This window comes from Phyllobates terribilis, unplaced genomic scaffold, assembly GCF_046119375.1.
Source record: "Phyllobates terribilis strain yellow unplaced genomic scaffold, ASM4611937v1 Scaffold_1__5_contigs__length_1240528914, whole genome shotgun sequence".
NCBI lineage: Eukaryota > Metazoa > Chordata > Amphibia > Anura > Dendrobatidae > Phyllobates > Phyllobates terribilis.
Genome location: NW_027362761.1, coordinates 753,699,514 through 753,987,871, shown reverse-complemented (window position 1 = coordinate 753,987,871; position 288,358 = coordinate 753,699,514). Strand labels below are relative to the sequence as shown.

General features: G+C 45.7%; 2 protein-coding genes across 2 annotated transcripts; one reads left to right on the top strand and one right to left on the bottom strand.

Annotated features, from left to right (window-relative positions):
- The first annotated feature begins 147,808 nt into the window (after window positions 1–147,808).
- TMPRSS9 (transmembrane serine protease 9) lies at window positions 147,809–282,676 on the top strand. Its single transcript, XM_073636898.1, has 19 exons — window positions 147,809–147,953; window positions 183,534–183,661; window positions 185,928–185,995; window positions 188,926–189,098; window positions 199,273–199,314; window positions 207,888–208,001; window positions 209,519–209,690; window positions 234,889–235,163; window positions 243,352–243,488; window positions 252,173–252,509; window positions 252,963–253,134; window positions 257,430–257,701; window positions 257,917–258,053; window positions 258,129–258,561; window positions 259,070–259,183; window positions 267,009–267,180; window positions 267,344–267,609; window positions 273,436–273,572; window positions 281,436–282,676. Exons 1-19 carry the CDS (start codon window positions 147,809–147,811, stop codon window positions 281,595–281,597), a joined length of 3,456 nt encoding a protein of 1,151 aa, XP_073492999.1. The 3' UTR covers window positions 281,598–282,676.
- On the bottom strand, window positions 282,343–287,919 carry TIMM13 (translocase of inner mitochondrial membrane 13). Its single transcript, XM_073636897.1, has 3 exons — window positions 287,707–287,919; window positions 285,572–285,640; window positions 282,343–283,217 (listed from the first exon to the last, which is right to left on the bottom strand). Exons 1-3 carry the CDS (start codon window positions 287,833–287,835, stop codon window positions 283,119–283,121), a joined length of 297 nt encoding a protein of 98 aa, XP_073492998.1. The 5' UTR covers window positions 287,836–287,919; the 3' UTR covers window positions 282,343–283,118.
- Window positions 287,920–288,358: the final 439 nt, after the last annotated feature.

Below are 288,358 nucleotides of genomic sequence, written 5' to 3'. Positions count from 1 at the left end.
CTGTCAGCTCTCCTGTGTGGTGTAGTATATAGAGGATCTGTCAGATCTCCCCTGTGGTGTAGTATACAGAGGATCTGTCTGCTCTCCTGTGTGGTGTAATATATAGAGGATCTGTGAGCTCTCCTGTGTGGTGTAGTATATAGAGGATCTGTCAGCTCTCCTGTGTGGTGCAGTATGTAGAGGATCTGTCAGCTCTCCTGTGTGGTGTAGTATATAGAGGATCTGTCAGCTTTCCTGTGTGGTGTAGTATATAGAGGATCTGTCAGCTCTCCTGTGTGGTGTAGTATATAGAGGATCTGTCAGCTCTCCTGTGTGGTGTAGTATATAGAGGATCTGTCAGCTCTCCTGTGTGGTGCAGTATATAGAGGATCTGTCAGCTCTCCTGTGTGGTGTAGTGTATAGAGGACGTGTCAGCTCTCTTGTATGGTGTAGTATATAGAGGATCTGTCCTGTGTGGTGTAGTGTATAGAGGATCTGTCAGCTCTCCTGTGTGGTGTAGTATATAGAGGATCTGTCAGCTCTCCTGTGTGGTGTAGTGTATAGAGGATCTGTCAGCTCTCCCGTGTGGTGCAGTATATAGAGCATCTGTCAGCTCTCCTGTGTGGTGTAGTATATAGAGGATCTGTCAGCTCTCCTGTGTGGTGTAGTATATAGAGGATCTGTCAACTCTCCTGTGTGGTGTAGTATATAGAGGATCTGTCAGCTCTACTGTGTGGTGTAGTATATAGAGGATCTGTCAGCTCTACTGTGTGGTGCAGTATATAGAGGATCTGTCAGCTCCCCTGTGTGGTGTTGTATATAGAGGATCTGTTAGCTGTTCTGTGTGGTGTAGTATATAGAGGATCTGTCAGCTCTCCTGTGTGGTGCAGTATATAGAGGATCTGTCAGCTCTCCTGTGTGGTGTAGTATATAGAGGATCTGTCAGCTCTCCTGTGCGGTGTAGTATATAGAGGATGTGTCCCATGTAGTGTAGTATATAGAGGATGTGTCCCATGTAGTGTAGTATATAGAGGATGTGTCCCGTGTGGTGTAGTATATAGAGGATGTGTCCCGTGCGGTGTAGTATATAGAGGATGTGTCCCGTGCGGTGTAGTATATAGAGGATCTGTCAGCTCTCCTGTGTGGTGTAGTATCTAGGATCTATCCTGTGTGGTATTTTTACATAACTGCATGGTGGGCCCCAAGAATGATTTTCTCTGGTGGGCCCAAGGTAGTCCAGTCCGACGCTGGGGCTAATAATCTTTTTCCTCTTAATGCTGATCATTTTTACTGCTCCATTTGCTTGTTAGCAGCATACAGCCAGATTTGTTTGATTTTAACTGTTATGTTCTGCTACCAGAGCTAAGGAAAGAGAGGAGATCTGTCCCTACGATAGAACTCAGCTTGATCCCTACGATGTAACAGGGAACCTGATCCTGCGATCAGACCTGCTAAAGTCCTCAGCTAGTCTGTACGGAGACCTATAGATGTGGGGAAGGAATCCCTACAAGTACTAGGGACTGGGAGCAAAATGGACACCTCCTAACAGAAATAGTAGCAGACAGACGAACAAACAAAATATATGGAACACAGAGGTCCGAAGACCAAGCAAACTAACAGAGTTAGATACTGAGCACAGGCTAGCTAAATAGTAGTAATACAATGAAGTCAAGCAAAGCCAGAAGGGCGGAGCAGGACTAAATAGGCCAAAAAGGTCATGTGACCAGCAATAGAAAAAACCTAAGAGCAAGGTTCTAACAGTACCCCCCTTCTAAGAGGATCCTCCGGATCCCCTAGGACCAGGCTTATCAGGAAATCTCCTGTGAAACGCTCTGATAAGTCTGGACGCGGAAACATCATCCGACCTCACCCATGAGTTATCCTCGGGTCCAAAACCTTTCCAGGCCACGAGATACTGCAAACTACCTCTATACCGTCTAGAATTAAGGATGCGAGAAATTTCATATTCCCCGTCCTCCACCACCGGAGGAACAGAGGCAGAGGCGTCACAATCCGACACAACAGCTTTTTTCAACAGAGAGACATGAAACACCGGATTAATTCTCCAGGAGGTAGGAACCTCCAACCTAACAGCAGATTGGTTGACAACCTGAAGCACCTTAAAGGGCCCTACAAACTTGGGACCCAATTTCTTAGAAGGAATCCTCAACCGCAGATTCCTAGAGGACAACCAAACCATGTCACCAACAGCGAACAAAACCTCCTGTCGTTTCCTATCAAAGTAGTCTTTAGATTTTCTGTTAGCCTCCTGAAGATTACCACGCACATCCGTCCAAACTCTCTCCAAATCGCCGGAAAAATTCTCCTCCTCAGGCACGGCAGATACCAACTTGGAGAACGACCCAAACGACGGATGTCTCCCAGAACAACAAAAAAAAGGCGAACAACCAGCAGAAGAAGATGTATGATTGTTCAGAGCAAATTCAGCAAGTGGCAGAAACTCAGACCACCCCTCTTGATTGTCTGCCACAAAACAACGCAAGAACTGCTCAACATCCTGGTTTTTCCTTTCTGTCTGGCCATTAGATTCAGGATGATATCCGGATGAGAACGACAAATGAACTCCCAACCTGTCACAAAAGGCGCGCCAAAAACGAGCCACGAACTGAGGTCCCCTATCAGAAACAATGTCAGTAGGAACGCCATGAAGTCTGACAATTTCCTTGACAAAGGCCTTAGCGAGAGTCTTAGCGCAGGGCAGTTTGACAAAGGGAACCAAGTGACACATCTTGCTAAAACGGTCCACGACCACCCAGATGACAGTAAAACCCTCAGAGGGGGGAAGGTCAGTTATAAAGTCCATAGCCAAATGTGTCCAAGGAGCACTGGGAACCTCCAGAGGGCAAAGTAACCCCGCAGCAGGAGTATGTGAGGACTTAGATCTAGCACATATAGTACATTGACGCACCCACTTAATGACTTCCTTCTGCCATCCAGGCCACCAAAAACTGCGACCCACCAGTCTCTTGGTCTCAGAGATTCCGGGATGACCTGCCAACCGAGATTCGTGACACTCAACAAACAAATCTCTCCTAAAGGTCCCAGGCACAAACAACCTCCCATGGGGAGTGTTAGATGGGGCATTCTCCTGTGCTTTAAGAATCTCATCTTCCAAAACGGAGTCCAAAGCAGCTATCACAACACCTTCTTGTAAAATGTTCTCCTCTTTCTCAGCACCGACTATGGGAGAAAAACTGCGAGACAAGGCATCCGCCTTAACATTCTTAGTACCTGGGATGTAAGTAACGGAAAAATTAAACCGCGAGAAAAACAGTGCCCACCTAGCCTGACGGGCATTCAGGCGCTTGGCAGCATCAAGATATATCAGATTTGTATGATCCGTAAAAACCTGAACGGGAAATTCAGCACCTTCCAAGAGGTGGCGCCAGTGTTCAAATGCGAGTTTAATAGCCAATAATTCCCGATTACCAATATCGTAATTCAGTTCAGTCTCCGAAATTTTTTTTGAAAAAAAAGGCACAGGGATGTACTCCATCCCCGTTATCCTGAGACAACACTGCGCCAACCCCCACAGAGGAAGCATCAACCTCAACCAAAAACGGCTTAGTCACATCAGGCTGCATAAGGATGGGAGCAGAGGTGAACCTCTCCTTGAGATACACAAAAGCTTCAATGGCCTCAGCAGTCCACTGAACCGCATCAGCACCTTTCCTGGTGAGATCGGTCAGAGGTTTGACAATAATAGAAAATTTTTTAATGAATTTTCTATAATAATTGGCGAAACCCAAAAACCTCTGTATCGATTTCAAACCAATAGGCCTAGGCCATTCCTGCACAGCTTGAACTTTCACCGGGTCCATCTCAAAACCTTCGCTGGAGATAATGTAGCCCAAAAAACTAATTCTCTGTACAGCGAACTCACATTTCTCCAGCTTAGCAAAAAGCGAATTGTCAATTAATAACTGTAATACCTCACGTACGCTCCGCCAATGAGACTCCAGATCCGGCGAATAAATCAAAATGTCATCCAAATACACAACCACATTTTTGCCGATCAAAGGTCTAAGGATGTCATTAATAAGATTCTGAAAAAATGCTGGAGCATTGGTGAGACCAAAAGGCATAACCAGATTCTCAAAATGACCCACAGGAGTGTTAAAAGCAGTCTTCCATTCATCACCCTCCTTCATGCGCAACAAATTGTATGCCCCCCGGAGATCAATTTTAGAGAACCAGTTGGCCCCCACTAACTGGTTAAACAGATCAGGAATCAATGGCAGTGGGTAAGGATTGCGTACAGTAATTTTGTTAATCTCACGAAAATCCAGACAAGGACGTAAACCGCCGTCCTTTTTTTTTACAAAAAAAAATCAAACCGCCACAGGAGACTTAGAGGGCCTAATGTGACCAGCGGCCAAACTTGTCTGTATGTATTCCTCCAAAGCCTTTCTCTCAGGAATAGTAAGGTTAAATAAACGACTTTTAGGAAGAGTCGCTCCAGGGACAAATTCAATAGTACAATCATAGTCTCTATGGGGAGGCAAAACCTGCGATTCCTTCTCAGAAAAAACTCTCCAAAAATCCTGAATAGGAACAGGCAATTCCCCCCTATCCACAGCTGCAATACGCCCGTTACAACACTTGTCATAACATTTATGGCTCCAGGATTTAATTTCATTGGTAGACCAATCCAGTACAGGATTGTGCAATTTTAACCAGGGCAATCCCAACACCACCGGAGAAGGCAAGTTATTCAAAACTACCAAATCCAATTTCTCATGGTGAACACCATTAATAGTGAGAGGAAATTCACAGACCTTGAGAGTAACATTCTTCAAAGGGGAGCCATCCACAGAAACCACAGCAATGGGGGATGATAAAGGTTCGGGTTTTAAATTGAGTCTTTCCAAGAATCCCCCATCAATTACATTCAGAGTAGACCCACAATCAACAAACACCCGAAATTCCATAAATTTTTCCTGAGCAATCGTGGAAGCAGCTAAAAATACACCCTTGGAATTTAAACAGGCAATACGGGCATGACTGACCATTTTTTTTTCTTTCTTCATACGAAGCACACAGCTTTTAATGAAATGACCAGAATTTCCGCAATAGAAACACAAACCTTCAGAAAATCTGCGGTCCTTTTCTTGAGAGCGAAGTGCCATCGCTCCAATCTCCATCGGCTCTCCACTGTTAGTGCACACATTCTCATGACCAGAAACTGACATAGCAGAGGATTTGCTCTCATTAACCCTTGCACGCAGTCTCCTATCCACCCGTATAGCTAATTGCATAGCCTGTTGCAAATCTTCAGGTGTAGGATAAGCAATTAGCAGGTCTTTAACCCTTTCACTGAGCCCAGCAAGAAACAGACTTTTCAGAGCAGAATCGTTCCACCCTATTTGAGTAGACCACCGACGGAAATGAGTACAATATTTTTCCACATTACCTGATCCCTGTCTCAAACGTCTCAACTCAGTCTCAGCTGATGAGACACGGTCAGGATCATCATATAATAGCCCCAAAGCAGAAAAAAAACTATCCACTGATCTAAAGCATGTATCACTAGGTTGCAAAGAAAAGGCCCACTCCTGAGGCTCTTTGCGCAAAAGTGACATTATGAACCCTATGCGCTGGGATTCATCCCCAGAGGACCTGGGTATCAAACGAAAATACAATAAGCAAGCATTTTTAAATGAAAAAAATTCTTGGTGTTCACCAAAAAATAAATCAGGCAAACGTACCTTAGGCTCCAAGAAATGTGCTCCAGGACAGTTACTCACGTGCTGATGGAGCTCGGCCACCTCCAGAGAGAGTCCCTGCAGGCGTTTAGCCAAATCCAGAACCGACACCATGATGGAACAGAAAAATCTTTCCTTAGAGAATTTGCTGGCTGGACTTACTGTTATGTTCTGCTACCAGAGCTAAGGAAAGAGAGGAGATCTGTCCCTACGATAGAACTCAGCTTGATCCCTACGATGTAACAGGGAACCTGATCCTGCGATCAGACCTGCTAAAGTCCTCAGCTAGTCTGTACGGAGACCTATAGATGTGGGGAAGGAATCCCTACAAGTACTAGGGACTGGGAGCAAAATGGACACCTCCTAACAGAAATAGTAGCAGACAGACGAACAAACAAAATATATGGAACACAGAGGTCCGAAGACCAAGCAAACTAACAGAGTTAGATACTGAGCACATGCTAGCTAAATAGTAGTAATACAATGAAGTCCAGCAAAGCCAGAAGGGCGGAGCAGGACTAAATAGGCCAAAAAGGTCATGTGACCAGCAATAGAAAAAACCTAAGAGCAAGGTTCTAACATTAACAGCATTGCTGTATTGTGGAAGCAGAGAAACTTGTCCATCATCTCAGGTGATCCGATATTACTGCTATAATAATCCTGACATTTTTGGGAACGTGACAAATATTCTACTCCATTGAAAGTCTGCCAGTTGTGTGTTTAAACCTATTCACACTTGGTCACTGGCCAATACCATATCTATTAGGCCACTGCCTAAAACCGTGGCCATCAGACTTGATCCTATATTACTGCGGTAATAATCCTGACATTTTTGGGAACGTAACAAATATTCTCCTCCATTTAAAGTCTGTCAATTGTGAGTTTAGACCTATTCACACTTGGTCGCTGACCAATACCATATCTCTAAGGCCACTGCCTAAAACCGTGGTCATCAGACATGATCCTATATTACTGCGGTACTAAGCATGACATTTTTGGGAATGTGGCAAATATTGTAGTCCATTTAAAGTCTACCAGTTGTGTGTTTAAACCTATTTACACTTGGTCACTGACCAATATCATATCTATAAGGACACTGCCTAAAACCGTGGTCATCAGAAGTGATCCTATATTACTGCGGTAATAATCCTGGCAATTTTGGGAATATGACAAATATTCTACTCCATTTAAAATGGGCAAGGCACGTTGCAAGGGACAGGGAAGTGTATGTGATGGTGATGGTGCACGCAGAGGCCAAGGTCATGGGCAAGCTGAAATTGTGCCTGCTGAGGGAGCGCAACAAGCACCCACATCATGTCACCCTACCTTCCTGTCCCACTTTCTAGAGGGCCATGGAACACCACTCTTGAAGCCAGAGCAGTGTGAAAAGGTTGTTGGTTGGATAGCAGATAATGCTTCTAGTCAGTTTGCCACCACCACCACCCTGTCTTCCACACGATCCAGTCTCAGTAGCTGTGAGTCTGGACCACATATTCCTCACCCTGATCCTCCTTCCTCCCGCCATGCCGAGTGCCTGGAGACAAGTGATCCCACACTTGGACACTCTGAAGAGCTGTTCACATTTCCATTTATAGATACTGGCCTCTCGCTTGGTCCGCTTCAAGTGGGACAAGAGGAGATCGCATGTAGTGATGCCCAAATATTTGAGCAGCAACGGTCACACAAAGGCGACGGTGGGAAAGTGCAATTACTGTTGCAAGAGGTGGATGATAATAATGAGACACAATTGCCAGCTAGTCAGGAGGTGGCCCACGGTGCATACGTGGAAAACAAGGCGGTGGACGATGAAGTCACTGACCCAACCTGGCAAGGTGACATGCATACCGAGGACAGCAGCGTAGAGGGGGAGGGAGGCGTATCACCACAACAGGCAGCAACAAGCAGTGTGGTGGCCACAGACACAAGGCGGGCAACTGTTTCCCAGAATACCAACACGAGGGAAATTGCCAGTCCAACTGTTAGGTCTTCTAGAGTCTGGTTCTTTTTTAAAGACTGTCCAGTTAACCCCAAAAAGGCCATTTGCAACATCTGTCATGTCAGCATCAGCAGGGGCAGCAAAACTACCAGCCTGACCACCACCAGCATGCACAGGCTCAGCAAAGCACCCAACTAGTTGGGCCGAATGCCAGGGTCCAGAAACAGTGTCTGCGGGTGACACCACTGCCTGTTCCGCTGTTGTGCGTGCACACCAATCCCCTGTCCATGGCGCAGGCTAAGACGCCTCCCACCCTGCACCTGTCATTGCATACTTGCAACCACCACCATCATCAACCACGTCCACGTCCTTGTCCCAGCGCAGCGATCAGTTGTACCTACCCCAGTCCTTTGAACACAAGCGCAGATATGCAGCCAACCACCCACAGTCCACAATACAAAACTGCCACATTTCTTGACTGCTTGTACTGTAAATGTTGCCTTTTAGACTCGTGGAGACGGAAGCTAACCGCAACCTCATGGCTGCATCCATTCCTCGGTACTCGGTCCCCAGTCGCCACTATTTCTCCCGCTGTCCCCACCTTACACAAGCACGTGTCCCAGAACATTAGCCGTGCCCTCACCAACGCAGTTACTGGGAAGGTCCACCTAACCACGGACACGTGGACAAGTGCTTATGGCCAGGGACGGTACATATCACTAATGGCACACTGGGTTAATATTATGGAAGCCAGGACCCAGTTGAACCCTGGGATGGAACACGTCCTCCCGAAGCCGAGGATTGCGGGCCTTGGGTCAATCAAGGTTGCCCCCACATTTTACATCTCCTGCACCTCATCCTCCTCCTCCATCTCCAAAATTACCACATCAGTCGGAAGCTGGAAGCACTGCAGCACTGCCTCGGCCAAGTGGCAGCAGGCTGTGCTGAAACTAATATGCTTAGGTGACAAACCGCTGTTATGATCTGCAACATGTACTAAGGAAAGAGAGGGGAAAGCTGTCCCTACAGTAAGACTAAGCTGAATCCCTACGATGTAGCGGGCTGCCTGTTCCTAGTGAACAGACCCGGCTTAGTCCTCGGCTAGTCTGAACAAAGACCTATAGAATTAAGGGGAGGGGTCCCTAAAAGAACTAAGGACTGGGACAAAAAAAGGGACACTTCCTAAACAGAAGTTGTTGCAGAACACAAAAAGACAAACTGACAAAAAGTACTAGAGGTCCCAGAGGACCAAGCGAACTTGACAGAGAAAGGCACAGAAGCACCAGGCTAGAGAGACAGTAGAACACTGAAGTCCAGCACAGCCAGAAGGGCGGAGCTGGAATATAAAGGCAGATGGTCACATGACCGCAAACCACAAGATAGAAAAAACAAACAGGAGGGTTCTAACAGTACCCCCTCTTTTATGAGGATCCTCCGGATCCTCCAGGCCCAGGCCTATCCGGAAACCTCCTGTGGAAAGCTTTAACAAGCCTAGGAGCAGAGACATCATCCGTCCTTACCCAGGAGTAGTCTTCGGGACCGAAACCCTCCCAGGAGACAAGATACTGTAATCTCCCTCTATGCCATCTAGAATTCAAGATACGAGAAATTTCATATTCGCCGTCTTCCACCACAGGACGAACTGTGACAGTGGCATCCCTATCAGATACGTCAGCCTTTTTCAACAAGGAAACATGAAACACAGGATTAATCTTCCAGGAAGTAGGGACATCCAACCTAACAGCAGACAGGTTAACAACCGGAAGCACTTTAAAAGGACCCACAAACTTAGGACCCAGTTTTTTAGAGGGAATCCTCAACCGCAGGTTCTTCGAGGACAACCAAACCATGTCACCCACAGTAAACAAAACCTCTTTACGTTTCCTGTCAAAATACTTCTTGGACTTCTTGTTAGCCTCTTGAAGGTTACAACGTACATTAGTCCAAACTCTCTCCAAATCACCGGAAAAATTCTCCTCCTCCGGCACCGCCGACCCCAATTTGGAGAACGAACCAAAAGACGGATGTCTCCCAGTACAACAAAAAAAGGAGAACACCCAGCAGAGGAGGATGTATGATTGTTAAGAGCAAATTCTGTGAGAGGCAGAAACTCAGACCACACCTCTTGATTGTCCGCCACAAAACAACTCAAAAACTGTTCAACATCCTGGTTCTTTCTTTCAGTCTGTCCATTCGATGATAACCAGACGAAAATGACAAATGGACTCCCAACCTGTCACAAAAAGCACGCCAAAAGCGAGCCACAAACTGAGGTCCTCTATCAGAAACCATATCCGTGGGAACGCCATGGAGCTTGACAATCTCCTTAACAAACGCCTTAGGAGTGTCTTGGCGGAGGGCAACTTAATGAATGGAACCAAATGACACATCTTACTAAAACGGTCCACGACCACCCAGATGACAGTAAAACCCTCGGACACAGGATGATCAGTAATAAAATCCATAGTGAGATGCGTCCAAGGCGCACTAGGAACCTCCAAAGGGCAAAGCAACCCCGCAGCAGGAGTATGTGAAGCCTGTGACCTAGCGCACACAGTACACTGACGCACCCACTTGATAACTTCCTTCTGCCATCCAGGCCACCAAAAACTGTGACTGATAAGTCTCTTAGTCTCCGAAACTCCTGGATGACCTGCCAGCCGAGACTCATGACACTCCACAAACAAATCTCTCCTAAAGGCTCTAGGCACAAACAACCTCCCATGGGGAGTGTTAGATGGAGCATCATCTTGAGCATTCAGAATCCCATTCTCCAAAACGGAGTCCAAAGCCGACACCACAACTCCTTTCTGTAAAATGCTCTCCTCCTCCTCGACACCGACCGTAGGAGAGAAGCTGCGAGATAAAGCATCGGCTTTAACATTCTTAGTATCAGGGATATAGGTAACAGAAAAATGAAACCGAGAAAAAAAAAGTGCCCACCTAGCTTGACGGGCATTCAAGCGCTTGGCAGCATCCAGATAGATCAAATTCTTATGATCTGTGAAAACCTGAATAGGAAATCTAGCGCCTTCCAAAAAATGACACCAATGTTCAAATGCAAGTTTAATAGCCAGCAACTCCCGATTTCCAACATCATAATTCAGTTCGGTCTCCGAAAATTTCCTTAAAAAGAAGGCACAAGAATGTACTCCACCCTTGTTCTCCTGAGACAAAACTGCTCCGACCCCCACCGATGAAGCATCGACCTCGACCAAAAAAAGGCTTGGTCTCATCAGGCTGCAAAAGGACAGGAGCAGAACTGAACATCTCTTTGAGATACTCAAACGCTTCAATGGCCTCAGTAGTCCACTGGGCCGTATTCGCACCTTTCCTGGTGAGATCGGTTAGAGGTTTAACAATTACCGAAAAATTCTTAATGAATTTCCTGTAATAATTGGCAAAACCCAAAAATCTCTGTATAGATTTCAAACCAATAGGTCTAGGCCATTCCTGCACAGCCTGAACCTTCACAGGGTCCATCTCAAAGCCCTCGCTGGAGACAATGTAGCCCAAAAAACTAATTTTCTGCACAGCAAACTCACATTTCTCCAGCTTAGCAAAGAGGGAATTATCACTCAATAACTGCAAAACTTCACGTACACTCTGCCAATGGGACTCTAGATCTAGTGAATAAATCAAAATATCATCCAAATACACAACCACATTCTTACCAATCAAAGGTCTCAGTATGTCATTAATAAGGTTCTGAAAAAAATGCAGGTGCATTGGTAAGACCAAAAGGCATTACCAGATTCTCAAAATGACCTACCGGAGTGTTAAAAGCAGTTTTCCATTCATCACCCTCCTTCACACGTAACAAATTGTATACCCCCCGGAGATCAATTTTGGAGAACCACTTGGCTCCCACTAACTGGTTAAACAAGTCAGGAATTAACGGCAATGGGTAGGAATTGCGTACGGTAATCTTATTAATTTCACGAAAATCCAGACACGGACGTAAACCGCCGTCCTTTTTTTAACAAAGAAGAATCCAACTGCCACAGGCGACTTAGAAGGTCTAATGTGACCAGCAGCCAGGTTAGTCTCTATGTACTCCTCCAAGGCCTTTCTTTCAGGGACAGTCAGATTAAACAAGCGACTTTTGGGAAGAGTAGCACCCAGAACAAACTCAATGGCGCAATCATAATCCCTATGAGGAGGTCAAACTTGCGACTCCTCCTCCGAAAAAACCCTCCAAAAATCTTGAATAGGTACCGGTAAATCCCCTTTTTCCACAGCTGCAATGCGACCATTACAACATTTATCATAACACTTCGGACTCCAAGACTTAATCACATTCGTAGACCAGTCCAATAAAGGATTGTGCAGTCTTAACCAAGGCAATCCTAGAACAACTGGAGAGGGCAAATTATCCAAAACAACCAAGTCCAAAATTTCTTGGTGAACTCCATTGATAGTGAGGGGAAATGCCGCAGTCTTGTGAGTAATACATTTCAAAGGAGTGTTATCAATTGCAATCACAGAAATAGGTGATGACCAAGGTTTGGATTTCAATTTAAGATTTTCCAAAAACCCTTTATCAATCACATTAAGTGTTGAACCACAATCCACAAATACCTGAAATTCAATCAAATCTCCCTGCAGAGTAGTACTCCCAGAAAGAAATACTCCTGCAGAGCGTAAACAAGCTATACGGGCGTAACTGACCTTTTTTTTTCTTTACTTAAACGAAGCTCACAATGACGCTCACAATACTTAATCAAATGGTCAGCTTTACCACAATAAAGACACAATCCCTCGGCGAATCTCCGATCTCTTTCTTGAGAGCGGAGTGACATCCCCCCAACCTCCATCGGTTTCCCGCCATCAGAGCAGATTTTCTGGGGACTAGGACCTGACATTACAGGAGTCTTTACCTTATTGAGCCTGCACCTCAGTCTCCTGTCTATACGAACAGCTAACTGCATAGCTTCCTGCAGAGTCTCAGGTGCAGGGAATGCAATTAGCAAATCCTTAACCCTTTCACTCAGACCAGCAAGAAATAAACATCTCAGCGCCGAATCATTCCACTTAACTTCTGTAGTCCATCTCCTGAAGTGTGTGCAATAATTCTCAACATCATCTGACCCCTGATTCAAACGTCTAAGCGCTGATTCAGCAGATGAGACTCGATCAGGATCATCATATAATAGCCCCATAGGAGAAAAAAATTCTTCGACAGACCTTAAACACGGATCATTAGGCTGGAGAGAAAAGGCCCACCCTTGTGGTTCATTGTGCAAAAGTGACATAATAAAACCAATGCGCTGTGATTCATTCCCAGAGGACCTTGGTCTCAAACGAAAATATAACAAACAAGCATTTTTAAAGGAAAAAAAATCTTGCTGTTTACCATAAAATACATTAGGCAGTCCTACCTTGGGTTCGACAAAATGCGCTCCAGAACAGCTACTCACGTGTTGCTGAAGCTCGGCCACCTCCAGAGATAATCCCTGCAGGCGTTGAGCCAAATCCTGGATGGAAACCATACTGATCCCCGAATTTCTTTCCTTTTAGTTTTTTGGGCTGGACTTACTGTTATGATCTGCAACATGTACTAAGGAAAGATAAGGGAAAGTTGTCCCTACAGTAAGACTAAGCTGAATCCCTACGATGTAGCGGGCTGCCTGTTCCTAGTGAACAGACCCGCCTTAGTCCTCGGCTAGTCTGAACGAAGACCTATAGAATTAAGGGGAGGGGTCCCTAAAAGAACTAAGGACTGGGACAAAAAAAGGGACACCTCCTAAACAGAAGTTGTTGCAGAACACAAAAAGACAAACTGACAAAAAGTACTAGAGGTCCCAGAGGACCAAGCGAACTTGACAGAGAAAGGCACAGAAGCACCAGGCTAGAGAGACAGTAGAACACTGAAGTCCAGCACAGCCAGAAGGGCGGAGCTGGAATATAAAGGCAGATGGTCACATGACCGCAAACCACAAGATAGAAAAAACAAACAGGAGGGTTCTAACAACCACACACCACTGCAGAGTTGCTGAAAGCTGTAACAGAGCAGGCAGATCTGTGGCTGTCACCGCTGAACCTACAGCTAGGCATGGTCGTGTGTGACAATGGCCAGAACCTGGTGGAGGCTCTGAAGCTTGGCAACGTCGCACACGTACCATGTCTGGCCCATGTGCTCAACCTAGTGGTTCAGCGGTTTCTCAAAAGCCTACTCGGCTCTGCCTGAGCTCCTGTGAAAGTATGCGTGTGCCCATTTCAGAAAGTCAGCTACAACTTCCGCCGCCCTCAATATGCTTCAGCAGCGTTTTCAGCTTCCAGCTCACCGACTGGTGTGCGATGTCACCACGCGTTGGAACTTAACGTTGCATATGTTGGGAAGGATTTGTGAGCAGCAGAGGGCAGTTGTTGAGTACCAGTCTCAACACGCCCGTCGGTATTCAGGTCAGCCTCCGCACATAAGAGCTGTTGAGTGTTCATGGATATCTAACATCTGTACTGTCCTCCAAAACTTTGAGGACTCCACCAAGATGGTGAGCGGCGTTGACGCCATAACGCCATAATTAGCATCACTATCCCGCTTCTCTGTCTACTGAAACGCTCGATGCTCACAATTAAAGAGGAGGCATTGCAGGCGGAGCATGATGAGATGGAGCAAGGAACTATACAGGGTGATGCTACACAGCCCAGCCTCATCTCATCTCAACACGGATTGGGTGATAATGAGGAGGAAGAGGAGGAGGATCAGGAGCTGGTTTCCTACGCTACAGATGTACTACCCACACAACATTCATACCGTCTGATCAGCATGGATGGCCTGAGGAGAGGGAGAATGAGGAGGAGGACCAGGAGGAGGAGAGCATGTACAGTCTTCCTCTTGGTCAGGACAGGGAAGTCTTGGCTGTTGGCAGTCTGGTACACATTGCTGACTTTATGTTCCGCTGCCTTTCCCGTGACTCTCGCGTTGTACGCATTTTGGCCAACACTAATTACTGTACTGGTTGGTCACACTTCTAGACCCATGCTACTAGGAGAAATTTCTAACTCTTCTTCCTGGAGAGGTCTAATAAAATGTTGCAGTACCAGAAGGCCCTTGTTGAAGAATTCTTAAAAAAATTCCCATTTGAAAACGCTGGCGGCAGAGGTCACAGTTTGTTGGACAACCAAGGAGTACAGGTGAGGGAAACACAAATACAATGCAGCAGAGGCAGGGGAACACTGTCAAAGGTCTGGGACAGTTTTCTCAGACCCTCCCAGCGCCCAGGCCCTGATGCACGGGGTACTCTGACAAGGAGGGAAAACCTTTTGGAAGATGCTGAAGGAGTACCTTGCCGACCGTACCAGTGTCCTACGTGATTCCTCTGTGCATTATAACTATTGGGTATCCAAGCTGGACACGTGGTATGAACTGTCTCTCTACGCCTTGGAGGTCCTGGCCTGCGCTGCCACTAGCATTTTGTCAGAGATGGTTTTTAGTGCCGCAGGGGGTATTATAACTGCTAGGCGCATCCCCCTGTCAACTGAAAATGCTGACAGGCTGACTCTTATCAAAATGAACAAGGGCTGGATTGGGCCAGACTTCTCTATACCACCATCCGACAGCAGAAGATAAAGTCAAATCCAATGAGTTTTTTTGGGAAGTCTATTCCCATGCACCTCTTCACACCTAGACATTGGTATATGCTTCATGATTTTGTCTATTTTGTGTCATCCTCCTCTTTCTCCTTCTCCTCATCCTCTACCACCATATCAACAGGGTGATCATCATGCAACACCCACATAATTTTTTTTTAATGTTGTTTATGATGCCCTTAGGAAATATTTTTAGAGGTCTACCTCTAACATTCTGTATGTTATACAGTATGTTCATGTATACAGTATGTTCATGTACACCCCCTAGGGGTAAATGTTTTTCAGCCCATGCACTTAATGCATGGGTATTACCAGTATAGGAAGCCCAGTCCTTAATAATGGGAACAATTTTTTAATGAGACCCTCCTCTACGTCTCTTCAAAGGGGTATTGGAGTGCTTCCTAATTTTTGGCAGCCCTTGCAGGCACTGAATACACAATAACAGTATAGGAGACCCACTCCTTTATAATAGAAAATAATTTTTTAACTGAGGCCCTCTACTACGTCTCTTCAAATTGGTATTGGAGCACGTCCTAATTTTTGGCAGCCCTTGAACTTGCTGAATGCGCAATAACAGTACAGGAGACCCACTCCTTAAGAAGGGGAAAATAAAAGTACTGAGACCCTTCACTACGTCTATTCAAAGTGGTATTGGAGGTTGTCCTAATTTTGAGAAGCCCTTGAATTTGCTGCATATGCATTAACAGTATAGGAGACCCACTCCTATGTTGTATGTTGCAGTACAAGATGGCCCTTGTTAAAGAATTATTTAAAAAAATCCCATCTGACAATGCTGGCGTCAGAGGTCACAGTTTCTTGGACAACCAAGGAGTACAGGTGAGGGAGAAACAAAGCAGATTTAGCAAAGGCAAGGGAATGCTGTCAAAGGTCTGGGACAGTTTTCTCAGACCCTCCCAGCGAACAGGTCCTGATGCGCGGGTTACTCTGACAAGGAGGGAAACGTTTTAGAAGATGCTGAAGGACTACCTTGACGATCATACCAGCATCCTCCGTGAATCCTCTGTGCCTTACAACTATTGGGTATCAAAGCTGGACACGTGGCATGAACTGTCTCTCTATGCCTTTTAGATCCTGGCTGCTAGCGTTTTGTCAGAGATGGTTTTTAGTGCCACCGGGGGTATTATAAGATATAAGCAATAACAGTATAGGAGACCCACTCTTTAATAACGGGAAGGCCAATTCAAATCGATTCTATATTCTACAGTAGTACCTCTCATCTGAAATTTGTTTATGGGTGAGCTATCACAGTATGGATAGCGTACTACACCAATCCAGCCAGGTATTATCGCCTTATACTGTGTACTGCTGCTGCTGCAAAATACAAAGAAATAAAAGTCTACCTATTGATACCGCTGTTAGCTGCATTTACAATAGGGACAGTGTTACGCTCACGCCCGGACTGACTGGCGTGAGCGTGGTTAGTGGTCCCACTGGGCCACGAACCGAGGAGTGCCTGGAGGGGCGTGACTAGGGGCCTCGCCAGATCTGACCACGAACACACGGCGGCTTAATCGACTCTGTGGTCCGAGGAGGGACGTGGGAGGTAGCCCAGGTGCTACTCCAGGTCAGACCCCAGTCACAGCTGTTGACCCACACCGGGGAATGCAGGAACGGGCAGGTTTGGCTGGTATGCAGACAGGCGGGTACTGGCAGGCACGGCTGGTATGCAGACAGGTGGGTACTGGCAGGCACGGCTGGTATGCAGACAGGCGGGTACAGACAGGTACAGCTGGTATGCAGACAGGCGGGTACTGGCAGGCACGGCTGGTATACTGACAGGCCAGTACTGGCAGGTAGGAAAACAGACTGGATAGGGACCAGTACAGACTAGGATACAGGAACAGAGCCGCAGGTGCGGTGGACAAGCAGAGCAGAGCAGAGCCACAGGCACGGAGGACAAGCAGACCAGAACCGCAGGTGCGGAGGACAAGCGGAGCAGAGCAGAACCGCAGGCGCGGAAGACAAGCGGAGCAAAGCAGAGCAGAACCGCAGGTGCGGGCGACAAGCGGAGCAGAGCAGAGCAGAACCGCAGACGTGGAGGACAAGCGGAGCAAAGCAGAGCAGAACCGCAGGAGCATAGTACAAGCTGAGCAGAGCAGAGCAGAACCGCAGGCGCAGAGGACAAGCAGAGCAGAGCAAAACCGCAGTCGCGGAGGACAAGTGGAGCATAGCAGAGCAGAACCGCAGGCACGGAGGACAAGCGGGGCAGAGCAGAACCGCAGGCACGGACAGACAGGACAGGGCACTGTTCACATGGAACAGACTGGGAAACACAGGAAGATAGCTAGAACACAGGAGGTAGATACGGAGGCAGGGAAAAGGGACAAGCAGAACCAGATACACACAAGGTACTTGCAATGAAGTAGCGAGTGGACACAAAACTCACAAACAGAAGTACAGAGACAACAAGTTGGAGTTAGGTACAGGTTCAGACACTGCAGGAAAAGGGAAGGATCGGACATAGAGACAAACAGGTAATGGGCTAGGACACAGTTCAGACAGGAATTGACACTGGAACGAGATACAGGAACGAGCCTGGGTACTCAGCCCCCAGGGTGGCGAAAACAGACTAGAAGTCACCAATACAGGTAACGGGCCTGGGTACTCAGCCCCCAGGATGGCGGAAACAAACAAAACACAGGACAGGACCTGGCAACTCAGTTGCACAGAACACACTGAAAGAAAGTGTTGCTCTGGCACCTCCCACAGGGTGGGGGAGGTTTAAGTATCCAGGGACTCACAGCAATAGGCTGAGGATGCATTAGGACTGCACACACTGTAACTTTAAGAATCAGGAAGTAACAGCGCCACCGCCCTAAGCCAGCAGACAAGAGACATGCACACAGCAAGTAAAGGAGTATAGTGCACAGCCTGGACTGATAGGTAAGTTGGCGGTCTTGCATGGTGGGAGATGGTAAGCCATGCCAGCACGCCGCCAGGGATGTTACAGTACCCCCCCTTTATGCCCCCTCTTCTTCACGCCTGCAAAGATTTTCTGCAGAGAAGTTGGAGGCCAATCCTTCACAATGGATTCCCAAGACTTCTCTTCAAGAAGACTACCTCTTCTGTCCACTAGAGGGAACGAGACTGGTCTCACCATCCTGGTGACTAGGATGCTTCGTCCCATTGAGCCATCCTCAGCATCAGATGAAGTGGACGAAGTACCAGGAACAGGGTGTAGGAAAGTCTCTCGCCATTTGTAAATATCAGGTAGCACCCCGGAGGATTCAAGAGACAACTGGAGGTCCTCCGCCTGGTAGGAGGGGTGCAGAGACTTGGGGGTAGCCACCGCCTCGACGTACACTTTGCCAAGCTTACTGGATGAAATGGGCGAAGTACCAGGTAGAGGGTGTAGGAAAGTCTCTCTCCATTTGTTATCAGGTAGCACCCTGGAGGATTCAAGAGACAACTGGAGGTCCTCTGCCTGGTTGGAGGGGTGCAGAGACTTGGAAGTAGCCACCTCCTTGATGGACTTATTGCCAGATTTATTAGAGATGGAAGATCCTTGCTTTGTGACCCTCTTCAGTTTGGTTTCTGAGATGACACGTCTGCTAGGCGGGGCGGTACCTGAAGCCAGATCATTGGTACAATCGTCGAGACTGTGTGGGGACATTGCCTCCGCTTCCCTTCCTTCGGAGACTTCAGCGCACAGCGAGTCAGCGACTAGCAGATCTGATGAAGAAGAAGACATTGCTGACTGTCCTGATAGTATGGGGACTGGACACCCCTTGTACCTCAGCAGTCCCCCAGGAAACACCATGCAGGATCTCCAGACCTGAGCGGGCACTAGATCTCTCGGCTCTGGACGACCTGTGGGTAAACCAGACAGCACCTGGAATGTGAATTTCTTCATGTGTAATGCTCCAATCTGGAGCTTAATTTGTACAGACATATTTTGACTTTTTCTGAGTTGGGCGTGTCCTACCCCTGACAATGCCCAAACCGGATTCTGGAGTTGTCGGACAGGGATCAGACACCGACTCTTCACGGCTTTCAGCCCGAAACTTCCGGTTAATCCGAGGCCTTCGCTTGCCACGGAGACAGTCATGGTCATCTGTGGAGAGGAAACAATAACGCCAAGGGTAGCCTCTCCTACAGGCCTAATGTCTTGGGACTCTCCAACCTTCGCTGGACAAAGACCGTCAGGGTGTAGCAAACAACTGCAGCGGGTCCGCAATCCGATTTAATGACTGAGTTCCGGCCTCTGCTTTGCCTGACGAACATGGTCAACCTTCATGGATTCTGTGCGGGTAGCTGCCTCTACAGGCTGGGGAACAGGAGGTCTTTGGGAAGACAGAACCTGACGTGACGGTTTACCTCTACGCCTTGCACGTCTGGACTGCCTCTTGAGGTTGGGAAGGGAAGTATTCTTCAGAGCATTGTCATTCTGTGTGGATTCTGCGTGGGCTGCAGCCTCTTCAGGCTGGGGAACTGGTGGGCTACCTACACGCATCACCCATCTGGACTGCTCCAGGATATTGGGAAGGGAAGCTTTAGCAGAAGATTCAGGGTTAGGGTCATCGAAGACCATTAGAAAGGCCACCAGGAAGGACTGCAGGTCAGAGACGATAGGATCCCTTGCTTCCCAAAGGGGGGTGATCCAAAACAAGGCATCACCCGCTAGGTAGGACATCAGAAATGCTACTTTAACCCGATCGGTGGGAAAATAGTGAGCATAGAATTTGAAATGCAGCATGCATTGCTCCACAAACGCACGGCTTTGTTTTGGATCTCCATAGTACCGTGGTGGATCCGCAGAAACAAGTGCTGATAGCTCCATTTGGGCTGGTGCGTAAGTCGCCTGGACCTCAGCTTGGGAAAAAAAAAATTTCTTGCTGCATGTATTCGCCAGACAAGGATTCAAATGTCTCCCAAGAGCAAAGGGCCGTGGGACTCAACGGGGGCTGTGGGACTCAACGGGGACGGTGGCCTGAGCAAACTGTTATGCTCATGCCCGGACTGACTGGCTTGAGCGTGGTTAGCGGTCCCACTGGGCCACGAACCGAGGAGTGCCTGGAGGGGTGTGACTAGGGGCCTCGTCATATCCGACACACGGCGGCTTAATCGACTCTGTGGTCCGAGGAGGGACGTGGGAGGTGGCCCAGGTGCTACTCCAGGTCAGACCCCGGGGAATGCAGGAACGGGCAGGTTTGGCTGGTATGCAGACAGGTGGGTACTGGCAGGCACGGCTGGTATGCAGACAGGTGGGTACTGGCAGGCACGGCTGGTATGCAGACAGGCGGGTACAGACAGGTACAGCTGGTATGCAGACAGGCGGGTACTGGCAGGCACGGCTGGTATACTGACAGGCCGGTACTGGCAGGTAGGAAAACAGACTGGATAGGGACCAGTACAGACTGGGATACAGGAACATAGCCACAGGTGCGGTGGACAAGCAGAGCAGAGCTGCAGGCATGGAGGACAAGCTGAGCAGAACCGCAGGTGCGGAGGACAAGCGGAGCAGAACTGCAGGCGTGGAGGACAAGCAGAGCAGAGCAGAACCGCAAGAGCGAAGGACAAGCGCAGCAGAGCAGAACCGCAGGCGCGGAGAACAAGCAGAGCAGAGCAGAACCGCAGGCGCGGAGGACAAGCGGAGTAGAGAAGAGCAGAACCGCAGGGGCGGAGGACAAGTGGAGCAGAGCAGAGGAGAACCGCAGGCGCGGAGGACAAGCGGAGCAAAGCAGAGCAGAACCGCAGGCGTGGAGGACAAGCAGAGTAGAGCAGAGCAGAACCGCAGGCGTGGAGGACAAGCAGAGCAGAGCAGAACTGCAGGCGCGGAGGACAAGCGGCGCAGAGCAGAGTGGAACCGCAGGTGCGGAGGACAAGCGGAGCAGAGCGGAACCGCAGGTGCGGAGGACAAGCGGAGCAGAGCAGAGCGGAACCGCAGGGCGGACAGACAAGACAGGGCTCTGTTCACATGGAACAGACTTGGAATCACAGGAAGATAGCTAGAACACAGAAGGTAGATATGGAGGCAGGGAAACGGGACAAGCAGAACCAGATACACACAAGGTACTTGCAATGAAGTAGCGAGTGGACGCAAAACTCACAAACAGAAGTACAGAGACAACAAGTTGGAGTTAAGTACAGGTTCAGACACTGCAGGAAAAGGGAAGGATCGGACATAGAGACAAACAGGTAATGGGCTAGGACACAGTTCAGACAGGAATTGACACTGGAACGAGATACAGGAACGAGCCTGGGTACTCAGCCCCCAGGGTGGCGGAAACAGACTAGAAGTCACCAATACAGGTAACGGGCCTGGGTACTCAGCCCCCAGGGTGGCGGAAACAGACAAAACACAGGACAGGACCTGGCAACTCAGTTGCACAGAACACACTGAAAGAAAGTGTTGCTCAGGCACCTCCCACAGGGTGGGGAAAGTTTAAGTATCTAGTGACTCACAACAATAGGCTGGGGACGCATTAGGACTGCGCACACTATAACTTTAAGAATCAGGAAGTAACAGCGCCGTCGCCCTAATCCAGCAGACAAGAGACATGCACACAGCAAGTAAAGGAGTATAGTGCACAGCCTGGACTGATAGGTAAGTTGGCGGTCTTGCATGGTGGGAGATGGTAAGCCATGCCAGCACGCTGCCAGGGATGTTCTAGACAGGTGCAAGGTATCATCAGCTGGAGATGAGTGTTGTTTATTGTCGTCGAATACATTTCTTCTACAGTGCATTACTTGATACTTTCCATGCACTCGTTGACCGATTCATATATTTTAACTGATCTGTACTCACAAATTAATGAAAGCAGGCACGGTTGCTTGGGTTCTTTCACAGTTTGGTGGTGCAACATACCAAAAAAACCTCTACAGAGCCAGTTAAATTATATTTTCTATTGTACTATATTACCTCTCTTATATGAAATTGATGTACAGGTGACTTATAGCAGTTGGGATAGAGTCTTATAGGCATCTAGTCAATGATTGATGTATTATATTCAGAGCTGAAAAAAAATCTATTCCCTATTGATAATGGTGGATTGGTGGATTATCAGCTGAAAATGAGTGTTCATTCTGGTCGCATACATCCCTACAACAATCCATAACTTGATAGATTTTTCCTATGCACTCATTGACTCATAATTTTGAATGGTAATTTGTAATTAGGAATTGATGAAAGCAGACAGGGTTGCTTGCGTTCCTTCACAGGAGCCTCTTCAGAGCCGGTTAAATTCTATTTTCTATTGAACTATATTACCTCTCTTATCTGAGATTCGTGTACAGGTGACTGTCACGGGTGTGTTATATTTGACAGACAGTCGCTCTACAGCTGACTGCAGAAGGTCTCTTCGTTTGTCATTTCAGACTTCTTCCTAAATTCTTCTGACCTTAGGACCCAGTGGCTACCTCCCTCCTGCTCTGATTGACACCCTGGCTGGGTGTTTAAATAGTTTCACTTTGCAGCAGGGAGGGGCTGGTGATATTCAAATGTTCCATTGAGAAGGCTTGGAGTTGCAGTGTGTGTACTTCCTCTCCGGTGCTTTGGAGGACATTGGTGCAATCTCTCTGAAGTCTGCTCAAGCTAAGTTTTCCATCCGTGTTTGTCTCCCCTCTTGTCTGTAGTTTATAGTGGGGGCTTACCAGTGCTCAACCCCCATCCATATCCAGGGCCTAGCAGCTAGGGTTTTACAGGGCCTAGGTTTCCTGTTCGGCGATTAGTGTGGAACCAATATAGGGACGGTAGGGGAGACAGGGTGATATCAGATCAGCCTAGGGATCTCCACTCCCTTTCCCTAGTATCTGGGCTTCTTCCCCTCATCCCTTCGTGTTGCACTTTGTCTTTCCTACACAGTGCGTGACAGTGACCTATAGCAGTTGGGATAGCGTCTTACAGGGATTAATGTATTATATTCCATGCTGAAAACAAAAATCTATTCGCTGGGTTGATGGTATTATCAGCTGGAAATGAGTGTTCATTCTGGTCGCATACATCCTACCACAATCCATAACTTGATAGATTTTTTCCATGCATTCGTTGACCGATTCATAATTTTTAACGGTGATCTGTAACTAGAAATTGATGAAAGCAGACAGGGTTGCTTGTGTTCCTTCACAGTTTGGTGATGCAACGTGCCAAAAAAACCTCTTCAGAGCCGGTTAAATTCTATTTTCTATTGTACTATATTACCTCTCTTATCTGAGTCTCCTATATGGGTGACCTACAGCAGTTGTGATAGCTTCTTACAGGCATCTAGTCAGGGATTATTGCATTATAGTCCGTACTGGAAAAAAAAAATTCTATTCCCTATTGATAAAGCTGTTAGCTGCTTTTAAAATAAGGACAGGTGCTAGATGGTATCATCAGCTGGAAATGAGTGTTCATTCTGGATTTGTCTGATTATGTCTCACACACCACATGGCCAGATAAAGTAGTAAAATATTAAAATTACATTTACTGGTGAATGTATTTTTTACCGTTGAAAGAAATGCAAAAGTGCAAAAACGCATCAAAAACTCTACGTGTAAACCCAGGGTGTGGAGGAACATTTTTGTTTTTGGTTATTTATTTTGCCTTATATATAAGTCATTACCCTGGAAAGAATGTTTCTTAACATTTTTTCCAGGAAAATGCATTTTTGCTTTTTTTTTGTATGTCTTATTGTCAGTCCATAAAAGTGGGGTAATACTCTGACAACATTGTTCACAGCAGTAACCTGGGAGTCAGAGATGCTTCCTGGTGTCTTTCTCATGCTGTTCCCATGTCATTTCAGCACTTTTTCCATCGATTTGACCAATTTTTGGGCCCCCTCCAAACCTCCGGGGGTGGTGGGCGCCGAAAAATGCTTGAGTTTTCTATTGACTTACATTGGGACTACGATTTGCTTGACCCGAACAACGAGCACCCGAGCAATTTAGTGCTCACTCATCACTGGTGATTAGTGTTGAGCCACCCCCGTAGTGTTCGAGTTCGGTTCGGTTCGTCGAACACCCGTGTGTTCGCCGAACTGTTCGTCGAACTGTTCGTCGAACACCTTCGAACACCGTTAAAACCAATGGCAGGCAAACAAAAACACATAGAAAACACCTTCAAAGGTGTCCAAAAGCTGACAAACTGCTCAGAAGACATAACTAACACATGGAAAAGTGACAAGTACATATAGTCATGCGAAAATAAAAGAGGTGGAGGAGTAAAAGGAGGGGGAGACACAGATATAGGCATGTCATGCCCTTCTAAAATCCAAAAAGTGAGAAGCCGACACGGCCAGTCCGCTCCTGCCCGTGCCACCTCCGTGTCGCCGGGTTTGTGCCAGAGCCGCGGTGAACCCTGACGGCCAGCCCCCCTCTCCCAATACTGGTGCCTGTCCGCTGGTGGGTCGAGCGAGCCCCCTTGTGGTGGAGGCAGCTCTAAGCTTTTTAATTTAAATTGTCTCTCTAATTTGAATGAATACACTTTAAATCCATTTACAAGGATCTATTGGAGGGCAAGTCTCATGCCAGCAGCCGCGGTAATTCCAGCTCCAGTAGCGTCCACTAAAGCTGCTGCAGTTAAAAAGCTTTTATAAGGATCGAGCTCGGCTGTCCACCGCAAGGCATCCTACTGCCAGTCCCAGCCCCTATGCCTTGGGGTGCCTCCTGATGCTCTTCACTAAGTATCCCATGGTCCCGAAGCATTTCCTTTGAAAAAATTAAGTGTCTAAACTACAGGTGGTGCAGCTTGCTTAACAGCCGGGATAATCCGCTTACTAGCAGACACTGCTACTAGGCACAAAGTATTTCCTGGGCTAGATGCAGTTAAAAATTTGTAATTAGATACTCTCGTTGGATGCTGAGAAAGCATTCCATAGAGTCTCCTGGCACGCCATATATGATTCTCTTAAAAAGCTTGGGGTAGGGGTCTAGGGGACCCTTTTATAGCCAAAATCACGGCCCTGTATCGCAATACGTCACCTAGGCTAAAGATAAATGGAACTGTAGCACCCTGAGGGCTCGGTTGCTAAAGACGTATTGCACCTCACCCAGAGGTGTGATATCTCACTCTCAGGTAAGGATGGAGTGTGGATCAGGACCCGACACCTGCATGCATTACACCACATTGCCGTGGGGCAGGGCGACCAATATGCCCCTGAGATGGGCACGACAGTCCCTGTCCCTGGCTGGAGTGGGGGGAGGGAACACTGAGGAAGGGGAACCCTGTAGTGCAGGAGCAGGGAGGAAGCAGTTCCTGGGTGCATTGAGAAGGGAGTATAAAAGGTGGGCACCATCTTAGTTCAGTGCAGAGAAGTCTGAGCAGAAGTGGCAGGGAGCAGGGGCTCTGCATGAGCTCTGCTCCGGAGGCGGGCCTAGTAACAGAGGCCCAGGCCTGGAAGAGGGAGAAGGAAGGAAGAGGAGCGGAGAAGGCTCCAGGAACGAGGAATGAAGGGATCCCAGGGGTGCGGACGGGCGAGTCGCCACCGCACGCCCGAATCCACCTGCGTGGAGGGGTCAGGCCAAAGGGGGAGACCGGTCCCCGAACTAGTGGAGGCAGGAAACGACCCTCAGCTAGAAACCGGAGGCTCTGACATTTTATGTGGCGCAGCCCCTCGCTACACCCGCTAGGAAGGCACCACATAGGGTCAGGGAAACTGGCGCCAAGTTTACCAAGAGGAGGCCCGAGGCAGCCGGACAGAAGTGTTGGTAAGAAAGGCCAGACAAAGGACACACAAAGGGGGTCCTGTGAAGTGCTCCAAAGTTATCTGGGAGTTGTCTGAGCCCCTCACCTGGTGAGCACAGTACGACGTGGGCAGCCGTTACCTGCAGACGTGGTCTGGATAATAAGAACTGTGAGTAAAGGCCCTGAACTGCATCACTGACTCCGTGTCGTTACTGCTGCTGCCCTGCACCATCACCCCCATCCTCCGCATACACTGCCCTGAGGCTATACTCCTCCCGTGGGGAGTTATGCTACGCTCTGCTGCACCCACAACACCAGCCTCAGTGGTCTGCCCTGTAGCGGCGGTTCACTCTGACCGCAATCCACGGGTGGCGTAGTCGGACATTTAAACATGAAAACCACATAAATAGTTCCGCCACTGGTTTGACCGCCCTGAGCCACGGAACTGGGTCGCCGCCACGAAGACTACAACCACCAGCATCCACCAAAAAGGGTCCGGCTCCGGGTGTCCCAAGGCCCAGGGGGTGCGTCAGAACATTTTCATCACCTTTCACAATCACCAATGGGACAAGGCAGTGATGTCCTCTGTCCCCTCTCTTATACATCCTAGTGACGGAGCACCTGCTCTCATCAATTCGCCATAACCCCAATATTAGGTGGATTGAGGTGGGAGGCACCGAGTACAAGTGCTCTCTATTTGCTGATGATGTCCTAGTATATATCACTCAATCACATATATCCATCCATGCTGTTATGGCTGAAATAGATCACTTTGTTACATGGTAAAATTTTAAAATCAATGCAGCGAAGTCTGAGGCCCTCGATGTCTCCCTCCCCAAATCCATATAGGATTCCATCCAGTCCAACTTTCCCTTTGCCTGGCCCTCACAGGGTATCAAATACTTAGGAATTCCTATTCATAGAGACCTCTCCCATCTATGTTATCTTAATTTTGGGCCCTTTATTGAACAACTCCATACAGACCACGGTTGGCAAGTTAGAACTGTAAGATTCACTACGTGAACCACTGGTGTTTTGTGGAAAAGCACATGTACACTGCGTTCCAAATTATTATACAAAAAGTGTTTAGGAGTGATAAGGGAAGAATTTGTTTGTTTGTCAGTTAAACTCATTGATGGTGATGTGTGTCAGGGCTCTTTATATCACTGTAAGCAATTGCAGACACCTGTGCTAATTAGTTTGGCAGGTGTGTCCAATGAAAGGCAAGACTACTTAAGAAGGCTCTCTCACATTATTAAGCAGCCTACATTTTCTGCCAAAATGGGAAAGAAAAAGGATGTGTCGGCTGCTGAGAAGCAACAAATTGTGGAGTGTTTAGGTCAAGGCATGACTACAATCAACATTGTGCGATGATCAGGATGAAGTGTCTTGGCAATCAAGAAGTATGTAGCTGATTCACAGTACACATGTGTGCGTGCTGATAAGGGCAAATTGAGGACTCTTTCCTACAGGCAATTACGTCAGGTTGAAAGAGCAGCGGCAAAAAAGCCTTGTCATAGCAGCAGACAAGTTTTTGAAGCTGCTTGTGCCTCCAACGTCCCCCGAACAACAAGATGCAGGGTCCTTCAGAGGTTTGCAGCTGTGCATGCGCCATCCTGTCGACCTCCTCTATTCACTTCACACAAGCAGAAACGGCTCCAGTGGGCCAAACATTACATGAAGACTGATTTCAAAACTGTTTTGTTCACGGATGAGTGCCGTGCAGCGCTCGATGGTCCAGATGGATGGAGTGGAGGATGGCTGGTTGATGGACACCCCACGCAAACACGGCTACAGCGCCAACAAGGAGGAGGTGGAGTAATGTTTTGGGCTGGAATCATGGGGAGAGAGATTGTCGGCCCCTTTAGGATCCCTGAAGGCGCTAAAGATGAACTCCATAATGTATGTGGATTTTCTCAAACAGCACTTCCTGCCATGGTTCAAGAAGAAGAACCGTGTATTTCACAGCAAGATCATTTTTCTGCATGATAATGCACCATCTCATGCTGCACATAAAACATCTGCATCTCTGGCTGATATGGGCATAAAAGGGGACAAACTTATGGTGTGACCCCCATGCTCCCCTGACCTCTACCCCATTCAGAACCTTTGGAGCATCATTAAAAGGAGTGTCTATGATGGCGGGAGGCAGTTCACATCTAAGCAACAGCTCTGGGAGGGTATTCTGTCCTCATGCAAAACAATTGAAGCAGAAACCATCCAAAACCTGACAAATTCAATGGACGAGAGAGTTCAGAAGCTCCTTTCGAACAAGGGGTCCTATGTGAAAATGTAACATCACCTAGAATAAAGTTTTGAGCTGAAAACTGTTTGATTTCAGTTTCTAACAACCTGCTAATGCTTATAATTTCAAAAATGACCATTTTTTTGGTCTTTATTAAAATGAAAAGGTTGATCGAAAAGTTTGGGGGATCTAAGAGTGTGGCAACCCAGTAGTCATGATTACTTCGAATTCTGACAATATGAGGGTCATGCTGCAGGTAGTGCAGCAAGAAGGCACTTATGTGCCTTGCGCATCTCGGAGCCCCAAAATTATTTTCCGGGCTAGATGCAGCTAAAAATTATTTTTAATTTTAAATCTGGTGAAGCTTTAGTATAGATGGCCTAATAGGATCAGTGCTGCACACTGCTACAAAGCCCAAATTATTTTCCAGTCAAGATACAGATAAACATGATTAGTAATTTGAAAGCTTAAAACGGTTGGTAGGGTGATTTTAACCAATCATCAAGCTTTTACTCTTCCCAGGATGACACAGGGGTAGAAAAGTCGTTTCGGATCCATGATTTGTTCATCTTTATGAACGTGAGTCTGTCTACATTATCAGTGGAGAGCCGCGTGCGCTTATCTGTCAGCACACCACCAGCAGCGCTGAACACACGTTCAGACAGAACGCTGGCTGCGGGGCATGACAAGATCTCCAAGGCGTAAGTGGCTAGCTCCGGCCATTTATCCAGATTGGAAGCCCAAAAAGAGCAAGGGTCCAGTGACACAGTCGTGGCTTCAATGTTTACTTGGAGATACTCCTGTACCATCGTCTCTAGGCGTTGACTATGTGTCAGACTTCTTGTCTCCTGTGGCCTTGCAAAGGATGGGCTAAAAAAGTGGTGAAATGATTCCGCAAAATTGATGTTACCAGCAGATACTGTGGTTCTGTCACGGTTTGAGTGCTGAACACTTGACGGTCCCACGGTTGGCAAGTTGGAACTGTGAGATTCACTACGTGCACCACTGGTATTTTGTGGAAAAGCACATGTAAGATTCTGCAACAGTCTCTGCTGATACTCCTGCATGCGTGCATCCCTTTCTATGGCAGGAATAATTTCTGCAAATTTACTTTTGTACCGGGGATCTAACAGTGTGGCAACCCAGTAGTCAGGATTATTTCTAATTCTCACAATTCGAGGGTCATGTTGCAGGTAGTGCAGCAAGAAGGCACTCATGTGTGTTGCGCATCCAGGAGCACCAAGTCCCTGTTGTGTTGGTGGCGAGGTAACAATCATGCTTCCTTCCTCTGTCCTCTCCCCCCAACCTCGCACAACAGAAATGTGATCAAGGTCTCCCTCATCTGATGAGTCTTCCATCAGTTCGTCCTCCACTTCTTCCTGGGCTCCTGCACCTTCCTCACTAGTTTGGCTGCTACCATGCGCCCTGGTAAAACCATCTCCCCCACCCTCACATGCCTGCCGCCTTGGTGCTGCCGACCGTCTGGACCTTGCAGATGTTAGCCCTTCCGCATACAACTCCTCCTCCTCTACTTCCTCCACCTCCTCTTGTGCCACCACCTGACTCCGAATTCTGTTTAACATGTGCTCCAGCATGTAAATCACCGGAATAGTCATGCTGATAATGGCATCGTCAGCACTAAACATCTTCGTCGCCATTTCAAAACTGTGCAGAAGGGTGCATAGGTCCCTGATCTGAGACCACTCCTCCAGCGTGATTTGCCCCACCTCTGAATCTCGTTGGCCCAGGCTATACGTCAGAACGTATTGCACCAGGGCTTGTCGGTGCTGCCACAGTCGCTGCAACATGTGCAGAGTTGAATTCCACCGGGTAGGCACATCGCATTTTAGCCGGTGAAGTGGCAGGCCCAACGACTTCTGTAGAGATGTAAGTCGCTGAGCTGCGGGATGCGAACGGCGGAAGTGAGCACACAGCGACCGTGCCCTCTGCAGAAGGCCATCTAGTCTGGGATAGTGGGCTAAAAATTGCTGGACAACCAGGTTCAACACGTGAGCCATACAAGGCACGTGTGTGACATTGCCCCGGCTTAGGGCCGCACCCAGGTTTGCAGCATTGTCGCACACGGCCTTCCCTGGTTTCAGGTCCAGTGGAGACAACCATTCATGAAATTGGTTCTCCAGAGCTGACCACAACTCCTCAGCTGTGTGACTCACATTTCCCAGACATTTCAATGTAAAAACCGCCTGATGACGTTGAGCCCTACTGCCAGCATAGTAAGGAGGTGTGCAGGATCCCTTCTGCGCAGTTAGAAAGCTTGTGGCATGACCAGACAGGCTTTGGGTGCAGGTGGAAGACCGAGAGGAGGTTGAGGAGGCAGAAGCAGTGGTGGAAAAATGACATAAAGAGGATTGACGCACAACTCGTGGGGACGGCAAGACTTGGACAGCAGCCCCTTGTCCTGCTGTCACCATAGTTACCCAGTGCCCAGTCAGCGACATGTAACGCCCCTGTCCATGCCTACTCGTCCAAGTGTCTGTGGTGAAATGCACCCTGTCACACACAGAGTTTCTCAAAGAAGCGGTGATGTTGTGTGCGACATGCTGGTGGAGCGCAGGCACACCTTTCTTTGAGAAGTAGTGCCGACTGGGCATCTGGTACTGGGGCACTGCGACGGACATAAGGTCTCGAAAATCCTCTGTGTCCACCAGGCGGAAAGGCAGCATTTCTGTAGCCAAGAGCTTGCAGATGGTGAAATTCAACCTCTTAGCTTTCTCATGGCTAGGAGGAAATGGTCTTTTACTTGTCCACATCTGAGGGACCGAGGGCTGGCTATTGTGCTTAGACGGGGTTGATAAGGGTGTCCCCGGCAAACTGCCGGTCTGTGAGGAAGATGCAGGCGGACATGTTAGGTTGCCTTGATCCAAAGGTGGTGCTATCGATGTCGGACAGCGCTCAAGACCAGCTGGTGTTACCACCTCCAAAGAAAATGATGACCTGCCAATCACGCTGGCTGTTGCGGGTAAAGAGGTGGCAGGTCTGCGCCCCAAAACAGGTGTGACTGCTGTCCCCCCAGTCACAGAGGATGAAGAGGCCGCGGATGCACAAGATATGGCAGACGGTGGTTGGCCCGGCCGGCTAGACCGCATTGTAGCACACTGAGCTTCCCACTGCAACTTATGCTTCATGTCCATGTGCCGGTTCATGCATGAAGTACTCAAACTATGTATTTTTTGGCCTCTACTTAGCTTTTGCTGACAAATGTTACAGATAACACGAGTTGGGTCATCTTTATCGATCTGAAAAAATGCCCAGGCTATGCAAGGCTTAGCACCCATGCGACCTGAAGAGCCACCACGACTTGTGGTGAGAGGCAGAGTTGTGTTTGAGGATGCAGTTGTTGACGTGCTTCCAGTACTACGTCTCTGTCCAGGAAGGCGCAACCTGACCTCGTCGTCACTAGCATCTTCCTCCACCTCCTCTGCTGACCTCATCTCTTGGCTGACTGTGGGTTGACAGTAAGTGGGATCTCCGACCTCATCATCATCACCCTGTGCGTTATCACACCCGTCGTCCTCAGAGCCAACCTGTTCCTGCCCTGACAAAAAACTAAAGTTGTCGCTCCAATCAGGTATTTGAGTCTTATCATCGTCTTCCTCATTGTCTCCACCAACAGGAGTTACAGTTTGGGAATGAGGGTCTACATTATGGTCAGAACCTTCTGCGTCTGGTCCTGGATCCGACTCATAAAGATTCTGGGCATCAGTGCAGATCATTTCCTCGTCTGGATTCACAGAAGCGCTGGAGTCGACCTCTGATTCCCAGGCTATAGTATGAGTAAACAGCTCTGCAGACTCAACCATCTGTTCTACCTCATACTCAGACGGGCAGCTGGAGATTTGGGAGCTGTGAGGAAGCAAGTGCGATTTGGGTGACACCTTTGAGGACTGGAGTATTTGTGATGTTGAAGTTGATGTGGAGGAGAGCCCACTTAAAGGAGCACTTGATATCCGTTGAAGCACCTGCTGTTTTTGTGCCTCATCTGGAATTTGTAGCGATTGGCGTGGCCGTAAGAAAGGGATCTTATCACATTGTCCGCTAAAAGAAGTAGACATTTTAGTTTGGCTGGAAGATGGTCTTTCTTCTGCACCTACCCCACGGACACAACCTTTTTTCCCCTTCCCAACACGCCTATTCCCCTTTCCACCAGCAGCAGGCCTTTTTCCACTCATTTTGGTGGTTAACTAATTCACAACTCTGGAGTTGTTTGCACAAAAAAACAATGGAGGGTAACCGAGCAGAGCTGAGTGGCCAAACTGTGGTATTAGGCCAAAACTATTGGCTGGGTTAGATGCAGAAAAAAATTATTTTTAATTTGCAACCTGATGGAGGTCAGTATAGATGGACTAATAGACCAAGTCCCACACACCGCTAGAAGCCCAAATATTTTTTCAGAGCTAGATGCAGAAAAAAATTATTTTTAATTTGCAACCTGATGGAGGTCAGTATAGATGGACTAATAGAACAAGTCCCACACGCTGCTAGAAGCCCAAATATTTTTTCAGAGATAAATGAAGAAAAAAATTATTTTTAATTTGCAACCTGATGGAGGTCAGTATAGATGGACTAATAGACCAAGTCCCACACACCGCTAGAAGCCCAAATATTTTTTCAGAGCTAGATGCAGAAAAAAATTATTTTTAATTTGCAACCTGATGGAGGTCAGTATAGATGGACTAATAGACCAAGTCCCACACACTGCTAGAAGCCCAAATATTTTTTCAGAGCTAGATGCAGAAAAAAATTATTTTTAATTTGCAACCTGATGGAGGTCAGTATAGATGGACTAATAGACCAAGTCCCACACACCGCTAGAAGCCCAAATATTTTTTCAGAGCTAGATGCAGAAAAAAATTATTTTTAATTTGCAACCTGATGTAGGTCAGTATAGATGGACTAATAGACCAAGTCCCACACACTGCTAGAAGCCCAAATATTTTTTCAGAGCTAGATGCAGAAAAAAATTATTTTTAATTTGCAACCTGATGGAGGTCAGTATAGATGGACTAATAGACCAAGTCCCACACACCGCTAGAAGCCCAAATATTTTTTCAGAGCTAGATGCAGAAAAAAATTATTTTTAATTTGCAACCTGATGGAGGTCAGTACAGATGGACTAATAGACCAAGTCCCACACACCGCTAGAAGCCCAAATATTTTTTCAGAGCTAGATGCAGAAAAAAATTATATTCAGTTTGCAACCTGATGGAGGTCAGTATAGATGGACTAATAGAATGATGCTATGCCCAAAAGATTTTACTTCACTAGGTGCAGTAAAAAAATTGGTATTCTATACACAGGTGTTATATCTTGCAACACAGATAGGCTACTCCACTGACTAACACACTCTGCAATAGGCCAAAAAGGATTAGCTTTGCTAGATTCAGCCAAATGCTGTGAAAAAAACTTGCACAGCACTGGCACAGACCTGCCTGGCAAAAACTGATAGGAACTCATGTAACCTAGTCCTGAAAAGGACTCCAATTACAATTAGTCTTTACTCCCACAACCTATCTATTTAAGAGCACAGACCTCCCTGATAAAAGTCGTAGGAAATGCTGTAACCTAGTCCTTAAAAGGACTGCAATCACAACTATTCCCTACTCCCAAGCTATCTGTAGATTTCAGAGAAAATTGGCTTGAAATTAACAAGGTATAGCACACACAGCAACAGCGGTGCCGTCTAACACGCAGCTGCAGCAGTGAGAAAATGGTGGCGACGGGGAAAATGGCTTGGTCTTATAGGGCAAGGACATGTGACATACACTGCCAATCACACATGCCCTTGCTTGTGTGAAAAAAAGCACTTCGCTCCGTGTGTGCGCTGCTGATAGGCTGACAGATTGCACCTCCCCACTGCAAATGCGGGAAAGAGTAAAAAAAATGGAGATCTTCATTGTTCCTGCAGAGATCTATCCCCTGCCCCTCCCCCCGCCCCGCTGTACACTCAAACTGCGTATTAACATTAATTTTCATCATTACTGAGAAAAAATCCAGTTATGATTTTGGTGCACGAACAGTTATCGAACATAACCTCGAACAGCCGAATTTTTCTCAAATTGTTCGTGTTCGCCGACCGGCTCGAACACCGCCCAAAACAGCTCGAATTTGAGATTGGCGAACAGTTCGAGTAGAACAACGCTCATCTCTAGTATTAACATTAATTTTCATCATTACTGAGAAAAAATCCAGTTATGATTTTGGTGCACGAACAGTTATCGAACATAACCTCGAACAGCCGAATTTTTCTCAAATTGTTCGTGTTCGCCGACCGGCTCGAACACCGCCCAAAACAGCTCGAATTTGAGATTGGCGAACAGTTCGAGTAGAACAACGCTCATCTCTACTGGTGATCACCTTTTGCCTCCAAAACAGCACCAAAACATCAATTCTTGAATGTACAATTGCACACAGTTTTTTAAGGAACACGGTAGGGAGGTTACCACAAGCATCTTGGAGAACTAACCACAGATCTTCTGTGCTTCTCGGGTTGTGCAAATCCACCTGTCACTTCATGCAACCCCAGACAGACTCAATCATTGTTGAGATCAGGGTTCTATGGGGCCATATAATCATTTCTGGGACTCTTTGTCCTTCTTTACAGTGAAGAAGGTTGTTATTAACATTGGTTGTATGTTTGTGGTCATTTTCCTGATGGAGAATAAATTTGGAGCCAATCAGATGCCTACCTGATGATATTGCATGATGGATAAGATAGATAAGAAGCTGTATTTCTCAGCATTGAGTGCACCAAGAAAAGTCATTGTTGAGGATTGTAGATGGAGTGGTTAGTCAAGGAAACTTAGTGCAGAAGATGACAGATATATCATGCTTACTTCACTTCCGATTCATAAGAGGTCCAGCAATGCCATCATCCCAGAACAGTCAGCAACCAATAAGACCCAGCTAAACCCATCTACTGTTCGGATAAGTCTAGCCAGAAGTGGGGTTTATTAAAAATTGTGGACAAAAAGGCATACCTTCAACATGGAAACAAGGCCAAGTGACTCAACTACGCACCAAAAACATAGGAACTTAGGTGCAGAAAAATAGCAGCAGGTGCTCTGGACTGACTGAGTCAAAATTTGAAATATCTGGCTGTAACAGAAGGCAGTTTGTTCACCGAAGAGCATTTCAATAATGAGTGTTTGCAAGCAACTGTAGTAGTGGTGAAGGAGATAATCTCTCCCTGACACTAAAAAGGGTTAAAAGCCCGTTCCCAAAGTTAGAATCCTCTGGGGCTGCAGTTTGGTCCAGGTGGGGTTAACTGTGACAGTCAGCCCAGTAGAGGGAGGTGGAACTCAGTGCTAGTGCCTAGTGCAGGAAGTGAGCACAGTAAGTAGTGTGCAGTACTGCAGATCACTGACAGGCTCTATAAGGGCTGCTAGTGTAGATGTGGGCCTAGTATTCCGGACTGTGGATGGCCAAAGAATCCCTCCACAAGAGTCCCCTTAGCCTGACTGGGAACCTTGAGAAAGTCGTCCGGTGCCTGGGGGCACATTCTGTCTGCAAGGCTGCAGAAGAAGTTAGGACTCAAGTACTCAGAGGTGGAGAGAAATAGGATCCAGATATATTGCCATCAGTGAGGAAGAGTCTCTAGGACTAGAGAAGAAAGTAACAGATGCTTCACCTAGATTGGGAACCAGGGTTGACGTTGTATCAGGTACCTGTGGGAAAGGTGACAACCCATTGGGCTTTATCCTTTATACCTGCCTGTAAATACTGGCAGTTACCAAGTAAAGTTCTGGTTGTTTTTATGAACTTTGTCTCCTCTGAATTGATTGCTGCCCTTGTTCCAGAAGACGAATCCCTGGAGTAAGAAGAGGCCGGCTGGCCAGAAGTAAGTAGGAGACACCACATACACAGCAGCACACCAGAGGGAGGACACACTTTGTCTGTAGGGTGCCAAAGTGTGCATGGGCTACAGCTCGCCCACGACTACCTCGTTTGGGCACCTTACACAACAGTGAAGCATTCCTTGCAAGTTTGGGGTTGCATTTCAGCAAATAGAGTTGGGGATTTGGACAAGATTAATGTTGTCTTAAATACTCAGAAATACAGGCAGATACTTATCCATCATACAGTACCACAATGGAGGCATCTGATTGGCTCCAAATTTATTCTGCAGCAGGAAAATGACCCCAAACATATAGCCAATGTCATTAAGAACTATCTTCAGTATAAGAAGATCAAGGAGTCCTAGAAGTGATGGTATGTCCCCCACTGACCCCAAATTTCAAAATAATCCAGCCTGTCTGGGATTACATGAAGAGACAGAATGATTTACACAAGACAACGTCCACAGAAGATTTGTGGTTAGTTTTCCAAAATGTTTGGAACAACCTCTCTAGTTCCTTCAAAAACTGTGTACAAGTGTGCCTGGAAAATTGTTGCCTTGCTGCTGTTTTGAAGGCAAAGGATGGTCACATCAAATATTGATTTCACTTAGCTTTCTGTCTTGTTCATTCACTTTTGTTAATTACACCGCCACTGATTAGCTGTCATAAGTTTTGCCAGCGGCCAGATGTCAATACATTGAAAGATGCTGCCATGCGCAGCTCCATTCAATGTGCAGCAGTACTGCAGAACAATTCTATTGTTTTCAAAAGAATAGGATTGTTCTGCAATACCGGCCATGGCCACAACACATTGAATGGAGCAGCGCTTTGCAGCTTGGTTCAATGTGTTGACATCTGTCCACTGGCAAATCTTGTGTCAGCTGATTGGTGGGGGTGCCGGTTATCGGACCTCCTTTGATTTGATATTGATCACCTGTCCTACAGTTAGTTCATCAATATGTTATGACCAGAGAACCTCTTTAATGTAGTCCAAGAAAGTAAATAGGTAGCAGCAGACACTGTTGTAACAAAATTAAAAAAACTGCAACCGGGAGTGGGGCATTTTGAAACCAATTGCTAACATTTCTGGATAAAGTCATTTTAGAAAAGACCATTTAGGGGCTTGGCCTGGCCGGGCATGTGAGTAGAAGTGAGGCAGAAGAGCTCCTATAACCCTGTCCTGTAATCCTTCCTGCCCGAGGGAATCATTGCTTCTAAAAGATCTCACCAGGTGGCCTGGGGTCTCAGGAGTGCGGGGGAGCAGTCGGTGGTGCAGAACGAGATGACCCGGCGAGATAGCAAGCAGAGGCAGGCGGCTGGCTCATCACAGCATGAGGGCCAAAATGGTGCCGTGGCCTCTGAGGAGGGAACTGAAACTCCAAGGCAGCGGGAGAAGCGCATGGAGGTGGTGAACATGCTCTCCAAATATGCGCATGGCGGAGGAGCTGAGGAGCTTACACCCGACCGGAATGTGCAGTAATTAAAAAGCACGGTAACTGAGGGGGATGTGGAGAAGGCAGTGGGGGAGGCACATGAGAGGAATGTGCAGGCTGCTAAAACAACAACTACCCCCAGCAGAGAGGCTCAGGTTACCAGTGGTGCTGACTCACTGGCAGAGGATGATGAGCCTACTTTAAAGGATGTGCTGCTGGCCATCTCACATAGTAAAGCAGATCTCACTGAACACATAGGGTCTGTGAAAGTGGACTTATCTCATATACGCCATGACATGCAGAAAATGAGGGAGCGCCTCACTGCAACAGAAGGCAGAGTGGGGGATTTGGAGGATACTGTGTCTCCTATGACTAAAACACTTAAAACAGCTACTGACTCTATTAACTATTTACTAAACAAAGCGGATGATCTTGAAAATCGCCTAAGAAGAAATAACGTGCGTATTGTGGGTGTGCCTGAGAAAGCAGAGGGCAGAGAGGTGGTGGACTTTTTTGAGAAATGGCTGCTGCAATCCTTTGGAAAAGATAAATTCTCTAAAATGTTCGTTATTGAGAGGGCACACAGGGTCCCCACCAGACCTCCACTGCCTGGGGCACTGCCACGTACAGTTTTAATCAAAATGCTGCATTTTCGTGACAGAGATAAAATCCTACAATTGGCGCGGTCGGCTAATGACTTATGTATAGAGGGGGCGAGAGTGTCCTTCTATCCTGATTTTTCGGTGGAGGTTCAAAGGAGACGCGCCCAATTTCAAGATATCAAGCGCAGATTGAGAGCACTTCAAGTACCCTATGCAATGCTATATCCTGCAAGGCTGCGGGTCACAGCACTGGGTGAAACTCATTTCTTTGATTCACCAAAGGAGGCTGCAAAGTGGCTGGATTTAAAAGAGAGACAGATCCGGGCGGGCTGACGCCAATTTTGAGAAGATTCTTGACAGAATATAATATAATAATTCAAGAAATTTGAATTCTAGTGGATAATACTCCGCTGTTGGCTAATGAATCTCTGTTTATAAATGTTATGATTATTATTTTTCAGTTTTTGTATACTGCTTATAACCTGGCTCTCATATATACCTCGGGCAGGCCAATATACTTATATGGTTGTTGAGGTGCTGGTTTCACCTACAATGTATAGGCAGGGATAAGACACTCTGCCGTTTGAATGTTCTGGGAACGTTGTGGGGGGGGGAATGAGGGAGTCTGTGATGCAACTCATGTTGCGGCGCCTCGTGTGCTTAAGGCCTACTAGGCTGCATGAGGCTAAACACCAGACTCTTCATGTTACGGCTGTTGGTATTCATTTGATTAAGGGGGGGGGGATGTTAAATGAGGTAGCGATGGGGGTAAAAGAACAGAACTTACTTTGATTGGTACAGACTGTGTATTATTACAATACCATAATCTTGATGATCAGACACACGAGTGTGTACAGAGGGGGGCATGTGACAGTTCATTTTCAATCGTTAAAACATGGTTAAGCAGATTAATGTAGTATCCTGGAATATTAGAGGTATGGGAGATCACAACAAAAGATTTGCGGCACTTAAATATCTTAAGGAATATCGGGAGTCGATAATCTGTCTGCAAGAGACGCATTGCAATACGGAGGCCGCTGCGGCTCTGAGCAAGCTTTGGAGGGGGTCAGCCTATCATTCTATACATAGTACTTATTCTAGGGGGGGTTAGTATATGGATTCATCCGAATTTACCCTTTGAATGTGAAAGAAGTATCTGTGACAGGGAGGGAAGGTATGTATGTCTAGTGTGCAGAGTGGCTGGGCTTAGAATTTGCCTAATTGCTCTATATATTCCTCCACCTTTCTCTATACAGACTTTGCGCCAACTATTCCCGTGGATAACGGAATTTGCTACCATACCCCTGTTAGTTATCGGTGATTTTAATATGTATCTACATGCTGAGCTTGATAAGTATAGGGGTAATGTGGGGGGAGGGGCTGCTCAAGAGACATCGTTGGCAAGGGTCCTGCAGGAAATCAGTCTGGTAGATGTGTGGCGGGTTCGTTTCCCAAATGTTAAGCAGTATTCGTGTTATTCAGCATCCTATTCCTCTCTGTCCAGAATTGACCTGGCTCTGGGAAATAGTCATCTAGTCCCTCTAGTCACTAAAGTAGAATACTGCACGAGATTGTTATCTGATCATTCCCCATTATTGGTTGTTCTGGGGGTCGATCCTGGCACCATAAACAGAAGGGCACTGTGGAGGTTTAATCCCTACTGGCTGGACGTATTCGGGGAACAGTTAGATTTAGCAGGTAAATTGGAGCATTTCTTTAAAGACAATATAGGCTCTGCTCCTTTAAATACGGTATGGGAAGCCATGAAGGCGTTCTTAAGGGGGATCCTGATTAATGAAATTTCCATGATCAAATCCAAAAATAGGGCTCGTACTCAGGAGTTGCGGAGGGAAGTAGACATATTGGAACAGAGGTATGTTGGGTCTCCAATCATAGAGAATAGGGAACACTGGACTCGGGCACAGGCTACACTAAATGACCATATATTGAAACAAGCAGAACATAAACGGTTTTTTCTTAAACAGCAATTTTATGTGGAGGGAGAGAGTGCAGGGCACTTGCTGGCCACTATAGCCAAGGCCCAGACTGGGGCTCCTATGATTGCAGCTATCAGGGATACTAGGGGTGCGGTAATTACTGATTCAAAGGCTATAATGGAAGAATTTTTTCAGTTCTACAGACAATTATATGCTTCCAAACTGACTAAGGAGCAAAGGGACATAGATCTATGCCTTCATCATATGCAAATACCATGCCTAACAGATAGCCAGAGAGAGCAACTAGATGCACCAATCACCCTGGAGGAGATGCAGGAAGCTTTAAAAGATTTTCAAAATAACAAAGCCCCTGGTGCTGATGGGATCCCCGTGGAAATTCATAAGGAGGCTGGGGGGGCGGGGGGGGGTTTTTACTTCCCAGGTTACTGGAAGTGTTTAAAGAAGCGAGGGAGGGGGGGGCCTTGCCGGCTTCAATGAGGGAGGCTAACATAGTTCTTTTGCCAAAACCTGGAAAGGATGCACTAAACCCCGAATCATATAGGCCAATATCCTTACTCTCGCTAGATGTAAAAATTTTAGCTAAGGTCTTGGCTACCAGATTGGTGGTGGTTATTACACATCTGGTTGCAGAAGACCAGACTGGGTTTATACCGGCCAAGTCGACGGCAATTAACTTGCGTCGGCTTTTTCTTAATCTACAAATGCAGTCATAAAATGCAGGTGGTAGGGCAGTACTATCACTTGATGCCGCTAAGGCTTTTGATAGTGTCGAATGGGAGTATTTATGGGCTGTTTTGCGAAAAATGGGGTTCGGTACTGGATTTCGGGCCTGGGTATGGCTTCTATATAACAATCCGGTAGCTCGGATTAGAATTAATGGTAATCTTTCTGGTAGCATTGAAATGGGCAGGGGCACGCGTCAGGGCTGCCCGTTGTCTCCCCTACTGTTCGCCCTGGCTATGGAGCCATTGGCTGTTAAGCTTCGTTCCAGCAGTGAAATTCAGGGTTTCCGCTACAAAACACTGGAGGAGTGGGTGGCCCTATACGCTGACGACCTTCTGTTGTTTTTGGGTGACACGGAGCAATCTCTGATGACAGCTATGAATTTAATAAGGGAGTTTGGAGATCATTCTGGCTTACGGATTAATTGGGACAAATCAGTTCTTATGCCAGTTGATGGTTTGTCTCAGAATACTAGGGTAGGGAGTACTTGCTTGAAGGTGGTGCGAGAATTTAAATATCTCGGAGTTAGAGTGACCACATCTATCGGAGATTATATTCCTTTAAATTTACTTGAACTGCTTACTAAATTTCAACAAAAGGCCAGTACTTGGAGCAAACTTCCCCTATCAATGGTAGGTCGAACTAACTTAATTAAAATGGTGTTAATGCCCCAATTATTATATATCCTTCATAATTCACCGGTTTGGATCCCCATGAGAATATTTTATAAATTTCAGGCACTGTTTCGGGAATTGATCTGGAAAAAAGGGGTGGCCAGAATCAGTTTGGATACACTTCAAAGTCCCAAAGATCAGGGGGGACTAGCCGCACCTAATCCATGGATATATTTTCTAGCTTCTCAAATGCAACAGCTCTGGTTAATCCAGGGGAACCTAGATAAACTGATACGTCTACTCTCACACAATCTGCCAATTACCTCCTTTCTAGAAACAGGAACCTCGGGGTGGGATGCTAGGCGACACCTCCCGACCCTAACACTTATGGGGAAAACGTGGCAGAAAATCAAATTGTTGTTGGGAATAAAAGGCTTTACCCCGTTTACCCCATTGTGGCATAATGTGGGCCTTCCAGAGATCCATAAATTGAAAGGATTCGGAATATGGGAAAAATTGGGAATAACTAATGTGGCGCAAATATTAGAGGGGGAAATATTTAAATCGTTCCAACAGATAAAAGAAGAATATTGTATTCCACAAACTAGTTTTTACTTTTATCTCCAATTGAGGCATGCATGGTTTGTACAGCCGCGACATATGCAATGTAAAATCCAACATCATCTACTGTTTAACACATTATTATGCCATAGAGGTGGGAAGGGATTGATTTCCAGAATTTACGGGATACTTATGCAGCAATTTCAGTGGGACAGACCCTTAAATGTTAAGGAGAGGTGGGAACGCGACATTGGTACTATAACCTCGGAAGAATGGGAAGATGTGGTGGGGAGCGTTCCGATACTATCTACATGTGAGGCACATAGACTTTCACAGTTGTACTTATTACATAGGGTATATAGAACCCCCAAATTTCTACAGCGCATTGGGGTAAGGAATGACAGTGTGTGTCCAAAATGTGGAGAGGAAGGAGCTGATCTTATGCATATGATGTGGACGTGTAGGACGGTCGCGGTATTCTGGAATGAGTGTGTGCAGTACATTAATAATCTGTTTGAGTGTAATCTACCCTTATATCCTAAAGTGTCTGTGTTGGGCCATGTAGAAATAATAGGATGTGAAGAGGATGAAATAATAGCTGTTAAGAGGACTCTATACCAGGTCAGAAAGCTTATAGCTGCACATTGGTTGGATCCCTCCCCTCTCAGGCTCCAGGAATTTTTGGATAGAATGCGTCTTTTATTGAGATTAGAAGAGGGAGTGTACAAAAAGTGGAAGGCTATACGTAAATTTGATAAAATCTGGGGTAAATGGAGCACGTTTCATGGTTATATTATGTCTATTTTAAATATCACTTGAGTTTGAAATGTTGTGGTCTCTCATGTTCTGTATAACTAATTACTGATTATCAGATATTAAGCTCTGTACCCATGGATCAAATTATTAATGCTTTAACAGTCGGATAAGCTATATGATGGTATACGGTCTGTAACAAAAATTTGCTTTTGCCATATGGTTCTTGGGGCTGTTATGGGTGGGGGGAAGGGGAACGGGTGGGTTTTGAGAGGCACTGCTAGTTTAGTGATGCCTCACTGTTGTTTATGTATAATGTTATAAAAAGTTTTTTAATAAAAAATATCTGATTTAAAAAAAAAAAGAAAAGACCATTTAGGTCTTTGCAAAGTAAAGAATGAGTTTGGGGCCCCAAGCTAATGTGGTGAGGGGGGAAGTCAAAGTATTTGTGAGTTTCTACCAATCACTTATCTGGTATGTGCTCGGAAACAGAGACATTTGGATTGCACCACCAAAGCCATTAAGTACATGTAGGCAAGGAAAAGAACCATTGGTACTATTTATGACTGAGTGAACTGGATACAGTCTATTTTATGGACATTTTATACTCCTATTTCATTAGGCTCTCAAAGCTGCAATGGTTAAATTATCCTACAAAGGAGGAGTTCCCATGGGTTTTCAGTTCTCTGTCTGTTTTCAGACAAAAGCATTTGTTCCTGAAAGGATCGAGATTATAATATGGCAGCAACAGATCCTGCCTCATCCTTTTGTGGGATGATATTTAACTTCAAGGTCTCTTTTTATCTGAAAATAGCTTTTATTTCAAACTCCCTCCTACATAGCTGAGGCCCAGACACACAGGAGCAGTGTCCTAGGCTCATGACAAAGGGGTCAGATTGAGTGAATGACCTACCAATTGATATTTATTTAGGAGGTTCCATGGAACATCAACGGAGGATAAAAAGACAAAACGTCATAACCAAAAGTACTGTGAATATATTAATTCCCAATCTTTTAGACCTAAATCCTCTTGCCTCTGTAATCACATGAGTCATTTATACTGTAAAAGTCAGGGGCAGATACAGATCTTAGAAGTGCCCTTGTATCCTATAAGTGCCCCTATGGGTATATTTGTATTGTTGGCTGTCAGGGACTTCTTTGTGTCTTTTTTTTATATCAATTCATTTCTATTAAGATTATGAAGTCACTTTTACTAAAAAGTACATAGAAAGGGGTTTCATATATATTCTCCAGGGAACTGTTAACCCTGTTCTTCGAACAACATAAGCAGCATATCATTCAGTACCTGGGGGTCTTACTATATTTTAGATGGCAAATTATAAGGGTAAATGATTCAGTCATATAGACAGGCAAATATAACTTATGAGACCTACCAAGTATTCCTAGGAATACTAGAATGACACATTAGGATTATGTAAGGCATTCCAAATAAATCAAGCGGCTTCTCCAACAACAACACTCTTGATGGCATACCAGGAGTGTCCAACCATGAACCTCAAATTCTCTCGAATTTGTTCATTGCATTATGTTTTTTGTATATACCTTTTTCCAATATAATAGCAATGCTTAGCCTATTTTTTAATTTGCCTATTAAGGGAAATGAGGGATTAATCTATTTGGATGCAATTTTTTTCCTAGCTTAATATAAGATTCACAAAATCCCTATTTAATTCCATGCCATCCTCTATCAACACTAATATATATTTTGGGGGTCTGCAGGTATCTCAATCTTATATACTCTTTTATCCCTTTCCAATAGTTCCCCAACTCAGAGCATTCCCAAAGCATATGTAATAAGTTAGCATCATCCATTTTGCACCTTGGACGTTCAGCATCAGAAGGGAATCCTATATTACAGTTAGGTCCATATATATTTGGACAGACCTATATATGTGACACATCAGCTATATTGTTAAAAAAATAACATTTATTGAAGAAATATAATAAAATACATACCAAGATAAAATAAGGGAAAGGGTAACACAGAAAGGGGGTTACTGGGTAGGACAATACTTGATATATAAGAAATACATAGTGTGTTCAGTTTCTATACATCAGATGAGGCAGTGTGTAAACGATCAATGTATTAAATAAGGTCCACAATAAAGTGCATTGTGCTATAGGTGGACCAAAATAGTAGAAAGGTGCAACATTATAAAAGAATCATCAATAAGGAGTATAGAAATAGAGACAAAAAGTGCATAGGTAATGAAGCATGTACTAACCCAGATAACCAGATCCGACGCGCGTTTCGCCAAGGGGGGGCTTTCTACTATTTTGGTCCACCTATAGCACAATGCACTTTATTGTGGACCTTATTTAATACATTGATCGTTTACACACTGCCTCATCTGATGTATAGAAACTGAACACACTATGTATTTCTCATATATCAAGTATTGTCCTACCCAGTAACCCCCTTTCTGTGTTACCCTTTCCCTTATTTTATCTTGGTATGTATTTTATTATATTTCTTCAATAAATGTTATTTTTTAACAATATAGCTGATGTGTCACATATATAGGTCTGCTTTAATATAGACACATCTGCGCTTCAGTATATTTGCATTTAGTCCTTACATTTATATTTGGACAGAGACAACATTTTTCTAATTTTGGTTCTAGACATTACCACAATGAATTTTAAACAAAACAATTCAGATGCAGTTGAAGTTCAGACTTTCAGCTTTCATTTGAGGGTATCCACATTAAAATTGGATGAAGGGTTTAGGAGTTGCAGCTCCTTAACATGTGCCACCCTTTTTTTAAAGGGACCAAAAGTAATTGGACAATTGACTCCAAGGCTATTTCATGGACAGGTGTGGGCAATCCCTTCGTTATATCATTCTCAATTAAGAAGATAAAAGGCCTGGAGTTGATTTGAGGTGTGGTGCTTGCATTTGGAAGGTTTTGCTGTGAAGTAAACATGCGGTCAAAGGAGCTCTCCATGCAGGTGAAACAAGCCGTCCTTAAGCTGCAAAAACAGAAAAAACCCATCCGAGAAATTGCTACAATATTAGGAGTGGCAAAATCTACAGTTTGGTACATCCTGAGGAAGAAAGAAAGCACTGGTGAAATCATCAATGCAAAAAGACCTGGGCGCCCACGGAAGACAACAGTGGTGGATGATCGCAGAATAATCTCCATGGTGAAGAGAAACCCCTTCACATACAGAGGGTTCACTGCACAGTGCAAGCCACTCATAAGCATCAAGAAGAAAAAGGCTAGACTGGACTTTGCTAAAAAACATCTAAAAAAGCCAGCACAGTTCTGGAAGAACATTCTTTGGATAGATGAAACCAAGATCAACCTCTACCAGAATGATGGAAAGAGAAAAGTATGGCGAAGGCGTAGTACAGCTCATGATCCAAAGCATACCACATCATCTGTAAAATACGGAGGAGGCAGTGTGATGGCTTGGGCATGCATGGCTGCCAGTGGCACTGGGTCACTAGTGTTTATTGATGATGTGACACAGGACAGAAGCAGCCGAATGAATTCTGATGTATTCAGAGCCATACTGTGTGCTCAGATCCAGCCAAATGCAGCCAAACTGATTGGTCATTGTTTCATACTACAGATGGACAATGACCCAAAACATGAAGCCAAAGCAACCCAGGAGTTTATTAAAGCAAAGAAGTGGAATATTCTTGAATGGCCAAGTCAGTCACCTGATCTAAACCCAATTGAGCATGCATTTCAAAGGCCCACAAACAAACAGCAACTGAAAACCACCGCAGTGAAGGCCTGGCAGAGCATCAAAAAGAAGGAAACACAGCGCCTGGTGATGTCCATGAGTTCAAGACTTCAGGCAGTCATTGCCAACAAAGGGTTTTCAACCAAGTACTAGAAATGAACATTTTATTTACAATTATTCAATCTGTCCAATTACTTTTGGTCCCTTTAAAAACAGGGTGGCACATGTTAAGGAGCTGAAACTCCTAAACCCTTTATCCAATTTTAATGTGGATACCCTCAAATGAAAGCTGAAAGTCTGAACTTCAACTACATTTGAATTGTTTTGTTTAAAATTCATTGTGGTAACGTCTAGAACCAAAATTAGAAAAATGTTGTCTCTGTCCAAATATATATGGACCTAACTGTATGTAAGAGTTTGGGTGTCTTGCATTTCCTATGGATAAGAACAATTTGAGAAAATCTCTGCGCCTCATTTAGAGATAACCGCGGTACCAATTCCAATATTGAGTTGAATTGGTTCTCTGAGATTAGATTCACATCCTCCTCCCATTTTTGTTTGGCTTGTAAGGGGAATTTCGTTAAATAAGAATTGAGAAGAAATCTATATAAAAGAGAAATACGACCCCTAGAATTTCCCCTTTCTAAAACTAGTTTAACAAAAGAGTTATTATTTATTAACAGGGGAGTAATTTTTGATTGTGCATTGAATGCACGCCTAAATTGCCGATATTTATGAAATTGGTTATTTGACAGCCCAAACTCTTTTAATTGGTCAAAAGTTTTAAGGATACATTCAGATAAAATGTATATATGCCCCTACACATCCAATCCCCAATCCTGATACCCCTGTAATTTGTGAAACTCTGGGTAGCTATTATTAAACCAGATGGGATTAAATACATTGCAATCTCCCATACCCATTATGTGTTTAACTCTATCCCAAACCATATAAAGTAATGCAAGAGTTGGGTATGTTGATTTCTTGCATAAAAGATTACTTAGTTCAATAATTTTTATAGAGGTTTTCCATGATGGTGCTGAAATAATTAACTGCTTAATGTTATTCTAATTCTCATTATGATCCCACCCTCTAAAGTGCTGCAGTTGAGCTGCCAAAAAATATATTAGTGTATGCCAAACCGCCTGATTCTTTGTCTCTTTGTAAGTGTTCAAGTTTTAGTTTTACCTGTTTTCCTTCCATATAAGGGAGCGAAACAAACTGAATTTTTTTTAAATAAAATGCTGGGATCCAAATAGGGATAATATGTTGGATGTATAAAAGTTGGGGCATTAAGATAATTTTCAGGAGATTCCTTGAACCCACTGCTGATAATGGAAGTCTACACCATGCATCTATTTTCAGTTTAAACCTTTCCAGTAGAGGGGATAAATGTAGGGCCATGTACTCCTAAGTCCTTTTTGTAATAATTACTCCAAGGCATTTGACTTTCTTGACAATTTGGATTTGGGTGTGAACCAATGAGACCAATGAACCAATTGGTATGAACTGAAAGGAAAGAAATGGACAGATATGATCCAAGGCATAGTGGATGCTTTCCTGGTTTTAAAAGGACAACTACAATTGCCTCACTCATAGCGTGTTGCATTTGGCCAGAACGTTTCGTTTAAGGTCTCTAACAATTTAGGGATCAATATATCACTATATTTTTTGTAGAATTCACATGGTAATCCATCAGAGCTTGGTCCTTCTCATTAGACAAGGATTGCAAGGCTTCCTCCACTTCAGGTACTGTTAAGGGACGTTCTAATAGGGTACTACTTGGGCCGTAAACTTAGGCATCTTTATTTTATCCAGAAATTTCCCCAGATCCTTTGTAGTGTCGGCGTCTCTGCCTCCTGCCGGGCAGGGATGCCGATCCCCTCACCGCCGCAGTCCCGGTCCGACGTCCTCCGGCTCCCCTGCTGCATCTGCCCGGGGTGCGCGCACCACGCGCAGTTCCCCGGGCACTGTACTTAGGGCGCGCGTTCGCTCCCTCCCTCTTAAAGGGGCCGCACGCGCTGTCCTAAAGAGTCCCCAGCCAATGGCTGGAGGACTGCTCCTATATAAGGCACCTCCTCCAAACTGGGGGTGCCTGTGCAAGGTGCCTGTGCTAACACTCTCCTCAGCCCCCAGGTTCCAGTGCCCGGCAGCCTGTCTATCAGCTGTGCCCGTCTGCCTGTCTATCAGTCATGCCCGCCTGCCTGTCTATCTGCCGTGCCCGTCTGCTTGTCTACCCGCATCACCTGCCTGTCTACCAGCCGTGCTCATCTGCCGTGCCTGTCGGCTTTGGCCATCAGTCCCGTGGGAGTCGCCTACTCTCACACAAGGTCGGTCCCAGAGTGGCACCTGGTTCACCTTCTCGGTCCCTCCTTGGTTTACGGATTCGACTAAGCCGCCGTGTGGCCAGGGTCGGTTGGGGTAGGCACTTAGTTACGCCCCTCTGGTCCCTCCTTGTATCACAGCACAGAGGTTCCACCACCTGGATCCGTAACATCCTCCTCATTACCTTGGAACCTTTTTCCATATATATTAGTGTAATAGCAATGAAAAGCATTTCATATATAAGCTGGACCATCCTGTGATTGAATTATAGTGGATAATAAGTGCCCAGCACTTTCCCTTTGTTCAAAGTAATAATAAATTAATAAAAAAACTTTTGTTTTTAGCCTTGGATATCAGATGTTCTTTAAATAATTTTGGGCTGCCTCTAATTCCTGACTAGTGCTAACAGGGATTTGAAATAAACTGACATTCAGCTTGTTGAACACTACATTGGATGATCTGGGTGAATTCCCTAGTTTTAGATTTGCGTCTGGAAATGTCCCTTATAAAAATTGCTCAATTGGAGTCTTAAATTGTTGATCCTGACGCCAAACCCTCATTTATTCCGAAGAATTCATCTAATTCCTGCTTCATGGAGTGATTTATCAACATGAGCCACCAAAGGTTTAATAGCCAGGGACATCTGGTTCCCCCCTCCAATTTACCCACTCTTAGTTGCACTCGTATAGGAGAATGATCAGACATTCCCCTAGCTAAATATTCAATATCATGGATTAGAGGGATCAAAGATCCTGTTCTAATTGCCATATTAATTCTTGACAAAGAGTGATGTGACAACAAATTACATGAATATTGTCTACTTGAGAGATTCCTCGGGTGCCAAATATCAAAATACCGACATAGCTGTAGTGGAAGCTCAAACAGGTATGCTGCCTGTATGGAATCTGTCCCTATGTGAGTGAAGAAAATTGTTGAAGTCACCTATTTACATAACTGGAGTTGTAGGGGAATCAAGTGCAAAAGACAGTATTTTTAAATATATGGAGAAGGTGTATAGATAGCCACTACAATTAATTTAACCTCGTAGATAGAACATATTAAGCAAATATAGGGACCCTCGGCATCAATGACAGATTTAAAACACTGAAATGGGATCAATTTGTGGACCAGGACACTCATACCTCTATCATGAGAAGAATACAGTATATGGCGTGAAAAGAGTGAGCCACCCAAGCTCTATTAATAGTTTCTCTCGTCTCGTGAATCAAATGAACTAAACAATAGCTGGTTGATACTGGTATTTCCAAGTATACAGTGGAAACCAGAAGTTTACATACACTATATAAAAAGACACATATGCCTGTTTTTCTCAATGTCTGACATGAAATCAGAATAAAACTTTCCCGTTTTAGGTCAATTAGGAATGCTATAATTTTTAATATTTGCCAAATGCCAGAATAGTCACAATCAACCCTTTAACGAGTCGCGCAATATGACTTAGGATAAAAGCCAAATCAGAGTCTCAATTTGCAGACACGGTGTTTCGGGCTTTTATCCTAAGTCATATTGCACAACTCGTTAAAGGGTTGATTGTGACTTGTAGGATTGCCGCTTCCAATAGGTGGCGCTATAGAGTTCAAGTCCTCTTTTTCTCTCAAGAGGCAATTTGCATATTAAATTTCCCAGAGGAGCATTGCACAGGGAATAAGCCTCCTTACCTTGACATGCCAGAGCCGGTGAGTCACTCTCCACAAGGAAAAACGTTACCCCTTAGACCTCAGTCCAGAGCCTCTCATCTAGCCAAATCAGTTCTCATACTTTGCACTGACGAGGGCCAACAGCCTGAAACACCGTGTCTGCAAATTGAGATTTTGATTTGGCTTTTACCCTAAGTCATATTTCAAGAATCGTTAAAGGGATGATTGCGACTTGTAGAATTGCTGCTTCCAATAGGTGGCGCTGTAGAATTCAATCCTCTTTTTCTCTGAAGAGGAAATTTGCATATTAAATCTCTCTGGAGGAGAAAATAGGAGTGAATATAAGTCCAAAGCATGACTTAAAGGACTGTTTTCAGTTTATATCAGAATTACCTGACAGACCAAAAGTAAAGATTGGAATGACATAATAAAGTCCCAATATCCATATTACATGGTGACAAGATACAAATACTACCGAGCTGGATTGATTTATACTGTAGTTAAGGTAATCAGTAATGATCAGCTCTTAGTTTGGCTTCATTGATGTCGAGCCAATGTGCTGCCTCTCAATGCGAGTTATGAATGAGCACCTTTCCGAATTTGAAAAGTGCGCAGCCTTTTCTTGACATGTATTAATTGGGCTCTACATTTCGGCACTTCCGCAAATGGCAACCGTTGTATTTTCAATAGACAGATTGGGACAGTCCCATGCTTTGCGCAGAATTGTGTCTCTGTCTTTATAGTGCAGTAGTTTCAGCAACATTTGCCATTGTGGGTCCCCTGGTTGTGGGGGTCTAAAAGGCAATCTATGGGCCCATTCTTTTGCAAACATAGGGTATAATGCCTCTGACTCGCCCCCTGGGCCGTGGGGCACTCGGATCCGGGCAGTAGGGGAACGATGGGAGTAGTATTGGCAACCCGGTTCCGTGGCTCAGGGTGGTCAGGCCAGTGGTAGTCCGTTATGTGCTGATGTTTATGTCCGACTACGCCACCCGTGGATTTGCGGTTATTAGGAACCGCCGCTGCATGCAGACCGCTGGGGCTGATGAGGTGTGCAGCTAGGGTAGTGTGACTCCCCACGGGAAGAGTGCGGCCCCAGGGCAGTATAGTGGATGGTGGGAGTGATGGTAGTGAGGGTCCCAGTGCTGATAGTGCTGGAGAAGCAAGGAGCACACAGACAACAGGTTGCAGTCCAGGGTCTTTACTAGAACAGGTAAATTGACCCATAAACAGTCCCGGCTAGGAGGGGGACCTGGATGTCTGAGAGCAACGGGGAAATTGGCCCTGGTCAGGATGAGGGTGTAGGCCTACCGTGCTTTCTGCGCTCCTTCTGGCTATCTCCTCCTGATAGGGTAACAGCCCACGTTTCCGAGCTTTCCGTGTATTCTCGCCTGTATGGCCTGCGACGTGGGTTCCTTTCTGCTCCCAGCCTTGTACGGCTTTACTGGTCCCTTCGGTTGTGGCAGGGCCTCCAGGCTTCTTAGGCCAAGGAATATACAGTCCCTTGCGGACTGGTTCTCTGCTGGGGGATGTGGAATCCTTCCAGCCTCAGACACCAAAGTCTGGTAAATTAAGTCCGTGATCTGCCAAGACAGGCTCTCTTCGCCTCTTGTCTCTGGCTTGTGGCTCTCCTCCTGCCACACTTCCTCTTAGGTGCAGTGCAACTTTCTGTCCCTGCTCCACTCTGGGACACGTCTCAGTGCTGAGACAGGCCATCCAGTTCTCCCTAACCCTGCCCCCAGCACCAGCTTTTATAGGGGCAGCCTGCTCCCCCTACTGGCCTGAGACAGGAGGCATTGCATGCTAATGTTCCCCTGACCAGAGAACCTCCCCCTTGCTCTCAGACACAGCTTTAATAACACTTGTGGCATCCAGGCCAGGGTGACACACCTCTCTTCCAAAAGCTGAGCCAGGTTTCTAGAAATTCAGTCGGAATTTTGACCTTAGCTCTCTCAGGGACTCCAATATTGCATTAATTATTTCTATGAAGTCTATTTTCTAGATCATCCATTTTATTAAACAAAGAAACAAAGCATTGATGTGTGCTTATACATTTTCATGTCACTTTCCATAGGCGATATATGGTCCTCTATATTGCTGATTCTTCCCTTTGTTTCCTTGATTCTTTCAAATGCCCTTTGAATGTCTTTATAGATGACATGTCTTCTTTTGAAGCACTTATACAGTGGCCTGTAAAAGTTTTGGCACCCCTGGTCAAAATTACTGTTATTGTGAACAGTTAAGCAAGTTGAAGATGAAATGATCTCTAAATGGCCTAAAGTTAAAAATGATACATTTCCTTTGTGATTTAGGCAAAAAACAAAGTAAATGTGTCATCTCTAATTTTAGGTTTTTTAGAGATCATTTCATCTTCAAGTTGCTTTAAGGGGTTGTCCACTACTTTTAAAAATATGCCAATGTGTTGTAATGATAAATAGAAGCTTCTTTCTAATTACCTCCTGGTGCTGTTTCTGCCTGTTAGTGGCGCTATCGGTGGTCACTCACAGGTAGCACGTGCCCCCCGGCTCTGACATCCACTGACGTCACGACAAGTCGAGGCTGCAGCCGAGGATCCCTCTTCCGCGTTCCACCGATGGCTGCTGGTTCGTGGGCGGGGTTACCCAGTGCGTCACACCCGGCATCCACCGCGCGCTCTCCCTGTCCCCATTCATTGGGAAAGCAAGCGGTGGATGGTGGGTGTGACGTGGGGAATTATCCCTCCCACAACTCAGCATCCACCGCGGGGACCCCAGCGCTGAGTCACGCCTCACTTGGTGTGACATCAGCGGGGGGTCACGTGCTGCCTGTGAGCGGCCACCGATAGCGCCGCTCACAGGCAGAAACAGCACCAGGAGGTAATTAGAAGAAGCATCTATTTATCATTAAACACATTGGCATATATTTTTAAAAGTACTGGACAACCCTTTTAACAGTTCACAATAACAGTAATTTTGACCAGTGGTGCCCAAACTTTTACATGCATTGTAGTCAATTTCACGGGTCGAGGGAAGAATGGATTCAATGAAATTTCAACAAATTCTTGATGCAAACATAACACCATCTGTAAAAAAAAGCTGAAGTTGAAAAGAGGATGGCTTCTACAAATGGATAATTATCCTAAACACATGTCAAAATCCACAATAGACTACCTCAAAAGGCACAAGCTGAAGGTTTTACAATGGTCCTCAAAGTCCCCTGATCTGAACATCATTGAAAATCTGTGGCTAGACCTGCAGTGTATGCAAGAGGACCCAAGAATCTCACAGAACTAGAAGAATTTCCCAAGGAAGAATAGATGAAAATCCCTCAAACAAGAATTGAAAGACTCTTGTCTGGCTACAAAAAACTAATACAAGCTGTGATACTTACTAAAGGGGGTGCTACTAGGTACTAACCATGCAGTGTGCCAAAACTTTTGTATTGGCCCATTTCCCTTTTTGTAATTTTTAAAATGTAAAAATGACAATACTTTTTTTTTGTTGCCTAAAATACAAAAGAAATGTGTCATCTTTAACTTTAGGCCTTTTAGAGATCATTTCACATTACGGTAATTTTGACCAGGGGTGCCCAAAGTTTTACATTCCACTGTATTCTGGTTTTTGCTCTAGGGTCTTTACTTTTAGGATGTGATAAAGGATATATGGATGACTTGTGACTGAAGAGCAGTAAGTAAGCGGTGTTTAGGACTTTGGCCTATGTAAATAGTGAGCCTACGTTATATTAAATGAGCGCTGCAGCCTAACAGCGACCACCGATTAACTGTATCGCCCATTCGCATTTCATACACCAATGTTAATGAGGGGCATGCTGGAATAAGATGTGCCCAATTCATTGAGAGGCGCATGCCACTTAATTAATTTGGTGTGTTTTTCAGTGGCGTGTACCTCCATGTGCATTGACAGAAATGGCATAATATTTCTGGCGTAAAATATGCTAGAACTTTAGATAAATTTGACAAGCAAGCATAGCCACTATGCGTCCTGCCTTGCTTTTTCCCAGCTCTGCCCATTTTGGCTGAGCTGCCCAAAACTTGAATAAAAATGTCAAAAGTTGCAACATTTTTGCACAACTTCACGTTGCGCAAAAGTTTTGTAACTTTTCAAAGTGTTTTACTCTAGTTTTCTGACTGAAACACTTGATGAATCAGGGCCTATGTTACAAATGTCTTCTCCTCCCTCATTTTCCTCTGTCCTCTGCAATGCTGCTGCTATGCAGTACAGGTATTGTATCCCCCAGTATGTCATTTGTTAGTTTTCTATTGACTAGTAGCTTCTATTTTCATAAATTGCCAGACAATGGCAGGCAGAAACACTTGTAACGTGGATTTGGTGGGGCATTCTGGAGGGCAGGCTCAGTGTGTGAGTATTAAACACTGGATCTATAGTGTGTGGGCAACATTTTCTGGGGCACAGTGTGCAGATCTTTTTGACTATGGGCACAGTGTGTAGACACTACTGAGTCCAGGGCACAATGCATGGAAACTATACTCTGGGGCACTCTATTGCCTGGGGAAGCAATAGGTTGCTACTATTGTCTGGAGCACAATGTGTGGGCAGTTTGGTCTGGGGCAGTAGTGTTTATGTGGCACTATAGTCTAAGGCAATATTATTTATGTGGTACTATTGTCTGGGGTAAAAGTTTACTTGTTGTTCGACAGTCTAAGGGCATAGTATCTGAGACTAATGTTGGTGGGCACAGTGTACGACTAATTTTGGGTGGCACAGTGTGTGGGAATATTATTTTCAGGTTCCCCGATGTGACATCAATTTGTTGGGATGAAGTGTGTGGCATTCACATTTTTTGGGACCCAGTGTATGTGTGGCATTAGTATATTCTGAGAGCACATTAGTGCTATTACGTTCAAAAGTGAGAGTGTGTGTAGTAAATCAATGTAAAAAATCTAGGCTTAGCTGCAGCAGTCACAAGGATTTACAGCACGTGATCACTACAACCAAGTAAGCAGAGACCAACAGTAACAAGAACAGCATCACTGAAGTCACAGAGGATATAACTTGAATTGAACTTATGTATAACATCATTGCATACTACTAGCACGTCTGTTTATTCGAGAATAGGACTGTGAACTATCGTATTTTTTGGATGATAAGACGCACTTTTTTCCCCCAAATTTGGGAGGAAAATTGGAGTGCGTCTTATAATCTGAATATAGCTTACCAGGCGGGTTGGGGGGGCGGCTGTGGTGGAGTTACAGGAGGGAGGGTCGTTGCTGTAGGAGGACGGCAGCAGCCCTGGCTGGTAGGAGCGGGTGTCCTGGCAGTCTGAGGCTGCGGGCCCTGGGCTTACAGAAAATGTTAACAATAAGCGGAGTCCCTGCATTTCCCATTGATTTCCCTGCTGTGGGCTTCGGTAAAATGGCAGTCGGAGGCGGCACATGCGCAGATTGAGATCTCGGCTCCCAAGATCTCAATCTGCGCATCATCATCATCATCCATATAGCATCTTTTTGCAGTTATTAAAATGTACAAGACCAAATACAGTTTCCTATGTTAAAGAATTACTATGTATCCATAAAAATCGGGTACTATATGGTTGATCTGTATGGTATCTGATTTTATTTTGCTCACACATAGACTTGAATAGATGTCTCATCCAAAATATAGAAGAGAATATTGCATGCTATGATTTTTTTTCACGGAAACATTTGGTCTGTGTGAAAAAAAATCGATCACCTAAACATTGCAAATTGATTAACATTGGTCCGAGTGTTGTCAGTTTTTTTCACAGACAGCAGATGGACCGAAAATACAGTTGTGTGAATATAGCCTAAGAGCAAGACCATTTAAAACATCTCGCCCTCCTACAATGTTAATAGGTTACTGTTGTGTTGTCATTCTCCTGTCCCGTCAGTTTATTAAACATGCCACGGCCATTAGATCAATTGACAGTTTTAAGAGCCACCGGTATTGTTTACCTCAGTGCTGATTTCCACAATCGTCAATGGCAGAAGTCAGGTTTCATTGAGGGTACATTTCACAGCGCGCACAAAGATCATGTGTGTGATGGCTTTTCTGAAATGTTATACTCTGAGGCATTTTCTATTCAGTTATCCACTAGTCAATGATGTATTTCAATCAGGAAAATTGGTATTTTGAGGTGCTAAGAATGTATATTACTTGTTGGCAAAGTATGGCTTTTCACACAAAACAAGTAGGTGGTAAGGTGCACTTAAATGTTTGACCATGTCAAGGGTGTGTAAGGAGGGGAGCCCTGTCCCCCCTTGAAGACATCAGTGTTGTATATAATGTAATGTGTAGTTTGTATAATGTCATGCACTATTGTGATGGTGATGTGTAATGTGAATTGTGATATGTTGTATTGTAATGTTTTGTACTGTACTATGAGAAAGCTTCTGCCCAGCAACAGACAGTGAGTAGGGTAAGATAGAGTTAAGTGTTGGGACTAGCCCAGAGAGGGAGGGGCTATGTAGCAGGGTCAGAGAGGACTTCCTAATAGTGAGTCACAGGGCCTGGCTTGCTGCTAGAGCAGACCTCTGATCTGATTATTCAGCAGAACCGCATGCAGTGGCTGTCACTATAGCAAGAGAGGAACTACTGGAGCAGATAGTAAGAGCCTGTAAGAGAAGAGATGGCAGAGAAGAGAAGCGAGTAGAAGTCTGGAATTGGGACAGAGAGAATGAAAGAAAGATATTCGGGGCCTTGTCATTAATCCTAGCAGGACGGGACGGAGTCTTTGGTCTGAGAGGCAATAGAAGGCAAAAGTAGAGTGAAGCAAGAGGAAGAGAACACAACTAGCATTGTAGCTACTAAGCATCTATAGTAAAGAAAGTCAAGTAGTCGTGATATTGGGACACATCATCTCCTATGGAGAAATTAAAGGGCTCATTGTTACAGGATGGAGTCTATGACTTTTGTGGACTGGACTTTGGGAGTGCTTTTGAAGAGTCGTATCGACAAACCCTACCCCGTGGGGTCCTCATTAGTCAGCTGGGAACTAAGAGTAGCTATGAGGGGCCGGAGTGTTACACCTCAACTCGTGCGGTCCCCACAGAGGAAAACAGAAGCTCCCAAGATAGTGTAAGCCCCCTTCCTAAGGCAAAGATATGAGGGGGGGGGGGGGTCTCATGATAACACAAACCTCTCATTGGTTTTAATGTCAGTTAACAGTTATTCAATTTTATAGGTTCTTTCAAGGGTTACTTTTTAGTTCAAAATGTAAGCTGTGGTAGCCACGAGCAAGTTATATCCAGTTCTGACTGGCTGTTTTGGCGGTCTTTTTCCGGCATTCTGATTGGTTGGATTGAAAAAAATGCGGGAAGAATTACTATACATAAAGTCAGCTATTCTCCAGCAGTTCATCACATAAGCTGTCAGCTGTCGGCTATGTCGATAAAAACGTAAAAAAGTTATGGCTATTGGAATAAGGGGAGGAAAAAAAACAGAAAATCGCCCCGTCCTTAAGGGGTTAAGTATTTATATCCACAACAAAATCCTGTGAAATATTAATAAATCAGAGCTGCAGATCACATCAAATACAGAGATATTGGCTTTTTATTGTTTTGTTGTGGTGGCCGCTCTTTCAAAAGTGGCAGTGGGAAGTGCAGATATAATGGTTCTCATTCTTTCAGCATTTTTAATCAATAATAAAGTAATAGTTTTACTGAGAATCTGATTCAGAAGCAAAAATGAAATCTCTGTACTTCCTGATGTCCCATTTTATGATTTACTAATATATCACCAATATATTTTGAGTGTAAAGAATGTATATAACAGCAGAAATACAAGAGTATTCACATGTATGCAAAGAATAAATAATAAAACATTGAGCACTAATACATTCAAATGTTAGCTTCGATTAAAAAAGTACTCTACTTTGAGGATAAAAAAGGCTAGAAAATGCACTGACCAACAGGGTTATTCTCATGATGCTAAAATAGGTAAAAATTACAAAGTGTTTGTAAAAATAGATTACTTTGTATTTTACTTGATACTGATATCCTCTACTTTGTTAAGAACTGAGGATTTTTAAGCTTTAAGCGCCATTGTGAAGCTGGCTGGAACGCTGGATCTGACAAGCTTCAGTGCTTCTGCGCTCCCCCGATACTGCACAGCTGCCTCTGCTTGCAACATCGGAAGGGCTGCAATTTGAGTTAGTGGTGAAACCAATCCACTGGTCCAACCTGTCAATCAGTCAGGAGCGCACCGCCACTAGGCAAGCAGGAAGCTGGGAGGCTGAGAAGTAGTATCCTGTACATTGTTAAGAATTAACTTTTAAAGGAATTGACTTGCCTATTTTCATGTAGCCAAAAAAAAGGTTCCTGCTGTCAATGAACCCCACATTTCCCATCACCGGCTGCAGCTTATAAGCTTAGTTTGTCTGTTTTTCTTGCAGTTGCCATAAAAAAAAATCAGAAAGCGGACAATCCCTCAAAGGAGTTTTCTAAAGAAGGTAACTCTTTTTTTGACGGGGAAGTGTTCTCAAAAATAGTTCAAGATAGTAATGGATAAGGTTCAGTCCTTAAAGAGTTGTTTGGCCTTAGGGTACAAGTCTGCAGTGACTCTACGCGACTGCAGACTTGTGAAACCTCACTGCGCGCTATGAGGAGTCTCTGATGCCAGCTGTACGTGACCACAAGTATGCGATTTGCATACATGTGGTTACGTACCAACTAGATGTGTGCGGCCACGCTCAATGACAGTGTATTGAGCAAGGCTGGACATGTCTATTCGGAATGTGACAGAGTGACTGCAGACTTTTACCCTAAGGCCGGCCAACCCCTTTAAGCCCCCCATATACATTAGACTAATATTGGTCGAACACACCGATATTGACAGGTTCAGCCAACAGTCTAATCTGTATAGGGACCCCGGACAATTAATTGTTGGGAGAGCTTAGAATCCGGCATGTCTGATTTTGGACTGCCAATTCTTTCGTCCTCCTTCAGATGAGCCACCACCAGACATGGCTTTCTCATAGAAAATGCAAGTGCACTTGGCCAAATGAGTGCTCCTGTGTATTGGAGAGCTGGCAGAATAATTGACATAACTATTGTTCATCCGATAGTCAACCACTGTGCGTTGCAGACTTTAGAATAGACTCAATGTTTTTGTACATCTAATGAAATTCATATACATCACTTGAATGAAATTTATAGCATTATTTACATTATTTAAGTTTAATTGTTTTTGAGAGCTCAGTTTAGATTCGGAGAAATGTCATTCTCAGGGCAGTCACGTCCACAAATTATAGCCATGACTTAAACAAGCACTCCCACTAACATTTTTATTGTTTAAATGTGAGTGTATTCATATACTCATCTCCCGCTGCTCTCTCCGGTGTCCAACGCTGTTCTTCTGCTCTTCTCAGTGACGTAACCGAAAATTAGACCTACCGGCTCATTCTCCACTCAAAGTCGCTGTTACAGTGAAAGTTTATGGAGTCTCATTCTGACGCTCCATAGGTTTACATTGTAAAAGCCACTTGTAAAAGCTCAGCGTGAGCTCGCCAGTCTGCAGAGCAGTGATTACATTCAGAAGAACAGAGGAACGACGCTGGACACCGGAGAGAAAGCAGTATATGAGTATATTAACACACTCACACTACATTACATGCACATATTTAATAAAAAAATATATAGATGAGAGTGATTCTTTAATCTGTGTTCAGCAAAGTGTGCTTGTCTGCATGGCGGATGGGTGCACAGGATAGATGTCATGGAAAAAACGTATACATCCTACATTTTTTCAGGTCTATGAGAGAAATCACTCGTGTACTATCATTGGCAAACATTGTTCATTGTATTTTCCATGTGCGGTCCATGGTCCATACTGACAGCACATGGACCAAAACAATATTCATTTAAACAAGGTCTAACTTTTAACTCTCTCCTCCTCCTACCTTTAGGCTCATACATTCCTCAGGAAATGGGAATTTATATTCCCATTGTGACTTTCATATTAGGAAAAACAATGAAAGGTGGATCAGCTCAGGAATGGTCATTACTATTCCTAAGCAGTGTATACTCATCTTCAGATGATTTCCCAAAACGCTGCAAGAAATACCCGACAGGTTTTGTTCTGGTTTAATGACCCCATCTTGGACCTCATTATGGTATAATGACCCCCATCCTGGGCCGCTTCCTTGTATAATGACCCCCATCCTTGACCCCTTTCTGGAATAATGACCCCCATCCTGGATCTCACTCTGGTATAATGAGCCCATCCTGGGCCCCTTCCTTGTATAATGACCCTCATCTTGTGCCTGTTCCTTGGTATAATGACCGCCATCATGGTCCCCTTCTTGGAATAATGTCCATTCTGTTTTGCAAAACATAAAAAAATAAACGATTCTTCTTATCTTCCTCCGCTCCCACAACTTGCGGCTTCCTCTTCTGTAGCCGGCAGCTGACATCAGTGTGTCGGCACAAGCAGCTCATGATGTCACTATTATGTGCCGCTAGTGACTGGCATGCCAACATCAGCTGCCAGCTTCGGATTGGCCAGCAACATGTATTGCGGTGCAGGGAGCCAGAGGATCCCTGCGTTGCAATACATTTTAGCTGAATGCACATCCAGCTTAAGAAGGTGCTGGCATCAGCAGGCCGCCCTTCCGCACAGGCCCAGTTGTGGTTGCACTCTATGTGACCACGATTGTTATGCCCCTGAGGATGACTACAAACTCTGATTCCATGTGTTATACAGACACCTGTAGACATGAACCTTCCTACTCGTCTCAGCAAACGCTCTCCCTGTTTGCCTCTAATTGTCTTCAACTAGATTGTGAGGAACCAGTCCATTTGTTAAAGAAATACTTTCATCAAAATTTGTATCCTCTTAATGTATTGCAATCATCATATTATATGGCACTGTGTTCTTACAATTACTCATTTTGCCCTTCTACCCAGTTAATTATTCTCTTTTCCAGTATGTCTATTTCATCACATGATTAAACACAAACTAGCTGAATCCTTATAAGCTCTATGTGGAAACAGTGGGTCTCTTTTCCCTGCATCAGTCATCATTAGAAATACAATTCTACATGACTGCAAAGTCCCTGGCAGGGGGAAGAAGAGGAGCAGCTGGGTCAGGAGGTGTAGCGGTGGTGGAGCTGGGCTGGCCAAGGACTTTGCAGTGATGTAGGGTTGTAGTTCTAATGATGTCTTGTGCAACCTCCCCACCCAGTATCATGCTCTTAATTCCCTCTCACACACTGTATGATGGCCCCCAGTGTCCATCCAACACAGTATGTTGCCTCCACACAAGCATTCCACTTGCCAATGTGTCTTGCTTCCCTCCTGAGCTAGTTTCTGCTATCAGTCATGTGACCTGAGAATGTCAAGTGACCTGAAGGTCACTTGACCTTACAAGTCCTTCTGTTTCTACCTAGAAGGAGTAGGGATCCATGCTTCACAGCTGTATTCCACTGTATCATGTGACAGCTCTCTAAGTCTATAGCATTTTACAAGTTACGGTTTGGCACAGTAATATTACCATACAACATACCATTATACCATACTTTGTAAGGAGGTAAGCATAGGTGATTGTGGTTCACTCCCTCTTTGATTGAGGTTTCTTAGTGGTCTGGGGGCCACCTTGTATGATGTGTATTTTCATTTTTTATAATCTGGATTAGTTTATAGCATCTTTCACTTAGAACTGAACATTCTCTGCTGAACATAAAATGAACAAGATGTACAAGGATTAGCATATTCAGATGTCCTCTGTTACACTCATAATCCTTAGGTATGCTTTTAAATGTGCCCAGGAACATTGTCTCAGGGATTGAAGTTCATTTTTGGTATGTGACAATTAAGTGTTGTGCATAATACTGACAACACTGGTCCACTTTGTCCACAAGACGTGTTGTTTTGGGTACATTACGGGTATGTTCGTATATGATTGTTATGCTGCAGATTATCTGTCCAAATCTTTGGCTCATTACTGTAGAACAGGAGTGGGGAACCTCCGGCCCGCGGGGTGGTCCTTTTCTCCGGCCTCCGGGAAGATTCCCGGGGCCATAGTGCTTGCGCCGGTGGCTGTATATGCCTCAGCGTCTCCAGTGATGTATGTGCCCCAGCATCTTCTGTGATGCATCTACTCCTGCCCCAGTGTCTCCTGTGATGCATATACCACAGCCTCTCCTGTGCTGTATATACCCCAGCATCTCCTGTGATGTATATGCACCAGCATCTCCTATGATGTGTCTGCTCCTATCCCAACATTTTCTGTGATATATGTGCCCCAGCTACAGCGTCTCCTGTCATATACTGTATATTCCCTTTGTTCTGATGGGAATCATGGGTGGATACAAAGGGATTGGTTAAGATGCTCTTTAGTATTTAAGGAAATAATTTACTATGAAAGAGTGCTATGATTAAGAGCATTGAAACGCTTGAAAGGCGTCGGCCTAGTGTTACTCATATTTCTATATATTTTTTTAGAGCATATTAATAATAAATTATGTTTTTAGAGTTTTTTACATACCTTTTTTGATTTTGGTGGTAGCGAGATGCTTGTTCCTATTTTGATTGCTTACCTGAAACTGGAGCCAGGATCTTTCTGTGCATTGCACTCTCCATGGATGATTACCCACACTGGTGATCTGATGTGAACTTTCCTTAGCTCTGATTCATGCACAATTTCGAACTTCCATTTGATCATCTTCAGTCTAGCAACATTTGCCTCAATCCCCTTCACAAGCAGGACATACCTCTTGGTGACCTTCACCTCTTTTACCAACTCCAGCCTGATTTAATGGCTACCCTAAGGCCTACTAGGGTTTTGTAAATCAGTGGGGTTTTGTAAATCAGCATGTTCTGCATCTTGACCTCTACTCACAACAGTTTTTGTCTAAACAGTCAAGAGTGGCCTATGTGTTCTCATTACTTTCTGGAGAGGTTTTGGCCTGTGCAGCTCATATGCTTTCACTTCCATCTTCCCTCTTAGCATTCTGTAGAGAGTTTGATGAGTTCATTATGTTGCTGATGCTTTACTTAATCTAAAAGTGTTGACTCAGTGGGCTAATATGTCATTCAATTTTCCACCATGGCATCAGAAATTGCCTGGAACAATGAAGATCTTTTGGCAAAAAAACGAACTTGCCAAAAGTGATTACCAACATCATTAGACAATCTGATTTCTCTTGCCACTAGAAAGGATTTAAGGATTAAAGTCAGGTTTGTTTTCCCAAAAACAGGATTCCTTCGAAAGTCTACACCCAGGGAGGGAACAGTGGAACCTATGCTAACAGGCTGTAACAAATTATTGTCTTCCATGGGCATCTGTGATGCCAAGCAGATTATGGTTGACATGCTCCTCTTAATAGAATGCTCCTTTGCATAAAATGCACCCCATTTTTTAACACTGGTGTAAAGTACAATCTTAAATAATGTACTACATTGAAACCTCGTTTCGTTCCCTTTCAGTAACTATAGAAACTCATCTCTATGAATGGCTCCACAAATTTACATTGCCTTAACTGTTTCTCACAAAGAAAGTGTAAATACTTTTATGCCCAAAAATGACAAAAGTATTCTCAGAGTGATACCTTTATTGGCTAACCAGAAAAAAATATATATGCAAGCTTTCAGAGCACAGAGGCTTCTTCTTCAGGCAATATTACAAATTAATTGATAAGACAAAAGGCACAACATTTAAGAGATGTTACAGCGGTGTAAGGGATGATGCCTCCTAATGATAAGTCAAAGAGATAAAATTTAGGGGTTTTAGTTGCAAATGGCAAGTCTGTGGGAATGTTTAATTATCTGGAGACCATCTGGTTGAGGTGTGACTTGAATCCATGTAAATTCGGGTGTTAGATTGAGTCCTGATGTCAAGGAATTGAACATTCAGGACATAATCTAACACTTCTCAGACGCTGATGTGAGCTGCCGGTATATTCACTCCTCTCTACGCTGGACTATGTGCGTGTAGAGAAGCGAATATGCATTCTCTTTAGTAGCGGGCACTGTCAGCAGGAGTCGCGGCTCAGCGCTCCTCTGTGCCCGCTACTAAAGAGAATGAATATTCATTCTTCTCCACGCCAATGGGAGTGGAGAAGGAATATTCATCTCCCTTTAGCAGCGGGCACATGTAGCTGCAGGAGCCGGCTACTACGTTTGCCCTGCTCCTCCGCCGCCACCCCCTCCCCCCACCCTCACTATCCACCAGTATAAGCCAAGTGGGGGGGTTTTCAGCACAAAAAATGTGCTGAAAAACTCTACTTATACTCGAGTATATATGGTATATTTTTTCTGTTTAGCCAATAAAGGTATGACTCAGAGAATACTTTTGTCATTTTTGGGCATAAAAGTATTTACATCGATTTTTCTGGCTAACATGGTACCACAATATAACTTTGTATTGTACATCACAAAGATGGTGTTATTCCAAGTGGGAGCTTTTCATTTTGAGGACATTTGCTTTTTAGTTCTACACCTCACAGATTTGCTGGTGCACTTGGGACTGCCGTAATTAAGACTGCATAGATACTGTTTGATAGGAAAAAGGGATTTTAGTTCCAGCTCCTGGATAAAATGTGATTATTATTTAATCCATATTAAAAAGTGCATAGGCACTCTCATAAAATAACCACCATGGAGGAAAGAAAAGTGACACGCCTCGATCATGCTCCTGCAATCTTAATCTTTCTCTTTCTAAATTAATTATTTGACTGTTCAGATTCTGCAGTGTGGTTCATCTTGTTTTCAGCATTGTATTAAAACTTTACCTCAACTTATCACTGTGTCTCTCTTCTCTAATTCCACTCTTTTCAATATTTCTTCCTTACCAGTAGTGATGAGCGAGTGTGCTTGCCACTGCTCGATACTCAATCGAGCATCGGGGTGCTTGGGCACGTTCGTTACTCGATCAAGCATCATGGGTGCTCAAGCACCATGCTCGAGTCCCCGCACTGCATGTTTGGCACCTGTTAGACAGCCAATACGGGGATTGCCTGACTTAAATTAGGGGATTGCCTGACATACATGGCAATGCCATAGCCATGTTGGATACAGGCATTACTGTGATTGGCCAGCCGCATCGCATCATGGGGTTTTATATAAGACCCGGTGACGCTATGCTCGGCACACTGTCCTCAGGAAGCTGTTCAGGTAGAGTTGTTGTAGGAGAGAGAGCGTATTTTAGAGCAGGCATATAGTCAATACTTATGTTCTGCTGTTGCACCATTAAAAGAAAAGTTATTTTCAGGGCTACATATTTTCATTTCATATTAATACCAAAAATTTTGCCGGCATATAATTATATACCTAATTTAAAATGTGCAAGGCATGCGATAAGGGACAGGGAAGTGAACATAGTGCATGTAGAGGCCTAGGCTGTGGGCCGTGTAAAACTGTGCCTGCTGCGGAAGCACAACAAACACGCTCATCCACGAGACCTAGCTTACTGTCCCACTTTGTAAGGGGGTGTGGGACACCGCTCTTGAAGCCAGAATAGTGTGAACAGGTGGTCGGTTGGATGACCGATAATGCATCCAGTATGTTTCCCTGCACCAACCTGTCTTCCAGAAAGTGCGGACTATAAAAGAATGGTCAATTGCAATCTGTGCCTTACCAAGATCAGCAGGGGCCTGAACACTACCAGCCTGACCACCACCAGCATGGTCAGGCATATGTCATCAAAGCACCCGACTAAGTGGACCTAACACCTGGGTCCACAATCAGTGTCTTCAAGAGACACCACTACCTCTTCCCCTGTGCTACGTGCTTGCCAATTCCCTATCCTTGATGCAGGCATGGATGGCTCCCATCCTGCACCTGTCTTTGCACATTCGCAAACACCATCAGCAACCACCTCCAATTCCTTGTTCCAGCAGAGTGGTCAGCTGTCCCTACCCTTGGAACGCAAGCAAAAATACCCAGCCACCCACCCACAGGCTCAATCTCTAAAATGGCACATTTCCAGAATGCTTGCCCTGGCAATCTTGCTGTTTGGGCTTGTGGACACTGAGGCGGCCGTTCCTCTGTACTTGGTCCCCATCCGCCACTATTCTTCCAGGTATGCCGTCCCCACCTTACATCAGCATGTGTCCCATAACATCACCCATGCCCTGACCAACACAGTTACTGGGAAGGTCCACTTAATGACTGACATGTGGACAAGTGTTGCGGCCAGGGATGCTACATTTCCCTGATGGCACACTGGGTGAACCTTGTGGAGGCCAGGACCGAGTCACACCTGGAACGCCACATGTGCTACCAACGCCAACGATTACGTGCCCTGGTTCTATCAGGGTTTCCTCCATCAGTTCCTGCACCCCTCTTCATACTCCATCTCCGAATTGTCATCTCGAAGCCCGTCGTTCATGTCAGTCGCAAGCTGGAAACACTGCCTCGGTGAACCTGCAACAGGCTCTGCTGAAACTAATTTGTTTAGGTGACAAACAGCACATTGCCACAGAGTTGTTGAAAGGTATAACAGACCAGACAGATCTGTGGCTCTCGCCACTGAACCTACATCCAGACATGGTCGTATGTGATAATGGCCGTAAACTGGTGGCGGCTCTGAAGCTTGGCAAGTTTGCACATGTACCATACCTGGCCCATGTGCTCAACTGAGTTGATTAGCGGTTTCTGAAAACCTACCCAAATTTACCGGAGCTATTTGTGAAGGTACGCTACGTGCGCAAGTCAGCTACAGCTCCCACCAGTCTGGCAGTGCTGAAGCTGCGCTTGCAATAGCCAGCTCATCGACTGGTGTGCGACGTGATCCCAAACTGGAGCTCCACATTACATATGCTGGCAAGGCTTTGTGAGCAACAGAGGGCAGTAGTTGAATAGTAGCTACAACATGCCTGTTGGTATTCCAGTCAGCCTCCACAAATAACAACCGACAAGTGGGCATGGATGTCTGACATCTGTGAGGTTCTCAAAAACTTTGAGGAATCAACCAAGATGGTGAGCGGTGATGATACCATTATCAGTGTAACCGTCCCACTTCTGTGTCTACTCAAATGCTCTCTGCTCACAATTAAAGAGGATGCTTTGCATGTGGACCGGGTGGATATGGAGGAAGAAAGTACACAGGGTGATACTTCCCAGCCCACCCTCATCTCATCTTCTCAGTGTGGATTGGGTGAAAATGAGGAGGAGGCTGAGGAGGAAGAGGAACAGATGGTTGCCTGCACTACAGAGGATACTACCCATACCAGCTTCATCCTGTCTGTTCAGCGTGGATGGGCTTAAGAGGACGAGGGTGAGGAAAGGGAGGATATGGAGATTCATCCTCCTGGTGGGGACAGGAAAGTCTTGCCTGTTGGGAGTCTGGAACACATGGCTGACTTTATGTCCCACTGCCTTTCCCGTGACCCTCACGTTATACGCATTTTGGCCAACGCTGATTACTGGTTGCTCGCCAAGCGAGCAGTGAGCGTATGGCGTACACACCTCTGAATTCCAGCGCATAGAATATGTGTATATGCCCCCATACGATCACAGCCAGCTTCACGATACCCCAATTAGCATTATTTGCTGTCACCACCAATCAGTTTTAAATATTTAAATACAAGACAGGCCTGATTGAACGCCTGCTTTCTGGTAGCGTATATGGCTTCGAGGGAGGAACGATTACCAAACAGAAGAAACAGAACTATTACATTTTATATTTAATCCAAAAGAGAGGCAGTGTATTTGAAAAATATACAAAGATTTCACAAAGGGGGGCAATACAATACAGAATATACTGTTACACAAAATAAAAAGGGATTAACGAAAGAAACTTACTAGACAGATTGCAGAGACAATTCAATTACAGGCCTCTCTCATCTTTTTAAGTGGGAGAACTTGCACAATTGGTGGCTGACTAAATACTTTTTTCCCGACTGTAACTGAGTTTGGGGCTTCTTTTGTCCCCTGCCATTTGCATAAAGGCAGCTGTCTAGATTGTTAGCTCTTCTCCTGTGACAAATAGTATAGGGGAGGGGGGAAGAGGGGTTCCAGAGGGAGGGCAGGTACCCCTCTGAAAGGCTATGGGTACCTTCCTCCCATATTCCTGACAGACAGTGGGACACATGTGGCGCCGCTGAGGGTTCAGTCGCCACAGAGGTACTGCACCTCACCCAGAGGTGTGGTGTCTCCCTTCTCTCAGGTAAGGAGGGAGTGCTGCACGGAACCCCAAACACCTGCATCCAACACTACACTGCTCCAGGCCGGCTGGAGGGGCAACATGCAGAGCGCAGCTGCTGAGCCCTGACCCTTGGCTGGAGTGGGGGGAACCCAAAGGTAGGGGGAACCAGTAGTGGGTGTGGGTGGAGTAAGTAGTTAGAGGGAGCACTTTGGTAGGAGTATAAATAGGGAAGCCATCTTAGGGTGGCAGTTCAGTTAAGTGGTTCAGTCAGTGGGAGCAGTTCAGAAGAACAGCTCGGGACAGTTCAGAAGAACAGTCCGGGAGCAGAGTCTCATTAGGAGATCTGCTCCACAAGTAGGGCCAAGTCAGGAGGCCCAGGAGGGGAGCAGGGGTAGGCTCCGTTCTAAGAAAAGATCCTAGGGGGTACGGCGCGTGCAGGACGGCACCCGTATGCCCCACATCTGTCAGAAGACAGAGGAATCGTAGCCGCATTCTAGTCCCGAGGGTCAAGCACGTCTGTGTAACTCCGACGGACAGGAGGGACTTCAGAGTACCCGAACAGGACTGAGAGTGGGCAGCGCAGGGCAGGAGGGAGAAGGACCCAGTGTGAAGACGGTCAAAATAGGAACATGAGAAAGTGGGGTTCTGCCAGGTATTCCCAAGCTGCCTGAGGAGGGATTGAACCCCTGCCCGGTGAATGTAGCGCGACGAGGGAGGCCTTTACCTGTACGGTGCACCTGTGGGCTGTCTTACGAACTGTGAGTAAAATCTCGGATGACTGCACTGTACTGCCTCCGTCCATTCTTGCATCGGCGCCATTGTTCCCCCTGCACTACAACGCCCAGCGCAACCCACCCTCCATCATTTCACTGCCCTGAGGCCTGCTCCACCTGTGGGGAGCCGTTCCATCACAAGCTGCACTAACATCTGCCTCAGAGGACTGTTGCAGCGCTGGTGATCCTCACCAGACACCACAGGTGGCGTCACGAACTTTCTAAAATATTCCCCCTTTTGCACTGACCGCCCTGAGTCACGGACCGAGCCAGTCACCATGATATCCCCCGGCAACCAGAGGCCCGGCTGCCGAGTGCCCCACGGCCCTGGGGGCGCGTCACACACATTTCCCTCAACCTGCCCATTTGTGAGACCTACCTTCCCACCACTCATTGCTACCAGGCGAGCCAGGTTAACTATGGGGCAGCGACGACTGGCCATCTCACAGTTCGTTGTGACACTGGTCGGCAGCACGGGACCACTTTCCATATCATCCCTATCATCCCTCTGGAGCCGTGCTAGTCATACGGCAGCTACCACTGACCATGTTGCCATCTGGCGTGACGCTGGTCACCTGCACGGGACGACCTGCTTCCTGGTGCCCGTACCTGCTCCCATTGCCCATAGCACTTATACTGGATCGTTTTAGGGGATCCTCGGCAGCATCACCCCGCGGGCTGAGGTGGCTGAGTTACCCTTTACCACAACACACATTTTTATTATGCATCACATTGACATTTGCATCACATGACATATCAGATCTGGGAGGGTAGTCAGGAATGTCACTACTTACCAGGAATTTCCAGACATAGTTTCCAAATATTTTTACAAAACTGCTTCATTGTCCATTTCACTGTTCTATATTTCTTCTTGCTGGGACAGAATCTCAAAAAAACACCCCTTCCAGACAGGGCCGGCGTCAGCACCCGGCGCACCCGGGCAAGTGCCAGGGCCCTGAGCAGGCGGAGGGGCCCACTGCCATGGGACCCGTGAGCGGTGCGGTGCTAGTGTCAGCGCCCCCCACCACCCCGCTTGCTCAGGGCCCCGGCAGCCGGCACGATACCCCTCCCCGTGCCTCCGCAGCGTCTTCCGCGTCCTCTGACTGTGACGTCTCAGGTCAAAGGGCGCGGTGACGTCTTTACACCGCGCGCGCTCTCTCCTGACCTGTCACAGTGCAGAGCGAAAAGACGCGGGCGACGCTGGAGTCCGGAGCAGCGCCAGCAGCAGGTAAGAAGTGAGGTGAATATTGGATTTTTTTTAATTTTTTTCATGTATGGAGGCATGGGGCATTATATGGTGGAGGTGTGTGTGACATCCTGCATGGGGCATTATAAGGGAGGGGGGGTGACATCCTGCATGGGGCATTAATTATAAGGTGAGGGGGGTGCGACATCCTGCATGGGGCATTATAAGAGGGGGAGGGGAGAAGTGACATCCTGCATGGGGCATTATAAAGGGGGGGTGACATCCTGCATGGGGCATTATAAGGAGGGTGGGTATGTGACATCCTGCATGGGGCATTATAAGGAGGGTGGGTGTGTGACATACTGCATGGGGCATTATAAGGGAAGGGGTGGTCTGACATCCTGCATGGGGCATTAAAGGGGGGGAAGTGTCATCCTGCAAGGGGCATTATATGGGGTGGAGAAGTGACATCCTGCATGGGACATTATATGGAGGGGGGAGAGGTGACATCCTACATAGGGCATTAAAAGGGGGGGTGATATCCTGCATGGGGCATTATAAGGAGGGTGGGTATGTGATATACTGCATAGGGCATTATAAGGAGGGTGGGTGTGTGACATCCTGCATGGGACATTATATGGAGGAGGGAGAGGTGACATCCTGCATAGGGCATTAAAAGGGGGGGGTGACATCCTGCATGGGGCATTATAAGGGGGGTGACATCCTGCATGGGGCATTATAAGGGGGGAACAGCCTGCATGGAGCGTTATATGGGGGCCAGTATTCTGTATGGAGCGTTATATGGGGGCCAGTATTCTGTATGGAGCGTTATATGGGGATCAGTATCCTGTATGGAGCGTTATATGGTGACCAGTATCCTGTATGGAGCGTTATATGGAGACCAGTATCCTGTATGGAGCTTTATATGGGGACTAGTATCCTGTATGGTGCATTTTATGAGGGCCAGTATTCTTTATGGAGCGTTATATGGGGACCAGTATCCTGTATGGAGCTTTATATGGGGACCAGTATCCTGTATGGAGCATTTTATGGGGGCCAGTATTCTGTATGGAGCTTTATATGGGGACCAGTATCCTGTATGGAGCCTTATATGGAGACCAGTATCCTGTATGGAGCTTTATATGGGGACTAATATCCTGTATGGAGCATTTTATGGGGGCCAGTATTCTGTATGGAGCGTTATATGGGGACCAGTATCCTGTATGGAGCTTTATATGGGGACCAGTATCCTGTATGGAGCATTTATATGGGGACCAGTATCCTGTATGGAGCCTTATATGGAGACCAGTATCCTGTATGGAGCTTTATATGGGGACTAATATCCTGTATGGAGCATTTTATGGGGGCCAGTATTCTGTATGGAGCGTTATATGGGGACCAGTATCCTGTATGGAGCTTTATATGGGGACCAGTATCCTGTATGGAGCGTTATATGGGGATCAGTATCCTGTGTGGGGCATTATATGGGGGCTAGTATCCTGTATGGAGCATTATATGGCGACCAGTATCCTGTATGGAGCATTTTATGGGGGTCAGTATCCTGTATGGAGCATTATATGGGGTCCATTATACTGTATGGAGGACTATACTGTCCGGGCTGCACTGTGCGCTGTGCGGATTCGCCGGTTTCTGAGCTATTGTAGATATCGCTCATGTAATGTAAGAAGTGAAATCTTTGCATTGTATTATATATATATTTCTCTGTGGTATCTGTGCATCATGAATCGTGGTATGTGCTAAAGGGGTCCACTGAGACTCTTTCGCCCAGGGCCCACAAAAACCTGGAGCCGGCCCTGATTCCAGAGACCGAAGCTATAGTATGAAATGTGTAGGGTTAGCTTGCAGCACTCTTTAAAGGACAAAAGAGCAGATCAGGGCATTCTCCCATATAAAAAGACACAAGGTCCAAAATCCAAGGAACTCACTTAGATACAGCAGATTGCCTCTTCAGAGAGAAAGAGGACTTGAACTCTATAGCGCCACCTATTAAATTTCCCACTGTGTCTGCAAATTGAGATTCTGATTTGGCTATTATCCTAAGTCATATTGCAAGACTCGTTAAAGGGTCGATTGTGACTTGTAGGATTGCTGCTTCCAATAGATGGTGCTATAGAGTTCAAGCCTGCTTTCTCTCTGAAGAGGCAATTTGCATATTAAATTTCCCAAAGGAGCATTGCACAGGGAATAAGCCTCCTTACCTTGGCATGTCAGAGCCGGTATGTCACTCTCCACAAGGAGAAACGTTACCCCTTAGACTTCAGTCCCGAGCCTCTCATCTAGCGAAATCAGTTCTCATACTTTGCACTGATGAGGGCCAACAGTCTGAAACAGTGAGTCTGCAAATTGAGATTCTGATTTCGTTATTATCCTAAGTCATATTGCACGACTCGTTAAAGGGTTGATTGTGACTTGTAGGATTGCTGCTTCCAATAGGTGGTGCTGTAGAGTACAAGTCCTCTTTCTCTCTGAAGAGGCAATTTGCATATTTGATACAGCATGCACAGGAAAATGGTAGACAGTGTCCAGCAGGCAATGAAGTTCAAACAATCTTTATTCTCCCATACACCGAAAGCAACATTTTGAACTGTCACAGGTCTTTTTCAAGAGGTTACAATATGTCCTTCTAAATTAAGGAAAATTTGGAGAGGGTTTCACCTGAAAATCCACATTTCCAGCTGGAGAGGGATTTATCTTTATGAAAAACAAGTATGGAACCCTCAGGCTGTGCATCAACTAGTGGAATTTGAAGAAGACTACAGTAAAAGATAATTACTAGGGATGAGTGAATGTGCTCGGTAATACTCGGATATCACTCAAGTATCTAGGTGCACGGATGTAGTCAGCACTCGATGAGCATTGGCTGGTGGTCGGATTTGCAGTTCGAGTCCCTGACCCGCATGTCTAACGCCTGTTACACAGCCAATAAAGATGCGGGGCTTGCCTGCAAGTCACAGTAATGCCATAGCCATATTGGTAGTGGCATTACTGTGATTGGTTGGCCGCATTACATCATCAGGGGTCATAAAAGAACAGGCGTCACCACACTCGGCACACTGACGCCATTGCACAGCTCATGGACAGTTGCGATTGGAGGGAGAGAGTAGTTATCTGGGCTTGTGTGTGCACAATTTAACTAATCAGAGTCCTCTAGTGTTGGTACTGGTGCTGATGCTGAACCATCATACTAACAGTCCTTCTAAGGGCTAATCCTGTGCTTTGCTGTTTGTATCAAATATATTCTGCATTTTGCCTAGGGACAGTTAAAGCAGCATGGAGAGTGGCAGAATACAGACTCTATGCAGGGCTTAGGGCTTTACAGTCCGTTGCTATTTATATAGCTGCTGCACATGACCACATTCTTTTTTTTGGGGGGGGGGTGGAGAAATTGACTATATTGTCATCCATACAGTTTAATGTGCTTAGTATTACATTACAGTGGTATATAACACTCCAAAAAAGCGTTACATTTTTTTTCCGGATTCAATTTGTCATCCATAGAGTTTAGCATACTTTGTGTTACAGTACAGTGGTATTAAATTCCAAAAAATCGCTTTGCCTGCTGCAGGTGACCAATTTTTTTTTAAATGAAAAATAAACTTGGTTTTCAGAGACCTAGCAATTAGAAAATGCGTGAGGAGTGCAGTAAGGGGGGAAGTGGAAGTGCATGCAGATGCCGAGGATGTGGGACAGGGGCGACTATGCCTGTTGCTGGAGCACAAGAAACACGCCCATTCACGACACATAGCTTCCTGTCCCACTTTGCAGGGAGGCACCGTACTCCACTTCTGAAGCCACACCAGTGAGAACAGGTGGTTGGTTGGATAGCAGATTAATGCTTCAAGCATGCTTGACAGCACCACCCAGTCTTCCACATGGTCGAGTCTCACCAGCCAACAGTCTGGATCACTTAATCCTCACCCTGATCCTCCTTCCTCCTACCATGTTGAGTCCCAGGAGACCTGTGATCCCACACTATGACACTCCGAAGAGCTCTTTACAACATAATTTCTTGATTTTGCCCTCTCACCCTGCATGTTTCAAGACTGACAGGAGGAGATGCTGTTTAGTGATGCACAAAATTTAGAGCAGCCACGGCCACAAGAAGATTACGGTGGGAAATGGCAAATTTTGTTTCAGGAGGTAGATGATGATTAGACACAGTTGCCGATAAACCTGGTTGTTGTTAAGTCACCAAGTCAGGAGGACCAGGGTGCGGTGGTGGAAGACGAGGTGGTGGATGACAAACTCACTGACCCAACCTGGGAAGCTGGCATGCAGAGTGAGGACAGCAGCGCTGAAGGGGAGGGATCGGCAGCACCGAAACAGGCAGGAAGAGGCAGTGGGGTGACCAGAGGGAGAAGCTGGGCAACTGTTCCGCAGAGCACCGACACTCGTGAATTTTTCTGTCAAAGATTTAGGTGTTCCCCAGTCTAAGAGTTTTTTAAAGAGAGTTCTGAGACAAAAAAAAAATGGTCATTTGCAACCTGTGCCATGCTAAGATCTGCAGGTGCCTGACCACTAAGAGCCTTACCACCACCAGCATGATCAGGCACATGTCATCTAAGCACGCAACTTGGTGGGCCGAACGCCTTGGTCCACGATTGGTGCCAGTGACACCACTGTCTCTTCCACTGAGCTAGGTGCTACCCAATCCCCTGTCCATGACACTGGTGCAGATGCCTCTCGCCTTGCACCTGTTCTGGCACATTCTGAGGCACCATCATCAGGCACTGAAAAAACTTATTCCAGCACAACATTCAGCTGTCCCTACCCCAGGCCTTGGAACGAAAAAGAAAGTTCCCATCCACCCACCCATAGCCCCAAATTCTAAACAGGAACATTTTCAGGCTGCTTGCCGTGGAAATGTTGCTGTTTAGGCTTGTAGACATGGAAGATTTCTGCCGACTCATGGCTGCAGCTGTCCCTTGGTACTCGGTCCCCAGCCGCTACTTTTTCTCCTGGTGTGCCATCCCCATTTTGTACCTGCACGTTTCCAGGAACATCACCTGTGCCCTTACCAACGCAGTTACTGGGATTGTACACTTAATGACCGACATGTGGACAAGCGCTTGTAGCCAGGGAAGCTACATTTTCCTGACAGCACACTGATTGAACATTGTGAAGGCTAGGGCCGAGACACACCCTGGCATCACACATGTGCTACTGACGCTGAGGATTGCTGGCACTACTTCGATCAGGGTTTCCTCCACCTCCTACACCAGTTCCTGCACCCCTCCAGCTCCTCCTCATCCTCCATCTCTGATTTGTTATCTCAGAGCATGTCGTTAACATCAGCCGGAAGCTGGAAGCTCTGCAGCAATGCCTCAGCGAAGCAGCAACAGGCTTTGCTGAAGATAATTTTTCTAAGAGAAAAACCGAACACAGCGGCAGAGTTATTCAAAGGAATAACAGACCAGACAGATCTGTGGCTCTCGCCAATGAACCTCTAACCAGGCATGGTCATGTGTGACAATGGCCATCAACTGGTGGCGGCTGTGAAGCATGGATAGCTCACACACGTACCATGCTTGGCCCACATGTTAAACTTGGTGGTTCAGCGGTTTCTGAAAACCTACCCAGATTTACCTGAGCTACTTGTGAAGGTACGCCGCGTCAGGGCCCATTTCTGAAAGTCAGCTACAGCTGCCACTGCTCTGTCAGTGCTGCTGCAGCACATGCGAGTGGCAGCTCACAGACTGTGTGCGATGTCACCATGCGCTGGAACTCTACACTGCACATGCTGGCAAGACTTTGTGAGCAGAAGACCAGTTGCCGAATACCAGCTCCAACATGCCCGCCGGTATTCTGGGCAGCATCTTCACATAACTGAAGAGTGGGCATGGATATCTGACATTTCTGCGGTTCTCCAATATTTTGAGGATTCCACAAAGAGGTGAGCGGCGATGATGCCATAATCAGCGCAACGATCCCGCTTCTGTGACTACTTAAAAAATTGCTGCTCACAATTAAAGTTGAAGCTTTGCACATGTACCAGGTGGAGATGGAGGAAGACATGAGACAGGGAGATACTACCCAACCAAGCCTCATCTCATCTGCTCAGTTCAGATTGGGTAACAATGAGGAGGTGGAGGCTGAGGAAGAGGAGCAGTAGCTTGTTGCTAGTTCAACAGAAGCTTGTACCCATGCAAGCTTCTTCCCATCTCTCCTACATGGATGGGCTGAGGAGGGAAATGAGGAGGAAGAGATTGAGAAGGAGGAGGAGATGGAAAGTAGTCATCATGGTAGAGACAGGGAAGTGTTGGCTGTAGGGAGCTTGACACATATGACTGACTTTATGTACCGCTGCCATTCCCATGACCCTTGCATTAAAGGGAACCTGTCATGTCCTAGTTGCTATGTACACTACCCCCATTGCTTTGTTAGTGATGCTACGTGCATCACTAACAAGCTTTTTCCATTAAAATCGGTGGTAGTATAATGATTTTATAACATTATATATACTTTGTCCTACCTGCTGTATTCAGTCATAGGGGTGTGATTCTCTCATTCGGTCATGGGCAGCACCGCATTCAGTCACTGCTGACACTGCCCATGTATTTGAATACTGCTCCCGGCAAGGTTGCGTCTAGATCGGAGTTGATTTTTTGAGGCCCTCACTGCAGCAACTACGATCTAGTCTCCTCAGCAGTGAATTGTCTAGATCGGAGGTGATTTTTTGTGCTCCTCACTTTGGCCTCCGATCTAGACGCTTCACTGCTGAGGAGACTAGATCATAGTTGCTGGAGTGAGGGCCTCAGTAATCCCCTCCGATGTAGACAGTTCAGCACTTGTGAGAGTGTGAACTGTGATAGCAGCAAGAGAGCATTAGGACCTTGTGAGTTTTGCCTGGCTGAGCTCAGAGCAGGGGCAGATCAGGAGACCCTGTGTGTTCTGAGGGTGTCTGCTGTGTGAGACGCTGGACGGTGCATCTGAGGAGAACTGTGAGGACTGAACTGCAACAAGACTCTCTCTACAAGCTTTCCTGTGTGGGTTGATAACCCCTGGCCTGGTGAAGCTGTGTCCCTGCTTAAGAATGAGTGCTGAGCTGGGGAAGCTGTGTGGCTCTTTGGAGTTTTGTGGAAGTCCATGCTGAGTGACTAGAGACTTTGTGCTGAAGGAGCCAAGTGTCGAGTGAGAGGGAAAGAGACTGAGGATATCATCTCTGTGACGGAGCGCGTGGTTGGTGGTCTGGAAAACAGTGAGTGACTGCGAGAGGAGAGAAGGGGTCCGGTGCCATTCACATTGAGAGGATACTGACAAGCCTTGTGAAGAGTTCTTCCCAGACCTTAACCTGAGGCTACAGGACTAAAGTCCCCGGCGTGTGGGCTCGGCATCGGCCGACAAGACAAGAAACCTTTGCTATTTTTGTGAACGTTGCTTTTCATTTGGTGCCTAAGTTTTCCCGAGACTAGCTGCAGCCACCGCGATTCACAGGCCTGTGATAGACCACATCTGAGGTTAACGGTACCGTAACTTTAAGATACCCGGGTATCCCTATACTAGGGGAATAAGAGCAATTGGTATAGTTTCATGCATTGTTATTGTTAATAGTGGTAGCATTGTACTCAGTGTGCCATCTCATGGGTCCCTATAGAACACCCTCACTAGATCGACACAGTGTTTAGGTAAAATTGTTCTAGATCTTTATAATAATTCACATAAACTGGAAACCTTGAGATTGGCACATTGATTTCAGCTTTTGCTGATTGTGTGTATTTAGTAGAGACAGTGTCCCAGGTAGAACCTGAGACTGATTCATGCAATACTGAATTTTAGTCTAATCCCTGTTTTAGTAAAGAAAGTGTTGTTTATTTCTGTCTCTGTCTCAGTTTGTGACTCACTGGATCTCTCTCGGACCTCCGGTCATTACACACTGACACCTCTAGATAGGAGTTGATTCCAGGATCCTCATACTAATTGCTGTCTAGTTGTCTTTACTGGATTTTTATTGTTTTTCTTATGCTTTTTTATGCAATTGCTTATGTTTTTAATGGAGCAAACATCACAAGTCAAAAATTATTTTTTTACACTGTTATATAATTTATGTATTTTTACGCTTATATATTTTATGTATTTTTACACTGTTATATATTTTATGGATTTAGGCAAAATTATTTTTTTTCCTGATTAATGAAACTTACATTTTTATTGTCGCTTTATGTAATATAAAAAATTCCCCTTATCGCTGATTGTTCAGTTGTGGCAGAATGTGATTCTTCCCATTTGTCCACAGTCCTGTCCACAGCGCAGACATTGTGAAGAGTGGGCGGAGCTCCGCGGGGAGAGGCGTAAAAGAGCGCCCCCGACAGTCACCATAATGTACAACACAGAAGTGACAAATTATTACCGGAATGTCTAAGGTCACTGGAGAACACTGCTGTTATAATTTACGGCACTTTTGTGCTGTGCATTCTGATGATTCTGTCGGCTGCTCCGTCACTGGCTGAGTCTTGTGGACATACAGGAAAATTTTAATTCTATCAAAACTGAACAATCAGAGCTATGTGTAATTTTTTATATTACAGAAAGAGATAAAAAAAACTCACTTTATTAATTAAAAAAAAATTCACAAAAGGCCGAGCTTTCTCCCTCTCACCGTTCATTAAAGGGGATATCCGTTCCTGTCATTCTGCTGACGTCACGTCGACAGAGCGGAGGCTTCTTTTCCGCTCCACTGTGTTGACAGGGCGAAACTGACGACATCATTCTGACAGCTGGATTCTCACTGTCTAACTGGGGGAGAAGGCTGTCAATCAGAGTCGGACATCACGCTCTGCCCCGTCAGCAGAGGCAGCTGAATCCCCGACAGCAACGGTCTGTGACTGCTTTTTCCCGGGGAAGAACGCTGCCGAGCACAACAGACAGGTAAGTAGCAATTACCTGCCTGTTAGTGCTTAGGCACACTTTTTGTTTCTCATAAAGTCCTGGATATCCCCTTTAATGAAGGGTGAGAGGGAGAAAGCTCGGCCACTTTGTGAATTTTTTTTTTAATTAATAAAATGAGTTTTTTTTTATAATCGCTTTCTGTAATATAAAACATTACACATAGCTCTGATTGTTCAGTTTTGATAGAATTAAAATTTTCCTGTAAGTCCACAAGTCTCAGTCAGTGACGGAGCAGCCGACAGAATCATCAGAATGTACAGCACAAAAGTGTAGTAAATGATAACAGCAGTGTTCTCCAGTGACCTTAGACATTCCTGTAATAATTGGTCACTTCTGTGTTGTACATTATGGTGACTGTCGGGGGCGCTCTTTTACGCCTCTCCCCGCGGAGCTCCGCCCACTCTTCACAATGTCGGCGCTGCGGACAGGACTGTGGACAAATGGGAAGAGTCACATTCTGCCACAACTGAACAATCAGCGATAAGGGGAATTTTTTATATTGAATAAAGCGACAATGAAAATGTAAGTTTCATTAATCAGGAAAAAAAATTTTTTTTTCCCAAATCCATCAAATATATAACAGTGTAAAAATACATAAATTATATAGCAGTGTAAGAAATCATTTTTGACTTGTGATGTTTGCTTCATTAAAAACATGAGCAATTGCATAAAAAAACATAATAAAAAGCCAGTAGAGGCGACTAGACAGCAGTGAGTATGAGGATCCTGGAATCTACTCCGATCTAGTGGTGTCAGTGCTGAACTGTCTACATCAGAGGGGATTACTGAGGCCCTCACTCCAGCAACTCCGATCTAGTCTCCTCAGCAGTGAAGCATCTAGATCGTAGTTGCTGGAGTGAGGGCCTCAAAAAATCAACTCCGATCTAGACGCAACCTTGCCGGGAGCAATATTCAAATACATGGGCGGCGCCAGCAGTGAGTGAATGCTGCGGCCACCTATGACTGAATGTGAGAATCACACCCCTATGACTGAATACGAGCAGGTAGGACAAAGTGTATATAAAGTTATAAAATCATTATATTACCACCGACTTTAATGAAAAAAGGGGGTAGCTTACATAGCAACTAGGACGTGACAGGTTCCCTTTAAAGAGAACTGGTTGTTCACCCTGCCCCTGCTAGACACACACTACAAGGAGAATCTTGCATATCTCCTTCCTGAGGTGGAGTGGTCTACTAAAATGGTGCTATACCAGAAGGCCATTGTGGAAAATATGTTGAAAAAATTCCCATCAGACAATGCTAGCGGCAGGGGGCAATCTTCCTTGCCCAACCAAGGAGGAGAGGCGAGGGAGACACACACCAGGTATAGCAGAGGCAACGGTACACTGTCAAAGGCCAGGTCCTGATGATCGGATATTTTTAACAAGGAGTGAAAAGTTTTTAAAGATGGTCAACAAAACCAGCGTACTCCCTTATTCCTCTGCGACCTTCAACTATTGGGTCTCAAAGCTGGACAAGAGGCATGAGCTGTCCCTTTATACCTTGGAGGTGTTGTGCTGCCCTGCCACTAGCGTCTTGTCAGAGCGGGTTTTTAGTGCTGCCACCGAGGGTAATAACAGACAAGCACTTTCGCCGGTTAACAGAAAATGCTGACAGGCTCACTCTGATAAAAATGAACAAAACTTGGATTAGCCCCGACTTTTCCACACTGCCAGATGACAGCAGCACATAAAGTGTTTTTAAACTTCAATATTTGAATGAGGCCCACTAGTTGTTGCCTTCAAAGGTCTATGGATGAATGGATGACCCTTCTGATAATTTTTCCCTGGCTTTGCACTTTGTGCAAAGCCTTTATGAGTGTAGGAGTACATCAACTATACTTTCAAAATATTTGAATGAGGCCCACAAGTTGTTGCCTTCAAGGGTCTATGGATGCCTGTATTACCCTCCTTATAATTCTTTTCTGGATTTGCACTGTGTGCAAAGCCTTTACGAGTGCAAAAGTACCACAAATACACTTTCTTAATTTTTTTATGAGTCACTCCAGTTGGTGCCTTCAAGGTTGTATAGATGACCCTGCTTGAAATTTTTTCAGGCTTTGCACTGTGCAGAGCTTTTATGAGTTTAGGAGTACCATAACTACACTTTGTTCACAATATTTGAATCATGCACTACAGTTGGTACCTTCAAGTGTGTATGGATGACCCTGCTTGTAATGTTTGGCAGGTTTTGCACTTAGTGCATAGCCTTTATGAGTCTAGGAGTACCACTACATGACAATTTGAACAGAATGTGTATGAGGCCCTCCTATATGTCTAATACAAGGTGTATCTGAGTCCCTCTTCCCTCAAATTTTGATAGTTCTTGCTTCCTTCATAAAGTACATTGAAATGTCCAATGTTTCAATAAAAAAATTAATTTTGGTTTACTTCAATTATTTTTTTAAAATCCTTATTAAATTTTATATACAAGTCATTATACAGGAAAGAATGTTTCTTAACATTTTTTTTCTGTAAACGCCAATTTCTCGTCAATTTTGAATGTTTTATTGTCAGTCCTTAAAGTGTAGTAAAAGTGTGACACCATTGTTCTCAGCAGGGATCTGGGAGTCAGAGATGCTTTCAGGGGTCTTCTCCATGCTGTTCTCCTTCCATTCAGCACTTTTTCCATCTATTTCAACATTTTCACTGCCCCCACACCTCCTTGTAGGGTCTCCCGGAAATATGTTCAGATTTTCTATTTACTCCCATTATACTCGTTACTTAAAATGAGCATCCAAGCATTAGGAATTGGTCAGTTCGAGTAACGAGCATCTGAGCATTTTAGTGCTCTTTCATCCCTAATAATGACCCTTTTCCCCTCATTTCAGAACTCTGATTGGATTAAGGGAGCCCTTTTTTTTTTTTTTTTTTTTTTTTTTTTACCAAATTAGACTTTTGCAGAGTCTATTATCTAATTTGCATTAAGAAGGTGGATGAATGGAAGACAGCATCCAACACCTGTGACAGTCATGATGAATATCTAGTAGTGGCTTGATCTTTGTAGCTCTCCAGCCATGTTCTAGCTCTTTGAGAATGAGGTTTTCCTTGATATTCTAAACCTGTATGTTTTTGTTTTCCTGGGCAACATTTTTTTTCCAAAGATCTAAACTCTTATTGCCAGCATATTAATTCAGCATTACATAGACTGTGGCAAAATAATGTGGAGGCAAACTTGAGAAAGACCTCTTTCACATTTATTTGAATGCAAGGAGTTGCCATTTCTGGCCACAAACCGTGGTCCTCAAAGCTCTCCAAAGATTTCTTGGCTTTGCTAATTGCTACTGGCAGTTTATCAAGAACTATTCCCAAATACTTTCTCCTTATGATTACAATACTGGCTTGGAAGGACACAAATTCTCAAAACTAGCTTATCTCTGCAATTTAACCCATTAGTTAACGAATAAAACTCCATAACGAAAATAATGACTAATTGTGATTAATGAACTCCGTTTCATGTAGAAGTATATGGTGAGTATGAACAGGGATCTACAGTGTATAGGAAATATTGAAAAGGATATATTATATTTTTATGTCAAATGTTGACCTGCAAGCATGCAATCATGCCTAAACTACTATAGCATAATTGATTATTCTGATAACATTTAGATATTTAGGAGTTTCTCTTTAAAATATACTGTGAAGACACTTACACTGATTTTTTTGAGTAGCCGATGACTGTTCTAGAAAGACTAAGCTATGTATTTAAAACGTAAAACTGTCTGTGCATCAATTTTAAAATTCTGCTCCCAGTGTAGCTTTCTTCTGTGAAGTTGGCCTCCCCCTCTTCCACCTCCTGCCCTGCTTCTCAAGAATTGATGAACCTGCTATAGCCCCCCCCCACACACGCACCTTTCCCTCAACCATCACCCTCTTTTCTCAGTCTGTGATAAAAATCAGCAGAGGGAGGAGAAGTCTGGAATTTTGGTATTTCCACTGGACAGCGAAGGTAGAATGAAAATCTAACAAAGAGCCTATTGTACTACCATGTTCAATGCCTTTGCCATTTTACATTGTAAACAGAGCCTTTTTAAATGTACAACAGGGAAGGTCCCACACATGTATGTAGAAAGGAAGCATAAACATGTATGTAAGAGTGGCTACAGTGAGATTACATTTTCTTCTCTTGTGTTTTGCTTTTAATCTAATAGAAAATCTATTGTACAATTTGCACAGGTAATTGTTAGAACCTATAACATTTGCATTTGTGAAATACTTTAAAGACTGCTGCAATAATATTATTTTATGTCACAAGAAGTATACACAGAAATATGTCATACTAGTACAAAATTACTAATTACTAGTAATTACTAGTACAAAATACTTAGACCTACACCTTCAGACAAAATTAAAAGCATCGCCACAGAAAGAGGACTAAAATTCCCCCAAAAATTCAAGAATTAACATAGCAAAAAAAGGGCAACAGTATTTACCCTACCCAGGTCACAAAAACGAATGCACTAACAGGATGCAGCAAACTCCCTTAATAAAGATGGAGGAAGGAAACACAGGTGGAAAATACAATGGGTACGGAAAGTATTCAGACCCCTTTCATTTTTTCACTCTTTGTTTCATTGCAGCCATTTGATAAATTCTAAAAAGTTCATTTTTTTCTCATTAAAGTACACTCTGCACCCTATCTTGATTGGAAAAAACAAAAACAAATTAAAAACAATTAAATAAGAAAAACTGAACTATCACATGGTCATAAGTATTAAGACCCTTTGCTCAGACACTCATATTTAAGTCACAAGTTGTCCATTTTCTTGTGATCCTCCTTAAGATAGTTCTACACTGAAGTTCAGCTGTGTTTAATTAAACTGATAGGACTTGATTTGGAAAGGCACACACCTGTCTATATAAGACCTCACAGCTCACAGTGCATGTCAGACCAAATGAGAATCATGAGCTCAAAGGAACTGCTCAAGGAGCTCAGAGACAGAATTGTGGAAAGGCACAGATCTGGCCAAGGTTACAAAAAAATTTCTGCATTACTCAATGTTCCTAAGAGCACAGTGGCCTCCATAATCCTTAAATGGAAGAAGTTTAGGACCACCAGGAGTCTTCCTAGACCTGGCCGTCCAGCCAAACTGAGCAATCGTGGGAGAAGAGCCTTGGTGAGAGAGGTAAAGAAGAACCTCAAGATCACTGTGGCTGAGCTCCAGAGATGCAGTAGGGAGATGGGAGAAAGTTCCACAAAGTTAACTATCACTGCAGCCCTCCACCAGTCGGGCCTTTATGGCAGAGTGGCCCGACGGAAGCCTCTCCTCAGTACAAGACATATGAAAACCCGTATAGAGTTTGCTCAAAAACTCATGAAGGACTCCCAGACTATGAGAAATAAGATTCTCTGGTCTGATGAGACGAAGATAGAACTTTTGGTGATAATTCTAAGCCGTATGTGTGGAGAAAACCAGGCACTGCTCATCACCTGCCCAATACAATCCCAACAGTGAAACATGGTGGTGGCAGCATCATGCTATGGGGGTGTTTTTCAGCTGCAGGGAAAGGACGACTGGTTGTAATTGAAGGAAACATGAATGTGGCCAACTACAAAGATATCCTGTATGAAAACCTCTTCCAGAGTGCTCTGAACCTCAGACTTGGCTGAAGGTTCACCTTCCAACAATTGAATGACCCTAAGCACACAGCTAAAATAACAAAGGAGTGGCTTTAGAACAGTTCTGTGACCATTCTTGACTGACCCAGCCAGAGCCCTGACCTAAACCCAATTGAGCATCTCTGGAGAGACCTGAAAATGGCTGTCCACTAACGTTCACCATCCAACCTGACGGAACTGAAGAGGATCTGCAAGCAAGAATGGCAGAGGATCCCCAAATCCAGGTGTGAAAAACTTGTTGCATCATTCCCAAGAAGACTCATGGCTGTACTAGCTCAAAAGGGTGCTTCTACTCAATACTGAGCAAAGGGTCTGAATACTTATGACCATGTGATATTTCAGTTTTTCTTTTTTAATAAATTTGCAAAAATTTCTACATTTCTGTTTTGTTCAGTCAAGATGGGGTGCAGAGTGTACTTTAAAAAATGAACTTTTTAGAATTTACCAAATGGCTGCAATGAAACAGAGTGAAAAATTGAAAGGGGTCTGAATACTTTCCGTACCCACTGTACAATACTGATGAAACAACCATTCACAACTACCAATTCATGGAGGGGGTGATTGCTTAGTATTAGGGAAGAGTCAGTATAACTTGGAACACAATGCTCGGACTGGCTGGAGACTCTCCCAGCCCAAGCGTGACAGCATGTATTTCTATGTCTTTGGATTGCAGCATGATGTCTAGCTTTTGAGGATCTTTTGGTCTACTTCACTTTGTTAGGCAGGTCCTATTTAAGTGATTTCTTGATTGAGAACAGGTGTGGTAGTAATCAGGCCTATGTGTGGTTAGGGAAATTGAACTCAGCTTCCCAAAGATGTGATAAACCACAGTTAATTTATGTTTTAAGGGGGAGGGGGTAATCACTTTTTCACACAGGATCTTGTAGGTTTGGATTTCTTTTTCACTTGATATTAAAGATCTCAATTTAAAAAATGCATTTTGAGTTTACTTGTGTTATCTTTGTCAAATATTTACATTTGTTTTGTGATATAAAACATTTAAGTGTGACAAACATGCAAAAGAATAAGAAATCAGTAAGGGGGCAAATACTTTTTCACAGTAGAAAGATGATGCATTCTGTTTTATCCATGTTAATTTTTACAAATCTAGCAGAGAGGAAAGATGAAATACAGGACACTCATTAGGTCCAGAGAGGTAGATCTGCGTGTCATCAGCATAGAGGTGATACTGAAATCCGTGAGACTATGAGCTGTCCCAGGCCGAAGGTGTAGATGGAGAAGATCCTGGGTCCTACAACTGAACCTTGGGGGACACCGACACATAGGGGGTGAGATGAGGAGGTGGTGTGTGAGTGTGAGACACTGAATGTCCTGTCAATTAGGTATGAAAAGATCCAAGACAGGGCCAAGTCTGTGATGCCGAGAGATCAGAGTCTGTAGTAAGAGGGTATGGTCTACTGTGTCAAAGGCAGATGACAGGTCTAGGAGGAGGAGGACAGAGAAGTCTTGCTTGGATTTGGCATTTAGTATGTCGTTGGTGACTTTAATCAGGGCAGTTTCAGTGGAATGGTGAGGTCAGAAGCCAGATTGTAAGCTGTCAAAGAGGGAGCTGAAGGAGAGGTGGGAGGACAGTTCAAAATAGATGTGTTGATCCAGTAGTTTGGAGGCATAAGGGAGAAGTGAGATGGAGCGATAGCTAAACATAGGATGGGTCAAGGGAGGGCTTTTGGAGGATGAGTGTGATCGAGGTATGTTTGAATCATGAGGGGAAGACACCAGTTGATAGTGACAGGTTGAAGAGGAGGGTTAGGCTTGGGATGGAGACTATGGTACGGTTTGGAATGAGGTGGGATGGTATTGGGTCAAGTTCACCAGTGGTGAGATGTGATTTGCAGAGTAAAGATTATCTTCGTGATGGCGGAGAAGCTGGTTTTGGAAGAGGAGAATTGAGACATTAGGAGAAGGGGCTGTTGGGACTTTCAGCAAAAGCCTTGCCCTATGTTGTCAATCTTCTGCTTGAAGAATGAGGCTTCAGCTAAGATGAGAGGAGAGGGTGGGGGAGCTGGGGGACAGAGGAGGGTCTTGAAAGTACACAATAGCTGTTTAGGGTTGTGAGACACGTATGATATGAGAGATGAGAAGTAGGTTTGTTTTGCTGCAGTGAGCAATTGTGCAGCATTTTTAAAACTTCTGTTACTGGACTCCACTCCCTTTCTTTGGCAGTCGAACAGCGGTACGCCTTGTAGAAGAGGGGCAAGAAGAACATGTGCTCCAGTAGATGACAAGCGCTGCATCAAGTGGCCTCTGCTCCTCTTCCTCCACCTTAACATTACATACAGTACAGTCCTCAGAGGTGGCACCCTAATTACCCTTGTTTTCACCCAAGTCACAGCTCTCCAACCGGCCAACTGACCGTGGGGAAGCACAGATGGACGAGTCTGCAGAGCTGTTCACACATTCTATTCCGGGGCATCTGAGGTCTGATCCAAAGCTTCACTCAAGAGGGGGAAAGCATGTATAGCGATGCCCAACATTTTTTTCAGTTGATCCGGGCCCGGACGAAGTAGGGTCTGAGAAGAATCCAGACCCTCGTCACCAGATGTTCACCCCTGGGGGTGGGCATGGATGGATTACAGAAAGAAATAAATACACACCAGAACATGGAGAACTAAACTAATATACAACAAGGGTTGGAAAACTAAACTACTGAACAGCTAAGGTTGGAGAATGAAACAAATACACACCAGAACATGGAGAACTAAACTAATAGAAAACAGGGGGTTGGAGAACTAAACTAATAAGACAACAGGGGTTGGAAAACTAACCTATTAAACAGCTAGGGTTGGAAAACTAAATGACTACACACCAGGAGATGGAAAACTAAACCACTAGACATCAAGATGTCACTAGACAGCAAGTTTGGGAATCCCCAAGGCTTGTGGGACAAACCTCTGTATCTAACACTTCCTCCAGTGCTTCTGAATCCTCCACCTCCTCTAGGGCCTCCATGTGCACCCTCAACCTTTGCCTTAATGAGACACATGTTCCAAAAATGCAGAGAGAATCACGCCCACCTCCGTACTGCGCAGCCAGGGCTCACCGCAATCAGGCAGTGTTAAAATTAATATGCCTTGCAGATCGCAGTCATACAGCTGAAGAGTTGTGGACAGCACTCCAGGCCGAGATTGAGCAATGGCTGTCTCCACTGAACTTGGCGCAAGGGAAGGCCGTGTGCGATAACGGTGCAAACCCAATGGCGGCCCTACGCCAGGGCAACCTCACACACGTGCCTTGCATGGTTCGCATCCTCAACCTGATGGTACAGAAATTTCTCTGCCACTATCCTGAGCTGGATGCGCTGCTGCAGAATCTACGGTCTTTGCATGCTCACTTAACCCCTTTACAACCCAAGGTGGTTTGCACGTTAATGACCAGGCCTATTTTTACAATTCTGACCACTGTCAATTAATGAGGTAGTTACTCTGGAAAGCTTCAATGGATCCCCCTGATTCTGAGAATGTTTTTTCGTGACATATTGTACTTTATGATTGTGGTAAAATTTCTTCGATATCACTTGCGTTTATTTGTGAAAAAATGGAAATTTGGCAAAAATTTTGAAAATTTTACAACTTTCAAAATTTTAACTTTTATGCCTTTAAATCAGAGAGATATGTCACACAAAATAGTTAATAAATAACATTTCCCACATGTCTACTTTACATCAGCACAATTTTTGAACCTAAATTTCTTTTTATTAGGGAGCAATAAGGGTTAAAACTTGACCATCAATTTCTCATTTTTACAACTAAATTTACAAAACCATTTTTTTAGGGACCACATCACATTTGAAGTCACTTTGAGGGGTCTTTATGACATAAAATACCCAAAAGTGACACGTTTCTAAAAACTGCACCCCTCAAGGTGCTCAAAACCACATTCAAGAACTTTATTAACCCTTCAAGTGCTTCACAGGAATTTTTGGAATGTGGAAGAAAAAAATGAACATTTAACTTTTTTCAGAAAAATGTTATTTTAGACCCAATTTTTTTTATTTTCGCAGGGATAACAGGAAATAATGGACCCCAAAATTTGTTGTGCAATTTCCCCTGAGCACGCAGATACCCGATATGTGGGGAAAAACCACTGTTTGTGCACACGGCAGGGTTCGTAAGGAAAGGAGCGCCATTTGACTTTTTTAATGTAAAATTTGCTTGAATAATTAGCGGACGCCATGTTGCGTTTGGGGGGCCCCTGATGTGCCTAAACAGTAGAAATCCTCCACAAGTGACACCATTTTGGAAACTAGACCCCTCATGGAACTTATCTAGATGTGTGGTGAGCACCTTGAACCCCAAGGTGCTTCACAGAAGTTTATAACATTAAGCTGTAAAAATAAAATTTTCACATTTTTCCCACAAAAATGTTTTTCAGCCCCCAATTTTCCTTTTTAATAAGGGTAACAGGAGAAATTGCACCATGCAGTTTGTTGTGCAATTTCTCCTGAGTAAGCAGATACACCATATGTGGGGGAAAACCACTGTTTGGGCGCACTGCAGGGTTCAGACGGGAAGGAGCGCCATTTGACTTTTTGATTGTAAAATTTGCTTGAATAATTAGCGGACATCATGTTGCATTTGGAGAACCCCTGATGTGCCTAAACAGTGGAAACCCCCCAAAAGTGACACCATTTTGGAAACTAGACTCCTCATGGAACTTATCTAGATGTGTGGTGAGCACCCTGAACCCCCAAGTCCTTTACAGAAGTTTATAAAATGGAGCCGTGAAAATAAAAAAATCAAACTTTTTCCACAAAAATGATGTTTTAGCCATAATTTTTTTATTTTCACAAGGGTAAGAGGAGAAAATGGACCCCAAAAACTTTTATTCAATTTCTCCTGAGTACGACAATACCCTATATGTGGGGAAAATACAGTGTTTGGGCACACGGCAGAGTTCAAAAGGGAAGGAGCACTGTGTGACTTTTTGAACGCAAAATTGGCTGGAATCGAGAGCGGACGCCATGTCGTGTTTGGAGAGCCCCTGATGTGCCTAAATAGTGGAAACCCCCCACAAGTGATCCCATTTTGGAAACTACACCCCTCAAGGATTTTATCAAGGGGTATAGTGAACATTTTGAACCCAGAGGTACGACAGAATTTGATAACATTAGGTCATCATACTGAATAAGTTGTCATTAGTCTTGAGCTCAACCCTAAGCCTAGCCCAAATCCTACCTTTGCCCAACCCTAACCCCAACCCTAACCCTAGCCCAACCCTAACCCTAGCCCAACCCTAACCCCAACCATAGCCCAACCCTAACCCTAGCACAACCCTAGCCCAACCATAACCCCAACCCTAACCCTAGCACCTTTTTCTTTATGCTGTTCCACGTGTGGTAAAATTGATAAGGTAGCTTTATTCTTCGGGTCAGTATATTTACAGTGGTATCACATTTATATCATTTTTCTATGTTTTGGCGCTTTTACACAATAAAAGCTATTATATAGAAAAAAAAATTTTTTTGCATCGCTTTATTCTGAGAGCTATAACTTTTTTATTTTTTGGCTGATGGAGCTGTATGGTGGCTTGTTTGTTGCAGGACAAGATGACGTTTTCAGTGGTATCATTTTTATTTATATTCGTCTTTTTGATCCCGTGTTATTCTATTTTTTGTTTGGCAGTATGATGATAAAGCATTGTTTTTTGCTTCGTTTTTTATTTATTTTTTTTACCGTGTTCACTGAAGGGGCTAACTAGTGAAACAGTTTTATAGGTCAGGTTGTTCTGGACGAGGCGATACCAAATATGTGTACTTTTATTGTTTTTTTTGTTGTTTTTTTCATAATAATATTTATTGATGGGTACATTATATTTTTATTTTTGGTGGATTTTTTTTAATTTTTTCTTTATATTTTTGCAATTTTTTTTTAAAAAAAATTTCACTTTTTTTTTACTCTTATTCTTTGTCCCACTATGGGACTTTCACTTTTTTTATTCTGATCACCTATATAGCACAGGGATGGAGCACCATCCCTGTGCTATGCAGGCTGTCAGCGCTGCAGATGCAGAAGTTACTTTGGTCATGCACTGCGCATGACCAAAATATCTTCCTGCTGTCTGGTGACCCGGATTTGTAATGACGACATCGGGTCGTCATGGCAATATCCGTGAAGCTGCGGCAGACAGCGCTGGAGGCCGGCAGGAGACGTGAGTATCGCGATCACCTCCCCTTGCCCCCGCAATGCTGGGATCGACTTTGATTGCAGCATTGCGGGGGTTAATGTGCTGGGAGCAGTGCGGGATCAATCCCAGCACATAGCACTGGGCCTGTGTGCGGGCGCGATCGAAAAGACGTACTAATACGTATCAGGCTCTTAAAGCCCAGGGCGCAGATACGTATTAGTACGTCTTGGGCTTTAAAGGGGTTAAAACTATAAAAATGAGCAGGATCTTTAGTATAAAAACCAAACTACTAGACAACGAGCAACCACCTTCATGATGATAGAGGCCACCATCTCCTTAGCTTGCTGGTACTTTTCTGTGGGAATGAGCTTGTCTCCAATTAGCCAGGAATAACCAGTGAATGGCACGCCACGGTTTGGTATTAGCACCCAGTACTAGAAGCGAAGCCATCCACAATTTCCGTACCTCAGGAATTTTATTTGGTAGACTGGCTGAGCAAACATTAGTTTCTCACAAAGGAGCTGAAGACACTGAGTGGCAGTAGGTGCAAGTTTCTCCAGCATGACCTGTTTGTTATTGTTAGATATCAGAGGGAGAACATAACTTGGCTTTGCCAAGGTGCCATATTGCATCTTAAGTCTTATATCCTGCATTTGCGTCCTTACATTCTACAGGATGGTGGGGAAGGAGACAGTAGGTTGTGGAGTTGCATTAGCTCCGGTGGTGTTGAGATGGCAGCGAGGCAATGGCAGGCTGTAGGCTGTCTTGAAGAGATGGGTTCTCAGGTTGTGTCTGAAGGATCCGAATGTGGTGGCTAATCGGACGTGTTGAGGCACAGAATTCCAGAGGATGGGGGATATTTGGTAGAAGAATTGGAGGTGATTGGGTGGGGAATAGTGTTGAGCGAGCACTAAAATGCTCGGGTGCTCGAAGCTCGGGTCGAGCTCGCCGTGATACTCGGGTGCTCGACCCGAGCAACGAGCCCAATGTTAGTCTATGGGAGACTCGAGCATTTTTGCGGTGGCACCCCCGGCAGTCTTTTAAAAGCCTAACAAGTGCCCAAAACGATAGTGACAGTGCTCAAATGGCATGGGGACAGCATGGGGATCGCCCCAGGAAGCATTTCTGACCCCCAGGTCACTGCTGTCAACAACGTGGTCAGAGGTATTAAGCCACTTTTACAGGCTCCCAATAAAACGAAAGTGAAACTTTTTTCCTGTGAAATATGTTAAGGAACATCCTTTCCAGGGAAAAGACTTGTGTATAAGTTAAAATAAATGACCAAAAACAAAAATACTCCTCCACACCTTCGGCTATGTTCACAAGTAGCATTTTTTATGCGTTTTTGCACTTTTGTATTGCTTTCAACTATGACAAATGCATTTGACGCGCCCCTGGGCCTGTGTCGCGCTGCGGTGCGCACGCAGGCGCTTACCCGGAGCCGGATCCGTGGAGGGTTGTAATCTCGTGGCGGTGACCCGGTCCGTGCCCAGGGAGTCAAACTAGACGGCAGTCTATTAGTAGTAAATAGTTGATGACTACGCCACCCGTTGAGTGCAGCCAGGAAGCTGCTGCTGCAGGGCAGACCGCTGAGGCCGGTGGTAGGATTGTGCAGCGTGATAGTATAACCCCCAACGGGAGGGGTATGGCCTCAGGGCAGCCGACGTGGATGATGGGGGTAGCAGGAACCACTCAGAGACGGTACGGTGTAGTTCAGGGTCCTTCTCCCACTGGTCGTCCAACTTGTGGAGCCGTCTCTTCCTCTTCAAGACCTGCTCTCCGGGTACCAGGGGAACAGCGGGAGCATACTGGTTGTAAGTCTTCTCTTGTCTTTCCCTAGCCTGACAGAGACTTCGCTCCACGCTCTCCTGTACTTTCCGGTACTGCTGCTGTCTCTCTGTGTCCCAGTCTGTTTCTGGTGAAGTGTCCTCGGGCGTCAGGACTCCCATTTCCAGGTCAACAGGTAACTTACCAGGTCTTGCCCTCATTAGGTAAGCCGGGGTACAGTTGGTGGAACCTACCGGGATGTGGTTGTATAGGTCCACCAGATCGGGCAACTTCTCAGGCCACAGACTGCGTTCTTCCAGGGGCAACGTTTTTAGAAGATCCATTACCACCTGGTTCATTTTCTCACAAAGTCCATTAGTTTGCGGATGGTAGGGTGTCGTCCTTATCTTCCGGCAGCCATACAGATTGCAGAATTCCTGGAAGACCTCCGCTTCAAAGGCAGGTCCCTGGTCCGTCAGCACTTGGTCCGGGTACCCGTGTGGACGGCAAAAGTGCTGCTGGAAGGCTCTAGCTGCTGTTCGAGCCGTTAAGTCCTTGACGGGGACGACAACCAGAAACCGGGAGTAATGATCCACGATGGTTAACGCGTAGACGTAGCCACTTCTGCTGGGGGTCAGTTTTACATGATCCAAGGCTACCAGTTCCAACGGTTGCCGGGTGACGATGGACTGCAGGGGAGTCTTCTGGCTGGCCCGGTCCTTCCTTCTCAGATTGCACGGGCCACAGTCTCTGCACCACTTCTCGATGGTTCCCCTCATGCCTACCCAGTGGAACCGCTCGCGCAGCAGGAACTCCAGCTTTTTCCACCCGAAGTGTCCAGCTCCGTCGTGGTATGCCTCCATCACCATGGCTGCGTCTCTTCGTGGCACCACTACTTGCCAGAGTAGTTCATGCGTCCTGGAGTTAACCATTCTGCGGCACAACTTCCCCTTGTAAAGGAACAGTCGACTCTTCTCTGCCCATAGTTGTTTGGCTTCCTCTGGAGCGTCTGATTCCAGGCTAGCCTCCGGGCGAGTCAGCATCTCCTTCACCAGTCGGACGGCAGGGTCGCTGTCTTGCGTTTCCGCCCAGTTGTAGTGAGGTAAGGGGTTCAACGTAGCAGCCTGCTTACTCCTTACCCGGTGGGAATACTGGATAGTCCCATGACGGTGGAACGCAGGGAGTTCAACTTCTTCCAGTCCCTCCGGATCTTCTCCTCCGTCCGGCAGGTTGGGCATCCTGGACAGGGCGTCCGCGTTGGTATTGGAGCGCCCTGCCCGGTATTTAATTGTGAACTCGTAGTTGGACAGACAGGCCATCCACCTCTGCTCCAGGGCACCGAGTCTTGCCGTGTCCAGGTGTGTCAGCGGGTTGTTATCCGTGTATACGGTGAACCGGGAAGAAGCGAGGTAATGCTTAAAGCGCTCGGTGACTGCCCATACCACGGCCAGGAACTCTAGCTTAAATGAGCTATAATTCTCGGGATTCCTTTCGGTGGGTCGCAGTTTTCGGCTGGCATAGGCGATTACTCGCTCTTTCCCCTGCTGAATCTGGGACAGTACGGCTCCTAGCCCGACGTTACTGGCGTCGGTGTAGAGGATGAAGGGCTGGCTATAGTCCGGATACGCCAAGATTTCATCCCCCGTGAGGGCCATCTTCAGCTGGCGGAAGGACTCTTCCTCTAGCTCTTCCCATTTGAAGGGCGGCTTCTGGTTCTTGGCCTTCCGGGACTGGCCTATCAGGAGGTCCTGCATAGGCGCCGCCTTTTTGGTGAAACCGGGAATAAACCTTCGGTAGTAGCCTACCAACCCTAGGAACTGCCGCACTTCTTTTACGCTGGAAGGGCTTGGCCATCCTTTGATTGCGGTGATCTTATCGGGGTCGGGAGCCACTCCGTCAGCGCTCACCACGTGTCCCAGGTATTGCACCTTTGGTTTCAGGAGGTGACACTTGGAGGGTTTCACCTTTAGGCCGTAACTCGCCAGAGCTTCGAACACCTCCGCCAGGTGTTTCAGGTGGTCCTCATAAGTTTTGGAGTATACGATGACATCGTCCAGGTACAACAGGACCGTCTCGAAGTTTCTGTGGCCCAGACAGCACTCCATTAATCGTTGGAAGGTTCCTGGGGCGTTGCAGAGTCCGAACGGCATGCAGGTGAACTCGCTAAGTCCCATCGGGGTGGTGAATGCGGTCTTCTCCCGGTCCGCCTCTGCTACAGGAACCTGCCAGTACCCGCTAGTGAGATCCAAGGTAGAGAAGAAGTTAGCAGATCTTAAAGCAGCCAATGACTCCTCTATCCTTGGTAAGGGGTACGCATCCTTGTGTGTGATACGGTTGATTTTCCGGTAATCTACACACATCCTCATGGTGTTGTCTTTCTTTTTGACTAAAACTAGTGGGGCTGCCCAGGGGCTACAGCTATCCCGGATTACCCCAGCCTCCTTCATGTCTCTAAGCATCCCCTTGGCGTGTTGGTAATGTGCAGGGGGTACGGGTCGATACCTCTCTTTTATGGGAGGATGATCTCCCGTGGGGATGCGGTGTTCTACCCCCTTGACTCGCCCGAAGTCTAACGGGTGTTTACTAAACACTCTCTCATACTCTTGAACCACCCGATAGACTCCTTGTTTCTGGTGTGAGGGAGTGGAGTCAGTACCCAGATGTAGTTGCTGACACCAGTCCTCCATGTCTTTCTTAGAGCCGTTACCTTCCTCCGGGTGAGATGGAGGCAAGGGTTCCACAGATTGTATAGAATTTTGATTAGTGGTATATAATTTGGCTAGCGTGGCATACCGGGGCAGGTACACTTCCCTCTCCCCGATATTTATTATGCGAACGGGCACCCTCCCATGGCGTACATTGACCACCCCCCGTGCTGTCAAAATGGTGGGCCTACTGTCTGAGTAAACTGGTTCTACCATTGCCTGGTAATCTCTACCTCTCAGACCAATAGCTGCCCGGCACCAAATCATCATTTCACTTTTTGGGGGCATGGCAATAGGAAAAGGGTCACACATTCTTATGCTACCAATCTCACCGCCGGAGAGTTCCACTTGTTGCCGTTGCATCAGTGCCCGGATCTCTTTCTGGAGCACCCGCTGCTCGCCGGAGCTGGCATTCTTGGCAACCTGCTGTAAAAGGAAAATCACCTCTGCAAGACAATTTTCAATTACATTAGTTCCTAGAGTTATTTTTGGGTGACTCTCATGTTTGTCAATATCTACAATGATCAGTCCCTGTGCGGCCAGTTCGACTCTACCAATTTTGATGGTCACCTCTTTAAATCCGATCTGTGGCACGGGCTGACCATTGCTGGCGATGATACTCAAGTCGTCGTCAGGGTAGCGGGTAATATCCGAGTCATTCCAGTACTGCTTGAAGAGCACGTACGGGATGGTGGTGACCTGTGACCCGGTGTCCAGTAGGGCACTCATGGGAATGCCATCCAGTACCACAGGCAAGACTGGACGTCCTCCCACATATCTGTCGCGCCAGTTCGATGGGCCTGGTGATCTTTTTCCTGGGGGTTGGCCCTCTACCCCAGGTTGTGCCCGTTTAAAGAACAGTACCTTTCCATATGTCCGGGTTGATTGCAGCGGCGGCAGATGGGTCGTCCGTCCTCGCTGTATCGGTCACTGGGTCTTCCTCTGGCCGGTGGGGTCCTCCTTGGTCGACGCCACGGGATGTCCTCCGGTCCGGATGCCAGCTGGATCTTCCCTGGAGTGGAAACCTGTAAAGACTGCACAGTTCGGGTTAGCGCAGCAACGCTTTTAGCTAGCTCTTGGACCTGATGGTGTAGGTCTGGAGCCGGGTCATTGTCCAAAGCCTGCGCATCAGCTCCCACAGGCCCTGCTGACAAGGGCGCCGCCTCCTGGTAGTAAGTGGTAGTGGGGCGTCTGTGGGTCACAACGCCACCTGGTGCCGGTTCTCGGAGCACCCGGATGGCTCTGTCCTTGAACTGTGCAAATTCTAGATGAGGGTCCTGTAAGGCCATTGCCCGCAACTGGGTGCGGTGGGCATTGCAATATAAACCCTCTATAAATTGTTCGGTCAACAGCCTGTCCTCGTTTCCCACTCCATTAGGGTCGGTCTGCTTAATGGCCCTCAGGGCCTCTTGTAGGTTGAGTGCATAGTCCCTTATACTCTCATGCGCTCGCTGCTTGCACCCGTAGAATCTAAGTTTAATCTCGGCTGAGGTGCGGGTATCAAAGGTGTCCTTCAGCCGGGTTAGTATCCCTGCGACAGTCTTCCTCCCAGGTGGCCAGGATTTTACTTCCCTTTTGGCTGCCCCAGTTAGTTGGGCCACCAGGATGCTCACTTTTTGCTCTTCTGTGAGGGGGTACACCTGGAAGAGGCTATCCAGCTTTTCTCTAAAGTCATGCAGGGTATGTGACTCCCCTGAGTACTGGGATAGCCAAGCTGCTCCCGGGATATAGGGCATGGTGAAGGGCATAACTGCAACAGCGGTAGCGCTGGCGGGGGTTGAGGCAGTGGAGCTCTCCTCCGTATCCGACATCTTCCTCCCCCCTAGTGGACCGTGGCCTACCTTGCGATGATCCTGTTCCGTAGGCCGCGGCTCCGCAGTGGATCGTCAGGGTTGAGGACCTTCCGTCGCGCTCCTGTGACGTCGGCGTCTGCTGGGCTCCTTCCAGGACCTTACGCAACGTCCGGACGTGAGGCGGGGCTTCAGTTCTCGCGCGCTTTCGGAGTCCACGCCCCTCTTCTTCCCGCGCGGCGTCCTCAAGATGGCGTCCAATGGCGGGAAAACTCCACGGATGGCGGGAAGAAGGCTGAAGATGGCGCCGGATGGCGGGAAACTTCACCGATGGCGGGAAGAAGGCTGAAGATGGCGCCGGATGGCGGGAATCTTCACCGATGGCGGGAATCTTCACCACTGGTAAGTTTGAACAGTCTTTGCTTTTCAGGCACGCAGTACCCGGTGGTTGCGGGCACGTGATCCTGCCGACTACGCCAAAGTTGACGCGCCCCTGGGCCTGTGTCGCGCTGCGTTGCGCACGCGGGAGCTTACCCGGAGCCGGATCTGTTTAGGGTTGTAGTCTCGTGGCGGTGACCCGGTCCGTGCCCAGGGAGTCAAACTGGACGGCAGTCTGTTAGCGGTAGAAAATGGTTGATGACTACGCCACCCGTTGAATGCAGCCAGGGGGCTGCTGCTGCAGGGCAGACCGCTGAGGCCGGTGGAAGGATGGTGCAGCGTGATAGTATAACCCCCAACGGGAGGGGTATGGCCTCAGGGCAGCCGACGTGGATGATGGAGGTAGCAGGAACCACTCAGAGACGGTATGGTAGCGTTCAGGGTCTTTACTGGTAACAACGATAGACCCTCCCGGAGTACTTGCTAGCGAACGGGGCCTGGTCAGTCCTTGAGCAGATGGGATCTCCCCTGGCCAGGCGTAGTTGTAGGCCTCCCAAGCTGACTGTACTCTTCTGGCTACCTTGCTAGAAGCTGATGTAAGTAGCCCACGTCCCTGAGTGTACCGTGTGGTGCTCACCCGTATGGCCGGTGACTCGGGGCCTTCTAATGGCTTCCGCTCCACGATGGCGGTGCTGGTCCCACGCGTGTGACCGGGCCTTCGGGCTTCTGGGCCAGGGGACCTGAAATCCCCTGCCTGACGGATTCTGCTGCTGGGTAGAAGTTAGTCCCCACAGCCTCGGACTCCGGGTCCGGTAAAGAATCTTCTTAGTCAGGGCGAGCTCTTTAGCTGCCAGCCCCTGACTCCTTGTAACTCTGCTGTTTCCTATGCTGCTTCTCTTCTCCACTCTCCTTGTCTCCAGGCTCAGGCCCCTGGACAGGGCCTGCCTGTGGAGCAGAGCCCATAGAGCAGCTCTGCTCCCTGTCTTCTCCTCACAGAACTCCCTACCCTGCCTCAGCCCCAGGTTTATATAGGGGAAGTCCTTCCCCTCCCAAGACTGGGCAGGAGGTGTGGCATGCACAGGATCCCTGACCAAAGGACCTCCCACCTGCTCTCAGACATAACATTACATTACTGTGGAAAACCAGACCCCTGGGGTGCCACACATTCACCGGGAAATGTCATTTTAACATTTTACAACCTTATCTGGCCATGTGCTGTGTGACACATGCATAAAGTGCTGAAAAGACATGGAAACAGCATGGGGAAGACCCCTGGAAGCATCTCTGACTCCCAGGTCACTGTCTAAAAGTGTGCCCATCATAAATGATCCTTGCCGCATCAGAAGATGCAGACTTGCAACTATCCCCATGCAAGTTCTAGTCCCAGGGCAGTGTTCAATTGTACCTCCCCCATTCCTTGCAATACAAGCGCAAGTATGCAGCCTGCCACCCACCCACCCCCAGGCTGCAATACCATACTGCTTGCTTGCTTGAACTTGAAATTGGGTCTTTTAGGCATGTGGAGGCGGAATCTGGCCAGCACGTCATGGCTGTGTTGGCGGCCTGGAATCCATACTCAGTCCCCAGCCGCCCGGTGGCCGGGTGTCCATACTCAGTCCCCAGCCGCCTGGTGGCCGGGTGTCCCCACTTGCTCCCCAGCCTCCAGGGGGTGGCCGGGTGTCCATACTCGGTCCCCAGCCACCCCTATTTGTACCGGTAACCTTTCCCACACTTTTCTTAGCCTGGCCTGCTTTAGGGCAGCATTAGCCGAGCCCACCGGACTATCAGACTCCTCCGGTGGGCCCTGGCTTCTCCATCAGGGGAGTTGAGAGTGCCAAGGTGAGGAGCATGATGAGGATGATAGAAGTTAGCATCTGCTTTGTTTTGTTGTAATGCAAGCGCATGTATGTAGTAGCGGCTAGGCCTGAGGAGGTCAGCGTTTTGGCGCATATCCTACCTCCTCCGAGGATTGCTGGATGTATTCCTGCTACTATCCAAGTTCTATGACTCCCGTTAAAACAAAGCTTCAGGTAATAAATGATGGATGAGGTAGTGGCAAAGGAGAAAGAGCAGGAGGAACAGGGACCATTCACATCAATATCAGACCAGTCAACCAGATATGTCTTGTAGGATATGTTTCTGTAACAAAAGGAGTGGTTCAGCTACACAGTTATAGGGCATACAGTGAGTGCAATGCCTACCAAAAATTTCGAGGCACTCCAATGCCCCTTGGAAATGACATGGAGGTCAGAGGGCGTTAACTAAACCTTTTTTTCCATTTATAGCAACTGGGTCTCCTGTGCCCTGTTGGCCTAAGCAGTGAATGGAATGCTTTCCAAAAATTATGAGGTACTGCAATGCCCCTTACAAGAGCCATGTGTGGCACCCCAGGGGTCTGGTCACCACAGTAATAGAGATTACGTCGGAGAGCAAGAGGGAGGTTTCCTGGTCAGGATCCCTTAAACATGCAACATCCTCCTGCCCCAGTCCTGGGAGGGGAGAATTCTGCCCTTATAAACTGGATCTGGGGTGGGGTTGAGTGAGTCAGAGAACAGAGAACAGTCAGAGTCAGAGTGAGAGCAAGGGAAAGTAACAGCAAGGAGCTCTGTAGGATCTAGGAGCTAAAGACTAGGGGCTGGAAGCTGAGCAGAGCTCGCCCTGGCAGAAGACAATAGGAACCGGACACAGGAGTCCGAAGCTGTGAGGACTTATATATCCAGCAGCAGAAACCAGCCGGCAGGGGATTTCAGGTCCTTTGGCCATAGAAGCCCGGAGGCTCAGTCACAAGCAAGGGACCAGCACCGCCGTCGTGGAGCGGAGGCTAACAGAAGGCCCCAAGTCACCAGCCATACGGGTGAGCACTACACGGTACACTCAGGGACGTGGGCTACTTCTACCCGCTTACAGCAAGGTAGCCAGGAAGAGTGCAGACAGATGGGGAGGCCTACAACTCCACCTGGCCAGGGGAACTCCTGCTTGCTCACAGACTGACCAGGCCTCTTATGCTAGCCAGTATTCCCGGGAGGGTCTACCTTATAATCATCAGTAAAGACCCTGAACTGCACTGCAAAGACTCTGAGTCATTCCTGCTGCTCTCGTGCACCATCACCCCCATCATCCACACTCACTGCCCTGAGGCTATACTCCTCCCGAGGGGAGTTATCCCATTTTATGCTGCGCACACAACACCAGCCTCAGCGGTCTGCCTCGCAGCGGTGGTACTCCCTGACCGCAATCCACGGGTGGCGCAGTCGGACAATTAACCTCAAAACCTAAGAAAGATTGCCACTGGTTTGACCAGCCTGAGCCACGGGACCGGGTCACCGCCACAGAGACTACAGACCCCAGAGACCCGGCACCGGGTATCCCACACACGTGTACACACGGCCCAGGGGGCGCGTCACATGCAGTACAGCATATTACAAACATAAGTCCCATTATTGGGGAGTGGGTGTCCCATAGTATTTGCTTATGCCTTGCAAGCAAAAGCTGCCAAAAATTAGGACGGAGCAACTTGCAATGCCCCTTACAAGAGCCATGCAGTACAGCATATTACAAACATAAGTCCCATTATTGGGGAGTGGGTCTCCCATAGTATTTGCTTATGCTTTCCCAGCAAAAGCTGCCAAAAATTAGGATGGAGCAACTTGCAATGCCCCTTACAAGAGCCATGCAGTACAGCATATTACAAACATAAGTCCCATTATTGGGGAGTGGGTGTCCCATGGTATTTGCTTATGCTTTCCCAGCAAAAGCTGCCAAAAATTAGGACGGAGGAACTTGCAATGCTGGCACCCTGGTGGTATAGTGGTGGTGGAGGCTGAGGATAAGGAGAAGAAGATTAAACAGCCGAAACGAGGAAGCATATACCCATGTGTGGGTGTGAAGCGGTGCATGTGAATACACCTCTCGAAATAACACAGTGGATTTGACTTTATGTTACTCTGCTGTCATTTGGTGGTGATGAGAAGTCTGGCCCAATCCAGCCCTTGTTCATTTTGATAAGGGTCAGCTTGTCAGCATTGTGAGTTGACAGGCGAGTGCGCTTATCAGTTATAATTCCCCCAGCGGCACTAAAAACACGCTCCGATAACACGCTAGCGGCAGGGCAGGCCAGGACCTCCAAGGCGTACAGAGCGAGTTCATTCCAAGTGTCCAGCTTGGATACCCAATAATTAAAAGGCACAGAGGAATCACGGAGGACGCTGGTACGATCGGCAAGGTACTCCCTCACCTTCTTTTGAAACTTTCCACTCCTTGTGAGAGTACCCCGCGCCTCAGGGCCTGTAAGCTGGGCGGGTGTCAGAAAACTGTCCCAGAACGTTGACAGTGTTCCCCTGCCTCTGCTGGATTGGAGTTGCATCTCTCTCGCCTGTACGCCTTGGTTGGGCAACGAACTTTGACCTCTGCCGCTAGCGTGTTCAGATGGGAATTTTTTTAAGAGTTCTGCAGCAAGGGCCTTCTGGTATTGCCCCATTTTTGTAGACCTCTCCACCTCAGGAATAAGAGAGTGAAAGTTCTCCTTGTAGCGGGGTTCTACAAGTGTCACCAACCAGTAATGACTGTCACCCAACATTTTGACAACGCGACGGTCATGGTTAAGGCAGCGTAACATAAAGTCAGCCATGCGTGCCAGACTGGTAACGGGCAAGATTTCCGTGTCCTCACCAAGATGACGACTGACCATGCTCTCCTCCTCCTCTTCCTCCTCCTCTTCCTCCTCCCCCCTGTCCTCAGGCCACCCACGCTGAACCGACGGTATGACACTTGTACAGGTACTACCGTCTACAACGCATGATAGCAGCTCCTGTTCTTCCTCCTCCTCCTCCTCCTCTCCCTCATTGTCCCCCAATGCACGTTGGGATGAGATGAGGCTGGGCTGTGTGTAATCGCCCGCTACGGCTTCTTGATCCATCTCATCATACTCTGTCTGCAATGCCTCCTCTTTAATTCTCTGCAGAGAGCGTTGCAAAAGACAGACAAGTGGGATGCTGACACTAATGATGGCGTCATCGCCACTCACCATCTTGGTGGCCTCCTCAAAGTTTGTCAGGATGGTACATATGTCAGACATCCAGGTCCACTCCTGAGGTCTTATGTGTGGAGTCTGACCTGAATATCGACGGCCTTGTTGCAGCTGGTACTCCACAACTGCTCTCTTCTGCTCACAAATTCTTTGCAACATGTGGAGGGTAGAGTTCCAACGTGTGGGGACATCACACACCAGTCGGTGTGCCGGAAGCTGCAAACGCTGCTGCAACACAGCAAGGGCGGTGGAAGCTGTAGCCGACTTGCGAAAATGAGCTGACAGGCGGCGTACTTTCACGAGCAGATCTGGCAACTCGGGGTACGATTTAAGAAACCGCTGAACCACGAGGTTAAGCGCATGAGCCAGGCATGGTAAGTGTGTGATCTCACCTCGCCTCAGAGCCGCCACCAGGTTACGGCCATTGTCACACACGACCATGCCGGGATGTAGGTTCAGCGGTCTCAGCCACAGATCTGCCTGCTCTTTCACAGCTGTCCACAACTCACAAGCAGTGTGAGGTTTATCACCTAAGCTTATGAGTTTCAGCACAGCCTGTTGCCGCTTGGCGGAGGCAGTACTGCAATGCTTCCAGCTTGTAACTGATGTGGTGATATCTGAGATGGAGGCTGAACATGAGGAGGAGGAGGAGGAGGATGCGCAGGAGCTGTACACTGTGGGGGTAACTCTGACTGACATAGGGCCCGCAATCCTCGGTGTGGGGAGGATGTGTTCCGTCCCAGGGTCCGACTGGGTCCCGGCTTCCACTATGTTTACCCAGTGTGCCGTCAGAGAGATGTACCGTCCCTGGCCACAAGCACTTGTCCACGTGTCCGTTGTCAGGTGGACTCTCCCAGTAACTGCGTTGTTGAGGGCACGGCAGATGCTTTGGGACACGTGCTTGTGTAGTGCGGGGATGGCACACCGGGCAAAATAGTGTCGGCTGGGGACCGAGTACCGAGGGACAGCCACCGCCATAAGATTGCGGAAGGATTCCGTCTCCACCAGCCTAAAAGGCAGCATTTCCAATTCAAGCAGTCGTGAAATGTGCGAATTTAGGACTGTGGCCTGTGGGGCGTTAGCTGTGAATTTCCGCTGTCGTTCAAAGGTCTGGGATATGGACAATTGAACGCTGCGGTGGGACGTGGACGTGGACGTTGATGCTGTTTCTTGAGAAACTGCCATAACAAGTGAAGACTGAGAGGAGGGGGCATCTTTACATGCAGTGTGGACAGGGGATTGCCTTGCACACACAACAGGGGGTTCTATTGCACGCACAACAGTGGAAGAAGCAGTGGTGACACCCGCTGACACTGGTCGTGGACCCTGGGTTTCGCCCCACAAAGTCGGGTGCTTTGCTGCCATGTGCCTGATCATGCTGGTGGTGGTCAGGCTGGTAGTTTTGTCACCCCTGCTGATGCTGGCATGGCAGGTGGAACATATGGCCTTTTTGGGGTTATCAGCAGAGTCTTTAAAAAAATTCCAGACTCTGGAAGACCTACCGCTTGTACTGGCAACGTCCCTCGTGTTTGTGTTACGGGGAACGGTTGCCTGCCTTCTGTCTGCGGCCACCACACTGCTTCTTCCTGCCTGTTGGGGTACTCTGCCTCCCTCCCCCTGTGTGCTGCTGGCCTCACTCTGCATGTCCTCCTTCCACTTGCGCACCACGATTCTCCTCCTCACTTCCTGGCAATTGTGTCTCGTCATCATCCACCTCTTGTGACAGATTGCCAACGTCGACTTCCTGTGGCCGTGGCTGTTCAAATATTTGGGCATCGCAACATGGGATCTCCTCTTCCACCACTTCAAGCGTATCAGGCGAGGGGCCCAAATATGGAAATGGACCAGTGAACAGCTCTTCAGAGTGTCCAAGTGTGGGATCACTTGCTGTCTGACGACACTCGGCATGGTGGGAGGAAGGAGCATCAGGGTGAGGAGGAGTATGCGGTCGAGACTCACGGCTACTAAGAGTTGACCGTGTGGAAGACAGACCGGTGGTGGTGGTGCCCAGGTAACTGGAAGTATTGTCTGCTATTCAATTAATAACCTGTTCACACTGATCAGTTCTCAATACTGGTGTTGTTCTGTGCTTCCCTAGTAATTCGGTCAAGAAGTGGGAGCGAGAAGATGTGGCTGTTGGTTGTGGCACATTTTCACCTTGGCCACGGCCCCGTCCTCTGCACGAACCATCACCAGAACGTCCACTTCCACGTCCCTTGCCACGCACCTTGCCCATTGTAAATGAAGTAAAATAGCTTACACTTGCACTATCAATGGAAAAAGGGTAATAAAGAGTAGATTAGAACCGTGGAAGAGGAAAACCACAGTTATTGTTTACTGGGGTATACCACACTTTTTTAAATAGAGATATTTGCGGCTGAACAGTGAGCGACACACTCAAACTGCTTTTTTTTTAGATACCAAAGGCCCAAAACTGGATAGTACAGCGATTTGACCCGTGGAACTGCGAAACCACACTGGGATGTCGGGCCTACACAAGACTATTTTCAACAGATATATTTTTGTGTCACAACAGTCAGGAGACACTACTGTTTTTCTTTACGGAAAAAACTACCAAAACCTGAATAATAGAGATTTTTTACCGTGGAACAGCAAAACCACGGTTATAATTTACTGGTGTATACTAGGCTTTTTAAAATATATATATATTTGCGGCTGAACAGTGAGCGACACACTCAAACTGTTTTTTTTAGATACAAATGGCCCAAAAGTGGATAATACAGAGGTTTGTACCGTGGAACTGCAAAACCACACTTGTATTTCTCGGGCCTACACCAGACTATTTTCAACAGATATATTTGTGTCTGAAAAATCAGGGAGACACTATTTTTTTTTTTTTTACAGCAAAAAATGCAAAAAGCAGGATAATAGAGATTTTTTACCGTGGAACAGCAAAAGCACACTTCTGTCTCTCTGGCCTACACCAGACTATTTTCAACAGATATATTTGTGTCTGAAAAATCAGGGAGACACTATTATTATTTTTATACAGCAAAAAATGCCAAAAACAGGATAATAGAGATGTTTTACCGTGGAACATCAAAACCACAGTAATAATTTACTGGTTTATACCAGGCTTTTTAAAATATATATATATTTGCGGCTGAACAGTGAGCGACACACTCAAACTGTTTTTTTTAGATACAAATGGCCCAAAAGTGGATAATACAGAGGTTTGTACCGTGGAACTGCAAAACCACACTTGTATTTCTCGGGCCTACACCAGACTATTTTCAACAGATATATTTGTGTCTGAAAAATCAGGGAGACACTATATTTTTTTTTTTTTTTACAGCAAAAAATGCAAAAAGCAGGATAATAGAGATTTTTTACCGTGGAACAGCAAAAGCACACTTCTGTCTCTCTGGCCTACACCAGACTATTTTCAACAGATATATTTGTGTCTGAAAAATCAGGGAGACACTATTATTATTTTTATACAGCAAAAAATGCCAAAAACAGGATAATAGAGATGTTTTACCGTGGAACATCAAAACCACAGTAATAATTTACTGGTGTATGCCAGGCTTTTTAAAATATATATATATTTGCGGCTGAACAGTGAGCGACACACTCAAACTGTTTTTTTTAGATACAAATGGCCCAAAAGTGGATAATACAGAGGTTTGTACCGTGGAACTGCAAAACCACACTTGTATTTCTCGGGCCTACACCAGACTATTTTCAACAGATATATTTGTGTCTGAAAAATCAGGGAGACACTATTTTTTTTTTTTTTACAGCAAAAAATGCAAAAAGCAGGATAATAGAGATTTTTTACCGTGGAACAGCAAAAGCACACTTCTGTCTCTCTGGCCTACACCAGACTATTTTCAACAGATATGTGTGTGAAAAATCAGGGAGACACTTATTATTTTTATACAGCAAAAAATGCCAAAAACAGGATAATAGAGATGTTTTACCGTGGAACATCAAAACCACAGTAATAATTTACTGGTGTATACCAGGCTTTTTAAAATATATATATATTTGCGGCTGAACAGTGAGCAACACACTGAAACTGTTTTTTTTAGATACAAATGGCCCATAGAACTGCAAAACCACACTTCTATTTCTCTGGCCTACACCAGACTATTTTCAACAGATATATTTGTGTCTGAAAAATCAGAGGCACACTTTTTTTTTTGGGGGGGGGGGGCACCAAAAGGTTAATAAGATGGGTATTTGTACATTGTGAAGGAGGAAAAAAAAACAGGATTTAGATAAAAAAAAAGGATTTTTCATGGCCCCCGGGACCTGGAGCTAAGTCCAGCAATTTCAGCAACAGGAGCAGCACACAGGACTGTAATGCAGCGTTTGCTGGTATAACCACTGCGTCTCCTATACAGCCTGCCTGATATACCTGGGATGGATATTAGTCCTGAGAAGGACTGTTTGTTTGATCTGGCAGCCTTTACAGACCCTACACTAACTATTTTGCAGGATATATCTCTCCCTAAATCAGCAGCGCTGTCCCTACACTGTCTGATCCGGAGCGACTGTGTCCAAGATGGCGGCGCCCGGTTTTAAATACTTGAGGTGACGCTGTGCGGCCAGCCAATCACTGTAATGCCCACAAACAACATGGCTGCGGCATTACAGTGACTGGCTGGCAATCCCTGCATGTTCATTGGCTCTGTAAAGAGCGCCAAACATGCAGGGCGGAGACCCGAGCTCCCGCCCGAGTAACCCGGAAATGCTTGGTGCTCGCCAAACATCCCGAGTAGCGTGATGCTCGGGCGAGTACCGAGCAGTGTCGAGCATGTTCGCTCAACACTAGTGGGGAACAAATAAGTGTGGAGAGAAGGAGGTCTTGGGTGGACCGGAGATTGCGTAACGGAATATATTGGGAGATTAGTTCAGAGATGTACGGAGAAAAAAGGTTATCGATGGCTTTGCACCTCAGTGTTAGTAGTTTGAACTGGATATGCTGGGCAATTGGGAGCCAGTGAAGGGATCTTATAAATTGCAATCTTATGGATTGCTGGAGCCAGTACACAGTAAAAAAGCAGCCATAGAGTGTCTAACCTTCACACAAACTTTTCTTAGCCCGGGCTGCTTCTCGGCAGGGTTGGACGGGCCAACCAGAGAACTGGAGAGTGGCTCAGCGGTTAGCACTGAAGCCTTGCAGCGCTGGGATCCTGGGTTCAAATCCCAGCAAGGACAACATCTGCAAGGATTTTGTATGTTCTCACCATGTTTGCGTGGTTTCCCCCTCAGTAAAGAAGCAGCCATAGTGTCCAGGAACCTTCACACAGACTTTTCTTAGCCAGGGGCTGCTTCTCGGCAGGGTTGGTCGGCCCACCAGAGAACCGGAGAATCCTCCAGTGAGCCCTGGCTTCTCCATCAGGAGAGTTCATAGCGCAAACCTTGCAGCTGCTATGGGGCTCTTTAGCGGGGGAGAAAGGTGGTCCCTCAATAAAAATCCTCTGGTGGGCCCAATGTTCTTCAGTCTGACACAGCTTCTCGGTGAGTGTTGTATTTCACTACAGCCATATTCTTTAGCTCGGTGAAATGACTGGCATAGAGGGAAACCATATCTACTCCAGCTGTCATTTCTCCCAGGAAGGCCTCTAATGCAGCTTGTTGCATAAGCAATGGCAGCCCGTCCAACATCAGCTCACACTTCTTGGTGTTCCTTAGTCACAGACAAAGATCTTTCTTTACGCCTTGAATTTAATCACTACAGAGTTGGACAATGGCCTGATTTGCAATACGTTTTGTGAAATAACGTGCATAAGCAAAGCCGCAGTTTATGCCACTGAAGGTCATGAAGCGAAACTCATACAGCTTTCCCACAGACTGAAAGAGGGGTTTCAAGACTTTCAAGACAGCCAAGAGTTCCCTGTCCTCACCAAGAGGATGACTGTTCATGTTCTCCTCCTCATCCTCCTTCTCCTCCTCCTCCTCATTATCACCCAATCCAGGTTGAGATGAGATGAGGCTGGGCTGCACAGTTCCCTGCTCCACGTGCAATGCCTCCTCTTTAACTGTGAGCAGCAAGCTTTTCAAGAGACAGAGAAGCGGTATGGTGACGCTAATTATGGCATCATCGCCGCTCACCATCTTGGAGGAGTCCTCAAAGTTTTGGAGGACGGCACAGATGTCAAACATTCATGCCCAATCATCAGCTCTTATGTGCGGTGGCTGACCTGAATGCCAATGGGCGTGTTGAAGATGGTACTCAACAACTGCCCTCTGCTGCTCACAAATCTTTCCCAACATCTGCAACGATGATTTCCAGCATGTGGTGACATCGCACAACAGTCGGTGAGCTGGAAGCTGCAAACGCTGCTGAAGCACTGCCAGGGTGGCGGAAGCTATAGCTGACTTTTTGAAATGGGCACACACGCGTTGTACTTTCACAAGCAGCTCTGGCAGATCTGGGTAGGTTTTGAGAAATTGCTGAACCACTAAGTTGAGCACATTTAGTGTCTCTCATTACTAATGTCTACCCCTGTATGGAGAACAATATCAGCACTGAATAATTAAAAGATTAAATATAGCCTGCTTTATATACCACGGTACTAAGAAAACCAATTTCGATTATATCTTGTGCACCCATGTGACAAAAATATCTGCACCAAAGAATTAATTTCAGTAGAGTAGAACTAGTATAATGGAGACCGATAACTCTTCCAATACAGCCAACCCAGCAGATGGAGACTCAATCAGTATTCTCCACATTTCCAAAAATTAGTGGCAGACACCAGCAAAGTGGCATTAATTTCAGTACAGTACAAATTGTAGAATTAGGAACGACACCTCTTCTCCTACAGCCAACCCAGTAGATGGAGACACAATCAGGAATGTTCACATTTGAAAATATTTGGGCCTAAAACCACCAAAGTGGCATCAATTTCACTACAGTTTAAGTAGTATAATGTGGACCCACACCACTTCCTCTACAGCCAACCCAATAGATGGAGACCCAATCAGGATTCTCCACATTTTCAAAAATTAGTGGCAGACACCAGCAAAGTGGCATCCATTTCACTACAGTAGAAATAATCTTCATGACCGACACCTCTTCCAGTACAGCCAACCCAGTAGATGGAGACTCAATCAGAAGTGTTTACATTTCCCTAAATTAGGGCCTAACACCACCAAAGTGGCATCAATTTCACCAGAGTAGAAGTAGTTTAATGGATACAGAAACCTTTTTAACTACAGCCGAACCCAATAGATGGAGACCCAATCAGGATTCTCCACATTTCCAAAAATTAGTGGCAGACACCAGCAAAGTGGCATCAATTTCAGTACAGTACAAATTGTAGAATTAGGAACGACACCTCTTCCACTACAGCCAACCCAACAGATGGAGCCCCAATCAGGAGTGATCACATTTTAATAAATTCGGGCCTAAATCCACCAAAGTGGCATCAATTTCACTAGAGTTTAAGTAGTATAATGGGGACCTGCACCACTTCCAATACAGCCAACTCAGCAGGTGGAGACACAATCAGAACTGTTTACATAAAAAAAAAAATTAGGGAATAGACCACCATTTCAGTGGCCTACAGCTTGGAGATGGTGGAGTTCAACCTCTTAGCTTTGTCATGTGTAGGCGTAAACAATCTTTTATGTGACCATGACTCACCCCCTGGGCCGTGGGGCACTCGGGACCGGGCTTCAGGGCAATGCTGGGAGTAGTAGTGGCGACCCGGTCCCGTGGCTCAGGGTGGTCAGACCAGTGGCAGTCTTTCATACGTTTTAGGTAATGTCCGACTACGCCACCCGTGGATTGCGGTCAGGGAGGACCGCCGCTGCAAGGCAGACCGCTGAGGCTGGTGTTGGGGATGCAGCAGGGAATAGTACAACTCCCCACGGGAAGAGTGTAGCCTCAGGGCAGTGTAATAGGATGCTGAGGGTGATGGTGCAGGCGCCGCAGTAATCACACAGAGACCAATAATGCAGTCCAGGGTCTTTTACTGCAGAACTTATCACAGACCCACCAGGAGTACAGGGTAGGAATGGACCTGGGTGTCTGAGGGCATTCGGGCAAGCTCCACTGGCCAGGGTGAGTGGGTAGGCCTACCGTTCTCTCTCTGCCCTTGCTGACTATCTCCCCCTTTAGTGGTATGATAGCCCACGTCCCTGAGCTTGCCGTGTACTACGCCTGTATGGCTTGCGACTCGGGCCTTAGGTACCTGTAGCTTCTCCGTTCTGTACCGGTCCCTCTGTGTGGCGGAGCCTCCAGTCTTCTTAGGCCAAGGGACCTAAAATCCCTCGCAGGTAGATGATCTGCTGCAAGACTTGCAATCCTGACAGCCTTGGACCCCTGTGTCCGGTATGTAGTTTCCTCTCTGCCAGGACCGGCTCTCGTCGCCTCTATCCCTGGCTTTCTGTTCCTCCTTTGCCTCCTGGACTCCTCAGATGTGGCTGACCTGTCCCTCTCTCCTGGGAACCCTTCTGGATGCTTCAGAAGTGGGTCCTGGTCTCCCTAACCCTGCCCTCAGTTCCAGCTTTTATAGGGGCAGCCTGCTCCCCCTACTGGCCTGGGACAGGAGGTGCTGCATGCAAATGGTCCCTGGCCAGAGAACCTCCCTCCTGCTCTCAGACACAGCCTTTAACTATTTGTGGCATCCAGGCCTGGGGTGACACAACCACAACTGCAGGACCGAGGGCTGGCTGCAGTGCTGAGAGAGGGTGGAGTACGGTGAAACAGACAAACTGCTAGACCTTGAGTGAGGTGCAGGCGGAGATGTTACAGTGGATTGAGAAACATGTGGTGTGCTCAGTGAAACAAACACAACAGACATTTCTGCTTCTGTTATAGCCGACGGGCTCTCACTCAGCCTGACTGGAGCGAGTACACAACCGTAGGTTCTGCGGTCGGAGGCCTGCGTGACAATACTTGGCACAGTAACAGAGGAGGAGGAAGAAGCAGCAGATGCGTTTGATGGGGCGGCTGATGGTTGTTTATTGAAAACCAATTTTGAGTGCATCATGTTTGTGTACCCCTTTGTGGAGAACAATATCTGCATCAAATAATTAATTTTACTACAGTATAACTATACTAATGGATGGAGACCAAAACCTCTTCCACTACAGCCAACCCAAAAGATGAAGACCTAACCCGGAGTGTTCACATTTCCCTAAATTAGGGCCTAACACCAACAAAGGGGCATCAATTTCACTAGAGTAGAAGTAATATAATGGAGACCAAAACCTCTTCCACTACAGCCAACACAATAGATGGAGACCCAATCAGGATTCCCCACATTTTCAAAAATTAGTGGCAGACACCAGCAAAGTGGCATCAATTTCACTACAGTAGAAATAGTGTAATTAGGACCGACACCTCTTCCAGTACAGCCAACTCAGGAGATGGAGACTTAACCAGGAGTGTTCACATTTCCCTAAATTAGGGCCTAACACCAACAAAGTGGCATCAATTTTACCAGAGTAGAAATTGTTTAATGGAGACAGAAACCTCTTCCACTACAGCCAAACCCAACAGATGGAGACCCAATCAGGATTCCCTACATTTCCAAAAATTAGTGGCAGACACCAGCAAAGTGGCATCAATTTCACTACAGTAGAAATTGTTGAATTAGGAATGACACCTCTTCCAGTACAGCCAACCCAGTAGATGCAGACTCAATCAGGAGTGCACTATCCTGTCCAGTCATTGACCGCATGTCAGACTTGTACTCTGTTGTGCAGGTGCATGAGTTGGTCTAAAAAATGTGTGAAAGGACTCACAGAATTTGCTTCTGCCACTTACACTACTGCTGCTGCTAATATTTTGGAGTTGATGAATTGACGTGCCGGAGGTTGGAAGTGTAGAGCTGGGATGTGCTCTGTGTGCCTCACTGCTGGCTTGGGGAAAACCTTAAGGTTGTGTAAAATCGTGTTTCTATATTCCAGCATTCGCGGGTCCCTTTCCAGGGCGGGAAGCATCTGGCAAAATTTACTGTTATAACGTGGATCTAACAGAGTGGCAACCCAGTAGTCAGCACTATTTCGAATCATAACTATACGGGGATCATGTTGCAGATAGTGCAGCAAGAACGCACTCATATGTCGGGCTCTTTCATGAGGTTCAAGCCCATGCTGTGCTGGTGTCTGGATAATTCTGATGCTTGTTTCCTCCCACCAAACATGAACAGAGAGGGGATAATTATCCTTTTCATGTTCTGACTGTTGCTCGCCCATCACCTCTTCCTCTTCCATTTGTTCCTCGCCTTCACTAACACCTTCACTAACAGTTTTTCTGGTATCGCCAACACCCCTTGATCGCAGTGAACCACCCTCCCTTGGCACCCTGAGATGTCCCCTACTGTATGACGTTAGTAACAGAATAAAGTATTTTTTTAGTGTGGATGAGGCCTGTATAACATAGAAGGTATTCTCCAAACGAATTCAAACTGAGATATCCCCTGCTGTATAACGTTAGGAATCAAAGAAAGTATTTTTTGACTGTGGATGAGGCCTGTATAACATAGAATATACATATTTCAAACTCAGATCTAGCCTGCTGTATCATGTTAGTCACAGTAAAAAATAGATTTTTTTACTCTGCATGAGGTCTGCATACAGCAGAATTTCACCGCTACTAAAATAGTAGGTGGCTTTTAGTACAGTGTATCACGTTTGCGTCACAAAAAAATCTTTTGTGGACTCTGCCTACCAAGAAAAAAAATCAAATTTTTTACTCTAAAAACAGCTGAGGTTCACCGCCACTAAGATAGTAGGTGGCTTTTAGCAGAGTATATCACGTTTGCGACACTCAAAAAATCTTTTGTGGACTCTGGCTGCCAACAGAAAAAATATATTTGTTTTACTGTGCATACGGCTGAAGTTCACCCACCCAAAAAAATGAGAAACTGGGCTAACACAGCTTGTACTATCACATTAGCAAATGAAAAAAAAAATTTTTTTGTGCTCTGCACTGACAAGCTCTGCATATAGCTGAATTTCAACTCCACAAAATCAAACAGTGGCCTACAAGGGCTTGCTTGCTTTATCACATTAGCAAGTGCAAAAATAGATTGAAGGTATACTCCTGTATGAAGCACAATACAACCGGTGCAAAACAGTGTTCTATAGCATGGGCCCTGCTCTTTCTGTCAGAATCTCAGTAATTGCACAAGAAAAAAAAAAAAAGTGCTGCAAGGTCGATTGAACAGGTGCACAGCACAGGACTTATCTGACTTCCAAACAAGCGCCCATCTATCTAGCTAATATCTCTCAGTACACAGGTGCACACTCAGTAGCATCTGTCTCCAGCAGTGTGACATGAATAAAATGGCGCTGAGGGAACATGGCCACTTTTTATATAGAGAGGACATGTGATTTTAGCAGCCAATTGCAGAAGCCCTTGTGTCTGGACATTGTGGATGCTTCCTGCGCTCTGATTGGCTAGCCGCGCTTTCTTGACTTAAAGTTACCGCCTACAGGAAGAAAAAAAAAAAATTACAAGTGCTCCGCTGATCTGACCTGTTCTGAGCTATCACCAGCCCCCCCCCACTCATCTACCACGTCCCCCTGCTCATCATACACGAGCACTATGCTGGCAAAACTGTTAAAAAAAAAGCTGTAGTTGCCTCTCAATCACGTTCCCGCATTTATTCGCCGAACATTGTCGATTTTTCCCCAATTTAAGAAATTTTGCTCTCATTTCCGATCACGAATCCGAATGTGCCATATTCGTGTCGAATTTAAGTTGTAAGTTCGGATTTCTAACAAATTCACTCATCATTAGTAAGGTCCCTAATTTGAACAGTCCCAATATTCTCTCCAGACACTGTCAACTCAGGGAGGTTGGTCTCCTTTGTCACTGAGAGAACTCATCCATCTTTGATTTCAATGTAGTCACTTCCCGAGGAATCTGGCTTTTGTCCGAGACACTCGATATGGCCACCTTTTGCCATAAGTCCCAAAATAAGTAAAAATCACGCTCCAATAGGACTGGATGTATCAAGTCCTTGACTACCTCGACCTCATGGGACTTGGAACTACAATCTGTTCCCATGGTTACTCTGGCCACAGGGTAGTCCTTGGCGTCTTTGTGTATTCAACGAATGCCCACGAATTTGTCAGGGATCAACTAGTGGAGAAGTGTAGCACTGGCTACATGTCCAAGATTGTGACATCGCCAACAGACCACGTCCTTAACAATAGCCTTTGGCGAACCCTCAGCAGAATTTGGACCCCCCCTGTTTGTGGCTGTAGACCTTCTCAGTGGTGAGCCTGCCCCACTTTGGTTATTCCAGTATGGGGGAGTGATGATGTCCTGTTTCCCTAGGGATTTCACAACAATCTGTTACCTCTCCACTAGGCCAACTAGGTCATCTGCATTCCGAGGGTCGCCCTGGGTAACCCAAGACTGCGCCGACCTGGGAAGGGAGTGAATGAATCTGTCTATCACCACACGCTCGACCATTTGGGCAAGAGTGGAAGATTCTGGCTGCAACCACTTCTGGATGAGATGAAGTAAGTCAAACATCTCTGAGTGAGGGGGTTTATCACTGGCATATACCCAGTGGTGGACTCGTTGGGCTCTAACCAACATAGTTACTCCCAGGCGTGCCAAGATTTCGGTCTTTAACTTGACATATTCCTTGACGTTCTGCTGTGCTAAGTCATAATACGCCTTTTGGGGTTTCTCCTGTCAAATATGGCGCCAACACCTCCAACCACTGCTCTCCCGCTCAGCCACCCTCTCAAAAATTGTCATCCCCGGGGGTCATTTTCTAAATGGCCTATCTTACTGCCTTATGGATGTGTGAGTCATCAGCCGGACCTGGGGGTGGGGCTGTTGACCTGTCCTGGATGGTGCTCACCAGAAGCTGCATGTGTTGCTGCTGCATTTGATGCTGCTATTGTATCTGGTGTAGCAGTAGCTTGTTCGTCTCCTGCTGCTGCTGCGTCTGCACCAGGTGTTTAATTAAGTCCTTCATGCTGCCGAACATCTCTTGCTGGCTGGCAGCCTTCACCCAGGACATAGAGTTTTCTGTATCAGCTACACGTGTTCCTGGAACGCTGCCCGCATTTGAAACACCAACTGTGGTAGTGCAACTCACTTGTCCGCTACTGGGGTAGACACAGGAATACTTGAGGTTAAAGTCTGTGGTTGGTTTATTATGTCATAAACCAGGAAAAACAAAATAGTAACACAAAGCGTCCCTTTCTGGTGACGCGCCCCCTGGGTCATGGGGTACTCGGCAGCCGGGCCTCTGTGGATGCCGGTGGGGGATATCACGGTGGCTGGCCCGGTCCGTGACCCAGGGCAGTCAGTAAAATGGGGAATATTTATAAGGGATTTAAAGTGTTTGTGACGCCACCTGTGGAATGCGGCTAAGGGGTGCCGCCACTCCAGAGCAGTCCTCTGGAGCTGGTGTTAAGGCAGCAGGGATGGTGTGGCTCTCCTCAGGTAGAGCTAGCTCCAGGGCAGCGTGGGGTGTAATGGATGGTGGTGCAGGGGGAGAGACGGCAGGACGGTCCCGGAGGAAAGACGGACACTCACACGGGGGTAAGCTTCAGTACCTTTACTGATGATGTTGCAGGCACGGTGCTGGGTACTCCAGGCAAAGGGCACACTTTTGGACTCTCCCCAGTGAGCGGGTATAGGGCCTCATGATCCGTTGCTTTACTCTCTAAGCTTCTGACCTGCCTGGAGCTAGGCCTAGCTTGATTACTATCTCTCTTTGCACCTGCTGACCTGGTGGTAGGGCCTTCTCTTTGGAGATCACTCTCCCTGGATGCTGGGGCCTCCGTGACTCCTAGCCCTGGTACTGTAATCAGCATTTGGTGAACCTGGGACCTGTAGTCCTCCAGGGGTTCCGGTGGTTCCTACTGAGTATAAAGGGTCCCTGTAGGCGCAGACCCGGTGTCCGGTATATATTTCGAGATGAGCCTGGTATGCTCCTCTGCCCCCTCACTACTTCTTCCTTCTCCTCTCGCCTTCGGCCCACTCAAGGCCCTCACTAGGCCTTCACACATGCTGTAGGCCTTGGCTCACCTAAGCACAGCAGCCAGCGTGCTGCTCTCTGAGCGTCAGCACGGTCTCTGCTCAACTCTGAGCTCTGTGCCTCTCTGTCTCTAAGCAGGAACTAATCTGAGCTGCCTGGCTCCACCCTCCCCATATATGTCCCTAACGGACTCCCTCTGCTGGTCTGAGGTGGTAGGGTGGAAGTGTGTGAATGTGTGAGGGCCTCTTGTGGAGAAGTCCATCTATGCACCCTTCTGGGTTCTGTGGCACCAATGCGCAGCTGGGCGCCACATTCCCCCCAAGTAAAACTCAGTACTCCTGGACTGAAGCACTTTTCTCAAAACAGGTTAAACAATAACATTTCTTCCCTTTATGGGAGGCACTTTTCTTGAATGTTACAGGTAACATTATAATACAATAATTACAACTATAAATAACAATAAAGTTACAGCAAATCCCGTAACTTGGTGTCCATTTCACCGATGAAAGAACATGAGGGACCCGCCTGAAAACCCTCAACGTAGGCCCTGGGCGTGGCTACAGGGCATAAGCCATCCAGGTGCTGGACCACGTCTTCCGCCACGCCAAACGGGTTTTTGTTCCGTGGTCACTTAAGGGGCACTCCAGGGAGTGCAAAGTATTTACATGACAGTTTTTGGGCTGCTCACAGTCCTCAGCCACCGAGTCCTTTATATATATACCCTTACGAGTAACTAAATAAACACATATGGTTAATTTCAGCTTATACAATAAACATTATGCAATACCCTACTGGGTAACTATTTATACTGTCAGTGTTTCTCAATTTACTCTCTATACCTGACAGGGGTCTGGCCTTTTGTGCTACGCGATGACCTACGTAGTACTGGGATGCGTGTAGTGTGGATGCTTGTGCTACTTTCTGCTCTATCAGCTCTATGTGTTGGTGGACTGCAAGACTGCCTTAACCTCTCTACGGGACTGGCAAGTACACTGGTTACTGGGCCTACTGGCTCTGCTTCTACCGGTGATCCTTCTTCCGGGGATTCTTCCTGAGCAGGCTCTTCCAGGGCACTTGTGAGAGTGTAAACTGTGATAGACTACATCTGAGGTTAACGGTACCATAACTTTAAGATACCCGGGTATCCTTGTAATAGGGGTATAAGAGCAATTGGTATAGTTTCATGCATTGTTATTGTTAATAATGATAGGATTGTACTCAGTGTGCCATCTCAGGGGGTCCCTATAGACCGCCCTCACTAGACTGACACTGTGTTTAGGTAAAATTGTTCCAGATCCCTAGAATAATCCACATAAGCTGGAAACCTTGAGATTGGCACATTGATTTCAGCTTTTGCTGATTGTGTGTATTTAGTAGGGACAGTGTCCCAGGTAGAACCTGAGGCTGATTCATGCAATACTGAATTTTAGTCTTATCCCTGTTTTAGTAAAGAAAGTGTTGTTTATTTCTGTCTCTGTCTCAGTTTGTGACTCACTGGATCTCTCTTGGACCTCCGGTCATTACATTTTTGGCGTAGTCGGCAGGATCCAGTGCTTGTCATGGACGGAGGCGAGGGAAGAAATGACTCTGCTGCACCAGCAGCCCCCCCGCTGGTAGCGGAACCCCTGGCAGCCGCGACGACTGTGGGAGGATATGTGCCGGTAGGAGCTTTACTCCAGCACATGCCGAAATACGACGGGCGTAAGATGCCGTTGCAGGATTGGGCTGAGAGGGTCCGGAGTGTTCTGCGGATGTGTAATCTGGCCCCCGCATTACGAGCAGAGTTGGTATTAAATGCACTAGAGGGCGACGCTAGGCGGATGGTGATGGTACGTCCAGAGTCAGAGAGGAGCACGTTAGAGAAAATCTGTTAGAAGGGGGTTCAGGAGGCCGGGCTCGTGTGGCCGAGCTTCGTTCCTTGTTTTTCAATCGGCCCCAAAGGGAATGTGAGACTTTGATGCAGTACTCGAACACTTTACAGGAAACGTTGAATGAGGTGCAGCGACTAGACCCAGGGGCCATGGGGGCATTCCAAGAGGTAGACCGCTTGCTCCGGGATCAATTCATAACGGGGTTAGCCAATAGACTCCTTTGAGACAAACTGATGGAGATGTCCCGAGCTACCCCGGAATTGTCCTTCTGGCAGATTTATCGGGCCACGGTGGAAAGGGAGGAGGAGTCTACTCTGGTGGCCGAGGCGGCATTTGACAGTGCACAGCTGGAGGGAGGTCCAGTTTCAGGAGGGGGACGACTGGTAAACGTTGTACAGGTTCTGCGTGCCGAACTGAAGGAGCTAAAGCTGGAGGTGTCTAAACTCAGAGCTGGGCCGGTCCCTACTCCTACACAAGGGCCACCCGCTCCGTCCTCTGGAATGGTGGTTCCACAGTCTTCCAGGTCACCCTCCTCAAATGATCCAAGTTCTCGTGCATGAGGAGAGGTCACCTGCTGGAGGTGTGGGCGTCGGGGGCACATCTCCCAGTACTGCCAGATGTCTGCAGTCCCGGAGCCTCCTTCACCGGCATTAAACTCCCAGCCGCTGCCATGACAGGGCGAGCAGCAGCGGCCAACCCCCCACAAAGCCCTTGACGGGAAGAACAAGATATGTTCGCAGAAAGTCCAGTGCTGGAAGTAGAGTTTGAAGGGCGGAAGATGAGATGCTTGATTGACACAGGATCCGAATGTACCATAATGCCCTTAGAGGTGTACGAAAGGCACTTCAGTCAACTCGTGGTTCCCGAGGACGGCCGAGTGATAAGGCTTACAGCCGCTAACAATGGCCAACTGACGGTGAAGGGGATCGTGTGGATGCAACTGAAAATGTTTGGTCAAGAGCTGGTTCAGAAAGGGATAGTGCTGGTGGACCACCCTCCTAGAAGAGGGATGGAGGTGACGCTCGGAATGAACGTTCTGCGAGATTTAAATCATCAGATGTATGCCAGTGAGGGACCCCGATACTGGGCGTGTGCTACCCACCATCGACCCACCCAGAGAATGTTACACCGTCTAGTGCTGAGTTGTGATCTCCTGAAGAGTGCGGTCCCTGGGGGTCGGGTGGGCCTGGTCCGAGTGCCATCGCGGACCACGATCTCGCTAGCGCCCTGGCATGAAGAACTCAATGCTACAGGTTCGGGCTGCGCAGAGACTGAATGGGCTTGAAGTACTTATTGAGCCAGCCCCAGAGAAGTCCTCGTACGCCAAGGCGCGTGTGGCCCGGTCTCTGGCGATTGTGAAGAATGAACGGGTGCCAGTCAGATGTATCAACGTTTTAGATGAGGCTGTTACAATTCCTGCTGGGACCATTCTCACTGAACTGTTCGTGCCAGCAGGGAAGGTGCTTGTCAAGACAGTGTTCGAACTTCGCCAAGATGAACAGTCTTCCTGGACGTTTGCGGTAGAAGTAGGCCGGACCGAATCTCCTACCGAAGAATGGAATGGTCGTGTGATCATGGACCAGATGGGATTGGATCGGGAGGAACTGACCCCCGTGCAATTGGAGCAGCTGGAGAAGGTCTTGTGGGAACATCAAGAGACCTTTTCGCGACATGTGGAGGATTTCAGTTGTTCCCGGACAATTGAGCATGAGATTCCCACGGGGGATACTCCTCCTATTAGGGAACGTTATCGTCAAATCCCCCCAACGCTCTATCAAGAGGTGAAGCGCATGGTGGCCAGTATGCTTGACAATCAAGTGATCCAAGAGAGCCAGAGCCCCTGGGCGGCCCCTGTGGTCTTGGTGCGAAAGAAGGATGGGACCCTTCGGTTTTGTGTGGACTATCGCAAATTGAATGCTCACATGGTGAGGGATGCATATCCATTACCTCGCATAGAAGAGTCTCTGTCGGCATTGAGTCAGGCCAAATATTTCTCGACGTTGGATTTAGCAAGTGGCTATTGGCAGGTACCAATGGCCGAAAAAGATCAGGCCAAGACGGCGTTTGTCCTACCAATGGGGCTCTATGAATTCAACCGGATGCCCTTCGGGCTCACTAACGCCCCGAGAACTTTTCAACTCCTGATGGAACATTGCTTAGGCGATTTGAATTTTGAGTCAGTCCTGATATACCTAGATGACATTGTGGTGTTCGGGACCTCATTTGAAGACCATCTTGAGAAGTTACGTCAAGTTCTCCGGCGGCTCAGTTGTTATGGCCTAAAAATAAAACCAAAGATGTGCCAACTGTTACAGAGTCAGATTGAGTATTTAGGTCACGTGGTGACTCCGGACGGGGTTCTGCCCGCGACCAGTAAGGTCATGGTTGTGCAGGAGTGGCCACCCCCCCGTTCCCTGCGAGAGGTGCGGGCTTTCTTAGGTTTAGCGGGGTACTATCGGCGATTTGTACCTGAGTTTTCACAAGTAGTGAGTCCCCTGAATGAGCTCTTAAGAGGGACGGCACAAGGCCCCCAAAATCGCCCCATCCCTTGGGGACCCCAGCAGCAAAAGGCATTTGAGGAGGTGAAGGCCGCCCTAACGAGTGCTCCGTTGTTAGCGTATGCCCGGTTTGATTCCCCTTTCCTGTTATACACCGATGGCAGTCTGCATGGACTGGGGGCGGTACTAGCACAAGTGCAGGATGGTCAGGAGCGAGTAATCGCCTATGGCAGCAGATCTTTAAGAGACACTGAACGCAACCCAGCTAACTACAGCTCGTTTCATCTAGAGCTACTGGCCCTGGTGTGGGCGATGACAGAACGCTTTGCCGAGTATTTAACGGGAGCTGAGGTACTAGTCATGACTGATAATAACCCTCTGGCTCACCTAGAAAATGCAAAGCTGGGAGCGTTGGAGCAGCGGTGGGACGCTCGCTTTGCTAAGTTTAACTATCGAATTAAGTTTCGCTCTGGGCGGGAAAACGGAAATGCGGATGCACTCTCAAGGGTGCCCCTTGGGTCCTCGGGGGAAAATGTTGATGACCAGCTTGAGGACACTGAAACCCCTGACTTGGGGCAGGTACCTATCTTCCGAAGTGTGGTACATTCAAGTGGGGTGGCGTCAGGGATGCCGTGTGTTCTGGGAAAAACACCCTCGGATTGGGCGAAGGACCAGAATGATTGCCCTGACATTGCACTAGTGCGCAATTGGGTACAAAAAGCGGTCTGGCCGCGTGCAGAGGAAAAGGCCCAGCTGTCCGTGGAAGGAGTGAAACTACTGCAACAGTGGGATAAGTTGTGTGTGGAACAGGGCCTCTTGTACAGTAAGGTGTACCTGCCATCTGAGCTGCAGCACCGGTACCAGCTAGTAATCTCAATGGGGATGGGTCCGGTGGTCGCTCGCGAGGCGCATGAGAAGGGGGCCCACTTTGGGAGTGAAAAGACACTACTGGCTACAGCAAGTCCTCTATTGTCCTGAATTGCGGGAGATTGTGACAGAGGCGTGTCGGGTCTGTGGGCTCAGTAAGAGCCCTGAGCAGCGGGCGCCCACGCAATCTATTAAGACTTCTGCTCCTTTAGAGCTGCTTATGATTGACTATGAAGAAAACTGGAGGAGTGACGAGTATATATGGCATAAAAAAGATTTTTATTTATAATTAATTAAAATGAATACATCAATAGTCATAAAATGTTAAGTCTCAAATTACAATCAAGGTAAGATAAGGTGCAGAGTGTTAAAGAGGCCAATGCCTCACCCCAATATGAGATCCCCTGTGGTACCCGTAGGTCCAGCCCAAAGCTGCAGTATGTACTATAGAGTAATGTGCATAAATGCTACGTCCCATACATTAAATAAATCCTACTTACCACTAGGTATAATTGGGGAGTATATGGGGGACAGCAATGAATGGTATCCCGGTACAGATGAGGCTCCGACGCGCGTTTCGCCACTGGCTTTCTCAAGAGGCGTGTGTATGATTAGGTAGCAGAACCTTATAAGTACCTCCCCAAAAGATCATATGACACGATCCCGGTCACGTGTTTGGGAGGTGGCCTAGCAATGGATGCTCAATGGCGCATGCGGCAGGTCCCGGGATACCACGGCACGAGCTCCAGCCGTCCGCACGAACGCGCATACCGGAAGTGCGAGGCCGAGAGAAAAGACAGCTGAGCGCGGGCCAGGTACCCAGGGAACCACAGCGCATGCGCACCGCACCAAATATTGTGAGATAAAACTAAGTAGAATAATTCCAAAATGTGTAAGAAGGGAGCCAATGGTGTGCCCACAACTCCAATCTAATGATCAATCTAAGTAACAATGTTCATGATAATACATATCAAAACGGAGATGCATTTCTAAATAATGGGAAGACAACATCGGGACACAAATCACAAACAATTTCCAGAGCCAATAGGTGAAATGGTCCATCGAATTTCCCCTGAAATGAAGGTCATTCAAAGACTAGGATCACGTCCCATTCTGATGCTAATGAAAAAAGAGGAAAGAAGTAAATGATGAACAATTAAAACAGATTAAAAACAAAAGCAGAACAAGCCGTGATTTACATTAGTCGGGCAAGTACGAAGGTTGGACCAAAGCTAGAGAGGTTCACAGAAAGGAAGCGAAACCCAATGTCTCATTCAGACCCCGCGGAGCCATGGTGCCAAGGCTAACAATCCATTTGGCCTCCTTCTGGGCCAGGACCCTTCCCCAGTCACCTCCATGTGATCCCAGATGTAGAATATCAATTCCACGTATCTTCTGAGATTTTGGGTCACAATTATGATATCGTCGAAAGTGGCATGGGAGGGTTCTTAGCTCACGGGGGTCGGTCACCGACCTGGCCGCGCCAATGTCACAAACATGCTCCCGCACCCGAAGCTCCCTCGTGGTCAGGCCAATATAGATTAATTGGCACGCACACGTGGCATAGTAAATTACATGTGTCGAGCCGCATGAAATATAATTGCGGATCTGAAACTCACGGTAGCCATCGGATGAGGTGAAGGAGACTGAGCGCACGGCATTGGCGCATGCCAGGCAGTGGCCACATGGATAAAACCCTACCCTGGGTCAGCGAGATCCGAATGGGTTGGTTGGAGGGGGGATGTAGTGGCTGGACACCAAGAGATCCCCCAAATTGTTGGCTTTGCGAGGGGTCATCAGAGGATAATCCCCAATACGGTCATGCAGGGGGGTTTAAATTGGTCCATTTAAACCCCCCAAACCAGACACAATCGGACGTCCCGGGGGGGCAGAGGGCGTCCTTGTGGATTTTGGGAAGAAGGTAGAACGTAGCCATTCGAGGGAAGCGCACAGTCAGCGCCTCCACAGTTCTCTTGTCAATGATACATTGGTCACAGGCTCGGGCTAGGATTCCCTGGAGTGTGGCGGAGAAGGAGGTGGTCGGATTAAATGACAGTTTTGAATACGTATTAGTATCTCTTAACTGCTGTAATGCCTCCCTCTCATACTTTGAGCATGGCCATATGACAATGTTCCCGCCCTTGTCAGCCGGCTTGATGACAACATCCCGAAGGGATTGTAACTGGCAAATAGCCATCCGTTGCGCATATGTAAGATTATCATATCTTCTGCGAGTGGACAACTGTTGTAGATCATTTGTTACCAGTCGTACGAAAATTTCCACCGCCGGGCTAATAGACAAGGGAGGGAACCTTGTAGATTTAGATGGTAATGTTTGTAAAGACCCACCTCTATTTGGGGACTCCTGCTCCGAGAGTAAGTCTTTGAGAGCTTGTATGGCCTCCCTCTCCGACACAGACACCAGGTCGCCATCACCACTTGGCCTGGAATGAAGTTTTGTCAGAATTAGTTTAAGGGCGAACAGGTGGAGGTCCTTTAAAGCAGTAAAGAAATTAAATGAATTGGTTGGCGCAAAAGATAAGCCCAACTCCAGAACCTCCACCTGTGCCTTGGTCAGAATGTGTGTTGAAAGGTTCACAATGCGGAGGCCCCCTGGGGAGCCACTAACCTGGAATGGCATGGTTCACTTCCTTCTATGACTTGGTCTCATTTGGATGCCTGATGGATTTTGAGTATTCAGCGGGAGACCAGAAGTCGAGCCTTCACCTGAATTGCACTCGTCAATCGAGATGGACGAGGCAGCTGAGGAAGATCTCGAACGAAAAGAGTGATTTCTAGGATCCTGTCGTGCTCTATTAATCGGAGATCTCCATTTATAAACACAGAGGGTTTGTTTATCTTTAACATCACGTGCAAATTTCTTTGTTTTATTTGCACATATCTCTTTGACCCATTTCTGTGATTCCAAATCAATGTCCTCATTCAGTTGCCTCAGATCATCAGCTGACATATCTTTTTTTATAATAGTCTGTAGAGATTCTAATTCCATCTCCATCTCATTTAGGGAGGTCTCATTCAATTCCTTCAATAGATTTAAAAAGCCCTGGGAGCAAGTATCAGCCAGTGTTTCCCAGCGCTTTTTGAAGGTCTCATCCTCAATTGTAAACGATGGGAAAATCTGGACCTGCCGCATGCGCCGTTGAGCATCCATTGCCAGGCCACCTCCCAATCACGTGACCGGGATCATGTCATGTGATCTTTTGGGGAGGTACATACACACGCCTCTTGAGAAAGCCAGCGCACCAGCGGCGAAACGTGCGTCGGGGCCGCATCTGTACCGGGATACCATTCATTGCTGTCCCCCATATACTCCCCCTTTATACCTAGTGGTAAGTAGGATCTATTTAATGTATGGGACGTAGCATTTATGCACATTACTCTATAGTACATACTGCAACTTTGGGCTGGACCTACGTGTACCACAGGGGATCTCATATTGGGGTGAGGCATTGGCCTCTTTAACACTTTGCACCTTATCTTACCTTGATTGTAATTTGGAGACTTAACATTTTATGACTATTGATGTATTCATTTTAATTAATTATGAATAAAAATCTTTTTTATGCCATATATACTCGTCACTCCTCCAGTTTTTTTCATGTTTATTCGAGTAGGCACTTGGGTGATAGGCACGGTATGTTAACTGGTGTCCTGGTGTCCTGATAACCTGATCCGAGATATGAAGGCCAATTTTTGGTTCATGATTGACTATGTCTTGATAGGATACTCAACGTCTGGGTATTCCTATTGCTTGGTAATGACAGACCACTTCACCACGGAGTCGGCGGCTGAAGCCGTGTGTCGACATTTCATCCAGGTGTTTGGGTGTCCGCAAAGAATAAACTCAGATCAGGGGGCATGTTTTCAGGGGGCATTGATGAAGGAGCTGAACCAGTTGTATGGTGTCGCACAATCGAGAACGACACCTTACCATCCCCAAGGTAACGGCGCTTGTGAGCGCTTTAATCGGACTCTGTTGCAGATGTTGAGGACGTTAGAGGGTAAACAACAGGTACGCTGACCTGAGTATCTCCCCGAATTGATGTGGGCCTACAATAATAGAGTGCACAGCACTACTGGCTACTCACCACACATGTTGATGTTCGGGAGGCCAGGGCAGGACATTGAGGATTTGAGCATGCCAGAACCCTCCTCCAATCCCCCTTGGACCGCATCAGAATGGGTTCGGGAACACCGGCGACGATTGAGGGTGGTGTATCAGGTGGTGGGTGATCAACTCAGTCAGGTAACCCATAGGGACACGCGTCCCGTGCAAGCCGAGCCTTTCTCCCCGGGGGATAGAGTGTTGGTGAGAATCAAACGACGGTTCGGAAAGCTGAGTGAACGGTGGGAGGCGACTCCGTACCTGGTAAAAAAAACGGGTGAGCCCTGAGATTCCAGTCTACGAGGTCGAGCCGGTGGGGACAGGGGGACCAACCTGTAATTTTCATCCTAACATGCTACAACGGTGCTGGTTTAAAGATGCCGTCCCCGTTTCCACGGAACCACAGGCTGTGTCCCGAGGGGTGGGCATCCCTAATGCTCTTGAATTTGATGGTGGGTCTGCCTCCTGCTTACTTGCCCCCTGCGATCAATTTGTCCCCGTGTGGAGAGAGTATGGAGAATGTGGTATGTCCTTTAGAGAACGGAGAATCAGGACAGTTACCTGATCAGTATGATGTGGCACAGGGCGCCACACCTCAGCAGGGAGAAGCCTCATTGGCTCACGTTGAAGAGATTTCTGCCCACTCGGGAGCCGAGTCTGTTGGGGTGGGTCCCAGGAGAACTACTCGAGCTACGGCGGGTATACCTCCACAGCGCTATGCACAAGACGACTTTGAGTGGGGAGGTGTGTCGAGGACGCCAACCTCTAGTGGGGTGGCATGTGAGAGTGTGAACTGTGATAGACTACATCTGAGGTTAACGGTACCGTAACTTTAAGATACTCGGGTATCCTTGTAATAGGGGTATAAGAGCAATTCATGTATTGTTATTGTTAATAATGGTAGGATTGTACTCAGTGTGCCATCTCAGGGGGTCCCTATAGACCGCCCTCACTAGACTGACACTGTGTTTAGGTAAAATTGTTCCAGATCCCTAGAATAATCCACATAAGCTGGAAACCTTGAGATTGGCACATTGATTTCAGCTTTTGCTGATTGTGTGTATTTAGTAGGGACAGTGTCCCAGGTAGAACCTGAGGCTGATTCATGCAATACTGAATTTTAGTCTTATCCCTGTTTTAGTAAAGAAAGTGTTGTTTATTTCTGTCTCTGTCTCAGTTTGTGACTCACTGGATCTCTCTCGGACCTCCGGTCATTACTAGAGATGAGCAGTGTTCGACTAGAACTGTTCGCCAATCTCAAATTCGAGCTGTTTTGGGCGGTGTTCGAGTCATACGACGAACGCGAACGATTTGCAAAAAATTCGGCTGTTCGAGGTTATGTTCGATAACTGTTCGTGCACCAAAAGCGTGTCCTGCATGTCTGGCGCTATTTAGAGCACCAATCATGCAGGGATTGTCTGCCACTCACTGTAATGCCACAGCCATGGTGGTTGTGGCATTACAGTGGTTGCCCAAATCGATGGGAACAGTGCTCACAGTGAAACATGAAAAGCCGGCAATTCAGCAGCGGCATACACGGGTACCCGACAGTTTAGAACAGAAATAATAGAGCATCACACATAGATTAGATAGATAGAAACATGTCAGTCACATATATAAGAAGTACAGTGACAGTGTTGCTTACAGTACTTGTCATTTAGTGTAAAAGGATTTATAAAAAAAAAATAATAGTGTTTTCATGCACCTCATTTTCCCACGCTGTCAGTGATGTGCATGAGGTGAGCTGAGTTCATTGGACATGACCTCGGCTCATCTGGATGCCGTCACAGCCAGACACTGCAGAGCGCAAGCATGCCTGCGCTTCTCAGTGTCTGCGGCATGGCAAGCTGGATGGCAGGTTTCGGCTGCGATCCAGCCTGTCATGTGAATGTAGCAGAGCTGGAGCCGTCGTGGGAACCATGGAAAGGTAAGGATGATGTTGGTTTATTATTTTACTTTTATTGCAGAAGACATTTGCTTCAGCTGGAATGGGCGTGATGGTAAGTATGGTTTAATTTAGAACAATATTTAATAATTGTGTGTTTATTTCAATTAAAGAACTTTATTCTGGGTGTTTGTGCAATATTCATGGCACCCTTCCTGGGCTATTAATATCAGCCCCCAGCTGTCTGCCTAGCCTTTGCTAGCTATTAAAATAGGGGGGACCCCACGTCATTTTTTGGGGGGTCCCCCATTTTAATAGCTAGTAAAGGCTAGGTATTCAGCTGGGGGCTGATATTAGTAGCCTGGGAAGCTCCGTCGGTATTACCCCCTTCCCAGGCTTCAAACATCTGCAACAGCCGTCTGCTTAACATCCGCAAGAGACTAAAATTACGGGGAACCCCACACCAATTTTTTTTTTAATAAATCCTTTATTTTAATACTAAATGACAAGTACAGTAATCAACACTATCACTGTACTTTTTATATGTGTGACTGACATGTTTCTATGTATCTAATCTATGTGTGATGCTCTATTCTTTCTATTCTAAATTGTCGGGTACCGATGCTGAATTGCCGGCCGGCTTTTTTAAAGAGACAGGTGCATGAAAACACTATTATTTTTTTTAATAAATCCTTTAACACTAAATGACAAGTACAGTAAGCAACACTGTCACTGTACTTCTTATATATGTGACTGACATGTTTCTATCTATCTAATCTATGTGTGATGCTCTATTCTTTCTGTTCTAAATTGTCGGGTACCGGTGTATGCCGCTGCTGAATTGCCGGCCGGCTTTTTTAAAGAGAGTGTCTTCTGAGCAGTTTGTCAGCTTTTGGACACCTTTGAAGGTGTTTTCTATGTGTTTTCTATGTGTTTCTATGTGTTTTTGTTTGCCTGCCATTGGTTTTAACGGTGTTCGACGGTGTTCTAAGGTGTTCGACGAACAGTTCCACGAACATCCCGGTGTTCGACGAACCGAACCGAGCACTACGGGGGTGGCTCAACACTAGTCATTACACACTTACAGGTCTTACTTGCAGTGGAGAGTCTTCTGGCTGTTGGTAGAAGTGTATCACAGGTATTATTACCGCTCCATCCAGTTGAGGCCAATCTGCCGGGAAATCTCCTAAGACAGTATGGAGTACTTCTTCTTTAGGCTCCTGCGGTACGGTTAGAGGCACTTCCTCCTGGGGCTTTAGCAGACTTGGGCACAACTTCAGATGGTCTCTTGATACCGTTGCAGTCGTTCTTCCTCCGTCTTTGCTAATCAGACAGGTTTTCCTATTGTCGAATCTGGAATTCAACACAGTGTAAGGTTCCCTTTCCCACTGGTCGTCAAGCTTGTGGCTTCTTCTCTTTCGTTTCAGCACAACTTCTCCAGGTGTCAAGGGTTCAGCTGGTGCACTCTTGTTGTACTGTGCTTCCTGCTTATCTCTCACCCTACTTAGACTGTCTTCGACACAGGCCTGTACTCTCCGGTACTGCTCCTGTCGAGTCACATCCCAGTCTTCAGTGGACATATCTGCTTCTGGCTTGACCACTCCAAGCTCCAGGTCCATGGGCAACTTTCTGGGTCTTGCTCTCATGAGGTACGCTGGAGTACAATTGGTGGAACTCACAGGTATGTGATTGTAGAGATCTACCAGGTCAGGTAGTCTGTCTGGCCACTGGTCTCTTTCTTCTAGGGGTAAGGTCTTCAACAGGTCGATGACTATATTATTCATCTTTTCTCATAGACCATTAGTTTGAGGGTGGTACAGCGTAGTCCGAATCTTCTTACACCCGTACAGATGGCAAAACTCTTTGAACAGCTCGGCTTCAAAGGCAGGGCCTTGATCCATCAGCACCTTATCCGGGTATCCATGGGGCCTGCAGAAGTAGGCTTGAAATGTCCTTGCTGCAGTTTCTGCCGTCAGATCCTTGACGGGGGAGACCACCAGGAACCGGGAGTAGTGATCCACCATGGTCAGGGCATACGAGTAGCCTGCCCTGCTGGGTGACAGCTTGACGTGATCCAGGGCGACAATCTCCAGGGTCTCGGTTTTCTTGATGGACTGCAAGGGTGCTTTCTGGCTGCTGTAGTCTTTTCTTCTGAGGCTACAGGGTCCACAATCCCGGCACCACCTCTCTATGGAGCTCCGCATTCCAACCCAATAAAACCGATTCTTCAGGAGAGTTTCCAGCTTTTTCTAGCCAAAGTGCCCTGCTTGATCGTGGTAGGCCTCCAACACCATCTGGATGTCTGTCCTGGGCACTACGATCTGCCATACCATCTCATGGGTCCTTGGGTTGACATACCTTTGGCACAGCTTCTCTCTATAGATGAACAGCCGTCTTCTCTCATTTCACAGTTGCTTGGCTTGTGGACACGCGTCCTTCTCCAGGGAGGAACCTTCCTGGGTTATCAGTTCTTTGATACGGCTGACAACCGGGTCGCTGTCCTGGGTCTCCTTCCAACTGTGGGGAGGTAAAGGGTTTAGTGTCTTACCACGATACCTCCTGGAGGTGCGCTGCTCGTGGACCATCCTATTTCTGTGGAAGGCAGGTAGCTCAATCTCCTCCAGGTCATCCACTTCTTCATTGTCCGACTGGTGAGGCATTCTGGATAAGGCATCGGCGTTGGCATTCTTGTGGCCTGCCCGGTACTTGATGGTGAATTGATAGTTTGACAGCTGGGCCAGCCACCGTGATATCCCCCAGCAACCAGGGGCCCGGCTGCCGAGTACCCCACGGCCCAGGGGGCGCGTCACTGGCATAACTGAAAATAAACAGCATGTAGCAAGTCCTGTCCACTGCGGCTCCAGTCGTGTGTGACACAACAAACTTTTAGTTCACACTTGAGCTCCAGTCTGGAGACTTCCTTGCCTCCAAACACACAGACAGAAAAAAAACAACTCAGTGGTTGGATATTTAACCTGCCGAGCCACACCTTATGGTGGAGGCATGGTGATTAGCCATCCTGCCCATCTCTTAAAGCTACCCACAAAAAAAAACAACCCTGTCATGGCCGGAGCGAGCCATAACCATAACATGCTGGAGAGAAACTTCTGGGTTTCACATCATGGAAGATAGCAATCTTCGTGATACATATCTCCCCTCACATACATTGCCAGTAACCCTGTCGCAATTTCTTAAAAAATGGTTTCTATATGTGATAACTCCTAAGGGGTATTCCCATCTCCAAGATCCTATCCTAATATGTAGTAGATGTAATAATAATAATATTAGCAAATACCTCCAATTAGAAATGTGGTCTGGGTGCTGTCCTATAAAACATTGGATATCACTGGGTTGTGTTATACGCCAGTTTGAGCGAGCCATTAGTTAGTTGTTACTGATTGCAACCAAGGATACCTAAACTACTGCAATGCCCTGCACCTGGGGTAAGCGACATAGCGAATCAGAAGAACTATACTACATTTCTAATTGGAGATATTTGCTACTACATATTGGGATAGGATCTTGGAGATGAGAATAACAAATGTAGATATAACCATATTTTTCCGAGCTTAAGGTTACATTCACACACCGCAGTCACGTTGCTTTTTATTTGGCACTAAGTTGGCAAAAACAATTTTTCATGGCCATAAATGGCTTATCACAGCAACAACATGTGAACATAGCCTTGCTGTCAACTGTCTAATTAATAAATATTATTATATATTATAAATACATATTCCAAACACATGACATGTAATATATGTTTATACAGTACACGCAATATCAATGGTGCAGCTAGATCAAACTGGCAGACATGCAAAGCAAGTATTGAGTATCAGACATGTAACTATAATGGGTGCAGGGTTTGCTGTCACACCTGGGCCCTGGAGGCTAAGAGGGGCCAAAAGGTTACTTTGGCCCATAAGAGTTGATCTATACTATTAACCCCTTCATAACCAGGCTATTTTGTGTTTTTGTTTTTTCCTCTTCTTCTCCAGGATCGATAACTTTTTTATTTTTACGTCAACATAGCCATATAAGGACTTGTTTTTTGTGGGACGAGTTGAACTTTGAAATGACATCATTCATTTTACCATGTGATGTACTGGAGAAAAAAAATCCAAGTGTGGCGAAATTGCAAAAAAAAGTGCAATTCCACAATTTTTTTTATGTACCATGTTCACAATACTATAAAAATAACCTGGTAATATGATTCTTCAGGTCAGTACGATTACTCAGATACTAAAAATTTGTACATTTGTAAAAAAAAAATCTTGTGTCACCATCTTCTAAGACCCGCATCATTTTCAATTTCTGGTCGGTGGGGCTATGGGAGGGCTTATTTTTGCACCCTCAGCTGACGTTTTTATTGATAGCATTTTGGGGTAGTCAAAGGAAAGAAACAGGATTTACCCCAGTTAATCATTAGGCCAGAGAAGAGACCAAACTTATTTATTGTGTTCGGAAGGGATATGTGGCGTCTTATAGGAACATCATCCGCGTATAGACTACTTTTATCATGAATCCTGTGATCTCTGAAGTAGAGCGGATAATTGCTCCATTGCAATAGAATAGAATATTTGGGATAGTGGGCATTCCCGTCGGGCGCCTCAAACTAGGGGAAAATAGTCTGAATAAATCCGTCGACCCATACACGCACCACTGGATCCGTATGCAAAAGTTTAACCCACTTAATGAATACATGTTCAAAATCCATCCTGCGCATTGGCGCACAAAGTACTCCAAGTTTATACAAGAATTATAAAGCAGTTTACACTCCAAAATTCTCTTGAAAGACCACTTAAAACATGCTTTGAATAAACATTAATTTAATTTCATATTTATTTCAATGGGAAAGTACACCTATAGTGCACAAGGTGCTGTTTTTTTTCCAAGTTGAAAAAGTAGCAACATGTCAATTTTTGAGATGTTTCCGCTTGAAAAATTGCACCAAATTAGCCAACAAAATAAATTAAAACTGTGCCCCATGTACAAAAAAAACACACACCAAAAAGCGAGTCAAGCAGAAAAATCCATGTCAACACTTGTGAACATACCCTTACAAGCAACTCTGCCTTGGCAAGGGTATTTAGATTCAGGGCTGGAGCGGTGAACTGAATATTTGACCTAGGTGAAAGAAAACCTAGTTCCAGCTGTGGTTAGTATACGTCGTAGATTTCAGCCCTGACTATTAATGCTGTATGGCTGCTTTCATTGCCACAGAAGCAGTTATTGTACCCTCCTTTCAATTCCTGATTAATTGAACTACATTTTTGATACTTTTCCAGCTCATTCCTGTTCTGTTGTCAACTCACCTATTAAAACTTATGGTTTTGTGATGTGAGAATTTCTGTTTAACAATCCCACATCAAGATATGTTAGTTCCTAATGTCCAGATCCAGCTCCTAGGATGCACTTACAGTTGCAATTTTCACAGGCAAAAATATAAATAGGACTTCTGACCCTATTGTCAGGGTGATAATCAGGAGCAGACAACCTATGCAACTGCTCAGGGGCACAATACAAACTGTCGCCATCAAGGAATTGTGCATTTAATTTTTTTTTTATTTTTATCTACTGTCAGGGGCGTAACGATCTCAGTTACAGAGGGTGCGACCGTGATCAGGCCTGTGCAGAAGGGGGGCTTGCGACCCCAGCACCTATTTCAGCTGGATGTGCATCCTCGGAATCACATTCAGTTGAAATATATTGCGGCGCAAATAACCACCAGCTCTTTGCACTGCAGTACACCATGCCAGCCAATCAGGGGCCGACAGCTGACATCAGCATGTCCATCACGGGCAGTGCATAACATCACTGCGAGCACAATGCCATCAGCTGCTGGCCTCTATGTCGGCTATGGAAGAAAATGCTGCACGTCGTGGTAGCGTGTGAAGTTAAGAAGAATCATTTATTTATTTATTTTTTTAAAGTGTTAGAGAAGAGCAGCAGAACGGAAGACATTTTTAAAAGAAGGGGTCAGGATGGGGGACAATATATCAGGAAGGAGCCCAGGATGGGGGACATTATACCATGAAGGGTACCAGGATAAGGGATGTTATTACTGGAAGGAGCACAGGAAGTGGGACATTATTACTTGAAGGGACCCAAGATGGGGGATATTATAACAGGAAGGGGCCTAGAATGGGGGATATTATTACAAGAATGGACCCAAAATGGGAGTCATTATTACAGTTAGGACCCAGGTTAGCGAACATTATTACAGATAGAGGCCCAGGATGGGGGACATTATAACAGGAAGGGGCCAAGAGTGGAGGATATTACTACTGGAAGGAACCCATGTTTTGGGACATTAAACAAGGAAGGAGCCCAGGATGGGGACATTATAACAGGAAGAAGCCCAGCACGGGGGATATTATTACTGGAATGGGGACATTATTACTAGAAGGACTCAGGATGTGGGACATTATGACAGGATGGGGACCGGATAGAGGACATTATTATAGAATAGGCAACTGAGGACATTATTACAGGATGAGGGCCAGAATGAGAAACATACGTTATTATTTTATGGTAGCAAGTGGGGGACATTATTACTACATGGGCCAATTGGAGGACAATGTTACAGTATTGGAGCCAGAATAGGAAAAACTATTACTCCACAATGGAGGACATTTAGGCTGCGTGCCCACTATGCGTTTTTCAAGCCTTTTTGCCACGAAATATCCCCAGCGAAAACGCTTAAAAAACGTTTGGCAATACGTGCCCCATGGTCCCAGCATGTCCATTATTTTGCGGACATGCAGCGTAATTGCCGCCATTGACTTGCATTGAATCGCTTAATATCCGCATGACTACATGTCCACATGCGGATATTAAGCGATTCAATGTGTGGATGGTACCCGGGTCTGGAGAAGAGGAGACTCTCCTCCAGACCCGGGTACCATAGTACCTGTTAAAAAAAAATAATTTAAAATAAAAAATATACATTATACTCACCTTCCGATGTCCCCCGGTCTCCTTTGTGGTGCGTCCTGGCTCCCTGGTGGCTCGCGATGGTGTAAAAGGACCTTCCATAACATCATTTAGTCATGTGACAGGTCACGCGACCGCTGTCGTCGGCGGCCGCGTGACCTGTCACATTACTAAATGACGTCATGGAAGGTCCTTTTACACCACCGCGAGCCGTATGAGAGACCAGACGCACCGGAGAGAAGACTGCGGGCCATCAGAAGGTGAGTATAATGGTTTTTTTTTACCATTTTTATTCTTTTTTTAACTATTAACTTGGTCACACTATATAAATCCATGCCGGTTGCATGGATTTATATAGTGTGACCTAGTTGTCAAGCACTTTTCCAAGTGATGCTAAAATCGCTTGGAAAAGCACTTGATAACCCGCATGCAAAAACGCTTGACAAACGCTTCTACCTGGCAGGAAAAACGCATGTAAAATCCGCATGCGTTTTTCCTGCCAGGGAGATGCAGAAAAAATATGCAGCATTTCTGCATCGTGGGCACTTAGCTTTAATAATATTCCACGTTGTGGCCCATACTTTATTAATTTATGGAGCCACAAATGGGACGTTCCAAGAAAGGGATCAGGATGGGGGACATTATCAAAAAAGGGGCCAGGATGAGAATACATTATGAAAGAATGGGGCCAGGACAGGTGACATTATTAAAGAATGGGGCTATGAGGAGTACTGTCATTATAGCCACAGGGGTCTCCAGCAGACCACTGGCTGTCATGGCAACCAGGGGCTGACATATATCTCCTGTGCAGCTGCATCGGGGCTCAGAAGTGGAGAGGGGCCCCCCAACACCCGGGACTATTTCAACTGGATGTGCGTCCTTGGACACACTTTCAGCTGAAATGTATTGACGGGTCCCTTGCTTCGCGATACACGGCGGTGGCCAATCAAATGATGGCAGCTGACATCGACATGCCCATGCCTGGGGGTACACAGCAGTGACATCCCGTGCCATGTCGGGAACACCGAAGTCAGCTGCTGGCTCCTGCGTCGGCTGTAGAATAGAACCCTGCTCGCTGTGAGAGTGTGGGGGAAGGTGAGTACTATTATTTTTTTTTATGTATTGGAGTACAGAACAGGACACAATGTCTGAGCAAGGGGCCCAAGATTGGGCTCATTATATCTGGAAATGGACCAGGATGGGACACATTATACCAGGAAGAGGACCAGGATGGGGAGCATTATACCAGGATGGGGAGCATTATACGAGGATGGGGCACATTATACCAGGATGGGACACATTATACCAGGAAGGGGATCAGGATGGGGAACATTATACCAGGATGGTGCGCATTATACCAGGATGGGACACATTATAACAGGATGGGGCACATTATACCAGGAAGGGGAACATTATACCAGGATGGGGCACATTATCTCAGGAAGGGGACCAGGATGGGGCACATTATTCCAGCAAAGGGCCCCGGATGGGGCACATTATCCCAGGAAGGGGACAAGGATAGGGCCATTATCACAGGGTGGGGAACATACCAGTATGGCGAACCAGGATGGTGCATATTATAGCAGGAAAGGGACCAGGATACGGCACATTATGCCAGGATGGGCTTCTTTATACCAGGAAGGGGACCAGGATGGGGTACATTATATTAGGATGGGGAACAGTATATCAAGAACGGAACAAGGATGAGGCACAATATACCAGAAGGGCATATTATACCAGCATGGGGTTCATTATACCAGGAAGGGGACCAAGATGGGGCACATTATATCAGTAAGGGAAACAGGATGGGGAACATTATACCAGGAAGGGAACCAGTATGAGACACAATATACCAGGATGGGGGACATTATACCAGGAAGGGGACCAGGATGGGGGACATTATTACTGGAAGGCGTGTCCCTTATTACGTATCATCCTCTCTAGTTATGTATGGCGTGGTCCCTTATTACATATTATCCTCTGTTGTTATATACAGTGCTGTCCCATTATTACATAGAATGATTTCTCGTCATGTATAGCTCTGTCTCTTATATAGTGTATTCTCATTATTTTTGTTAATCACAGCGCCCTGTCTTTATTACATAGAGTCCTCTCGTGTGAAATATAAAATGACTGCTGATGGAGCAGCACCTGACAAGAAGAACAGTCCATCAGCCTCCTCCATCAGAAAAGAAGCTTTACCATGTTCCTTCAGCCATCATTTCAGTTTATATCTAACAAGAGAGGACGGTATGTAACAAAGACAGGGCGCTAAAAATAACAAAAATAACAAGAGAATCCGTTATGTAAGGAATGGTACTGTACATAACAAAAGAGGGCACGATATAATAAAGAACAGTAATATTAATAACTAGTGAAGGCTATGTAATATTATATATATATATATATATATATATATATATATATATATATATATATATATACATATACATACATTATTGGTTGCCATACATGCATGGTTGCTATAAAAGGATGGGGGACAAAACACATTTCTTTCACAGGGGTCACAAGTTTTCTGTGTCCGCCCCTGATGACAACACATTGGCATCATACGAACATGTCGTGGAAGCGCTGATGAGATGATAGAATAACACGCCCCTCTGCCGATTTAACAGGTTAACAACCGCAGGTGGAGCTTTGCTCCACTCACGGCTGTTAGAGGCACGTGATGGCGTAATACCTCAGCCGTTATCTGCCTGGAAACATGCGGGCTCGGCATGAGAGCCTACATCAAATGCATGGGAGACAACTTATGATGGATATAGTATGTCATAAGTTGTTAAGGGGTTAAACAAAAGCATTATAACACATATCACTACTATTATAAGGGCTTCAGAAGGGTGTTTCTTTTCTTTCCACACTCTTACAGGGGGTTAGGAGGAACCCTGTCCTTGTAGACTGAAAGAACAGCTGTAGTGAGGACTAGTTTGCCTGTAGGTCTAGAATTGGACTGCATGGATTAGTCCAAGGCTTCTCACCAGACACACCAAGATAATGTCTAGGACTCACCATGTGTAGTATAAATCCTTACTAAAAATAAAAATGCCAGTCTTCATTTTTTTAAATATTCTGAATCCAGTATAACATTAAAATACATACAAAATCACTGACTGAAGTGGACAAAATATTAAAATATAACCTTTATTATTGTATTTGAAATTAACACAACTTCAATCCACCATACTTTTTGCAGTCTATCCGTTAGACCTCCATAATATCTTGGATGGTCATAACATGGATACTGATAACTAATATATGTGACATGCAGAAGTAGTGCTGTTGCTTCAAAAGCATCCAGCAACTATAAGAGTTAACACAGTCACAAGAGACAGGAAGTGTTGTGCTTCAGAAGCAACTAGCAACTAGAGGGGTTAACACAGTCACAGGAGACAGGGAGTGTTTTAGCAGAGCCCCAGGGGGATTGTGGTTACTTGTTATTGTAGTCTGGCTGAAGCCGAAGAGAAAGATAGTGTGTTATCTGGATCTGACAGAAGGCAGCTGAACAGGATTCAGATCAGGAGAGAAACTAAACACAGGTCAGATAAACTCCCTGAACTAACAGTGCAGAGTATTATCAGGCAGGAAGATAAGGACTGGAAGGAATTGTGTCACAAGGATCATCTCCCTCATCAAACCCTCCACCCTCCATCTCCATGCAGGAAAAAGAATGCTGTGTACTATTGTGTCCTTGTGAAGGAAAAGCCTGTGGTTGTGTATGCATAGAAGTGTGCTGCTAAGAGATCTAATCTAGGCTGAATTATGCTACTGAAGAGACTGTAATCCTGTGAAGAAACTACTGTATTGTTACTGGAGCAGGTTGTTCAAGAAACTCAAACTGTACTGTAATGAAGATTGTGCTGTAATATCCCTGAATTGCACTGGTCGTGCTTCAGATTAAATTCTACTGTTAAACTGTTGAAAAAGACTCTTGTCAGATGTGTCTGGTCAGCAATTGAATCTGTCGTGTAACTGAGAGAAACTGTAGCCTATGGTCGCCCTGAGTAACGGTTCCCCCAGGATTCCAAAGAATTCATGAAACCCGTCTCGCCCTATCTGAACCTAGCGGCGTGCGTGTAACATACAGTGCTAGCCAAAAGTATTGGCACCCCTGCAATTCTGTCAGATAATACTCAGTTTCTTCCTGAAAATGATTGCAATCACAAATTCTTTGGTATTATTATCTTCATTTAATTTGTCTTCAATGAAAAAACACAAAAAGAATTGTCCTAAAGCCAAATTGGATAGAATTCCACACCAAACCTAAAAAAGGGGGTGGACAAAAGTATTGGCACTGTTTGAAAAATAATGTGATGCTTCTCTAATTCGTGGTGAAGTGAGATAGCAGCAACTTAGAGCCATATCAAAATGGGGAATAGGATGAAAATGTAGGGGGAGAAAGTGCAAAAGGAGGACGTGGCCAAAAAAGAACAAGATGACAAGAGCATATGAAATAATCAAGCACAATTGGCACATGATACTAGAATATATACATAAAACACGTCATCTTGTCTTGTAAGCACATATCCCGTAGAGACCTCTAATCCAATGTAATCATCCAATTTTCACCATTGTTCATAATGGGCAAGAGTCACAGAACTTCAGGTATACAGGTGTACTCTGACAAAGGAGGAGAAAGAAACAACAATAAAAAACCACAAAAATGGAATTAAAATCACATAAAATACAGATCCCCCTTGGGATCACCTCCCTCACTTCTAACAAATAAGAAAGAAGTGTAGGGATGAGAATGTACAGGGTCGGCTGCTAAGGTCACAGAAATCAGGAGAAACTCAGAGACTCGTTGAGGCCATTGGGTTTAAACGCATGATCCATTGTGCCTTCCTCTGGCCAAGCACTTTCCTGATATTGCCCCCCCGGATCCCCATATGTATCACATCAATACCACGCACCACAAAGGAGCGAGGATTACAATTATGTTTGGCCCTAAAATGGCGTGGGATAGTTTTAAGTAAAGTTGGATCCTCTGCTGAGTTGGCTGCCCCAATGTCCCTGACGTGCTCACATATACATACCCACAATTCCCTGGATGTCAAACCGACATAAATTAAAGGGCAACTGCAGGTAGCGTAATAAATGACATTAGATGTGCCACACGATATGTGATGTCTAATGTCAAATGATTTATTACCATCTGCAGAACAAAAACTAGTGCATCGAAGGACATTGGGGCAAGCTACACAGTGTCCCCACTTAAAACTATCCAAGATCGGACCATTTGAGCCAAAGGGGCGTGGTACCGGTGATACATTGTGGCTGTTAACAAGAATATCTCCGAGATTGCGGCACTGTATATATCCATCTGAACTAACAGTCCTTCTGAGGACTAATCCAGCTGCATATATTCAGTGGTGATAGCAGGAGTTAAGCAGTCAAGCAGGGTTTGTGGCAGTGTATACAGCACAAGAGGGTCCATTGCACTTTCTGTCTGCTGCTGCTGTTAGAGATATTTGTAGACATAGCCCCAGATATCAGGGGCCAGGGCTAGTTTTTTTTATCTTAATCCTGAATATTTACTTAAAAAGCAAACCATAGTACACCATTTTAGTGCTCAATTTGCGCAAAATACAGCCAGATCTTTTCCATCATCAGACGTGATCCCATATCACAGCGATAAAAATTCACAAATTTGTAGTGAACGTGGAAAATATTGTCCTCCATTTAGAGTTTTGCATCAGTGTGTCAATGAAGCTATTCACAAGAGGTCACTGCCAAGAATAGTAAACTAAAGGACCGCTATTTAAAACCGTAGGTGTCCGTCAGACGTATCACATATAATTGCGGTTCAAATCCAACCAATTGTAGTGAATGTGGAAAATATTGTCCTCCATTTAAAATGGGTAAGGCGCATGGCAAGGGACGGGGAAGTGGACGTGATGGTGATGGTGCATGCAGAGGCCGAGGTCGTGGGCAAGCTGAAATTGTGCCACATCTTGTCGCTTGACCTTCCTGTCCCAATCAATAGGGGACCGAAGCACACCACTATTGAACTCACAGCAGTGTCAAAAGGTTGTTGGTTGGATAGCAGATAATGCTTCCAGTCACTTTACCACTACGACCACCACCCTGTCTTCCACATGGTCAAGTCTCAGTAGCTGTGAGTCTGAACCGCATATTCCTCACCCTGATCCTCCTACCTCCCACCATGCTGAGTGCCTGGAGACAACTGATCCCACACTTAGACACTCCGAAGAGCTGTTCACTTTTCTATTTATAAATTCGGGCCTCTCACCTGGCCAGCTTCTAGCGGGACAAGAGGGGAATGTATGTAGCGATGCCCAAATATTTGAGCTGCTACGGTCACACAAAGGCGACGGTGGGAAAGTGCAATTACTGTCGCAAGAGGTTTATGATGATGATGAGACACAATTGCCAGGAGGAGGATTACGGTGCAGAAATGTAAGACGAGGTGGTGGACGATAAAGTCACTGACCCAACCTGGCAAGGTGACATGCAGAGCGAGGACAGCAGCACACAGGGGGAGGGAGGCGTAGCACCACAACAGGCAGGAACAGGCAGTGTGGTGGCCACAGACACAAGGTGGGCAACTGTTCCCCGGAACACCAACACAACGGAAGTTGCCAGTACAACTGTTAGGTCTTCCTGAGTCTGGTTCTTTTTTAAAGACTTCCCCAAAAAAGGCCATTTGCACCACCTGCCAGGCCAGCGTCAGCAGGGGTAGCAAAACTAGCAGCCTGACCACCACCAGCATAATCAGGCACATGAAAGCAAAGCACCCGACTAAGTGGGCCGAATGCAACAGTCCAGAAACAGTGTCTGCAGGTGAAACCACTGCTTGTTCCGCTGTTCTGCGTGTACGCCAATCCCCTGTCAATGGCGCATGCGAACATGTCTCCCGCCCTGCACCTGTCGTTGCACACTCTCAACTAGCACCATCAGCAACCATGTCCCAGCGCAGAGTTCAGTTTTCCCTACCCCAGTCCTTGGAACACAAGCACAAATACGCAGCCAACGCCCCACAGACCACACTACTAAACTCACTCATTTAGCAAATGCTTGCGCCCTAAATGTTGCCTTTTAGGCTTGTGGAGATGGAATCTTTCCGCAACCTGATGGTGGCAGCCGTCCCTCGGTACTCAGTCCCCAGCCACCACTATTTTTTCCGGTGTGCCGTCCCCACATCACACAAGCACGTATCCCAGAACATTAGCTGTGCCCTCAACAATGCAGTTACTAGGAAGGTCCATCTAACCATGGACACGTGGGCAGGGACGGTATATCTCGCTGATGGCACACTGGGTTAATATAGTGGAAGCCGGGACCCAGTCGGACCCTCCCGACGCCGAGAATTGCGGACCTAGGGTCAATCAGGGTTGCCCCCACATTCTACAGCTCCTACACCTCCTCCTCTTCCTCCTCTTCAGCCTCCATGTCCGAAATGACTACGTCAGTCACAAAATGGAAGCACTGCAGCACTGCCTCGGCCAAGCAGCAACAGGCTGTGCTGAAGCTAATATGCTTAGGTGACAAACCGCACAATGCTGAAGAGTTGTGGACAGCTCTGAAAGAGCAGGCAGATCTGTGGCTGACACCGCTGAACCTACAGCCAGACATCGTCGTGTGTGACAATGGCCGGAATCTGGTGGCGGCTCTGAAGCGAGACAAACTCACACACGTACCATACCTGGCCCATGTGCTTAACCTTGTGGTTCAGCGGTTTCTCAAAATCTACCCGATCTGCTTGTCAAAGTACTCCACGTGTGAGCCCATTTTAGAAAGTCAGCTACAGCTTCCGTCGCCCTTGCCATGCTTCAGCAGCGTTTGCTGCTTCCAGCTCACCTACTGGTGTGCGATGTCCCCACACTTTGGAACTCAACGTTGCAGATGTTGGGAAGGATTTGTGAGGAGCAGAGGGCAGTTATTGACCACCAGCATCAACACGGCCGTTGGTATTCAGGTCAGCCTCCACACATAAGACCTCAGGAGTGGGCATGGATGTCAGGCATCTGTGCCATCATCCAAAACTTTGAGGACTCCACCAAGATGGTGAGCGGTGATGACTCCATAATTAGCGTCACCATCCCGCTTCTCTGTCTTCTGAAACGCTCGCAGCTCACAATTAAAAGAGAGGCATTGTGTAATGCACACGCCCAGGCTGAGCGGCGTGTGCGTGTGATTGTAGTGATTCCACTGTACCGTACCGGAGAGTGCCTGGAGGGGCGTAACTAAGTGTCTGCCCGATCTGACCAAGATCGCACGACGGCATACGACGCCAGTGCACCAGGGAGGAACCGAGCAGAGGTACCAGGGTCTACTCCAGGTCAGACTCCGGACACGGCTGTTGGCCCAAACCGGGGAATACAGGAACTGGAAGGTTTAGGCTGGCACACTGGTATGCAGACGGGGAGGTACTGGCAGGTACAACAGGTTGGAGCACAGAGAGGATAGAACCCAGTACAGACTGGGACTTCTGGAACAGAACCGCAGAAGCGGTATACAAACACAGCAGGTTGAGAGCAAGACCAGGCCGCCAGGAGCGGAGCAAAGAGTCAGAGCAGAGCGAGGCTGCCGGAGCAGCGAGCAAAGGGTCTGAGCAGAGCGAGACTGCCGGAGCAGCGAGCAAAGGGTAACAGCAGGGTAGGACTGCCGGAGCAGTGAGCAAGAGGAAACAGAGCGAGACTGCCGGAGCAGCGAGCAAAGGGTCAGAGCAAACTACCGGAGCAGCAATCTAGAGGGAGCAGGGCGAGACTGCCGGAGCAGCGAGCAAGAGGGAGCAGGGCGAGGCTGCCGGAGCAGCGAGCAAAGGGTCAGAGCAGAGTAGGACTGCCGGAGCAGCGAGCAAAGGGTCAGATTAGAGTAGGACTGCCGGAGCAGCGAGCAAAGGGGAGAGAGCAGAACGAGACTGCCAGAGCAGTGAGAAAGAAGGAGCAGAGCGAGACTGCTGGAGCAGTGAGAAAGAAGGAGAGAGCAGAACGAGACTGCCGGAGCAGTGAGAAAGAGGGAGCTGAGCGAGACTGCCGGAGCAGTGAGGTAAAGGGAGAGAGCAGAACGAGACTGCCGGAGCAGTGAGAAAGAGCAGAGCAGGACGAGACCGCCTGGAGCGGTGAGCAAGAGCAGAGCAGGACGAGACCGCCTGGAGCGGTGAGCAAGAGCAGAGCAGGACGAGACCGCCTGGAGCGGTGAGCAAGAGCAGAGCAGGACGAGACCGCCTGGAGCGGTGAGCAAGAGCAGAGCAGGACGAGACCGCCTGGAGCGGTGAGCAAGAGCAGAGCAGGACGAGACCGCCTGGAGCGGTGAGCAAGAGCAGAGCAGGACGAGACCGCCTGGAGCGGTGAGCAAGAGCAGAGCAGGACGAGACCGCCTGGAGCGGTGAGCAAGAGCAGAGCAGGACGAGGCCGCCTGGAGCGGTGAGCAAGAGCAGAGCAGGACGAGGCCGCCTGGAGCGGAGAGCAAGGCAGAGCAGGGGGGACAGGGCTCTGTTCACACGAAACAGACAGGAAGGGAAAGGCAGAGCCAGATACCCACAGGGTACTTGCAGAAAAGTAGCGAGTGGACCACAAACTCACAAACGGGAGTACAGAGACAACAAGCAGGAGTTAGGTACGAGTTCAGACTCTGCAAAAAAAGGAAAGGAACGGACATAGAGAAAAAACAGGTAAAAGATAGGAGAGAGTTCAGACTGGAACTGAGTGTACGGAGGAGACCGACACTGCAGCGGAATACAGGAGCGGGTCTGGGAATATGGCCCCCAGAGAGGCGGGACGAACAGGCAAGGAGCGTGTTCAGACAGGACAGACAAGATACAGGAGCAGGTCTAGGTAATCGGCCCCTAGAAGGCGGGAGGAACAGGCTAGGAGCGTGTTCAGACAGGCCTGGAAATACAGCCTCCAGGATAGGCAGACAAGAGGCAAGGAACGTGTACAGACTGCAGGTTAGGGTACACAGATAGGACACAGTACAGACATGGGAACAGATACTGCAAGACAGGTAACATAGACAGGACCTGGCATGTCAGAGACAAAAGCCAACTGACAGGGCAAGATGCTCAGGCAGGGATTGATTGGAGCAGCTGGGTTAAATACCAGGTGACAGACAGCAATAGACTGAGGACGCACAAGGGGTGTGACCCACAGCAGGTACAAAAAGCAGGAAGTGATCGGGCACCGCCCTTAAGCAGCAGAAACAGGCACAAACAGACAGCATGGAGGGAAGCCAGAGAGACATTCTCAAGTGCGCGCTCTTGCACAGTGGGAGATGGACCACTATGCAAAGACGCCGCCAGGTATGTTACACATTGCAGACAGAACATGATGAGATGGAGCAAGGAACCATACAGGGTGATTCCATGCAGCCCATCCTCATCTCATCCCAAAGTTGATTGGGTGACAATGAGGAAGAGGAGGAGGAGGAAGAGCAGGAGCTTGTTTCCTGCGCTATAGACGGTACTACCCGCACAACTGTCATACCGTCTGTTCAGCGTGGATGGACTGAGGAGAGGGAGGAGGATGAGGTGGAGAGCATGGTCAGTCGTCATCTTGGTTAGAACATGGAAGTCTTGCCTGTTAGCAATCTGGCACACATGGCAGAGTTTATGTTATGCTGCCTTTCCCGTGATCCTCGTAGTCTATAAATTTTGGGTGACAGTCATTACTGGTTGGTGACACTTCTAGACTCACGCTACAAGGAGAACTTTCTATCTCTTATTCCCATGGCGGACAGATCTGCTAAAATGGGGCAGTACCAGAAGGCCCTTGTTGCGGAATTATTGAAAAAATTCCCATCTGAAGACGCTGGCGGCAGAGGTCACAGTTTGTTGGACAACCAAGGAGTACAGGCGAGAAAGACACAAATCGTTGTACTCACTGCATACGCTATAACTGTATAGCAGAACCGCTCCTTTCTAATGGGAACATGTCATTGCTGAGGCCCACCTCTATGTGTCTTTAAATTGGTATAGAGGTATTTCCCAAATTTAGGAAGCCCTTGCAGTCACAGCATTGGCATTACCACTATAGGAGACCCACTCCTTTATAATGGGAACATTTTTTTTATGGAAGCCCTCCTCTATGTCACTTCAAAAGGGTATTGGGGTGCGTCCAAATTTTTGGCAGCCCTTACAGTCACTGCATACGCAATAACAGTATAGGAGACCCACTCATTAATAATGGGAACAGCAAAGCATAGCCGGCTGATGGCTCTCTAACAATAGTGAGGGCCAACTGCTGGCCCTTCAAGAATAGTAAGGGCCGTCTGACGGCCCGATGAAAATAGGCTTTGTGACTTTCAGAGTCCCTCCTTCATAAATAAAACAGGATGTGTCTCATCACTTCTCACACACAACATGGCCGGATAAGGTAGTAAAATGTTAAAATAACATTTACTGGTGAATGTATTTTTCACCATTGAAAGCAATGTAAAAATGCAAAACCTCATCAAAAACGCTACGTGTGAACATAGTTCAAGGTGAGGAGGAGCATTTTTGTTTCTGGTTATTTATTTTGCCTTATATACAAGTCATTACCCAGTAAAGGATGTTCCTTAACATTTTTCCCAGGAAAATCCATTTTTGTTTTTTTTTTTGTATGTTTTATTGTGAGTCCATAAAAGTGGCGTAATACTCTGACAATATTGTTGACAGCAGTGACCTGGGAGTCAGAGATGCTTCCAGGGGTCTTCTACATGCTGTTCCCATGTCATTTGAGCACTGTTCCCATCGATGTGGGCAATTTTTAGGCCCTCTGCAGACCTCCGGGGGGAGCCGCCGGAAAAATGCTCGAGTTTCCCATAGACTTACATTGGGCTCGTTACTCGGACCGAGCATTCGAGCATTCCAATTTGCTCGACTCGAACAACGAGTACCCGAGCATTTTAGTGCTCGATTATCACTAATGCCAAACAATTGTGAGGGCGGGTTATACAGAGATCATGAATATGGAGGAATACCTGGCAGCAGGCATGCTAGACATCTAGTGATAATCTCTTGGTGATATAAAAGAGGATTTTATTAAAACTACAGCAAAGTCTAAAAAGTGACACATTGCTGCAATCAGGGTCTGTGTTTCTACATTATGCTGCTCTCAGATTAGGAGGCGAAAACCTGGTGATATATTCCCTTTATTTGCTTGATTTATGTTGCCACATTCAAGCATCAGTAGCTCTTAAAAAGACAGTAGTCAAACAGTTTTGTGTGTATCTTTGTCTGCAGTTGGTTAAGTAAAGTTGAATTGTTTGAATTTCATAGAAATAGTTAATGGCAGACATATCTCAGGTTCACCAGGATTACTTTCTCAGATGTTTTACTTGCTTTTCTCTTTAAGATGTATTTCTCTACATATTTCTTAAAGGGGTTGTTCAGTCCAAATCGATAAGTCTGCAGTCACTCTGTGTGACTGCAGACTTATGAATCTCCGCAGCGCACGCACTGTGCGTTGCAAAGATTCGCCGGTTTCTGAGCCGGGACCGGAGGGTATGTATGCGTTATACAAACTCCTGGCCAGGGCCCCACTAGTGGACATAGCCGTGTTCCATACACTTGTATGGAGCAAGGCCACGCCCACTGGACGACGTCACTGGTCTGGGCGTGGCCTCGCTCAATACAAGTGTATGGTGTATGAGAGGGTGTCAATCAGTATGCAAGGAAATGATTACAGTGCACTCCCTGAATAGTGAGCAGTGACTGTAACTGCTCCCTGCACCACCCAATGACTGAAAACGAGTGGCTGCAGGGAGAATATAACTTAATTTTCTTCCTGTAGCAGTTGCTTCACTAAGGCAGCCAGATGTGATTTAAATATTTAAATGCTAATTACCCATAGTTAACTACGATGTCTGCAAGTAAATATTTTCTGGAGTTGACAGGTTACTTTTAAGTGTGTGAAATGGAAAGTTTTTTGTGAAAATGCCTTCATGAAAAGTGCACCCCTATACTGCTGACCTTAATGCCCTACAATTTTTTTTTGATGCATTACTGTCAAATTGTGAAAGTGGCATGACACTTGTCTACTCTCTACAGCTCTGTTGCAATGGCTGGCCAGCAATGTGACGATACACTGCCTGTGTTAGATGTGGACAAGATGAATTTCATACACACACGATGCTGCAAATGGACATTGGCCTCAATATTTCTTGGAGGCACGGCCATCAGTCTCACAGCCGGACTATTAATAAGTAAGTGTGCATATTTTTTTCTTACCTAAACACTATTACTCTCTTTAAAAATGGTCTAATAGATGACTGTATTCACTGGGGGAAATCCCTGCTAGTTCTTGGTTAAATGGAACCTGTCATGTTGAAAATGGTATGTTATCTATATGCATATGAGTCCAGTGGGCAGTCCTATTCAGTGACTGACAGTGTTTCCTTTTGTCTTTATGTAGAGATAGCTGTCAATCACTGAGTAGGACCACCTATTAGACTCCAGAGATCTCAATGAGTAAAATACAAGTTACACTGAATTTTTTCTAACAAAACCATATCTCATTCTGCTCAGCTTCTCTGTATCAAGCTGTTCACAGATCAGACAGCATATACATTGTGATAGTTTCCTTTTAAATACTTGGTGCCGCATGCAATTTATTTTCCCACAGATATTTCACACTTTGGCTCCCCTCTCAAATTATTTGCCCCATCATACTACTAAATATAAATACTACTGAAGTAATATGATCAATTATTATATACAACAAACAAATGAATTCAGTTTTGATCAGAATAAATAATTAAAGAAGACTTTTCACTGGATTTTCTAATTTAAATATGATCTGAATATTTTAAATTAAATCTGAATATTTCCTCCAATTACCATAGTTCTACAGATGCTGGAACAGTCTTTTTTTGTGCCCTTCTGTTCCAAACTTATGCCCCCTGATTATAAAAATCGCCCAGTGTACACATTTTCAAACAATTGGGCGTATACCACAGAACCTCTCTGTGGGTGTTTGCTTTTTCGTTTCTATGATGCTGGCCAATCAAAACAGGGGCATGTCGTAGAAGAAAAACGATCCAGAATCAGCAACACAATGCCAATTGGAGGAGGTATACAGTTTAAAGGGATTCTGTCACCACATTTGATCTATGTAACCTATTAATATGGGCATACATGTTATAGACTGCTGAGGAGATTGATACCTGTGTGTCTCATATCAGATGCCTTGTTGTAGAAAATCAGCTTTTATCGCTTTATGTAAATGAGTTCTTCCAGGCTATGTAGTGGACGCTGCCCGGCAGATAAAGCTGCCTCCTCGATTCATTATCTTTCTCTTCCCACATCGTCACTCTGTTCCTGTGACGTCAGGTGCACGGCTAGAAATCCCACTCCAGCGCATTTTGACTGCTGTCGCTACCCTTCACCCATCTATGGGCATTGGCTTCACGTAGCTTCTGTGCAGGCAACAGCGATTCTCTATTACTTCCACTCCCAGTGATCTACCAGTGATTTTATTAAACTGGGGCATCAGAAATGACATTCTTACTCTGCAGGGAGGGAGGAAGGAAGTCAGGAGTGCTCCTTTTTGCGCGCTGGAGATCACTGTGAAGCCAATGCCCATAGATGGGAGGAACACTGAAGAGGAGCTACGAAAGTCAGAACATGTAGGCTTGTAAGGCTCCCAGGGCAGTAGCCGTGGGCGACCTGCTGCTTCTCCACACCCTTGCACCCCACAAACAATAAGTGTCCTAGTCCATATGTAGTGTGCTATGGAGCTTGCTTTTCAATCACTTGTAGGCCGGAGGCCTCCGCTGCATCCACGTCCTTAGGTCCAGGATCAGCAGCATACCTATCAGGGGAAGTACATCAGTCTTTAATATGCAGTTTCAGGCACAGCACCCTCCAGTTCCAGCTTCATCAACATAGTATATTTTAAGCCTCTGCTTATGTTCAGCTCTGACTATCCTACTCATCAGCTCCAGGGATTTCCCATCTGACATCACCACACTTGCGAGATTCACTACACTTCCCTTCACGCGTTTCCCCGTCCGGCTTCCTCTGTATGGAAGAGAATAAGGCACACTTCCCAGTGCCTAGTTCGTGCTTAGGCCCTGGACGTTACAGGAATTTACGCAGGAAATCTGGTATGACCTCATGCTGCCAGAACAATATGTACTCCACGTGCCTCCAGCCCACTGCAGCTTGAATCTGAACTTCACACGAACTTCACACTACCTCAGACTGACTAAACCAGGAAATTCTTCCACTTTTTGCTTGACCTAAACCCCTCCCATGCTGGGCTGGTCCTAAAAATGTAACTGTATCCTATACTGTACACTAATAAGGCCCACCACTGCCTATCTGCCCTAATAGCCCTATCTATTACTAACTAAACACTAAACCATGTTCTATACTGTCCCTACCCCTGAGCTGAGTGTATCAAGTTACCTTAGGCGTTCCTAATACAGTACCCACACGCCAGCATCAGTACTTATAACACTCTATCCATTTTACATTATTCCATAAAAACATAATACAATGCATATTAGCATTCTCACTACAATTGTTGTCTTCAAGGGAAGGTATATGACAGTCCCTGTCACACCCTTACAGGCTCGGGACTTCCAGTCGCGTACCTGATGTCACAGGGACAGAGTGAGGATGTGGAAGAAGAAAGTTAGGATAATGAACCGAGGAGGTAGCGCTATCTTATGGGCAGCATACGCCCTATAGCCTGGAAGAGGTTATTTACATAAAGAGATAAAAGCAGATTTTTACACAAGACATCATCCATGTGGCATACAGGTAGGACTTTTTCAGCAGTCTATAACCTATATGCCCATTATAAATAGGTTAGAAAGCTCAAATGTGAGACAGATTTCCTTTGAATTAAAAAATTCAGTGAAAGGTCATCTACCAGTGACCCACTGGTAGCACCTCTTTTTACTCTTTTTCTCTTGATAAATAATATCCAGTTATCATATTTAGACAGAAAATATTGCATTCTACATTGCTTTCATTTGGTGATTTTCAACTTTCATTTGGTGATTTTACCAACATTTTTATTAATATTAGTGGTGACAGTAGTAGCAGCTTTTGCATGGCATAATATGGTGGTAATACATTGTAATAGTTACAGAAGATTGTGTAGTAGATGGCCACATTTTTTTATACAGTTTAAAAGAAGGAATACCAATGTCTACTTGCTCAACTGATGAAACACTTTTGGCGTTCAGGCTTAACATTTACAGTATTTAACTTGCTTAATTAGTACCATTAATTACCAGAGCACATTACCTTCATTGTCACTTCATTGGGGCTTACAATCTACATTCCCTATCAGTATGTCTCTGGTGTGTGGGAGGAAACTGGAGAACCCAGGGGAAATGCACGCAAACACAGGGAGAACATACAAACTCCTTGCAGATGTATTTCTTCAACACAGAAATATCAACATTTTTATTAATATTAGTGGTGGTATTAGTAGCAGCATCTTACATGGCATAATATGGTGGTAATACAAATGTGGACAAAATTGTTGATACGCAACTATTAAAGTAAGAAAAACCCACAATGATCACTGAAATAACTTGAAACTGACAAAAGTAATTTTCAATTTGAATTTACTTATCAACTAATGAAAATCAGATACTGTTTTTGAATTTTGGTCCAACAGAAAAATTTTAAAACACAAACTAATGAAATTGGTCTGGACAAAAATACTGGCTCCTGTAGCGCCGGCAGGGACGCCGACTCACTCGCCGCCATGGCCCCCCATCCCGCACTTCCTTCTCCTCCTGCTGCTGCCCGGGGTCTGCGCATGGCTGCAAAAACACGAGCCTGTCTTGGATTGACGAACCGGAGAAGTGCTCCGTTGAGGTCAGGCACAAGAGATGTCTAGTCTCCATTCGTCCTGCTCAACCTCCAGCTACTCTATCAAATTTATCTGGCTTGCCCCCTGCTTATTGCACGTTTGCTGATGTCTTCAATAAAAAGGAGGCAGAGACACTACCACCTCATAGGCCGTACGACTTCCCTATAGATCTCCTTCTTGGCTTTTCTCTTCCACAAGGCCGTATCTACCCCCTCTTCCAGGCCGGGACCCGAGCCATATCCGAGTATAACAAAGAGAATCTAGCCAGGGCATTTATCCGGAAGTCTTCCTCCCCGGCTGGAGCAAGATTCTTCTTTGTGAAGAAAAAGGACGGCTCACTTTGTCCCTGTTTTGACTACAGGGGTCTCAACCAGATAACGATCAAGAATAAATACCTTCTGCCCCTCATTTCAGAGTTGTTTGATCATCTGAAAGGTTCCAGAATCTTCATGAAACTTGACCTGTGGGGGAAGTGTATAACCTGATCCCAATATGCCAGGGGGACGTGTGGAAGACTGCCTTTGACACCCGCGATGGCCATTATGAGTGTCGTGTAATGCCATTTGGGCTCTGTAATACCCATAGGCGGATTATAATGAGGGCAATCTGGGCTACCGCCCGGGGCCCCAGGGCTCCAGGGAGTCTATAGCCAGATTTCCCTCATTATAATATGTGCGGTGCCGCAGCACATACCGGCAGTCAGAGGTGGGGGGCCCCCGGACCACTTCCCCAGCAGCGGTGCACAGCCGCTGCTTCTTCTTTGGCCGGGCCAGCACTGCACCTGTTAACTTCCCTGTGTGCTGGCCCGGCCGCGTCACAGCTAGGAGACACGGACCTGTGCGCGGCCGTGTCTGCTAGTGTGACGTCACGCAGTGCGCGCCCTGCACTGCTACTTACCACCGGAGAGGAGCTGGACGACGGGAGCCGGGGGATGGTGAGTGAGTGAGTGTGTGAGTGTATGTGCAGATATCATTGTGTGATGTCTGTTTATATGTATTTTTGTGTTTCAAATGTGTTTATGCGTATATGTATGTATCTGTCTGTATATGTTTGTGTGTGTGCGCGACTGCGTGCTGCCTCCCGCTGTCTCTGGGGGGCACCATGCGGCCTCCCGCTGTCTCTGGGGGGACGCCGTGCGGCCTCCTGCTGTGTATAGATGGTGCCATGCGGCCCCCTGCTGTGTATAGATGGCACCATGCGGCCCCCTGCTGTGTATAGATGGTGCCGTGCCGTCTCCTGCTGTGTATAGATGGCTACGTGTGGCCCCCTGCTGGGTATAGATGGCTACGTGTGGCCTCCCGCTGTGTATAGATGGCACCGTGTTGCCTCCCGCTGTGTATAGATGGCACCATGCGGCCCCCTGCTGTGTATAGATGGCGCCGTGCGGCCTCCTGCTGTGTATAGATGGCGCCGTGCGGCCTCGTGCTGTTTACAGATGGCTACGTGCGGCCTCCTGCTGTGTATAGATGGCACCGTGCGGCCTCCTGTTGTGTATAGTTGGCACCGCGCGGCCCCCTGCCGTGCGGCCTCCCGCTGTGTATAGATGGCACCGTGCGGCCTCCCGTTGTGTATAGATGGCACCATGCGGCCCCCTGCTGTGTATAGATGGCATTGTGCGGCCTCCTGCTGTGTATAGATGGCGCCGTGCGGCCTCATGCTGTGAATAGATGGCTACGTGCGGCCTCTCGCTGTGTATAGATGGCACCGTGCGGCCTCCTGCTGTGTATAGATGGCGCCGTGCAGCCTCCTGCTGTGTATAGATGGCTACGTGCGGCCTCATGCTGTGTATAGATGGCTACGTGCGGCCTCCCGCTGGGTATAGATGGCATTGTGCGGCCTCCTGCTGTGTATAGATGGCTACGTGCGGCCCCCTGCTGTGTATAGATGGCACCGTGCGGCCTCCCGCTGTGCATAGATGGCACCGTGCGGCCTCCTGCTGTGTATAGATGGCGCCTTGCGGCCCCCTGCTGTGGGTAGATGGCGCCGTGTGGCCTCCCGCTTTCTCTGGGGGGGCGCCATGCGTCCTCCCGCTGTATCTGGGGGGTGCCGTGCGGCCTCCCGCTGTGTATAAATGGTGCCATGTGGCCCCCTGCTGTGTATAGATGGCACCGTGCGCCCCCTGCTGTGTATAGATGGTGCCGTGTGGCCTCCTGCTGTGTATAGATTGCGCCACCCGGCCCCCTGCTGTGTATAGATGGCTACATGCGGCCTCCTGCTGTGTATAGAGGGCACCGTGCGGCCTCCTGCTGTGCATAGATGGCACCGTGCGGCCCCCTGCTGTGTACAGATGGCTACGTGCGGCCTCCTGCTGTGTATAGATGGTGCCGTGCGGCCTCCCGCTGTCTCTGGAGGGTGCCGTGCGGCCTCCCGCTGTGTATAGAGGGTGCCATGCGGCCCCCTGCTGTGTATAGATGGTGTCGTGCGGCCTCCTGCTGTGTATAGATGGTGCCGTGCGGCCCCTGCTGTGTATAGATGGCTACGTGCGGCCTCCTGCTGTGTATAGATGGCACTGTGCGGCCTCCTGCTGTGTATAGATGGCACCGTGCGGCCCCTTGCTGTGTATAGATGGCTACGTGCGACCTCCCGCTGTGTATAGATGGCACCGTGCAGCCTCCTGCTGTGTATAGATGGTCCCGTGCGGCCTCCTGCTGTGTATAGATGGCTACGTGCGGCCTCCTGCTGTGTATAGATGGCACCGTGCGGCCCCCTGCTGGGTATAGATGGCTACGTGCGGCCTCCCGCTGTGTATAGATGGCACAGTGTGGCCTCCCGCTGTGTATAGATGGCACCATGCGGCCCCCTGCTGTGTATAGATGGCGCCGTGCGGCCTTGTGCTGTTTATAGATGGCTACGTGCGGCCTCCCGCTGTGTATAGATGGCACCGTGCAGCCTCATGCTGTGTATAGATGGCACCGTTTGGCCCCCTGCTATGCGGCCTCCAGCTGTGTATAGATGGCACCGTGCGGCCTCCCGCTGTGTAGAGATGGCACCATGCGGCCTCCTGCTGTGTATACATGCCGCCGTGCGGCCCCCTGCTGTGTATAGATGGCTACGTGCGGCCTCCTGCTGTGTATAGATGGCACCGTGCGGCCTCCTGCTGTGTATAGTTGGCACCATGCGGCCCCCAGCTGTGTGGCCTCCCGCTGTGTATAGATGGCACCATGCGGCCACCCATTGTGTATAGATAGCACAATGCGGCCCCCTGCTGTGTATAGATGGCATCGTGCGGCCTCCTGCTGTGTATAGATGGCGCCGTGCGGCCTCATGCTGTGTATAGATGGCTACGTGCGGCCTCCCGCTGTGTATAGATGGCTACGTGCGGCCTCCTGCTGGGTATAGATGGCATTGTGCGGCCTCCTGCTGTGTATAGATGGCTATGTGCGGCCCCCTGCTGTGTATAGATGGCACCGTGCGGCCTCCCGCTGTGCATAGATGGCACCGTGCGGCCATCTGCTGTGTATAGATGGCGCCTTGCGGCCCCCTGCTGTGTATAGATGGTGCCGTGCGGCCTCCCGCTGTCTCTGGGGGGGCACCATGCGGCCACCCGCTGTATCTGGGGGGTGCCGTGCGGCCTCCCGCTGTGTATAAATGGTGCCATGTGGCCCCCTGCTGTGTATAGATGGCACCGTGCGCCCCCCTGCTGTGTATAGATGGTGCCGTGCGGCCTCCTGCTGTGTATAGATTGCGCCGTGCGGCCCCCTGCTGTGTATAGATGGCTACTTGTGGCCTCCTGCTGTGTATAGATGGCACTCTGCGGCCCCCTGCTGTGTACAGATGGCTACGTTCGGCCTCCTGCTGTGTATAGATGGCGCCGTGCGGCCTCCCGCTGTCTCTGGAGGGTGCCGTGTGGCCTCCCGCTGTGTATAGATGGTGCCATGCGGCCCCCTGCTGTGTATAGATGGCATCGTGCGGCCCCCTGCTGTGTATAGATGGTGCCGTGCGGCCTTCTGCTGTGTATATATGGTGCCGTGCGGCCCCCTGCTGTGTATAGATGGCTACGTGCGGCCTCCTGCTGTGTATAGATAGTGCCATGCGGCCTCCTGCTGTGTATAGATGGTGCCGTGCGGCCCCCTGCTGTGTATAGATGGTGCCGTGCGGCCTCCTGCTGTGTATAGATGGCTACATGTGGCCTCCTGCTGTGTATAGATAGTTACATGCGGCCTCCCGCTGTGTATAGATGGCACCGTGCGGCCTCCTGCTGTGTATAGATGGCGCCGTGCAGCCTCCTGTTGTGTATAGATGGCTACGTGTGGCCTCCTGCTGTGTATAGATAGTTACATGCGGCCTCCCGCTGTGTATAGATGGCACCGTGCGGCCTCCTGCTGTGTATAGATGGCGCCGTGCAGCCTCCTGTTGTGTATAGATGGCTACGTGCGGCCTCCTGCTGTGTATAGATGGCTACGTGCGGCCTCCCGCTGTGTATAGATGGCACCGTGCGGCCTCCTGCTGTGTATAGATGGCTACTTGCGGCCTCCCGCTGTGTATAGATGGCTATGTGCGGCCCCCTGCTGTGTATAGATGGCTACGTGCGGCCTCATGCTGTGTATAGATGGCGCCGTGCAGCCTCCTGTTGTGTATAGATAGCTACGTGTGGCCTCCTGCTGTGTATAGATAGTTACATGCGGCCTCCCGCTGTGTATAGATGGCACCGTGCGGCCTCCTGCTGTGTATAGATGGCGCCGTGCAGCCTCCTGTTGTGTATAGATGGCTACGTGCGGCCTCCTGCTGTGTATAGATGGCTACGTGCGGCCTGCTGCTGTGTATAGATGGCTACGTGCGGCCTCCCGCTGTGTATAGATGGCACTGTGCGGCCTCCCGCTGTGTATAGATGGCTATGTGCGGCCCCCTGCTGTGTATAGATGGCTACGTGCGGCCTCATGCTGTGTATAGATGGCGCCGTGCAGCCTCCTGTTGTGTATAGATAGCTACGTGTGGCCTCCTGCTGTGTATAGATAGTTACATGCGGCCTCCCGCTGTGTATAGATGGCACCGTGCGGCCTCCTGCTGTGTATAGATGGCGCCGTGCAGCCTCCTGTTGTGTATAGATGGCTACGTGCGGCCTCCTGCTGTGTATAGATGGCTACGTGCGGCCTCCCGCTGTGTATAGATGGCACCGTGCGGCCTCCTGCTGTGTATAGATGGCTACTTGCGGCCCCCTGCTGTGTATAGATGTCGCCGTGCGGCCTCCTGCTGTGCATAGATGGCACCGTGCGGCCTCCCGCTGTGTATAGATGGCACCGTGCGGCCTCCTGCTGTGTATAGATGGCTACGAGCGGCCTGCTGCTGTGTACAGATGGCTACGTGCGGCCTCCCGCTGTGTATAGATGGCACCGTGCGGCCTCCCGCTGTGTATAGATGGCTATGTGCGGCCCCCTGCTGTGTATAGATGGCTACGTGCGACCTCCTGCTGTGTATAGATGGCTACGTGCGGCCTCCCGCTGTGCATAGATGGCACCGTGCAGCCTCCCGCTGTGTATAGATGGTGCCGTGCGGCCCCCTGCTGTGTATAGATGGCGCCGTGCGGCCTCCTGCTGTGTATAGATGGCTATGTGCGGCCTCCCGCTGTGTATAGATGGCTACATGCGGCCTCATGCTGTGTATAGATGGCACCGTGCGGCCTCCAGCTGTGTATAGATGGCCACGTGCAGCCTCCCGCTGTGTATAGATGGCTACGTGCGGCCTCCCACTGTGTATAGATGGCTACGTGCAGCCTCCCGCTGTGTATAGATGGCTATGTGCAGCGTCCTGCTGTGTATAGATGGCTACGTGCGGCCTCCCGCTGTGTATAGATGGCTACGTGCTTTCCCCTGCTGTGTATAGATGGCTTCGTGCAGCCTCCCGCTGTGTATACATGGCTACGTGCGGCCTCCCGCTGTGTATAGATGGTGCCGTGCGGCCTCCTGCTGTGTATAGATGGTGCCGTGCGGCCCCCTGCTGTGTATAGATGGCTACGTGCGGCCTCCCGCTGTGTATAGATGGCTACGTGCGGCCTCCCGCTGTGTATAGATGGCTATGTGCGGCCCCCTGCTGTGTATAGATGGCTACGTGCGGCCTCCTGCTGTGTATAGATGGCTACGTGCGGCCTCCCACTGTGCATAGATGGCACCGTGCGGCCTCCCGCTGTGTATAGATGGCGCCGTGCGGCCCCCTGCTGTGTATAGATGGCGCCGTGCGGCCTCCTGCTGTGTATAGATGGCTACGTGCGGCCTCCCGCTGTGTATAGATGGCTACGTGCGGCCTCATGCTGTGTATAAATGGCACCATGCGGCCTCCAGCTGTGTATAGATGGCTACGTGCGGCCTCCCGCTGTGTATAGATGGCTACGTGCGGCCTCCCACTGTGTATAGATGGCTACGTGCGGCCTCCCACTGTGTATAGATGGCTATGTGCAGCCTCCTACTGTGTATAGATGGCTATGTGCGGCCTCCCGCTGTGTATAGATGGCTACGTGCTTTCCCCTGCTGTGTATAGATGGCTACGTGCGGCCTCCCGCTGTGTATAGATGGCTACGTGCGGCCTCCCGCTGTGTATAGATGGCTATGTGCGGCCCCCTGCTGTGTATATATGGCTACGTGCGGCCTCCTGCTGTGTATAGATGGCTACGTGCGGCCTCCCACTGTGCATAGATGGCACCGTGCGGCCTCCCGCTGTGTATAGATGGCGCCGTGCGGCCCCCTGCTGTGTATAGATGGCGCCGTGCGGCCCCCTGCTGTGTATAGATGGCTACGTGCGGCCTCCCGCTGTGTATAGATGGCTACGTGCGGCCTCATGCTGTGTATAAATGGCACCATGCGGCCTCCAGCTGTGTATAGATGGCTACGTGCGGCCTCCCGCTGTGTATAGATGGCTACGTGCGGCCTCCCACTGTGTATAGATGGCTACGTGCGGCCTCCCACTGTGTATAGATGGCTATGTGCAGCCTCCTACTGTGTATAGATGGCTATGTGCGGCCTCCCGCTGTGTATAGATGGCTACGTGCTTTCCCCTGCTGTGTATAGATGGCTTCGTGCAGCCTCCCGCTGTGTATACATGGCTACGTGCGGCCTCCCGCTGTGTATAGATGGCTGCGTACGGCCTCCCGCTGTGTATAGATGGCTACGTGCGGCCTCCCGCTGTGTATAGATGGCTATGTGCGGCCTCCCGCTGTGTATAGATGGCACCGTGCGGCCTTCCGCTGTGTATAGATGACTACGTGCGGCCTCCTGCTGTGTATAGATGGCTACGTGCGACCTCTAGCTGTGTATAGATGGCTGCGTGCGGCCTCCCGCTGTGTATAGATGGCTACGTGCGACCTCCAGCTGTGTATAGATGGCTACGTGCGGCCTCCCGCTGTGTATAGATGGCTACGTGCGACCTCCAGCTGTGTATAGATGGCTACGTGCGGCCTCCCGCTGTGTTTAGATGGCTACGTGCGGCCTTCCGCTGTGTATAGATGGCTACGTGCGGCCTCCTGCTGTGTATGGGAGGATTGTGGCAGCTCATATTGTGTGTAGGGTCTCATGCTGTATATAGGGGATGTCAGCATACTTAATTGTGCTCAATATTAAGTCATACAATTAATGTAAAAAAAAATATTATAATTATTATATTAATATTGTGCCAAATTAATTTCACGTGAGCTATCACATGATCTATCACAGGGGATCATGTGACATGTCACGTGATACATCAGGTGTGTGTGTGTGGGGGGGGGGCGTGCCTTCTAAACTGCCCGTGGCCCTTGCTACTCTTAATCCCCTGGTAATACCCCAGTAGTTTTCAAAGAACTGATGAACGATATCTTCCGGGACCTTCTCTACTCGTGTGTGGTAGTTTACCTGGACGAGATAAGTTTGAGAAGTGCGTCTTTGAGCAAACCTCTCTTCCAGTCCTAGTGTACATCATCTCTGAGACTGGACTGAGGATGGATCCCGAGAAGTAGCGCCAGCAGTTTCTCGGATTTGTTAATTTCTACCGCCAGTTAATTCTGCATTTCTCCTCTCGGACCGCTCCTATTTCTGCCCTGACCCGCAAGGGGGTTAATCCTAGAGTATGGACTCCAGAGGCTGAAGGAGCCTTTGTCTCCTTAAAATAGGTCTTCTCCTCCCCTCCTGAGCTGCACCCACCAGACAATAATAAACAATTATTTTTAGAAGTGGATGCTTCATCCTCATCCAGAGGTCTCCTTCTGGCCATATGGTGACCTGCGGTTTCTTTTCCAAAATCTTTTCGGCTCCGGAACGCAACTACTTGATAGGCAATTGAGAACTCTTAGCTATAAAACTGTCACTGGAGGAGTGGCGTTTTTTGCTAGAAGGAGCGATGGATCCAGTGGTTATTTACACTGACCACAAGAATCTAGCCTATCTGCAGTCCGCAAAGTGGTTAAATATGCGTCAAGCCAGGTGGTCTCTGTTCTTCGCCCCTTTCCAGCGGACAATAACATCAAGGCGGATTCACTTTCTAGGTCCTTTTTGTCTTCCTACCAGGAGGTAGAGCCTCAACACATCATTGAGTCCTCCAAAATAGTTACTGTTGCTCCGCTGGACTTGTCTAGGGTCCCATCGGGAAAGACCTTCATCACCAAACCAGACAGGAAGCGAGTTTTTCACTGGGGTCACTTGTCTAAATTGGCTGGTCATGCCGGACAGAAGAAAACGGCTCTCATTTCACGGCATTATTGGTGGCCATCCTTGCACAAAAATATTGCAGATTTCGTGTCTGCCTGTCCCTCCTATGCCCAGAATAAGACTGCAAAACAAATTCCGACTGTCCGGTTACCTTCCTTGCCTGAACCATCCGCCCCCTGGCAGCATATCGCGATGGACTTCATTGCTGAACTTCCATTATTTGTGTACCGTCATCTGAGTAGTTGTAGATCGCTTCTCTAAGATGGCGCATTTTACTCCACTGACTGGCCTCCCGCCTGCTCCTGTGCTTGCCGAGAAATTCTTCCAACATATTTTCCGCCTCCATGGATTACCTCTCCATATAGTCTCTCATAGAGGCATTCAGTTTACATCTCGATTCTGGAGGGCGACCTGCAAACTATTAAATGTCACCTTGGACTTCTCTTCAGCCTGCCATCCGCAATTCAATGACCAGGCAGAGCGGGTCAACAAGATCCTGACCAACTTTCTGCGGCACTTCGTCAATTCTCACCACAGTGATTGGACCGAACGCCTGCCTTGGGCTGAATTCTCATATAACAACCATGTGAGTGAATCCTCTGCTAAATACCCATTTTTCGTGGTCTACAGTCAACATCTCAATATTCTGTTCCCTGTGTCTATTACCATCGACATTCCTGCTGCCGAAACTCTCATCAAGGGCTTCTCTAAGATCTGGGAAGACACCAAGATTACTTGATGAAATCCTCCGAACGGATGAAAAGACATGCGGACAAACGATGTCTGGACCCGCCTCTCTTTCATCCTGGTGACAAGGTTTGGCTTTCTTCGAAGCATGTCAGTCTCAAGTTACCCTTGGATAAATTAGGTCCTCACTTCATATGTCTGTTTGAGGTTCTCACACAAATTAATGCCGTAGCATACAAGCTCAGACTCCCGGATCTTCAAGGATCCCCAATTCATTCCACGTATCTCTCCTCAAGCTTGTCATCTTCAGCTCATTCTTCAAGAACCCGGGTACCACTACAACTCCAGTTAGCGCTAAAGATATTTTTGAGGTAGAGATTATTCTAGCCTCTAAAAGGGTAAGAGGAAAAAACTTTTATCTTGTTGATTGGAAGGGGTTCGGTCCTGAGGAGAGGTCATGAGAGCCCAGGGAAAACATCCATGCCCCTCTCCTCCTGGAGAAATTTCTTGCGGGCTTGAAGAAGAGGGGGCATAAAAGGTGGGAGGGTACTGTAGCGACGGTATCCCTGCATTCTTCTTCCATCCATCAGCAGGGACGCAGACTCACTCACCGCCGCGGCCCCTGTCCCGCACTTCCTTCCCCTCCTGCTGCTGCCTGGGGTCTGCGCACCGCTCGCAGACTCCCGGGTTCTGTGCTTAGGGTGTGCATGCTCCTGGTCTCTTAAAGGGACAGTGCGCACCATCTTAAAGTGTCCCCAGCCAATGGGAGGCACTTCCTATTTAAGGACCCTCCATCTGTTGGGAAGTGCCTGAGCAACGTGTTATGTCAGTAGTCTGCATGCTTGCTGGTTCCCAGGTCCCCTGTACCTGCCAGTCAGTTTACCTGTCCTGTACCTGTCTGCCCTTACTTGCCTTGTGTTCCTGTATTCCAGCCATGCCTGCCAGCACCTACCTGCCTGCATAACAGCCGTACCCACCAGCACCTGCCTGTATATCAGCATCTGCCTATCTGTGTGTCAGCTGTGCCCTCCAGCATCTGCCTATCTGTGTGTCAGCTGTGCCCTCCAGCATCTGCCTGCCTGTATATCAGCCGTACCTGCCTGCACCTGCTGTGCCAGTCTGTATACCAGCCATACCTACCTGCACTTGCTGTTCTAGACCGTATAACAGCTGTACCTGCCAGCACCTGCTGTGCCAGTCTGTATACCAACCATACCTGTCTGCACCTGCCGTGCCAGTCTGTATACCAGCCATCCCTGCCTGCACTTGATATGCTAGTCTGTATTCCAGCCGTACCTACCTGCACCTGCCATGCAAGTCTGTATACCAGCTATACCTGCCTGCACCTGCTGTGCCAGTCTGTATACCAGCTGTACCTGTCTGTACCTGCTGTGCCAGTCTGTATACCAGCTGTACCTGTCTACACCTGCTGTGCCAGTCTGTATACCAGCTGTACCTGTCTACACCTGCCTTGTCTTCCAGTATTCCTGCCTTGCCTGCCTGTACTTGTGTGGCACCCTGCTGTTCACAGGTACCACAGGACCCAAAAGGGTGCATGGATGGACTTCTCCACAAGAGGCCCTCGTTACAAACAAACACCTCCACCCTTCCACCTGATACCACCAGAGGGAGCCTTGTTAGGGAGATATATATATGGAGGGTGGAGCCAGTCAGTGAGTTTAGAGTGTGCTGCCACTGAGAGCAGTGAAGACGCAGCACATCTGCTGCTGTATTGAGGGCCCCTAGTGTGGCCGAAGGAAGAGAGGAGAGGAGAGAGGAGTTGAGGGGGCAGAGGAGCATCATAGGCTCACCCCGAGTATACAAACCGGACACCGGGTCCGCGCCTGCAGGGTCCTTTATACCCAGTAGGGATCACCGGCATCCCAGGAGGACTACAAGTCCCTGGTCGACCTGAAGCTAAACCCTTAACAGGACTAGGAACCACGAAGGCCCCGGCATCCAGGGATAGTGGTTGCCAGAGAAAGGTCCTACTACCAAGCGACAGGTGAAGAGAGCAACATGACACAGAAGCTAGGCCCAGTTGCAGGCTGGCCAGGAGCTTAGAGAGAGGGAGACACGGACCAGGAGGCCCTATACTCACTCACTGGGGAGAAGTCCTGAAGTGCACCCTTCCTACCGAGTACCCTGGACTGTACCTGACATCCGCACCAGTAAAGGTATTGAAGTGAATCCCCTGTCTCTGTCAGTTACTCCTGCTGCGCCATCCCGAGTGCACTACAAGCCCCAGCATCACCACCCACCATCAAACTCTACACTGCCCTGAGGCCCGCTCCACCTGTGGGGAGCTGTTCCATCCTAGCTGCCCTATCAACTGCCTCAGAGGTCTGCAGCAGCGCTGGTACAAATTACCAGAAACCACAGGTGGTGTCACGATCAAACTACAAATCCCATATAAACTATCCCCTTTTTGTTGACCGCCCTGGGCCACGGACCGGGCTAGCCACTGTGACATATTCCCCCCCAGCATCCATAGGCCCGGACACCGAGTACCCCACTGCCCTGGGGGCGCGTCACTTGTCAAGTCCATCCAGTCTTGGTCGTTCCATCTACCTGCCCCTTTTGGGGTCAGCTGCCGTGTGTCTGAGGTCTGTTCTGAAATAGCACCTGGTGTTCATCTGGAGCCAAGATTAACCCCACCATCAGGGCCTCTAGCGAAAAGTCAGGTGTGCACCTAGTGAGGGTTTGCATCAGTTCATGTAAAGAACATGCCTAGAACTATGAAAATTTGGATTTCTTTTTATTGTGAAGCAAACAACAAATACGACAAAATAACTGAGAACTTCAGTGTGCATAACTATTCACTCCCCTAAAGTCAGTACTTTGTAGAACCTCCTTTTGCGGCAACTACAGCTGCAAGTCGCTTTGGATAAGTCTCTATGAGCTTTCCACATCTTGCCACTGGGATGTTTGCCCATTCCTCAAGGCAAAACTGCTCCATCTTCTTCAAGTTAGATAGTTTCCCTCTGGGGAACAGCAATCTTCATGTCTGCCCACAGATTGGATTAAGGTGTGGGCTTTGACTTTGCCACTCCAAAACATTTACACGTTTCCCCTTAAACCACTCGAGTGTTGCTTTAGCAGTATGCTTTGGGTCATTGTCTTGTTAGAAGGTGAATCTCCATCCCTCAAATCACTGACAGACTTAAGAGGTGGCGCCCTGCTGCGCATTGGTGCCACAGAACCCAGAAGGGTGCATGGATGGACTTCTCCACAAGAGGCCCTCACACATTCACACACCTCCACCCTACCACCTCAGACCAGCAGAGGGAGCCCGTTAGGGATATATATAGGGAGGGTGGAGCCAGGCAGCTCAGTTAAGTGGTTAGTTCAGTTCCTGCTCAGACACAGAGAGGGACAGAGCTCAGAGTGAGCTGAGAGCGTGCTGACGCTCAGAGACCAGCGAAGAGGCAGCACGCTGGCTGCTGTGCTTAGGTGAGCCAAGGCCTACAGCACATGTGGAAGCCTAGTGAGGGTCTTGAGTGGGCCGAAGGCGAGAGGAGAAGGAAGAAATAGCAAGGGGGGCAGAGGAGCATACCAGGCTCACCCCGAGATATATACCGGACACTGGGTCTGCGCCTACAGGGACTCTTTACACCCAGTAGGGACTACCGGAACCCCTGGAGGACTACAGGTCCCAGGTTTGCCAGACGCTGACTACAGTACCAGGGCTAGGAGTCACGGAGGCCCCAGCGTCCAGGTAGAGTGATCTCCAAAGAGAAGGCCCTACCACCAGGTCAGCAGGTGCAAGGGAGAGAGAGACAGTAACCAAGCTAGGCCTAGTTCCAGGCAAGCCAGAAGCTTAACGAGAAAAGCAACGGATCAGAAGGCCCTATACCCGCTAACTGGGGAGAGTCCAAAAGTGCACCCTTCGCCTGGAGTACCCTGGACCGTGCCTGCACCATCACCAGTAAAGGTACTGAAGCTTACCCCCGTGTGAGTGTCTGTCTTTCCTCCGGGACCGTCCTGCCATCTCTCCCCAGCATCCTCCATTACACCCCACGCTGCCCTGGAGCTAGCTCTACCTGTGGAGAGCCACACCATCCCTGCTGCCGTAACACCTGCTCCAGAGGACTGCTTCGCAGCGGAGGCACCCCTTTTGCCGCATTCCACAGGTGGCATCATGAACTTTCCAAATCCCCTATAAATTCCCCTTTTTACTGACCGCCCTGGGTCACGGACAGGGCCAGCCACCGTGATATCCCCCACCGGCATAGGCAGAGGCCCGGCTGCCGAGTACTCCCACGGCCCAGGGGGCGCGTCATGTCTTGGCGTCACGAACAGGATTGCGTGCCCGTTGCCACCGTGTACTGTGCGCCTTAAAAGACTGTGATACTCACTGTGGTGAGGGTTTCCCGCCATTCCCGAGATTTCCCGCCATTGTCCGCCATTTTCCTGTCGCAGCGCGGGAAGAAGAGGGGCGTAACCGCGGGAATCGGAGAGGCGTAACCGCTGGAAGCGCGCGAAGCCCAGGACACGCCCCGCCTCTGACTTCGAACCAGGAAGAGTCAGGTCCTGGAAGAAGCCCAGAGGACGCGCTGACGTCAGATGCGAGCGACGCAAGGTCCTGGAAGAAGACCGTCACCCACGGAGCTGCGGCCTACCTGATAAGAAGTGAAGAAGGTAGGCTCCGGTTCACTAGGGGGGCGCAACCATGGCCGACGACCAGCAAGCCGCCGGAGCACCGGTTAATGCTCCCGATGCCCAATTTGCGCCCTGCGCTGCACAGGCCGGAGCTGCCGCTTCACCAGCAGGGGTTGTAACCCCGCTGATAGCCATGGCCCTGCCGTATATCCCTGGAGCGAAATGGCTCCCCCAGTATAACGGCAAACCAGACACCCTGTCCGGATTCAAGAGAAAAATATGCGGTGTGCTGGATATGTACTCTATGACTGGCAAACAGAGAGCCGCTGTTGTACTAGGACAATTGACTGGTGCCGCAGAGTGGGAAGTTGAAACCTGGCCAGCCGCAGACCAGGAATCAGTATCCATCATCTTTAAGAGACTGCAAACTGTGTTTGAAAACCGCACTGAGACAGATCTCCGGATGAGGTTCTACCACTGTGTCCAGAAACCTGAGGACAGTGTCCGGGACTACGCCTGGCACTTACAGGAAGCCCTGCAGGCCCTGAAACAGGTTAGTCCAGCCATCATACAAAATGAAAATAAAATGCTGACGGAACAGTTCATCCGGGGGTTGAGGTTCCAGGAGGAGAGCAGAACTGTACGGTGGTGGGCCTTAGATCATCCAGATGCCACCTTCGACACTCTTAAGGACATGGCTATAAAGGGGCTGCAAACACATGGCTATAAACAACAGATACTGCTAGTCAGCGTTATCAAGGTGGGGCCACCCCAGTGCCCGCAGCACCGACAGCTCCTTCCGTAACGGCTGAAACAAAGATGCAAACAGTGCCTCCTAGCGAGCTGGACAGCCTACGCTCAGAAGTGCGCCAGTTAAGTAAAACCCTGGCCACTGTCCTGAGCACCCTGCAGCTACAGACGGAGCCTGAGCCAGAAGGAAGGATACTACTGGCCGACAGCCCTGAGGACGTCCCCTGGATGAGGAGGAAAAGGAGGACAACGCCACCCCGTAGGAGGACAACGCCACCCCGTGGGAGGACCAATGACCAACGTCACCCTCCAGGAGAATTCATCTGCTACCGCTGCAAGAAGGCAGGCCACACAGCGCGGAGCTGTCCTTTAAACGAGCAAACCCTGGGGCCGAGGGCCGACACCCAGGAGTAGATCAATCAGGCCCATCAGGCTGGTACCATCGGTTCATGGGAGGAAGACCTTACCTGTCCATTGTGCTGGATGGCATCGCGACACGTGCCCTGCTGGACACTGGATCTCAGGTAACCATCATACTTGATGTCCTCTACAAAAGGTACTGGTCCGTAGATGAACTCCAGCCGCCAGCCCCGAACCTCTCCGTGTATGCCTCTAACGGCCTTCCTCTTAACCTAGTAGGGGTTAAGAACGTGACAGTGAAGGTGGGGAGAGCGGAACTAAAGGACCAAGGACTGATTGTAGTGAAGTCTAAACCTGATGATACAGACTTGTACATGATACTTGGTACTAATGTTGTCGGTAACTGTTTGGGAGAAGTGTTGTTTTTGCTCCAACAGATGGCCGACACTGCCAAACCAGGGCAGAGGAGGGTGCTCCAGAAAGAGATACGAGCCCTTATGTACCAGCAACAGGTAAAGCTAACAGGTGGTGAAATTGGTAATGTACGGGTGACAGACCCAATACCCATTGTGATTCCCCCAATGAGTGAAATGCTGATTTGGTGTAGGGCAGCAATAGGTCTCAAGGGACAGAACTACCAGGCGGTGGTAGAGCCCCTTAGCTCGGAACATAGACCTAGTCTCTTAACTGCCAGAGGGGTAGTGGATGTACGCAATGGGAGGGTGCCCGTACGCCTCCTAAACTATAGAGAGGATGAAGTCAAATTACCACGATATGCCACTGTTGCAAGATCGTACACTGTAAATAACAACGCTATCCACACAGTGGAGTCCTTAACCTCACCAGACAGAGTGGAGGATAAAGACTTGGAAACCCAGGTGGGGAATTGGTGTCAACAGCTCCATGTTGGGACTGACGCCACTCCTGTCCATCAGAAACAAGGTGTACACAGGGTGGTCCAGGAATACGAGGGAGTATTCAGCAAACACCCACTTGATTTCCGGAGGATTAAAGGGGTACAACACCATATACCCACAGGTGACCATCCACCCATCAGAGAACTTTACAGGCCCATACCACCAGCACACTACCAGAAAGCGAAAGAAATGTTGTATGACATGAGGAAGGCAGGGGTAATAAGAGATAGCTGTAGCCCCTGGGCAACTCCCATGGTCCTAGTCAGGAAAAAGGATGGAAGCATGAGGATGTGTGTAGATTACAGACAGGTAAATCGCATAACACACAAGGATGCATACCCTTTGCCCCGTATAGAGGAATCCCTGGCTGCACTAAAGTCTGCAAATTACTTCTCTACCCTTGACCTCACTAGTGGGTACTGGCAAGTAGCAGTTGCTGAGGAGGACCGAGAGAAGACGGCCTTCACTACCCCGATGGGACTCTGCGAGTTCAACAGTATGCCGTTCGGACTCTGCAACGCCCCGGGAACGTTCCAGAGATTGATGGGGTGCTGGTTGGGAAACCGTAACTTCGAGACCGTGCTGCTATACCTGCATGACGTGATAGTGTACTCCAAGACGTATGAGGACCATTTGAAGCACCTGGCGGAGGTATTTGAGTCGTTGTCCCGGTATGGGATGAAATTGAAGCCTTCCAAGTGCCACCTGCTCAAAAAGAAGGTTCAGTACCTGGGGCACATCGTCAGTCCAGAAGGAGTAGCACCAGACCCGGAGAAGGTCACTGCCATCCAGAAATGGCCGTAACCGAAGAATCTCAAGGAGGTACGTCAGTTCCTGGGACTGGTCGGGTATTACCGGAGGTTTGTAAAGGACTACACCAAGAAGGCAGCACCTTTGCAAGATCTCCTGGTAGGACAGTCCCACAGAGGCAAGAACCCCCCCCCTTCCAGTGGGGTAAAGAGCAGGCTGAGTCCTTTGCAGTGATCAAAGAGATCCTGACCGGCGAAGAAATCCTGGCCTACCCTGACTACAGCCAACCGTTCCTGCTGTACACTGATGCCAGCAACGAGGGACTAGGAGCTGTGTTGAGTCAGAAGCAGTATGGCAAGGAGAAGGTGATCGCCTATGCTAGCAGGAAGCTTCGTCCGACCGAGAGAAATCCGGAAAACTATAGCTCCTTTAAGTTGGAGTTCTTGGCCTTAATCTGGGCCATCACTGAACGATTCAAGCACTACTTGGCCTCCAGTAAATTGACGGCTTACACTGATAACAACCCCTTGACTCATCTAGAGACAGCTAAGTTTGGAGCCATGGAACAGCGTTGGATGGCCCGGCTGTCAAACTATCAGTTCAACATCAAGTACCGGGCAGGCCACAAGAACGCCAACGCCGATGCCCTATCCAGAATGCCGCACCAGTCGGATGCTGAAGAAGAAGTGGATGACCTGGAGGAGATTGAGCTACCTGCCTTCCACAGAAATGGGATGGTCCATGAGCAGCGCACCTCCAGGAGGTATCGTGGTAAGACACTAAACCCTTTGCCTCACCACAGTTGGAAGGAGACCAAGGACAGTGACCCGGTTGTCAGCCGTATCAAAGAACTGATAACCCAGGAAGGTTCCTCCTTGGAGAAGGACGCGTCTCCACAAGCCATGCAACTATGGAATGAGAGAAGCCGGCTGTTCATCTATAGAGAGAAGCTGTGCCGAAGGTATGTCAACCCTAGGACCCATGAGATGGTATGGCAGATCGTAGTGCCCAGGACAGACATCCAGATGGTGTTGGAGGCCTACCACGATCAAGCAGGGCACTTTGGCTGGAAGAAGCTGGAAACCCTCCTGAAGAATCGGTTTTATTGGGTTGGAATGCGGAGTTCCATAGAGAGGTGATGCCGGGATTGTGGACCCTGTAGCCTCAGAAGAAAAGACTATAGCAGCCAGAAGGCACCCCTGCAGCCCATCAAGACAACTCGACCTTTGGAGATCGTTGCCTTGGATCACGTCAAGCTGTCACCCAGCAGGTCAGGATACTGCTATGCCTTGACCATGGTGGATCACTACTCCCAGTTCCTGGTGGTCGCCCCTGTCAAGGATCTGACAGCAGAGACTGCGGCAAAGACGTTTCAAGCGTACTTCTGCAGGCCCCATGGATACCCGGAGCAGGTGCTGACGGATCAAGGCCCTGCCTTTGAAGCCGAATTGTTCATGGAGTTCTGCCACCTGTACGGGTGTAAGAAGATCCGGACTACACCGTACCACCCCCAAAGCAATGGGTTATGTGAAAAGATGAATAACATAGTCATCAACCTGTTGAAGACCTTACCGCTAGAGGAGAGAAATCAGTGGCCAGACAAACTACCTGACCTGGTAGATCTGTACAATCACATACCTGTGAGTTCCACCAATTGTACTCCAGCGTACCTCATGAGAGCAAGACCCGGACCTGGAGCTTGGAGTAGTAGAACCAGAAGCAGATATGTCCACTGAAGACTGGGACACAACGCGACAGAAGCAGTACAGGAGAGTACAGGCCTGTGTCAAAGACAGTCTGAATAGGGTAAGAGACAAACAGGAAGCACAGTACAACAAGAGTGCACCAGCAGAACCCTTAACACCTAGAGAAGTTGTGCTAAAACGAAAAAGGAGAAACCACAAACTTGACGACCAGTGGGAAAGAGAACCTTACACTGTGTTGAATTCCAGATTCAACAATAGGAAAACCTGTCTAATTAGCAAAGATGGAGGAATAACAACTGTAACGGTATCGAGAGACCATCTGAAGTTGTGCCTAAGTCTGTTGAAGCCCCAAGAGGAAGTGCCTCTCACCGTACCGGAGGAGCCTAAAGAAGAAGTACTCCATACTGACTTAGGTGAGTTCCCAGCAGATTGGCCTCAACTAGGTGGAGCTGTAATAATACCTGTGATGCACTTCTACCAACAGCCAGAAGACTCTCCACTGCAAGTAAGACCTGTAAGTGCCCCAGAAGAGCCTGCTCAGGAAGAATCCCCAGAAGAAGGATCCCCGGTTGGAGCAGAGCAAGAAGGCCAAGCCCATGGTACACTTGTCAGTCCCGTAGGGAGGTTAAGGCAGCCTTGCAGTCCCTCCACACCTAGAACTGACAGAATGAGAGGTAGTACAAACACCAGTACCACACACATCCCAGTACTACGTAGGTCAACACGTAGCACGCAAGGTCAGACCCCTGTCAGATACAGAGAGTAGGAAGAGAAACTCTGACAGTATAAATAGTTGCCCCTTGGGGTATGTTATTCTTGTGTAATTTTCATGTATGTATTTATTGACTTATTTTTGCCTTACAATGGACAATTTAGGTGACATAGACACTTTTCTAGTTGCATTTAGTTACCCGTAAGGGTATATATAAAAAGACGCTGTGGCTGTGGACTGTGTGCAGCCCAAAAACTGTTTACTTGTACATATTGCACTCCCTGGAGTGCCCCTTTTAGGTAACCACTGAAGAAAAACCTGTCTGGCGTGGCAAGACTTGTGGTTCAACATCGGATCACCTACGCCCTGCAGCCTCGCCCAGGGCCTACGTGGAGGGTTTACGGACAGGTCCCTCAAGCTACCTTGTACTTTGGAGTGAAATGGACACCCTGTTAGGGGACTCGCTGACAATTGCTCAAAAACTCTAACTATTGTACATATATTTATTATTTATTACGTTTTTGTTACCTGTAACGTTCAAGAAAAGTGCCTCCCATAAAGGGAAGATATGTTATTGTTAAACCTGTTTTTGAAAAATGCTTCAGTCCAGGAGTACTGAGTTTTACTAGGGGGGAATGTGGCGTCCTGCTGCGCATTGGTGCCACAGAACCCAGAATGGTGCATGGATGGACTTCTCCACAAGAGGCCCTCACACATTCACACACCTCCACCCTACCACCTCAGACCAGCAGAGGGAGCCCGTTAGGGATTTATATAGGGAGGGTGGAGCCAGGCAACTCAGTTAAGTAGTTAGTTCAGTTCCTGCTCAGACACAGAGAGGGACAGAGCTCAGAGTGAGCTGAGAGCGTGCTGACGCTCAGAGACCAGCGAAGAGGCAGCACGCTGGCTGCTGTGCTTAGGCGAGCCAAGGCCTACAGCACGTGTGGAAGCCTAGTGAGGGCCTTGAGTGGGCCGAAAGCGAGATGAGAAGGAAGAAATAGCAAGGGGGGCAGAGGAGCATACCAGGCTCACCCCGAGATATATACCGGACACCGGGTCCGCGCCTACAGGGACTCTTTACACCCAGTAGGAGGGACTACCGGAACCCCTGGAGGACTACAGGTCCCAGGTTTGCCAAACGCTGACTACAGTACCAGGGCTAGGAGTCACGGAGGCCCCAGCGTCCAGGGAGTGTGATCTCCAAAGAGAAGGCCCTACCACCAGGTCAGCAGGTGCAAGGGAGAGAGAGACAATAACCAAGCTAGGCCTAGTTCCAGGCAGGCCAGAAGCTTAACGAGAAAAGCCACGGATCAGGAGGCCCTATACCCGCTCACTGGGGAGAGTCCAAAAGTGCACCCTTCGCCCGGAGTACCCTGGACCGTGCCTGCACCATCACCAGTAAAGGTACTGAAGCTTACCCCCGTGTAAGTGTCCGTCTTTCCTCCGGGACCGTCCTGCCGTCTCTCCCCAGCATCCTCCATTACACCCCACGCTGCCCTGGAGCTAGCTCTACCTGTGGAGAGCCACACCATCCCTGCTGCCGTAACACCTGCTCCGGAGGACTGCTTCGCAGCGGCGGCACCCCTTTTGTCGCATTCCACAGGTGTTGTCACGAACTTTCCAAATCCCCTATAAATTCCCCTTTTTACTGACCGCCCTGGGTCACGGACCGGGCCAGCCACCGTGATATCCCCCACGGGCATAGGCAGAGGCCTGGCTGCCGAGTACTCCCACGGCCCAGGGGGCGCGTCACATACATTTGGGGAGTCTCCCACCTGTATGTTGGCAAACTCAAAACGAACCTTAACATTTTTGTATGTAAGTAAAGGCTTTTTTCTGCCCACTCTTCCATGGCCTCGTCTATGGAGTGTATGGCTTTATGTGGCTGTATGGGCAGATATTCCAGTCTCTGCTTAGGATCTCCGCAACTCCTTCAAGGTTATCTTTGGTCTCTGTACTGCCTCTCTGATTAATGCCTTCCTTGACTAGGCTGACAGATTTGGTGTGCGGCCCTCTGTAGGCAGGTTTGTTGTGGTACCATGCTTTTTCCATTTGATGATAATGGATTTGATGGTGGTCCAGGGGATCATCAGAGATTGGGATATTTTTTTATAATCCAACCCTGACTTGTAAACCCTTCTATCAGCTATTGTCTTCTCATCACATTGTCAGCCCTGCTACATTGCTTTGTTGTACTGCCCCTACCCCACACTTGCTGACTAGAGATGAGAGCTCAACTTGTAAGCTCAGCGTGAACGATGCCATAGAACCCACCCAGATAAGCTGATGATACACTGCACAATAAAATTCATAATTGTACCCATATGCCATGAAAGGAATATATATTTATCCTGATTTCATAGCAATACATATGTTAGTTTATTGTATGTCTGGTATTCTGTATATCATGGCTAACAGCCGGAGGGTCGAGTGGAACCCACCACTGCTACCACTTTATCACAGATGACACTGGAGAGATCACACAGATCCCACCCCTGCCACCAGTATGTCACGGGAACGGAACTCTACTGCCTCCAATCGTCAGGACTGTTATGCAATTGGCTGGCGAGTGATGGACGAGACCACAGCTGCTTCCACTACTGGGCTGGTTATTGGGGAACTAATTGTGAGCATATGGTATATACACCTCCAATTCCAATGCATGAAATATATGTATATACTCTCCATCCAGCTCCGCAATAACAAAAGAACGACTAGCTGCCACCATCAATTGTTTATACAGGCAGATTGGACACCCGTTACAGGTAGCGTAAGGTTTCAGGTGCGGTTTACAGAGCAAGAGGAACAAAGCTATTAAATTTATATATTTAATCCAGGAAGATAGGCTGTGTTTATAAAAAAATATGCAAGATAATACGATACAAAATAATATGATACATACAATTACATAAAATAAAAAGGAATAACAAAAGAGAATAAGTAAACCTGATGTCAGAAATGGCTCAGAGCAGAGGGAGGGACTCCATGAAAATGGACAAAATCTACAGTAACCTGCAGCTTCCAAGAACTGTCAAATGACCTAGATCCAAATACTGCTTTGTATTAGCTCAAAGTTATGCCCACACACTTCCCCTTGATGAGTTCATGTGGGGGCGGATTGTGGGATGTGCTGGGTACAGTAGAATTCTATGAAATCCCCAACTTACAGGATATCTTCTCCACTGAAGGCTCCCAGCTGTAGCTATTGACGTCATATTCCTTATCATGATTTTAGAGTTACAGTAGAAACCAGAAATTTACATACGTGGCAGCACGGTGGCTCAGTGGTTAGCACTGCAGCCTTGCAGCACTGGGGTCCTGGGTTCAAAGATCACCAAGGACAACATCTGCAAGGAGTTTGTATGTTCTGCCGTGTTTGCGTGGGTTTCCTCCAGGTACTCCAGTTTCCTCCCACTCTCCAAAGACATACTGATAGGGGACTTATTGTGAGCTCCAATGGGGACCGTACCGATAATGTCTGTAAAGCGCTGTGGAATTAATGGCGCTACATACGGTACAGACCAAAAGTTTGGACACACCTTCTCATTTTAAGATTTTTCTGTATTTTCATGACTATGGAAATTGTACATTCACACTGAAGGCATCAAAACTATGAATTAACACATGTGGAATTATATACTTAACAAAAAAGTGTGAAACAACTGAAAATATGTCTTATATTCTAGGTTCTTCAAAGTAGCCACCTTTTGCTTTGATGACTGCTTTGCACACTCTTGGCATTCTCTTGATGAGCTTCAAGAGGTAGTCACCGGAAATGGTCTTCCAACAATCTTGAAGGAGTTCCCAGAGATGCTTAGCACTTGTTGGCCCTTTTGCCTTCACTCTGCGGTCCAGCTCACCCCAAACCATCTGGATTGGGTTCAGGTCTGGTGACTGTGGAGGCCAGGTCATCTGGCGTAGCACCCCATCACTCTCCTTCTTGGTCAAATAGCCCTTACACAGCCTGGAGGTGTGTTTGGGGTCATTGTCCTGTTGAAAAATAAATGATGGTCCAACTAAACGCAAACTGGATGGAATAGCATGCCGCTGCAAGATGCTGTGGTAGCCATGCTGGTTCAGTATGCCTTCAATTTTGAATAAATCCCCAACAGTGTCACCAGCAAAGCACCCCCACACCATCACATCTCCTCCTCCATGCTTCAAGGAGCCAGATTAATGTTTTCAAATGCACACAGGCACAAAGACCTTAATTTTTGGAGACATGTCCTGTGGTCTGATGAAACTAAAATTTAACTTTTTGGGCATAATGACCATCATTACGTTTGGAGGAAAGAGGGAGAAGCTAGGAAGCCTAAAAACACCATCCCAACTGTGAAACACAGGGGTGGCAGCATCATGTTGTGGGGTTGGTTTGCTGCAGGAGGGACTGGTACACTTCACAAAATAGATGGCATCATGAGAAAAGAAAATTATGTGGCAATACTGAAGCAACATGTCAAGACATCAGCCAGGAAGTTAAGCTTGGGCAGAAATGGGTCTTCCAAATGACCTGAAGCATATTGCCAAAATAGTAACAAAGTGGCTTAAGGATAACAAAGTCAATGTTTTAGAGTGGCCATCACAAAGCCCTGATCTCAATCCTATTGAAAATTTATGGGCAAAGCAGAAAAGGCAGGTGCAAGCAAGGCGACCCACAAACCTGGATCAGTTACACCAGTTTTGTCAGGAGGAATGGGCCCAAATTCCGACCAACTATTGTGAGAAGCTTGTGAAAGGATATCCCAAATGTTTGACCCATGTCATTGAGTTTAAGGGCAATGGTACCAAATACTAATGAAATGTATGTAAACTTTTGACTTTGCAGTAAGTAATAAAAATGCCTTAAAACATTCTCTCTCTCTCATTATTCTGGAATTTGGCAAATATTAAAAATTATGGTAATCCTAATTGACTTAAAACGGGAAAGGTTTATTCTGATTTCATGTCGGATATTGAGGAAAAGCTTGCATATGTGTCTTTTTATATAGTGTATGTAAACTTCTGGTTTCAACTGTACATAGAGATCAAACATGGCTTGGTTTGCATCATCTATCGGCTGTTATTAAGTTGGAGGGGTTCTAGTGGCCCCATGGCAATGTGAGTGAATGCGTCATGTCTGTCCCTTTGTTACGATGCCGAAAATCTATATCCCATAAATATTGGATAGATACAAAACCCAATATTCATATCTGAATAATGGAGACACAACGTTTGGAACACTGTAAAAAAAATCCTATGAACCCAGGATGCTTCTACCTTGAAACAAAGGCAGCTTCTGCACATCTCCCCCCTGCATAAACAGATCTCAAAGCTTACTGTCTTTACCCCAGCAGATATCATGTTTTAATCACCTGTCCACGGCAGGAGGTCTCTGCTTCAAATGTTGTTTTAATTTGTTTTTGTAGCCATTCCCCAGATGTTCAATGTGAGGTCTACTTCAGGAGAAGTTTGAAGTGTCAGCTCTTTCTCACTTCTGGAGAGGTCTTATGGATTTTCATTTTCCTCTATGACACTGTACTTGAACTAGGAAACTGAGGATGCACAATGCTACTGTATACATCGTAATGAAATAGTAATATATATACGAAATAAATAAAAAAATTTGCACTGATACATAGCAAAACATGCATGTCATTCTTTAATATACTTATGGCATTCAGTTCATGAACCAGGAGGTACAGCCTGAGCAATGCTGTAGATCTCAACCAGTTAAGCTGATGATACGCTACACAATGAAATTCATAATTGTTTCCATAGACCATGAATGGAATATAAATTTGCTATGTTACATGGCAATACATGTTGCCCGTATTATTTACTTCTGGCATTATGTTCATGAATCAAACAGCTCAGGATGAACAATGCTATACATCTCCCCTAATGCAATATTAAAGAAAGAAAAGAAAGAAATAAAAAAGCATGTTTTATTCTGCTAGGCAGCCACTATTACATCCTGTGTCCAGTTCAACATGAAACATTTCGAGAGAGGTGCTCTTTAAAGAGTTGTGACTTGACCAAGGCCATTGTTAAATGGAACAAACTTTCTTTCTGACAATAGGAAAGCCACATAAGCAAGATATAATGACAGACAGACCTGATCTCTTCGTCATGCATTGTATGAAAGTATGGGGAATAGAGCAAAGATGACTAACACCTTTCAGATAAGGGGCAGCCTAACTGAGTTTAGCCGTGTCACATTACAAACCTTTCTAGCAGCTCTTCTTTAATAGCATGGTCACATCTGCTGTACTGTCCTGTCCGGAGATCAAAGTTCAAAAGTGTCAGTAATCACACTTATTTCTGTTGTTCTCACAGAAACTTGGCAACTTGTGTTACGATGCCGGGTGGTGGAACCACTGTGCCGTGGTACAAGAAGGGACCAGAGGGGTGTAACTAGGGACCTTACTCAGACCGACCTTGGCTATACGGCAGCTTAGTCGACTCCGTGGACCAAGGAGGGACTGGGAAGGTGGACCAAGTGCTACTCCGGGACCGACCGTGTGAGAGCAGGCAATTCCCATGGGACTGACAGCTAACGCTGACTGGCACAGGCAGATAGACGGGCGTGGTTGGTAGGCAGGCTCAGCTTGATAGACAGGCTGGCGGACACAGCTGATGGACAGGCAGGCGGGCACAGCTGATAGACAGGCTGGCAAGGCTAATAGACAGGCTGGTGGGCATGGCTGATATACAGGCGGGCGGGCACAGCTGGTACATGAGAGCTGACAAGCGTGTTAGAGCACTAACTTTCAACATTGCACAGGCACCTCCATCTTGAGGGTGGTGCCTTAAGTAGGAGATGTCCTCTGGCCATTGGCGGGAGACATCCTAGGACGGCGCGAGTGGCCCCTTTAAGAAACATGGAGCGCGCGCGACATAAGCACAGTGCCCAGAGATCTGCGCGCAGTGCGAGCACCCCAGGCAGGCCCGGCGTGGAGCGAGGCTGAGGGAGCGGCGCACCCAGGACCAGGGCCATGGCAGTAAGGGTATCGGCGTCTCTGCCGGGGGAGGGAGGCAGACGGCAGAGACACTGATGCTACAGTACCCCTCCCTTTGCGCCCTCTCTTCTTCAAGCCTGAAAGGAATTTCTCTAGGAGAAGAGGAGCGTGGATGTTCTCCCTGGGCTCCCACGACCTCTCCTCAGGATCAAACCCCTTCCAATCCACAAGAAAAAACCTTTTCCCTCTTACCCTCCTGGTAGCCAGAATGTTTTCTACCTCAAAAACATCCTCAGCGCAGAGTGGAGCTGGAGAGGTACCCGAATCATCAGAGAAAGGATTGAGGACGACAGGCTTGAGGAGAGACACATGAAAGGAATTGGGGATCCGTAACAACGCAGGGAGTTTAAGCTTGTACGCCAATGCATTAATTTGTCTCAAAATCTGAAAAGGGCCGATGTACCGCTGACCCAACTTGTATGAAGTCATTTTGAGACGAACATACTTGGATGATAACCAGACCTTGTCCCCTGGATGGAATACTGGCGGATACAGACGTCTCTTGTCTGCATGTTTCTTCATCCGCTCAGAGGACTGTAGCAATGAAGACTTCGTGTCCTCCCAGATCACAGAAAAATTTTTAACAAAAGACTCTGCGGCAGGATTGTCAACAGAAGTGGAAACAGGAAACGGAGATGCTGACCGTATACCACAAAAAACGGAGATTTGGCTGAGGATTCGCTCACATGATTATTGTAGGAAAATTCGGCCCAAGGCAGGAGTTCCACCCAGTTGCTATGGTGGGCGTTGACGAAGTGCCAGAAGAAGCTAGTGAGGATCTGATTGATCGCTCAACCTGGCCATTATACTGAGGATGATAAGCTAATGAGAAATCTAATGCAACATTCAGAAGCTTGCACGTGGCTCTCCAGAAGCGTGAAGTAAACTGGACCTTTCTATCCGAGACAATATGAAGAGGTAGGCCGTGGAGACGTAAGATGTGAAGAATGAACTCTTTAGCCAGCACTGGCGCAGAAGGTAGACCAGGCAGAGGAATGAAGTGAGACATTTTGGAGAAGCGGACAGCTATCATCCAAATGACAGCCGATATAGGAAGATCCGTGATTAAATCCATTGCAATAAGCTGCCACAGAGTGGAAGGCACAGGTAAAGGAAGTAGTCGACCAGTCAGAAGTTGCCTACAAGTCTTGTTTTGGGTACAGGAAGAGCAGGCAGAGACGAAATCCAGAACATCCTTGCGTAGGGTCGGCCACCAATAATTTCGGGAAATGAGCAGAACCATTTTCTTCTGTCCGGCATGGCCTGCCAGTTTAGACAAATAAGGACCCTCTTCCTATCCGAAAAAAACGCAAAAGTCTTACCAGAGGGAAGACGAGACCGATCAAATGGGGAAACCGTAATTATTCTGGAGGGCTCTATGATGTGTTGAGGCTCCTTCTCTTGATCAGTCGACAGAAATGATCTGGAGAGTGCATCCGCCTTGATATTTTTATCCGCCGGCCAGAAGTGGAGAGTGAAATTGAAGCGGGGAAAGAACAAAGACCATCTGGCCTTAACGAGGATTAAGTCGCTGAGCGGACTGCAAGTAGGCAAGATTCTTATGGTCCGTGTAGATGACCACCAGAAGCAAGGCCCCCTCTAGTAAGAATCGCCATTCCTCCAGCACCAGTTTGATGGCAAGCAGTTTCCGATCTCTAATGGAATAATTGCGCTCTGAGGGAGAGAAGAGCTTGGAAAAGAAACCACAGGTCACCATTCGCTCGGACGAGGATTTCTGGGTGAGGACTGCTCCGGCACCTGAGGAAGAAGCATCTACCTCCAGGAAGAACTGCTTGTTAAAGTCAGGACGATGCAGCACCGGAGTCCAGATAAGCAGTCCTGAAAAAATGGATATGGATGCAGGATATCGATACTGACAGAGTCAGAGATGGAGAGGAAGAATTCTTGCCCAGGACGACCTGTCCAAGCGATCCTAGGCTCTGGAGTTTCCAGGTCTCCCTGGACAGGAGCGAATTACATGCTCCGAACTGCCACAATAAAAGCATCTTCTCTCAGATCGCTGAGGACCTCCTGGTGAGTCTTGACCATCGTCACCTGGTCCACTTCCATAGATTCTGGGGTGGATGCCGAGGAAGAGGCTTGTTGTGAGACCGGATTTTGGAAGGTGGGTGCAAGGCATAAATGTCTTCTCTCACTAACCACCTCCTTAGAATGCTCCTGGAACCTGATGTCGATCTGCGTAGCCAAAGACACTAGGTCATCTAGAGAAGTGGGTATGTCACTACCACCCAACTTGTCTTTGATCCGCCCAGAAAGGCCCTCCCAAAAGGTAGCAACCAGAGCCTCATTATTCTAGGCGAGTTCAGATGAGAGGGTGCGGAGACATACAGCATACTTGGCCACTGTGAGTTTCCCTGGCGCAGACGGAGAAGAGCGGAGGCTGTTGAGGAAGTGCGACCGGGCTCATCGAAAACTCTCCAGAAGGCCTCAAGGTAGGACTGGAGATTAGACACCAGAGGGTTTCCCCTCTGCCATAGGGGATTGAGCCACGCCAACGCCTCTCCTGGATGAGACATGATGAGGGCCACTTTAGCCCAGTCTGAAGCAAACTGATGAGCCAGGAGCTCGAAGTGCAGCATGCACTGGTTTACGAAGCCCCGACATAGAGCGGTATCACCGCCAAAGCGTGGAGGAGCATATAGTCGGGGTCCCAAGCTGGGTGCAACATCGCCACTGGGTTGAGGGGCAGCCGGAGAGGGCAGACACAGCTGGGGTAGACAGCGCATCCAGGCGGGAGTTTACAGTCCGCAGAAAGGAGCCACCAGATTCCATGGCCTGTGCAAATTGTTGGTGGAACCACTGTGCTGTGGTACAAGGAGGGGCCAGAGGGGCGTAACTAGGGACCTTACTTGGACTGACCTTGGCTATACGGCGGCTTAGTCGACTCCATGGACCAAGGAGGGACTGGGAAGGTGGACCAGGTGCTACTCCGGGACCAACATCGTTTGAGAGCAGGCGACTCCCACGGGACTGACAGCTGATGCTGACTGGCACGGCAGATAGGCAGGTAGATGGGCATGGTTGGTAGGCAGGTAGGCAGGCTCAGCTTGATAGACAGGCTGGCGGACACAGCTGACGACAGGTTGGTGGGCACGGCTGATAGACAGACTGGATGGTACGGCTGATAGACAGGCTGGTACGGCTGATAGACAGGCTGTCGGGCACAGCTGGGACCTGAGGACTGACAAGCATGTTAGAACACTAACTTTCAACATTGCACAGGCACCTCAATCTTGGGGGAGGTGCCTTAAGTAGGAGATGTCCTCTGGCCAGTGCCCAGGGATATCTTAGGACGGCGCGCGCGGCCCCTATAACAATCATGGAGCACACGCTCCCTAAGCACAGTGCCTAGAGATCTGCGCACAGTGCGCGCACCCCGGGCAGGCGCGGCGTGGAGCAAGGCAAAGGCGCATCCAGGACCGTGGCTGCGGCGGTAAGGGGATCGGCGTCTCTGCCAGGGGAGGGAGGCAAATGGCAGAGATGCCAACGCTACAACTTGTACATAGTCTGCAGTGAGAGCAGAGCATGGTGTCATTACATCTCACACAAGAGTAGCCTGTTTTTAGCTATCGTGGACCATGTTTTTTTCACCTGTGCTTATGATTGGGCAATATCATACAGGGGGAAGGTCACGCCAAAGTGAAAACTCTCTGATAAAGCCTACTTGGATTTCATGGAAATTAACTCATTAGGTGCCAGATACTTTGATTGCTAATATCTCCGCAACAGAAAGGCAAAATTAAAAAGAACGAAAAAAAAACATTTTATTCTGCTCTGCAGCCATGGTCACAGCTTGTATTAATCACATCTTGCCACGTTTCTTGAAATAATTGTCAGAGAGTGTAATAAGCAAAATACTAATCTACTTGAGTTAACACAGCCTCTATATGTAAGTAGTGACTGCATGCTACAGGTGGATGTCAAGTACGTCATAACTTACAGTGTACCTAGAAGTGCTTCCATTAAAACTAGGAATTCTGTCCAGTACATCATGCCCATTTTAATAGAATTGTTACACTAGAGAACCCACATACAGTTGAAGTTTACATTGACTATATAAAAAGACACATATGCATGTTTTTCTCCATACCTGACATGATATCAGAATAAACCTTTCTTGTTTTAGGTCAATTAGGATTACCATAATTTTTAATATTTGCCAAATGCCAGAATAATTAGAGAAAGCGAATGTTTTAAGGCATTTTTATTACTTACTGCAAAGTCAAAAGTTTACATACATTTCATTAGTATTTGGTACCATTGCCCTTAAACTGAATGACTTGGGTCAAACGATTGGGATATCCTTCCACAAGCTTCTCACAATAGTTGGTCGGAATTTGGGCCCATTCCTCCTGACAAAACTGGTGTAACCGATCCAGGTTTGTTGGTCACCTTCATCGCACCTGCCTTTTCAGCTTTGCCCATAAATTTTCAATAGGATTAAGATCAGGGCTTTGTGATGGCCACTCCAAAACATTGACTTTGTTATCCTTAAGCCACTTTGCTACCATTTTGGCAATATGCTTCAGGTCATTATCCATTTAGAATATCCATTTCCACCCAAGCTTTAACTTCCTGGCTGATGTCTTGAGATGTTGCTTCAGTATTGCCACATAATCTTCTTTTCTCATGATGCCATCTACTTTGTGAAGTGCACCAGTCCCTCCTGCAGCAAAACAATCCCACAACATGATGCTGCCACCCCCCGTGTTTCACAGTTGGGATGGTGTTCTTAGGCTTCCAAGCTTCTCCCTCTTTCCTCCAATCGTAATGATTGTCATTATGCCCAAAAAGTTCAATTTTAGTTTTATCAGACCACAGGACATGTCTCCAAAAATGAAGGTCTCTGTGCCTGTGTGCATTTGCAAACATTAATCTGGCTTTTTTTATGTTTCTTTTGGAGTAATGGCTTCTTCCTGGCAGAGTGGCCTTTCAGTCAATGTTGATACAGTACTTGTTTCACTGTGATTATTGACACAATCTTACCAGCTTCCGCCATCATCTTCACAAGGTCTTTTGCTTTTGTCCTTGGGTTGATATGCACATGTTGGACCAAAGCACCTTCATCTCTGGGACACAGAACCTGTCTCCTTCCTGAGCGGTATGATGGCTGGACATTCCCATCTTGTTTGTACTTGCGTATAATTGGTTGTACAAATGAAGGAGGCACCTTCAGGTATCTTGAAATTGTACCCAAGGATGAGCCAGACCTGTGCAAGTCCACAATTCTCTTCCTGATATCTTGGCTGATTTCTGTAGACTTTCCCATGATGCTACACAAAGAAGAAGTGTGCATTAAATTATATATCCACAGGTGTGTTTCTAATTAACTAAGATGTTGCAAAAAAACAGAAGCTTCCAAACACATGACATCATCATATGGGCAGTCCAGAATTGTTTAAAAACATAGTAATCTTAGTGTATGTAAACTTTTGACTTTGCAGTAATAAAAATGCCTTAAAACATTCTCTCTCTCTCAATATTCTGGCATTTGGCAAATATTAAAAATTATGGTAATCCTAATTGACCTAAAACGAGAAAGGTTTATTCTGATTTCATGTCAGATATTGAGAAAAACATGCATATGTGTCTCTTTATATAGTGTATGTAAACTTCTGGTTTCAACTGTGTATATATATATATATATATATATATATATATATATATATATATATATACTGTATATACATATAATATTAAGATATAAACACTAGACTTTAACTCGGATTATAAATAAAGTATTATAAGTTGCATGAGCTACTCATATAATTGTCTGTGTTTGATTAGTCCGCAAATAGATGAATCCATTGATTCACCCAAATGTTTTTTTCTCTAGTGTATTTAACAACACAGAGCCTCACTGTGGTACATACGTTGGAATTACAAGGTCTTCAGTACAACCCTAGTTTACAAAATAGCTCCTCTTTGTACTACAAATCTATAACCACTACGTTACAGAGAATGGTAAGTCTATTACAGGTTAACACTCTTCTCTCAAGTGAAAAACTAAATAATGAAAGGTTCTAAAACTGTGAAAAACAATATCAGTACTAACAACATTTTTCTCCTTTCAAACTTATTTTGAAAAATTTCTACAGTTTTCGAGTGACAATCAGGACTGGCTCTGTACTAGTAAAAAATGTGCACGGCCCCATAGCATAACATTGGTCCAGGTGCATTCTGATGTTTTGTCGGATCGCACTCAGATCGAAAATATGGTTGTCTGCACGAACCCTAAGAGTAGTTTCACACACAGTGAGGCTGATTTACTAATGTCGTCTAACTTTCAGACAGTGCAAACTTAGACTTAACCAGACTAAGGGTATGTGCAGATGACATCTTTTTTAGGCAGATTACACTCTGAAAACCTCCTGAAAAGAGCGCTCAAAAGAATAAACAGAAGTAATATGTAAAAACTACTTGCTATTCTTATGTTCAGTCTTTTGAGCATCTTTAAACTGCTTGATGTTTCCAAAGAAGCTAAGCAGTTAAAAGAAGTAACCTGTCCAATCTTCAGGCGTTTTCTTCTCAGAGATGCTCTATATTTTATAAAAGAAGTCAATGTAAAGGCTCAAAAGGCATCCGCTAGATGCTCGGGCATCTTTTTAAATGTTTTGACAACTTTTTTGTTTCAAAAACTGCTAGTGTTTCTTTCATTATTGAACGGAGTTAAAAATAAAATGTCCAGAAGATGCCAGAGCAAAAGACACCCCAAAAATGCTGGAAAAATTGCTTACCTTCAAAAACTTTGAAAAAGCACTCAAGAAACTACATAAAAACGCTAAAAAAAAGCCCCTTCATGAAACAAAAACGTTGGCGTTTCCTGAAGGGTCTACCCCTTGAAAAACTCATCAGGTTCCCCCATCTGACAAATATGTTCAGTGAATATACCCTTAAAGGGATTGTCCTGTACTAGTCTATTGCTCATAAAAATGCTACAGTGCCCCAAATAAAGTAATAAAAACACATACTCGCCTTCCTTGCCAGTGCTGTGTCTCCAGGCAGCCTCATGACTTTACAGCCTTCACATTGCCGTCAAACAAAATTGTTAAGGCTGCAGCCAATGAGCGACCGCACTGGCATTGTTAAAATGGTGCCTGTCCGGAAGGTAAGTATGTGGGTTTTTTTTAATTTTATCTGAGAATCTGTGTTAAGAGTGGACAACTCCTGTAACATTTAAGTAGTGGGCAACCCCTTTAAAATATGCCATGATTATCAAAGTAGCTCATGATGTTTCATATATTTGGTGTATCTTTAGACTGTCTAGTATAAATTTACACCACTTATTATTTGGCGTACTTTAGTGGGTCCTTGGTGTCTTTCTAAATACGGTTTGATCTCTGTATGACATTTTTTATCTGTTTTCCACTAGGCTTCTTAGCAGGAATTTTAAAATCCAGGTAAAAAAAAAACTATGGGCCCAATTATTGTTCACGTCGGTCTTGATGAGGGGACCTGGTGGAGTCAGACACTGCTGAGTTATGAAGAGGTGCATGCCTTTTCATTAACTTGAAACGTCTGACAAGTGGCATGCGCCTCCGGGTGCTACACCAGAAATCTTACTCCAGTCAGGGACTGGAGTAAGATTACTGATGTAAGGAACATCACAGCTCATCATGAATTAGACGAGTTGTGGCGTCAAGTCCTCGCCATGCCCCTGTCCCATCCCAGTCGCACCCATTTTGGGAGAGCTGGGAGAAACTGGCGTGAAAATGAAAAAAGCCACAAAATTTTGTGCAACTCCGAGTTGGGCCTAAATTTTGCGACTTTTACGAGCTTTTATGCCAGAATTTTGGCGTGAAAGCTTTGATGAATTGGGCCCAATTGAATAAAAAAGCCAGCCACGAAATGCTTGTAAAAATGCATGAAATTGATGGTTTTTATGAGCCTATAGGACACTACAAAAACACGTTTGAGTATTCCATGTTGTATTAAGCATGGTATCATAGTTTTCCTTGGATGTAATGCTACAGTGGAGAATATCTCCTTGATACAGTATATGTTGGTGAATATTACAGTGTTTGTTGCACAGGTTCTTCCAGAGCAAAGAAACATGGGTAGCTTTACATAAAATCAGGTACAATATGGGCTCAGTAGATCCATACAACATAGATCTGCAATATTACCTTGTTCATAGGATCTGAGCTAAATATTGGTTTATGGTCAATTTCAGCTCGTTGTTTTTTTTTATGTAATTTATACAGTTTACTTATTTGCATCTTTCACTTAGTTGAAATCCAGTTTCAAAGATTCTGTTCTAGAAGATAGCTACACTGGATTAACAGTTTTACATTACAGGTAAGAAATATTTTCTAACTTGTGAAATGAACAGATATAGAGGAGGTTACTCCACTACTTTTCTATTAATGACCTGGCACCCCTACCGATCAGCTGTTCTCAGTGTCCTCGCAGGGGCTGGTTGTTAGCAGTTGCCTAGCTAAATAGGACAACTCCGTCAAGTACCATGTTTCCCCGAAAATAATACAGGTTCTTATATTATTATTTGTTCCAAAAGATAGGTTATAAATTATTTTCAGGGGATATTTTATTTTTTTCCATGAACAATGATACATATTTATTTTTTAACAAAAAAATCATCAACATTTATTCAAATATAATCATCTCATCACACACACTGCAAATACACATTTAAATACACACACACACTGCATATACACATGTATTGTGAGAAGGTCACTGGTAAAATACTGGAGGGGAGATATGTGTCACTCAGGATGTTAGCCTCAGTGATATGAACCTGGAAAAATGCTCCACGATACTAAGTGCTGAGAGGGATTAATCAACCATGTTAAGGGCTGGGTTTTTTGTGAACAGCTGAAGAGTGGGTAGGAAGCTGTTCACCATATCTCCACCCCAGGGTGTGGTCCAGAAGGTACAGTAAGTATGGAGCCTTTGGACTCATTCAGTGTTTGGTGTGTCTGGAGATGAGATCTCCAGAGCTGTGCTCATGTTAAAGAGAACTGAACCGTGTGGTTTTTTCCTGAGCGGGCAGATACCCACAGCCGGACAAACTGTGCTGTATGTTATTTTGCGCTTCTCGTTATGCCAGAAGGGCCGTGTTTATTTACTTAACTTTGCACTGGTTTATGCAGTACGTTTTTAATAAACCAGTTGAAAACTTAAATGGAAAGTGTTCCTTTGAATACCTCATGGAGCTGCTAAGTGAGAAGATCTACCATAGTACATACACACACACTGCCCATAACCATGTAAATACACACACACTGCACATAAACATGTTTAGAAATACATACATGTGTATATAAACACACTGCACATACTGTACATACCAGCCTAGTACCTCTAGATTCCTGCAGTTAAAGGACCTTTAGTAACATCATGGTTACATGACCGTCATGTCACCAAAGATCCTTAAGCAATCTTAACCTTGAAATTGAAACACTGGGGTTCCTAAGAGAGCGGGAGACATGAGAAATTGCCCAGTTTGCCTTCCCCTTCCCTCTAACGCCAAACCTGCATACCAGCCTGTCTCCTCTTCAGTTCTTCTAGACTCCCACGGTTAAAGGACCTTTGGTGACATCCCGGTCATATAACCATGATGTCATCAAAGGTCCTTAAGCAGTCTTAACCTAGGCCTAAAACGCTAGGGGCCCTTAAGAGAGTAGGGGACCTGGGCAATTGCCCAGTTTTCCACCCGTCCACACACAATACTGGCCCTGACTGTAACTATTTTTAGCTTATTTTTGGTGTAGGGCTTATATTTCAAGCATACTCTAAAAATCCTGTAAAATCATGCTAGGGCTTATTTTCAGAGTAGGTCTTATTTTCAGGGAAACAGGGTATGTAGTGGACACTGAACAGTTGATGGGGCAACTGTGTTATTCAGCTAGGCAACTGTTAACATCCGGCTGCTGCCAGCACTGAGAAAAACTGATCAGAGGGGGTGTCACATGTCGGACCCCACCAGTTTAATATTGCTGACCTATCTTAAGAATAGGTCATCAATATAAAAGTAGCGAAGCAACCCTTTAAGATTTGGATTTGCTACATACCATTTACAATTCTGATTATTGATACATATCACCTGCTTACACACTGCCATGGTTGTCATGTGTTTTTCTGAATTATCATATTTCTTTATGGAACATTCATGGAAGATGTATCAGGAAAGCACTAATGCAGTAACCCCCAGCCACCAATTGCTGCCGCAGCATAATCTAGGGGGTTAGATAGAGAGAGTCAATCGCAAATTTAACATGTAAATGATTAGATAAATTGTTGGCTTTTTTTCATCCCACACCATAATACTTAAAAATTGTGCCTTTGAAAAATGTAACAAATCCAGCCTTCATAGAGCTACAACGATGGAAAATGTTTAAGAGGGGGTTATCTGGGACTATTTTATTTTTTTCTCATGTGAATAAGGACTGACAAACAGGTCGTTGCTAACTACCTGCTTGTACTACCCGGCACTGGTCCAGAGCGATCACTAACCGCTCCTGTCAGCGATTCTACTGCTTCACATAAACATAGCAGCTCTTTCTCTTATGGACTGCTTTGTCAAAGGGGCATGACTGCTGATTGACAGCCAGCTCCCAGCAGTTATACAGCAAGGAACCAGCTGTCAATCAGCGTGACATCGGCAGTCACGCCCTATCAACAGAGCAGAGAGGAAGAGAAGCAGCTGCTCTGTCGCTGTGATGTCACCGGTGGCCATACAATCACCGCAGGAGCGGTCTGTGATAGCTCTGAGCCGGCAGAGATAGGTGCTGGGCACAACAGGCCAGTAAATAGCAACTACCTGCCATTAAGTAGTTAGGACCATAAGAAAAAAAAATAGTCCTGTATAATTCCTTTAAATGCGTTTTAAATTAGAGTGTTGCAAATGAAGAATAAACATGATTGGCTGCTGGACATTTAAAGAACACTTTTTATTTGGTAATCGGATATTATAGGTGTCTACATTACACAAGCAGGATACATTGAATCCAATTATTTAAGTTTCTTATCCTTCAGAGTTTTAAATGTCATACAGCAAATACAAAAGGTCCATCAGCAGACTACAGTCTACTTTTTACATGTTCAGTAATTTTTTTAATTGTAGTTTCTTTTGTTCATTTAGATAGCCAAATTATTTTATCTAAATAATAATGGAGATATTACACACATGCGTGCACACTGGATATTGAAATTGCTATTTTAAAATAGAATAAACTGTTCCTATTTTGTGCTGAATGTGCTCACAGCAGAGGGAATGCAAGCATCATTGCCCATCTCAAGATGCAGTTTATGTCATCAGTCTACACAGACGATCGGGAGCAGATTGAAGACATTCTCAGACAAGGTTTGGCATCCTCGCTCAGTGATCAGCCCATTCCAGTATACACATATGGGAATATCTCTTCTGCAGTACTTGCTGGTAAGTCTCTTACCGTTCCCTTACATCCTACCAGCAGTAAAATAATAGGATAATACCACTTCTATGAACTGGTAGGACATATGAAATTTTTAATAATTATATTAATTAAACTAATTAAGAAACCTCCCCCTAGTATATAAATACTGATCTAGCCCCAATTACTATGTTTTTTCTGTTCTTGGACAGTTTAGGACAAATATTGATTCCCTGCTGATAGATTGTTTTCTTTTTTTTACTTTTTGATGGTTTCCCTCCCCAGCTTTCACCTATAGCTCATTCTCATTGTTCCATCTTGGGCTCATGCGTACTGTCAGCAAGCAGCTAAGTGTCCTCCTGACTTCTCGGCACTTGTGCTGCGTTGCCTTGTGTGCCTTTTTAGCTGGTCTGATGCTTAGTGTGTCCATGTGTGCTATGAGTGTCCAACCTTGGTGCATTCCTGCAAATTGCCTAACTCCAAAGTGGCTCAGATTAAAGGGGCATTCAGACACTTCCAGATACACACCTACCCTTTTGGAATCATCTCAGCTCCTCACATGGTTGCCATAGTTCTAGCAGCTGGTCTCAGAACCAAAGGCCTTTATTCCAGAAATATTCCATTTCTAGGCTTCATCATAGACTTCTAAACTATGTTTCTGAAGTGAGTATTAGGTATACTGACAACTGACACAAAAACAGTTTCTTGACCCTATTTTCATCTTATATAGGAAGAGGTCCTTGCTTTGTGGCACCCCAATTTCACACAGCGATTGCACAGATAGAGCAGGTGCCGAGCAAGACAAGCGACATCCATTAGACCAGACCTCACCGTATGGGGGGGTTTATAAAAGGTATTTTTGGGATATGCTGAGGGCAGGGCCGGCTCCAGGTTTTTGTGGGCCCTGGGCGAAAGAGTCTCAGTGGGCCCCTTTAACACATACCACAATTCATGATGCACAGATACCGCAAAGAAATATATATATATAGTACAATGCAAAGATTTCACTTACTACATTACATGAGCGATATCTATTGTAAATTCTACAATAGCTCAGAAACCAGCGAATCCTCACAGCGCACAGTGCAGACCGGACAGTATAGTCCTCCATACAGTATAATGGACCCCATATAATGCTCCATACAGGATACTGACCCCCATAAAATGCTTCATACAGGATACTGGTCCCCATATAATGCTCCATACAGGATACTAGCCCCCATATAATGCCCCATACAGGATACTGACCCCCATATAACGCTCCATACAGGATACAGGTCCCCATATAACGCTCCATACAGAATACTGGCCCCCGTAAAATGTTCCATACAGGATACTAGTCCCCATATAAAGCTCCATACAGGATACTGGTCTCCATATAACGCTCCATACAGGATACTGGTCCCCATATAACGCTCCATACAGGATACTGGTCCCCATATAACGCTCCATACAGAACACTGGCCCCCATATAACGCTCCATACAGAATACTGGCCCCCATATAACGCTCCATGCAGGCTGTTCCGCCCTTATAATGCCCCATGCAGGATGTCACCCCCCTTATAATGCCCCATGCAGGATGTCACCCCCCCTTTTAATGCCCTATGCAGTATGTCACATACCCACCCACCTTATAATGCCCCTTGCAGGATGTCAGACCACCCCCTCCCTTATAATGCCCCATGCAGTATGTCACACACTCACCCTCCTTATAATGCCCTATGCAGTATGTCACATACCCAGCCTCCATATAATGTCCCATGCAGGATGTCACCTCCCCCCCCCCATATAATGCCCCTTGCAGGATGTCAGACCACCCCCTCCCTTAATGCCCCATGCAGTATGTCACACACCCACCCTCCTTATAATGCCCCATGCAGGATGTCACCCCCCTTATAATGCCCCATGCAGGATGTCACCCCCCCTTATAATGCCCCAGGCAGGATGTCACCCCCCTTATAATGCCCCATGCAGAATGTCACCCCCCCTTATAATGCCCCATGCAGGATGTCACCCCCCCTTATAATGCCCCATGCAGGATGTCACTTCCCCCCTCCCCCTCTTATAATGCCCCACGCAGGATGTCACCCCCCCCTCACCTTATAATTAATGCACCATGCAAGATGTCACACACACCCCCACCATATAATGCCCCATGCCCCCATGCATGAAAAAAATAAAAAAATCCAATACTCACCTCACTTCTTACCTGCTGCTGGCGCTGCTCCGGACTCCAGCGTCGTCCGCGTCTTCCCGCTCTGCACTGTGACAGGTCAGGAGAGAGCGCGTGCAGTGTAAAGACATCACCGTGCCCTCTGACCTGAGACGTCACAGTCAGAGGACGCGGAAGACGCTGCGGAGGCACGGGGAGGGGTAAGCATTGTGTCGGCTGCCGGGGCCCTGAGCAAGCGGGTGTGGCGGGCGCTGACACCGGCACCGCACCGCTCACGGGTCCCATAGCGCGGCGGGTGCCCAATGGCAGTGGGCCCCTCCGCCTGCTCAGGGCCCCGGCACTTGCCCGGGTGCGCCGGGTGCTGACGCCGGCCCTGGCTGAGGGGTTGAGTGTTGAGTCTTTATATGCAGGTTTCTGGAAAGCGGTAAAAAGGCGTTTAAGGTGATGGCTTTTGTTTATTTTGGGAAAACATAGTGACAGGTACTCTTTAAGATTTCTTATCAAAATCATATCAAAATCTTTCTCATTTTGATTTTGTGAAGACTGATTCTGTGGCACCCCTGCGGGTTCAGTCGCCACAGAGGTGTGGTATCTCACTCTCAGGTAAGGAAGGAGTACTGCCCGGGACCCTAACATCTGCATCCAGCACTACACTACTCCAGACCGGCAGGAGGGGCAAGATGCGCTGCTCCTCTGCTGAGCCCTGTCCCTGGCTGGAGTGGGGGGAACCAAAGTAGGGGGAACCATGTAGTGGTGAGGGTTGGCTGAGCCCCTGCCCGGTGAGCACAGCACGACGTGGGAAGTTATGATCTGCAGTTGTAACCAGGAGCAAAAGGAGAACTGTGAGTAAATCTGGAAGACTGCACCCCACTGTCTCTGTGAATTATTACTGCTGCGCCATCATCCCCTGCATTACACTGCATCACAAGCACTACCTCAATATCTACATCTACACTGCCCTGGAGCTAAGCTCTACCTGTGGAGATCTAAACCAACTCTGCTGCATTAACAACAGCTCCAGAGGACCTGCTCCGCAGCGGTGGCTCCCTTTAGCTGCATACCACAGGTGGCGTCATGAACATTAAAAGAACTTTAAATCCCCTGTAAATAACCCCTTTTATTGACCGCCCTGGGTCATGGACCGGGTCACCGCCACTGTGACATCCCCAGCACCGACTGGCCCGGCTACCAAGTACCCCATGGCCCAGGGGGTGCGTCATAATTCCATTAGAGCAGTTTGTACTTTCTGGTCTGTGATAAGTTTGATCCCATTGGATCAAATTTGCAATACAGCTTCCTGGAGCTCACACAATGGTTTCATAAGTCACTCTGGACTGGACTCTTGGTTTTCAGAAGATATGTCCCTGAGGCATTTGCCAAAATGACTTTCCCTATGTGGTTTATTCTTGCTATTTTCCCATTATTGTGCGGCAGTAAGGATGTAAAAGGTGGTCAATGCTAATATCAGCACAAGATTCCTGCCCTAGTCTCTTTTTTAGGCTAGGTGAAGATGACCGTATGTTTTCTCATCCAAGAAAATTGGGCCGATTATGCAAATGACATTCTGATCACACTCTGATCGGTGTGTCAGCATAGTGTGATCTGATTATCTCAGAAGAGAAGATTGAGAAAAAAAATTGCTCCTGTCACGGTTTCATAACTGACTCTGACCTAGGAATGCTGTGAGTAACAGCCCTATGGAATCTGGAAGGTCCTGGGCTGCCCCCATTTTCATTGACAGCTCTACTGTCCTATCTGGTTTAGTCTGTGAGCATTTCCCCCAGGTGTTTCCCATCCTTAATCATTTGGAAGGTATTTAGCTTGCTAGCTGCTAGTAGTCTGTGTCATTGGTAACTCTGCTTTGCTGGATGTGGTTGATTAGCTCTGTGTTTCTTTCCTCTGACCCTGTTGCTGAACCTAGGATTTGTCGTGACTATTCTTGTGGATTCTACCTTCTGGTTTTGACATACCCTCCTGGCATCTGACCCCGGCTTTGACCTCTGACTATCCATTTGTTGTATTCTCTGGATATGACGTACCCTCCTGGCATTTGACCCTGGACTGTTTCCTGACCATGCCTTTGACTTACACCTCTGTACTACGAGCCCTCTGGGTATCTCACCTTGGACCTCCTGACTACCCTGTCTCATGGCTTGTCCGTGAGTAGTGACTCAGCGTCACATCTCCATCTTCTCCATTCTGTGAGCCTGTGGAAATCAGACTGCACTCAGATGTTATCTGAATGTAGTCTGATGGTTTCCATGGACTCATTGACTCGGATGGCCAAGTGTGATCTGAATATCAGATTAAACTTGAACATGCAGCGATTTTTTTCTCGGACTGTCTCAGTCCAAGGAAAAAAAATCTGACATGTGCACAGCCCCATAGCCCCGATGTTTTGTCGGATCACACTCGGACCAATAATACGACCGAACACACAAACCCATATAGTAAAACATAGTGGGTGGGGTTAGATCAGTTTTAGTGATGATCGAGCATGCTCATTACTCGAGATTTATGAGCATGCTCAGGCGAGTACCAATTATCTTCAGTGTGCTCGGGGGTTAAGTTTTTGTCGCTCTGTGAACATGATTTGCGACTGGTTGACAACTTTAATACATGTGAGGAATGCTGGAAAAACAGGCATTCCTCACATGTATTAAAGCTGTCAAACAGTCGCAAATCATGTTCACGGAGCAATGAAAACTTAACCCCCGATCACGCTGAAGATAATAGGTACTCGCCTGAGCATGCTCTTAAATCTCGAGCAACGAGCATGCTCGATAATCACTACTCAGTATCTATAGGTAGCGGGAGGTTTCTTAATTTAATATTCCATCTGTCATACCAGCCTACAGGGGAAGAATTACCCATTATTGTGTGACGCCTCTACTCAGAAAGCCCGTGTTTTACCCTGGGTGTTGGGGGACTCGGTGTCGGGTCCTGTGTTGAAGAGATGGGGTGCAGCCGTGGCCCGGGCCCGACACGTGCTCAGGGCCGTCACATTAGAAAGAGATGGTGTGGGCTTGTCCGAGTTGAGTGGCTGATTAACGACTATGCCACCTGTGGTGTCTGGTGAAGGGTCACCAGCGCCGCTAGCAGTCCGCTGAGGCCCGGTGTCGTGGCGGCTAAAGTTATTACTGCTCCCCACAGGCGGAGCAAGGCCTCAGGGCAGGCAAACAGGATGAAGGGGGGTAGCAGTAGCGTGGGGAGTACGGGCACCGCGTCGCGTAGTATGGCGCGTAATGAACAGTCCGGAGGCCATAGGGGTGAACTTCCAAGGCTTTACTCACTCAGAGATATTAGCGGGAAGGCGACTCCCTGCTCCTCGCGGAGTCCTGTGGCCACCAGGGACGGGGGTCCGACTACCTCCGAGGAAGTCCAGTGTTCGGTAGCGACCCTACACCAGAGTGTTCCTGCACTACAGACTTCACCCTTTCCCGTCTGTGTGTGTGTGGATAGGCCGGGTCTCCCCCTGAGCTCCTCTCAGGTGTAGGGGTCGGGTGGCAATTCATCTCCATCCGACGCCCGGCGGGATCCTCAGGGCCTAACCGGGCTTTCCCGTCCTGGACGTAGAGTACGAGGTCGGGAGTCGGGGGCCGGTACCCCTCTTGCAGCCGGAATCCCTCTGAATAGATCAGGTAGGTGAGGACAGGAGGCGAGCTCCGCTCCGTCTGCATCCTCCCCGGGACCCATTTGCTAGGGAGCCACACTCTAAAGCTCCCGGGCCTTCTTGATCCTGGTCCTCGGCCGGGTTGAGACATTCCTTGTCTGCAACCTACCTCTCGTCCCAAGATCAGGGTACGAGGGCAGTGTCCCTTGCCGGTGCAGGCCCACACAGGATCTGCGCTCCCGGAGGGAAGTCACATTACACACAGTAGTTTGACAGCACAGTGACAGCCGACAGACTAGCAAAGGCTAGACTGATGAATTAGAGAAGACAGGACAGAAGGACCAAGATCAAAGATGGCATTCTATTAAGTACTAGATTTGAAGTGTCACCCACTAGTTGTTCCTCCACCCACACCCACTAACTGGTTCCTACCACTTTGTGTTCCCCAGTCTCCCTGTAACCAGGGGAGCAGCACCTAGTGCATACTAGCTCCCTCTGGTGGAATGTGGTGTTGGATGCAAAAGGCTAGGTCACAACCATCACACTGGCCTTACCTCAGTCAGAGGAGGAACACCACACTCCATTGAGAAGTGCAGCATTCCTGTGGCGGTCGAACCCTCAGGGACGCCACAATTGTACTGTTGATAGGACCAAGGGAAAATAAATTAGTGTTAGAAATCATAATTTGGGCTTTGGCTACCAAAATTGGAAACCTGGTCTTGTTCATCACAAGCAATCAGAGCCCAGCTTTAATTTCTTTGCTCTGGAACAATAAAAACTGTGCTGAGATCTACAGTGCAGACTGGGTCTTTCTGCCCTGGTTATGTGATGAACACACAAGTGCTCAACTCATTACCGTTATCAGAGATGTGTCTTCTAACGAGCCATCATCCCGTGTGTCCCTCTTGTGACCAGAATACATATTTAGACTGGGTTCACGTGTTCCAGCACACATCCATGTATCACACACACAGACCATGATTTACAGAGCGTCCGCGGGTCTCATATATGTATATGAGGATGTCAAGGGATGGGAGAATGCCACCATGTGTGTCCGAGAACAGTAACCACATAAGGTTTACTGTTAATTGCCATGGTTTTGTGAAATATACAGATGGAGCACATAGAAACAATTAAAGTTCCTATTGAATGAGAAGAAGCCCAAATCTTGAAAGAGATCATTTATATAATAAGTATATTGGAAAATCGTATAACCTATTATTACACAGTGAATAACCTGTATTTTCTGAAACTACTCACTTTCTGTTGAAATGATCAAAGTTTCTTTTTCCAAATGCCATGCCTTTGTGTCAGTATTATTATTGATATCATTTATATTATTATATATGTTATATATCTATTATTATATATGATGATAGTGGATAATTCAGTAGCTTCCCACAAATGACCTTTCAATAGCATTAAAAATAAATGGCTTCATCCATCTAACAATTTGCTGTAATAAGCTAAAAATGTCCAAAAGCTCAAATGGAAGGAGCAGCAATAGAAAAGGTGTTGAATGTCTGCCAACTTTGGACTGTAATCTGAGCAATGGCAGAGGAGAGCATGTGCTTTTTACAGATGCCAAGAACGATTGAAGTAAATGAAAAAATATTAAAAAAAAAGCTAAAAAAAATTACAGCAAGATGATTACAGAGCTGCACACGTGCAACTTTAAAGGGGGAGCAATAACTTTTTCTAGGAACAGAAAGCTATGTACATGATACCTCAAGTCCTGAATATAAACTTGAGTATAGTTCATTTTTTGGATATATTGTCACTAGTGCTCTTAAAAAGCTATTTCTTCTAACATGTGACCCTGAAGTCAGATAGCATTGTGTGATTTTGTAGCTCACTGTATGGGAAGAAATATACTGATTACAGACTCCCAAAAAAATAACTTAAAGGGGCTTTCTGCTTTCAGCAAAGTAGACCCCAAACTCTTTGATGCTCCGGTTTCTGTGTTTTATCTGCTGCGGAGATGTCTTGTCGACACTGTGCATCACCGCTGCAGCCAGTCTCTGAGCTCAGTGGATCTATTGGTGTAGATAGCAAGAGGCACTGAGCTCAGTCATTGGCTGCAGCGGTGATACGCACTGTCGACATGACATCACCGTTGCAGCCAAAACAAAGAGACCGGAGCATCAGCACAGGGCCAGCCATGGAGCAGGGAGAGAGAGTACCATCTGACTTATTTTATGCCCCTGCAGACATATATATAAATAGCCAGCAGTGATGTGTCATACCAGCACATAAATGTTGCAGCCAATCAGTGGCCTTGCTGGTCTCAAGCTGTATGGTACTTACTGGTATCACAAAGTAATGATGCCAGTAGTATGACACATGACTGCTGAGGCCAGTGACTGCCTGCAGTGGTCACTTGCAGTCATGGTACGTAATCACTTGTAGCTTGTATTCAAAGACTGTCAAAGTACAATGGACACTGGAGAACCTGTGTTGGATCAGTGGATGAATGAAGAGGTAAGTATGTTCTATGTAAGTGGTCTTTTGCTATTTTATAACATTTGTGGCTTTTTTTTTAATTGATAACCCCTTTAAGGATGCATGCAAATTTTTAGTTTTTGAATTTTCAGCATTCAAGTGGTCATAACTTTTTTTATTTTTACATCTACAATATGAATATAAAGCCAGAGATAAAAAGGAATTTTATGGTATAAATATCATCAAAGATCTTTATTGAGTAGAATCAGCATCAAACATACAAAAATAGAAAGTACATGTAACAGACACTTAAAACATGTGTTAAGGATCAACAAGATGCCTAACCAGCCAATAACATCATCTTAGGTAAAAGTTTAATTGTAGATAGAGTCTATAATAAGGGTAAATCACGTTGAGAGAGTAGAACAGATGACTGTGTATAGCTAACCAAATGGTAAGTCAGGCTAAAGTGAATATACGCTATATACCACAGTCATGTGCCAAACTCTCATCTGTCAACAGTACATAAATCACCACGTTATATTAGTAGGTCTGGTTAACTTCTTATCTCAGTAAACTTGACAAGCTGTTAGGTAAAAAGGCTATGGGCATTCCCCAACGCGCGTTTCACATGGAAAATTCCTTGCTTTTTCATACCTTTTATAAGAATTTATAAAAAAAAAGTTTAAATCCATAACAGTGAAAGAACTGCACAATGATAGTCCAAAATAAAGCTTCCTGACGTCCCTGATGGATAACCAGAAAGATGACACTAAGAAAATGGGTATAGCAATGACAAATTATGATATAAACACAGTAAGAGACTATCAATACAAAGCATATCAAGAACAGCAAACCATTAAAGGGGTTATCTGGTCAAAACCGTTAAGACTCTGTGTGACTGCAGACTTATGAAAATCCCCAGTGCACGCACTTTGCACTGTGGGGATTCAGTCCTGGTAACGGAGGGTATGTATGAGCGGCGTCGCTCTCCATACATTTGTATGGAGCGAGGCCATACCCTCTAGTCAGACATGCCCACTGGCCGGCCCCGTCACTAGACGGGGTGCAGCCTCAGCTCTATACAAAGTGTATGGAGCGAGGCCACGCCCACTGGCCGGGAGTATGCATAACTCATACATATCCTCCATTACCGGTAGTGTTGAGCGATGTTATCTGCGTGACGGTGTGGCAAATCAGGGATGTTCCTGGGCGGGGCCAATTTTTTTTGCGCGAACAAGCCGGAACCCCGAACACGAACACAAATTTGAAATGCCGAACAAATTCGCTCAACACTAGTTACCGATTCTGACACTGCCGAATTCCCGCCGTCAAAGAGTGACTGCAGACTTATTGGTTTTGACCAGACAACCACTTTAATAAAATCAAAATTGAGTAAGAACAATTCCCAAAATAGACAAGGGTATAACTGCAAAAACACAAATCATCTTTCAAAATATCAATGAAAAATGCAACAGTTTGATGAAAATCAAAAATACATTAGATACCCATGTAATTTAATGTAGAAATATCTGGGGTATTTAATGTGCTTCAGTTTTGCCTATATGTTATTCCCTGAGGAAAGCGGTGTACTCACCTACTGTAAATCACATGGTAGTGGCTTATCTATCCTTCTATCAAAAAGACCAAGCGATTATAATCCAGCCACCAATTCCTTGTATCTCCACACTGCTGAGGGACAGTTGGGAGGATTCCATTTGCTTTAGATGATTAGACAATCCGATGACTTTTACCAAATGTGTTGTGGGGGCCTTTAGGGCAGGCAGTGTGCCTATATCCCTTACATGTCTCAAATTATGGTCCCCAATATAAGCATTTATTTGTTTCAAAATATCTGTGCTTAAAACAGATTAATATCACATAAATTTATATAATTTACTACTAATTATTATTAACTATAATTATCTTTTGTTTTTTCCTTTTTCTAACTTGACGGGATTCTAAAAGCAGACAATAAAGGGCTGTCCTTCTACTCTATAGGTCTGAAGTCAGGTAAGACAAAATATTTCTCTGCATTATTAGTGAGTAGTTTTTTTGTGATTTCTTTGTGTCCATCACGTCACTGGAGGATCCTCACAGTGTACAGTGTGCGCAATGTGAGGATTAACAAGTCTGCAGTCACATAGAGTGACTGCAGACTTGTTGTTTAAGACCGGACAACCCCTTTAAACTATTGGAATTGTGAGTGCTTGATAATGTATCTCTTTTATCACACCAATTTAGAGTTGGAAAACATATTATTAACCCTTATTGTCATCAGGCCAAAAACTACAATAGTAATGGTTAAAAATATGTGTTAAAACAACAAAGTTTGGCCTGTAACAGCCTTCCAATTTCTAGTAAGGGTAAGTTCACAAAGAGTTTTGCATGGATTTTTCTAGCAGAAAAATCCATGCCTAAAAACGCTTCTAAAAGAAATGTGGTTTTATAAGAACATGTCTTTTTAGTGTTTTGATGTGGATTTTAGCGTTGTTTCTGATGCATCTGACGCGCCCAGGGGGATACGGGGGTTACTCTTTACCCGGGCCTTGACCTTCTGTGGGATGTCACGGCAGTCGGCTCGCGGGCCCGTACCCTGGGGTCACTCTTTAAAAGAGGTTTGTTACTTGAAGGGATGAATAACAGTTTTGTCTCGTGACGCCACCTTTGGTTCCTCGTAATGGGTACCAGCGCTGCTGCAGACCTCCGGGGGTGATGGGATGGCAGCTGAGATGTTTCTGCTCCCCACAGGTGGAGCGGACCCCCCCGGGGCAGGGTTGATGGAGGGGATGCAGGTGAGAGGTGGCCTGGTCGGGTCAGGGGAGAATAACAGACACACACACAGGGGGTTCGCTTCAGTACCTTTACTGGTGTAGACGGCAGGTACGGTCCAGGGTACTTGATAGGAAGGGTGCACTTCTGGACTCTCCCCAGTGAGCGGGTATAAGGCCTCCTGATCCGTTTCTTCCTCTCACTCTGAAGCTTCTGACCAGCCTGAAACTAGGCCTAGCTTCTGTATTCTTTCATTCTCCTAACCTGTATGCTTGGTGGTAAGAACCTTCTTCTGGATACCACTATCTCTGGACGCTGGGGCCTTCGTGGCTCCTAGTTCTTTAGATAATTGTAGCTTCAGGTTGACCAGGGGTTTAGAATCCTCCTGGTACACCGGTTATTCCTACTGGGTGTAGAGGACCCTGTAGGCGCGGACCCGGTGTCCGGCTTGTTTTCTGGGGTGAGCCTAAGATGCTCCTCTGCCCCCATAACTCCTCTCACTCTTCTTGCCTCCGGCTACGCTCTAGGCCCTGAGGCTTCAGCACGTGCTTTAGGCCCTGGCTGACCCTCAGCACAGCAACTCACATGCTGCTTCTTCACTGATCTCCAGTGCCAGCACACTCCCTGCTTAACTCCACCCTCCAGTACATATATCCCTAACAGGGCTCCCTCTGGTGGTATGAGGTGGAAGGGTGGAGGTGTCTGCGTGTAATGAGGGCTTCTTGTGGAGAAGTCTGTCCATGCTCCCTTTTGGGTCCTGTGGTACCTGTGGTAGCAGGGTGCCACACATCATTAAATCTAAAATAGGAAATATCAATGTGGTTTGATTTTTGGAGTATTTTTCTGCAAAATCTTTTCTAAAAACTGCATAAAAAAGTGTGTTTTGTCTCGATTTACATATGGAAAGTGTGACGAAGAATTGACATGATGGTGTTTTTTAAGGGCTCTTTCACACGTCTGTGTTTCCAGTATGTGTGGTGACAGTTTCCACACTTACTGAAGACACTGGCACATGCAGACTCATTCAAATCTATGGGTCTGTACACATGTCAGTGTGTTTCCACCGACCTTGTGTTCGTGTGCTCCTCACGCTGACATGCACAGTCCACAAAAGTGTCTCACGCTGAACACACTCATCAATGTGACACGTAGCGGTGCTTGGGAATCAGTGCAACAGTTCACGCTGTTCCCAAGTGCCAGGTGCTGAACAATTCCCTCATCATGATTCCCTGTCCGGATCTGTGATCAGCACCAGCAGGGACAATGATGAGGGTATTAGTGTCTGCTCCCTCAGTGTCCACCTGTAAAAATAAGATTAAAATAATAAAATCCTTACTCTCACCTGTCCTAAGTGCCCCCCACTGTAATCCTCTGACTGCTGATGCTGACGAGCCGGGAAGAATGAGCCGCTCCAGCGAGTGGGTCCCGGACCTCCGTTGCGCTCAGCGAGCGGGGTCCTGTCACTCACTGAGCGTAGCTCCAGAGCCGCTATTTTTACAGGTGGACACTGCGGGAGCAGACACTACTACCCTCATTATTGTCCCAGCTGGTGCTGATCGCAGCGCCGGCAGGAACCATGATAAGGGCAGTGCTCAGCACCTGGAGGTTGGGAACAGCACTAACTGTAGCACTGATTCCCAGGCGCCGGTCCATGTGATCCTGATGTGCCACACGGTTGACACACGTGTGACACACACGGACACACGTGACACAGATATCTCCGGTACTGGAAATATACAGACGTGTGAAACCGGCCTTACATGCATTAAAAAATGCATGGTAAAAAAAATTGTGGTATGTGCACTTCAGGCACTTTTTTAATTAAACTAAATGGGAAGCTTGTTTCAAGCAGATTTGAAGCATGTCAAAAACCTCAGTGTGAACATATCTTTAGGGTATGTTTTCATGGAGTGTTTTTTTGTGGATTTTGGAAAAGATTCTGCTGCAAAGTCCACATCAAAAACACTTCAAATACTGCTTAAATAAGCTTCCAAATGGGTTTATTAGTAAAATATGGTAACAATGCACATGGTGCTATATTTTCCATGTGTAAGCAGAAGTAACATGTCAATTCTTGAAGCATTTCTGCTTGAAAAAACACTCCAAATTTGACCACCAAATGAATAGAAGCAGAGAAAAAGGCCCTGCACACAAAAAAATGAAAAACCACACCTAAAATGCTCAAAAAACTTTTGTTTTGTATGTGTTTTTAGACAAAGATTATTCAACCAGAAAAATCCATGCCAAAAATCTCTCCCAGTTAAAGTATGATTCCATGTACCAGTTGCTACATGCTACATAGCGGACATAGGGTTTTTATACAACCGTGCAGTAAGTAATAATGATGTCATCAGAGTGCAACCCGATGTTTTCTACGCACCCATAACTTAGAATGGCCGAGTCTCATGCTGCGATTTCTTTTCTCATGCCGAATCGGTATGAAAAAAAAAGTTCATCAGCACTGCCCCATTACATATCCTTGATAAAAAATAGAATAGCGCTCTTCCGATTAATATGGTGGTGTGAGCGGGCCCTAACTATCATGAGTTGCATTGCAGGCATGTGTTTTTGGCATGCTGCGATCTCTTTGTGGGATTCTGCTCTAAATGTCACCACAGCTCCATAATTAAGAAAAGTATCCACATACTTTTGGCCACATGAATTGCAGTATGTTCTAAATTGTGATTTCATATCCATCAATGCAAACGAAGGAGCTCCACAAGAAAAAAGACCAACTCTCCGTTCAAAAAATTCCATATAAAAATAAAGAGACAGTGTGATTATCCAAACTCTTTCACTCACCCCCAATTCCTGGAGAAAACAATGTAGAAACTTCCTTGGTTTATATGTTGGCACACTTGTCATCAGGGTTGTTTGTGGCTATATCTGATGTTCCTGTGGTTGCTCGTAAATCTGGATCCTGCATACAGTCAACAAACACATAAGTGGCTAGTCAAAAGTGACAATTAACTTATAGGTCATACATACAACATACCTCCCATCTTATGAAGAACAGAAAGAGAAACAAATCACGCGGCACACATAGGGCGCCACGAAAAATTTTGGTCACGCCCCTGACCACACCCCAATCCACGCCCATTTACTTTTTTTTTTTTGACCCTGGCAGAAGGAGATGTCAAAGGGATGGTGGTACTGAGAAAAATTCAGACGGCTGAGACTGCAGGGTGTAGACTCAAATCAGGGACTGTCCACTGTATCTGGGACAGTTGGGACTAGAGATGAGCTGATCGATTCACAGGTTTCTGATCAGCGTCCAGGTCAATGGTACTGGGCGGATGGACGCGAATCGCTCACGTTCCTGAATCCCCGGTGTAGCTTTTAATTAGCCATGGCTGATGTGACGTCATATGTGTGTCCTGCTCATCTCTAGTTGAGACCTGTGGATTTATTTTTTGTTCATTCATTCATAGTCGTAGCAACCAGAACTTTCTCATCTTTATGTAGCTTCACTATATGCATCTGGCTTTTTGGTGTCTGTAAGGCCGTATTCACACATGGCACGGTTATACATACAGTGGGGAAAATAAATATTTGATACACTGTCGATTTTGCAAGTTTTCCCACCTACAAAGAATGGAGAGGTCTGTAATTTTTTTTAAGGTACACTTCAACTGTGGGAGGCAAGATCTAAAAAAAATCCAGAAAATCACATTGTATGATTTTTACATAATTATTTTGCATTTTATTGCATGAAATAAGTATTTAATACAATAGAAAAACTGAATTTAATATTTGGTACAGAAAACTTTGTTTGCAATAACAGAGGTCAGACATTTCCTGTAGTTCTTGACCAAGTTTACACACACTGCAGGAGGGATTTTGGCCCACTCCTCCATACAGATCTTCTCTAGATCGTTCAGGTTTCGGGGCTGTCGCTAGGCAACATTGAGTTTCAGCTCCCTCCAAAGATTTTCTATTGGATTCAGGTCTGAAAACTGGCAAGGCAACTCCAGGCCTTACGCTTCTTACGGAGCCACTCCTTAGTTGCCCTGGCTGGCTGTGTGTTTCAGGTCATTGTCATGCTGGAAGACCCATCCATGACCCATCTTCAATGTTTTTACTGAAGGAGGTTGTTGACCAAAATCTTGCGATACAAGACCCTATCCATTCTCCCTTCAATACGGTGCAGTCATCCTGTCCCCCAAAGTATGATGTTTACCCCACCATGCTTCACGGTTGGGACAGTGTAATTAGGGTTGTACTCATCCTTCTTCCTACAAACACGGCAAGTGGAGTTGATATCAAAAAGTTCTATTTTGGTCTCATCTGACCACATGACATTCTCCCATGCCTCCTCAGGATCATCCAGATGGTCATTGGCGAAGTTTAAACGGGCCTGGACATGTGCTTGCGTGAGCAGGGATACCTTGCGTGCCCTGCAGGATTTTAATCCATGATGGCGTAGTGTGTTACTAACGGTAATGTTTGAGAATGTGGCCCCAGCTCTCTTCACATCATTGACCAGGTCCTCCAGTGTAGTTCTGGGCTGATTCCTGACCTTTCTCAGAATCATCCTTACCCCACGACGCAAGATCTTGCATGGAGTCCCAGACTAAGGAAGATTGACAGCCATCTTGTGCTTCTTCCATTTTCTAATAATTGTGCCAACACTTGTTGCCTTCACACCAAGCTGCTTGCCTATTGTCCTATAGCACATCCCAGCCTTGTGCCAGTCTACAATTTTGTCCCTGGTGTCCTTGGACAGCTCTTTGTTCTTGGCCATGGTGGAGAAGTTGGGTTGTTATTGATTGAGTGTGTGGACAGGTGTCTTTTATACAGGTAATGAGTTCAAACAGGTGCAAATACAGGTAATAAGTGCAGAGTAGGAGAAAAACTAAATGTGAGAGACAGAATTCTTGCTGGTTAGTAGGTGATCAAATAGTTACAGTCGTGTGAAAAAGTGTTTGCCCCCTTCTGTAATCAGGCCAATGTGTGGGTATGGAAATTTAACTCAGCTTCCCAAAGATGTGATAAACCACAGTTAATTTATGTTTTAAGGGGGAGTGCAATCACTTTTTTTTACACAGGGCCCTATAGGTTTTAATTTTTTTGCCCTGAATAATAAACACCTTCATTTAAAAACTGCATTTTGTGGTTACTTGTGTTATCTTTGTCTAATATTTAAATTTGATTTGTGATCTGAAACATTTAAGTGTGACAAACATGCAAAAGAATAAGAAATCAGGAAAAGGACAAACAGTTTTTCACACTACTGTATATAATAAGTAACCTATCTCTATTTTCTAATTACTAATTAAAGAGGTTTTCTCATTTCACCTGTTTCCATACCTAAGTTTGAAGATGTTGAAAATAACAAGTACAATAATACTCACCATCCCCTGCTCCAGAGATGTTTCTCTGCCGCTGCTCTTGGTAATTGTTAGGAGCAGTGACATCACGACTACAACCCACATGACCATTGGAGAGACATAGACAGAATTAAAACATAAGCTTTAACATACTTTCTTTTTCATTTTATGAGCTCATAGCAATTAATATCTAGTTCTTCGATTTTCCTTCTCAAGTGTACACATGTATTTAAATCAATTTGTGAAACACAGTAACTATGCCCTAGAACAGTGGTTCTCAACTCCAGTCCTCAAGGCCCACCAACTGATCATGTTTTCAGGATTTCCTTAGTATTACACAGGTAATAATTCCATCACCTGTGCAATGCTAAGGAAATCCTGAAAACATGATCTGTTGGTGGGTCTTGAGGACTGGAGTTGAGGACCACTGCCCTAGAAGAAGCAACAGAAGGGGTGAAACCTGTGTCGGGCAGAAGGTTGAACATGCTAATGTTTTTATTGCAATATTCACATTTTTTTCTGTAGCATGAGTAAGACCGATAATTTTACTCACATTTTACTAGTGATTAATGTGAACTAAGTCTTCTTGTTGACCCTATGACCCTGTTTGTGAGCAATTGTAGGAACATCTGAGAATGCTACAAATGAATTTGGTGATTAAAGTGGCAACACATAAAGTGAAGGAAATAATTATTTGATCCCTTGCTGTTTTTGTAAGTTTGCCCACTGACAAAGACATGAACAGTCTATAATTTTAAGAGTAGGTTAAGTTTAACATTGAGAGATAGAATAAAAAATCAAGAAAATCACATTGTATAAATTAGATAAATTTATTTGCATTTGCAGTGAAAAATAAGTATTTGATCCCCTACAAACCATTATGAGTTCTGGCTCCTACAGACCAGTTAGACACTCCTAATCAACTCATTACCTGCATTAAAGACAGCTGTGTTATATAGTCACCTGTATAAAAGACTACTGTCCACAGACTCAATTAATCAGTCAGACTCTAACCTCTACAACATGGGCAAGACCAAAGAGCTTTCTAAAGATGTCAGGGACAAGATCACAGACCTGCACAAAGCTGGAATGGGCTACAAAACCATAAGTAAGACGCTGGGTGAGAAGGAGACAACTGCTGGTGCAATAGTAAGAAAATTTAAGAAATACAAAATGACTGTCAATCGACATCGATCTGGGGCACCATGCAAAATCTCACCTCGTGGGGTATCCTTGATCATGAGGAACGTGAGAGATCAGCCTAAAACTACACGAGGGGAACTTGTTAATGATCTCAAGGCAGCTGGGACCACAGTCACCAAGAAAACCATTGGTAACATATTACGCCTTAAAGGTTTAAAATCCTGCAGTGACCGCAAGGTCCCCCTGCTCAAGAAGGCACATGTGCAGGCCCGTCTGAAGTTTGCCAATGAACACCTGGATGATTCTGTGAGTTATTGGGAGAAGGTGCTGTGGTCAGATGAGACAAAAACTGAGTTCTTTGGCATTAACTCAACTAGCTGTGTTTGGAGGAAGAGAAATGCTGCCTATCACCCAAAGAACACCGTCCTCACTGTCAAGCATGGAGGTGGAAACATTATGTTTTGGGAGAGTTTCTCTGCTAAGGGCACAGGACTACTTCACCCCATAAATGAGAGAATGGATGGAGCCATGTACCGTAAAATCCTGAGTGACAACCTCCTTCCCTCCGGCAGGACATTAAAAATGGGTCTTCCAGCAAGACAGTAAACCAAAACATACAGCCAAGGCAATAAAGGAGTGGCTCAAAAAGAAGCACATTAAGGTCATGGAGTGGCCTAGCCAGTCTCCAGACCTTAATCCCATGGAAAACTTATGGAGGGAGTTGAAGCTCCGAGAGATGATCTGCAAAGAGGAGTGGACCAAAATTCCTCCTCACATGTACGCAACCCTCATCATCAACTACAAAAATCATCTGACTGCTGTGCTTGCCAACAAGGGTTTTGCCACCAAGTATTAAGTGTTGTTTGCCAGAGGGATCAAATACTTATTTCACACTGCAAATTGCAAATAAATTTATCTAATTTATACCATATGATTTTCTTGATTTTTTCTTGTGGATATTCTATCTCTCAATGTTAAAATTAACCTACCCTTAAAATTATAGACTGTTCACGTCTTTGTCAGTGGGAAAACTTACAAAAACAGCAAGGGATCAAATAGTTCTTTCCTTCACTGTAGACCATGGAAGTTTCTACATTGCATTTATTCTCATAAAAAAAGGGTGGTGAGTGAAGAAATTTGGATAATTGTGCTGTTACTTTACACAGAAGTTGAAGAACATTAGAGTCTCTTTATTTCAAATCAGGTTGCTGATGCTTTCAAAATTGGTGGGCTTTGATGTGTTTGGCTGGCTTAACTTTTACCTATTCTCTATCCTCCTGAGTAGACCCCATAGCTTTGATTTGATTCTCAATTGTTAATGTCTTGTTGCTCCCAATACAGGAAGTTGCCCACCTCAAGTATTTGCCTGCAAGAGCAGTCAATGCATTGTAAAGCAAAACCCAGAATGTGACAGCGTTCGGGATTGCAAGGATGGATCAGATGAGAAAAACTGCAGTGAGTTTGCATGTATGGCAAAATTGATAGTAAACTTGCCACAATAAAAATTACAATTTCTAAAAAACTAATTTTTATGATTGATAAATCTTTTTAATACCACATCTCCAGATATGTACAGTTGAAACCAGAAGTTTACATACACTATATAAAAAGACACATATGCATTTATTAAGGTTTATTCTGATTTCATGTCAGATATTGAGAAAAACATGCATATGTGTCTTTTTATATTGTGTATGTAAACTTCTGGTTTCAACTGTATGTCCCACCTTATGCATATGTATGCTATATAGTTGCAACTTTGCCAGAGTATGAAGTGTCACATTCGGTGGGCTGTGCTGCGGGAATGAAGGAGCCTTGGCATATAGAACAAGTTTTTAGTAATAACTAATGCGTTTTGGCGCCGGACTGGCACTTTTTTCAAGGTAAAAAAATAGCAGAAATATTTCTTAGATTTTATTATATACTTGCAAATGCACTTACTAACTTCCATTGTAAAACATCTATCACATGGTTTGTTTGTTTGTTTTCAGGATATTCTGCACTAAAAAGTGAAAGCCTAGAGCAATTCTTGCAGAATAACACAAACACACCACAAATGTAGTGTGAACATGGTCTTAAAAATATTACTACTTTTAGATGAATATTTCATTTTGTACTGAAAAGAGAATTACATTTAACAACATTTTTGTAGTCATTTCATGACTACAAAATTTTGTACATATTTCCTGGTCTGTTTCTGAAAATTAATTAAGATTGGGCTCCCACTTGTCTTTAGATTCCTGCTTTTTAGTGTTGAGTGAGTATGTTCTATTAACCCTTTCGCCAAGTATGCTCGGGCCGAGCTCCGAGTATTTACAGCTGCTCGGTGATACGGTTGAATCGCTCCCGTGTGCATGATTTGCAACTGTTTGACAGTTTTATTACATGGGAGGAATGTCTATTTCTTACACATTCCTCACATGTAATAAAGCTGTCAAACAGTTGCAAATCATGCACACGGGAGCGATTTAACCATATCACCGAGCAGCTGTAAATACTCGGAGCTCGACCCGAGCATACTCGGAACAGAACATACTCGCTCAACACTACAGTGCTTTTCTGTTCCCTTATGCAATAAACGGGTGTTTTTATCTTTAATTGGATCCATTCTGTTTCCATTTGATTGACCATCATTTTACCATAATATATAGCCTACGACTGTTCTGCTAAAGTTCGGCAGTGGCTTTACGCAATTAGTCCCTTACACATTTGCGAGATCTGTTCTCCTGTACGTCTTTTTAGATGAAAACGGATTTCAGATTTTGACACAAGAGAGAGGAAACATTCCCCTATATTTCCCTAGAGACCTTTTCGTCTCTCTCTTCTGCCTGGATCCATTACTCCTTTTTCTCTAAAAAGATGTATGGGAGTGAATATCTCCTGAATGTGATGTGCAAGGGGCCTTACTCATTTGACTATTAGTTATTCCATGGTGACTGCTTATTATGCCCTCCTTCTTACTGTTCCTTTAGACTGTGGTACTCGACCTGCAATGCAAAAATCCAACAGAATAGTTGGCGGGTCAGATGCTTCAAAAGGAGAGTTTCCATGGCAGGTTAGCCTCAGAGAGAACAATGAACACTTCTGTGGAGCCACCATAATAAGTGCTAAGTGGCTGGTGTCAGCAGCTCACTGCTTCAATGAGTAAGTATAGCGGGATTTTATATCTAATTCCAGCATTCTTTTATTTCAAAGAGTACAAGTCATTAATTCCAACTATATAATAAGTGTATATGATTTGGTTAGAGTATGTTCCTAATTTTGATTAGGGTCTATTCTCTTGCTTTTGGTGGTAATAAAACCTATTTTGCTACTTCTATCAGAGAATGTTGTGGGCATACTCCTTGAGAATTGCAGAAGTCTGGATGCATAGATATATCATCCATTATCAATCATAAAAAAAAAAATGTACTGTAAGCATAGAAAATGGCACCCACGGGATATTACTCACTTCTTTAAAAATAGTCTGTCAGCAGGTTTTTTTGCTATGTAATCTGACAGCAGCATGCTGTAGGGACAGAGACTTTGATTCCAGCGATATATAACACTTAGTTTCTTGGATGCAGCAGTTATGATAGAGTCACAGTTTTCTCTGCTGCAGAAATAGCAGAGCTCAGTTGTTGAGCTGTGTATAACCCTGTTCACACCACAGCTTTCTGTGTACATTGTATAGTGACAGAGAGCTGCTAATCAGTGCTGGGGATTTGGTTGGTCTAGGAGGCACAAGGCCAGTTGTCCTGTAGTGATCCTGCTGATAAAACACTGATTGCTTTGAAACAGCAAAACAGAGCCTAGTAAGTGACACATCTTTGGAATCAGGGTCTCTGCTCCTACATTGGTGCGCTCAGAATACATAGCAAAAACCTGCTGACAGGTTCCTTGTAAGAGGCTAAGAACCTTTTTTACTTTAATCAAATCCTTAATAGGTTGAAACTGGTTCTTTATTGGAGTTATCAGACATGCCAAAGCACTGATTATCTTAAAGAAGCATTTCCATCAAAATTTTTATCCTTTTAATATATTGCAATCATCATATTATATAGCTCTGTGTACTTACAATTGCTCATTTTGCATTTCTACCCATCTAGTTGTTCTCTTTTCCATTAAGTCTATGACATCACGTGATTAAAAACTGACTAGCTGAATCCTTCTAAGCTCTATGTAGAAACAGGAGGTACATTTTTCCTGTACAAGTCATTAGTCACTACAAAAGTTCCTGGCAGTGTGGAGGAGGCAGCAGCCGGGTCAGGAGTTGAAGATGGGAATGATAAATGCTGGGACAAGAGACTTCCTGTTTCTACATGGAGCAGAGAAAAGATAAAAATTAGCTGGGTAGAAAGGCTAAATGAGCAATTGTAAGTACACAGTACCATATAATATGATGATTGCAATATATTAAGAGGATAAAAACTTTGATGGGAGTGCCTCTTTAAATGGTCACTCCCATTTCAAAAAAACTTAGTAGAAGCAAATATAAGAAGCATTGTAATTAGTGATGAGCGAGCATGCCCGTTACTCGAGATTTACGAGCATGCTCGGGTGTTTTCCGAGTATCTTCAGCATGCTCGGGTGTTATGTTTGAGTCACGCCGTGCGCATGCTTTGCGACTGTTTGACAGTTTTAATACATGTGAGGAATGCCTGTTTCTTAGCATGTATTAAGCATGTCCGAGCATGCTCGCCAAAAGCAGTTAACAGAACATACTCACTCATCACTAATAGTAATATATCTTATCCAAGAAATCAATTTTCCCATCCATTAGGTCAGAGAAAACTGAAAATTAGAGATAGAGGCTGCAGAGGTGAAATTGTCGAACAATATTGTAACACTTCCGCCCCGCTGTGCTGAGCTGTATGTGCAGTGATTGACAGCTCAGTTTTCCAGTCTGGTGCAGGGGCATGCTGAGGTGCCTGTGCAGTAATTGACAGCTCAGTTGTCCAGTCTGGTGCAGGGACATTCTGAGCTGTCTGTGTTTTGATTGACAGCTTGGCCGTCCAATCTGAGACTGGGAGGTGCTGAGCTCTCATCAGGTGCTATTCAGTTCCCATAATTGCTCAGTTTTTTAGCTGACCTGGCAGTCCCAGATAGCTGTCAGCCGTAGCTTCAGCTAAGGGTGTTGGTTTACTTTGTGCCTTGTATTTTGCCCATTGTTCTATTGCTGCCTGACCTTTTACCTCATTTTGACCATCCATTTGTTTAACCCCTTTGCTCTGATCCGCTATCCTACTGGTATTTTTACCTCGGACCATTACCTGACTACACCTTTGTCTCTTCCTTCTGTTTATGACGTACCCTCCTGGTTATTGACCTCGAACTCCTCAACTATCCAGACTCGCGGCTTGTCCATGAGAAGTGACTCAGCGTCACATTACGAATGACCAATACGTTTTTCTTTCTCGCCAGTATGGAACCTGTTCACACGCTCAGTGACCAGGTGGCGAATTTGACGCTGATGATGCAGGATCTGGTAAGGAATGCCAGAGTCTGGAATTATTGCAATATCAGCTGCAGGGTCAGATGATTATTTTGATGAAAACTCCTGTTAGCCTTCCATGGCCGGCAGTGGCTGTGACGTCAGTACCCTCTGATGTACAGTTGATTTCTCCTGAACATGTAATGGTTCTCCCTGATAAAGTTTCGGGAGAGAAAAAACAGTTTAGAGTTTTCAGGCAAAGCCGTAGGTTATTTTTTACCCTGTGTCCCAGGTTGTGAGGGGATGAGTTCCAGTGGGTGAGAATAATCATGTCCCTACTGTGAGGGGGTCCTCAGACATGGACATTTTCCTTGTCCTCACAAGCCCCAGAACGTACTTCTGTTGACGCCTTAGGCCTGATCTATGACAAACCTGACAGGATCCAGGATGCTGAGGCAAAGATAAAGAACCTGGCACAAGGGGGCCACACTGCTAAGGACTACTGCACTGAGTTTCGGCAGTGGTCTACTGAAGTTCTGTGGAATGATGCAGCTCTCAGATGCCAGTACCACAAAGGTCTTTCTGAGACTCTTAAAGACCCTCTGGTTCTTCATGAGCCTTCTTGTTCTCTTGCGGAAGCCATGACCCAGGCCATACAAATGGACCACAGAATCCGTGAAAGACGTGGTGAACAGCAGGCTGCACGTTATACTTCCCCGGAGCAGGTCCATTTAACGGAGGTGGAGCCATCGGAGGTTAGAGTTGCCAGTCTTCGTATTGTGGAGAGAAAATGTAGACAAGATCTTGGACTCTCAAAACCAAAAAACGACCCCCATTATAGGTGTATAGACAGTCATATATACGACATAATCAGATAATTTGTAAAGTTAACAATTCTTTATTTAAACACAACAAGCAGAAATCCAGTAAAAAATTGCACCTAAAAACCCATTAAAAACCAATGGGCAGTGTGGTACATAGATGGTAGTATTAGGACACAAGTTTTTTATATATATATATATATATATTGTGACAGTGTCACTGGTTTTATATGTGAGGAGAGGTATGTGTCACTCAGGATGCTCTCCTGTGTGAACTAAGACCTACTTTATTTCTGCCAGCATGTTTTATGCTGGTGGGTTTACTTTGTTAAAGGGTGTGTGGTTTTATGGGAAGGCAAAGAGGGCAGGACGCCATTCCCCCTACCTCCCCTCAGGGTGTGGCTGAACAATGTGTAAAAGCTCAGTCCCTTTTTTTTTCTTTGGAGTGTGGTCTGGAGAGTGAAGTCTCCAGACAGTGTTGTGGAAGCTGCAGAGCTTTTTACAAGGACTTTGCCTGTGCAGTTTGTGCTACCGAGAGCGGGCGGAACCCAGTCACCTATGGACTGAGCTATATTTTGTTTTCTTTTCCCGTTTAACCCAGAGGGGTCTTGTTTATTTTTCCTGTGGAACCCTGCATGAGTTTATGCCATATAATAAACCAGCAGGAAGGTAACCTGAGAACCTGTGTCCTGAGTCTGCCTCCGGGAGAGCCGAGTGAGTCATCTTGCCACAATATATACAGTACAGACCAAAAGTTTGGACACACCTTCTCATTTTAAGATTTTTCTGTATTTTCATGACTATGGAAATTGTACATTCACACTGAAGGCATCAAAACTATGAATTAACACATGTGGAATTATATACTTAACAAAAAAGTGTGAAACAACTGAAAATATATCTTATATTCTAGGTTCTTCAAAGTAGCCTCCTTTTGCTTTGATGACTGCTTTGCACACTCTTGGCATTCTCTTGATGAGCTTCAAGAGGTAGTCACCGGAAATGGTCTTCCAACAATCTTGAAGGAGTTCCCAGAGATGCTTAGCACTTGTTGGCCCTTTTGCCTTCGCTCTGCGGTCCAGCTCATCCCAAACCATCTCGATTGGGTTAGGGTCTGGTGACTGTGGAGGTCAGGTCATCTGGCGTAGCACCCGATCACTCTCCTTCTCGGTCAAATAGCCCTTACACAGCCTGGAGGTGTGTTTGGGGTCATTGTCCTCTTGAAAAATAAATGATGGTCCAACTAAAAGCAAACCCGATGGAATAGCATGCCCCTGCAAGATGCTGTGGTAGCCATGCTGGTTCAGTATGCCTTCAATTTTGAATAAATCCCCAACAGTGTCGCCAGCAAAGCACCCCCACACCATCACACCTCCTCCTCCATGCTTCACGGTGGGAACCAGGCATGTAGAGTCCATCCGTTCACCTTTTCTGCGTCGCACAAAGACACGGTGGTTGGAACCAAAGATCTCAAATTTGGACTCATCAGACCAAAGCACAGATTTCCACTGGTCTAATGTCCATTCCTTGTGTTCTTTAGCCCAAACAAGTCTCTTCTGCTTGTTGCCTGTCCTTAGCAGTGGTTTCCTAGCAGCTATTTTACCATGAAGGCCTGCTGCACAAAGTCTCCTCTTAACAGTTGTTGAAGAGACGTGTCTGCTGCTAGAACTCTGTGTGGCATTGACCTGGTCGCTAATCTGGGCTGCTGTTAACCTGTGATTTCTGAGGCTGGTGACTCGGATAAACTTATCCTCAGAAGCAGAGGTGACTCTTGGTCTTCCTTTCCTGGGGCGGTCCTCATGTGAGCCAGTTTCTTTGTAGCGCTTGATGGTCTTTGCAACTGCACTTGGGGACACTTTCAAAGTTTTCCCAATTTTTCAGACTGACTGACCTTCATTTCTTAAAGTAATGATGGCCACTCGTTTTCTTTACTTAGCTGCTTTTTTCTTTCCATAATACAAATTCTAACAGTCTATTCAGTAGGACTATCAGCTGTGCATCCACCAGACTTCTGCACAACACAACTGATGGTCCCAACCCCATGTATAAGGCAAGAAATCCCACTTATTAAACCTGACAGGGCACACCTGTGAAGTGAAAACCATTTCCGGTGACTACCTCTTGAAGCTAATCAAGAGAATTCCAAGAGTGTGCAAAGCAGTCATCAAAGCAAAAGGTGGCTACTTTGAAGAACCTAGAATATAAGACATATTTTCAGTTGTTTCACACTTTTTTGTTAAGTATATAATTCCACATGTGTTAATTCATAGTTTTGATGCCTTCAGTATGAATGTACAATTTTCATAGTCATGAACATATAGAAAAATCTTTAAATGAGAAGGTGTGTCCAAACTTTTAGTCTGTACCGTATACAGTTATTGCGTATACAGTGACTATAACGGCTGCCTAAAATTAGGAAATACCCCAATACCAATTTAAAGACACATACAGGAGGGCCTCTGCAATAAAGCGGTTCTGCTATACAGTTATTGCTTATACAGTTACTGCAACGGCAGCCTAAATGTAGGAAAACCCTAATACCAATTTGAAGACACATAAAGGTGGGCCTCAATAACAAAATGTTCACATTATAAAGGTGCGGTTCTGCTATACAGTTATTGCGTATGCAGTGACTGCAACGGCTGCCAAAAATTTGGAGGCACTCCGATGCCTCTTGGAAGAAACATAGAGGAGGGCCTCAGGAAAAAAATGTTCCCATTATTAGGAAGTGGGTCTTCCATACTGTTATTGCCTATGCAGTTAATGCAAGGGCTGCCAAAAATTTGGACGCATCCCAATACCCCTTTGAAGGGTCATAGAGGAGGGTCTCAGTAAAAAAAATGTTCCTATTATAAAGGAATGGGTCTCCTATACTGTAATTGCATATGCAGTGTCTGCAAGGGCTGCCAAAAATTTGGACGCACTCCAATGCCCTTTGACGTAGAGGAGGGCTTCATTAAAAAAATGTTCCCATTAGAAAGGAACGGGTCTCCTATACTTGTAATGCCCATGCGTGCATGGGCTGAAAAACATTTACCCCTGGGGGGTATACATGAACATTCTGTATAACAAACATTTCCTACGGACATCATAAACAGCCTTAAAAAAAATTATGTGGGTGTTGCATTACGGTCACTCTGGTGATATGGTGGTGGAGGATGAGGAGAAGAAGGAGGACAACAGAAAATAGACAAAATCAGGAACCGTATACCCATGTCTGGGTGTGAAGAGGTGCATGGGAATAGACCTCCCAAAAAAAAGACACTGGATTTGAGTTTATGTTACGCTGCTATCATTCGGTGGTGTTGAGAAGTCTGGCCCAATACAGCCCTTGTTCATTTTTATAAGAGTCAGCCTGTCAGCATTTTCAGTTGACAGTAGGATGCACCTATCAGTTATAATTCCCCCAGCGGCACTAAAAACACGCTCTGAGAAAATCCTAGCGGCAGGGCAGGCCAGGCCCTCTAAGGCATAGAGAGTCAGTTCATGCCACGTGTCCAGGTGGATACCCAATAATTATAAGGCACAGAGGAATCACGGAGGATGTTGGTATGGTCAGCAAGGTACTCCTTCCGAATCTTCATAAAATTATCCCTCCTTGTGAGAGTACCCCGTGCATCAGGGCCTGTCACCAGCGTTTTCAGATGAGAATTTTTTTAATAATTCCGCAACAAGGACCTTCTGGTACTGACCCATTTTAGTAGACCTGTCCTTTGCAGGAATAAGAGATAGAAAGTTCTCCTTGTAGTGTGTGTCTAGAAGTGTCACCAACCAGTAACGACTGTCACTCAAAATATGGGGAACGCGAGGGTCATGGGAAAGGCCGCATAACGTAAACTCAGCCATGCGTGCCAGACTGCTAACAGGCAAGACTTCTGTGTCCTCACCGAGAGGACGACTGACCATGCTCTCCTTCTCATCCTCCTCCTCCTCCCTCTCCTCAGGCCATTCATGCTGAACAGACGGTATGACAGTTGTGCGGGTAGTACCGTCTATAGCGCAGGAAACTAGCTCCTGTTCTTCCTCCTCCTCCTCTTCCTCATTGTCACCTAATCCACGTTAGGATGAGATGACGCTGGGCTGTGTGGAATCACCCTGTATGGTTCCTTGCTCCATCTCATCATCCTCCGCCTGCAATGCCTCCTCTTTAATTGTGAGCTGCAATTGTTTCAGAAGACAGCGGGATGGTGACGCTAATTATGGCGTCATCGCCACTCACCATCTTGATGGAGTCCTCAAAGTTTTGGAGGATGGCACAGATGTCTGACATCCATGCCCACTCTTGAGGTCTTATGTGGGGAGGCTGACCTGAATAATGATGGACGTTTTGAAGTTGGTACTGAACAACTGCCCTGTGCTGCTCACAAATCCTTCCCAACATATGCAACGTTGAGTTCCAACGCGTGGGGACATCACACACCAGTCTGTGAGCTGGAAGCTGCAAACGCTGCTGAAGCACGGCAAGGCTGGCGGAAGCTGGAGCTGACTTTGTAAAATGGGCACACAAGCACATCTGGCAGATCTGGGTAGGTTTTGAGAAACCGCTGAACCACGAGGTTAAGCACATGGGCCAGGCATGGTACGTGTGTGAGCTCGCCTCACTTCAAAGCCACCACCAGGTTCCGGACATTGTCACACAAGACCATGCCTGGCTGTAGGTTCAGCGGTGACAGCCACAGATCTGCCTGCTCTTTCAGAGCTGTCCACAACTCTTCAGCGGTTTGCGGTTTGTCACCTAAGCATATTAGCTTCAGCACAGCCTGTTGCCACTTGGCCGAGGCAGTGCTGCAGTTCTTCCAGCTTCTGACTCATGTGGTCATTTTGGAGATGGAGACTGAAGAGGAGGAGGAGGTGCAGGAGCTGCAGAGTGTGGGGACAACCCTGATTGACCCAGGGTCCGCAATCCTCGGCGTCGAGAGGACTTGTTCCATCACCAGGTCTGACTGGGTCCTGGCTTCCACTATATTAACCCAGTGTGCCATCAGCGAGATGTGCCATCCCTGCCCACAAGCACTTGTCCACGTGTCCGTGGTTAGGTGGACCTTCTCTGTAACTGCGTTGTTGAGGGCATGGCTAATGTTCTGGGACACGTACTTGTGTAATGCGGGGACAGCACACCAGGAAAAATAGTGGCGGCTGGGGACCGAGTACTGAGGGACGGCCGCCGCCATCAGGTTGTGGAAAGCACCCATCTCCACGAGCCTAAAAGGCAACATTTTGAGCGCAAGCATTTGCGAAATGTGTGAATTTAGTAGTGTGGCCTGTGGTGCGTTGGCTGCGTATTTGTTTTTGCATTCCAAGGACTGGGGTAGGAACAACTGAACGCTGCGCTGGGACAAGGACTTGGAAGTGCTTGCTGATGGTGCTAGTTGAGAGTGTGCAACGACAGAGTTGCTGGGCAGGAGGCATCTTCACATGCACCATAGACAGGGGATTGGTGTGCACGCATAACAGCAGAACAAGCAGTGGTGTCACCCACAGACACTGTTTCTGGACCCTGGCGTTCGGCCCACTTAGTCGGGTGCTTTGCTGTCATGTGCCTGATTATGGTGGTCAGACTGCTAATTTTGCTACCCCTGCTGATGTTGGCCTGGCAATGGTGCAAATGGCCTTTTTGGGGTTATGTGCAGAGTCTTTAAAAAACAACCAGACTCTGGAAGACCTAAAAGTTGTACTGGTGACTTCCGTTGTGTTGGTGTTCCGGGGAACGGTTGCCCTCTTGTGTTTGTGGCCACCACACTTCTTGTTCCTGCCTGTTGTGGTGCTACACCTCCCTCCCTTTGTGTGCTGCTTTCCTCGCTCTGCATGTCACCTTGCCAGGTTGGGTCAGTGACTTCATCGTCCACCACCTCGTCTTCCACTTCCGCACGCTGCTCCTCCGTCTGACTTTCTGGCAATTTGACACTGCTCTGAGTTCAATAGTGGTGTGCTGCGGTCCCCTAGCAATTGGGACAGGAAGGTCAAGAGACAAGATGTGAGTGTTTGTTGTGGCACAATTTCAGCTTGCCCACGGCCTCGGCCTCTGCATGCGCCATCACCATCACGTCCACTTCCCCATTCCTTGCCACGCGCCTTACCCATTTTAAGTGGAGGACAATATTTTCCACGTTCACTACAAATGGCTTGATTTGAACCACAGTTATATGTGATACGTCTGATGGACACCCACGGTTTTAAATAGCGGCCCAGTAATTTACTATTCTTGGCAGTGACCTCGTGTGAATAGCTTCACTGACACACTGCTACAAACTGTAAATGAAGGATAATATTTTCCATGTTCACTACAAATTTCTGGATTTTTATCGCTGTTAAAATCTGTTGCTACAAACTCTAAATGGAGGACAATATTTTCCATGGTTGTTACAAATGGCTGGATTTGTACCACAGTTATATGTGATACATCTGACGGACGCCCACGGTTTTAAATAGCGGGCTTGTAGTTTCCTATTATTCACTGCGACCATGTGTAAATAGCTTTACTGACACGCTGCTACAAACTGTAAATGGAAGACAATATTTTCCACGGTTGCTACAAATGGCTGGATTTGTACCGCAGTTATATGTGATACGTCTGATGGACTCCCATGATTTTAAATAGCGGGCTTGTAGTTTCCTATTATTCACAGCGACCACGTGTGAATAGCTTCACTGACACACTGCTGCCAAACTGTAAATGAAGGATTATATTTTCCATGTTCACTACAAATTTCTGGATTTTTATCTTTTTATCGCTGTTATATGGGATCACGTCTGATGATGGAAAAGATCTGGCTGTATACTGCTGTGCTAACAAGCAAATGGAGCAGTAAAATGTTGGACACTATTACTTTTTTAGAAAATAATCAGGATTAAGATAAAAAAAAATTAGCCCTGGCCCCTGATATCTGGGGCTATGTCTATGGATATCTGTAACTGCCGGAGCAGACAGACCCTCTTGTGCTGTATACACTGCCACAAACCCTGCCTGCCTAACTCCTGCTATCACCACTGATTATATGCAGATGGATTAGTCCTCAGAAGGACTGTTAGTTCAGATGGATACATATACAGTGCCTACAAGTAGTATTCAACCCCCTGCAGATTTAGCTGGTTGACACATGCGGAATTAACTTGGCATTGTGACATTTGTACTGTAGATCAGCCTGGAAGTGGGAAATGCACTGCAGCAAATTTTGTTTTTGTTTTTTTTTTTTGTTTTTTTTTAAAACGTTAAAAGTTAATTCAGAGTGTCATTTATTATTCAACCCCTCAAACCACAAGAATTCTGTTTGGTCCCCCTAAAGTATTAAGAAGTAGTTCAGGCACCAAGAATAATGAGCTTCACATGTGTGTATTAAAGATCTCTTTTGCCAGCCTTTTCTGACTATTTAAGACCCTCCCCAAACTTGTGAACAGCACTCAGACATGGTCAACATGGGAAAGACAAAGGAGCATTCCAAGGCCATCAGAGACAAGATCGTGGAGGGTCACAAGGCTGGCAAGGGGTACAAAACCCTTTCCAAGGAGTTGGGCCTACCTGTCTCCACTGTTGGGAGCATCATCCGTAAGTGGAAGGCTTATGGAACTACTGTTAGCCTTCCACGGCCTGGACGGCCTTTGAAAGTGTCCTCCCGTGCCGAGGCCAGGCTTGTCCGAAGAGTCAAGGCTAACCCAAGGACAACAAGGAAGGAGCTCTGGGAAGATCTCATGGCAGTGGGGACATTGGTTTCAGTCAATACCATAAGTAACGTACTCCACCGCAATGGTCTCCGTTCCAGACGAGCCCGTAAGGTACCTTTACTTTCAAAGCGTCATGTCAAGGCTCGTCTACAGTTTGCTCATGATCACTTGGAGGACTCTGAGACAGACTGGTTCAAGGTTCTATGGTCTGATGAGACCAAGATCGAGATCTTTGGTGCCAACCACACACGTGACGTTTGGAGACTGGATGGCACTGCATACGACCCCAAGAATACCATCCCTACAGTCAAGCATGGTGGTGGCAGCATCATGCTGTGGGGCTGTTTCTCAGCCAAGGGGCCTGGCCATCTGGTCCGCATCCATGGGAAGATGGATAGCACGGCCTACCTGGAGATTTTGGCCAAGAACCTCCGCTCCTCCATCAAGGATCTTAAGATGGGTCGTAATTTCATCTTCCAACAAGACAACGACCCAAAGCACACAGCCAAGAAAACCAAGGCCTGGTTCAAGAGGGAAAAAGTCAAGGTGTTGGAGTGGCCTAGTCAGTCTCCTGACCTTAACCCAATTGAAAACTTGTGGAAGGAGCTCAAGAATAAAGTCCACATGAGACACCCAAAGAACCTAGATAACTTGGAGAAGATCTACATGGAGGAGTGGGCCAAGATAACTCCACAGACCTGTGCCGGCCTGATCAGGTCTTATAAAAGACGATTATTAGCTGTAATTGCAAACAAGGGTTATTCCACAAAATATTAAACATAGGGGTTGAATAATAATTGACCCACACTTTTATGTTTAAAATTTAATAAAATTCAACTGAGCAACATAACTTTTTGGTTTGTAAGATTTATGCTTCTGTTCATAAAACCTACTCTCGTTTGCAGTTTGAAGGCTCTAACTTATTTGCATCTTATCAAACCAGCTAAATCTGCAGGGGGTTGAATACTACTTGTAGGCACTGTATATATACTCCTGGAGTACCACTACCTATATCTATTACACCGCCAATTCTGCCCCTCACACAGGAGCACATATTTTTACTCTGCCTGCTTCCGGGATAGACTGTGACGAGCCTAGCTTTACCAGGTCTTATATAGAGCCGATGATGCTATTCGGCCAGCCAATCACTGTAATGCCACAACCAGCATGGCTACGGCATTACAGTGCATGGCAAGCAATCTCTGCATGTTCATTGGCTCTCTAAAGAGCGCCAAACATGCAGGGTGGGGACCCAAGCTCCCGCCCGAGCAACCCGGAAATACTCGCTGAGCGCCAAGCATGTCGAGCAGTGTGATGCTCGGGTGAGTGCCGAGCAGTGGCGAGCACGCTCACTCATCACTAGTCTCTAAGTTTTGGAGAGCTTTTTGTTGTAAATTAGAGATTGACTTGTCATTTTCCTCTGCTTACCACCCTAAAACCAACAGTCAGACTGAGAGGACAAATCAATCTTTGGAACAAATTTTAAGGTGATTTGTGGCAGCTCGGCAGGAGGACTGGTCTTCATTTTTACTGCTCACTGAGTTTGCCTTTAATAATCGGGTGAATCAGTCTATGGGAACCTCACTGTATTTCTGTAATTATGGTTTTCATCCGAATTTAGGTGAGTTTTCTAGGATTAGGTCTGGATGTCCTGGGATGGAAATCGTTGTGCAGAGAATTGGGGATGTCTGGAGGGAGGTTCGAAAGAATATTGGGACTGCTTAGATTCGCCAAAAGCAATTGAAACGCGTTGCTATTTTATATGGAATCCTTTTTGTATCAATAAATATTTTGCACTTTATGGAAGCTGGAACGTTTTTTCTCCTTCTACTATTACAAGTGGTCCCTTGTGTTCTGTGCCTCCGAACGCCTAGGAGTGTGGGTGAGCTGGTCCTTTTTCCATTTTTCATATCTGATCTCTGCCCATGTCTGGGATATATTATACTGTAACTACAAAGTCCAGCCCGCAGACTGAAACAGCTGAAGGGCTGAGAACTGTGGCCCACGGGTCGCACCATACCCTCCGCTATCCCGATATCACTGGTATTTGCATCCTTAGGATGCAGATAGCGGTGAATACATTGGTAGAAGACAGAGCCGCCAGCTCCTACTTCCACAAACCAGCATGTGCAACTGACAGAGCAAACGCGATGACGTCACTACATCGCGTCTTCTGTGCGGAGAGTCAGTGCATCGGAGGTCGGAGCAGAACGCCGGGGGAATGAGAGTGAGGTGATTATGTGGTGTTTTTTTTTTCTTTCATATGTGTATGGGATGTGTGCCTGCATATAGGGGGGTATGTGAAGACTCATACTGTATATAGGAGGCTATGTTGGGGCTCATACTGAATATAGGAGGCTATGTGCGGGCTCATACTGTATATAGGAGGCTCTGTGGGGGCTCATACTGAATATAGGACGCCATGTGGGTCCCCACACTGTATATAGGAGGGTAAGTGCAGGCTTATACTGTATATAGGAGGCTATGTGGGGGCTCATACTGTATATTGCAGGCTGTGTGAGGCCTCATATTGTATATAGAGAGAACTATGTGGGGGCCTCATACTGAATATAGAGAGGCTATGTGGGGGCTCACATTGTATATAGGAGGCTGTGTGGGGGCTCATACTGTATATAGGAGGCTATGTGAGGGCTCACCCTGTATATAGGAGGCTATGTGAGAGTTCATACTGTATACAGGTGGCTATGTGTGTGCTCATCCGGTATATAGGGAGGCTGTGTTCGGGCTCATATGATATATAGGGGGATGTCGGCATCCTTAATTCTGCTCAATATTAAGTGATATAATTATTATTTTTATATTAATATGAATTGTAATGAATATTAATACTGAGCAGAATTCATTTCAGCCTATTGGTTTGTCCCTCCGCAATACTCACATTCTCTCATATGGCCCCTCGGGAAATTTAATTGCCCACCCCACATATATACCATCATATATTATCCAGTATATACCATCGGATGCCTGTATCAAAGTATGTCATATATCATCCCATATTATCCTGGATGTAATATACTGTGTGCACAGATATCTGATGGTATATACAGGATAATATGTGACTGGTATAATATCTGATGTCTGTAGTCATAGTGTAATATATACTAGTTTCATATTATCCTGTATGTGGTATACGATATATACTATATGCACAGACATCCCATATTATATACAGGATAATATGTGGCTGGTATAATATCCAATGTATGAATCACAGTTTATCCTATACCATCACATATGCTGTATACTGGATGTAATATGCTGTGATACAGACATCCAGTGTTATACACAGGATAATATGTGACTGGTGTAATATCTGATGTATGTAGTCATAGTGTAGTATATACAAGTCATATACTATCTGTATATAATATCTGATGTGTGTAGTCGTAAAATATCATATTCCAGTAGAGATGAGCGAATTGATTGGCCACCAGACCAGTGCCCCGCCAACCTCCTCCTACCTGCTGGCATCTGACTACTCTTTTGATTATAGTCCTTGCATGTTGTCATCTTTGTAGCGTGACACATACATGACATTGTGCCAGGCTGCTTCAAATCAAAGGAAGAGAAAGAGAATGGTGTCAGGTAAGAGGTGGTCACAGGGCTCCTGTCCAGCAGCCACTGAATATTCTTCTGACCACTGGACCATGGTCCTACAAATTGCTCGTCTCTATATACCAGTTGTCACAGTTCCACCCCTCACTGTGTCTGGGATGCAGTTACTGACAGCTCAGCCGTCCAATCTTGTACAGGGGCGTGCTGGAGCTGTCAGTACTATGATTGACAGCTCGACCGTGCAATCTGGTACAGGGGTGTGCAATAGCTTAGTGTGGTGATTGACAGCTCGGCTGTCCAATCTGAGACTGGGAGGCACTGGCTATCTTCAGGTGTTCATTATCCCAGTTGAATGCCTGGCTACTTATCTGAGCTGTTTGTCCCAGATCTTTGCCAGACTTAAGGCCCCGTCACACTAAGCGATATCGCTAGCGAGATCGCTGCTGTGTCACGGTTTTGGTGACTCACCAGCGACCTCACCAGCGATGTCGCTATGTGTGACACTCTGCAACGATCAGGCCCCTGCTGTGAGGTCGCTGATCGTTGCAAAGTGTCCTGGACCATTTTTTGGTCGTTGGCCTCCCGCTGGCCAGCACACATCGCTGTGTGTGACCAGCGGGACCAACGATCTGGCTGGTAACCATGGTAAACATCGGGTTACTAGGGGCACGCGCGCACTTAGTAACCCGCTGTTTACCATAGATACCACTCTGCTACTGTGAGCGGAGGCTCCAGCGCACGGTAGCAGAGTGGTATCCATGGTAAACAGCGGGTTACTAGGGGCACACGCGCACTTAGTAACCCGATGTTTACCATAGTTACCAGCCTGCTCCTGCTTGCAGCAGGCTGGTAACGGGAGCAGGACATCGTGGAACGATTCTTTCCACGATATCGTTGCTCCCCTGATCGCTGGTGAGCCTGCCTGTTTGACAGCTCACCAGCGATGTATTAGCGATGCAGCAACGATCCCTGACAGGTCGTATCGTTGTCGGGATCGCTGCTGCATCGCTTAGTGTGACGGGGCCTTTACATTCAGCTAGTGTGTGGTTTGTTCTCTGTGCCTTACGTTCTGTTTATTGATCTTCTGCTGCCTGACCTTGGACCTTGTTCTGACCATCCGTCTGTTTAACCCCTTCTGCTCTGATCTGCTGTCCTCCTGGAATTCTGACCAACGATACTTTACATGACTAAGCCTTTGCCTCTTCTCTCTGTTTATGACGTACCCTCCTGGCTTTGACTTCAGACTCCTTGACTATCCCGTCTCACGGTCTGGCTGTGAAAAGTGACTCTGCGTCACATTACGTCTGGCCCATACATTTTTCTTTTTCGCCAGTATGGAGACTGTCCACACTCTCTGTGATCAGGTGGCGAATCTGAAGCAGATGAGCCAGGATCTGGCCAAGGAATGCCAGAGTCTGGAGTCATCACAATGTCAGTTGCAGGGTCAGATAACTAATTTATTGAGGACCTCCCATAGCCATCTACTGCCGGCAGTGGCTGTGACGTCAGTACCCTCTGATGTACAGTTCGTCTCTCCCGAACAGGGCCGTAACTACAACCGGGGCAGCCGGGGCACTGCCCCGGGGCCCCAACCACCCAAGGGGCCCCAAACTGATGGTAAAAAATTGTATTTTAATACTCTAATTTCTCATAAAATACCCAGCTCCTATATTCCTGTCAGACAATGTCACCCGGAGGACAGGAGAGACTATCATTTCAATAATTTCCAGGAGCTCTGCCTGCTGTCAATGAATGGAAACCTGCACTGGCCTGGAGAGTCTCATACCACAAGATTTGTAACAATATGTTAGTCTGGAGATCACAGAGAGTTGGCAAGGCAGGCACAGTGCACACAGACTGTAACAAACTCTCAGCATCATTGAGAGGAGACAGTCTCAGCAGACACAAATATCTCTGTGACAAACTGTGAGAAGCCCTGCTATTTAATAAGCATATAAAGTTATTTGAAAATTGTGCAATATTTGGAATTATTCAGCTTATTAATTCTCCAAACATATTCACTGAATATTTAAGTTCTAAAACTTGCATCATAAACAACAAAATCTATTAAAGGTCTTGCGGAACGTGGTGAAGCCTGTGTGTTGTATACAACAATGCGTAGCAGGCTTCACCACGTTCCGCACAACCTCTAGTGATTGAAATGTTGAGGGGCCCCACTATGAAGTTTTGCCCCGGGGCCCCGAAGTTTATAGTTACGGCACTGCTCCCGAACCTGTAATAGCCCTCCCTGATAAATTTTCTGGAGAGAAAGACCAGTGTAGAATCTTTAGGGAGAGCTGTAGGTTATTTTTTACCCTGCGCCTCCGATCGTTATGGGAGGAGTTCCAGCTGATGGGAATAATCATGTCCCTACTGCGAGGGGGCCCTCAGACCTGGGCATTTTCCTTGTCCCCACAAGCCCCAGAATGGTCAGACTGAGAGGACAAATCAATCTTTGGAACAAATTTTAAGATGTTTTGTGGCGGCTCAGCAGGAGGACTGGTCTTCGTTTTTACCTCTCACTGAATTTGCCTTCAACAGTCGAGTTAATCAGTCTACTGGAACCCCTCCGTTTTTCTGTAATAATAGTTTTCATCCCCATTTTGGTGAATTTTCTAGAATTAGTTCTGAATGTCCTGGGGTGGAGGTCGCCGTACAACGACTTGGGGATGTTTGGAAGGAGGTTCAAAAGAATATCGGGACTGCTCAGACTTGCCAAAAAACTGAAAACCGATAGAAGACGTTCGGTGGGTCCTGTTTTTAAGATTGGGGATAAGGTTTGGTTGTCATCCAGGAACATTAAACTTAAAGTGACGTCGGCAAAGTTGGATCCAAAGTTTATTGGTCCTAATGAGATCCTTGAGGTGGTCAATCCAGTGGCATTCAGATTAAAGCTTCCTCCATCTCTTCACATCCCTAACGTCTTCCATAAATCCCTATTAAAGGAATTTGTCCATTCAGTATTGTCTCCATCATCTCCTCCAGTGTCAGTCAACGGTGGCTTGGAGTATGAGGTTCAGAGAGTGCTGGATTCTTGTAGGGTCCGTAATTCCCTCCAGTACCTCATCCACTGGAGGGGATACGGACAAGAGGAGAGATCATGGGCCCTGATCGAGATGTGAAGGCCGATCAGTTAGTCAGGGCCTTCCATCTAAAGTTTCCTGGGATGCCTGGGGGTCCGGTTGCCCCCCTTAGAAGAGGGGATACTGTCACGGTTCCACCCCTCACTGTGTCTGGGAAGCAGTTACTGACAGCTCAGCCGTCCAATCTTGTACAGGGGTGTGCTGGAGCTGTCAGTACTGTGATTGACAGCTCGACCGTCCAATCTGGTACAGGGGCGTGCAATAGCTTAGTGTGGTGATTGACAGCTCGGCTGTCCAATCTGAGACTGGGAGGCACTGGCTATCTTTAGGTGTTCATTATCCCAGGTGATTGCCTGGCTACTTATCTGAGCTGTTTGTCCCAGATCTTTGCCAGACTTACATTCAGCTAGTGTGCGGTTTGTTCTCTGTGCCTTGTGTTCTGTTTATTGATCTTCTGCTGCCTGACCTTGGACCTTGTTCTGACCATCCGTCTGTTTAACCCCTTCTGCTCTGATCTGCTGTCCTCCTGGAATTCTGACCAACGGTACGTTACCTGACTACGCCTTTGCCTCTTCCCTCTGTTTATGACGTACCCTCCTGGCTTTGACTTCGGACTCCTTGACTATCCCGTCTCACGGCGTGGCCGTGAAAAGTGACTCACACCAGTCATATATTCTCCTATGTATATTGCATTGTATATGGTATAATATGTTCACTGTGTGCTCGGACATCAGATGGTACACACAGGATAATTTGTTACTGGTACATCATATACCATATGAAGTTTACAATGAGTACTTGCTTAATCAAGTATGTTTGAAAACATACACAAAATAATAATTCATAGGTATCTATCTAGCAGACCTGTGCTTATGTGTGACCACCTTTCCTCTGCTGATATGTTTTTTTAGGAGTGTCACACAGCGTACCTTGCTTTACTGCACCTCGAAAAAGGTATAGACGCTTCAAGAATGGTCATGCATAGTACATATTATGCTTATGTCTGACCACTACAAACACTCATCTGAACTGGTCCAAGTGCTGTCAGTTTTTTTCACAGGCAGCACTTAGACAAACAATGCAGTTGTGTGAATATAGCTTATGATTAAGCTGGAAATAAACATGTTAAGGATGGGCCGCTACACATGGGCCACTGCTGTGTGCTTGCCACCCAGGCTAAAATTTGCCTGCCAGCCAGCCCCTGGATAGCTGTCAGCCATAGCTTCAGCTAAGTGTGTTGGTTTGCTCTGTGCCTTGTACTTTGCTCATTGATCTATTGCTGCCTCACCTTGGACCTCGTTCTGACCATCCGTCTGTTTAACCCCTTTGCTCTAATCCACTATCCTCCTGGTATTTTGACCTCGGAATGTTACTTGACTACGCCTTTGTCTCTTCCTTCTGTTTATGATATACCCTCCTGGCTATTAACCACAGACTTTTTGACTATCCCGACTCACAGCTTGTCTGTGAGAAGTTACTCAGCCTCACAGAAATAGTCTATAAGTCATGTAACAAAATAAATCAATGTATAACATTTGGATGTGTGGTCCATGCTTTTTTCTACGGTTATGGTACATGCAAGTCGCATAATGGTCAGAGATAGTGCTATTCCTAACGTACACACTAGTGATGATCGAGCATGCTTGTTGCTCGAGATTTACGAGCATGCTCGGGCGAGCACCTATTACCTTCAGCGTGCTCGGGGGTTAAGTTTTCGTCGCTCCGTGAACATGATTTGTGACAGTTTGACAGCTTTAATACATGTGAGGAATGCTGGAAAAACAGGCATTCCTCACATGTATTAAAGCTATCAAACAGTCACAAATCATGTTCACGGAGCGACGAAAACTTAACCCCCGAGCACGCTGAAGGTAATAGGTGCTTGCCCGAGCATGCTCGTAAAACTCGAGCAACGAGCATGCTCGATCATCACTAGTACACATGCAACAGCTTATTCTGAAGAGATACGTGAAGCAACATGTACTATTGATGCCACTGATCTAGTGGTATCTGTCATGACTTCAGCTGGGAAATGATTGTGGACTGACTTCCATCACTGGCCTTCTAAAGTCACCTAATGAACCAGAAACAAGTAGGATGGGGGAAATACATTGGAAAGGTTGCATATGATTTTTCGTACCCCATAGAGACTTGATCTCTTAGAAGTACAGTGAAGGAAATAATTATTTGATCCCTTGCTGTTTTTGTAAGTTTGCCCACTGACAAAGACATGAACAGTCTATAATTTTAAGGGTATGTTAATTTTAATATTGAGAGATAGAATATCCCCCCCAAAAAATCAAGAAAATCTCATTGTATGAATTGGATACATTTATATGCATTTTGCAGTGAGAAATAAGTATTTGATCCCCTGGCTCCTACAGACCAGTTAGACGCTCCTAATCAACTCGTTACCTGCATTAAAGACAGCTGTCTTACATAGTCACCTGTATAAAAGACTCCTGTCCACAGACTCAATTAATCAATCAGACTCTAACCTCTACAACATGGGCAAGACCAAAGAGCTTTCTAAGGATGTCAGGGACAAGATCATAAACCTGCAATGGGCTACAAAACCATAAGTAAGATGCTGGGTGAGAAGGAGACAGCTGTTGGTGCAATAGTAAAAAAAATGGAAGAAATACAAAATGACTGTCAATTGACATCGATCTGGGGCACCATGCAAAATAACACCTCTTGGGGTATCCTTGATCATGAGGAAGGTGAGAGATCAGCTTAAAATGACACGAAGGGAACTTATTAATGTTCTCAAGACGGCTGTGACCACAGTCACCAAAAAAACATTGGTAACACATTACACCTTAAAGGTTTAAAATCCTGTAGTGCCCGCAAGACCCCCCTGCTCAAGAAGGCACATGTGGAGGCCCGTCTGAAGTTTGCCAATGAACACCTGGATGATTCTATGAGTTATTGGGAGAAGGTGCTGTGGTCAGAAGAGACAAAAACTGAGCTCTTTGGCAGTAACTCAACTCGCCGTGTTTGGAGGAAGAGAAATGCTGCTATGACCCAAAGAACACTGTCCCCACTGTCAAGCATGGAGGTGGAAACATTATGTTTTGGGGTGTTTCTCTGCTTAGGGCACAGGACTACTTCACCTGAGTGACAACCTCCTTACCATAGCCAGGACATTAAAAATGGGTCGTGGCTGGGTCTTCCAGCAAGATAATGACCCAAAACATACAGCCAAGGCAACAAAAGGAGTGGCTCAAAAAAAGCACATTAAGGTCATGGAGTGGCCTAGCCAGTCTCCAGACCTTAATCCCATAGAAAACTTATGGAGGGAGTTGAAGCTCTGAGTTGCCAAGAGACAGCCTCAAAGTCTGAATGATTTAGAGATGATCTGCAAAGAGGAGTGGACCAAAATTCCTCCTGATGTGTCGCTACAGAGGTATTGCATCTCAACCAGATGTGCGATATCTCACTTTCAGGTAAGGATGGAGTGTGGATCAGGACCCCGACACCTGCATGCATTACACCACATTTCTGGGGGGCAGGGCGACCGATATGCTCCAAGTAGAGCACGACAGTCCCTGTCCCTGGCTGGAGTGGGGGGAGGGAACACCGAGGAAGGGGGGACCCTCTAGTGCATAGGAATGAGAGGGCAGTTCCTGGGTGCACTTAAAGGGAGGTATAAAAGGTGGGCACCATCTTGGTAAGGGAGGAGAGTTGAGTTGAGTCAGTCAGAGGAGAAGACAGGGAGCAGAGGCTCAGTCCGAGCTCTGCTCCGCAGGCAGGCCGGAGAGAGCGGCCGGTGCCTGGAGGAAGGAGAAGGAAGGAAGAGGAGCGGAGGAGGCTCCAGGAACAAGGAACGAAGGGACCCCAGGGGTGTGGACCGGCAAGTCGCCACCGCACGCCCGAATCTACCTGCGTAGGGGGGTCAGGCCAAAGGGGGAGAAGCTAGTGGAGGCGGGGAACTACCCTCAGCTAGAAACCGGAGGTTGTGACATTTTATGTGGCGTAGCCCCTCGCTACACCCACTAGGAAGGCACCACATAGGGTCAGGGAAACGGCACCAACGTTCACCCGAGAAGGCCCGAGGCAGCCGGGCAGAAGCGAGGTCACTGGTGGGGTATGATAGGCCAGAGAAAGGACACACAAAGGGGGTCCTGTGAAACGCTCCAAAGTTATCTGGGAGTAGGCCGAGCCCCTCACCTGGTGAGCACAGTGCGACGGGGGACCTTATGACCAGCTGGAGTAACGTGGATAAAGAACTGTGAGTAAATACCCTGGACTGCATTACAGGACTCTGTGTCGTTACTGCTGCTCCCGCGCACCATCACCCCCAACATCTGCACTCGCTGCCCTGAGGCTATACTCCTCCCGTGGGTAGTTATATTACCCTCTGCTGCACCTACAACACCAGCCTCAGCGGTCTGCCCTGCAGCGGCGGTTCAGTCTGACCGCAATCCACGGGTGGCGTAGTCGGACATTCAGCATATAGACTGCCATTTGGTTTGACCGCCCTGGGCACGGACCGGGTCGCCGCCACGGAGACTACAACCCCCAGCACCCACAAAAGGTCCAGTTCCGGGTATCCACACAAACACACGGCCCAGGGGGCGCGTCACTGACATGTGCGCAACCCTCATCATCAACTACAATAAACGTCTGACTGCTGTGCTTGCCAACAAGGGTTTTGCCACCAAGTATTAAGTGTTGTTTGCCAGAGGGATCAAATACTTATTTCTCACTGCAAAATGCAAATAAATGTATCTAATTTATACAATGTGATTTTCTTGACTTTTTTTTTTTGGGGGGGGGGGGAATATTCTATCTCTCAATGTTAAAATTAACCTACCCTTAAAATTATAGACTGTTCATGTCTTTGTCAGTGGGCAAACTTACAAAAACAGCAAGGGATCAAATAATTATTTCCTTCACTAATAATACATTATTTTATGTACCTTTGGCTTTAATGTTAGTGCAACTTTTATCTTGACGTAGTGATTATTTGGAAGAATATCTTGACCCACAGGGCTATAATAGAAGGCTGCACAATGGAACTTAGACTTTGTATCTATGGCTAGAACCTCAGCAATTGCTATAACTACTTGTATGTGCATCAGTACTTACGTGTATTCTTTCTCTTTGATAAGGAAAAGAGGTAACGATTACTTTGTTGGCTTTTTATATACTACAAAGTCTTTAGGAATATATCAGGGTTTTCATTAGTGTGGGTCATCAAGGAGCAGGGGTGACATTTACAATTCTGTCATTCAGGGTGCAAACCTCCTTGGCTAACCAGGAACAATGTGATCAATCACCAGTTTAGGGAATCACTATATAATTGACCTTTGGTAATTATTACAGTAATGATGTTTAAAGGGAACCTGTAAGTCAATTCATGTTGCCCAGACCACGAACAGTATGAATCAGGGCCTGGCCACACGATAACAGCCAGCTATGTTTTTCTCTAAATGGTCAGAGAACACCCAGACCCAGGCGGAGACCAAAGGCAAAGATGAGAGTAGACTGGTGACGCGCCCCCAGGGCAGTGGGGTACTCGGTGTCCAGGCCTATGGATGCTGGGGGGGAATATGTCACAGTGGCTGGCCCGGTCCGTGGCCCAGGGCGGTCAACAAAAAGGGGATAGTTTATATGGGATTTGTAGTTTGATCGTGATGCCACCTGTGGTTTCTGGTAATTTGTACCAGCGCTGCTGCAGACCTCTGAGGCAGTTGATAGGCAGCTAGGATGGAACAGCTCCCCACAGGTGGAGCGGGCCTCAGGGCAGTGTAGAGTTTGACGGTGGGTGGTGATGCTGGGGCTTGTAGTGCAGTCGGGATGGTGCAGCTGAAATAACTGACGGAGGCAGTGGAGTGCAGTCATCCGAGTTTTACTCACAGTTCTTGTTCAAGGTTCTCAGGTACACTGTACGGGTGTCCGCCTCCGCGTCGCACTGCGTCTACCAGTCCAGGGGTTCAGTACTTTTCTCAGATATATCAGGAGTGCTTGACGGGACCCCGCGTTCTTTATGTTCCTTACTAGACCGACTTCTCACGCTGGGTCTTCTCCCTCCTGCCCTGCGCTTCCCCACACTCAGTCCCGATCGGGTGCTCTGAAGTCCCTCTGGGCAACCTGGAGTTCCCGGACCTACTTGACCTTTACGGTGACTAGGGTGATACTGTGGCAACTGCACCATGGAAGTGCAAAAGCCTCCGGTTTTTCCAGCCGAGACCTGGAGTAACACGGCTGGTCCAGGGTCCAGTCCCCTTCTTGCAGCCTGATCCCTCTGACACCGGGCAGATTCAGGGCTTACGGGTGCCGTCCTGCACTCACCGTACCCCCTGGGATCCCTTCTGTAAAACAGAGCCTTTCTCCTCTGCTCCCCTCCTGGGCCTCTATCACTAGGCCCCACTTGTGGAGCAGAGCTCCTGAAGAGACTCTGCTCCCCTTACTACTCACTGACTGTTCTCCACTAACTGACCTGTCACCCTAAGATGGCTTCCCTTTATATACCTCCTGTAAAAGTGCTCCCCTAAACTGCTTCCTCCACCCACACCCACTACAGGTTCCCCCTACCTTTGGTTCCCCCCACTCCAGCCAGGGACAGGGCTCAGCAGGAGCACAGTGCATCTTGCCCTTCCAGCCGGCCTGGAGTAGTGTAGTGTTGAATGCGGGTGTTGGGGTCCCGGGCAGCACTCCCTCCTTACCTGAGAGAAGGAGACACCACACCTCTGGGTGAGGTGCAGTACCTCTGTGGCAACTGAACCCTCAGGGGCGCCACACTGGCGTTGCCCCCAATCAGGTTATTCCTGCACCACTCTAGCTGATTGACAGATCTTTCCGATGTGTGTACCTGTCAATTAACTAGAACGGTGTGGGAAGGAGCTGGTGTGTACCTTTAACTATATAAAAATATAAAGGCCTCATTCAGACACGAGCCCATTATTGTCTGTGGGGCTGTTCACTTGTCCGATTTTGAACAAAGGCACAGAAGAAAATCACCTATACCAGTGTATGAGTCAGTGAAAGTCACAGACAGCACACATTTCCATCCATGTGCAATCCATGTGCTCTCCGTGATTAACATTGCAATGGGTAGGAGAAGCTTTGCCATTTTTTTTTCATACGAGAAAATCACTGATGAAACACTGATGGTAAAAACTGACACACTGACCAAACACTGATGAAATTCAGACCTTTTTTTTTTTGCGTATGAGGAAACTCACTGACGTCTGAATGAGTCCAAAGACATTATAGGAGTTGTCATAATAATTGTCCTATAGCAGATTCTGCTTCTAAAAAGTAGTTTGTGATCCACGTTTCTGGCTGCTTAAATTTATGCACTGTACTAAGAGACAGGGAGCGATTCATCAATGCTTTTTTGCCAGATTTCTGGAAAAAAAGCTTTGAAAAGTCAATTTTTTTTGCGCAAATGCGAGGCTACACAAAGACTGCAGCTTTTGGCTTGTTCATGCCATTCTTGCCTCCAAAAAAGTAGACATTGCTGGGGCGGAATAAGGGTGCAACTGGGTGTGGCGACCCCTGCTCATTAAATTCATGACGAGCGGCGGCATTCGATGGAGTAAGATTTGTGACTAGGAGCAGATAGCGGCACACACCAATACGCACCCTAACTGATTCATTAATTAATCAGGAACGTCTGCTCCAAAACGCCCCCTCACCAAGACCGGTGAGTGGATCACCGCCAATCTTGATAAATCGCCCCCAGAGTGTCTATTGGTTGTATATGTTTGGTCTGAAGTGCTGTAATCAGAACTTTTCTCCTTACACTTCTGGCTATGCTATTTAAATGTTTTCTGAAGTTTTCAGGATCCAGCGGTGTGGTTGGCTTACATTGGATCCACATCTTTAAGTGGCTCAGACAGCAGCACAGTAAAAGCCTCCATTAAAAGCATTGTAAAGCATCCTTCTTACGACCCGGATACTGCGGATTATGATGTGGCTGTACTGGAACTGGAGTCTGAATTACGCTTCAACAAATACACCCAACCAATCTGTCTACCAGCTTCCACTCACGTCTTCCCCATGGGCAAGAAGTGCATTATTACTGGATGGGGCTACCTCAAAGAGGACAACTGTAAGACACACAATATGCTGACATTTTCACTGATTAGGGTAATAGCATGTTAATATTCTCTGGTGGGTTAAGAACCCTTAAACCAATAGTAAGCCAAGCCAAGTAATCAAGACTGCTTTTTTACACCACTCTGGATCTAGGGTGCACTGGAGTATGATGCTCCAAATTCATTAAGAGGCATTTGCTTCTTAATGGATTTGACTCATCTTTCAGCACTACAATACATTTATGGGGCTGTGTTAGACCACCCACCTATAAAAGTTTTTGAAACTAGAGAAAAAACATCAGAAGTCACAAAATTTTTATGCAACTAATAGTTGTACAAAAATGTTATGATTTTTCAATCAGTTTTATGCCAGATTTCTGATGCAAACTGTTTAATGAATCAGCCCCATTGTGTTTTCAGGTTGGTTTTAGGCAACTTTCAGATCATAAATGAAGCAAACTGTACCTTTAAGCCAAAACACAAATTGTTAGAGAACAGAGGAAAATAGAGAAATGAGACTTCATATTACTAATCAGAGCACCAAATTATTGACCCATTTACAGGGAATCTGTCAGCAGGTTTTTGCTATGTAATCTGAGGACAGCATGATGTAGGGGTTACAACACTGAATTCAACAATGTGTCACTTATCAGGCTGTGTGCTGTTGTTTACCTATAATGAAGGTTTCACCACTATGACATTATCGTTGCTGAGACTAGCTGACAGGCACTTGCAATTCCGACTCCGCCCCATCCTGTGATTAGCAGCTCACTGTCAATAGACAATGTACATACAGAGACTGGTGTGGGTGGGGTTATCTTTCTCAGCTCTGCTTCATGCTGCATATAAGAACTTTGATTGTGTCAGAACTGCTGCTCCCAGTAAACTAAGTGATACATAATTGGATTCAGCTTCTCTTTGCCTACACCAGGCTGCTCTCAGATGAGGTAGCAAAACTCTGCCGACAGATTCCTTTTAAAGTGCATACACACAATCATATACTTTTGTGGTTATTTAATTACCATAAAGGGAAAAATATGTAACTGTGGAATGGTGTAATGATGCCTACTGAACAATAAATTGCTCCCTTTAACACCACGTTTTTGGTCTGTGAAATGTATGTCTTTATATACAGTTATATGAAAAAGTTTGGGCACCCCTATTAATCTTAAGCTTAATGTTTTATAAAAATTGGTGTTTTTGCAACAGCTATTTCAGTTTGATATATGTAATAACTGTTGGATACAGTAATGTTTCTGCCTTGAAATGAGGTTTATTGTACTAACAGAAAATGTGCAATCTGCATTCAAACAAAATTTGACAGGTGCATAAGTATGGGCACCTCACCAGAAAAGTGACATTAATATTTAGTAGATCCTCCTTTTGCAAAAATAACAGCCTCTAGTCGCTTCCTGTAGCTTTTAATGAGTTCCTGGATCCTGGATGAAGGTATTTTTGACCATTCCTCTTTACAAAACACTTCCAGTTCAGTTAAGTTTGATGGTCACCGAGCATGGACAGCCCTCTTCAAATGATCCCACAGATGTTCAATGATATTCAGGTCTGGGGACTGGGATGGCCATTCCAGAACATTGTAATTGTTCCTCTGCATGAATGCCTGAGTAGATTTGGAGCGGTGTTTTGGATCATTGTCTTGCTGAAAGATCCATCCCCTGCGTAACTTCAACTTTATCACTGATTCTTGAACATTATTGTCAAGAATCTGCTGATACTGAGTGGAATCCATGCGTTCCTCAACTTTAACAAGATTCCCGGTGCCGGCATTGGCCACACAGCCCCAAAGCATGATGGAACCTCCACCAAATTTTACTGTGGGTAGCAAGTGTTTTTCTTGGAATGCGGTGTTTTTTTTGCCGCCATGCATAACGCCTTTTTGTATGACCAAACAACTCAATCTTGGTTTCATCAGTCCACAGGACCTTCTTCCAAAAAGAAATTGGCTTCTCCAAATGTGCTTTGCATACCTCAGCCGACTCTGTTTGTGGCGTGCTTGCAGAAACGGCTTCTTTCACATCACTCTCCCATACAGCTTCTCCTTGTGCAAAGTGCGTTGTATAGTTGACCGATGCACAGTGACACCATCTGCAGCAAGTTGATGCTGCAACTCTCTGGAGGTGGTCTGATGATTGTCCTTGACTGATCTCACACATTCTTCTTCTCTGCCTTTCTGATGTTTTTCTTGGCCTGCCACTTCTGGCCTTAACAAGAACTGTCCCTATGTTCTTCCATTTCCTTACTATGTTCCTCACAGTGGAAACTGACAGGTTAAATCTCTGAGACAGGTTTTTGTATCCTTCCCCTGAACAACTATGTTAAATAATCTTTGTTTTCAGATCATTTGACAGTTGTTTTGAGGAGCCCATGATGCCACTCTTCAGAGGAGATTCAAACAGGAGAACAACTTGCAAGTGGCCACTTTAAGTAGCTTTTCTCATGATTGCATACACCTGACTAAGAAGTTCAAAGCTCAATGAGGTTACAAAACCAAAAAAAGTGCTTTAGTAAGTCAGTAAAAGGTAGGTAGGAGTATTTAAAACAAGAAAATGATAAGGGTGCCCATACTTATGTGCCTGTCAAATTTTGTTTGAATGCAGATTGCACATTTTCTGTTAGTACAATAAACCTCATTTCAAGGCAGAAACATTACTGTGTCCAACAGTTATTACCTATATCAAACTGAAATAGCTGTTGCAAAAACACCAATTTTTATAAAACATTAAGCTTAAGATTAATAGGGGTGCCCAAACTTTTTCATATAACTGTATCTTTATAGTGGTTGGAGCAGTTTTTCTGAAAGAGATCCAAATCCTCTGCACAGATATACATTTAAAAAATAACATACTGACAACCTGTAATCACCACTAGAGGGAGATTAGGAGCTGACTGCAGCCTGATACACATTGAATGTATTTTAACATAATATACAATATACATACTGTATAAAGGTGTCCAAAGTAACATCAGGTCTCCGATGTACAAAATAATACAACACCTTTATTAAACAACCAACACACATATTCCAAAAAAAATAAACACTTTATTAGATCACTAGTAGGGAAAAAGTAATACATTTGAACAGGTAGAACTCCACATGCAACAGTAAGGAGGACACACCACAACCACAAATATAGTGTATCACTCACAGAGTCCCAAAAAAATAAAAAGACATACAGATCTAGAATGTATAGTACATGTGAATTCAATATAAATAGAGTAAAAAAGTGCCTAGAGCAAACACAGCAAATTCACAAATGATAAATAAATTAGATTACATGATGGCAATGTGGGGGGAGTAAAAGAGTAAAAAATTAATAAATCTGATGTAAAAGTGCACAATATGAGTTACAACAAAATTCTGATAAAGTGCAGAGTGCACACCAAAATATCAGAGAAGATATGCATAGAAAGATGCAACACCCGGAAACCTAATGATGCGATCAAAGCTAATCTATGTACAATGTGAGATAAAGTATAGAACAGGATTGTTTTACTTACATAAAGACAAGGAATAGATCACATTGTAATAGTACTGAGTACTACATCAAGATAAAAAGGGACAGAATTAAGATATTTGCAGACAGAAATGTACTGTATATGTTAAAGAGTAAAGTGTTTTTCTGGACCTGAGTTTAAGGCCACATTCACACGTCGGTGGATATTCAGGTAATCAGAGGAAAGTATAATAGAGACACATCACTACTTCTGTATTTATCACCCACTCCTGGTTTTGCCTTATAAATATTGAGGTAAAAAACTCATCAAATATTCAATGTGTGCACGTGGCCTTAAAAGAGAACATGTCACGTGAAAAAACACTATTAACTTGCAGATATTATTATTATTATTTATTATTATTATAGCGCCATTTATTCCATGGCGCTTTACATGTGAAAAGGGGGTATACATAGCAGAAACACTTACAATAATCTTGAACAAAACGAGTCAGCGACTGGTACAGGAGGAGAGAGGACCCATGTCTTTCCATGGTAGGCAAGAGTCTGATATGTTGGGTTAGAGAGTTCCAGAGTAGGGGGGATGCACTGGAGAAATCTTGTATGCGATTGTGGGAAGTGGAGATAAGAGGGGAGTAGAGAAGGAGATTTGTGAGGATCGGAGGTTGCGCGCAGGTAAGTACCGGGAGACTAGGTCACAGATGTATGGAGGAGACAGGTTGTGGATGGCTTTGTATGCCAAGGTTAGGGTCTTGAACTTGAGTCTCTGAGCAATGGGGAGCCAGTGAAGGGATTGACAGAGAGGAGAAGCCGGGGAATAGCGGGGGGACACGTGGATTAGTCGGGCAGCAGAGTTTAGGATAAATTGGAGGGGTGCGAGAGTGTTAGAAAGGAGGCCACAGAGCAGGAGGTTGCAGTAGTCAAGGCGGGAGATGATGAGGGCATGCAATAGTGTTTTTGCAGAGTCTTTGCTGAGGAATGTGTGGATCCGGGAGATATTTCTGAGTTGGAGTCGGCAGGAAGTGGAGAGGGCTTGTATATGTGGTTTGAAGGAGAGATCAGAATCCAGGGTTACACCGAGGCAGCGAGCTTGTGTTACTGGGGAGAGTGGGCAGTCATTAACTTTGATGGATAGGTCAGATGGGGGGGTTGAGTGAGGTGGGGGAAAGATGATGAATTCAGTTTTGTCCATGTTAAGCTTTAGAAATCTGGCCGAGAAGAAGGACGAAATAGAGGACAGACATTGTGGGATTCTGGTTAGTAAGGAGGAGATATCGGGTCCAGAGAGGTAGATCTGTGTGTCATCAGCATAGAGGTGATACTGAAAGCTGTGAGACTCTATGAGCTGTCCCAGGCAATATTTGTAGATAGAGAAGTGCAGGGGCCCTAGGACTGAACCTTGGGGGACACCGACAGATAGGGGACGAGATGAGGAGGTGGTGTGTGAGTAGGAGACTTTGAATGTCCGGTCTGTTAGGTATGAAGAGATCCAAGATAGGGCCAAGTCTGTGATGCCAAGAGAAGAGAGTCTGTAGTAAGAGGGAATGGTCCACTGTGTCGAAGGCAGATGACAGGTCCAGGAGGAGGACAGAGTAGAGACGCTTGGATTTGGAAGTTAGTAGGTCATTGGTGAGTTTAGTCAGGGCAGTTTCAGTGGAGTGGTGCAGTCGGAAGCCTGATTGTAAATGGTCGAAGAGGAAGCAGAAGGAGAGGTGGGAGGACAGTTCAAAGTGGACGTGTTGTTCCAGTAGTTTTGAGGCATAGGGGAGGAGTGATATGGGGTGATAGCTAGACAGAGAGGATGGGTCGAGGGAGGGCTTTTTGAGGATGGGTGTGATTGAGGCATGTTTGAAACATGAGGGGAAGACTCCAGTTGTTAGTGACAGGTTGAAGAGGTAGGTTAGGGTTGGGATGAAGACTGTGGTAAGGTTAGGGATAAGGTGGGACGGGATTGGGTTGAGTTCACAAGTGGTGAGGTGTGATTTGCAGAGTAAGGAGGAAACTTGATCTTCTGTAATGGTGGAGAAGCTGGTTTTGGAGGAGGAAGGTGGGGTAGATATGAGGAGGGGCTGTGGGGGCTTAAGCAAGCCCTTTGTCTGATGGTGTAAATCTTCTGCTTGAAGAATGAGGCAAAGTCTTCAGCTAAGATGAGAGGAGAGGGAGGAGGCACTGGGGGACGGAGGAGAAAATTGAAAGTGTTGAATAGTTGTTTAAGGTTGTGAGACAGGGAGGATATGAGAGATAAGAAGTAAGTTTGTTTTGCTGCAGTGAGTGTGAACTTGAAAATGGTGAGGGATTGTTTGAATGCGGTGAAGTGCTTTCCCATCTCTGCTCAGCAACCCTGGAGTCCCGTCGCAGTTCTTTAGTCCAGTTGGTGTGCCAGGGTTGCCTATTGATTGTGCGAGCTTTGGTGTGTGTGAGAGGGGTGACCGAATCGAGAGCTGCAGCTGTTGTGGTGTTATATAAAGCAGCAGCAATGACTGCATCATGTAAGGAACTTATGTCTGTAAGAGGGAGGAGGGATTCAGAGAGTGAGTGTAGGTCAAGGTGTTGGAGATTTCTGCAAGGATGTGTAAGTTTGTGGAATGGGGTTTGTGGACCTGCAGAGGAGAGGAAAGAGAATGTAAGTAGGTTGAGGTCAGATAGAGGGAGAGGTGAGTTAGAGAGGTTAGATAAGGAACAGAGGCGGGTGAAGATGAGGTCCAGTGTGTGGCCATCTTTGTGAGTGGCTGTGGAAGATCACTGAGCAAGGCCGAAGGAGGAAGTGAGGGATAGAAGCTTAGAGACAGATGAGTGGGAAGTGTCAATGGGGATGTTGAAGTCGCCCATGATGCTAGTGGGGATGTCAGTGGAAAGGAAGTGAAGTAGCCAGATGGTGAAATGGTCGAGAAAGGTGGTGGCTGACCCTGGGGGACGGTAAATGACAGCCAGTTGGAGGCTGGAGGGGGAGTAGATGCGCACGCAGTGCACCTCAAAAGAGGGGAGAGTAACGGAGGGCGGTAGTGGCATTTGGGTAAAGGCACAGGTATCAAACAGGAGAAAGCCTATTCCTCCACCATGTTTGCTGCTGGGGAGGAGGGTGTGGGAGTGTGGGAAAGGTGGAATCCACCATATGAGAATGCAGCTGGAGAAGCTGTGTCAGAGGGGGTGAGCCAGGTTTCAGTGATGGCGCAGAAGGAAAGTGTGTTAGTAATGAAAAGATCATGAATGTAGGAAAGTTTGTTGCAGACGGAGAAAGCGTTCCATAGAGCTCGTTAGTTCGACTGGGTAAGTGGGGGCTGGGTGAATGTTAATGAGGTTAGAGAGGTTGCAAGAGTTTGTGACAGATCGTGGATAGGAGGTGGAAGTGACTGTGGGGATGTGATGAGGAGGACCAGGATTTGGAGAGATGTCGCCAGCATTAAGGAGGAGCAGAGAAAGTGGGAGCAAGAGAGAGCATGAGGTGGCTGTCTGTGCTTAGAGACACAGGATTGAATGTTGAGGAATAGATCTGAGGAGGAGGTGAGGTGGATGGGGAGGATGGAGGGGGAGATGAAGAGTTCATTACTAATTGTAGGGATTAGGGTAGTTAGTGGAAAGTGAAGGATTATGGGGGTGAGAGTGAAAACAAACAAAAACATTGTTAAAAAAGAGTAAGCAAAGTGTGAGTTACATGACACCTGCCCTGACTAACTGCCTCTGAAGTAACTGTCCACACTTGGCGACGAAGACACATTTTGCGGAAGAAGACGCGTGCAACTACCCCGCACGCGTGCTCCCCTTAAGGGGCTTCTAAATATATAGGGCACACTAAACCATCAGGTGAGGGGTATTGTTGGAACTGCTTGTGGATAAATTAGCATCTGCTCAGATCACCAGGAGATGGCTGGGTGATCTAAGACAGAGCTAGGACTCTGTAGGCTCTGCAGTTTAGCACCTCTAAACATCAGATAAAGTCTACAGTGGGGAAAGGACAGACATATGTGAGTATTGAATGGAATGTAATAGATAATAAAAAAGAAATATCAAGCAGAGAATTGTACCATTAAAGTAGTTTCAGAGGAATAGGGCAGTGGATGGCACAGACAGCAAGCAGTGATATTGTACCATTAGATTGTTTTAAGAGGGGGAGTAGTCGCACATGACAGACCGCTAGCAGAGATATAAGATATGGGGTTAATCTGCAGGTTAATCGCTTTCTTAGCCTGCCCGTCACCTGCACTTAGACCTCTGCTGCCAGGAGGAAATTAACTGTATTCCTCCCGATAGAGTTCAGGTTTCAGTCACCATTCTGTGTATCGAGAACGGCGACTGTAACCGCGCTCCTAGCACTGACTGACCGCAGGTCATGATTAGGGCTGGCTGTCAATCATTGGGGGGGGGCGGTTACAGCCGCCACTCTGTATGCACAGAGCAGTGATTGAATCCCCGCCGATGCCACCCCCGTGACTGAAACCTGAACACTACTGGAAGGAATAAAGTTAATTTCTTTCAGGCAGCGGAGGTTTAAGTGCCGGCGCCGGGCAATTTAAGAACACTAGTAACCTGCAGATTAAACCCATGTCTGCAGGTTTTCACGTGACTGGTTTCCTTTAACAATGTCTTCAAATTGCAAAAATGTATCTCAAGATAAGACAAACTAGTAGTCGGTAGCCTAGATTCATCAAAAAAGATTAAATCCCTGTATCCAAGTTATAACTAATATTAATGTGAGAACAAAATAAGTATTCAATATTATTTGTAATTTCAGTGGTGAAACCTGAAGTGTTGCAAAAAGCTACAGTGGCCCTGATGGATCAAACTCTCTGCAATAGCCTGTACAGCAATGTGGTCACAGACAGGATGGTTTGTGCTGGTTATTTAGAGGGCAAGATTGATTCCTGCCAGGTAATAAAACATTAGGTGATCCATATATTTTGCATACATGTTAAAGGGAATTACTGATGCCTTCACAAGTTCAATTTTAGAAATAGTTTCCACTAAAAAAAATGTGCTACCATATTGTGCCTAGATCCAAGATTTAGAAATAATTAGGAAGATTATGAATTGTTATTACAGATTTATGACATGAAATGTGCACCACTAAAAAAATAACAACATGTAAAATAGGGATAGGGAATAGACATAAAGGTAATGGGATAAAATAGAAATGTTAATTATTATAATATTAAAATATTAACTATATATGGTTTAATTATATTTTATTACCCACCTAGGGTCTCTTTGGTCTCATGATATTTCTTTCTTTCAGTAAGATACTTTATTGCCTAATGTTGTATTCTACAACCCCAGGCAAAAATTATGGAATCACTGGGCTCGGAGGATGTTCATTAAGTTATGTAATGTTGTTGAAAAAAAGCAGATCACAGACATGGCGCAAAACTAAAGTCATTTCAAATGGCAACTTTAGGACTTTAAGAAACACTAAAGGAAATCAAGATTAAAAATGTGGTACTCAGTAAGGGTAATTTTTTTTCAGACCAAGCAGAGGGAAAAAATTATGGAATCACTCAATTCTGAAGAAAAAAATATGGAATCACCCTGTAAATTTTCATTTCCAAAACTAACACCTGCATCAAATTAGATCTGCTCATTAGTCTGCATCTAAAAAGGGGTGATCACACCTTGGAGAGCTGTTGCACCAAGTGGACTAACATGAATCATGGCTCCAACACGAGAGATGTCAATTGAAACAAAGGAGAGGATTATCAAACTCTTAAAAGAAGGTAAATCATCATGCAATGTTGCAAAAGATGTTGGTTGTTCACAGTCAGCTGTGTCTAAAATCTGGACCAAATACAAACAACATGGGAAGGTTGTTAAAGGCAAACATACTGGTAGACCAAGGAAGACATCAAAGCATCAAGACCGGAAACTTAAAGCAATATGTCTCCAAAACAGGAAATGCACAACAAAACAAATGAGGAACGAATGGGAGGAAACTGGAGTCAATGTCTGTGACCGAACTGTAAGAAACCGCCTAAAGGAAATGGGATTTACATACAGAAAAGCTAAACATAAGTCATCATTAACACCTAAACAGAAAAAAACAAGTTACAATGGGCTAAGGAAAAGCAATCGTGGACTGTGGATGACTGGATGAAAGTCATATTCAGTGATGAATCGCAAATCTGCATTGGGCAAGGTGATGATGCTGGAACTTTTGTTTGGTGAAGTTCCAATGAGATTTATAAAGATGACTGCATGAAGAGAACATGCAAATTTCCACAGTCATTGATGATATGGGGCTGCATGTCAGGTAAAGGCACTGGGGAGATGGCTGTCATTACATCTTCAATAAATGCCCAAGTTTACATTGATATTTTGGACAGTTTTCTTATCCCATCAATTGAAAGGATGTTTGGGGATGAGGACATCATTTTTCAAGATGATAATCCATCCTGCCATAGAGCAAAAACTGTGAAAACATTCCTTGAAAGAAGACACATAAGGTCATTGTCATGGCCTGCAAATAGTCTGGATCTCAATCCAATTGAAATTCTTTGGTGGAAGTTGAAGAAAATGGTCCATGACAAGGCTCCAACCTGCAAAGCTGATCTGGCAACAGCAATCAGAGAAAGTTGGAGCCAGATTGATGAGGAGTACTGTTTGTCACTCATTAAGTCCATGCCTCAGAGACTGCAAGCTGTTATTAAAGCTAGAGGTGGTGCAACAAAATACTAGTGATGTATCAGAGTGTTCTTTTGTGTGTTTGTTTTTCATGATTCCATAATTTTTTTCCTCAGAATTGAGTGATTCCATATATTTTTCCCTCTGCTTGGTCTGAAAAAAATTACCCTTACTGAGTACCACAATTTTCATCTTGATTTCTTTTAGTGTTTCTTAAAGCCCTAAAGTTGCCATTTGAAATGACTTTAGTTTTGTGCCATGTCTGTGATCTGCTTTTTTTCAACAACATTAAACAACTGAATGAACATCCTCCGAGCCCGGTGATTCCATCATTTTTGCCTGGGGTTGTAAATGATTCTAGTTTTTGCCATGTTTTTAACTATAATGCATACATATGCATTGTTACATTACATAATTGCTTTTTTATGCTGTGTTTTATTTTGTATTAGCCAGGGCCTTTTGCTTACAGGAGGTAGGGGATACTTCTAGCCACTTATTATGGTGGGCCAGTTCGAGTTCTGTTTGGAGCACAATGTTTCTTTTTTAAAGGGGCACTATCATCAGAAAATGACTTATTGTTTAAATCAGGTTTTTGTGTTACATTTATCTTTAAAACATTTGTTGCCAATTTTTTTTCATATTGCGATCTTTATTGAAAAAAATAGTAACCTTTTCTTTGCAATTTTCACACCAGCACATAGGGAACTGCAATAAACAGCAAAGGACTGAGCAGGGAGCAGGATTATATATCCCACCTAATGATCAGGTGTTGATTACCTCCCAATCATCCCCAGACAGCCACTCCCTGTAAGAGACAAGGTGTTCCGCATCCTCGCACATCCCACAACACCAGAAAGCGACGCTCCACAAGATTGGGACAGTTCCCCTGCACGCGTAGTAACTCCGCCTCTAGGGTCAGGACAATGGCGCCGCTTGCGACCAGAGTAGCATAGCATCGGACCTGCTTCATTCCTAGGTGGAGCACAGAACCAAAATTCGTAACAGTACCCCTCTCCCTAGGAGTGACCTACAGGCTCTCATCTTCCACCTTATCTGGAAACCTCTTATGGAACTCAGCGATGAGACAATTGGCATGTATATTACCTCTCGAGACCCAGCACCTCTCCTCAGTACAGTATCTCTTCCAATGAATCAAATACTGAACGGAGTTCCGAACTGTACGAGAGTCCACAATACTTTCTATCTCAAATTTTTCAGTATTATCAACCAGAATAGGAGGAGGAGGTTCCTGGGTCACAAGTGGAGTAACCACCTTATTTAATAATGTCTTGTGAAAAACATTGGGAACCCGCATAGAGGAAGGCATACCTATCCGAAAAAGCCACTTTATTGACAACCTCGATAATGGGAAATGGTCCTACAAGCTTAGGAGAGGGTACCTTAATCTTGAAATTCTTAGTAGACACCCAAACTCTGTCCCCCACTCTGAGTTTTCAACCTTGCTGACGACGCTTATCGGTCTGCCTCTTCATTCTCTCCCTTGCTTTCTTGAGATGGATGCGGGCTTTCCCCCAAACCTTCCAGAGGCGGTGGATAGTAGCAGAGACCGCCAGAAGGAAATCGTCCCCTCCCTCAAAACAAGGGGACCCAGGATGGAATCCTAGAATACAGAAGAAGGGAGACATCCCCAAACCCTCATGGTGTCTATTGTTTAGGGCGAACTCTGCCAAGGCTAAGTATGATCCCCAATCATTCTGAGTATGGGAGCAAAAACATCTTAGATAGGACTCAAGACACTGGTTGGTTCGCTCCATTTGCCCATTAATTTGATGATGGTATACATATGAAAATGAGAGTTCCATCCCGAGGCGTTTACAGAAAGCCCTCCAGAATCTGGAGATAAACTGGGACCCACGATTGGAGTCATGACACTCTGACTAAGCCCAACCGTAACTGCTCCGGAACTAATAATTTATCATGAGGTGTGCTGGACGGAGCCATCCCCTTAGCCTTAACCACCTCCCAAGCTAAATTGACAGAAGAGACTACAATCCCCTTTGGAAGAATGAAATCAAGTTCCATAAATTCAGACTCACTAAGACAAAGACGCAGAGAGAGAGCATCTGCCCTAACATTCTTGGTCCCAGGGAGGTAAGAGATCGAAAAATTTAATCTGGTAAAAACCAAGGCCCATTGGGCTTATCTCGAATTCAGCCTCTTAGCATTCTCTAAACAAAACCGACTCTTATGGTCAGTAAGCACCATGAATGGGTGTTTAGTTCCCTCAAGGAGATGCCTCCACTCCTCCAGAGCTAACTTTATGGCAGGAGAGAATTTTAGAAAAAAAAACGCGCAAGGCATTAAATGCATTAGAGTGGTGGAACCCTGGGAGACCTCCGCTCCCACCCCTATGTCAGAGGCATCCACTTCTACCACAAAAGGCTCATTGACATCAGGCTGGACCAAAACTGGAGCGGAGGAAAGTGTATTAAAGGCCTTAATGGCCTCCAGTCCCCAAATAAACACATCTACTCCCTTATGGGTAAGATCGGTGAGAGGTTTCACCACCTTGGAAAAACCTTTAATAAACCTCCGGTAATAATTGGCAAAACCCAAAAAAACACTGCAATCCCTTGAGGTTAACTGGTTGTGCCCACTCCAACACCATCCTACTTTCTCGGAGTCCATCCGAAACCCCATGGGGGACAGAATGAGTCCCAGGAACCACAACTCCTGCACTTCGAAAGCACATTTTTCTTTATTGACATAAAGAAAATGATCTTTCAATCTTTTCAGGATTGTGCGCACATGGTCCTTATGTGTAGCCAGGTCCCTGGAGAAGATGAGGATATCATCGATGTAAAAAAATAACACAAATACCCAAAAGATCACGGAAAATATAATTTACAAGCGTTTGAAACACAGCTGGAGCATTACAGAGCCCAAAGGGCATGACACAATACTTATAAAGACCCTCGGGGGGTATTGAAGGCCATTTTACACTCATCCCCCTCCTTGATGTGAACAAGATTATAAGCCCCCCAGAGATCCAGCTTAGTAAACCAACTTGCCCCCACCAGTTGATTAAATAGGTCAGGGATGAGTGGGAGAGGGTACTGATTACGTACAGTTATGCGTTTGAGCTCATGATAGTCAATACATTGTCTCAAACCGCCATCCCACTTGGCCACAAAAAAGAACCCTGCTCCAACCGGGGATTTAGAAGGGAGGATAAACCCATTTTTCAAATTTTCCTGCATATATTCCCGCATGGCTTGCCTCTCGGGTTCTGACAGGTAAAAAATTCTGCCCTTAGGTAACTTTGCCCCCTCAATGAGCTGGATGTAACAGTCATAAATTCTATATGGAGGTAATTTCTGGGAGGCCACTTCAGAGAACACCTGTGGGAACTCCGCCACATACCACGGGACCTGGCAGATGGAACCTACTTAGGAGCCTTGATAATACAAAGGGATTGGCAGTTGGAGGAACACTTAACAATATCCTCCCTTTGCCCGTCTATAATAGGGTTATGAGTGTGAAGCCAAGGGAGACCTAACACCACAGCAGTAGGAAGATCCTGTGAAATAAAGAAGCATGCCTCTTCCTTATGCAGACAACCTGTGGTGATAGATACTGGTTCAGCTGTGCGATATCCAATACTTTGGGCAAGGTGAGAATTATCAAGAGAAAATAATTATAGATTAGAGACCAGGTCAATGAGGATAAGTTTATCCGAGTCACCAGCCTCAGAAATCGCAGGTTAACAGCAGCTCAGATTAGAGACCAGGTCAATGCCACACAGAGTTCTAGCAGCAGACACATCTCTTCAACAACTGTTAAGAGGAGACTTTGTGCAGCAGGCCTTCATGGTAAAATAGCTGCTAGGAAACCACTGCTAAGGACAGGCAACAAGCAGAAGAGACTTGTTTGGGCTAAAGAACTCAAGGAATGAACATTAGACCAGTGGAAATCTGTGCTTTGGTCTGATGAGTCCAAATTTGAGATCTTTGGTTCCAACCACCGTGTCTTTGTGCGACGCAGAAAAGGTGAACGGATGGACTCTACATGCCTGGTTCCCACCGTGAAGCATGGAGGAGGAGGTGTTATGGTGCGGGTGTGCTTTACTGGTGACACTGTTGGGGATTTATTCAAAATTGAAGGCATACTGAACCAGCATGGCTACCACAGCATCTTGCAGCGGCATGCTATTCCATCCGGTTTGGGTTTAGTTGGACCATCATTTATTTTTCAAGAGGACAATGACCCCAAACACACCTCCAGGCTGTGTAAGGGCTATTTGACCAAGAGGGAGAGTGATGGGGTGCTACGCCAGATGACTTGGCCTCCACAGTCACCAGACCTGAACCCAATCGAGATGGTTTGGGGTGAGCTGGACCGCAGAGTGAAGGCAAAAGGGCCAACAAGTGCTAAGCATCTCTGGGAACTCCTTCAAGATTGTTGGAAGACCATTTCCGGTGACTACCTCTTGAAGCTCATCAAGAGAATGCCAAGAGTGTGCAAAGCAGTCATCAAAGCAAAAGGTGGCTACTTTGAAGAACCTAGAATATGAGACATATTTTCAGTTGTTTCACACTTCTTTGTTAAGTATATAATTCCACATGTGCTAATTCATAGTTTGGATGCCTTCAGTGTGAATGTACAATTTTCATAATCAAGAAAATACAGAAAAATCTTTAAATGAGAAGGTGTGTCCAAACTTTTGGTCTGTACTATATATATATATATATATATATATATATATATATATATATATATATATATAGCTATTTATTCTGTTATGCGCTTCACAGAGGGACCCAGCAAGACTGGCACCAAACCAGCAAAAGCAGAACCTTTCCCGGGCCCACTGTCACTGGACAGCTGGCGGCTGGTGACGTGGTTGGTGCCTAGTCAAGAACCAGGTGAGTACCTCTGCAGGAACCCCAGGAAGTAAAACCAGAAGAGAAAATAAGAAAACCCCTGAAAAGATAGCAAGACTAATGCTAGCACCACTCACCACCAAGCACATAGTGAACTGCTGTAAACAGCAAAGGACTGAGCAGGGAGCAGGATTATATAGCCCGCCTAGTGATCAGGTGTTGATTACCTCCAAATCATCCCCAGACAGCCACTCCCTGCTAGCTTCAACAGCAGACAAAATCACACCATTTCTTAGTGCCAGACAAAACAGCATCCTGTTTTGCCTGGCAACTGGGGAAGACAGCGTCCCATCTTCCCCGGGTAGAGAAATCAGTGAGAGACACGGTCTTCTGCATCCTCACACATCCCACAACACCAGAAAGTGACGATCCACAAGATTGGGACAGTTTCCCTGCACAGGTAGTAACTCCGCCTCCAGGGTCAGGACAATGGCGGCACTTGCGACCAGAGTAGCATATGACCGGACCTGTTCCATACCCAGGTGGGAGCACAGAACCACAATTTGTAACAAAAAGATAGGGTATGTGCTTATGTACATGTGTTGTTTCCTAAAACAACAGAAGTTAGAGTCTAAAAAATCCCCAGTGGTCACTGTGAAAATTGCAAGATTTCTATTTTTTAGTTTTAATACAAGTAACCATGATTTATCCTATTATTTTTGCTTTGAGGAGCATGTGCATTATTAACGTTTTCTAAGCGTGGCTGTATCGACCCTCCACCTGTATGTTCCCTCTGTCTAAGCATATCAACGGACCCACACCAGGGTTCTGTGTTATCCATAGTGGAATTTAGGGACAACTACCGTTTCAGCGGGGGCACCATTATTGCTTATCCTTTGGGGTGCCAACTTCTGCAGCAAGATAGTAATTGCATATAGGCTATCAGGTTAGGGACATTTGGGGACTATGGTGCTGCCAGGCGCTACATTACACCAAGCACCGGGGCCCACAGTCACTCTCCCACTGTTTTTTAGCTTTTGTCTGTCTGTTTATATGTCACACGGTTGGTTTTAATGCATATCTAATAAAATTAGTCTTAGGGTTCCACAGATTGTGCTATGTAAAAAAAAAACACATCAGTAAACATTTTTTAAAAATATACTTAACACAGAGTTTTCTGATGATAGCCTCCCTTTAAGTGTTTTAACCATTTGTGTTGTTTCTTTGTGTTTTGTATTTGAGCTTTAATAAAATTGTATTTTTCATGATACCTACTAGTTTGCATTGCCATTATTTGTATAAGGCCACATTCACACGTTCAGTATTTGGTCAGTATTTTACATCAGTATTTGTAAGCCAAAATCAGGAGTGGGTGATAAATACAGGAGTGGGTGACGTGTTTCTATTATACTTTTCCTCTGATTGTTCCACTCCTGGTTGTGACTTACAGATACTGATGTAAAATACTGACCAAATACTGAACATGTGAACGAGGCCTGACTCTTGGATATTCCTTGGTGTACTTTTCTTTAATTGTGTCATGGTATTCATGTAATTAAAGGAGAAGGCAGATTTAGCAAGGATTTATAGGAAAACGAGTATGTAACATAAAATGTTTTGCAGCCATTTAGCACGAATCCTTATTATAAAATGTAAGGACACTTAGTCAGGAATTAGGAAGAATATAACAAGTAATTATGAGAGGTTTGGAAATGAAATGAGACGCAAGAGAACGTAAAAAGGATATGTGAGAGTTGTAGTTAGCGTAGAAGCACAAATAGTGATTTGTACATTCAGCCAACGACGGCAGGATTAGGTGTGAATGGGACTGTAAGACAAGCAGGGTCTGCCCTGGAACCCTGATCTCTATGTGCACCAGTCCATGAACAATGGAGGAGGATCAGCCACGGCTGGGAGTTCTCTATCATATAACTGAGGATGGAAAATTACATAGAATCACCAAAACCTCACATAGGACCTTTCTATGTTATGACAAACCAAACAAATTGTACATTGAGTGTAATAATATAATAGATATTGTTTGCCAATTTTAATCTATTGTCAACTATTGTTTCCTACTGTAATGTTTCCTTTCAGGGTGACTCAGGGGGCCCTCTGGTTTGCGAGGAGACATCGGGGCGATTCTTCTTGGCAGGTATTGTCAGTTGGGGAGTGGGTTGTGCAGAAGCTAGAAGACCTGGGGTCTATGTGAGAGTGAGCAAAGTCCGGAACTGGATCCAGGATGTCATTTCCGCACCCATGGAACCACATACAAGTTTGATTACTACCACCAGTAATATAAAGAAGACAACTAACCCAAAAGTTACAACTGCTCGGCCATTAACTAAACATTCCACAACGAAAGCTAAACCAGGCAGCAGTACCATGCCGGCTAAACCAACCCAGAAACCTCTCAGTACGCCCAAACCTCAAGGTATGTAGACTCCGAAAGAGGAAAAAAAAATCAAAGCTGAATATCTGGTGTCTAACAAATATGAGCTGAGGTCTGTAAGGTTACTCCCTGAGAAGTCAGCCATGCAGACTGAAAGGCAGCAGTCTTTTGATATTTGGAGATAGAGTGACAATAGAAAGCATTGTTAGCCAGCGGAAAGTAGTCTGAGACAATCGCTAGAAAATTGTATCTAACATATTGTGGTGTTAGCTGACAATGGTACATTTTCCGGTATTCACACATCACATACTACATGTTTTATTCTACAGTGAGAAGTACTGGCACTCCATAGATCGCTGTATTTCCTATAAGTACAGTTCGATTTCTGCAGAAAAATAAGTGGAGGTTACTATATATTCTAATTGAAACAAAATGAAAATAGAAGAAAATAGTTATTTTGAATCATTTAATTTAAAACAAGTATTATGGTTTCAGAATGCGGTAGCCGTCCCGGCCTAACAAAACCCAACAAAATAGTAGGAGGCTTCGATGCGGTCAGAGGTGAAGTACCATGGCAAGCAAGCCTAAAGGAGGGCCCACATCACTTCTGTGGGGCCACAATAATTGGGGATCGATGGTTGGTGTCCGCTGCTCATTGCTTCAACCAGTGAGTATCCTGTATAAATTGTGATTATATCAAAAGGCGGTTAGCTTGAGGACTGTCTGTTTTAACCCCTTAAGCCCCGAGGGTGGTTTGCACGTTAATGACCAGGCCAATTTTTACAATTCTGAACACTGTCACTTTGAGGTAATTACTCTGGAACGCTTCAACGGATCCCCCTGATTCTGAGACTGTTTTTTCGTGACATATTGTACTTCATGATTGTAGTAAAATTTCTTCGATATCACTTGCGTTTATTTTTGAAAAAAAACGGAAATTTGGTGAAAATTTTGAAAATTTAGCAATTTTCAAAATTTGAATTTTTATGCCCTTAAATCAGAGAGATATGTCACACAAAATAGTTAATAAATAACATTTCCCACATGTCTACTATACATCAGCACAATTTTGGAACCCAAATTTTTTTTTGTTAGGGAGCTATAAGGGTTAAAAGTTGACCAGCGATTTCTCATTTTTCCAACAAAATTTACAAAACCATTTTTTTAGGGACCACATCACATTTGAAGTCACTTTGAGAGGTCTTTATGACAGAAAATACCCAAAAGTGACACCATTATAAAAACTGCACCCCTCATGGTGCTCAAAACCACATTCAAGAACTTTATTAACCCTTCAGGTGCTTCACAGTAATTTTTTGAATGTGGAAGAAAAAAATGAACATTTAACTTTTTCACAAAAATGTTACTTTAGACCCATTTTTTTTTATTTTCACAGGGGTAACAAGAAAAAATGGACCCCAAAATTTGTTGTGCAATTTCCCCTGGGCACGCAGATGCCCAATATGTGGGGAAAAAACACTATTTGGGCGCACGGCAGGGCTCGGAAGGGAAGGAGCGCCATTTGACTTTTTGATTGTAAAATTTGCTTGAATAATTAGCGGACACCATGGTGTGTTTGGAGAGCCCCTGTGTGCCCAAACATTAAAGCTCCCCCACAAGTGACCCCATTTTGGAAACTAGACCCCCCAAGGCACCTATCTAGATGCATAGTGGGCACTTGGAACCCCCAGGTGCTTCACAAATTGATTCGGAAAAATGAAAAAGTGTTTTTTTTTTCACTTTTTCATTTTTACGAATCAATTTGTGAAGCACCTAGGGGTTCCAAGTGCTCACTATGCATCTAGATAGGTGCCTTGGGGGGTCTAGTTCCAAAATGGGGTCACTTGTGGGGGAGCTCCAATATTTGGGCACACGGGGACTCTCCAAATGCAACATGGTATCCACTAACAAATTGAATATAAAATCGGCTCAAATTGTTAGCGGACACCATGTTGCGTTTGGAGAGCCCCTGTGTGCCCAAACATTGGAGCTCCCCCACAAGTGACCCCATTTTGGAAACTAGACCCCCCAAGGCACCTATCTAGATGCATAATGAGCACTTGGAACCCCCAGGTGCTTCACAAATTGATTCGTAAAAATGAAAAAGTGAAGAAAAAAACACTTTTTCATTTTTATGAATCAATTTGTGAAGCACCTGGGGGTTCCAAGTGCTCACTATGCATCTAGATAGGTGCCTTGGGGGGTCTAGTTTCCAAAATGGGGTCACTTGTGGGGGAGCTCCAATGTTTGGGCACACAGGGACTCTCCAAATGCAACATGGTATCCGCTAACAAATTGAGCCGATTTTCCATTCAATTTGTTAGCGGACACCATGTCGCGTTTGGAGAGCCCGTGATGTGCCTAAACAGTGGAGCTCCCCCACAAGTGACCCCATTTTGGAAACTATACCCCTCAAGGATTTTATTAAGGTGTATAGTGAACATTTTGAACCCAGAGGTACGACACAGAATTTGTTTACATTAGGTCATCATATTGAATAAGTTGTCATTAGTCTTGAGCGCAAGTGCTCGCTACTTGAGTTTGCATCGGGTACTCAGGTATGCACCATGTACAGCGTGTGCTCGAGTGACATGCTCAAGTCCCTGCTCCGCATGTTTCACGGTTATTAGACACCCAAAAAAAAACATGCGGGGATCGCTCGTGCATGGCAGGCAATCCCCGTAAAGTTTTTTGGGCCGTGAAGCATATGGGGCAGAGACTCGAGCATGTCACTCAAATACCCACGATACTCAATGCATACCAGAGCACCCGATGCAAACTCAAGTAGCGAGCACTTGCGCTCAACACTAGTCGCCATATCGTCATCTTTTTTTCTTACTTTTGAAAAAAATTCCAACCCTAACCCCAACCCCAGCCCTAACCCTAGCACAACCCTAACCCTAGCACAACCCTAATCCTAGCACAACCCTAACCCCAAACCCAGCCCTAACCCTAGCCCAATCCTAACCCAAGAGTTTATTTTTGACGCCGTTCCTCGTGCGGTATAAGTGATTAGACGACTTTATTCTTCGGGTCGGTGTGATTACAGCAATACCAGAATCATATGGGGTTTTTATGACTGACAGCTGTCACACACTAAAAGACGCATTGTTTGTAAAATCTAGTTTTGCATCGCCATATTTTGAGAGCTATAATTTTTCCAGATTTTGGCAGATAGTCATGTGACGGCTCGTTTTTTGCGGGATGAGTTGACGTTGTTATTGGTGCCATTTTCAGGCACGTGACATTTTTTGATCGCTTTCTATTCCGATTTTTGGGAGGAAGAATAAACAAAAACCAACAATTCAGGAATTGTTTTTTTTGTTTTTTTTATTCTGTTCCGCGTGTGGTAAAATTGATAAGGCAGCTTTATTCTTCGGGTCAGTACGTTTACAGCGGTACCACATTTATATCGTTTTTCTATGTTTTGCACTTTTACATAATAAAAGCAATTTTATAGAAAAAAATATTTTTTAGCATAGCTTTATTCTGAGGGCTATAACTTTTTTATTTTTCAGCTGATGGAGCTGTATGTTGGCTTGTTTTTTGCGGGACGAGATGACGTTTTCAGCGGTACCATTTTTATTTATATTTGTCTTTTTGATCGCGTGTTATTCCATTTTTTGTTTGGCGGTATGGTGATAAAGCATTGTTTTTTGCTTCGTTTTTTTTTTTTTTTTTTTACCGTGTTCACTGAAGGGGTTAACTAGTGGGACAGTTTTATAGGTCAGGTTGTTCCGGACGCGGCGATACCAAATATGTGTACTTTTATTGTTTTTTTTTATAATAATATTTATTGATGGGTACATTATATTTTTATTTTTGGTGGATTATTTTTCTTATTTTTTTTTTATATTTCTGCAATTTTTTTTTTTTTTTTTTTTTCACTTTCTGAAAGTTTATATACTTTATTACTTTGTCCCTCTCTGGGACTTTCACTTTTTTTTCTCTGATCGCCTGCATGGCACAGGAATGCAGCACCATCCCTGTGTCATGCAGGCTGTCAGCACTGGACAGGAAGAAGATTGTTTGGAGATGCACTGCGCATGTCCAAACAATCTTCCTGCTGTCTGGTGACCCGGATGTTGTCATGACGACATCGGGTCGTCATGACAACACCCGGGAAGCCTTTGCAGACAGCGCTGGAAGCCGGAAGAGGAGGTGAGTATCTGCGATCACCTCCCCTTGCCCTCGCAATGCTGCGATCGACCTCGATCGACTTCGATCGCAGCATCGCGGGGGTTAATGTGCTGGGAGCGGTGCAGGACCGCTCCCTGCACATAGTATCGGGTGTCAGCTGTGACAATCAGCTGACACCCGGCGGCGATTGCGCCCGCACAGCCTGTGTGCGCGCGCGATCGCCATGACATACTAATACGGGTCTGGCTCTTAAGTCCCAGGGCACAGACGCGTATTAGTACGTCAGATGTTGTTAAGGAGTTAAAGAGTATCCGTCATTTTAATTTTTATTTCATAAATCAGTACTATATGTGAAAATAAGCAACTTTGTAATATATCTTATCAGAGAAATCTGTTTCTTTCTTCTCCTGGATTGATTTTTCACTTTCAATGCATGGCTAAAATCTGTATTCAGCGAAGACATATTTTCCCATAACTGTGATAGGAGATAACAGTCGGTGCTCCTCCTCTCGCAGACATTATGCTACACGTTCTCCTGAAATGACAGTCACAATTTTCCACAGAACTTTACAAGCACCAACCGTCATCTCCTATCTCAGTAATGGGAAAATCGATCTTCACTGAAAACAGATTTTACCCATAAATTGAGGAGATAGAAGCGTATTTCTCAAATAAAATATATTACATAGTTTCGTATTTTTGTGTGTACTATTAATTTATGAAAAAAATTGCAATGATGGTTACAATTTAAACCACATGTTTTGTATTGCGCTACATCCCAAGAAAAAAAACAACAGTATTAACATTTGCTCTTCTCTCCAGAACAAAGTTGGACCAAATTACTGCTCACATGGGTTCCACGGCTCTAAGTGGAGCTGACACAATGGCTGTAAAGGTCAGCTTGAAGAGAGTAATCCAACATCCTCAATTCAATCCACTGACCCTGGACTTTGATGTAGCTGTGGTAGAACTATCAAATGCTCTGACTTTTAACAAATATGTGCAGCCTGTCTGTCTCCCTTCTGCCCTGCAGAAGTTTCCCGCTGGTTGGAAGTGCATGATATCAGGATGGGGCAACATCAAGGAAGGCAACGGTAGGAATTTGGGAAAGACCATCACGTTGTGTATTAATCATCATTGTGCATGCAATCTTGGAAGAGGAACTAAATACATACTCTATCCAGAATGAATGTAATAGAAATAATGTTTTGGGGGCATGCTCACCAAGAAGCGATAAATTATAGTACATGTGTGGGGTCTCTACATTTTATAAGAACAATTAGAATGATCAATACTATTTTCTATGCAGTGTCTAAGCCTGAGGTTCTTCAAAAAGCTTCTGTGGGTATCATTGACCAGAAAATTTGCAGTGTCCTTTATAACTTTTCAATAACAGAACGGATGATCTGTGCGGGGTTTCTAGATGGGAAGGTGGACTCCTGTCAGGTACGGCTGAAATAAAAACAAAGGTAATAAATGGAGACCAATAACTTGTCTACTGACTCAAACTTTGTTTCAAAGGGAGATTCTGGAGGACCGCTGGCATGTGAAGAGAGTCCAGGTGTTTTCTTCTTGGCTGGCATTGTGAGTTGGGGCATTGGCTGTGCTCAAGCCAAAAAACCAGGGGTTTACAGTAGAGTAACAAAACTTAAAGACTGGATCCTGGACACAGTGGCTCCTGTATTAAGGACTACAGATAGTGGTATGAACTTGCCCAAGTCAACTATGCCTCCTACAACTTCAATGACCACTATTAGGCCATCTACTGTAAGGCCACCAACTTCCACGGGACGAAGGACAACCACAGTTTCTAGGACTACTATGTCTCAAATCAAACCTACGAAAAGTACACCAAAGTCAACAACAGCTAAAACTACAAGCAAGAAGACAACTCTTGCTAAAACAAGCACAACAACAAGGATCACTGAACCACCCAGACCTACCCAAAGACCAGGTGAGTGGAAACTATATCAATTCCAGGTTGCCAGAATGCTAATTTTGGCCTGCAATAGGGTATGTAAAAGGAAATTATATTGTACACTACACACCCTAGGGGGAATGTGGTACGGGATACAACATGCATTCAGCTGAGATTGATCTTTTAGTGAACTCCGCATGCATTTACACGTGCATTTGGATATGGCAACATGCATAGAGCCATTGAAATTGAGTCAAAAATGAGCCCCAAAAAAGAGTTTCAATAATTGAATTTATTAATATGTCATATTAAAGGAATTTTCTACTACAGTGACATTGATGACCTACCTGTAGGAAAGTCAGTCAGTGGGGGTCCCTGCCAATCTAATATTAATAACCTATCCTAGAGATAACAAGGCCATCTTGTGGAGAAAACAAAACGCACTGTTAAAATGTGAAGCATATTCATATAGGGTTAATAAAATAATAAAGCAAAAAAAAAAAAAATGAAAACCTAAATGGTGCTTAATTGTACATTTTCTTAGTTCCATGCACCGCTTCCACCTACAAGTGCTCCAACAGGCTCTGCATCGGCAAAACTAATCCTGAGTGTGATGGAGTCCCTGACTGCAATAATGGCTCTGATGAACAAAACTGCGGTGAGTACATAAGTACATAACTTTTTAATTTTTCCATGAATATAGCCATATAAGGGCTTGTTATTTGCAAGATGAGTTGTATTTTTGAATGACACCATTCATTCTACCACATAGTGTACTGGAAAATGGGGGGAAAAATCCAGTTCTGTTGAAATTGCAAAAAAAAGTGTTTAGTTTTGAGAGTCCTCAGTGGTTGATACCTTTTAATGGCTAACTGAAAAGATGGTAACAAATTGCAAGCTTTCGAGACTACTCAGGTCTCTTCATCAGGCATAGTATACCACAAAATCTGAAGAGTCACATATTTATACACAATAAGACACACAAGAAAAAAAAATGCAATAGGTAAAACTGGTGATGAAAAGCAGAGTTATTATGGAAGAGATAAACAGTTCTGGCTATAAATATTTTAGCAGTTAATAGATAAGGAGTGTGAAGGTTTTATTATCCTTTGACCAGGTCCAGTGTTGTGATGGCCTCACAATTCTGAGGGGCACATTCCTTAGTTGATGTAGAATGACATAAATCCATGCGACACATTCATTCCTGCTCTGAAAGTGTTAAAGGTCATCATCAGTTTATATTCTGAGATTCTTCTTTCTCTTTGAGATTTGAAGTTACCTTTTAATACTAGTAATTTCATATCTTTTATGCTGTGATCAGGGGAACAAAAATGCTTAGCTACAGGCAGATCTATTCTTTTTTCTTTTATTGTGTGGCGATGATGATTCATCCTTGTTCTAAGTTTTTGCCCTGTCTCCCCTACATAAAGACCCCCACCTGGACATTTGGTACATATAATTAAGTACACTACATTAGATGTGATACAGCTGAACGTACCTGGGATCTTATAGTCCTGATGTGAATTGGGAATCTTTATCTTGTCTGTGTTCGTTATAAACGGACAGGTTTTCCATTTTTTCTGGTTGCAAGGAAAGGTACCTGTAGCTGGTGGAGATGACAGGGAACTTCTGACAATGATGCTTCTTAGATTTGGGGGCTGCCTGAAACACAGAAGTGGGGGGACTGGAAATATGGATTGTAATCGGGCATCTTTTTGTAGTAAGGGTTGTAGTTTCCGTGCAGCTCTCCTTAGCGCCTCCAGATTTGGATTGTAGGTGACTACTAGAGGCACCCGGTTGTTTTCTTGTTTGGTTTTGTAATGTAGGAGATGATTCCTTGATATTCTGGTGGCTCTTGTAATCTGGTTCTCAATTGTTCTTGGATGGTAGTCCTGTTTCAAAAAGGTCTTTCTGAGGCCATCAAGGTGGTCTCTATCCATCTGGTTGGAACATATCCGATTGTATCTAATGGCTTGGCTGTAAACAATAGAGTTTTTTATGTGTTTTGGATGGAAACTGTCCCATTTAAGGTATGTAGGACGGTCGATTGGTTTCCGGTACAAGGATGTCTCTATTTCATTGTTCTGTAGCTTGATGATGGTGTCCAAAAAATTAATTTCAGTACAGGAGTAGTTGAGTGTTAGGTTGATGGAGGGATGAAATCGATTAAAGTGTTCATGGAACGTCTGCAGCTGTTGCTCAGACCCTGTCCAGATGATTAAAATATCGTCAATGAAACGATAGTAGGCCAGAGGCCTGATGGGACATGTGGACAAAAAGTCACTTTCAAGCTTGGCCATGAAAAGATTTGCGTACTGTGGAGCCATTTTACTTCCCATCGCTGTACCAGTTTCCTGTAGATATATTTTGTTATCAAATTCAAAGTAATTGTGGGTGAGGATGAATTCTGTAAGTTTGACCACAGAATCAGCAACAATTCCTGTATTTTCTATGAAGATTTTACAGGCATTTAATCCATCCTTGTGTGGGATATTAGAATACAAAGATTCCACATCCATGATGGCCAGGATGGTTCCTTCTGGTAGAGGACCTACTGCTGCTAGTTTATTCAGTAGGTCTGTCGTGTCCTGAATGTAGCTGGGTGTACTCTTTACCAGTGGTTTAAGAACACACTCTACCCATCCAGAAACTTGCTCAGTAAGGGTGCCCACACATGAAATAATTGGTCTTCCTGGATTTCCAGATTTGTGGATTTTGGGGAGCATATAGACTGTCCCTATTCTTGGACTCTCTGGTATCAGGTCATCGGCTCTTATGGATTCATCAGGCAGACACGATACCAACTTGTTTAGTTCCTTGTAATAGTCCTGTGTAGGATCAGACTCCAGTTTTTTGTAGTAGCGCGTGTCCACCAGTTGTCTGTTTGCTTCCTTCATGTAGTCTGATGTGTTCATCATGACTATTGTACCACCCTTGTCAGCAGGTTTAATGATGATTTATTTGTTGGTTTTCAAAGATTGTATGGCCTTTCTCTCCTGGGCACTGATGTTAGATGCTTGTCTCCTGTTTGTGTCTAAGATGGTGGATTTTATCACATGTCTGAAGGAGTCTATATATGTATCCAAATGAGGGTTTCGTCCAGGTGGAGGTGTCCAATCTGACCTCTTCTTGGTTGTCAAGATCCCTTTTCCTTCAGTTAGGGTGGGTTCTGAATCTTCTGTAGCATTGAAGTATTCCCTCAGGTGCAGTCTCCTGAAATAATTTTCCATATCACTACAGAGTTCAGTTTTATCTAGGGCCTTAGTAGGACAAAATGAGAGTCCTCTAGAAAGCACAGTCAGCTCCGCTTTGTTTGGTGTATAATCTGAGAGATTGATGACACAGTTAGATGCTTCTGTGTCTTTATGTCATTCTACATCAACTAAGGAATGTACCCCTCAGAATTGTGAGGCCATCACAACACTGGACCTGGTCAAAGGACAATAAAACCTTCACACTCCTTATCTATTAACTGCTAAAATATTTATAGCCAGAACTGTTTATCTCTTCCATAATAACTCCGCTTTTCATCACCTGTCTTACCTATTGCATTTTTTTTTCTTGTGTGTCTTATTGTGTATAAATATGTGACTCTTCAGATTTTGTGGTATACTATGCCTGATGAAGAGACCTGAGTAGTCTCGAAAGCTTGCAATTTGTTACCATCTTTTCAGTTAGCCATTAAAAGGTATCAACCACTGAGGACTCTCAAATCTAAATATTTTTCTATCTACTGGCTAACACGTTACAAGAATATATATTTTCCCTATATCAAAAAAAAGTGCAATTTCACAATAGCTTTTTTTTTATATTTTCTTACCATGTTCATTATATGGTAAAACTGACCTGGCAACATGATTCTACAGGTCAGTGCAAGTATGCACATACTAGACATGTATAGGGTTTTTTTTTTTTTAAGTGGTGAGAAAAAATGTTGAAATTTGTAAAAAAAAAAAAAATGTGCTTTTGTCGCCATTTTCCGAAACATTTTCACTTTTCGGGATCTGGGGCTGTGTGATGGCTTATTTTTTGTGACCTGAGCTGATGTTTTTATTGATACCATTTTGGGGTAGATCCGATGTTTTGATCGCCTCTTATTGCATTTGATTGCAATGTTGCAGCGGCCAAAATAGCTGTAATTTTGTTGTTTTCATTTTTTTTTCTCGTTACGCTGTTTACCATCCGTATTCATTTATTTTTATATTTTTATAGATCGGACTTTTACAGCAATACCAAATACGTGTATTTTTTAATTGATAAAAGGGGGTGATTTGAACTTTATTTATTTATTTTTTTCATATTTGCAAAACTTTTTTTTCACTTTTTACTGTGTTCAATAGTACTTGAAGTTGTGATCGTCTGGTCGCTTGTGCTATATATAGCAGTGCAAAAGCACTACTAATACAGTTATATGAAAAAGTTTGGGCACCCCTATTAATCTTAAGCTTAATGTTTTATAAAAATTGGTGTTTTTGCAACAGCTATTTCAGTTTGATATTTGTAATAACTGTTGGACACAGTAATGTTTCTGCCTTGAAATGAGGTTTATTGTACTAACAGAAAATGTGCAATCTGCATTCAAACAAAATTTGACAGGTGCATAAGTATGGGCACCTCACCAGAAAAGTGACATCAATATTTAGTAGATCATCCTTTTGCAAAAATAACAGCCTCTAGTCGCTTCCTGTAGCTTTTAATGAGTTCCTGGATCCTGGATGAAGGTATTTTTGACCATTCCTCTTTACAAAACATTTCCAGTTCAGTTAAGTTTGATGGTCGCCGAGCATGGACAGCCCTCTTCAAATGATCCCACAGATGTTCAATGATATTCAGGTCTGGGGACTGGGATGGCCATTCCAGAACATTGTAATTGTTCCTCTGCATGAATGCCTGAGTAGATTTGGAGCGGTGTTTTGGATCATTGTCTTGCTGAAAGATCCATCCCCTGCGTAACTTCAACTTTATCACTGATTCTTGAACATTATTGTCAAGAATCTGCTGATACTGAGTGGAATCCATGCGTCCCTCAACTTTAACAAGATTTCCGGTGCCGGCATTGGCCACACAGCCCCAAAGCATGATGGAACCTCCACCAAATTTTGCTGTTGGTAGCAAGTGTTTTTCTTGGAATGCTGTGTTTTTTTGCCGCCATGCATAACGCCTTTTTGTATGACCAAACAACTCAATCTTGGTTTCATCAGTCCACAGGACCTTCTTCCAAAAAGAAATTGGCTTCTCCAAATGTGCTTTTACATACCTCAGCCGACTCTGTTTGTGGCGTGCTTGCAGAAACGGCTTCTTTCGCATCACTCTCCCATACAGCTTCTCCTTGTGCAAAGTGCGTTGTATAGTTGACCGATGCACAGTGACACCATCTGCAGCAAGTTGATGCTGCAGCTCTCTGGAGGTGGTCTGAGGATTGTCCTTGACTGATCTCACCATTCTTCTTCTCTGCCTTTCTGATGTTTTTCTTGGCCTGCCACTTCTGACCTTAACAAGAACTGTCCCTGTGTTCTTCCATTTCCTTACTATGTTCCTCACAGTGGAAACTGACAGGTTAAATCTCTGAGACAGCTTTTTGTATCCTTCCCCCGAACAACTATGTTGAATAATCTTTGTTTTCAGATCATTTGACAGTTGTTTTGAGGAGCCCATGATGCCACTCTTCAGAGGAGATTCAAACAGGAGAACAACTACAAGTGGCCACTTTAAGTAGCTTTTCTCATGATTGCATACACCTGGGTCTGAAGTTCAAAGCTCAATGAGGTTACAAAACCAAAAAAAGTGCTTTAGTAAGTCAGTAAAAAGTAGGTAGGAGTATTTAAAACCAGAAAATGATAAGGTTGCCCATACTTATGCACCTGTCAAATTTTGTTTGAATGCAGATTGCTCATTTTCTGTTAGTACAATAAACCTCATTTCAAGGCAGAAACATTACTGTGTCCAACAGTTATTACATATATCAAACTGAAATAGCTGTTGCAAAAACACCAATTTTAAGAAAACATTAAGCTTAAGATTAATAGGGGTGCCCAAACTTTTTCATATAACTGTATATAGAGAAAATCACAATCTACTATGAACAACACTAACCTCCTCGCTTTCACATCAGAATCATAATGACAGTCACAGGGGTCTTCAGCAGTTCCCTGGCTGTCATGACAACCCATCAGCACCCCGCGATTACGTCACGGGTGTGCCTATGGGCGAGAGGAATGACATGCCGGAGCGTGTTAAATGCTTCTGTCAGAGATTGACAGCGGCATCTAGCAGGTTAACAGCTCCTATCCACACGTGGCTGTTAGAGGCACGTGATGGCTGATTAATTCAGCAATCACGTGGGGGCAAAGATGCGGGCTCAGCGTGCCTGCTCGCATCAAAGGCAGGGACGTGACATATGACGTAAGGGGTTAAACTAAATGTGACAGGATTTTGACACAATTTACACATAAAAAAACGGTTTCATATTTTATGGTCTCGATTTATTATTTGTTTTGTAGACTTTCTGTGCCTCATTAGACAACTTTAAAAAGCATCTGAAAGGGTGACATGGCTTAAAATTTACCAAAATTGGACCAAAATTTTGGTCCAAAATATAAGCTTAAGGCTAAGTGCCCATGAAGCAGAAATGCTCCGGATTTTTTCTGCATCTCCCTGGCAGGAAAAACGCATGCGGATTGTACATGCGTTTTTCCTACCAGGGCCAAGCGGATGTGAAGCGTTCTTCACATGCATTTCCGCATACGGGTTGACAAGAGCTTTCCAAGCGATTTTAGCATCACTGGGAAAGTGCTTGTCAACTTGGTCACACTATATAAATCCATGTAACCGGCATGGATTTATATAGTGTGACCAAGTTAATAGTTATAAAAAAGAATAAAAGTGGTATACTTGGTATACTTATCTTCCGATGGCCCCCGGTCTCTTCAGCGATGCGTCCTGGCTCCCCAGCAGTTCGCGATGGTGTAAAAGGACCTTTCATAACGTCATTTAGTCAGCTGATGTTGGCGGTCGCGTGACCTGTCACATGACTAAATAACGTCATGGAAGGTCCTTTTACACCATCGCGAACCGCCGGGGAGCCATCGGAAGATAAGTATAATGTTTTTTTTTTATTGTAATTCTTTTTTAACAACACATACCATGGTACCCGGGTCTGGATGTCAATGGAGGCGATTTCGCCGCGTTTCCGCAAAATTAATGGACATGCTGTGGATTTTTCCGCAATGATAATCCGCAGCGGAAATTTCCGCAGCATGTGCACAGCACATGCGGATTATCATTGGGGACCATGGGGTACGTATTACCAAGCGTTTTTTAAGCGTTTTCGCTGCGGAAATTCTGCGGCAAAAAACGCTTGAAAAACGCATAGTGGGCACTCAGCCTGAAAATAACTTATCCAAGAGGTAGAACCTGGAAGAAAAAAGTGTTTAACATGTCTAGCAAGTTGCGCTATATATATACATCACAGAGTGTATGCTACTGTGAACACTTCAGCATTTCCTTCCTGCCTGGTCTGCATTTACAGTAAATCTGTCATTGGGTTTTTGCTACCCCGACCGAGAGCAGCAATCCAGCTTCCTACTATATACCACTTACTGGGCCGCGTCCTGCAGTTGTGATAAAATCATTGTTTTATCTGCCATAGATCTACCAGTTCTCTGATTGCTGAGCTCTGTATAACCCCATCCACACCAGTTATTTGTGTAGCCTGCATAGGCAGAAAGCAGCCAATCAGTGGTGGAGGCATGGTTATACAGATCTCATGAATATGGAGGGCTACGTAGCAGCAAGTTTACTAGTCCTCTAGTGATAAACTCCTGCTGTTAAAACAGTGATTTACTTTCTCAAAACTGCAGCAAGCAGCCCAGTAAGTGACCCTGGAAACCATCTAACTTGAAGGAGCTGGAGCAGTTTTGCCTTGCAGAATGGGCAAAAATCCCAGTGGTATGATGTGGAAAGCTCTTATAGACTTATCCAAAGCGACTTGCAGCTGTAATTGCCACAAAAGGAGGATCTACAAAGTACTGACTTTAGGGGGTGAATAGTTATGCACACTGAAGTTTTCAGTAATATTGTCCTATTTGTTGCTTGCTTCATAATAAAAAGAAAGCCAAATGTTCATAGTTGTAGGCATGTTCTTTACATGAACTGATATAAATTAAAAAAAAAAACAAAACGGAAATTCCATGTTGTAAGGTAGCAAAAACAAGAAAAATACAGTGGCTTGCGAAAATATTCACCCCCTTTGCATTTTATTAATGGAATCAAATCAAATACACAAAACTTTTTTAGTACAATAAGAACTGTGTGAGAAGGGAATAGCATGGCCTGATGGACAGCCTGATCGCTGGGGATATGCTGCCAAATCAGTAGATTATGCATTAATTACACTAGGCGTTAATTTTTGTCTCTTGCCACATTATTGCTATTTTTTAAAAAAAAAAAAAATAACTTTTTACAATAATTTCTCTTTGTTTCAGATTGTGGTTCTGCCCCTGTACTACCTTTTAACAAGATAGTCGGAGGTAGTGGTTCCTTGCGAGGAGAATGGCCATGGCAAGTTAGTCTGTGGCTAAGAAGAAAAGAGCACAAATGTGGAGCTGTTCTGATCTCGGACCGTTGGCTGCTTTCGGCTGCCCACTGCTTTGACATGTAGTTATTGACAGGGCCATAATGTATGGGGTATTGTGATAGAAGCAGGGATGTGTGGGGGACTGGGTACTAAATATTTATGTAGAATCATATGAGAAAAAGGAAAGAAATTATTGATTAGTGTTTGACTACATTGTAATTCTTTTTTTTATAACTCTAACAGTTACAATGACCCCAAAGTGTGGGCAGCATACCTGGGAACCCCTTTCCTCAACGGGGTAGAGGGGAGAGTGGAGAAGATTTTCCGAATCCATAAACATCCCTTCTACAATGTGTACACTCTGGATAATGACGTGGCTTTGCTGGAGCTGCCTTCACCCCTCTCATTCACAAATCTAATAAAGCCTATCTGCCTCCCCGACACCAGCCATAGCTTTGGAGAGGGAATAAAATGCTTCATTACAGGCTGGGGCTCTACTAAGGAAGGAGGTAATCAGACTGCAAATTAGCAAACCTGTCTAACATATCAAAGTATATTTTAGGCAATAGCACATGTGCCCGGGAGACGAGCATCATAAAGGGAAAGGGATTAATTCAAAAAAGACCCAGGAGAGAATTCTTGCGTCAATTAACTCCCCCATCAGGTTCTGCGTAAAATATAACTCAATATTAACTTGCTTGGTTTGTTTTTTCACTATTGTGCAGTCTTTCTAGGGATTGGAAAGGACTACAATTCCCATGATTTCTCTCACTTCTTACAGACATAGACCTCGATTCATCAAGTTCATGACAGTTTTGCTGAAGGGGCATGGTGAAGTCAGAAGAGCCTGATTCATTAAAGGGGTTTTCCCATTAACAAAGTTAATTTTAATCAATAGATCTTGGAATAATAATAATTTCCACAATTGGATGTGTTTAAAATAAATGTTCCTGTGCTGAGATAATCTTATAAATGTGCCCCTGCTGCGTACTGTGTAATGGCTGTGTCTGACTGTACAGGAACATGGTCTGATCATACCACAGCTCCTGGACAGGGGAGGAAGCAAAAGAGTATACAGACATTACAGCACGGGATCACAGATAATTCTTTATTTGAGGTAAAACATTTTAAAAACGTGCAGGGAAATGCTTTATCTCACATAATGAATCAGCTGCTGTAATGTCTGTATACTCTCTTGCTTCCTCCCCTGCCCAGGAGATGTGGTATGATCAGACCATGTTCCTGTACAGTGAGACACAGCCATTACACAGTACACAGCAGGGGCACATTTATAAGATTATCTCAGCTCAGGAACATTTTTTAAACACATCCAATTGTGGAACTTATGATTATTCCAAGATGTGTTTATTAAAATCTAATTTGATATTAACTTTGTTTGTGGGAAAACCCCTTTAAGAGGCGCAGGTTCGCCCATGAATGAATCAGACACATCTTAACAATAGTGTGCGCCTCATCACAAATTTTACTCAAGTCAGCGACTGGAGTAAGATTTGTGGCACAAGGTATGCCACAACTCGCCATGAGTTAGATGAGCAGGCGTCACCACGACCCATCTTGCCCCTGTGTCCCAGATCCACCTATTTTGACAGAGCTGGACAAAACTGGTGTGAAAAGCCAAAAGTCACAATATTTTTGCACAACCTTGATTTGCACAAAAATTTACAAATTTTTCAAAGTATTTTACAACAGTTTTCTGACATAAAGACTTTGATGAAGGTCATTGCACCCAGGCAAAACTGTCGGCTTGCACCTCCATTACAAGGTGTTAGGGTATGTACACATGGAATCTTTTCGCTAAGATTTTGGAGTGGAAACTGAGCTTAAATGTTTTAGGAATTTTTGAGGAGGATTTGGAAAATTTCCGCTTAGTTTGTACTCCAAAAACTCTGCAAAAAACTCAGTGTGCACATACAAGTGCTTCTCACGAAATTAGAATATCATCAAAAAGTTAATTAATTTCAGTTCTTCAATGCAAAAAGTGAAACTCATATATCATATAAAGTCATTACAAACAGAGTGATCTATTTCAAGTGTTTATTTCTGTTAATGTTGATTATGGCTTACAGCCAATGAAAACACAAAAGTCATTATCTCAGTAAATTAGAATACTATATAACAACAGCTTGAAAAATGTTTTTAAAATCCGAAATGTTGGTCTACTGAAATGTATGTTCAGTAAATGCACTCAATACTTGGTCGGGGCTCCTTTTGCATCAATTACTGCATCAATGCGGCGTGGCAAGGAGGCGATCAGCCTGTGGCACTGCTGAGGTGTTATGGAAGCCCAGGTTGCTTTGATAGCAGCCTTCAGCTCGTCTGCATTGTTGGGTCTGGTGTCTCTCATCTTCCTCTTGACAATACCCCATAGATTCTCTATGGGGTTAAGGTCAGGCGAGTTTGCTGGCCAATCAAGCACAGTGATACTGTTGTGTATAAACCAGGTATTGGTACTTTTGGCAGTGTGGACAGGTGCCAAGTCCTACTGGAGAATGAAATTTCCATCTCCAAAAAGCTTGTCGGCAGAGGGAAGCATGAAGTGCTCTAAAATGTCCTGGTAGACGGCTGTGCTGACTTTGGTCTTGATAAAACACAGTGGACCTACACCAGCAGATGACATGGCTCCCCAAACCATCACTGATTGTGGAAACTTCACACTAGATGTCAAGCAGCTCGGATTGTGGCCTCTCCACTCTTCCTCCAGACTCTGGGATCTTGATTTCCAAATTAAATGCAAAATTTACTTTCATCTGAAAACAACACCTTGGACTAAGGAGCTACAGTCCAGGTCTTTTTCTCCTTGGCCCAGGTAAGACGCTTCTGGCGTTGTCTATTGGTCATGAGTGGCTTGACACAAGGAATGCTACACTTGTAGCCCATGTCCTGGATACGTCTGTGTGTGGTGGCTCTTGAAGCAGCGACTCCAGCAGCAGTTCCACTCCTTATGAATCTCCCCCAAGTTTTTGAATGGCCTTTTCTTAACAATCCTTTCAAGGCTTGCGGTTATCCTGGTTGCTTGTGCACCTTTTTCTACCACACTTTTTCCTTCCACTCAACTTTCCATTATTATGCTTGGATACAGCACTCTGTGAACAACCAGCTTCTTTAGCAATGACCTTTTTTGGCTTACCCTCATTGTTGAGTGTGTCAATGACTGCCTTCTGGACATCTGTCAAGTCAGCTGTCTTCCCCATGATTGTGGACCCTACTGAAACAGACTAAGGGACCTTTTTTAAACTCTTCGGAAACCTTTGCAGGTGTTTTTTGTTAATTATTCGAATTTACTGAGATAATGACTTTTGTGTTTTCATTGGCTGTAAGCCATAAACATCAACATTAACTGAAATAAACACTTGAAATAGATCATTCTGTTTGTAATGACTCTATATAATATATGAGTTTCACTTTTTGTATCGAAGAACTGAAATAAATTAACTTTTTGATGATATTCTAATTTAGTGAGAAGCACTTGTATCAGTGGTCAGTTTCCTGAAGCAGCTTCACTGGTGGGTTTGCTGTAGTTCTTGCCAATGTCTTTTACTCTATGCTTTCAAGCATAGAGAGCAGAAGAATGAGCATGTTACTACTTTTAACCGCTTCAAGGTTTCAGAACTCTGAAGTGGTTAAAGGATGTGACAAAAGAAAGAACATGTGCACAGCAATGTCTTTTTAACATTGCTGTGCACTATCCTCATTTCATGGGGTGCTTTTGCGGTGCTTTTTCAGGAGGATTCTGGGCAAAGAAGCTTCAGGAAAAAGCTTGTCGTTGTTTTATTGAGGCAATTTTGACTAGAACAACTCGGTGGCTATTCCAGCGTAACAAAGGCATCGAATGCACTTGTCCTAAGGCTATGTGCACATATAGTTTTTCAGGGAGTTTTTGGAGCAGAAATTTAGCAGAAACTCTCCAATGGTATGTTCATCACTCACAGAACTGCTGCAAAAAATGAACATAGTGCACAGCAATGTCAAAACGGCAGTGGTGTGCACATGTTCCATCTTATGTCACTTTTTTATCCACTTCAGGGTTCAGAAACCTTGAAGTGGTTAAAAGAAGTAACACACTCATTCTTCCCACTCTAGATACTTAAATGTATACAGTAAAAGACACCAGAAAGAAACTTGGCAAATCCACCAGCAAAGTTGCTTCAAGTTTTTGTGTTGGAAAACGAGAAAAAACAAACTCAAGAGGTTTCCATTTGAAGAACTTTTTTTGTTTTTGACCGCCATAAAAAAAAATTCCAAATGTACATTGTTTTAGACGATACTGTAATTACTCTGTCTTGAAAATTAGCTTTCCTCCAAGAAGAACACTGGCTCTCTAGTGACACCTATTGGAGGTAGCTACCCTATAAATCAATATCTAACCCTTTCCTTGCCACATGACATGATATTTAGCTTATCCAGAATCAGTCCGAGTCATTTTTAAAACGTTCTAACACCATAAAAAGCTATTTTTTTGTTCATCTTGCCTCCCAAAAAAAATGAAATAAAAAGTAATCAAACTGTCATTTGTGCCCTTTGAATTATATTAATAAAAACTGCAACTCATTCCACAAAAAACAGAGGTATAAACTGGAAATATCCTGGTTTCTGCTATGTATCACTTACTGGGCTGCGTGCTGTCATTTTAAAAGGAATTTGCCAAAAGGGTTTTGATATGTAATCTGAGAGCAGCAAGATGTAGGGCCAGAGACCATGATTCCAACTATGCATCGCTTACTGGACTGCATGATGCAGTTTTGATAGAACCCTGTTTTCTCTGTATCAGAGCCAAAATGTTGAGCCCTGTGTAACCTTGCCCACAACCCTGATTGGCAGATTCCTGTGCACATCAGTGGTGGGGCCGGGTTACACAGATTAGCCTGACTGGCCTGCTCTGAGACCTAGTCAGGCTCCTGCTGAAAAAAACACTGATTGTATTGAAACTACAGCATACAGCCTAATAAATGACAACTCTGGAATTAGTGTCTCTGTTCCTACCTCATGCTGCTCTCAGATTCCATTTCAAGGGATTCAGCTAGCACAGTATGACTGTTCAAACTAAGTCCTGCCGCACTGCGCATCACGACGGGGCCAATTATTTACATACACCTTCTCACCTTGTTATCTCTCTTATCTCCACCCCTCTTCTATGATTGACAGCTCTGACTTCATAAAGCCAAAAAACGGAGGAGCTAGATAGAAACCAAGCAAGTGGGAAGGTGTGTTTGTTTGGCCCCGCAGTGAAGCACTGAGCGCTTGTATTTGGTTTGCACTGTCATCCTGTGCTAACAGAGCCACAGCCCCACTATCAGTATTTTGTCAGTATTCGGTCAGTATTTTTTCTCAGGAGTGGGAGCCAAAACCAGTAGTGGGTGATAAATGCAGAATTGGTGACTTGTTTCTATTATACCTTTTCTCTGCTGTTAATTGAAGGTTCCAGACCACTACCGATCAGATGTTGATGACCTATCAATGAGATATCCAGACAACCCCTTAAAAAAATAGATGCCATATTGCCAAGTTCTATTATACAATTTTGGACACATTGTTAGGCTATGTTCACACATCATGGTTTTTTCAGTGTTTTTTGCTGCAAATTTTTATGCAAATTTTCAGCGGCCTTTTGCAGTACCAGCAAAGTCTATGAGAAATCAGAATTCTCTGTTCACACATCATATTTTTTTTTGTTCTGTATTTTGTGCCTTGCATGGGTTTTTTTTGGAAAATAGAGCATTTCACTTCTTTCAGCATTTTTTCACCCATAGAAAGTAATGGGTGGTGAAAAAAAACGCACCAAAATTTGAATCAGCGTTTTTTCAGCGTTTTTGATGGCAAAATAGAAGGGGGTTCTTTTTTTTCACAGAACTTTATGTACATGCGTAAATAGAGATGGAAGGACAGTGAAAAAAAGCTGAAAAAAAAAAACACAAAAAAGCACCAAAACTGCAAGAAAAAAAACTCAACAAAATGCCCCTGATGATAAAGTTTTGCTGCAAATTTGTGACGCAAAAAAACATGATGTGTTAACATAGCCTTACATTGCTAATCCCGAAAGCTACAAAGACGAGAGCAATTCTTCTCTTCTGATACAGCCAAATCAGATCTCCTGCTTTGCACTGAGGAGAGGCAACACCCCAAAACATGAGTCTGCAAATTGAAATTCTGGTTTGGTTTTTATCCTAAGTCATGATCAAGGCTTGTTAAAGAGTCTTTTAGGATTTTTACTTCCAATAAATGGCGCTAGAGTTCAAGTCATCTTCCTCTCTGAAGAAGCAATTTGCAAATCTCTCTGAAATCTATGAAATACTGTTAATTTTTTGTGTACATTTCAGGTCCAATGTCCAGACAGCTACAGAAGGCATCAGTCACCCTTGTTGGAGATCAAACCTGTAAAAAATTCTACCCCATTCAGATTAGCCCCAGAATGCTGTGTGCCGGTTTCATGCAGGGCGGTGTGGATAGTTGTTCTGTAAGTACTTTTTTTTTTAATCCTATCTTACCTCATCCCAACTTTGCTGTGTTTGGCTGTGTGCCCACTATGTGTTTTTCAAGCGTTTTTGATGCGGAATTTCCACAGCGGAAATGCTTTAAAAACGCTTGGTAATACGTGCCCCATTGTCCCCAATGAAAATCTGCATGTTCTGTGCTCATGCTGCGGAATTTTCCGCAGCGGATTTTCAGTGCGGAAAAATCCACAGCATGTCCATTATTTGTGCGTTTCCGCATGCGGATTTAACTACTCAATGCATTTGAAAAACACATGGCAAATTTGCATGTAAAAACGCTGCAAAAACGCTTAAAAAACGCGTGTAAAATCCACAAGCGTTTTTACTGCCAAGGACATGCAGAAACGCTGCAGAAATTTTCTGCTTCAATTCTGCATCGTGGGCACATAGCCTGAATCTGAGCTCACACCACTTCTCCAACCTATCACTCACCACAGATGTTTTTTTTCCATCTTCTGGCAAACATGCAACCATAACACCCATTCTTAAAGAAGCCCTCCTCCCATCAAAGTTTTTATCCTCATAATATATTACAATCATCATATTATATAGTACTGTGTACTTACAATTAATCCTTTTGCCTTTCTACTCAGTTAATTCTCCTCTTTTCCATTAGGTCTATGACATCACATGATTAAAAACTGACTAGCTGAATCCTTCTAAGGTCTGTGTAGTAACAGGAGGTCAATTTTCCCTGTATGAGTCATGAGTCACTGCAAAAGTCCCTGGCAGGGTGGGGGGGGTAGCAAGGCAGTTGGGTCAGGAGTAGAAAACGGGAATGATAAATGCAAGGACAAGAGACTTCATGTTTCTACATAGAGCAGAGAAAAGAGAAGAATTATCTGGGTAGAAAGGCAAAATGAGCGATTGTAAGTACACAGTGCTATATGATATGATGATTACAATATATTATGATAAAAAATTTGATGGGAGTGTTACTTTAAGAAGCCATCCCTTAAAGGGGTTGCCAACTACTTGGACAACCCCTTATTAAGCCCCATATTCCCCAGTATAAAATAAAAATAAAAGATCAGCTAATGTGCTTAAGTTCTCCGACCTCCTTCTGAAGTCCGAGGTTCATCCAAAGCAAGTGTGAGTGATGCAGCCAATCAGCTCATGATTGTCTGTAGTGCTCACATGGCATAACAATGTTACGCGAGCCCTGGGAAACCCGGCACTGGTGCTAGACGTATCTGTTCTTTTTACAGTACACTGGGGAATATAGGATTTAAGAAGAGGTTGTTTATTTAGTGGATTGTCCACTTTGATCTGTCCTACCACCAATACCACCAGTTATCAAAAATGCTAGTAAATGCCATTATCTCCCACCTAGACTACTACAACATCCTTCTTTGCGGCCTCCAAATTAAAGCGTTTACGCCTTTCAAATCCACCCTCAATTCTGCTGCCCATTAAACCCACCTCTCCCATTGTGAGTTTCTTCACCAATTACCAATAACCCATCAAGTTCAATCCAAAATACTAACAATGACTCACCTACAAGGCTGCCCACGTCCTGTCCCCTCCATAATTCACCCACCTAATCTCCTGCTACCCTCCCTCCCCCCATACTGATCATGAGAATTTGGGATTTTATTACGTGTTCTCCCCTGACCACAAGACTGAAGCCAGAAAGAATTAAATGGAGTGACATATCTCACATTCCTAGACAAGACCGCCCGCTTCATTCAACTCCTACTGTCTGGGATCAGGCTATGATCCAAAAATGTGACCTCCATTAATCCAACAATCATCACCTATCTAGTTGATATTTCGTAGTTATTGTTTGCTAAAACCTTTTTTTACATGTAGAGGAACCTGAAATTAATGATGTTTTAAAAAAATAATATATTAGCATGTAATTGGACCAATCAATATTGCTTCTTCACAAGTATAATTTGGGTCATTTATACTTAAATGGGGGTTGTCAAGCACTAAGATATTGATGACCTATTCATTGGATAGGTCATCAGTATGAGATCAGTGGAGGTCTGACACCCGTCACCTCCAGTAAACGGCTAATATTTGCTCCAACACGAGGCAGATGTAAGCAGCATATGGAGCGAAACACTCCCACTCCGTACATTGTTTAGTAGGGGCTGATTGGTTTGGCTGCTGGATGACCTCGAAATGTTAGTTCCAGACAACCCCTTTAAAGTGTAACTGTCTATGGTGTCCATAACATCTGAGCATCTACATCCTAGAATCACATGTATTTGAGAAAATCTGCAACGGAAAAAGCTACTTCCATTTCAATGCAAAAACACTGATGGCAGTGACACGCATTTATGGCTTGTTTTCTTTTCAAGCTCACAGAAGCCTATTAAGGAGGGATGAGCTACAGTATATCCAGAGGATATCACTTTTGGGGGGAGGAAAACAGCTTTTGGTTTATTCCACAAACAAAATACATTTCAATCAATAGATCTTGGAATAATAAGTTGATGTTTTAACCCCTTTTCAGCATGGTACGTAATAGTATGCACCACGTCGGAACCCCCGGTTCAGCGCGGGCTCTGGCGCTGAGTCCGCACTGAACCGGGCACATGTCAGCTGATTTATACAGCTGACATGTGCCCACAACAGCCACGGGTGGAATCGCAATCCACCCGCGGCTGTTAACTAGTTAAATGCCTCTGTCAATCTCTGACAGCGGCAATTAACTCGTGCAAACCGGATGCGCCTCATTTACCCCGCCCATCGGTGACGCCGTCATATGATCACGGGTCACCGATGGGTTGGCATAACAACCCGGGGTCTGCAGCAGACCCCTGTGGTTGTCATGTCCAGATTGCTATGAGCGCCGCCCAGTGGTTGAAGCTCATAGCAAGTGAGCAAATCTGCTGCATACATGCAATCTGCTCATCGCCTGTATGCAGCAGAGCCGATCAGGAAAGTGCTGTGTCTAGTCTCCCATGTAGACTATAGAACCAAGCAAAAAGTAAAAAAAAAAAGTTTTTAAAAATATTAAAAAAATATAAAAGTTTAAATCACCCCCCTTTCAAAATAAAACAATAATAAAAAAAAAACAAACACATACACATATTTGGTATCGCTGCGTTCAGAATTGCCCGATCTATCTACCACCTAGTATAACATTGGGCCGAGTGCTACCCGATAAAACATCACATAGCACTCGGCCGTGTTATATGCTAGTGTGAGCGAGCCCTAAGTTTGTTAGGACAGCCACACTGATGAGAGAAGGTGGTCAACCCGTTTAAAGACTATGGACACAATTCATTTATTGCATTTGTGCCTTTTTTGTATAGTTTTGGGCTTTTTTCATTTGCAGCCCATTCTTTTATTTTGAGCTTTTTTTAACCCCTTTCCGACGTGGTCAGTAATAGTACGCACCACGTTGGAAAGGCCAGTTCAGCGGGGGCTCTGGTGCTGAGCCCGCACTGAACCGGGCACATGTCAGCTGATTTATACAGCTGACATTTGCCCGCAACAGCCACAGGTGGAATTGTGATCCACCCGCAGCTGTTAACCAGTTAAATGCCGCTGTCAATCTCTGACAGCGGCATTTAACTCGAGCTTCTGGGAAGCACGTCCTAGGCCCCGCCCATCGATGACCCCGTCACGTGATCGTAGGTCACCGATGGGTTGGCATGACAAGCGGGTTCTGCAGCAGACCCCTGTAGTTGTCATGTCTCGCTTGCTATGAGCGCCACCCAGTGGTCGGCACTCGTAGCAAGTGAGCATTTCTACTACATAGAGGCGATCTGCTCATCGCTTGTATGTAGCAGAGGCAATCGGACAGTTGCTGCTTCTAGTCTCCTATGGAGACTATAGAAACAAGCAGAAAGTGTAAAAAAAATTTTTCAAAATATTAAAATATAAAAGTTTAAATTACCCCCCTTTTGCCCCATTCAAAATAAAATAAAAAATAAACCACACATACACATACCGTATTTTCCAGAGTATAAGACGACTGGGTGTATAAGACGACCCCCAACTTTTCCAGTTAAAATATAGAGTTTGGGTTATACTCGCCGTATAAGACTACCCCTCTTCTAACGCACATACGGTAAAAAAAAAAAAAAAAATCAGATTTGATTTCAATATGGTAATTTTAAAGTGATGAACCTTACCGCCGATTGGCTGGTTGTTTATACAAATCCTGCTTGGATTGGTCAGCTATCCCTGCCTGCCCAGCTCTCCCTGTCTCCAAGACTATCAGAGCGGTAGCACATCCCTCTGGCCCGCCCTTGTATCCTATTACCGGTACCTCCTTCTCTGCCTCTCTGATCTCGCTCCTGAAGACTGCAGTGACGAGGTGAGGGGGCGCCACACCGGGAAGGTGTAAGTGAAGCAAGCTGCAGGCATCCGGGACGCCCGGGGTATGGAAAAAAGAGAAAGCGCGGTGCTGTGGCCAGAAAAACACGCCTTTCACTCGTCTGGCCTGCCCTTGTCTTACCTCCTTCTCTGCCTCTCAGATCTCACACATGCGAGCCTGCCCCGCTTCACTGCAGTCCTCAGGAGCAAGATCTGAGAGGCAGAAAAGGAGGTAATACAAGGGCAGGCCAGACGAGTGAAAGAGGCGTGTTTTATCTGGGCACAGCACCGCTCTCTTTTTTCCATACCCCGGGCGTCCCAGACGCCTGCAGCTTGCTTCACTTACTCTTTCCCGGTGAGGCACCCCCTCACCTGGTCACTGATGTCCTCAGGAGCGAGATCCTGGAAGGAGGTACCGTTAATAGGATACAAGGGCGGGCCAGAGGGATGTGCTATCCCTCTGATAGTCTTGGAGACAGGGAGGGCTTACCCTAAATACCGTATTTTTCAGGCTATAAGACGCACCGGACCATAAGACGCACCTAAGTTTTAGAGGAGGAAAATAGAAAAAAAATGTAAGCAAAAAATGTGTTCACAATGCACTTTTAAGGGGGAGGGGGTCTTCTGCTGACACTGGTATAGTGGTAATGTCCCCCAATTCTGACAGTATCCCCATCCTGGTATATAAGCCCCCCATCCTGGTATGCCTCATCCTTATCCTGGTATGCATGGCACCCCTCATACCTATCCTGGTATGCATGGCACCCCTCATCAGTATCCTGGTATGTATGGCCCCCTCATCTTTATCCTGTTATGTATGCCCCCTCATCCTTATTTTGGAATGCATGGTCCCCCTAATCCCCATCATGCTGCACACAAAAAAAAATAAACATTCCTACTCACCTTTCTTCTCTCCTCCAGCGCTGCGTCCTGTCTGCCCGCACTGATCTTGCCATGTGAGCCGCGCATGGCGTCACTACCATGCACGACTCACAAGGAGAGATCAGCTGCCGGAAGTCACTGCTCCCCACGCCGGGACAGTGTGTGCGAGGAGCAGTGACTTCATGCTTCTTAATAGCCGGCACACAGCGCGGCTCCTGTTGCTGTCAGGCGATCGCGTGTACCCGCTATTAAAGGGCATGAATATTCACCCCTCCCCACGCCCATGGGCGTGGAGAGAGGTTTAATATTCATGCCCTTTAACAGCGGGCACAGGCGATTCCGGCAGCAGCAGGAGTCGCGCTGCGGCTACACTGTGTGCCACTAGTAAGGAGCATGAATATTCAGTGCTCCCCACGGCGTGGGGAGCACTGAATATTCATTTTCTTTAGCAGCAGGGACAGTGTAGGCTGCAGCCATCTGAGCCCCGCTCCTCCGTGGCTACCGCTCCCCCCAGAGATATATATACCAACTCCTCCCCCAACATTCGGACTATAAGGGTATACGCCCTATAAGAAGACACCCGGCGTATAAGACGACTTCTGACTTTTGAGAAGATTTTCAGGGATTAAAAAGTCGTCTTATACGCCGGAAAATACGGTATTTAGAATCGCCCGATCTATCAATATAAAAAAAAGCATTAATCCGATCGGTAAACGGCGCAACAAGAAAAAAATTCCAAACGCCAGAATTACATTTTTTGGTCGCCGCAACATTGTAATATAATGCAATAACAGGCGATCAAAATATCTGATCTACCTCAAAATGGTATCAATAAAAACATCAGTTCGGCGCGCAAAAAATAAGCCCTCACCCAGCCCCAGATCACGAAAAATGGAGACGCTACAGGTCTCGGAAAATTGCGACTTTTTTCTTTTCTTTTAGCAAACTTTGGATTTTTCTTTTTCACCACTTAAATAAAAGAACCTATACATTTTTGGTGTCTACGTACTCGTATTGACCTGGAGAATAAAAATGGCAGGTCAGTTTTAGCATTCAGTGAACGTGGTAAAAAATAAAAAAAAACTGCGGTATTGCACTTTTTTTTTTTTGCAATTTCACCGCACTTGGAATTTTTTTCCCCTTTTCCCGTACAGGATATGGTAAAACAAGTAATGTCATTCAAAAGTACAACTTGTCCCTCAAAATATAAGTCCTCACATGGCCATATTGACCAAAAAATAAAAAAAAAAGTTATGGCTCTGGGAACAAGGGGAGCAAAAAACGAAAACTCAAAACCGGAAAATGGTCCGGGGGTAAAGGTGTTAAAACAAATCTGCTCTCCTCACTGCAGAGCGATGACCGCAAACCTGTGTGTGATTCACAGCTTTCAGATCTCATCTCTGGCATTCAGTTTTCATATTACTAGATCTTGCAATAAGTTACACAATTGGGTGCATTAAAACAAGTTCTTCTGCTATGTAGTTATTTGCTGTGTCCAACATTGCAGAGCTGCTCCAGTTCATGGTCCACACACCACAACTCCTGGCTAGGTGGTGGAAGCAAGTGGTCTCATGTACAAAGTGCATTTTAATTAACATATTTTATTTATTTTACTCATGTATAGAGCACCATTAATTCCACAGCGCTTTACAGACATTATGATCACTGTCCCCATTAGATTCCCTATCAGTATGTCTTTGGAGTGTGGGAGGAAACCCACACAAACACAGGGAGAACATACAAACTCCTTGCAGATGTTGTCCTTGGTGGGATCTGAACCCAGGACCCCAGCGCTGCAAGGCTGCAATGCTAGCCACTGGCCCACCGTGCTGCCCACAGATCTTGGCACAATCGTAATAGTTTCACAATTTGATTTGTTAAAAAATGTTCCCGAGCTGAGATAATCTTATAGACGTGCACCTGCTATGTAGAGTAACGGCTGTGTCTGACCATGTAGAACTGCTACAGTATATTGTCGGCACATACTACAGCACCTGGCCAGGGGATGGAAGCATAAGTCCCTTATAAGGGAGTATACAGACCACACAGCAAAGGCTCACAGCTGCTGCTTTCAGAGGTAACATTTCCCTGCCTGAGGTAACACACTACTGAGTGTTTCTGCCACGTCTGCAGTCCTATGAGCTCATCATAAATCAAATCAGTGATATAGGAGTCCCAGTGGCTGTGGAGCTTACATCACTGGCTTGATTTATGTAGCGCTTACAGGACTGGTGATAGGGCATAAATTCTCGTTGCTGTGATAAAACAGAAACGTGTTGCCTTAGAATGAAACAGCTGTGAGCCCCTGCTGTTTAATCCGAATACTCACTTATTGTAAGTGATTTATGATTCCACTTCTAGTCAGGAGGTGTGGTATGCACAGATCATCAACTGGAGCAGCTCTGCATGGTAGGACACAGCCCTTACACAGTACATAGTGTACATTTACAAGATTAGCCCAGGAGAGATTTTTTTTTTTTTTTTAACACAAATTGTGGAACTTATTATCGCAAGATCTATTAATTAAAATGTGCTTTGTACATGGGAAAATCCCTTTAAAACAAACAAAACGTAATATATTGTTTTAACGTGAAAGGTTTGAGAGATAATCTTTGTATTCTACTCACATGGGATGCACAAAGTAACTTTTTTCCTCTTTCTTTTAGGGGGATGCTGGTGGACCTCTAGCTTGTAGAGAACCATCTGGCCGATGGTTTCTTGCTGGAATAACTAGCTGGGGCTACGGCTGTGCGAGACCATACTTTCCAGGAGTTTACACCAGAATAACAACTGTCCGCAACTGGATTGGGCAGACTTTACGATTATGAGGGTTATAACTCAGGGAGAGGCATGACCAAATGCAAGGCTTAACTTAAGGCCTTGGAATAACCACAAAGGACTTTCTAATGCCCTGATCACTCATACACTTCGGATGGAAAATGTAAACTATATTTTCTATTAATAAATGTGACCTGCTTTTATGAAAATATCAAATCATAAAATGAGATTCTGAGCCTATGCCATTTAATACATTATTCTAATACATCATAGATATAAGGAATATTTATTTTGTATAAAGGTCGATGATTGTAATAAGGAAGATAATCCTAAAAGGCAACTTTTTATAGAGTTGCAGGTATAAAACCCAAAATGTGCATCACTAACCCAAAAAGTGACTATTTAGCAAATTCCATAACTATTAACCATTTCATGGTGGTAGAAAAAAGAACAAAGGGAAGATAGTAGTGTCTGGTTTGATATAAGACAGCCCTTGATATCATACATAGAATAAGGGAAGTAATAACCAAATGTACCACTAGCCGGATATATTAGGGGAAGCCGTTTTGTTCAATGAACAAATATGCATGAAGTGCAACCTAGGAACTGTGAAGCTTAAGAAGCCCACAAAATGTCTGCGTCTACCATATGTATGCGATTGCCATATTGTACACCACAAATATGCATGTAAATATTCATAGAGGCATATTATGCAGGTAACTGATATCTTGTTCTAGAGAAATTGTATAAATGTGCATCTGTAAAGATTCCCAGAATGAAGGATCACACAATTCAATGAAAATCATTTTATTCATCTACGTCTGCTTCCATTAAGATCCCAAGGAGATGAAATATGAATGATTCACTTTAATCCAGACCGATGAGGCATTCTGACAATCTGTAACAGCGTTGCAGTGAGTGCATACAATGTCTATGATCAAGTATGTAACCAGTAAAATATACGATTAAACAGCAAGTGTCTCAAGTCAGTGTGGTCTCACGTTCAGCGTCCCCGAAATTCACCTACGAGGGCTCCTGACAGCGCTGCTCAAGTAGGACGTGCTCGACTCGAGAGTATAAATGAAGTTAGAGAAAATTATGGAGTTGTACGGTCCAATTCTAAGTGATTCATAACCCACATGTATATTCCACATGCTGCATGTAGAACCCAAAAATTGAGCACAAACCTCAGCCTAATGCAATCCTGAGAAATAGCCTTTTATAAAGGATGTACTGAAATAATGGCCAGCACGCCGCACAAAATCAATGATCAGTACAGACACGGGGAAACAGAACACATTACATATTTCAGTAGGGATCTTCCAAGAGGACAAAAACACCATTTAAAATCTAAATTAGGAAAAATCGTTCAGCGGATTAATGAGCCATACAGTTCATCAATGGCATAGCCATTATCCATTTCAACCATTCACTGCCTCTTGCTACGCCATGAAGGTTTATCTTCCTGGTCATAATCTTTTATGGTGAGCAGCTCCAGTGCAGCGGAAAGGATAACTACCAGGTGTAGTAGGTGCAGGATTTCTGTTGGATGTTCGGTGGCTCGGCTCATTTCACATCTTGGCTCGCTCTCTCTGTAATCTTGAGTTGTAGGCTCTGGATACAGTATTCCAGGCATCCATGTATCTGTCCATACACATTGCAATGCATTTCTGTGGAGAAAAAGGATTCTGAAAGTCATTTTAGTTATAAGTTTCTGCAGCACAACAGAAAATAGAGAGCAACTAAACTTTCAGTCTTTGCAAAGTTAGGAATTTTTGTAAAATACAGTACTGTGCTAAAGTTTTTGATAATATGGAAAATAAAGTTGCAAAGTAAAAATGCTTTCAAAATAGAAGTGATAATAGTTCATTTTTTTTATCAATTAATAAAAAGTGAACGAACAAATCAATATTTGGGGTGGCCACCCTTCAATCCTACAAAATCCCTTTTTAAAGGCAGTGAAGTGCCAAGAGTGTGCAAAGCAGTCATCAAAGCAAAAGGTGGCTACTTTGAAGAACCTAGAATATAAGACATATTTTCAGTTGTTTCACACTTTTTTGTTAACTATATAATTCCACATGTGTTAATTCTTAGTTTTGATGCCTTCAGTGTGAATGTACAATTTTCATAGTCATGAAAATACAGAAAAATCTTTAAATGAGAAGGTGTGTCCAAACTTTTGGTCTGTACTGTATATAAATCCATGCAAACGGCATGGATTTATATAGTGTGACCATAAAGAATGTTTAAAAATAAAAAAATAAATTATACTTACCTTCCGATGGCCCCCGCAGTCTTGCTTCACTCCGTCCTGGCTGCCGGCAGCTCGCGGTACACTGAAGGACTTGCCGTCACATGACTATGACATCAGCGCAGGTCATTCAGTCCACCGCGAGCTGCCGGCAAGGGAGGACAAGAGCAGCGGGGGCCATCAGAAGGTAAATATATATATTTTTTTTTTACAGGTTCCATGGTACCTGGGTCCGGAGGAGAGTCTCCTCTTCTCCACACCTGGGTACCATCCGCACATTGAAACGCTTGGATTCCGCATGTACAGATGCAGTGATGCGGAATCCAAGCGTTCCAATGCAAGTCAATGGCGGCAATTACGCTGCGTGTCCGCAAAATTAATGGACATGCTGCGTATTTTTCCGCAGTGATGATCCGCAGCGGAAATTTCCGCAGCATGTGCACAGCACATGCGGATTATCATTGGGGAACATGGCAGGCCTTCTACCAAGCGTTTTTTAAGCGATTCTGTAGCGTTTTTTCCGCTGCGGAAACGCTTAAAAAATGCATCATGAGCACACAGCCTAAAGGGGATGTGCACTTTCAGTAAAGTGGTCACCGAAGTTGATAAAATAATCAGGTACTCTGCTTCCCACCCCCTGGGTTCAGAGCAGGCTTCCCACTACTGCTGCGATCGCAGCCCCAGATTTGTGACTAAAGTGGTGATGCCACGTCAAGCGCGCGTCACTGCTCTAGTCACTGATTGGGCATGCGGTCAACCTCTGCCCAAGCACTGAGTTCAGTAAGTGGCCAGAGCAGTGGCGCGCGCTCTTAACATGGCATCACCACTCTAGTTACAACACCAAGTAAGGAGCAGCAGCGGGGAGCAAGCATTGGACCCTGAGAGGGTTTGCTATTTTATGTATTCTACACACTTTGGGGACTACTTTATGTGTCATTCTTCGATGTAGTACTGCATTGCACAGTACAGAAGCGCTACTAGATATCTCATTAGCAAATGTGATTTAGATAACAGTAGTTTTACCAGTGAAATGCTCACACAGAGTGGCGAAGACTAATGGGCCGCAGTGTTCAGAAGAGCATCACACCACCCTGCCCTAGTTGATACCACTACTGGACCCACCTGGTTTCACAAGATGCTTACCTACTTCTCACATCTGAGTGCAATTTCACAAGGCATCTTCTTTCCCAAGACAACATAACAATCACTGCAGTCTACAACTGTCAGAAAACCTTAATGCAGCTGTTAATGGCTTTTAGGAAGTCCATGTGCCAATTAATTCGGAGGGTCTGGGGGTGGAATCTTCAGCAAACGTTGCATCCTGACAAACTAACTTTAGATAGATAACACATGACAATTGAGATTAAGCTCCGCTTGTTGATTCCAGCGGTTGTCACATGTGACCGTAAGTCTGCGATTCAGATACCTGCAGTTTCACAACTAGAGCTTTAATCTCTTCGCTCAATGTTCTATTGAGAGAGGCGGCTGAGACCACAAGTCACATCATTACATTCACGTGAGGACTTCTGGAAACAACCAGCACAGCATTGACCACCATTAGGATTCGGCAAGCTGCAGAACTTGCCGAAGATTTCACCAGGGATGAACAACCCCTTTAAGAGTCATCCAGCTGCTATCAGCATATTTTCATGGCAGGCCCGATATCGATCTAGTGGTTGGTCATCTCCCTGCACTGCATATTCTCCTGGAAGCACAGGCAGAATAAAGCATTGGTAGAAACCAGTACATAACTAAATAATGGAAGCCACGTACCTGCTCAGAATTGTCCAATGATCCTCCGGGTTTCGCAATACATTTTCGAAAACATTTATCAGTCATCCGCTGTCAAGATAACAAAGTGGTTAGTGACAGTCTACAACATTGTAAAGAAATAACTCCGTATTCATGTAGACCATTTACAGAGTTACTGTGAAACCTCAAGGGGCAGCGTCAAACCACCCACAGTGGCCAACATTCACAAATTATGAAGCCATTATGGGTGGGTGGAGGTTTAGCCGTGTGCGATCAGCAACCCTTGTGGTTTCACCATTCCTTATGGTACACATGAAAAACCTCACAGTCCAATCAGGTGGTGTCACCATCAAAGTATATAGGTAACAAAAGCTATACTGCTTGCAGTCATCGATTTTTCACCTTCTAATGGACATGCCACATTCCATTACGATGTAAAAAGCCAGCAATTATTCACCACAAGATCGTCATCCTGGATCTCCCACAAGAGCTCAATTTCCCCTGCTAGAAAATATATAAGAGGGGATTGAGCTCTGGAGGCAGATTTTCAGATTTATGCTCGGTCCAGAGATCTTAATATCTCATCTCATTTAGATGCAAGAAATATGTGGATTTCTCTGGAATAAGACATCAGATCGCAGATATCTGCTACATCATCTTATTCAGCTTCCTATGACCTACATGCCCATATAAACAGCTTAGGAGGGTTGGTCCTACTGACAGGTTCTTTAAAGGGTTAATTGTTAAATGGCAGGTGCCAGCAGTAAAGACAAACATAGCGCTATGTTCATATCTATTAAAGGTCCACACAGCGGTATGAAAAGTTCATGTAAATGGAATATTTTCTATTCCAAAAAATAGAAGCAGTTCCCATCAGAGGAAATACTCTCCCACGTTCTTCTGCAGGATCAGTCCTGAAATGTATTGAAGAGGCGTACAGAAGGGGAGCTCCTCTGCAGTCCTCGGCGGCAGGCACTGCACCGCGTACAGAAGGGGAGCTCCTCTGCAGTCCTCGGCGGCAGGCACTGCACCGCGTACAGAAGAGGAGCTCCTCTGCAGTCCTGTACGCGGTGCAGTGCCTGCCGCCGAGAAGAGGAGCTCCTCTGCAGTCCTCGGCGGCAGGCACTGCACCGCGTACAGAAGAGGAGCTCCTCTGCAGTCCTCGGCGGCAGGCACTGCACCGCGTACAGAAGAGGAGCTCCTCTGCAGTCCTCGGCGGCAGGCACTGCACCGCGTACAGAAGAGGAGCTCCTCTGCAGTCCTCGGCGGCAGGCACTGCACCGCGTACAGAAGAGGAGCTCCTCTGCAGTCCTCGGCGGCAGGCACTGCACCGCGTACAGAAGAGGAGCTCCTCTGCAGTCCTCGGCGGCAGGCACTGCACCGCGTACAGAAGAGGAGCTCCTCTGCAGTCCTCGGCGGCAGGCACTGCACCGCGTACAGAAGAGGAGCTCCTCTGCAGTCCTCGGCGGCAGGCACTGCACCGCGTACAGAAGAGGAGCTCCTCTGCAGTCCTCGGCGGCAGGCACTGCACCGCGTACAGAAGAGGAGCTCCTCTGCAGTCCTCGGCAGCAGGCACTGCACCGAATATAGAAGAGGAGCTTTTCAGCTCTGCAGCTGTGTACATGAGAACAGGCGATCGTTGGGAGTGCCAGACCCCACCAATCTGATACAGATGACCTACCTTAAGGCCCACTATACATATTAAATAAAAGTTCACTGAATCAACAGATTTCAGAAGACCATCTAATGTGCATGGGGGTCTCCAGGTTGCAGGACTGATGATGCTTGAAGGGGTGTGCTGGGGGCACAAAAAATGCTCATAAGATAGTAGCAACTCACTAATACCAGGGATGCCCTGATCACTCAGGCAGAAGGGCAGTCACACATGCCATGGGGCCCTGACTGTCAGCCCATGCATGGCCATTCACAAGTGGACGGGACAGAAGTAGGCAGGCTCGGAAGCCGCCCCCTGTGACAATGTGCCACAGCTTTCAGAAATCCTCTGCGATCACAGGCTGTTCCTCCATTAAGACACCATTACCAGGCCCTGCTCAGCACAAGCCCGGCTGACAGGGCAGCACTAGACTGCTCTGCAGGACAATGGCGGGAGCGCAGCACAAGGTCAGCGCTGTCACATGCAGCTTCCCCTCACTGACCTGCAGCAGCTCCTGGGCATTGGCCACCGCGATCTGCACCTTCACTTGCTCCATGATGGCGCCGGTGTCGATCTTGCCGGAGGCCGCGGCAGAAGCGGCCGGGGAAAAATCGGAGCTGAACCCGTCCATGTTTTCACTGAGCGGTAACAGCTCAAAGTCACACACACATGTGCCGGCTACTTCCGGCTGGAATGCGGAAACGGAAGCTCTGGGTAGACTGTGGTGCAAAGCATTGTGGTAGTTGTAGTTCTGGGAGCCTATGTTCTTATGACTAGCAATCTAATCTATCTAATATACAGTGCTCAAAATAAATAAAGGGAACACTCAAATAACACCTCCTAGATCTGAATGAATGAAATATTCTCATTGAATACTTTGTTCTGTACAAAGTTGAATGTGCTGACAACAAAATCACACAAAAATCATCAATGGAGATCACATTTATTAACCAATGGAGGCCTGGATTTGGAGTCACCCCCAAAATTAAAGGGGAAAAACACACTACAGGCTGATCCAACTTTGATGTAATGTCCTTAAAACAAGTCAAAATGAGGCTCAGTATTGTGTGTGGCCTCCACGTGCCTGTATGACCTCCCTACAATGCCTGGGCATGCTCCTGATGAGGTTGTGGATGGTCTCCTGTGGGATCTCC

Excerpts from the sequence above, each read along its gene's own strand:
- TIMM13 (XM_073636897.1), bottom strand. The coding sequence starts at position 287,835 with ATGGACGGGTTCAGCTCCGATTTTTCCCCGGCCGCTTCTGCCGCGGCC. Across the intron at positions 285,641-287,706 it reads ATGCCCAGGAGCTGCTGCAG|CGGATGACTGATAAATGTTT; the intron begins GTCAGTGAGGGG and ends TTATCTTGACAG. Across the intron at positions 283,218-285,571 it reads CATTGGACAATTCTGAGCAG|AAATGCATTGCAATGTGTAT; the intron begins GTACGTGGCTTC and ends TTTTCTCCACAG.
- TMPRSS9 (XM_073636898.1), top strand. The coding sequence starts at position 147,809 with ATGGCTGGCCAGCAATGTGACGATACACTGCCTGTGTTAGATGTGGAC. Across the intron at positions 258,054-258,128 it reads GGAAGGTGGACTCCTGTCAG|GGAGATTCTGGAGGACCGCT; the intron begins GTACGGCTGAAA and ends TTTGTTTCAAAG. Across the intron at positions 258,562-259,069 it reads CAGACCTACCCAAAGACCAG|TTCCATGCACCGCTTCCACC; the intron begins GTGAGTGGAAAC and ends ACATTTTCTTAG.